This window comes from Copadichromis virginalis, linkage group LG17, assembly GCF_057382275.1.
Source record: "Copadichromis virginalis isolate Kocher_CV1m ecotype Utaka linkage group LG17, C_Virginalis_male_GT1.1, whole genome shotgun sequence".
Lineage (NCBI taxonomy): Eukaryota > Metazoa > Chordata > Actinopteri > Cichliformes > Cichlidae > Copadichromis > Copadichromis virginalis.
The window spans coordinates 34,401,142-34,630,981 of record NC_140634.1 but is presented as its reverse complement, the minus strand read 5'-3'; the positions used below and the strand labels follow the sequence as shown (position 1 = coordinate 34,630,981).

The following is a 229,840-nucleotide window of genomic DNA, read 5'->3' as shown; positions in this document are numbered from 1 at the left end:
CTGCAGGACAATCCCCTCACAGCCACACATCAATAATTCACAGGGGAAAGTGACAGGAGGTGAAATGACAAATGAAGATGCACACACGTGAAGTGATCTGCGACAGTGACATCACGGCTGACGGCAGACTGTGTGGCAGCTCAGCAAAGGGGATGCAGCAGTTATTTTTATAAGATGTAGGTGCTTCTAATACTTTGAGCCATTCAACCTCCACTTTAGTACACTGACATCGTTTTGGTTCCATGTGTCAGCTGATGCGACTCTATTTAACTCCGCCCTCTCGGTTCGAGCAGGGACAGCGAATCAAACATATCGGGAGGGGGGGGGGGGAGTCGCAACAGCAGCAGAAGGAGGAGGAGGAGATCCTCAACTTGGCTCTCCGGAGTCGGTCCCCCCCTCCTGACGCGGTGCAGTCTTGAGCTGTCCACCGGATCGGTATGCACTATCCGCGGAGGAGGAAGTGAGCCGAGCCGACCGTGAAAGATGCAGACGGAGGACATGGAGGTACCTATCATTAATAACCTTAACGATAACGGCGACAGACAGAGGCCGAAAGGGAAAGATGTGTTCAAGGATCAGCAGAAGGAGTCAGAGGTAAATTCAAGTACAGCACAGCGGGCTCCCACAGCTCCTGGTACAGGAGCGCACTGGACGGCTGTGTGTGCGTACGTGTGTGTATGTGTGTGTTGTTGCTGGGAAGCTTTCAGATCAGCTGAATGTCCTTTCCATGCAGCCAGTCGTCTTTGCTCCAGAGCATGCATGCGGGCAGACGGCGAGGTGTTATTTTGGCAGCGGCTCCTATAAATAACCCAGCGGTAATCCTACAGCGGTGCTCAGCGTGGGGGACTGCAGGTGGTGAAATGTGACTGCTGCTCCCAGGACCACCGAACGTAACTGCATATCATATTTATGTCCTCGTGGTGTCCTTATGGCATCTGGAGTGCATCCTCCATTTAATCAATCAGAGAATCGGATCGGTTTTTGGCAGTCCGCCTGCTCCTCAGATGAGCATTTATTGGTTTTATTTGGTATCTTTGTGAAAGGAGGGATTTGGTTTAGTACGCTTTCTTGGAAACTGAAATAAAAGTGGCTGCCAGACAATAAAACATGTGCAAATTTAAAATCTTTGAGGTTTGAACTACAGTATGAGTGATATACTGGTGGCACAATAATAAGCCGATGCTGGCCTGTTATAAATTTAGAATTGTTTGGGGCGCGTCAGAGACCTAATTTGGATGCTACAGTCCCACTAAATGTACAGTTGTTTCCAGTCCCATACATATCACCAGCAGGTGCCCTCCTCTGCCTTCTAGCTAGCTCTGGAGGCTGTTATCGTCTATTGTAAACTGATAAAAACAGAGAGGCACAAATGATGAAAATATGTAGTCAGCGTAAACGTTGTGAGTTAGAAAGTTTAAATTTGTAATGCGTTTTATATAAATGAGATTGTATTTTAACTCAAAGTGAATCAAGAAATTATCTCCCTACCGTAGACGCTTATGGGAGTCACCTTCTGTAATATGGACCTGTAAGCTGTAATCTCCTCCGCTATTTCTAAACTTGACTGGCGAGGCTTGTTGTTAAGGCTCCCTCAGTGCTCGGCAGCTATAATTCATCCTCCTCATGAAAAAATTACTAGATGATGGGCTTCATTGGTGGGGTTACTCGGTCCAGATACATAAGAGATGTTACTCAGAGTGCGTTGAAGCCGAAACCATTCAGAGTGCTTTGAAAGAGGACGCTGAATGTTTTTTGGGGGAACTAGAGCATATTCATCATACGGTCAATGGATAGGGGGTTGGGGGTGAATGAATGAGGTTCCCTGGCCTCTACAGTTGAACCAGGAATCTCAAACCTTACTCAGTCGTGTACGTGACTGTTTGTCTTTCTTGCTGGCTGGAGTGGTCATCGGTTGTCCATGTTGGCATATGTTGGTAGGAGAGGGGGCGTTCAGCCTTGACACTGCGCCCGGTGTTTGCACGCTGATGCGGTGTAGAGCGTGCAAACACAGGAGCCGTGCCAGTTCAGTTTGGAGCCGGGGCAATTTTGGTTATCAGCTGGTGGCAAAGAGAAGAGGAATGGTAAACGAGAGTGAATGGGGGAAAAATGAAGGAGTGGAAGAGAGAGACTGGGTAATTGTAAGGAGAAATGTAAGAGTAGCAGCAGACGAAGAAGAGAGAGGAGAGGCATGAGAATTAAAGAGAAACATAAAGAGACGTGTCATTTCAGTTTGGGCAGAGGAGTTAACTTCAGTTTCAGGGATGCCAATGGAGGACTGAGGGACTAAGAGACTCAGTAATATAATCTATTTAAGTAATTTATCAAGGCTAATTAAGCCTAAGTGAAAGTGTTAAAGGCCTTGAAAACAAGTCGCCTCAATCACTTTTACTTTCAGGAGTGGGCTCTTGCATGGTCACACAATTTTCAGTGTAAGCTAAACAGTTTGGGTTGTTCTTGAATTTTTGTATAGTCTTCTGCATAAAACTAATCGACTAAGAAAACTAGTAATCCTTGGAATTTTATGCATTGTTTAATTATTAATGATGAATAATGTTAATAAAGGATGGTTTTGTAATAGCTGTAATATTATAGTAGCTACTAATCAGATGAAGTTCACTTGATAAAAGTTGCCTGACAAAATTGTTTGTTCTGAAACATGTGTTTGTAATGCATGAAGTTAAAGAGAAGACCAAAAATAAGAACAAGTCCAAAGTAGGAATGTCACACTATCAGAAATGTTGTTATTGGTACTGGTACCAGCATTACTTACCTTAAAGCTATAAGTTAGATTTAGAGCCTAATAGACATGGGAGTTTTAAGACGAATACCATGCCGATAATTGACGAAAATTCGATATTTCGGCCAATGTTTTTTTTCTGCTTTCAGACACAAAAAACATAAACATACTTCTCTAATATTTGTTATGTGCATTTATTTATAAGTCTTTGGATTCTTTAATTATCTTGGACCTTAAAAAACAATGATTTCATTGTCAAAGATTACTCCTTTACCTTCCAAACATATGTTTGAAATAGGGAAGCTGCCCCCTGGTGGAAAAAATGTGCAACAGCAACACTCAAAACATGGTTTAAAGGCATTTCTCCCATCTATTCTTTACTTTTGGCCGAGCTCTAGTTAGGGTCTTGTGATGACACTAATTTCTGTCCTCTGCTCTCCTGGGCTTTCTGTTGTGTATGTTTTATCATGTGGGCTTGTCTGTGTGTAAAGCCCTTTCTCACATACACTAACCAGAGTGTGGTAATGTGAAGACATTAATACTCAAGGTGTAGATGACTCTGTAAATTACCGTGAGTGCCGTAATTCCTCCCCGGCAAGTGTTAATCCGTCTAAAATGACGATATGGCTCGTTTTCATAACTGTCCCTGGAAAATAAAACCCTTACCACTGTCACCAACATCCCCCTAGCTTTGGTTCACCCGCCCCCTTCAAAAACAGACAGCCAAGGATAAACACTGCAGAGCCTCCCTTCTGCTGCTTTAAGGGTCACGATAAGCATTTTCCTTCAATCATTCTGACTCCCAAGTGGTTTTCATTTCCTGGTTTACAAGTGCAGTAATGACATCAAATTGTGTTGCTCAGGCTCTCGGTCATAAACAAACTGCCATCTGATGTCCTGCATATTCTACTTCCTGCTGACTTGGTTGCAGCAGGTATTTATAGGAGACATGGCAGCACACAGTTATTTAACCAGGATGCCTGACTCAGAGAGCAGATCCTTATTTACAGTCCTGGACCGGTCCCCAGGGCGGTTTGCACAGGGTTAAACACGGCTCACACCCTTAGCCTGAAGCTAAGTGCTGCCAGGAGCGTTTCTTAATTCTCATTAGCATAACATGAATCTTTTATAATCCCTGTAGAGAAATTTCGCTTCACGTTATTATCAAGCACAACCCTTTCACCACTTTGTTCCTACCCTTACAAGGTTTTAAAAGCCTCTCTGTATGGCTGCATGCTACTTATTGTGCAGTGTGTCTTGGTGCAAGTTAGTAAGGTGTCATTATGTGTACTGTGCATCCTGTTTCCCTGCAAATGAATTTGTTTCAAAAGGACAGTGACTGCAGGCCTTTCTGCGAGCTTATCTGCCCATCTCCCTCTGTTGTGTGCGTGCGATTACATGCTTACCCTCCCAACTTTGGTTTTACTTGTTTAGATGTTGAGAAAGGCTTCATAAAATGCATTCATAATTTATTAGGTCATTAAGCTAGCTAGACAAAAGAGTCTGAGGCTGCTGGGAGTGTTGTTAGTTTGGCGAGATCTCGGACAAAGTTACATTTTTCAGTTGTCTTGCCCTAAGGTTACGCTCTAAATATGACTGTGTGTGTGCGCGGGTGCGTGGATGACATACTGTTCACACGCTCACAGATTCTGAGTGTTGCGATTGCGTGAAACATAGAAAATGTGTGCAGCCTGTCTCGTGGGTATTTGTAAATCACAGGGTGAGGCTAATGTCAGAGCTTAGAGAGACCTTTTCCTGGACACAGTGGATAATCTGCTTTGATATGGGGGTGGGGGCATGTTGACTCCTGTGCCTTCTCTTTCCTCTTGTTCTGGTGCTGGCTAGGGAAAGCCTTCTCTGACTGTTCAATTAGGCTGATTAAAGCAGTAGCTGTGTGCGTCCATAGAGAGCACCTGTAACCATGAGTGAGTGGCTCTGCGTAAGAGGATCTCAGAGGAAAGATGTAAATGACTAATCAGCACTGCCTGAAAAAACAGCCACCAGTAAAAAGCCATGGTGTGTGTGTGTGTGTGTGGGTGATGTGTGTATGGATGTGACTGCAAACCGAGTACATAGTAATTGTAGGTGTTGGGATATGTAAATATCCCACAGTATGTTTTTTGCATCTATTTCAATGTCTGTGGGCGTTTGGGGAAACTGTGATTAACTGAATTCAGCTACATTATGTGTGCTAATGTGTGTTTTGCTCTTGCAGAGCTCCATGGAGTCTCCAAACCTGGAGTTTGAGTACGGAGACACGGACACACTGACTGCAGAGCTCTCTGGTAAGACCACAGACCGTCATCCGTTGGCTTTGGACTTTGTATTCGAAGCCTCAGAATTACCATTTTGACCACCGCCGTATTTGAATGACAGGTGCGAAGTTTCACCCATCAAAAATGGAGCACAGCCATCTGGATGGTCAGTACCACACAGTGGGCCATATTACTCGTCAAACGATTCCAATAAAATTACTTTAACAGCCACCAAAAGCGAAAACACGATGCAGGTGCAGATCAGCGACTCGATTGACAATCTGTGTTGGGACACCTGTCAGTCGAAAAGCTGCCAGAGCAGACTTACAGTCATGTGAAAAAGGAACATTTTCACAGGGCTCGATGCAGTGCTGTGCATCTAGTCTGTGCATAATAAATATTCTCCATTGGGGAGGAATTTTGGCTCACTCTTCTTTACACCGTTGCTTCTGTTGATTAAGAGTCACTGACGTTCATTTATACAAAGCTCTCTTAGGGTCCCACTGCAGCATTTCAGTCGAATTGAGGTTTTGACTGGGCCACTGCAGTCATTCTTTGATTCTTTTCTTTTCTTTTTCAGCCTTTCCCTTTGTAGATTTGCTGGATTGTTTTGGAACATTATCCTGCTGTATCTCTCAGTTTTAGCCAAGCTTTAGCTGTCAGACAGATAGCCTCACATTTGACTCAGATATGGACTCAAATGTGAAGGCCATTTGAGTACAGTTATGTTTAGAATACAAGTTTGAGATGATCTGAGCTTTGTGACATGGCGCAGAACATCAGAACATGGCTAAACAATATTGGAGTAGGCTTTCACATTTAAAAGATACTTTGTCGGTACTAAGAGATCCAAGATATGCCAAGAAAATATCCCCCAATTTTTAAGCCCAAACCAACCTATACAGAGGACTTTGCGGTTGATCTGTCTGCAAGGTACCCAGGTCCTGTGGCTGCAAAACAAACCCAAATCATCACCCCTTCACCACCATGCTTTATAGTTGGTATCAGATGTTTACCCTAATATGCTGCGTGTGCTTTCCATCAAACATGGTGCTGTGTCTATTACAGTCAAATGTCACCTCAAACACTTTATGTTGTAAGGCAAACACCCTACAATGATACAGAGAAAACCCCAGCCGTGAGACAACCCCCTCTGAGTAAGTACTTTGGTGACAGTGGGAAGGTAAAACTCCTTTTTAACAGGAAGAAACTTACAGCAGAACCAGGATCAGGGAGGGGCAGCTGTCAGCTGTAACCGGTTTGTTCAGATGCAACTTTGCAAATCTAGTGTTGAATAGCAGGACCTGGCTGCTTCTTTTTCTCCTAATTCTTATGGAAGCAGTGAGTGTGGACTGTATAGACTGCTGTGAAAACTTTCTCATGACTGCAGATCAAAGATCTATGTCTGCTTGTTATGCATGACAGAGCTCTTCGCCCACAGAATTCCTACGGTGACACCCCTGTTTCTACTTAGCATAGGAACGAGAATGTGCCATTGATTTGAAAAATAAATCAAACATCCACATTCCTCAGGATCCTTTCAGCTGTTTTATGTTACACATGCAAACAAAGAGAGTCGGCGAGAACAGCGATGAAGGCGCAGAACAAAAATCTTTTGGTGCGTGCTGGTATTTTTTTTTTTTTTTTTTTTGCCACGCACAGAAAAAATGACTAACACTAATCATTAACACTGATTATTCATTCAGAACCGCAGCATCTGTGTAAGGTGGTAACAGCCTGTACTTGACTTGGAGCTTGGTTAATAATGTTCCTTTCAGGGCCGAGTACAAAAAGATTATTTAGAGAGCATATTATTTATTTTCTCCGATCCGGCTGGTGTGCTGAGAGAAACGTTGAATAAGTGTGTCGATTTGAAGTCAGAATGATGGTCCACCTGGTAGATGGCAAACGGCAGCTGATTTGCCAAAAAGGTTAGTCACACACAAACGGGCAAGACAGTCACCGCGGCTTTCTGCCGACAGCTCCTCGGGGTAAGGGAATGACGACTGCTCCGAGAACAGGAGGAGACGCGTGACTGTGTGACGGATCTTTAGACTGCGCATGAAACAAACCAAGGAGGACAGCTGCTCAAAGCATCAGAGCATATAATAAACATCATACGGTTACAATAATGTGAATGTGAAGGGGATGCATACATACAAACCTGAATTTTCATTATTATATTATAACTTATGGCAGAAAATAATTCATCTCCTTAATTATATGCAGCATTTACAGTTTGTCATGTGCATGTGTGCTTTTTGTGTTGTGCGTAGTGGGCTGCAAAGTCGTCCTATTTCATTCTCCTGCTGGTCTTGATGTAGGTGTCTTATTATAAGTGTCGCTATAATATTGAAAGGCCCTTAAGCTCTGTAAAAATCTGGGATTTCCGAGTTAAATTTGTTGTTTTTCGCTGTAGATGGAGGTCTATCTGTGTCTTGACCTCACCCGTCGAGCGTGGGCGGACGGATATTTTGCCAATTCATAATCTCTTTGGCTTTTAGTAGATTGCGGAATACGTTTTCTTTGCACTGCATTGTTATTTGGGTTATTTTAATCGGTGTTTGCACAGCACTGTTGTTGTGAGGCTTAGCTCTTGGTTTTGCAGGGCTTTGGAATGAAGGTTGTTTAGAGAGATAGATGCAGAGTGATTTTAAGAAAAAATCAGAATTTTTGCATGCTTGTTAGTGGATCTGCATTCTTATTTACATGCATACAGCTGTGGTTACAGAGTATGTGCTACTTTATTAGTTACACCTTGCCAGTACTGAGTTGGACCCCTTTTATCCTTCAGAATGGACTTAATTCTTAGTGGCATCAATTCAACAAGATGTTGCACTTTCACCACCACATCCTCACTGTGCTCTTTTCTATTGAGTGACATTTAAATGCCCACACCGCCATCACCACAAGCCTGAACCATTGACATAAGGCATGATGGATCCTATCAGATTGTTCATGACAAATTTTGACTCTACATCCAAATATCGTAGTAGAATTTGAGTGTTTTTTCAGTCTTCTGTTGTCCAATATTGTTGAGCCTATGGTAATTTTAGTGTCTTCTTAGATGAAAGGAGTGACACCTGGTATGGTCTCCTGCTGTAGCTCATCTGCTTCAAGGTTCCATGTGTTCAGAGATGCTCTTCTGCATACTTTGTATTGATTGATTATCTGAGTCACTGTTGCTTTCCTATCAGTTCAAAACAGTCTGACATTCCTCCTCTGACCTCTTGCATCAACAATGCATTTTCTTCCAGAGAACAGCCGCTCACTGGATATTTTCTCTTTTTCAAGCCAATCTCTGTAAACCCTAGAGATGGTTGTGTGTGAAAATCCCATTAGATCAGCAGTTTCTGAAATACTCAGACCAGCTCATCATCCACATTCAAAGTCACTTAAATCACCTTTCTTCCCCGTTCTGATGCTCAGATTGTACATCCACAGTCATCCAGGCTGTGTGTAATTCATTAAGTTGCTGCCCTGTGATTGACTGATGTTTGGTGTTTGGTGGTGGGTCTACCTTGGGACTAACAGATTCCTACCACGTAAAAGTGCAGTGTCTGTTGGACTCTCATTCAGATCCATCCCTAGCTCTTTACAAACCTGTCAGACGCACGTCTCTGGGTGTGACTGTACTGGTCTATAATGGAGGGACATCTTATCATCACGTTTATTTATATGTACATTATATGAAGCCGGAAATGAATTCAGACTTATGATAAACACGTCTTCAATTAATTCTTTGTCTCCAATGTTAACAGTAAATACATTTATTTCGTTAGAGCTTATACAAGTCTGCAGACTCAAAAAACTTCTGAAAATCAGTAAAATGTGAATTTCTTTTTTATCAAGGAAATCTAGGACTCTTGGGATACTACGGAATAATTCATCTGGACAACTGCTGACTGAAATACCACAGCATGGTTTGATTTATCCAAGCCTTTTGGAGCAGATGCTACAAAAACATCCCAATTGCATTACAATATTGAACAGCTTCAACACTGCACAATGCAGTTTGGGGAGTGCTGGATTTGAGCATTTCATTTTTAGCCCTTAACTTTAAAAGCCTGACGGGGTACTGTCGTCAGTTCACCGGGCCGGCAGCATGGACGCACCCAAGTTTGTGAATGTGATAACTTAAGAGCAAGTTGACGTAGGAGCTTCAAGTTGATACCATAGGTATATCTACTAAAGATCTCGGGCGAGTTTGAATCTCGGTGAGCTCAACCTTAAAGTCAAGGTCAGAGGTCAGGTTTTCTCAAAATCTTTTGATTCGAGAACAAGGCGCTGTAGGATTTCGAATTCTCTGCTAGGAGGCTCATCTTTCTTCTGATGTATTCTTTTCATTCTCTTACTCTTGGGGAATTATTAGCGGGTTTAAATTGCTTCTCAAGCTCTAGAATTAACTGGAAATTGGTTTTCCATTACTGAGTGGGTTATAGTATTTATTTCATCCCTGATTGTATCCTGTTGTGTCCACAGAGCTCTACAGTTACACAGAAGAGCCAGAGTTTGCCCTCAACAGAGACTACTTCGAGGAGGACTTCAGAAGCCATGGTAATGTGTGCGTGTGTGTGTGTGTGTGTGTGTGTGTGTGTGTGTCCCTTCAAGTTCCAGAATTACAAAATTGCACTTGCACACTAAAGGCTGTAAAAGCGACGTGTTCAATGAGCTGCTGTGGTTTACAACCTGACCGGTGAGGTGAGGCGAGGCGAGGGTGAGCAGACACATCAAAGCTCTGCTCTTTTAAGCTGTTCAAAGAATTGATATCCCTACAGATTGAAGGGGCCACCCTTAAAGCATGTGATTAACGTTTGGTTGTCGAGAACAAAGTGGCTTTTCCAGTCTGTACGTCGGCGTTATTATCAGCCTGACAGGATCGAGCTTTAATACGGTGTTGCTTTATCTGCTTTTGTGTGGAAAATTGCATTAAATTACGTTTTTCCTGTTGAGCAAGAAGAAAAACTTTCTTCTTGATTTATTTTATTGTGACAAAGTCGGGTTTTCTGTATTGAGGGAGGTATTATTTTTAGGTTTAGGGCGTTACATCAAGTCCTGCAGAGACGGTGTCGAGGCGCCCTTTGTAGACGGTTTGAATCAGAAGTGAGTGGTCCTCGCCGTCTGTCACTTTCCCTCCATGCTGTGTGATGATGAATAGCAGAATTAGATGAGAGCTTCACTGTTTTATGGAGGAACAGAGGACAGAGCTGCCTGTTTGCATCACTGTCTTTCCATTAGTGTTTATATGTGCGGTTTCCTGTTTGACTCGTCCTTTTTGTGGACGTGTTAGTGTAGCATGTGAGAGCTCATCAATGTTTTATGCTGCTACCCTCCCAGTCACTCTCATGAATTACAGTTATTATCAAGGCACGTCTAATTGATGGTCTTTGCTGTTTAAAAAAAACATTTTTTGTGATGTGTGCTGAAATTAGAACGTTTTTTGTGTGTTTTCCTTGCACAAGTGAGATGTGTTAAGTTGAAAGAGATCAGTGAGGATGCTTTACTCCTTAATGCTTATCACTGCCTGTCTAATCAACTGAAGAGTCTAAGAGTAGAAGATGGGAGGAAATAAATCCCATAGTCCTTGCTAGAGACTGAGACATTTCTGCAGTGCTGCTGTTTTTGTAGTTGTTTGAGGTGCACTCAGACTTAGTTTTTGCTAGTCTTAAAAATAGTGTTTTTTTAAAGCATACATCAGGTTTCTCCTCATTGCTTTCCGCTATCTCCAAAGCTAATGCAGTGAGCCACAACATACAAGTCTGCCAAAATATCTGAATATAATGGATTCCCAGATGGCAGAACTAACAGCTACTTTTGCAGTTAGCTTAATTAATTGCATGCACGGCACAGTGCAGTAAAATTAAAGCTGGAAATTTGCACTTTAATCACATCTTAATTGTTTGATATGTAATCCACTGTGATGAAGAAAACTCCTAACGAGAACAGGAAATGATAAGTACCTCGTTTGTGCAACAGCCAATGAGAATCCTGGGTTTACGACATCCATGTTACTATAGGAAACGGCTTTAGTGCAGCACGTAGCAACTGCATCATTCCTTGACCGTAGCAAACCAAGGTACGAGGACTGTGTCATTATTATAAAATTATTTATTCTTGTTATTTTGAAAAATTAACTTCCCTGTAGATTCAGATTGTTTTCAAGTTTCTTTTCCTCACTTTTTCCTCCACTTATTCCTCCACTCGCATTAAAAAATGCTGCAAAGTGCATCAAAACTTTGAAAAAGTCGACACAGATACACTCGGAGTTCTCTAAGGCACAGAAAAAAAATACAAATTAAATTTATCTGACTGCAACCTTGAACCTTTTGTTTCTGTGTCCTTTCTGCAGCTCGAGGCAGGCGGTGGATCGAGCTGACGGTGGAGGAGCAGAGGGCGTATGTAATGAGGCTGCTGGACGCGCTGGAGGTGACGGACAGGGACAAGAGGCTGAAGGTGGCCAGGGCCATCCTCTACCTGGCTCAGGGTGTGTGGGCTGCACAAAATACAAGCCTTTTTCACAGCAGACATTTAGGTTTTAGAGGAAACGCACATGTCTTGCTGTTAATATTAACCATGGCTAAGTCTTCAACAAGGTCGTGACAGTGAGCCAGAATGCACAGCACCTGAAATAGAATGATTTCATTATTTACACCGGTCACTGCTATTCTGCCATCATTTGCTTCGAATAGTCATCACTTCTCGCCTTGTTTCTCCAGGAGTGTTTGATGAGTGTGACACAGAGGTGGATGTCCTGCACTGGTCCAGGCACAACATTTTCCTGCTGTACGACATGGGCATCTTCACAGCACTGCTGGAGCTGCTTAGCATGGAGATAGAGTGAGTAAGACACCCTGGTTATAAATGTAACATTGTTCTTTATGCAGTGCTGCAGGGATGTTTCCAGGCTGGGGTGCGAAGCGCTCCTGGGGGAGTAGATGCTCCATCGCCCTCCTCGCCCTTCTTGTGGATCGCCTCAGCTGCAATGCCCGTTCGGGTCCCCTTCGCTGGGGCGCCCCCGGCGGGTTGACTTAGAATGAGTGCAGACTGTTTAATTAAAACAAAATTATCAAAAAGAATAGAACAATTATAGAAAACTGAGGTACAAACCTCTGTCCTATCGCAGATTTATTATAAGAAAAGTGGAGATTCAAACAAGCTTTTTATGGGCTGGCATAGAAGCATGCTGCTGCCATCCCATGTCCCCTTGTAGACATGCCCCTGCAGTGCAGTGAAAAAGTTTCTTTTTTGTTATATTTCTTACTCTTACATGTTTCAGATCATCAATTTTTAACATTAGACAAATATAAACTAGTAAATACAAAATGCAGTTTTGTAAATGATGATATCATTAATTGAGTGAAAATGCCAACCTCGTCTTGTGTGAAAAAGTAATTGCCTTGTAAACACAAATACAAGTTCACGTCTTAGTCTAACTCAGAATAAGTAAGGGAGAGAGGGGCTAGCATTCCCTGGGGATCAGAGAGAAAACAGAGAGAGAGAGAGAGAAGTGAGGAATATGCAGAGGCTGATGAAGATGGTCAGCCAGGCAGAGATGAAGCTGAAGCTGAACAGACAGATGGCTGTGATCTAATCATAAATCCAGTCCATCATTTGATGATGTGGTCAGTTAAAGATGACTAATGTATGCAAACTTGCCACTTTAGTTACATGGTCATATACAAATGTAATGATACTGGGAGCGCATTGTAACTGGATACATAGCACTACACCTCTGTTCTTCATTACTTCAGAGAGGCAGAGACACATAAAAGGCTGCTGAGGAGAGACTATAGGTAGCGCGCCGCCTGTGATCAACAGACCCCTTCACTGGGAACGTGGCGTGACAAAGGCTCCTTCAAGCCAGCTTTGTTGCTGCTGGTGTCAGCCTCAGTTGGGCTTCAGTGCTGCTTTGTTGTTACATAAGCTGCTGCGAGGCATCTTCAAGTTGCATAGAGCTGCAGAGCAGGGCGGTTTCAGCAAGACGAGCAGGAAAAACATGATGAAGTGTTAATCATACAGGTACAGGTAGTCTCACCTGCGATGTATTCAGAGACTGGCTTGCCACGTTCAGATAATCCACTAAAATCATGTAGCGTTTGTTCCCGCAGCAACAGCCAGGCGTGCAGCAGTGCGGTGAGGAAGCCTGCCATCTCTCTTGCAGACAGCACAGAGCTCAGGTAAGCAGCATAAAACCGATTCAACTTCCTGTCTGCTTCAGATCAGGAGGCCAATAAATACCGTTTAAAAATAACCAAAATGCTTAACTTGATGCCATCTGGCCTAATCTGCAAAATGTAATTGTATTCGCTGACTGTTGTCCTCACATTCATTTTCACTCTACTTCTGCCTAATGAAATTGATTTTTTTTAACACAACAGGCCTTACACACAAACACATGAAATCATACGATTCACACACATACAGTAGCGCCGTCTGTGCGTTCCCTAGATGAACACTTACAAATAATTACAAGCTAGACGAGTGGATTTGCCCTTAATTACTGCCGCAGAACCGAAAGCCATTATAGTCCTTTTGAACCGAGCGAGAAGCTTTGTTGAGCGAACAAAGCATTTAATGTGCAAAACACCACCTGTATTGCATCAGATAATTACGAGGGAATGGCTGCATTATCCAGCCAGAGCTCGGAGATTATTTTTTCCTAAATGCGCGAGCAATTTGCAAAACCAAGCGCTACTTGCTTATAATTTCCTCTGTTATATCAATGATTCTTGTACTTATAGGCCATTTAGGGCCATTGTATCTGGTCAGGGCAGCAGTTAAATGCATGCCACACACAGACAAATGCACACATAACCTCAATGTGTCCATGATGAGTTCTTTGGATGTTTCTTTTTCTCGCAGAGTCTTACTGAGCATCATGTACTTGATGGTGGAAACCATTAGAGTGCAAACAGAAGACGACCGACCTGAGTGGATAGCAGCCAGAGAGACCTTCAAGAATGAGCTCGGTGTGTGCGTGTGTGTTTATTCAGTATTTTGAAGTTGCATGAGTATATCTTTTCATTGGCTTTCATGCTGCATGTCATTTTATTCCATTTAAAAACATTGCCTTTGACCCCCCCTCCAGCTTCTCCTCTTTACAACGGAGAGCCCTTTGCTCTACTGCTTTTCACCATGGTGACCAAGTTCTGCAGCATGAACGCGCCACACTTCCCCATGAAGAAAGTACTACTGCTGCTGTGGAAAACAATACTGGTCAGTGTGTTACAGTCATGGTTGTTGCATGTAATGCAAATAAATCTATTTCTGTCCATGTCTGCATTTTTGTTTTGCTTTTTTTTTTTTTTTTTTTTTTTAATAAAACAAGTTTCACAAACACTCAGCGCCCACTTCATTATTTAGACCTTGCTGGTACCTGGTTGGGCCTTATTTTGCTTTCTTAGCTGTGTTAATAGTTGGTGGCATAGATTCAACAAGGTGCTGGAAATATTCCCCAGAGATTTTGGTCCATATTGACATGATGGCATCGCACAGTCGCTGTAAATTTGCTACTCTGTTGCATTGACATCTGGTTTTATGCTGCTGGAAGCAGCAGTCAGAGGATGGGTACACTGTGGCCATAAAGGCATGACAAGGTCAAAAACAGTACTGTCTTGTAGGCTGTGACGTTTAAATGATACAAAATTGCCACTGCGGGGCCCAAAGTGTGCCAAGAAAGTGTCCACAGTATTACACCAGCAGCAGCCAGAACGGTTGATACAAGGCAGGATGGATTCATGCTTTTATGTTGTTTACACCAGATTCTGACCCTGGCGTCATCAAGGCATTTTCTCCCAGAGAACTGCCAATCATTGGATAGTTTCCTTTTTTTTAATACCATTGTCAGATGGCTATGATGTGGAAAATCTGAAATATACACAGCCCATCTGACACTAACACCATGCCAGGTTGAGCCACTTGGATTGTCTTTCCTCACCATTCTGGTGCTCAGTTTGAACTCCAGCAGGTCGTGATGACCACGTCTACATGACTAAATACACTGAGTTGCTGCCATGTGATTGGTTGATTGGGGGGGAAGTCAAACAGGCTAATATTGCCCCATGATGGGAAGGTCGGGGGTTCGAATCCACTGAACGGCTACCCTGAGCAAGGTACCGTCCCTGCACACTGCTCCCTGGGCGCTGTACTGGTGGCTGCCCACTGGGTGAATGGGTTAAATGCAGAAGAGTTATTTCCCTATGGGGACTAACACATACACATTATTGTTTACAAAATTAATTCCGCTGTTAATAGACATTACTTAAACTTAGTTGCTAATGTTTTATAACAAATGAATCATTGTTTACCTGGGTCTTTTCTGTCTTTCAGTTTACTTTGGGAGGTTTTGAGGAGCTCCAGGAGATGAAGGTGCGACACCGGGAGCGTCTCAACCTGCCCCCACTGCCAGAGGACAGCATCAAGGTGGTCAGGGCCATGAGAGCGGCCTCGCCCCCGGCCTCCGCCATGGAGCTCATCGAACAGCAACAGCAGCAGAAGAGAGGCCGCCGCAGCCGCAGGGTACTAGCCCTCAAGCACACACGGATCTCACACTGAAGCTAAATCCATTTAGACAACGTTTAGGTGACAGTGTCACTTTAGTGTATATTGCTGGCATGCTGTTATTAATACAAACTAATGTAATGTTGATCAGTTTCATCTATCTACCCTAGTAGACTCTCACTCTCTAACTCTTTGCTGGGTCACCTTTTTCCAAAAGTTCCAACATCATCAGTTCCCTGCTGTAAGTCAGTGACCACAGATGATCTTGGTGCTCGGACAGCTTTGAGAATCCCAGCCTCTCTATTTTTTTTAATACTACAAAGTTTGACTGGACAGGCTTCCTCTTTAATTGCCCCTCTTCCTTCCTTGTGTCCCCACAGAGTGCCTTTGTTGATAGCTTGGAAGGAGACAGTCCTTTTCCCAAGAAGCAGGTCTTTACCCACAAGTTCCCTCTTATTCTCCTGCATTTTCTTTCTGCACTGAGCTAGACTTTTTGCACTCCTCTCCCACATCCCTGCAACCCGCCCCGTGCAAAATCTCCTCTCTCTGCCACTTTGGCTTCCTTTTTCTCCTTCTACCTGCGTTTACTTTTCTCCTCTACGTGTCCTAACTGTTGCCATTTAAAACTCATCCAGTCCCGACCGGATGCACTGCACTTGTCAGATAATTTACCTGATTTAAATTGGAGTTTGAAGTTATCCACTGGGCAAACTCTTTAGTGTTTGAATAGATAATGGATTGGCAAAATTCTGATGTTATAGATGGTTTTGGTGCAGCCTTACATTCTGCCTAATTTCTAATACTCCATTTAATTGTTTCCAGCTTCATGCACATGTGTGTATTTCTTTTGCTTTCCTTTAAGTCTCCTGTTATTTTAATCATTTTTGCATGCTTCTGTTTTAATCCTCCAAGTGTCCCTCATTCCCTTCCCCTGCTTTGCTTTTCCATTTTGTCTTCTCCCCTCTTTTATTTGTGCTCATATTCCACTATTTTCCCCTCTTTTCGTTACTCTTTCTTCCTCCTCTTCCTCCTGGGGCGGCAGGGTTTGAGGGACAGGGCTGACTTGCTGGCTGTAATCACTGACGCTGGAGCAGTCCCATAAAGAAAGCTCACTTCAGACATCAACAGTAGGAGCATCTCCCTTGTAGTTTTCATCACATTGCTACTGGGTTTGGTCTCAAAAATCACCTTGCACCGTAGAGTGTGGACTAGGGGTCAATGTCTTTAAAATGCATTCATTGAGGAGGTGAATTGAGATCACCGCTACTGTAGTTTTACTTCTGCAGGTGCTGTATTGTAGGTTTCAGTTGACCTCTCTCGTAAATGGATGGCATTAAAAGCAGTTGCCCCCTAACCCTGGTAGAAAAAACCACTAGCTTTACCTCCCACATAGCAGAGAATGGCTTTTCCATAGAGAATGGCTCACGACACAGTCTCACCTTCTCCTCTCCCTCTTCCCACTCCCTCGCTCCCACCATACACTCACTATTAGTGCTCACTTAGCATTAGCGCTACCACTGATACACCAATACTGTACATCAACTCCAGTAGCTCAACTAATGCCCCGAACGCTGACTCATGCCTGATGCTTGCACTCTTACCACAATCATTCATTGTAGAAGTAGAAAACAAAGATGCTTTGTGTGTGTGTGTGTGTGTGTGTGTGTGTGTGTGTGTGCGTGTGCGTGTGTGTGTGTGTGTGTGTGTGTGTTTGGCACTTAAGAGTTCAATATGAACACTGTCTTTTTGAGACTGCCGCTTGCGTTTTTACCCGTTTCTTCAGTGCAGATGTGTGGTGTGTGGTAAGTTTAATCAGACATGCTGCTTGTGGTGTTGTGGAAGTCTTTCTTCAATATATCACATTTGTTTCACAGGTTTTTGACAGGACACAGTAACCTAAGAGAGTTAAAAGAACATTTCAAGAAATCTGTTGCTTCAGTTTTTTATGCGGAATATCTGTTACCTTAGCATAAAGACTTAAAGCGTAATAAACATGTGTCTATGTAGGTTTCCAGCCATCCAGCTTATTTCAGTCTCACGCACTTGAGGTGAAGGCAACTGGACTTCATGTAGCAGGGGACTTTATCAAAGAGTGTTTGGTGGCTAAAATGGGACAAACTGCCTGTGCCTGACCGGCCTCAGTGAGGTTAAAGGAAAAATAGGATGCAGAAGTAAATAATAATGCAAAGGGCCGAATGCCTCCAGGTCTGGTGTAGCATGACGTGCAATTAAACAGCTAACCCAACTCTAAGCTAATGTTAAAAAACAAATAAATATCCTCCTATAAGGTTTTTTATAGACTTTTTATTATTATTAAACATACCTTAGCTCTAAACCTCAATAATTTGCTTTAGGGGTGCTGGTTGACAGCTTAAATATCAATGACCAAAAAGCCCAAAGAAACAGTTAGCTTAGCTTTGCGTATTAGTATAGTATCAGTATTTGATAGTATTTTGATAAAACAAACATAGTTCCCTCCAAACGTCAAAAAGACTGCTATTACTGCTTCTAATGTGTGTTAATTAGTGAGCTTTAAAGGTGTTTGCAGATGCTATAACACTACATTTAATATGGAATGATGTCAATTACTTTCGTTTAGCTTCAAGGGGAAGCTGCCTCTTTCTATTTAAAGGTTAAGAGGAAGGCTATCACTGCCTCAAAATAATGAAATTTGATATTAAGTGAGCAATAGAGGTGGAGATCCCTAAAGCTAGCCTCCTGTATACAGCTTCATATTTAAGTCACACACATACACATCCACCCACACAGGTGTATTCATTCCTGTGTAATTAGACCACTTCACAGGTCTGTGTGGGTGTGTGCAGATATATTGCGGTTTGTTTTGCTGTTAAGAAGCTGTGCACATTTGTCATTCTCATTATTGTAACTGTGACATGTAAATCTCAACATGTATTGACTTCAGCTTCACTTGGGTCGTAATTAGCCTCTGTGCTAAGGTGATATGATGCATAATAGTGGAGTCAATCTTCTCCTCTGCTATCCTTTAGCAGAGGAGAAGATGTATTTCCCATTGAGGTACACTTACACACTTTTTGAAGGCTGTGTGTTTTCAGTGTGACCAGTATGTGGTGCCTCACAAATACCTCCGTCAGCAGCTTTCTTTAATACTCCTCCTGCAGCAGGTTTGCTTCAGCTGTCCCTGAAGAGTCCTCACACTGAGACTGCATTGCTATAAATTATATACTATCGGTCCAACTACTAACCACATATGGAACGCTTGAGCTGAAAGTGTGTAGTTTTTAGTATGCGTGTGAATTTTTTGGCACTTTAAAACACATCGTCTTATGGAGTAAAAATGGTATCTGGTGCACTGCTTCCTGCAGTCTAGATAGAAGCACCTTAATTCCTTTTGCATGATTTTATATACATTTGCAGAGAAAAAGGTGCTTAAAGCTGATAAACTCACAGGTAAAGTTTATATGGTGGATTTTCAATCACTTCTTGGTTTTGCAGTGAAAACTGGAATTTATTATGTCTTAAAAATTTGGACGAGCTGCTAACTCCTTGGTTGCACAGTAGGTGCATATCTGACCTCCTTCCCCTCCTCTCCCCTCTGTCTCCCAGCCCCTGGTCAAGCAGGACAGCTTGGACACGTACAACGAGCGAGACCCCTTTAAGAACGACGACGCCCGGGACGAAGAGGAGGACCCTGAGGACACGGACAGTGGTATTGAGGGTGAGGTAGACCCTCTGGACCGCGACGTCATCATCCAACCGCCACCACCGCCACCTCCTCTAAGACCACCGACAGAGAGGGTCAACTTCCCCAAAGGTCTTCCTTGGGCCCCTAAAGTCAGGTTAATAAAAAAAATGTTGTTGCAATCTGTATTCCTAAAAGTCAGAAAGTTGTTCATGATATGACGTTTTATTCTACAAAGGTTCCAAAGGATTGGTTGGTTTGTTACCACGGTGACCACTGGGGTACAGGAAACTTCAGCTGGGACATGACGGGAAGGTGGTGTCTGTTTCCCACCCTGGTTTCGAGAAGTTAAAAGTAGATCTTAAACACAACCTCCTCCAGATTTCTCTCCTCGCCAACGTCCAACAATATGCTCTCCATCTGTGTATTTCAGACACAAGCCTGGGTGTCTCTGCAGGGGGCTGCTGTTGAATAATACATCTCAGAGAAGACAAACACGTTATAGCAGTGCATCAGTTAAAGCCTTTTCTTTAACTGAGCCGTGTCACTGGGCGCTCTCGTTACTGTGTGTTTTTTCTTTGGTCAGAGCGCTGCATCACACAATGGTGATTAGACTCTGATCAGTAGGAGGTTCTTAACCCTTCTCACAGAGAACAGCAGCAGCACACCGTGTGCCCAATGAGATTTGAGAAGGAGCTGATGCAGTACGCTGTGACCTTGTGTTGTGTGCGTTTATGTGGGTGTGTGCGCACATATTTGTGGCTTAAATCTCGCTTAAGTCTGCTCCTGTGTCTTCAGGGAGAAAGACATCGAGCACTTCCTCGAGACGAGTAGGAACAAGTTCATCGGTTTTACTCTGGGGAAGTAGGTGCTTCATCTAAGACTGTTAAATATCTGTATTCATTCAGTTTTTGCCGACTTCTTCATTCGAGTGCTGTTCGTTACTTTACAGTGACACAGAAACCCTGGTGGGCTTACCCAGACCCATCCATGAGAGTGTCAAGACTCTTAAACAGGTGAGTGTGGGAATTACTGTGGGATTATTTTCTATGTTTTTGACTTAGTAAGTCATTCTTACACAAATTCACATTTCTAGATGCCCTTATCCACTTCCTTGTGGATATAGTCTCCGTTAATCAATACTCCCACACTGTTGAATCCTCTTGAAATTGGCCTCCCACTGAAAAATCCATAACGTCTTCATAGAACAGACTGATATGCTTAATCACACAGCTCTGGGTGTCAGCCGACGATGCTAATTAACAATTATTCTCATATGTTTTTGTTTTTTTCTCCAGCATAAGTACATGTCCATTGCTGAAGTGCAGATCAAAAGGGAAGAGGAGCTGCAGCAGTGTCCACTGACTCTGGTCAGCAATCCTACCAGGCTTGTGTATAATATAGAGTGTATTACAGGGAGCAGGCACAACTGTAATGATTTCTCCAAGCACGCCTGATTTAAGACTTATTAGGCTTATGCACCAGACACAGTAACCTCACAAATACATTAAAAATGAAGAAAGTACCATTCCCATCAAGCCAAACTCTTTGCCAGCTATACATATTTAAGGTTTAGAACTGCATCTTGCACAGTTGGCATAAGCGGTCCTTCAGATCTCTGTCCACTGATCAGCTACAGCCGTAAACCACCTGCCTGATACCGTGCTGGTGCCACGGCAACATCTCTGCTCCAGTGTTGTTGGAGCCTCCGTGTATCCGACGTGTTCCAGTGACTGCCGCGGGCATTTACTTGACATATACAGTACATGAATCATAGGACCCCAGGCTTCCCAGCAGAAGGTTGCATCCTAAATGTCTGAGGTCCTCACCCAAACTCTGCGGGTGATAACAAACACCTGTGAATGTGATTCATGCTGCTAGTGTCCATGACCTTATCCCGTCAGTCACTACCCACAGCTTGTGACAGCAGGTGAACATAAATGAAAAATATATCTATATATACCGGAAATATATATATGCGTGATACTGCATAGATCTAATTCACATAACTGCAAAGTATTTAACCCCATGCTCAATGCTTATGTAGGTTATGTCGTGGTCTCTACAAAGATTCACTGCAGAAGTTTAAATCAGCCACAAGTCCACAGCATTGCAGTTTTTTGGAGCATCTCCAGGGCAGGTGAAGCCAGTAGGACCACACTGGCTGCAAGAAGGAATCATGTGATCCAGAGATCTGTTAATTCTTACCAATACAAAGACATTGTTTTGCCTTTGGACAGATGTTGTCAGCGCGGTAACATTAAAACTGTGTGAAATACAGTGGCTGATGTCAAACTTGAGCATGAACGTGAATATAGGTCTGGTTCAGCAACATTAACTCGATCGATTGGCTGTGATCACATCATGTGATTGGCTCTAATTTCCCCAATTCTGTCAGTGTTGAGCTTATATCTGCCTTTGTTCAGGTGTTTGAACTTAAATTTGGAAGAAAGATTCGAATGTTGCCCTATTGAGCACTCAGTGTTGACTTTCCACTGTATGCACGTGTTATCTCCCAGGGTGAAGAGGAAGTGGAGGACACAGCAGCAGAGATGCTGTACCTGGGAATGCTTCCCAACCTGTCACAGTATGTGGTGAGTGATTAATGATTAAATTCTCACCGGAGTTATTGACCTTTGTTTAATAAAACCAGCTCATTAAATCTTTAATAGTCTAACACAGAGTCTCAGTGGTTAGCAACTGTCTCTGTACTGGTTTCAATCATATTTCTGATAGCACTTCGTGCTTCTTTTTTTTAGCTAGCATTAAATTATTGCACATTATCTCATATGAAATGTGTTTTGTGGAGGACAAAAAAGCTTACAAGATTTTTAAGAGGGTACTGTAGAAACTTGAATGATTAGCCTGTTATTATTCCTCTATTTTTGTGTTCTTTTTTGCATCAGATTGCCCTCCTGAAGCTACTGCTCGCTGCAGCTCCGACCTCCAAAGCCAAAACGGACTCCATCAACATCCTGGCTGATGTGCTGCCTGAGGAGATGCCGTAAGTACTGCAGAAAGACTGCTGGGATCCTTGACTGTCTTTCTTTTCTTTCCCCTACCCGTGCTGCTGTTTTTTTTTTTCTTTATTTTGTCATGATGCTGTAAATATCTAGAGCCATATTTAGATGAGACAGTTTTGAAGAGTAAACACACTTTTGCTAATAATGCTCAGCGATAATTAAAAAAAGATGCAGTGTGGAATAAAAAGAAAGAAATTCTCTCGGGAGCATCTTTGCACTGCTGTTTATGTACGATTTATTTTTATTTTTGTCTAATTGCTTGGCAAGAAAAAAAACAGCCTGCTTTTCTTATGGATTTTCTTGGCTGTTAGCACTGGTGGAAATGCACTACTTGTGGGTTGTTCGTGGTCTGTAGGATGGCTCTGTTTTAGATTCGCTGACACGCCAATGAAAGGAGAGACAGTTTTCCTGATGCAAAAACACCCACTCAGAAAAAAGAAAGATGTCTGATATTTTCATGGCTGAAATCCATTTCTTTCTTTTTTTTTTTGTGAGCGTGTTTTGAAACTACGCACTCGCTCACCTGCCTGAGCTGGCAGCAGAACCATCAGAAGGCCATACAGGGTGCCTGGGTTCAAGTCTGCCCCAGTTTGTTTCCTGCGTGTCTTCCAGTTCTGTCCTGGCTAAAAAAAAAAAGTTTTTTAAAAAGCCCAAAATAAATCTTATTCGGTCTCCTTCTGTGCCTGTCACTTTGTCAGAGAAGTGATTATACTGTTAAAGACCCAAAGGCCTTACAGTCACAGCGTGTGTTTCTTTTAGTATCACCGTCCTGCAGAGCATGAAGCTGGGAATCGATGTTAACCGGCACAAGGAAATCATCGTCAAGGCCATCTCTGCTCTGCTGCTCCTGCTCCTCAAGCACTTCAAACTCAACCATATCTATCAGGTTACACACACACACACACCTTCACTGTGCCCTCCTACATACACCTTAACTTACTTTTCCTCCTCTTACATGTCACCTCTCTTCCCTGATAAAATCCATACACCTCCCCCACTGTAACCTCCCCAGTCCTGCGCCTGATTAATCAGTCAAGTGTGCCATCGCTTTCTCCATTTCATCCTCCTCCCCCCCTCACACGTTTGTAGCTTTATCTTCACTCACAACTCGCAAACCCCTGACTCAGCCACACAGACTCGTAATTGGAGTTCATCTCAGTGAGGACGTAAAACTCACTGAAAAATGATTCATCCTCATTTCTGGTGCTTAGTATCTCAGTTTTTTGTTGCTTCAGTGATTATGAATTTTTCTGATGCTAGTAAGGGATATCTACATAGTTGAAAAGCTGCTCTGTAAACTTAGAATGATAGCGCCCTCTGTTGCAACTAAAGGAGATTACATGCTGACACAATTTTGAAGGGGAAAGCGGCTCCAGTGGGAAGCCAAATCGGTTGCGGATTGTTTGAGACCCACACAAACTCGGCATTGAGATGAATACTGTAGCTTCAGCATGAGAAATGACCCCACTTGGCTCCTGATCTTTTCCACACTCAGCAGTAATATTGGGTTGTTTTTTCCCCACACCCCCCAATGAAAAGTCTGAAATGTGTTGCATTATTTTTACTATTATTGACTGATTGATTGGCTTTCCTTTCTTTCAATACATATCACTAAATGTAACCGTTGCATTTTCAGCCATGGCTCTTCTCCAGACTGTTCCTCACTGCCGCCTCCTCTTTTTTTCCCTGCAGTTTGAGATTGTCTCCCAGCACTTGGTGTTTGCCAACTGTATCCCACTCATCCTCAAGTTCTTTAACCAGAACATCATGTCTTACATCAGTGCCAAAAACAGGTAGGATCCTTTTCTCTCATCCTTTCGACTTACAGCGCCATTTACGTCACCATATTCAACCTCCGACGATCAGTCGCACAAGCATCTGTTTGTGTAATAACCTAAAAGAGGTTCATACAGATTCACATTAAGTTACAGGTGACAGGTTGATCTGCAGAGTTATCAGTTTTTGTCTCTCGTTGTTTGTTTCTGTGTTTTCACACTATAGTATATGTGTGCTGGACTTTCCCCATTGTGTGGTCCATGAGATGCCTGAGCTTACAGCTGAGAGCCTGGTGAGTCACACTGATTGAGCCTCAATGAGTAATAGTCAGCTAAGAACGTAGCGCTCGCTGTTTAATGATGATCTCGGTGTCTCCACGTGTGTTTTCAGGAAGCCGGAGACAGCAGTCAGTTCTGCTGGAGGAATCTGTTTTCCTGCATTAATCTGCTGAGAATCCTGAACAAGCTGACCAAGTGGAAACACTCGAGGACCATGGTGTGTAAATCTGCATTAGTCTGCGTCTCATAAGGAAGCCTTAGGTTGGAACACCCACCTGAATTCAATATCTTTATATTGAATGCAAAGTGATATTTGCCTCCTTACTAGTGTGCATCCTGTTAAAGGGACATTTAGTTTGTAAGATTCCTTCAATTTGCTTCATTATATTTAATCTTTCTTTCAGATGCTGGTTGTTTTCAAGTCTGCCCCCATCTTGAAGAGGGCTTTGAAGGTGAAGCAGGCCATGATGCAGCTCTATGTTCTCAAACTGCTCAAGATTCAGACCAAGTACCTGGGCCGCCAGTGGAGGAAGAGCAACATGAAGACCATGTCGGCTATCTACCAGAAGGTCCGGCACAGGCTCAATGATGACTGGGCCTATGGAAACGGTAAATAGCAGCTGGCAGAAGTAGTATGCTGGGATTTGTTGAAACAGGGATTTTCTGCTTACATTTTGAAAAATATCACGAAAACCCCCAAAAATCTGAAAATACTGGCCAATCAGAAGCTACAAATAACACTGTGCACGGAAGCTCCGTTTTCACTGACCTAAAACATTGTTTATGTGTGGACGAAAGGTCAAAAAACACGTCTCATGGGAAGAGAATATATCCTTGTGTACTGGGGAACAGCCATCTGTTTGCACAGTTCAGTTTGATTTACTAAAGACCAGTTTATGTTTTGTGACTCGTGTGTTCTCTGGGTTTTATTTCATTTTTACTCCTTTTAACACTTTGTCTAGGAATTTTTCTTTAGCCAATTTTTATCCAATTTGGAGCAACTGATATGTGATTTTGGGGACAGATACAAAAAAAATCCTTTAATAAATATAGCAACGCATATTCTTTATGTATAATACACATACAGTATATCTAAACCATAAAGTTACTGTAACTTAAGTGAAGAAGGCATTTGTTCTGCACCATTCAGCTTTGATGACTCTCTGCTACCTGTGCTGCAGTGCTGAACACATAGAGCAACCTCTGCTGGACAAACGCTGTTATAACAGCACTTCCAAATTCAGATTTTCTGCAGTGTGCTTTAAAAAAATGTCAGTATGCATTAATATGTCTATGATAAGCCAGTGTCTGACTCTTAGTTCACAGTGACAAAGTACATTAGCTAAAAGAAAAGATAATGTAGTAAAAATATAAATAATACAAATTAAAAATCCATCCATCCATTCGCTTCCGCTTATCCTTTTCAGGGTCGCGGGGGGCGCTGGAGCCTATCCCAGCTGTCATAGGGCGAGAGGCAGGCAAATTTAAAATCCGATTTAAAAATGCAAAATAGAATTTTCTAACAGCGTTTTAATGGGAACAGCTGTGACAGTTTTATTGTATGCTTTATGATGATGACACAGGGTACTTATTATGTTAGTCAAAAACTGTCGAGTGGAGCTTAGTAAATTGTAGTCTGATAGGCTGGAGTCACAGATTAAATTAGGAACATCCTGCAGCATTGCTCAGAATACATTCAGTTTAGCCTTTTAGATCTTCCTAAACGAAGCAGTCACAGAGCTAATTGGCCCCAGCAGTGCTCCTCACTCAGAGCTGATGAACAGAGAGGAGACTGCAGCATAATGAACATGTGTACCCGGGGCTGTGAAAACAGGAACGTTCAGGGTAGTTACTGCATGTATGTGGGTGTTTGTGCAGCTGGTTGCATGATTCCTATACTGTCATATATGTGTGTAGTACAGTTGTCCAGCAGCCAATGGCAAACTGTCTGGTTTGTGTTGCTATGGCAACACGGATGGGGGTGGCAGTGGGGTGGGGGGACTTTTCAGGGTCTCCATCCCTGCTGGGAGAGCAAGCAAGCTGTCACTGTGAGCGTGACAGAGAGAGCGGGAAAGAGTAGGAGATAGAAAGAAGAAGCAGGCACTTAAATTCAAATTGTGTAAAAATCGCAGATATCGACGCACGGCCGTGGGACTTCCAGGCAGAGGAGTGTGCCCTGCGGGAGAGCATCGAGAAGTTCAACAGCCGCCGCTACGAAAGGAACAGGAACGGAGATTTCGCGCCCGTGGACAACTGCCTGCAGAGCGTGCTGGGCCAGCGCGTAGAGCTGCCGGAGGACTTCCACTACAGCTACGAGATGTGGCTGGAGAGAGAGGTCTTCTCGCAGCCAATCCAGTGGGAGGGCCTACTACAGAATCCATAACGTACGGGGAGGGAGGGAAGAGAGGGAGCATGAGGGCGTGGGGTGGATGTAACTGTGCGAAGGTCACACATTGAGCCTCTTGGGAGTGGTTTAAGGAGGTCGTACCAAGCAGCGCCAGCGGGAAGAAGGAGCTGGCAGCTGCATGCAGCAATGGAAGAAACGACAAGAGGATCAAAGATGAGTTGTAAAATGGATCCAATTAAAGAGTGCCACACACTGACATGTGCCTATAACTACTATGAACACACATGACCGGCAAGAACAGAGGTAGCAGTTATAAGAAACACCTGGTATCGCTGTAGCAGGAAACTGTTTTTTTTTGGCCAGTTATACTGCCCCGCCCCCATGTTAGACAACAAAAACATCGATTTCTACACCATGTCCCTTTTTTTAACACGTCGGTGCTCTTCTGATTCCTCAGTGATGTTTTCCTCTTTATTTGTATCAACGTGTGTTCTAAACATTACGTGATAAATGATTGTTTGAAAGAACCTTTTTTTAAATTTAACACAGAGCCTACTGTAGGTATAGAGATTGTGGATTGTCGGTGATGGGTTTAAACATTTCTATTATATATTTTGTATAAAAGAGAAATGGAGCCACAGGGTTATGATAGTCCAAATGTAGAAATGGGAGCTCTTTGCTCCGAAGACACCAAAATAACTAAAGAGAAATATACCAGCGTATTAGTGTATGGGTTTGTTCTGTGGATGTGTAAAAGTCTTTGTGTGGAGAAGGAAATCTGAAAAAATGGGAGATGTGAGTTTAAAAAACAAAATGTTTTGTCCTAAAAAAATATATATCTGTATTTTTAAGTAGAAAATTAACCTTATATACAGAAATCCTGCTATTCCAAATATCTTAGCTTCATTTTTAGCAACGTCAAACCTATAATTACTGATGTCCTCCAGGGTTTGTTTCGATACATGTCGTGAGAGATGAAGAGGTCACAGAAGCTAATTGGATGTACTTTTTATCAAAACGCTTCAGTTTTTCATATCACTTTGAATGAAGCTGTAACGCTACAGTCACACTGGGGAAAACATTGGTTGGAGGTCGCAGTGTGACCACAATTATTGCAACCGTGTGCAATGAACTTGCTTTTGAAATGGTTCCTTCAAAAGGTGCAGACCAAGCCTGCAACCACTCACAGTCAGTCGCTGTCTTCAAAGCCACTGTGGTGTGCCAAGAACAAAGATATTGACGAACCAGCAACAAGATGGAGTCAGTCTTCTATCAGTCTGTCACTGAATATGGTCAAGTTGGAAATTAAATGCAATGCGTTTGTGATAATAAAGCAATCAGCTAAGATAAATCAGTGAAAACTGCAAATCTGTTGCTATCTACAGACACAGGACATCACTGCTTAGATTAAGAGTCCAGCCAGAACCTCAAAGATCTGAAATACAAATTCAGAAATGGTGACGTAATTGCTGCAGGACAGCAATTTTTACTGAAAATTACACAGGAATTTAACAAAATGCAGTCAATTGAAAGCCAGTTGTTTTGAGTTCTCTGTTGAAAACAAAACAAACTGGCTCAGATTGCAACATGTTGGTAATTTGTCTGCATTTCTAAACGGACAATAATTTGCAAACCTTTTTCTGTTTGTCTGGCAGTCAGTCTTGAATTGGACAACGACTGTTTAAAAACAGGTTTTCTCCCGGCAGGCGACCTCGGCAGTTACAATTGGGACTGGTTGCACAGACGTAGGGGCGTTGCACTCTCGATCTCCCCAGTGGGTCACCACAAATGCTTGCAATTGGTTGGCGAATGTGAAAAATTCAGTGCAGCTCCTGGGCAATTATTCATTTCTCCCAGTCACAATGAGGTTATAGTTGTAGTTTCACTCAAGTGTGACTGAGCCATAATATGACCTGTGTATCACTTGTTTGAATTTGTTATTGACTGTGGAATGGGGAAGGTTTTTTTTACCTATATGGAAGACCAAAACTGCCAAGATTAGAACTAAATTAAAAAAAATGAGTGACTCAGTTAATTAATATTCTTTAAAATATACCAAAAATATAGGCATAGCATTTATTTACTCGTGCATTTATTCTCATATTTGCCAATTTATCCATTTATTTCTTGTTGTTCATTTGTTTATTTATCCATTTATTATGTTTCAACTACAACCTTTTCATTTCTCAATAAATATCTTATTATGTTATGCAAATTGAGCAGCTGTAATTTCAAGTTCATCATAAGATCATCGTCGTGTCTTTTGGTTAGTTAATGCCAGGCTCAACTTGAACAGTCAGAAAGCTGCTTGAAATCGTAGACACTAAGGCGGAAATAACACTGAAATACATTCACGATTTAAAACAAATATTTTTAGTAAATTCCATCCATTCTCTTCTGCTTTTCCCTGTCAGGGTCACGGGGGGCTGGAGCCTGCTATTTTTAGTACATGTTTAACAAATTGATTAAGGATTTAAATTTAATTGGAAATAAATAAATATGTGCAGTATTTGAAAAACAAGTCCAAAATTGTCTTTAAAAAAAAAAATCTTTGTTTCCTAAATGTCAAAGCTTTGACGTTAAAGTCTATTTTTCTTTGTTTATTTTCTATGACTTTACAGCTTCGGGATGTCTTTGGATTATTGTGGTAACAATGCAAACAGAGAAATACTCAAACAAATATTAATACATAAACAAACACAAAATAGTTTCTCTCAATGCACCAGAAACCTATTCAATAAAAAACATTTTGAGACATAGTTCTGACAGATATTTGCAAACATTATTATTCAATATTATGGACATATTGGAAAGTCCACAAGTCTGTCTTGATCGTGTCTTTTCTTGGCTGTTGTGAATAGAGAAATTTACACACACAGAAGAAATTCAAATAAAATAATGTAATTGTCCCTTTTTATAACTAAGTTAAGGCAATTTAAAAGGTTTTTCATCTAAATAATGGAGCATTTTTTTTATTGATTGTTTAGTTTGGCACTCTTTGTCCTCCACAGACTTAAAGGTCGATAGTGTGTCTGTTTTGTCTTGGCACGCCACAAAGAAGCAAGACATTAAAAACCAAACAAAAAATGTTTTATGAAGTGTTTCCAAAAGTTGTAATTTGTTTATTTTAAAGCAAAAAGACCTCTAGAGTGAAAACGAATTTGTTGTCTTGGCTGGACTGTGTCTGCTTGCTTCCCTGAGCTTTTCTATCGAACCATCTGGAGTTATTCGAACCCATGATCGGAACAGTGGCCATTCCGTTAACTGACGCCCCACTTCCACTCAACAACAGCACAACATGTGAACCACACTGGTGGTGGCGGTTGTCACAATAATGGTGCAACTTCCTGTAGATGCGACTGCCTAAACGATGCTTCAGAGGTGAGCACCTTGATTCCTGGATATGTCTTTACTTAAGCACACAAACAAGCACAAAGGACAAAAAGCATGTACTTTTGTTTTTGTACAATTGTTGATTGTTTCAGATTGTTATCTACTTGCTTTGAGGGGTTACAAACTGTTACGTATTATCTCTGTATAGAAATAATTTTGATACTCAGTCTTGTTGAAATGTGCATGACCATGGTTCTGTTCTGTGTTCACGTGTTAATGTCTTTCCAGTCCAGTAAGAAAAGTTTTTTTTGTTTCTCGTACAGTCACTCGTACAGTGTTGTGCACCACACAGGATTCTGTTTTTGTTTTCTTCTTCAGGAAGGCGATATCTTTAACAATAATATTGTATACTTTATAGATTCTCAGGTTTATGGAGATGATATATATATATATATATGACAACAGTTTTAAAAGCTTCCTTGCCATTCTCTGGCTCACTACCTGTAAAGAGGAATATACATTCTGATACACCTGAACCTCTAAACATTTACTGCATAAGCTGTGCATCGTCACAAAAACACAGTAGCTCATTGTGAGTGTTGGTCGCACTTAAAGTTCAGATGTAATGTTTATTTCTTTTTGTATCTTGTGCCAAATTTGAGTGCCATTTCCTGTTTTTATTCTCTTGTTTCTGCTATCTGCATTCAAGTCCATACTGAAGACTTGGAATGCAAAAAAAAATGTTGTTTTTTTTCTACCTGAAAACTGTACAATCAGTGAAAATTGCCGTTTATTGTATCTAGGGTAATATTTCACCAGAAGTGTTTAGTATTGTATGGACGTTATTACCGTATATATGTGTTTTTTGTTACTCACACTTCCATATCTGCATATTCTAGATCCAGTAAATACTCGACACTGAAGATGTTCAGGGGTATGTGCAATTACACATCCATAGAGGCATTATACGATAGAGTGACAGATTACGATATCAGAGTTGCAGAGTTGCTTATTAAACAGTGTTGAACACTTGTGTTTGTTTGTCGACTCATTTTAATTTGTCGGAGGGGTTATGTGGGGCAGAAAGCCAGTTCACACACAAAGCTGTGTGTACACACACTGAAGGTCAAAATGACCACATACTCACTCTTCCCCAGGCCAGTGTTCCAGCAGTTTGGGTACAGCTGTTATGGATGGGGACATGAGCCCCTCTGGGATTGGATGGTGGTGCAGTGATAATAAAATTACCCTGCACTTGTCCTTCACTCTCACAAAGAGTCAAGACACAGTATTGTAGATACTTGACTCACTTATGCCAGCGACTGTCACCCACTAATATATGAAGTGAAAGAAAATGTGCACAAGATCTTGTATGAAAAACAAAATACAGAAGAAGTTTGTTGTCTGATGCAGTTACATTTTAATGTTATAGATATATGTGCCAAAGTGTGGTATTTGTTTTGCCTAAAGATTGTGTTCCAATTTGAGTCCAAGCGCTGCTTTGCCGTGGAACTCCCCCGTCCAGAACAGTCCCTGTGCGCTAATGAAGGCCCCATCTCCCTCCAACCTGGAACACACCAGTAAAAACAGCTAAAATCTTCAATTTCATCTGCTTGAACCAAACGAAACAACAACTACTGGGTTACACAATATTGTAGCTAAACGCGTACAATAAATAAAAATAAGGAAAGATAAATTTCAGTCTGGTCTGGATACAGTTCATCCAAACAGTTGTTGTTACCATATATTCTTTCAATTTATTATGTCGGGGTCCTGGGGTTTGACCTATGAAGGAAGTTTAACATAGCCAGGTTTCCTTTGTGTTAGCTGGCTTAATCAAACCTAAGAACTCCAGCTGGGAAAAAAACGGGTACTTTCTGCCTCATGCTTGACTATTCTTAAGACTAAAAAAGATTAATTGAGCAGAAACCACTCCAATCACAGAAATTGTCACATGAACAGAATATAAAGAATGTGGAAATATGCAAATAAAGATGTAACTAATCAATGTTCTACTCTGTGTTCAAGAAGCTGCAGCGTAAAATTGATTTAGAGCAGGTTGATTTATGCTTTTTTTTATATCACCAGCTGAGATCATTTAAATTCCTCTTTTGGTTCCTGCTTTGATTTTACTGTTATTCAAGTCTTCCTAGTGTTTCCCTGACTTCCCCACTGTTTTGTCTATGTAGTAGCACCTTCTACTTATTATCATGTTTTAGTGTTAAGTCTTATTATTTCAGTGTTTATAATTTGTCCTTTAGCTATTTCCTGCTTTACTTTGATAGTTGGTTTCCTAATATGTCAGGTTTCACTCTTTCATTCGCGCCTGCTTCTCTGGTTGTGGTTGTCTTTGCTTGATTACTTTCACCTGTGCTTGGTTCCCCACCTGTTTCTCATCCTCAGTCGATCACTTGTGCATATATACTGACCTGTTTTTCAACCTTGTCATTGTCATATCTTTGCGTTGGCTATATTTTGGTTCCCAGGTTGGACTGTATAATCATAAGATTAGAAGAATCCAGTTTGAATTTAGGATTTTTTGTTTGTTCCCACATCCTGCATTTGAATCGTCCCCATACTAAGCAATGTAACTTTAAATCTCATCTGATCGTCAGGTGCTTTAAGAACTGTACTAGGTTTGTCTGGGATTTCTTGTTTGGTCAATTGCATCTCCTGTGCAAACTCCCAAATGACATGTTTGTGTCTTTTAAAATAAAAACTCTCATATAATAGTTGTCTTTAATATTTATCTGATTTTTTTTCCAGAAAATATTTTTAAAAAGGCATTTTTTTTTACCTGTTATTATGAAAGTGACCTTTACACATAGAACCATCTGGGAAGGTGTATGTTCCTGTGCCGTTGTACATGTTGTCTTTGAATTCTCCTTCATATTGTGCTCCAGAGGGATACTGCATGGTCCCTCTACCATGCATCTGGGAGAGCGACAGAGAGGGAGATTATGTTTGTTTAACCACATGGTAAAAATAACTGATGTTTGAGGCAGTAATTGCATACTTTGTCCTCATGCCACTCTCCAGTGTATGTGATGCCACTTGCTGAGGTGTGTTTACCAGCACCGCTCCTCACCAGTGCTCCATATGCAGACCTGCTGCACTCTCCCTCTGTGGAGAACAGAGGTTCATACATAATTAGCATAGACTTAAATTTCATCTGAGCAGTCACATTGAGGCATTGTGTATTGCTTTAACCAAGAATTAGGTCTCTTCTTCCCAAGATTTTTACACGTGGAAATGTTTCACGTGTAAAGCTGGATCATCAGCCAGCTATAACTTACCATATCTGTCTCCGTTTGGAAAAATGTAGGAGACTTTTAGAGGTCCACCCCCTGTAAACAAATACACATTTATTCACGCTGTCACAAGAATGCGCAAACTGTGGCGCGAAGAGGATATTTACCATCAGTGTTCAAAGAATCGCTTCCTTTCTTATCTGAAAGTGAAAATCACACCGAATCAGAACAGGGTTTGTGTGTGTGTGTGTGAGTGTGCGCAGACTAGGTGTTAGAACTCATATCTTCACAATCACACTCTACCAGACATCCGTGACAGCTTCCCCCAGCTGGCAGATGGTTGTCAGAGCCGAGAGCAAATGCTGTGTTCTGGCCAACTTCTTCAATGTGAAAAGTCAGACAGCTGATTAGAAAGTTGTGACTATGACACAAGTTACAACCGCACTGTAACTGTTCACTTTTACTTGCCCTTAAATGGAGCTAATGCTGCCAGTAAGCCGGGGGTCCTGTGTTTTAAAGGCAGCTAGAGGCTAGCCCTTGTTACCATAGTTACGGAATTGGTGCAAAGTAATATCTTTAATGGCTTGTGCGACGCTCTAAATGCGTTTTATTAAACTACCGTTTTTAAATAACAAGAAGAAAGGCTTACCGCCGCTAAAACCTTCGACTTTAACCTTGTCGAGTGACCGAGAGATACTGTTTGCTAACTTTTTATTGTGTTTTTTTTTCTAAGCGCGAACGTAAACCGGAAAAGAAACGTTGAACTCAAGAGTTTGGGCCAATAGAAGAGATGCAGGCTACCGGTGGTCAGAGCAGCTGGTTCAGGTTTGTTCGCAATTGTTATTAAAGTTTCGTTTTTCAGTTTATTGCGCACTTTACCGATTATAACACGGCTCTATACTTTTTGACATTTTTAAAGCATTTAGATTCACTGACTTGCCTTGCCGGGAGGCTTTTTTCAGTTAGCTTACTGTTACATTAAAAGTGATGAGTGTGCTTGCTAGCTGTTAGCTCGTTAGCTAGCCGACTCCTTATACTTGAAGATGATTAACGTGCAGCACCTTACTTCCACATTATTCCTTATATGTTCTGGTCTTTTGTACTTTGCCTGTAGCCAGCCACCTAGCCGTGGGGTCATCGGTCGGTCATCGCCCTGACTGGGTTGTTAGTCTGCATGTTAAGTTTGATTGCATAATTGTAGCCACCAGCGCTGTGTGTCAGCCACCATCTCATTGCTCGCACTTGAATTGAAGTGCCAGCCAGCCCACAGCGATGTGTGACTGTGCTCTGCAGAGGGTGGACAGTAGTAGCTGCCTGCTCTTCCCGGGTCCGCAACCAGTAGCTCTCTCTCCCTCATCTAGGTTTTTTTTGGGGGGTATACTCCCAGGGTTGGAAAAATTTATTCAGACCATGCTTTTTAATGTCTCTTTTCGCAGATTGTTTTCTGCTATGATTGGACACTGATTGAACACTGATTGAGTGTAAGTATATTCTGACAGCAGTGATTTTTTTTTCTTTGTAATAGTCAATTTTGTATTTGTACTGGTGTTTATGTAATGAAACTGTTCGTGTGTCCTTTGGTAGAGAAATGAACGCAAGGAGAAGAGGTGGGAAGCCCAACAGAGGAGGTGGAAGATTTAATAAACAAAGAGGAGGAGGAGGAGGAGGAGGAAATCGGAAAGGAGGAACCAGGCTCTGGGATGACGGGGATGATTTCAACCTTGATTTTGGACCCTCTTATTTCAGCAGGTGTTAATTTATATTGAAGAAATATTTAGGTTTGTGTGCTCGGCTTCAGTTGATTTCCTATCATTTTGCCTCGTGTCTCATTCTGTCTGCAGATCAAATAAAGGACGAGGTGGTGGCGCCCATGCTGGTGGCGGGGATGGTGGTCGAGGAGGAAAGAAAGCTAGAGATCGAGACCGAAATGGGAAAAGTAGTAGCAAGGCTCTGCCAAGGTCCTTGACGAGTACCAGGATGCACTCAAAGGTCAGTGAATGCATCAGACCAGAGGTGAGCAGTATGCCGTTGCAGAAGATCTTCATGACTAATGCGAACCAGGAACAACTCAAGGAGTTGCTGAGGATTTTACAGACACAGGACTCTGATGAACTGTATGAGTAAGTACATACGCACTTGTTTGAAAAGAACAATTAGAAAGCTAGGAAATAAACTCATGCAACCCTCTGTTTGTTCCTTAGTGATTCTGGTTCAGATTATTCCGGGCTAGATGAGGAGGAAGAAGAGGAATTTGATGAATTGGATTACCGTGAGGAAGGCCAGTTTTGGGCCACAAATGATGAGCCTCTGCAGAAAGCAGAGAGCCCAACATTTGACCTAGAATATGAGGATGAACAGCCCAGCCCTGAACCTGTTATCTCCTTATTTGCCATAGGAAAGCTCTGCAGGTGATTTCAAATTTTGTTTTATTTCCAGAACCTTACCTATGAGCTAAATCAGATGTTCTGAATCGGTGCTTTTGTGTGTAAATATAATTAGCTTCTAACCCATTGCTTTCTCATAATTTCCTCTGTGTAGATATGGTTTTGACAGGGAGCGCAGCAAACAGGCGCTGGAAGCTGGTGGAGGAGAGTTTGGGGCAACTTTGGAACAGCTCCTCCAACAGATTTTCACTGAGCGCTATGGTCAGAAAGCAGTTTCCCCTGATGGACTTGATGAGGTGCCTTTGGATGAGTGTGTAAACCAAAAGCAGGAGGAGGCCTTGGCTCTAGCTGCTATTTATGGCGATCGCTTCAGTGAGCGCATTGCCAATGCTGTATGGACAGTAACCCTGGACCTGTCGTTCCTCTCACGATCTCCTGTTAAGAAAGGAGGAGTGGTAGGTGGAGGAGCTCCAAACATCGGTGACATCTGCAAATTCTACATGAAAGGTCAAGGCTGCCGCTATGGAAACAAATGTTGGTTCAAACATGAATTTCCCAAAAAAGACATGTCTGAGGCTGGTTCCTCGGACCTGAAAGGCCCAGGCCAGCCTGGTGTCAGCAGCTATTCTCCTCCTGAGTATGAGCTGGAAGTTCGTTTCCCCAAAGGGAACCGTTACCCTTTTCAAGCACCAATAGTTGCCTTCAGTACCAATGATGAGTCTCTCTGCGCTGCGGGGAGGCTCCATGTGACTGAGAGATTACTTGGAGAGGCATTGTCTGCAGCAGAAAGCAACCAGCCTGTTGTTTACACCCTGATAACCTTGTGTGAGGATGAAAATACCATGAAAGAACTATTGTCCATACGGCATCACAAATACAGCACCCCACCTCCTGTGATTGCTGTTCCTCCACCCTTTCTTGCCATAGCAAAGAGTAAAACTGTAAGGAGCAAAGCTTCTGAGGAGAGCATGAATGCCATCACCAGCAGTAGTAACCATGCAAACAGCGGGAGTGCTGCTGCATCTAGCAACCCAAGGACCACAGATAGTAAGTCGGATAGAAATGTACATTTTTGCTATATATTTTCTGTCGTTTCTTTATACAATAGAGAGCTGTATTTAATTCTGCTCACTTTTTAGTAAAACGGACAGTGGATGCAGAAGAGCTGGATGAGAAAGACGAGGATGAGAGGGACCACGCAGTTCCAGTTAAGAACGACAGTTACGTCAAGCTAAAGAGGAACATGGTGAAAAAGCACAATACGATGGGCAATCTGCTGCTAGAAAACAGCAAGCTGTGCAAAGAGTTCAGTAGGAAACAGGTGGGTCTTAGGAAAAAAATGTGTATATTTTTTTTGGTTTTTCTTCCTCCAAATCCTTCTCAGTATGATGCATCCTTTGTAATCTGTTTCCGATTTCCTTTGGTTCCTCTGTCAAACCAGTCCTCCAGACGCTACAGTTCTATGCTTGAACAGAGGAAGAATCTTCCAGCTTGGCAAGAGAAAGAGCACATCCTAGATGTACTGGACCAGTGTCAGGTGCTGGTGATCAGTGGCATGACTGGGTAGGTCCCAGAGTTTTACCGTGACTTATAAATTAAAGAAAAAATATATTTTAATGATACTGATCCACCCTTTCAGCCTTTTTTCCCCAACCAATAGCAAGTCAAATGTGATGTATGGATATATGAAGGGTTTTAGCTTGTATGGAATTAAAAACATTTACATCAGATATATTAAAATTGAAAGTTTATAAATGAGATCTACTATGGCTTTCCTTACTTTTTGTCATATCTGCTGTTATATTGTTATAATTATTTGAAGTTTTAAATAATGAGATCAGTGTATCGTCTCGAAAGATGTACCCTTAGGACAGAGAGGAACGCTGGTTTGAGCGCGGAGTCAAGGAGGCCATTTACGTGAAAAGGGAAAAACCATCTCTGAATCGAGGAGGGGACCTAAGGGTACATCTTTCGCCATCTTACAATGCTGTGATTGCAGCCATTCCCCAACTCTCTGTGAATGGTACTCATGGCCATTGATCAGTGGGTTTTGGTCAGTGGTTGTTGAGAATTTGGTCATGAGAAATGGTCATGAGAATTTGCATAATTATGATTAAGGAACTGACCTCCCAGCCCATTGTTCCTTCAATGGGCTGGTTTCAGTTATTATGCAAATTTACTGTTTATAAGATTTGGGAAAACCTGCAGTCAGCTGAGACTGAAGAAGTCACTTGGATGAGTGATGAAACGTTTCTCCCACAAAACGCTACGTCCAGATGAACAGAATCAACTTTTGGAGAGATCAGTGTATGTACATAGGTAATCTCAATGAACCAAAAGCTCAGGTTTCACATTGTTCTAAACTCTCATTCTTTTGTAGTCTGGGTTTTGTATGAAAATGGTTAAGGATAAATGGTTCAATTTGATCATCATATAATATAAAAATCATATATAAACTTAGACAGAAACCTGCTGTGGCTGAACAGATGGCCTATACCAAAGTCCAGTGTAAGCTTAATATAAAAGAGGACTCGAGTTTGAAAGAAGTATAAAAATTCACCTTCACAAAAAAGATGCTAAACATGCCTGTGATTATTGCCTGTTCCTAAACATGACTGTGTTTCATGTGTTTTTTTTTGTTTTGTTTTTTAATTAATGTGACTTTTCTGCAGGTGTGGTAAGACCACTCAGGTTCCTCAGTTCATTCTAGATGCCTCTTTGAGTGGCCCCGCGGAGCAGGTGGCCAACATCATCTGCACGCAGCCTCGCCGCATTTCTGCCATGTCAGTGGCTCAGAGAGTGGCACAGGAGCGCGCAGAGTGTCTGGGGAACTCTGTGGGCTACCAGATCCGCCTGGAGAGTGTCAGGGTACAGATACAGATATAAAAACATCTACAATACAGCATTCTGGTTGTCTGTTTTTTTTTTTTTATATTAATACTATATACTCTTCCAACACTGACTGCTCCTTTTATCAGACTTCAGTCACCAGGCTGCTATACTGCACCACAGGGGTGTTGCTGAGGAGACTGGAGGGTGAGGCAGACCTCAGAGGAGTCACGCATGTCATCGTGGATGAGGTGCACGAGCGAACAGAGGAGAGGTGAGACAGAAATACTTCAGCTTAATGGCACTTGTATTGTAACATGTGGAAAAATGAACCTGGAAAAAAAAATTTTAAGCTGCTTCTTTGTTTCTTGTCTCTTAATTTGTTATTTTCAGTGACTTTCTGCTTCTGGTGCTCAAAGACTTGATGGTGCAAAGGCCTGACTTGAAGATTATCCTCATGAGTGCCACTCTTAATGCAAACCTCTTTTCTGACTATTTCTATAACTGTCCTACTATCCACATACCAGGTAATCTATTAGCAGAACTGACTAATTCTATTCTTACACCTCATTCTATGCATTCCCCTCTTCATTCTAATAATGTGTGTTGCTCCAGGGCGCACCTTTCCTGTTGACCAGTTTTTTCTTGAAGATGCCATTGCTAATACTCGGTAAATACATTTTAAAACATTTAAGTAAACCGTAGACTGTCTTTACAATTTGCGTAGTAACACAACGGTTTGTGTATTGTGCTGTTTTTTTCCAGCTATGTCATTGAGGATGGTAGCCCTTACATGCGCTCAGGAAAACAGAATCAGTCAACCATGGGTGCCCGAAGCAGAGGGGACCTGAGTTGCGTGGTAGATGATTTGAGTGAAGATGTCTGGAACTTCATGTCTTTCTGTAATAAAGACTTTGTCAAAGACTCGGTCCCAGACCAACAGCTCAGCCTGCAGGATCTCACCATCAGATACAAAGGTGAAATGAAAATATATTTAGGTTTTAATCAGATAAGCTGCCAGTGCCAATCAGGGCATACATCTAAAATTTTGCGTTGCTGATGCAGATACTAAGAAGTCTGTGCTCAAAACCATCGCCACAATGGACCTGGACAAGATCAATATGGACCTGGTGGAAAGCCTGCTGGAGTGGATAGTAGAAGGAAAGCACAACTACCCACCTGGTAAGAAAACAACACTGACAGCAAAGCAATCTCAGGTGGTAGAGCAGGTCACATGCCAACTGGAAGGTTGGCGGTCCTGCTCCAGTCTGCATGCCGAATATCCTTGGGCAAGACTAACTCTATGTTGCTCTCCGATGAATGCATGTGTGAATGTTAGATATGCTTAGAAAAAGTACTTGTTTGAATGAACAAGTTGTGTAAAGCGCTTTGAGTGTTCATATAACGCTTTTCTGTTCTATCTAAGAGCCAGTCCAGTTAACATTGCCATATACAGGTGGCCAGTAAGTCTCTGATGTACTGATCTGGATTGGGGACAGCTGTGAAGCTGAACACTGGTTATGTTGCTTTGTGTCTGCAGGTGCAGTGCTGGTGTTTTTGCCAGGCCTCGCTGAGATCAAGATGCTCTATGAGCAGCTTCAGTCCAATAGAATGTTCAACAACAGGGGCGCGTCCAGGTCTGTGTGTGTTTTATGGCAACACTTGGTTTGCAATTGTATGTGTATAAAATGAAGCTAAAAGCTGAACCAGTTTTTTTTTGTTTGTTTGTGTGAAAACTTTTGACTGAAACACATTAACTGTAACTTTTGGTCATGCCCATCAGGTGCGTGGTGTACCCCCTTCACTCAACATTGTCCAATGAGGAGCAGCAAGCAGTTTTTAGCCGGCCTCCAGATGGTGTCACAAAGATCATCATCTCCACCAACATTGCTGAGACTTCAGTAACCATCGACGACGTGGTTTATGTCATCGACTCCGGAAAAATGAAGGAGAAAAGGTAACCTTCTATTATGCTAGCCCTAAATTCTCATTTTTGACAGTTTCGGGTTGTGAATTCAGTGTTGGGAAGGTTACTTTTAAAATGTATTCCACTACAGATTACAGAATACATGCCCCAAAATGTATTTTGTAACGTATTCTGTTATGTTACTCAATGAGAGTAACGTCTTCTGAATACTTTGGATTACTTAATATATTATTATGCTTTTTTACAACTACATGAATGTGATTTATTACTATTACTGAAGGTTACTCGCCATACCAATACCGACCAGATTTTTAAATCTTAATATAAAATGAGTAACAGTAGGGTGGACATTAGGTCAGGCTGCAGTTTTTGCAGCGATCTCGTATAGTAAACTATTCCGCGCGTATATAAAACAGGTCCGTGGCTCTGAACCGTAGTAAAGGGACCTCTGGCAAATACATCAGGTTCATGTCGGGCTCGTAGCCGAAAACCATCTTTACTTTGTTGTCTGGGTCAACTTTGCTAGCGAGAGACAGAGAGAGGCGTTGAAAGGCTGCTCCAAAGGAACTTATTGTTTCGGAGGAAAACAGAACAGTGTACAGTCGAGTCTTAATAGTTAACTTACAACTGGGCTCGTCAGGCACTCCTTTTGGCTGCAGTGGTTATTATTATATTTACATGCTTCCAGCTTTCGGCTCGGTGATAACTCGTACTTTTCCACTCTCCTTTTTCTCCATCCCTCTCGCTCACAGACACATAACGGGTATGGCAGTCCATTTTCCCTGCAGCACGGACTACACTGCCCATGATGCTACATTGTTTAGGGCTATGCCTGTAACACTCTGCCTATTGCATTCATGTTAGAGAATTTAAAAAAATATTTCTTCACGTCATCTTAATGCATGTTTTGTTTGCATTTCCACCGGTGTGGAATTACCAAAAATAGAGAGGGCATAGCCTAACATATGAAACAGGAAAAAACCACGGTGTAATCCATTTATTTCAACAAAGTAACTGTATTCTCAATACCACCTTTTTAAACGGTAACTGTAACGCAATACAGTTACTCATATTTTGTATTTTAAATACGTAACGGCGGTACATGTCTGTGACGGTTCTCAGTCATCCAGGTCATCGTAGTCTAAGGAGCTTGGAAAGAAAAGCTCATGTGATTAGGTAGAGGATCATCGGGGGTCCCTTGTCCCTCTTTGGGGGGAAACTCCCACTGGGTTTTAAATCTGGGACTCTCCACCCTTGACCCTTAGAACTGAAGAAGCTTCTCGGATGAGAGGTGAAACGTCTTCAAGCAACTCAAAGAAGTCCAGACGCTTTTCTTTCCAAGCTCCTTAGACAACGGCGGTACATGTATTCCGTTACTCCCAACACTGTGTGAATTATACTTCTTGTTTTTTTAAAAGGCCCATGCAATCATATTAAAATGGTTTTGTGATACATGAAGATGCACTGATATATGCTCAAATCCACAAATCTCTAAGTCTCCCTTGATATATATATATATATTTTTTTTCTTTCAGGTACGATTCATCTAAAAGCATGGAGAGCCTGGAGGACACGTGGATTTCTCAAGCTAACGCGCTGCAGAGAAGGGGTCGAGCAGGTCGTGTGGCCTCGGGGGTCTGCTTCCACCTCTTCACCAGCCACTGCTTTAAACACCAGCTGGCTGAGCAGCAGCTGCCTGAGATCCAGAGAGTGCCACTAGAGCAGCTCTGTCTCCGGTAGAGCCGTCTGTTTTTCCCACATAACTCTGACTATAAAATGCAAATGGCATTTGATTTGGAGAAATTCCAAAACGGTTGTTCACAACACTGACCTTTCTGTAACAGAATCAAGATCCTGGATGTGTTCGCGGAGCAGCCGCTGGAGTCAGTCTTCTCTCGGCTCATCGAGCCCCCGTCAGTGGGAAGCTTGGACGCTGCCAAGCAGCGCCTTCAGGACCTGGGAGCTCTGACCACAGATGAGAAGCTGACCCCGCTGGGCTACCACCTGGCCTGCCTGCCTGTCGACGTGCGCATCGGAAAGCTCATGCTGTTCGGCGCCATCTTCCGCTGCCTTGACCCAGCACTCACCATTGCTGCAAGTCTGGCCTTCAAATCCCCATTTGTAAGAAGGCGCTAGTTTCTGTTGAGAGACGCTATGTGCAGTTCATCTGCAGCATGCCCCTGATTTTAGGCTCATTAACAATTACAAGTATAGTACACAGCGCAGTAATGAGCTGCTTCATCTTTTCTGTTGGTTTTTAACAGATAGGAGGTTACATAATGACATTTATTTGTTTATTATGTATATTTGTAATGCAAGTGTCTAATTTTATGGAAATGAAAATCTGGTCTGCTTCCAGGTGTCTCCATGGGATAAGCGAGAGGAAGCAAATAAAAAGAAAGTGGAGTTTGCAGTGGCTAAAAGTGACCATCTAGCTTTGTTGCAGGCATACAAGGTCCCTACTGCGTTCGCTTATTGTGATAAGATAATTCAAAGATGTTGAAATACATACAGATAATATAAAAACTTTCTTTTTTTTTATGCAGGGATGGTGCTCCGCAGCAAGGAATGGCCACCGTGCCAGCTTCCTCTACTGCAGGGAGAACTTCCTGTCATGGCGGGGTTTACAGGTGAGGCAGTGGTGTCCAGAAGCACTTAATCACTTGTCCAGAATCAATAAACTCACTTGCTCTACAGTATAATTCTGATCTTCTCTGTTTGAATATAAATCTAAAGCAGTGCTAAAGCTTATGAAGTTCTTCCAATGTATTCAGATTTAATTTCAAATGGCCCGAGCAGTGTGTTTTATATGAATAATATTTGAAATGGTGAATTGTGACCTTTGGCAGGAGATCGCCAGTCTGAAGAGGCAGTTTGCTGAGCTGTTGTCTGACATTGGCTTCATCAAGGAGGGACTGAAGGCCAGGATTATTGAGCAAATGTCTTACAAGGGTACAGACGGGGTCATGGAAGCTACTGGCCCTGAGGTGACACATACAAATCACTGAATCAGTGATTCAAGGGTTCATCTTGGAGAAAATAATTCAAAAATTCTAATATTTTGCATCTCAGGCAAACCTAAATTCCAGTAACATCCGGCTGATGTCCGCCATGCTGTGTGCTGCCCTCTATCCTAACGTGGTCCAGGTGGGCATAGTCCCCCTCTTTGTCATACAAGTAAAGAACAGAAAGCCAAACAGAAGTATGAAACATTCACACTTGATGTCCTGCAGGTACGAGCTCCTCAAGGGACTTATAAGAAGACGGGCACGGGAGTGATGAAGATGCAACCCAAAGCCAACGAGCTCCGCTTTGTGACCAAGAACGACGGTTACGTCCACGTGCATCCATCATCCGTCAACTACACGGTGAGGTTAGGGGGGGAAAAAAAGATACGCTCCAAACTAAACAACTTGTAGGAGAAATAAGCCTCACCTTTCTGTTCTTTATGCACCAGGTTCGCCACTACGACAGCCCGTACCTGGTTTACCATGAGAAGGTGAAAACGAGTCGCGTTTTCATCAGGGACTGCAGCATGGTGTCTGTTTACCCGCTGGTGCTGTTTGGATGCGGACAGGTCAACGTGGAGCTGCACAGAAGGGAGTTTGTCATCTCCCTGGATGATGGGTGGATCCGATTTGCTGCTGCTTCACACGAGGTCAGAGAATCTGATTTTTTTTTTTTTTTTGATCACATGATCAAAGAGTTATAGCTGGCTCAGATCTTAGTATTGCAACGGGCGTACAAGCTGTGTAGAGTTTATATGCTTTAAAGGTTTAACAAGTTTTATGGAGAGTGCAAGCACGACAACTGAACAACTACAACATATAAGTTAACATATATGTTACTACATGTGCTTGTGTGACTATATCCAGGTGGCTGAGCTTTTGAAGGAGCTGCGCTGGGAGCTGGACCTGCTTCTGGAGGATAAAATCAAAAACCCGAGCATGGACCTGTGCAGCTGCCCCCGTGGCTCCAGCATCATACAAATGATCGTCCACCTCATCTCTACAGAGTAGCTCTGCTACTCAAAGCTTCCTTTATTATTTCTTTATTTAAAGGGCTCAGATGCATGGAGCCCCAGTGATAATGTTTTTGTGCTCCTGCATCACTCCCACAAAGTCTTTATTAAAAATTCTTTAAAAAGTCAATATTACTGCATTGATGGTGGATAGTCAGAGGAAGATTAGCTGGGCAAATATTTGACATGAGCTCAGTTTCAGTACACCAGTGTTGCTACCTTACACTTAAAAGTGTTGTTTTCCACTGAGTTGCTGTTGCACTCAAGGTTTTTAAAGCAAATTCTGCCTTTAAAGAAAAAAATGTCTCTATGCAGGTGATTATTAAGATTCCACTCTTATTCCTGCTGGACTAAAGCAGCTAATGCTTCGTTCAGTTTTTGATGTCATACTACCGCTGCATGGTATGTGCACATAAATTGGCACATGATTGGTTGTTAAGTGATGTCACAGAGTTTGTATACAGTGGTTTTTTATTTTGGGTTGTGTCTTGCTCACAACTGAGAAGTTTCTTGGGTCCATATTGGATTTTGTACTATGAGTTTATTTGTAATGCATGACTAAAAGATCCAAGAGCTTCTGCATGGTATACAGTTGGTGTACATTTACTGAATGTATTTAAATGTTAAAGTACAATTTCACAATGTGAATGCAAGGGCTTTTTACACCAGGATGATTTGGTGAGAGCTGCCAAAGAAACTGGAAAGCTACTGTCTTAACATGAATTCCACTGAACGCTGCACTACCATTAAATTATTGCGATGATAACCTGTTGTTCGCTGTTTTTCTTCCTTACTTAATGTAAGCGGTGTGTGCTGTTTGATGCCCAGCTGTGTCTCAGATACAGCAAAAGAATTTAAGCTCCGGTGGAAGGCCAACCCCCTTCATACATGAGCAAGTCCAGTCTGTTTCTACGACAACAGGATGTAAACAGATGGGGTATCACTGTCACCGCTGAAGCCATTCGAGTGCCACTTAAAGTGCCAAGGCGAGAGCTGGTATGAAATGATTGTATTTTATTATCATTTTAGGCACTTTGTCCTAAAAACTTTAAATCTTTTTTGGCAGAGAAAAACCTGATTTCTTGTTTTACAGATGAAAATCTGATCACTTACTGAAGCAAGATTGACATTCGCTATGGTAAAGTAAAAAAAAAAAAAAAACATATTTATAGATGAGTGATTAAACCACGTATTTTCTCCAAAGCCCACCAGGAAATCAAGATCCCACAGTTCCAAGTCAGCCAAGAAGACTATGAGCCCAAAGACTCCTAAAAAGAGGTCCTCATGTAGTGCCAAAGTCACCACAACTGAGGTGGACATCCTCAGCCCAGCAGCCATGGAGAATATCTACTACATTGCTCACAATGCAGCAGACTGCCTGGAGTTCAGAGGATTTGGGTGGCCAAATTCAAAGAAGAAAAAGAAGGGGACAAAACGAAAGAAAAACTGAATCATAAATTTTGCCAAAGAGAATTTTAACTGCCTTCCAATGGTGACACCTACTGGATGGATTTGAGATGACAGTTTGAGTGTTTGAGGCAGTAAATAATTAATTCTAGTAAAACTGCATGAGACTTCACTATATTCAACTTTATTGTGTGGTTCAGAATGATGTTTGTACAACAACAATAAAAACTTTGGCAGTTATTGTGAGGTGTGTGAAGGAAAATCTTTATTAACTTTAACTCTAAAATCTGTGGACATATTGAATAGCTTGAGTGCATAACAAAAATGGTCAACCAGCAGTACCATGAAACTGGAATTAAAATGATCCCATTAGTTTTTTTGTAATATTCTTTAAATCCAGTCTTTGCACTATTTACCTTAGAAAACAGTTTACAAAGAGTATGCTTCTAAAACTAAAGGAAGAAACAAACACTGTTCCAGGCATGGCTTATATTTTCATATACATGTAACATGGTCAACTCTTATCAAGTGTACAACCATGACATCAAAATAAGCCTTTAAAATAAATAGTTTCTCTGCAGAGGATGTCCATTCTTGCTTGCAACACGGTCCCACTTTGCTCACTCTGGGGGCTTCTTCTTGGCTTCCACATCTTTCTTAAAAGCTTCAATTTTCTTGGCTATGTTGGGCACCTAGAGGAGAAAGATACAAATTACAACTACCAGTAATAAAGTCTGAGAAATGTATAGGTTGTGGTTTGTTAGAGGCACCAAACTAAAACTAATGTAGTGTAAATTAACTGATCTAAAGTACATTTTTCATAAAAAAAAAAAAAAAAAAATACAACATTCAGATTTTTGCTGTAAGCTTCAAACTTAAATATCTATTGTAGCCATCTTACAAAAGTGGGAAATAATAGATACAGCCAGGACTGCAGAAAGTGGCACTGAACATGCAGTTGCAAGAAAATATTTGAACCCTTTGGAACAACAAAGATTACTCAGAAAATGTGTTACGATCATCTCAAGTCATAACTTTTACAGCACCTTGGTCATTTTGATCAATTGAGGTCGTTTAAAATGTACTATAGAAATTGAACTTGACAGATTGTAGATGTAAATAAAGACATTCAAAGTCTGGTTACAGACAATTAAATACGGACCATTTACAACAAGGAATGGTAATGATGGAAATCTTTGAAATATTGCACAACTTGCACTGCACACCAACACACTGAAGGGAACAACATGGTTTAAAGCTGCTTTTAGGGAACAATAAATTTAAAATTGTATCAAGAAAAAGAAAAAAAAAAAAAAAGTGTAGAGACAATAACCCAAATCCCACAAGTAAACCAACCAGAGTCCAGATCATAATCCAACTGAGATGTTCTGGTTGTTCAAAAAAGACATTCAAGAAACACAAAGAATGCAAAAACTTGAAATGTGCACATATACCATGTTTGTGTTTTAATAGCTCAGTCAGGATGCGTTTCTATACATAGATAAAGGCAACGACCTTACAAAACTGCAGTTTCACACATCAGTCACTGAAGGAATAAAAGGCTCCAGCCAGCATCTATTCACACCAGATACGTTTTGGTTTGGGGTTAGTGGAGCACATGGGTTAAAGTGACATTTTCACTAAATCATTGGGAAAAAAAAAAAAAAAAAAAAAAAAAAAAGGGTTTGCAAGTCACAAAACACTTACTTCATAGTTCTGAGCGAGATACATCCCCACAACATTTCCCAAGGTGAAGCCAGCCTGGAAGAAAAACAAAGTTCATTAAAACCCTTTAAACTAGTGTGAAAAAAACAACAATTTCACAGGATTCCACAACGTTCTGTGAAAAACTAAGCACACCCCATTCAATAGCCTTGTATTCTGTATTACTTTATCAGTCTGTCACATCGTTGTAGAGGAATTTTAGCCCACTCCTCGTCACAGCGTTGCTTCACTTTATTGAGGTTTGCTGACAATCGTTTGTTCACAGCTCTCTTAAGGTACCATCACCGCATTTTAATCAGGCTAGACTTTAACTGGGCCATTTCATCACACTGAGTAATTCTGTTGTAGATTCGCTACTGTAATCGGGATCATTGCCTTGTTAAATAACACAATTTTGGCCGAGGATGAGATGTCGGAACGATGGCCTCACCCTTCACTATAGACTACTTTAGAGAGGAGTTCACGTACTCAATGACTTCACGCTTCCAGGTACTGTGGCTGCAAAACAAGCCCAGATCATCAGCCCTCCCCTGAGTAATTCCAGTTTCTCTAAGCACTGCACGGTCTGACCTTGGGTGATTTTGCTGGATGATTGTGGCATTGTGAATGCTCTAGAGCAGAAATCTGGCAAACTTCAAAGTTTACACTTCTTGATGATAAATTAATAAAGTGGATTTGACTTGCACTGACAACTACCATGGGATGGATGGATAGATGGATAGATTCTTTGTGGTGGTTGACAGTGACATTTATTCCTAATCATGAAACTCAGTTTCAATTTCAATCCAAACTAGCAGCACTAGCTGCACGGTTAGCATAATGCTAACATTTTTAACTCGGCTAGCTTCGCAACAGACGTCAACTTTTAAGGAAAATAATACAAATATAAAACTTACCAGGAACTGCAGCATGATGAAATACTGAAGACACTAGAGGTAAGCAAACTAACTCAATGGTACAAAAGCATGCAGGCAGGTCAAAGTTAGGAGGGGGGAAGTAGCCGAGTTTCTTGGCGAATGAAGCTAGCTTTTTATCAACAAAACGTCTACGCATGCGCAAGACAACTAATTGTGGCGTCATTTTCAGCGTCTATATGATGTAGTCTTTTCCTTATCCTGAGCCATACGTTTTCGAACATTGGAGAACTACAACTCCCAGCACCCCACAAAATCTCTCAGCCGTCTGGTGGGTGTTGTTGCAATGGTGGTGTCGGAGGGACATTGAATGACTTTGGCTCCATCACGGAAGAAATACGGGTTTATTAGGTTAATTCAGCATTCACGAGCATGGAGGCTCTTATACCCGTCATAAACAAGCTCCAGGATGTGTTCAACACAGTAGGGGCGGATATTATCCAGCTGCCGCAGATTGCAGTAGTGGGGACTCAGGTAAAAGGCTGACTGGGTGCATTTTGCTCAGCAGGCTGTCATGCTAGCCAGATAACCTTGTTTTAATGATATACATGTATGTAGGAGGACTAAGAGAGTAGCATTTACTGCACCGTGATACCGATTCGCATATCAAAATGACGCAAAGGCCGTGTCTGGGAGTTCTGCTAAATTGTCACTTCTTCTTTTTGACAGCTAATAAACAGATACGCAGAGTCTGACCTAACGAGAGCAATTAAGTCTATTTTGATCACCATTAATTATCTCCACATCCTCATCTAGCTTCTGTAGACTAAAACTAGGACATAGCCCGAGGAAGAGGTAGAGGTAGTTTGCTAAAAAATATTTTAAACCCCTGGTTCCATATGTGTTTGAAATTCGTAAATCTTACCCATCACAAATAACTAAAAAAAGACACCTAAGCTATCAAAGAATGAACTAAAAGTAAACATTCTTACCGATTATAAGCTGCTACTACATACAAGCTTGTGCTAAAAGAGGAAGTTCCAAATAACAAGGTTGTATGTACAGGTAGACTGGATGAACCAAATTTCCTGGTTAAATGCTCCATTTCCTGCTGCCTCACTGACCTGATATTCAAATCTTTTGTTTGCAAGGTGCAGCCAGTCAGGAGATTGGCCTTAAAGAGAGGGGAGCTAAAACTGCTTGTTTCAGACAGTAGATGAACTGAAGAGCTACATTAAGGCCCTGTATAGGCTAAATAAGGATAAATTGTGAATGATATAAAGCTGTAAAGCTACCAAGAATTTAAAAATGGGGTTGGAAAAGGGCATAATAGGTCCCCTTTAAACAATAAAACTGAACTATAACAAGCCAACTCTCTGGTGCTTTAACTCATATCTTTTTTTTGATGCACTTCTGCCTGCAGAGTAGTGGAAAGAGCTCTGTGTTGGAGAGCCTGGTGGGCAGGGACTTGCTGCCCCGTGGGACTGGCATTGTAACCAGGAGACCTCTAATCCTCCAGCTAGTCCACGTGGATCCTGGAGACACAAGGAAACATGATGAAGGTGGTATGAACTGTAATAACCCTTTTTGGTCTTTAAACTTCTTTTCTTTTTTTTTAATACAACACACACACACACACACACACACACACACACACACAAGGGGGAACGCAAACACATCCTTGTAATCTTTAGTATCCTGTGTGAAAGATTCCCTGCCCCAGTTTTAAAATCCTGTCTCTATCACTGTCTTTCAAACAACTTGCAGATGTCATGGTGTGAAAAGCACTGTACTTCAAGGAGGTGCATTGTACAGGTGTCTTAATGTTTAGTAACCTACATCACCTTCTTAGCTCTACCCCCTCCTCCTCCTCAAAAGCACTACCTGTGATTCCAGCTGCTTTTATTCACCACACCAGTAAATGTCACCAGGCATCAGTCCTCGCATTAACCGCCATCACGCTCAGGCTCCCGCGCAGAGTAGCTTCTTTAATAGCCAGCACCTGTGTCGACCTGCTTTAAGAATGTTTTTATTCTGGTTCACAGGCAGAGACACTGAAGAGTGGGGCAAATTTCTACACACTAAAAATAAGGTATGTGTTATTGTGATACTAAAAAGAATTCAGTCTGCTGAGCCATACTTGTTGTGATATTGTTGTTGTGGTTTTTCTTTACAGATCTACACCGATTTTGATGAAATCAGGCAAGAAATTGAGAATGAAACCGAGCGAATATCTGGGAATAATAAGGTGAGATGAGGGTTGAACATTTTCTAAAGCCCGTGGGGTCATTGAGGATAAAATCATTATAGGATATTTCTTCCTTATTTTGCTTGTCAGAAACCCAACTTTAAACTGTGGGCCACCTACAGTCAAACTAGGAGTTAGAATAGAACAGAATAGAATAAACCTTTGTTATCCCACAGATGAGAAATTTGGGTGTTACACAGCTCTTATAGCAGCGGGAAATATAAAAGGAAGACACAAAGTGATCCTATATACATAAGCAACTGAAGTTTGTATATACAGGTAACAATGTATAGAAAAAAATTGTACGGAGATATGAATAAAATGTACTGTACAAGATAACCAAAAGGATGTTAAACTGTGTTATAGAGTCTGACAGCTGCTGGTAAGAATGACCTGCGGTAGCGCTCCTTCCTACACTGTGGGTGTAAAAAGTCTACTGTTGAACGAGCTGCTCAGTGCTCGTACGGTCTCATGCAGGGGGTGGGAGGTGTTGTCCATGATGGATTATAGCTTAGACAAGATCCTCTACTCCCCAACCTGCTCGATGGACTCCAGCGGACAGTCCAGGACAGAGCTGGCCCTCCTGATCAGTTTGTTGAGTTTCCCCCTGTCCCTCTCTGCCATTCCATCACTCCAGCAGACCACAGGATAAAAGATAGCAGACGCTACCACAGTGTCGTAAAACATCCTTAGGAGTGTCCTGTTCACCCGAAGGATCTCAGCCACCGTAGCAGGTGGAGACGACTTAGACCCTACAATAAGGGTCTAAGTCGTCATTTGTGTTCGTGGACCAGTCCAGTTTGTTATTGAGGTGAACTTCCAGGTATTTGTACTCCTCCACCGTTTCAATGTCCAAACCCTGGATGTTCACTGGTGGCTTCTTGCTGAAGTCAATCTCCAGCTCCTTTGTCTTGCTGGCGTTGATGCAAAGATAGTTAGCAGGCCGTACATACAGTAATAAAAACAGAGAATTAAAATAATCCAGCTGCAGCACAACTTTTAAACTAAATGCTTTGAAAACGGCAAGTGAAAGTGTAACTCTGGTTTAGGTCAGTGACTCTAGAGGGTCAGTGACCCCCCCAGTTCTAAGTTACTAAGCTATTAAATCCACTCTCCACTTTCCTCTTTTCTTGTCCCTCTGCAGGGAATCAGCGATGAACCCATTCATCTGAAGATTTTCTCTCCTCATGTCGTTAACCTCACACTGGTTGATCTGCCAGGAATCACTAAGGTAACATTTGCTCCAGCTCCCCAAGACAAGTCTTTGATCATCGTGCACCCCAAGGGAAATTAATTGTACAACACCTCCTTTCTTAAAAGTTTTATTCATTAAAGAGCACTAAAATGCCTTAAAAAAAGCTTTACCTTATAAGCCTGGTCAGCAATGTTCATTTCTCCATCTGGTCAATGCTTTTGTGTATTTCATATTTGTAGATGGCTGGGAATTAATGTTTTTCAACCGTGTGCTATGAAAGCCTCAGGGTATCCAGGCTTTGATTCTAGCCTCATTAGTTGGTCCCCTCTGGTTGGACGTGTTAATTTGACAAAGTTCCTACTTTGTTGTCTGACTCAAAACAACGGGTGCTGTGTCTTTGCTTGTAATTGGAATTGCTCCTTTCAGGTGCCTGTGGGTGATCAGCCTAAGGACATCGAGATTCAGATAAGAGATTTAATCCTGAAGCACATCTCTAACCCCAACTGCATTATCCTGGCTGTCACGGCGGCTAACACAGACATGGCTACCTCGGAGGCCCTCAAGGTGGCCCGGGAAGTCGACCCAGATGGTAAGAAAAACCAAATGGGAGCCATGTTCTAAAACTAGTAAAATAAGGAGTATTTTAAAGGTGTAATCTAGTGGCAGTGGGTTATGGTGCCCTTTGCGAATGACTGTAATTCATCAGGCAGGAGGACATTGGCTGTGGTGACCAAGCTGGACCTGATGGATGCTGGTACCGACGCTATGGATGTACTGCTGGGCAGAGTGATCCCTGTCAAACTCGGCATAATCGGAGTAGTCAACAGGTCTCACAAACATCACACAAACCGCTACTCATAATGAGTATGATTTCATATCAGAGATGAATAGCTCAGTGGAGATGTCGAGAGAGGAGTGCCACATCAATTTTTAATGCTCCTAGTAAAGGCTAATGTCAGGATCTATTGTTTGTTTTCCTTTATCACTGTCATGCCATCGAGGGGGAAGATTTAATAAAAACGTTTCAGTCTTTGTGCACATCAATCACCATTAGACTTCTGGGAAAAATACGAGAAAGTACCGTAAAACAGACCTTTTCTCGTAAATGTCTGTTTTGTTTTGTTTTTTCCTTTTTCTTTTTTTGGTACGTTTGAACTTTTAGGAGCCAGCTGGACATCAACAATAAAAAGTCTGTGGCTGATGCAATTCGTGATGAACACGCTTTCCTGCAGAAGAAATATCCATCACTTGCCAACAGAAATGGAACCAAGTACCTGGCCAGAACCCTAAACAGGTAAAAGTAACGGCACCCTGATGATTTAGACTTTAATGTCTAAATCACACTGAGACGATGATAGAAAGTTGCATTTTCTTTATCGAGCACCATTCAAAAGCTAGTTGGTGAAGTAGAGCCCAGATGATGTATCTGTTGGCTGATATTGGCCTATTGGAGATGATTCTGTTCTCGGGCCTGTGTTTATGCTGTCCTGTATGTGGCCATATGAAAATTAGTTCTAAAAATAAAAACAAGAAGTGTAAATGATGCTTGGGGTAATTTAAAAGTAGCTTTATTACATAGACTGACAGAAGCAGTGGGCTGCTTATATATTACACATGTTACTTCACATGAATGTAGAAAGAAGTAAAGACCAAATTACAAAAGGAAACACAGATTAAAATGCAAAGACAGTTAAAGTCATTGCAAATTAAAAATGTGTACCTCCAGCACAAAAGTTCCAGGGCTTCAGGTGATACTTAAAACACCCAGAAGACTCCCAGGCTCCAGGGGGAGAGTGTTCCACAGCGTCAGACCCAAAATGGCAAACACACAGTTCTTAGTGTTACATAAGATGCCTTGCAGACCTAAAATTAAACTACTAATATGCAGACAGAGCCTTGTCAGAATCATTTAGGTTATATTACTGGATAATAGTGATGTATTAATGTGTATATCACTTTAATATTGCAGATGGAGGTTGTTTTTATTTACCTGTGTATTGAAATGTGATTTTCAGATTTATAGAGGGTGAGAGCCTCCTCGTGTCTCTCCCTCTGAGTATGTCCCTGGATATGAGGCGGCATCTGTAGATTCACTACTGATGTACTCTGGAGTTAGACCATTGACTTGAATCCTCAATTAATGGCATCAGAACCAGGGTGATGTTTGGTCATAATGTGTAGAGACAAAAAAATGGTGGTTTGAAGGGCAGCGTTTAAGAGTATATAGTGTTGTTTACTTTGTGTTACTTAGGCTAGATGAGGCTTTTTGTTTGTTAACACCAGCGATTAGTTTGCATTTGTTTGCAGAATGTGATCATTGTCATATATACTAGAAAATGCCCAAGTAGTGCTTCCTCTGTGAAGATGCTGTCTGCATAGATATGGAGCAGCCCTGGCATTAATTACAGGCATCAGCGCATGTTGCTATTGTCCGTCCTAGAAAAGGTAATGCTCTGCCCTTTGCTGTTGTAATATCAGGCTACTGATGCATCACATTCGAGACTGTCTCCCTGAGCTGAAGACACGGATCAACGTCCTGGCAGCACAGTACCAGTCCCTGCTCAGCAGCTACGGGGAACCTGTGGAGGACCAAAGTGCCACCTTGCTCCAGCTCATCACCAAGTTTGCCACAGAGTACTGCAACACCATCGAGGGCACGGCCAAATACATCGAGACGGCAGAGCTGTGAGTAGTAGTCTCTGTGCCACTCCTCCGACCTGCCACATGGTGACGCTGTTGATCCGGTGCAGGGAGAAATGAGCAAAACAGCTGCATTGGTTTCATCATTTAATATGATCCAAATTGTAAGTTGAGGCACGCACAGCCTCTGCGAGGGAAGAGCTGACAGGAGCGGAGGCCATGGGGTTCACATCACAGCTAATATCCCCCCGCTGCTATTTTTCAGGTGCGGTGGAGCCAGAATTTGTTACATATTCCACGAGACCTTCGGTAGGACGCTGGAGTCTGTGGATCCTCTGGGGGGACTGAGCACCATAGATATCCTAACGGCCATAAGGAACGCCACAGTGAGTCGTCAGCTGTCGCATGATGTCATTAGCATCACTGCAGCTTGTCCTCTCACACCTGCGTTCAGTAGTCTGTTGTAAAACATGATGAAAAACACTTTATCTGTCATACAACTTATCTGTTCAGCACTTCCTCCCCTGCCTCCCCGCAATAGGGCCCTCGACCTTCCCTGTTCGTGCCAGAGGTTTCCTTCGAGCTGCTGGTAAAGAAGCAGGTGAAACGCCTGGAGGAACCCAGTCTGCGCTGCGTGGAGCTGGTCCACGAGGAGATGCAGAGGATCATCCAGCACTGCAGCAACTACAGCACACAGGTAGCTAACAGGCCCGGCGTGCACTCAGCTCGCCTTTGCTCGCGTGCAATCATTAACGTTCGTGCCGCTTCACCCCGCAGGAGCTGCAGAGATTCCCTAAGCTGCACGAGGCCATCGTAGAAGTGGTCACCTCCCTCCTGAGAAAGAGACTGCCCATCACCAACGAGATGGTACCGGCGCCTTCACTTCTCTTTGCACGTGTGCATTTATCTCCTGCGGCTGGGTTTTAGCGGCAAGTACAACCACTTTAAGCTGTTTTATTCTCGCCGCAGGTTCACAACTTGGTTGCAATCGAGCTGGCCTATATCAACACCAAACACCCGGACTTTGCAGACGCATGTGGGGTCATGAATAACAACATAGAGGTTCGTACTCACGTGGAAACAATAAACACATTAGATATAGAAAATAAAGTGCATGGAAGCAAAATGATGGAGGCAGTATTTGGAAATTAAGAAGCAACTGATTACACTGAACCCCTGTTGGTGATATTTAATTGCATTTTAGTTCAAGTGATATAGAGCAGGATCGGGTGATCCAGCTCTGTTCAAAACTCACTTATTACCCAAATAATTTCATGCACAGGGTTTTGAATACTGGTCACTTGTGTTTTCAATATGACTCTTTGTGAACTTTGGTAAATATGTTTTTCTAATTTAGTCATTTGAGTTTTTCCTTCATGTCTATTAAATTATTTATATTATAAACAGAATAACTAACAGTGCTACATGATGAAATGTGTTTGAAATGAGCAAAGTGGTTGGTTTCAGACCGAACCCCCTTTTTTTTTTTTTTCTCTCTAATCTTCTTGCCAGTAAATTATTTTCCATATTTTTTTTTTCTTTCTAAGAAGTGTCAAAAACCATCAACTGTTCAGACGTGTGTTTTTGTATGTTTCTAGGAGCAAAGGAGAAACAGGATGAGGGAGATGCCCGCTGCAGTTCCCAGGGATAAGGTAAAAGAGAGCGACTGTGTTGTCAAATATAACCGTAGCTCATGTGTTGTAACATTTGGTCGCAGGCTGCAGAGTCCCAGTATAAAGGAGACTTGTGTGGCGTTAATCACTCGGAGCACTGCTGAATGATGATCCGTGAAGCAAATGCTTCGGATAGTTTCCATCAAGGAATTTTATCCCACATCTCTTCTCTCCTCTTGCCTCAGCTTACGACAGCCAGCCTCCTTTTCTTCTGTCTTTCCACATTTCTTCTCAGTGCTTTCTTTTTCCTTCCTCTCCCCCATTCCTGCTCTCGTATTCATGCTAGTCTGTTGGCAAAGGCCCGGCCGGCCCAACTGCGGTGTCTGGCGAGCCCCCTGCGTCTGGAGCAGAGATGGACGGTGCCAAGGTGGGCACACATGCAGCCTGCTGGCTCTGTGCCTGGCTGGCTGCGGGGCTGCTGGTAGCGATGGATGGATGATGGGCATGGTCTGCTGGCATGCACTCTGATCTTTGTCTGCTAATGGCGTGCTCTTATTTTGCTTTCCCTCAGCCTGTGTGGACTTGCACTGACAACTATTGTGTTCCCTGAAGTCTGTTGAACCCAAAGTTTGTCTAACAGAAAAAAAAAAGATTTCTTTCTCTTTCCCTTTCTAACCTCTTAATACTGTATGTGCAGTCTTTTGTTTTTAGATTCCAGACATTTTGAGGTAGAGAATAATCCTACCTCTGCGTACCATCTAATTAATCCTCCTTTCTTTTCTTTTTCTTTTTCTGTAAGCTATGCTAACAGTTCATGTTCCTCAGGGAATAAAGCGTGCTGACTTTGGTGACCCCTTGACTTTTCCTCTTACTTAGTTTGTGACGTGGCTGGGTTCCCCCTTCATCTTAATTGTAGCAGTGTTGAAATTGCTTCACTTTTTCCAAGCATCCCCCTTAGGTGTGCTTTGTTTTTAATCTTAATAAGCATGCTAACCTGCTTTGATAGTGTTGCCATTGATGTCTGAAGTTAACATTTGGCATGGCTTTTGTCATGTTTTCTCTCTAACTTGTTCATTAACAGCACAAAGACATAAACTTTAATTTGATTAATCTGGTCTCTTTTTTTTTTAACATGCCTGTTTTGTGTTAGCAGTGCATATGAGTCCTACTTTAACCATCACTTTCTGCAAATGTCATACTGTAATGATATTAAGGGTTCTAGATAGTGGAAAAGCATTTTTATCATTCTTTTTTTTTTTTTTTTCCCAGGCCCCACCTGCAGGGATTCAGGGGGAGCAGGACGGCACAGGAAGCTGGAGGGGCATGCTGAAGAAAGGGGAGGAAGCCCCAGGCTCAGGACCCGGAAGCCCACTTAAAGGAGCGGTCAACCTACTAGATGTGGTAACTTAACACTGGCCTTCCAGCGTGGCTCGTATTAAACATGACAGTCTATTGAGGGATTAAAACACTAGCCTTCCCTTCTTTCTTCCCTTTTGCAGCCTGTGCCTGTTGCCAGGAAGCTGTCGTCACGCGAGCAGCGGGACTGTGAGGTCATCGAGCGCCTCATCAAGTCTTACTTCCTCATCGTCCGCAAGAACATCCAGGACAGGTAGGCCCTCCCACCTGCTCCTCTTTTGTTTATTGCCATCAAATCCTACATAAAGAGACCAAAAACCAACACTAAGATAGATCTGCTAACACAGTGTGTGCAGCTGAAGCCTCATTTCTAGTATTCCCCTTGTCTGCTCGAGCGCCATTGTTGTCCAGAAATCAGAATTTAAAATGCATCAGCGAGCCGCTTTGTTGGATCATTTTTATTAGCAACCAGAGGCACTGTACCTTATTTTCACTAAATCTCTCACATATAATATCTCTGCCTCTTTAAATGCTCAGTAGTGTGCCAAATGAGCAGTAATCTGTTTGTGAATAGTCCAGTAAATGGATTTAAAAAAAGTCTTGTCTGAGTAAAATTTATACATTCACTTCTAGAAAACTAATGAGCCTTTAAAAAAAAAAAAGAAATTATATACAGACATTGGTGATGGGAAATTGCGGTTCCCCCACTATACTGAGGTGATCCGGTGGTTCTGCTGATTTTGTGCATGCTTTGTCCCTAGGAGGGAAAGGTCGCTACAAATCAGTTGTTCTGAGTGATCACTGTCATCCTGTGATGAAACATTTCTAATCTCTGGGATCAGGCTGTAAACGCACCCCCGTCCACAGGGCACAAGGTGGGGGTCACTGAATGGTTTATGAGGATGAAAATGATGTAAATCATACGCCTTTGCACACACCAAACTTGAGCAGCTGTGAGAATTTTAAGAAAGAAGTGTTTTGCTGTGACGTTTTACGTGACGTCTGTATTGGCGGCCTGTTTCTACACATTAATTTCAGTAGACACAGTGGAAATTTGGAAAGCACAGCGACCGACACTACAGGACATGTAAACACCGTCCTTTAAAATGCCTCCCTTTCCTCTTGGGAGCAGAAAGTGCCCTTTAAAGCTCAGGAAGATTAAATCCATCATATTTAGCTCCTGCTTAAACAGCTCAGTCCTCGGACAGGCATGGCCACCTGGCGGTTCAAAGTCGAGCCACCTCCGTCTGGGGAAACGACGCCATCGCCGGGCCATCTTGCCGCCTTGTTCTCAACCATCTGTTCGGTCTGTTTCCTCTTTCTCTCTCTGCGGCAGCGTGCCAAAGGCAGTGATGCACTTCCTGGTCAACCATGTGAAGGACAGCCTCCAGAGCGAGCTCGTTGGCCAGCTGTATAAATCTGGCCTCCTCAACGACCTGCTGACCGAGTCTGAAGACATGGCCCAGCGGCGTAAGGAAGCCGCTGACATGCTACAGGTAACAGGTTCCTACGTTTGAGCAGTGCTCAAGTTTTCTCCAGTGTACAGTCGCTTCAATACTTGTTCACATTTGTCCACAGGCGTTGCAGAGGGCCAGTCAGGTGATAGCAGAGATCAGGGAAACACATCTGTGGTGAAGGAGAGGGGGGGGAAAAAAAAACGCATCCCAGGCTGTTACCTCCTCGTCACACCCAAAGGACCGATGCTCCACGCATTCATCATGTCTGAACTTGAAGTTTTAGATTTGCTACCATGAAAATATTCTGATCTCTGCTTCGGTGTACAGAGCTACTTGAAAGGAGCGAAACTCGTGTTGTTCACTAAAAAAGTGTAGTGTTGTCTGGAGCATGTGAAAATGCACTGCCTCTGTTTGCTAACGGTAAAATGTCGCCACCCACGACTCCAGGAGGAACTGAGAGTGCCGCTAAAGGCAGTGCACTTTTCGTTTTCGCCAAAGTGTGGTTAACCAGTATGGAGATGGACATTTGTGCGATGCTGAAATCAAAGTTTTTGAATCCATTTTTTGGCAACTCAGCAAAGCATTTAATATTTTGGTTCCAAGTTATAAACTCAAAAAAAGAAAAGTAATGTATTTAAAATATTCAGCTCCTAATTCGCAGCCTTTTCATTTAAGAGTAGCTGTCACATGTCCGAAACCATCAAACCTCCATCTTAATCTTTGCACTATTATAACTGCACTGTACTGTAAAGCAAGTCCATTAACCTGACACTGTATTGCCATCAGAGTCTTTATTTATTACTGTGTTATTTAAATGTGTGGATAATTTCCAGAGCACTGTAGCAGGACGTCATTTAATTAAGTTTACATATCGCTGCCTATGTGTAAAGAAAATTCATGGTGCACTGTGGTTCTGTGTGTGGTTCCCAAAAGAAAAAAAATAAATAAAAAGTGGTATTTTACTGCCAGTTAATTGGTTTGAATTCATATGTGCAAAGAGTGAGGATTAGTGAAAAGAAAAGAGTGCTTCATTTCTGAGATAATTTAACATGAAAACACACAAATGGGCATAAAAGCACAAGTCTGTTTATTGTTTGTAAAGGCTAAGGGCTAAAAGGCACAAAACTGAGATTACTGAAGTGCAGATTGAGAACAAATTCCAACACGGGCACTCGTGGTGAGATGGCTCCTCTGAGAATATATGTCGACGTTTCCATCTATCTCACTCTGCCCTTGGCCTTTCCTCTCCCTTTGGCGCTGTGAAGTCAGACAAAAATATTCAACTGTTCAGCATGTGTGCATAGATGAATATTTTTAAGTTAAACTGCATAGTTTACACCTATTTGAACCTCCGTACGGCATTTTTCCTGCTATGGAAAGCATTAAAATTAAAACAAATAAGCTACTGAAGTTGTAATCATGAATAAATATGAACCAATTTACTGATCTTAAATCAAAAAAATAAGCAGTATTTAATAGAGGTGTGAATAGACACTAGATTTAAAAAAAAAAAAAAAAGACTTGATAACGATAAGCCGGATTTGGAGAAAATAAACAATGTTTAACTATTTAATGCTTATCTTCCTTCACCTGCTTGCAGTTATGATTATTTCATAATGTCTTTTAATAGTACCCAGGGAGTAATTCTGTAGTTTGCTGGCATACATGGAAACATTATTTTCAAGAAGCAAAAAGCTAGCTAAAAAGCTAGCTAAAAAGATAGCTAATAGCTATTTTAACCTTTTAGCTAATGATGTAAAAAACACATTTAAAGTACATGTAGCAACATTAATGTATGGATAAAGTGGAATTGTTAGCTGACAATGCAAACTAGCTGGAAACATAGTCCAGTGAAAACGTTTTCAGAGCAGGGGCGGATCTAGAGAAATTTGGTTAGGGTGGCATGGAAATCAAACGGGGTGGCAAAATCAAAGCCATTTCTTTACACATTCAGGCGTTACATTCTGTAATATGTACTATATGTGGTTAAAACTGTGTTTTCCAACCTTTTGCAGCCATGTATTTCACATATTTTGCATCAGACAAATCACACAGCACACCACCGAACAAAAATGTCACAAAAAGCATATTGATAATTTTTCCCCGCGCACCAGGCATAGCGAAATTGGTTTGGTTTGTATACCTTTTTTGCTTTCTTCTGACCACTACTCATCCTAGGGCCTTTTTCTGGGTGGGAATTTTCTCCAGGACCCAGGCCAGATTGACTACTTTTTTCCTTTTCAAATATTTATCTATTGCTATTACGCGCTGCGTCGTCTCACAGCATGACTATTATGGATTTTCTTCTTTGTTTTCTTCTGTTTTACTGGCAGTTGGCAACTCATTTAATTACAGCAGGTAGTTGTACTGCCCTATAGCGAAGGAGAATGTAATTGTTCTGATCGCTACTCATGCTGGTTGCTTAGAGTATTTATCAGGTGGAACCAGATAATCTTCCACGGCACACCTATGTGCCGAGGCACAGTGGCTGGGAAACAAGGTTAAATTACATCAAATGCAACACATTTACATATGTTACACATTTCATATAAACATTGTAACTTTCTTATTATCTTTAGCCCAAAATATTTACATATTTCAGTAACATAAAGAAATTTTAATTTTAATTTTATGTAGTGTATAGCCTTTATAATAAATAACCATGTAGCCCAATTGTAAGTATAAAATCCAGAAAGCTACACAACAAGAGGTGGATCAGTTAGAAATACAAGTCTAACTTTTTATGTTTCACAATCTTTTTGCTATTTATTTTTTAGTGGGGTGGGCACCTTATGCACATGCCACCACAGTTAATCCGCCCCTGTTTCACAGGACTTTACGCCCTTACTACCTTTACTGTGTTTACAGTTTTTAGAAGGCAAGTAGCATGACTTATTTATTCATTATTCATAACCATTTATTACTTCAATACCATTTATTACTTGCACAGCTGCTCTTATTGTTCTATATTTCTTCATATATTCTTTATATATTTTCTATATTGTGTATTTTGTTACAGTTATTTTATTTTTAACTTTAATTTTTATATTTTATTTTATTCTTTCCTAGTTAAATTTGCCCTTTATTTTAATTTTCATATTTATTTCCTATCCATAGTCTTTTAGTTTAGGTCACGAGTAGTTGTCTAAGCATTTCACTGCATATCGTACTGTGTATGACTGTGTATGTGACAACTAACATTTGCATTTGAATTTAGACAGGTTTCCAGGAGAAAGCTGCTTCTCTTTAAAAAAGAGCATAACAGCACAGCTTAGATTTGCAAAGGTGCATCGGAACAAACCACAAAACCTGTGGAAAAATGTCCTTTGGACAAACAGTGAAGAGTTTTGCCCATAATGCACAGCACAGAAAACGAAAAAGCAGAAAAATAGCACAAACACCTCATACCAGCTGTCAGATGTGAGGCCATTGTGTGAGGCAAGCTAAAGTTTGGCCCAAACTGAGTAACAGAACAGGACAGTGATCCCAAACACAGCAGCAAATCTACCACAGAATGGCTGAAAAATAAAAGAATCATGTCGCAATAGCCCACACCAAGTCCAGACCTCAACCTGAGTGAAATGCTGTGGCAGGACCTTGAGAGAGCTATGCATAAATGAATGCCTGCAAACCTCCATGAACTGAAGCACACTGTGGGTGGGCAAAAGTTTCTCCAGAACGATGTGAGAGTCTGATAAAGCCAAACAGAAAAAGAAGGATTTCAAGTGGCTGCTACCAAAAGTGTTTCTACAAGCAAATGAATTATGGGATGTGCACAGTTTTTCACAGGACTGTAAAAGCTTTTTTCACATGATCGTACACAAGCATAAACATTAAAGTATAGAAACTTTCAAGTAGGGTTAAAATATTTGCCTTAAGGTATGACCACAACTTTGACAATTTGGATAAATAGTTGAAAATAAATATATGTCATATAAATTACAATATAATCAATATAATCAAAACAAGCTGCGGTTTCATTTTAACCAAATAAAAAGAGTGGAAATGACATTTAAAATATCTCGTGCCATGTTGGTACCTCAGTGTCTGGTACTTGAATGACAGTACATATCCTTGTCTGCATATAGATTGGTTTTGGGTTATGTTTCCTTAGTGTTTATACTAAGTGGGGCCCCATGTGCTATATGAAAATAAGAGGGACAGCAAGAAAGAGCTGTGATAGATGAAAGGAAAGGGCAAATGCCAAAGCATCATTCTATTAGACAGGGACAAAGGACACAATTTTATGCTGAACACAGCTGGCAAACGATGACTGTGTCCTCACCTTTGATGTGCAGCCGCTGTCTGTTTTGCACCCTTGCCCATAAGATCTGATACAGTCATAAAAATACAGGCTGCTTCGACACACAACTCACACTGTCTGTCCTAATTTTTGACATACTTAAAATCAAAAACTGAAAAATGTAAAAGATGAAAGGGAAAGATGAAAAAGTGTTGTAACAGCATTTAAGAGAATATAAACCAGAAAAGATGATAAAAATAAATAAAGGAAACTGCATACAAGCCTAAAAAAGGTTGCAATACACAAGAACTACAAGAATTTCTATTAATGAGGTGATCCTTTTCATGTCTGTTTCAAACAAAAAGAAGTTTGGCTACGTTTTCACGTGCCTGTGATAATTTGTAGCCCAGCTAAGACATCACGCTCCCAATTAATATTATACAGCATTATGTGAATTTTGGAGGCTTTGAGCGTAAGAGATAAGTAACATGCCCGAGAAAAAATGTATAAACGACCAAATTCTTTCTGAATAATAGAAATCCAATTTTCCCAGTGGGCCAAATGAGCAACTGAGTTGTGTTGTTGGCTTCACCAATAAACTGAACACAGATGTGCTCAGTGTTAATGTCATGTCTTTATTTAAAAAAAAAGAAAAAAAGGGAGAATTAAATCAATTACCCATCCCTGGATTAGATTTCTCCGGGAGTGTTTAATCGAAAGGAAAAGCAAAATCACCTTGATACACAACAACATTTTTAAAGAAATTCTAATGATGCCCTTAGTGCAAATATGAGCCACACCTGAAGGGTGGTTCATAGATGTTACTTACCTCTGGCTGTTCTGAACACGAACCTGGAGCAGAGTGATCTGTAGAGGAAGAAACATGGAGGACATGCTGAGTCCAGGAAAAACAACAGACGCCAGCTGAGCCAGAAAAAGAGGATCTTCTGGTCCTATGGAGTAACTAGCTAACAGCATATTCTCCTTCATAATTTTATGTCCGCATGGCAACCTGTTCTGTGAACAGTCTATATTTAAGACATATTTTAAACAGACTGAAAGCTAATATTCGGATTACTGCTCATGTGTAACTTGGTGAATGTGTAAATCAAATAGTGCTTCCAGACACACAAAAGTAAACAAAGATTTTAGAAAGACTTTATTGCACCACACTGAATATGAAGCTACTTGCCTCTCCCCTATGTAATAAAACCTCAAATACAGCATCAATGGCTGATACTCAGTTGACAGTTCCAAGTAAAAGATTTGGAAAAACCACAGTTGCCATCTGCTTTAAATACACAACATTGCTAAAAATGCTAATGAAAAAGTCCCAACATAATGCAAAAACAAATCTGACATTCACATTCTGTCTTACAAATTTAAAGTGAACCTACTATACCTTTGTTATTTTCTGTCAATTATATAATGTTAGCCATTCATTTCCAAAGTTTTAAATAATGAGGTCCATGTATGCACAAGTAAACCTTGTAAGGCTTCAAACTACTTTAAACGCTATATTTCAGACATTGTTTCCTAAACTTGGCTCTCTCTGATGTCACTGAAAGCGGATATGCCTAATACGTCCATCTCAGTCGCACAGCCTAGAGTATGAACACAGCAGCCCCACCCTCTTTTATTTGTGTGATTAGTTGACTCGATGTTTAAACCTTGCTGCCCTTGCTAATCAGCACCAGATTAGCTAGTACTAAACATATTCATGTACAAAGGCAGGTAAAGCCTCAGAGGTGTTACGTACAGTGGCACTGAGAGGCCAAACGGATTGCAACTTAAGAAAACACCAGCAATAAGAAAAACGCTGCAAAAGCACACAAAAACCAAAGGAAATAGGAAAAACGAAAACAGAAATAGGATAAACGAAAACAGAAACAGGAAAAAACAGATTTCCAAAAGCGCAAGGGAAGTGTTTCTGGGGAGACAATAACCCGACGGACCAGTTGCAGGAACCAAAATATGCTAAGAATTGCGCTGGGAGACACTTAAATGAAGTGGAGGATCTATCGGTTTTATGAGGAAAGAAAAAATGAGAGGTAAGTGTGTTAGCCTGCCATTAGCCTAAAAATCCATCATCAGTATTATATCAATCATGATAAAACACGCCTACCACGTTTTGGGTTCCTGCAACTGGTCCGTCGGGTTATTGTCTCCCCAGAAACACTTCCCTTGTGTTTTTTCCTATTTCTTTTTTCGTTTTTCTTGTTTCCGTTGTTGTTTTTCTTGTTTCTGTTTTGGTTTTTCCTATTTCCGTTGTGTTTTGTGCTTTTCTTATTGCTGGTGTTTTCTTAAGTTGCAGTCCGTTTGGCCTCTCAGGGCCACTGTAGAGTTAGGACACCACTGGCATCCCTGACAGCTAGCTTCACCTCCCTTTCTTACTGGACACTAGCATGAAAGTAACCAAGGCTACTGTTGCTAGCACTGCTAACATTAGCTCAGCTGTACAAACTAATCTGACACTGTGTGTATTTGCATCATCATACGTGGTGCGAAGTGCTATGCAATTTAGCAACATTTGAAACCCTATGTGCTGGGGTTTTCTTCCTGTTAAAACCGTGTTTTTCCTTCCCACAGTTACCAAGTTGTCTGACTGTTTGGGTTTTCTTTCTGATATTGTAAGGTTTTACCCTACAATGCAAAGCACCTTCAGGCAACTGCTGTTATGAATATAAATTAAATAGAATTAAACTGAATGAGATCAATAATGAGGCAATTAAGGGTTTCATGTAGCTCCTAAAATGTACACAAAATATTTGTTTGGCCAATTTTGATCTTTGTACATTTAATATGTGTGCTTTAAAATGTTTTCTTTAGATTTTCTGTCTTTTAGACTAGTTGACTAGCCTATTTTTTCCACCAGCAAATTAGTCAGAAGGCGGCCTTAAAGAAAGAGAGAACATAAAACAGCTTTTATTTGACAGTGAGTTAAATGTGATGGTGTGCAAAAAGACCCGGTATCATGTAAATAAGAATTATTTTGAATTGTAAATCATAAAAAGCCCACAAATAAAAACATGGAAATCGCCATATCAGGGAACCACGGACTCTTTTCCCCTTGGACGCCTACTACTGTCATAATTCAGGCCTCCTTCTGGAACCGAATGACTTTCTCCCTGTACAGCTTAGTAGGGCTATTATTGGAAAAACCCGGAACCTATTTTACTGATTGTCAAAGCACGTCTTTATAAATATATACTGAGTTGCCAAATCTTGCCATTAAGGATACAGGAGAGGTCATCAGATGTTGTTTTTTTAGGTTAAAGAGTTAATGTGAACCTTGTAATATTAGATTTTTGTTCTGCTAAGGGAATTAGAATCTTAGAAACAAAGGAAATAATTAAAAAAAAACCCTTTTTCCTTTGTCTTGTGTCTCTGCCTTCTTGTAAGTCAGACCTCAAGTACCGTCTCAACTCTGTACTGTCTCTTAAGGTCCAGGATTAAACGGCCACACGCTAGCTTCACCAGCACACACCACTGTTTTCACCTCCTGTTTATAACTTACTCACTCAGCGGTCAGTCAGCTCTGGTTCAGCCCTTTGAGACTCAGTTTTTGACCCTTTGACACACAGACCAAAAAACCAGAAGGCTCAGACTCGTCTTTAACAGTTACTCACAAATTCTGCTGCTCAGTGATGCAGATCTGGAGCCAGCTGATCATTTAAATAGAATGACTTTGCATTAAGTTTGATTACTGTTAGCTGATATTTTAACAGGTGCAAATAAAAGCTTGTAAAGCAAAAACCGGTGTTCACTATGTCATTGCACGGCACGTAATATCCCGAGGCGAAATACTTACATCATATTTCTGTCTCATCAGTGTCTTGGTGAAGTCAAACTTCTCAGCCTCCAGCATCCACAGCCACTGATAGAGCTCATTGGCCTTCTCCCTTTTAATCAAAACCAGGAGGAATATAAAAAGTGAAAACCTAAAGGCCAAAAGGCTCAAACTGTAATGGGAGGTAGATGAGAGTTTATGCACCGCCAAATCACCTGCAGCAGACTTGAAATGTGGATTTAGGTGTTTGAGCAGAACTGTGAACAGTAGTGTCCTTACTTCAGTTTGTCCTCGTTGAGACGCTCGACGTTGAGAGGTTTCTTCCTCTCCGCCAGGATCTTTCTTTTCTTCTCTCTCTCCGTCTGCTTCTTCGCTCCCCGCTTTCCGTCTTGCTGTATGTGAGATTTAATGAACGTGTAAAATAAGGAAGAGACCGCATTTACATAATAAACAGGCAAACTGTGAAGCTGATCATATTTCCTATTGCTTTGAATGCAAATGTGTGCGCGCGTGTGATCACTCACCCTCTGCTGGAAGCCAGAGTACTGCTGAGTCATGTTTGTGAGAGCCTTCTTCTTCTTGGCGTCCTCGTCCTGCTTCCTGCGGGCCTCTTCCTGTTCCTTCCTCTCCTTTTCTTCCTGTGACACGGATTAAAGAACAGAAAAGAGAAAATGAAACCATCTGTCCACTTGTCTTTCCAGCCACTAAAACAGGACTGAAGATAGCATCCTCCAAACGTTCTGACGTCCTCTGATGTCATAAAAAAGAATGTAGCGTCCATTGTCGTTCATTCTCAAAAAGTTCAGAATATTGTTTTTATGTGAGCAAGGCTATTCTATTGTGCAATCAAGGTTATTTTGCACATAAGATTAACGTCTATGTGCAAAATACATAAATAATATTTTTACTGCCACTTGGGGGCAGCAGAAACAAGCTGTGAATCCATCACTGACATACCGGTGGTCTCATGTTTTAAGATAAGTTAGAGCACTAAAATAAATTTTCCTACTTAAATTCCAAGCATTCACTTGGAGATGTGTTTGTGACCATAGCAAGTTTAACACTAGTCTAATACTTCTGTACAATTCTGGCTCCTCTTAAGAGAAATATTTGGCTCTACACTTGCTAACAACGCCTTTCTCCTGTGGCTGAAAATGAGGCTTTATAAAGAATCAGTGAGTCAAATATCATCATTTGACCCATTGTTATTATTAAAAATGTTGAGGGCAGGTTTAAAGTAAAAAAAGAAATTGTAAAATGGAAAGCAAATATCCGAGTGCAAAGACTTTGTGTTTATCCCAGTTTATGGAATCTGATTCAAACGTAAATTTTCACTAGCCATTAAAAAGCCAGTGCGTAACATTACATGAAAACAGAGGACAAACAGATCCAGGATGGTTCTTTTTTGTTGTTGTTAATTAGGCTTTTGCAGACTGTACTCTAATTCTGTTCAGGAACGTGAGTAAAACCACAGCGTGTCAGCTCCTGGAGGCAGGACACTCTTCGTTTATTGCAAACATTATCACATTCTGAAAAAAGGCAGAGGCAACTGCATCTAGAAACTCACAGCAAGCCGATTCTGCCTCTCCTTCTCATGCTCGGTTCTGATCCTCTGTTGCTCAGCTCTCTCAGCACGACGCTTCTCCTAATCATCCATGCCCACACGCAAACACAACCACACAACCACATAAACAGAGTGTAATTGTTTGCTGGGTGGTGCATCACTGTAGCGATCTGGCACGCTTTCCTGGAATACTTACAATCCTGTTAACGAGAGCGATGAGCTCCTCCTCGTCCTTCTTTCTCTGAATGAAGTGGGCCTCGATCAGAGATTGCAGCTCAGTCAGATCCTTCTCCTGACGCTTCCTGTGGATATCCTGCAGTCACGTATAGATGTTTTTAGTTCTCTACTGAGCACGACTCGTATGCATATCATCTCCAGTACTGGCTTCACGCTAAGATCTACATTTTGGCAAGGAAAACAGGCAGACACCCACTAGTACAGTCCTCAAACATGCAGCACACATGAAACTTGATGATTATATACACTAACTGATCCCTTTATTACTGCATGTTAATACAAATCTCTAATCACCCAATAACTTAGCACATGGCAGCAACTCAGTGGTTTCAGGCATATAGGCATGATCGAGAAGTTCAAAGTTAGTGTCAAGTAAGGTGTTTAAAGTGACTTTGGATGTGGCATGGTTGTTATAGTATTTTGGAAATCTGCTGAGATATTCCCACACAAACATCTCTAAGGTTTAGAGAAAATGCTCGGAAAATAGAAAACATCCAGTGAGCAGCGATTCTTTGGGTGAAAATGCCAGAGGTCAGAGGACAATGGACACGATCCTTCCTTCAGGAACTCAAATAATCCCTTGTTACAATAAAGGTATGCAAAAAAAGCATCTGTGAACACACAACAAATTTAACCTTGAAGGAAATGACAGCAATACAGCAGCAGAAGACCACACCTGGCGTCATTTAAGAACAGGAACCAGGCTATCATTCACAGAAGTTGAAGAATAGAAGATTGGAAAAAGGTTGCCTGGTCTGATGAGTCTTGATTTCTGCTGTGATGCTCAAATGGTCGAGTCTGAAATTGTTGCATAGGCAACATACCAATATGGATCCATTTTGTCTTGTTGTGCATCAGCGGTTCAGGCTCCCACAGTGTGGGGGCACACTTTAGGCATCTTAATAGCAACTGAGCATCATTTAAACACCACAGCCTACCTGAGTGTTGTTGCTGACTGTGTCCAACCCTCTATAACCACAGTGTACCCATCTTCTGATAACTGCACTATGTCACAAAGTTCATTTGCTAGTTTAGTCATCCTAAACTACTTTCCTGAACATGACAATGAGTTCACTGTATTCAAATAGTCTTCACAGTCACCAGATCTCAATCCATTAGAGCACCTCTGGGATGTGGCAGAACAGGAGATTGATATGATTGGCGAGTAGCCGAGAACTCTGCAGCATCTGTGTGATGCTGTCATGTCGATATGGACCAAAATCTCAGAGGAAGGATTCCAGCATCTTGTTGAATCTATGCCACCAAGATTAAAGGCAGTTTTGAAGGTAAAAGCGGGTCCAACATGGTACTAGTAAGGTCACCTAATAAAGTGGCTGCTGAGTGTATCTTTTTAACTGAAGAGAACCAGTACTTATAACCAAAGCTTTATCAAGAGCTGTGCTTCACACCCACTTGTAGATACATGCAAAAGTCAGATAAGCCTTTGATTATGTCTTTTTAAGTGTGAGTCCACCTACTCATTTTTTAATTAGAAATTAATAATTTTCTATGTTGCCAAAAAAAGAGATGTATTCTAAATTCATATTTAGAAATAGCGCTGCTCTCCCCATCTAACTCCAAGGCAAGCCATGTTGAAAAATGCCACACTGTTTCTTTAAATTGGCTTCAGTCACTCACATCAAAGTCGACTTTTTCTCCCTCAGGTATCTTTGGCACAGTCAGCGGTGGTGCAAACAGCCTGAAATATAACATCTCTGTGTTACAATGAGAGGAACTTTGAACAACCTTATTGCAAGTTGGATAAACTGATTAAAATTCAAATAAAAAAAAACCAAAACCCAGCCCTACTTTGGTTTAGGTTTGGATTCATCTGTCATATCTGCAACAGGGAAAATAATAATATATTATGGGTGTATATGTGTGTATCCAGTGTCCTAAAAATCTTTATTTTATTGGATTTTTCCATTATTTTAGCAGTGATGGAGAGCATCTGTGGATTTTTTATTTCCTTTTGTTTGGTTATCAAAGGCGGGTTGAAGACACCAGACATTTTTGGTAAACTAGAGCAGTGATCAAGCTATTTTCACAAGGCCTTATCAGCATGTAAAAGTACCTTCATCCACAGCTGGAGACTCGGCTGCAAAAGGACAAAGGAAAATGTTAGTGCATCAGCAGGTGGAATGCAAATGGATTTCCTTTTATTATTTCCAAACTCCATTTCACTCAGCTCTGATATTTACCCTGTGTCTATTGATATGAAAATCTTTCTTGCATGTCAGGGTCGGAAATGGAGTCTAAATTGTTTCTGTATAACGTGTCAAACTAGAGTTGCTCTAAGTACTCTCGGGGTTGCAAGCCATGAGCCTTAGTTTACCTTGAAACAGTGGAGGCATCTCTTTGATAAATGTGTATCAACCATAAGGGCCAAAATAAAATTGGACGATATTGAGATATTTACGCTGCAAATGAATGCCTCGGTACGGGAGAAAATCAAAACAATTGGATTTTATTACCTGACAAAGATGCGCACAAAAACAACTGATATAGTCTTGTATATGCACCCGTATACATTACCGTCTTCTGCAGGCTCTTGGCGAGGGCAAGGCGAGGAGACAGTAGATGAGGATTGCAGGAAATGGAAAACAACTTATCAGTTAAGACTGCTCGTAGATGGACAAGGCGCTGAACACATTTGTTATGTTTATTAAATAATAGAACGCTAAAGTTAAGGAAAATAACAAGAACAGTTGGTGATGAAACCCTCGCAAGAAGGCCGTAATTTCCTATAAAGCTAAAAGGGAAAAAGAGGTCATTACCTTCAGCTGTTGAAACCGGGGGTTCTGAGGGGTGAGAGTAATGAAAATATGATTAGATGCTGTCACTCTTTAATCGATGCAATGCATTTTCCTTCTTAAAACAATCAAGACATGTTTGCCGTGGGATAAACACGACTAAATGAATGTCAAACATGTGTGATCTGAAATGAAAATTGAATTTCAACACCCAGAGCTCTTCTTGCATTGCACGCAGTCGCTTTTGTCTGAGTAGGTGTCTCTATTTTTTTTTCTTTTTTCAAAGATCCTGGCAAATAAATCTGCCAAACTCAGCAGGCAACTCCTGGGGAGCCAAACATATAATTAGCGAGTACTGAACATAGGAACGTTTATAATGATTTAGTTAAGGAGGTAATGATGAAGTGAATGAAGTATCGTTTCAATTTGATGTGGAAACGGGAGAGACGATGTTAAAAATCATTTTTTTTTATATTTCAGTGATCTCATCTGATGTTTAGAATGGTGCAAGTTTATGAAATTAATCATAATTTTTCTCCATAAATATTGTTACAATCGAGGAAAAACATTTCTTCACAATGGAGGAGAAAAAAAATGTACAAAGAAGAATTACCTTCGACTTCAGGAACAGCTTCTTCTGCAAAGCAAGAACAGTGAAGTAAACTTATTGAAGTAAACTTCTGTTGCTCTTGGGTGAATACAACAACAACACACAAAAAAGGGCATGATACAACAGAAACAACCACAATAATATCCCACAAGTGTGTAAGTAAAGAAACATGCTTTGTTTACAGACAAAAAAAGTCATACAAACCTTTTTCTTTCAGCATCTCCATGACTGAGTGAACAAAATATGGATTAGTGGATCAATGAGACTCTTGCAGACAGCTTGCGGCTGGGTTTTGGTCACACTCTGAGCACTGTGATGTTGTCTCTTGGGGATGCACTGAGAAGCAGTGCTGGTGTTTGACATTCATTTTGAGCAAAGCCAAAAACTGAACCCGAGAGCGGTTTGCAACAGGCCAGATATCAAAGCAAAGCCTGAGCACATGTTTTATATATGACTGTTACCACACGCTTATCAGCGCTCCTCTCCTTTACAAAAGTAGCCTCTGAATGCTTCAGTGTAAAAGTTCTCCAAAATGAAAAGTTTGATAAGTAGGGTAGCAGCAATTTCTGTTGGGCATGTACTGTCACAGCTCAGGTACCTTTTGATAGAGCCAGGCTAGCTTTTCTGTTTCCTGTAATTGTGGTTAATGGGAGAAGTTTTGTTAGGGTAAAGAAACCAAGTTTACTTGGTTAAGTTTGAGAAAATATTGTGGTTTGGCTAGCCAGTCTGACATGTGCATATTTGTGCTAACCTGAGCTAGCAGATTCTCCCAAACTCATCAAGCTAGCCAATGCAACCAAATTGTAAACTGTACTATACTACACTCCACACTTTATTAGTTCCACTACTACTGGGTTGGACCTTTTTTGCTTTCCCAATTCTCTTAAGCCTCTGTGGCATAGATTCAGCAAGGTGATGGGGACTTTCCTCAGAATAAGGGTGGATTGTCATGTTATTATTGCCAAATTCCAACCCTATCTAATATCACAGCAGACACAGAGACTCATCAGAATAAGTTTTTACAGTCTTCTGTTTTCCAGTTTTGTAAACCCTTACGATTTATAGCCTGCTGCTGTGCAATTTAGAGATGCTCTTCTGCATACCTTGGTTGTAACGATGATTATTTGAGTTACTGTGATCTGACCATTCTCCTCTGACATCAGAAAGGGATTTTTCTCCCAGAGAACTGCTGCTCAATGGATATTTTCCCTTTTTGGGGCCATGGAGATAGCTTTGTGAGAAACTTTCAGCAGATCAGCAGTTTCTGAAATACTCAGAATCAACGACCATGCCATGTTTAAAGATTCTCAGTTTGAACTGCGTCAAACAGGTCATTTTGACCATCTCTGCATGCCGCAATAAGTTGCTGACACATGATTGGCTGCTTAGATATTTACATTAATGAGCAGATGAGTAGGTGTACCTCTTCAAATGACTGGTGAGTGCAGTTCTTAAAATGAGTCCTTTCCAAAAAAACAGATGTTATGCAACTCATAACTAAGACTAAAGGGGTCTGAAGAAGGGCATATCAAAGGTAGAGAGAAGTTTGCCTTTTTTTCTTCTTTTTAATTTTCTTTCACAGCTGAGCTGGGTTTAGGAGACAAAGTACTTGGTTATGTTTAGAAACAGACTGTGGTTTGGCATAAAACACACCCTTTCAATAACATAACCATGATTTAGAGAGGCTTACTGGAAGAAAACCTTCACTCACATTAACATTATTGCCTGGAAATATGTCACGTGACAAGAGACGCTTAAGCATGGACGTAGGGGTAAAATTACTGTACAAATACAATAAATATATGGGAATCCATCTTATCTGGAAAATAGCTGTTTTGGGGATAGGTGATTTAAAAATGCTGCTGCAGCCACTGAGAAATTAATATAATTAAATGTGAAGCTATTGCATAACATACCATCATTTAAAAAGAGTAAGCCTGGTGTATTTTAACAAAGGCCCATGTCGCTACAGGCACGGTGGAGTGAAAGTAGCATATTTAAGTAAACTTTTTCTCTAAAAGTCAAACTGATTAGAAAGAGTCAAATCGGCAACCTGGTTAGTAAACCTGTCAGAAGACTAAAACCCACAGTACACTGTATACATACTGAGATGAACTGTACAGTCCTGAAAATGTCACGGAGACATTTCCAATATAAACTGACGGCTAAACATGAGCTGACACATCGGTGTTGACAGAGAGGTTGTTAACATTCAAAAAGAAAACACACACAGCCAGCTTGCTATGGCTTTTTATCCCTGACAGCAGACACTGTAATGGCAACAGACACACCAGAAACAAGATGAAGCACACGCAAAGCCACTCAAGAAGCCTTTACCTTCCTCTTGCTGCGTCTCTGCCTCTGAGCAGACATAATCAGGTCAGCGTATAGAAGCGAGGAATGACATTTTGGTATATAAAGAGCAAATTCTCACAAAACCTTTACTTACCTTCCTCCCTGAAAATGCAGGAAGCAAAGACGTAAACTTTAAAATCAGCTGATTTTGTGTATTTATAGCTGTGTTTCGAGGGCGTAGTGAAGGTACTCACAGAATCTCCTCGATAACTTCTACTTCTAGCTCTTGATCACACATCTTGGATCACAGTTACCTGCATCGGAGAGCAAAACATCAAAAAGTCGCCACACAAATTTAATTTGATACATTTTTACATAAGAAAAGAAGCAGCTGTTGAGACAACACGAAATCATACCCACACGTATCCATCCGGGTCATTAGGGCGTTCACATTTATTTGTACATTTCACAAATTTTCGTGCTGTGATTGCTCTGATTGTTTTCTTGACATCTCATTGCCTGTAATGTTTTCGCAAGCCCTCGAGATTTTTTCCCCCTCGAACAGATGGATCAGATCTTTCTTCTTTTCTTCTCCTTTCGGTACTTTTATCATTTGTGCAAACAACTAAACCAAAAATCCACAAAAAAATATTTAAATTAAAAAAAACAACTTGGCTACATGCTGTGAGATTGGAGCAGATGTAGAATCCGAAACGATTCCACCATGGGCACTGCAGGCAGAGGCCCAGGGCTTTAAACAGCTCCAGGCCTAATCCTCAGCCATTTCCTTTTGGCGCTGATCAAGGCTGCAGTCAGCCGACTAGAGTCTGAAAAGCGCTGAAAATATCAGGCTTGCATGAGTTCTTCGGGGATGCACTGATGTATCTGCAGCCACACATATTGCATTGGCTTTGATACGTACACTCATAAACAGTTTCCCAGGTACTTAAAAGGCTTTGAAGTAGTGCAAGAAATCTCCATCATAACAGGTGCTATTTAGCGTGATGGCAATGCTTAACTTAATATATTTCTTTTAAAAGCAGTTGTATTTGATTTCAGTACAAGCTCGGTTTATTAAGCGGCCATTACCCTCTTTTTGTTTACTTAGAAATCAATTTTCTTGTCATGATCTGTACTACTCAGGCTGAGTGGCTGCTGTTCTGAATTTCGATTTCTAAAGTCTTAGAGGGCAACCTTGATACAGCCATGAGGATGTCATGAAGGTTAAGCTAGACTTGTAACAAAAAGATTGTGTTACAAAATTGTAGCGTGGGGTTTGAAAGAAGTGTGTGTTCACCTAACGCATGAGTGGACTACTGTTTTGAAGGCTGATGCTTGAGATTTCAGATGTAGCCATCTTGGCACATCTGTCATTCACTGTAATATTAAAAAAAATGTATTCAGAATAGAAACAAAAGCCAAAAGCTGGGCAAGGTAGAGGGGTGGATCTGATTCTAGTGATGAAGCCCATTAATTCACTAAGAAAACAGTGAATTAACTGACTTCTATTTGGAACCACAAAAGTTCCCCCTCAATGGCCATTAGAATAAATGCAAGTCTAAGGCACTTCTGCATTGTTTTTACATTTTATACCTGGAAATTATACATGGTTTAAAATCTAAATTCATATTTGAATTGTTTAAAAACTGATCATTAAATTGCCTCTTTTATTGTGTTACACCAAAGTTTTGAAGTATTTAATGTATTATGGCATTTTCATGGAAGCAGTAAGAATGAACATAATTTTTCACAGAACTGTATCCAGCCCCTGAAAACGTTCTTATTCACAACTTTATAGATAATCAGATCATAGGTCAAGACATCTCAAGCTCCTCTCTTTTAATTTTTCATCGTTTCTTTCACAGGAATAGGATATAGTTTTGTAAATACCTCCCTCTGTAAAAACACAACCTTTATTTTGAGAAAGAGCACAAACAAATGTATTTCTGATGTCTTTATCTGTTTCTCATGGAGGTCCTTCATGAAAGTAATCATTGGTGTATCCCTTTGAAATCAGAGAAAGCTACCTAACATTAAGAAAATGAAATCATACATAGAGTAAAATTCACATAGGAACACGGTCGATCCAGCTTCTGTAACAACACCATCAAAATGTCAGAGTCAAGGTCATGCTGCTCAGAGGAAGGGATTCAATAAGGTTCTTTATATGTAACAGTTACATGTCGGAAATATGGTTGCGCAGAGCACCTCCTGGGGCCGTGTTTTTTTTCCACATGCTTATAAATCACCGAACCGTAAACGCCAATGTCAGTGGGTCAGAATAGAAGGACCGAGGGCGAGGGTCTATTTATAAGAATAACAGAGCAAGCTTTTGAACAGGTGCTGAACAGCTCCTCCAGACAATGGGCTTGGCTCACCTCGCGCATACTCACAGTAAATCAATGAGCTGTGACTCAGGCTATTTTTGCCATTGCAGTTTGGTCAGCTGATTGTTTGGGGAAACATTTTCACAATACCTCTGGGTAGACTCTCTTGCTTTTTAAAGTCATATTTGGTAACAGATATTTGTTCTCATGCACACGTTGAATGGATGATGAAATAAAATTAGCTCCACATCCCCAGTTCCACCCTCGCTCCCACTGCCTGGATGCCGTCCTGACCAGCTGCACATTCAATCTCTGCACGCCATATTTACACCTTCTGTATATGGTTACTGCCCCAAATGTATGCTTCTGTTTAAATTCTGCTACATATGTGCTCAAATTCACACATCGCGGCGCCTGTGGAGGCCCCAGTGTGGTTACTTGTGGCACTAAACTCAGCAGCTGACGTCAAAGGGCCAATGCAAAGGAAGAAAAAGTGAGCGAGACCAAGAAAGGTAGAGAAAGCTGAAATGAAAGAAGGCCATCTGGTTGAAGAATAATACTAACTGGAAACCCAGAAAGAATTCACAATGTATGAGAGCTGTCATGGCCGGGTATTAAATGTGTATTTGCTTTAATGAATGCGGTCAGTCCCCGTCTGGCTGAAACTGTGGAACAACAGAGAGTCTGACAGCGGCAAGAATGTTGCGGGTGCTGGTTTCAGCATTAGGCAGCATTAAGTTAAAGCCAAAAGCATGCAACCAACTCCAAAGTCTCAGGAGCGAGCTTAGCACCTTCCACAGCGTGATATACACAGTTTGGATTAGAATACAGAAAAAAAAGAAGAAGTCATCATAAAAATGGCCAAGCCAGTTTGATCCATTACATCTCACTACGTATGAGTAACAGGTAATCGTTTGATCATGCTGATGGGTTTTACGTATCTAACTCAGGAGCGCTTTAATTGCAATTATTGGCCTTTTTGACATCATGCACCCTGAGATGATGGCCATGCTCAACTCTTACCTCCTATATATTCCTTGAAGAAAAAATGGGATTAGCCACAAGTACTGGTCTTATTCTTCAGCTGCCAGACAAAGACAAGTTCAATCATCTGCCTCCCAACCCACAGCGCACACTTAATACAGCCCTGTTTGTCATGTGACCACATATCTTTTCTATGACTGGTCAGGATGGTCAGTTCTATTGTTGGAGGCAGACAGATGAGTTATACCTGGACAGACATGCTGCCTTTGAGTGCTCACCGTAATCCGCTACACATGATGGGAGAAATTGGAAATACTTTTCACTTTAGAGTCATTTTAAAGAGGGCTGTCAGAACGTTATGGTTTTTGTTCCTTTAGAGAAATGACACCACAAAGCTGTGCTCTGCTGGAGTGGAAGTACAATTGCCTTCAAACTTGTACCTTCAATTACACCTCAGCCAAATAATTTCATACAGAAACATGTTTTTGCGATTTTGACCATCGTCAAACTCATTATATTCAACTTTTTCCAAGATTGCCTATTATATATAAATTTTAAGGACAGGATTTCTAGGCATAGCCAGGTGGAGGTGTGTTTCCACTTTGGTGGAGGCCTTATCCAGTGAGCGGCAGTTCTGCTGTAGAAAATGCCTTGAGCAGATACAGGAGATGAGAGGAGAATGACCAGACTTGGCATAAATTTGGCATAAATAACACAAATCCATGGACCTTTTATTAATACCCTTTCATTCTGAAAGCGAACAGGGTCCAACCTAGTACTAGCAAGGTACTAGATTAGGGGTGGGCAACTCCAGGCCTCGAGGGCCAGTGTCCTGCAGGTTTTAGATGTGTCCTTGATCCAACACAGCTGATTCAAATGGCTAAATTACCTCCTCAACATGTCTTGCAGTTCTCTAGAGACCTGGCAATGAACTAATCATCTGATTCAGGTGTATTGACCCAGGGTGATATCTAAAACCTGCAGGACACCGGCCCTCGAGGCCTGGAGTTGCCCACCCCTTTACCAGATCGATCCTTTTGTAGCGAGTACTAGCAAAGCATGGGTCCATCCAGTGGTGGTGGTGTCATGGTGTGAGGGTATTTTCTTGGGCTGTTTCATGCCAATTTAATTCAATTACATTTTATTTATGTAGTGCCAAATCACAACAGTTGAGGCTGTTTATATTGTAAAGACCCTAAAATAATAGAGATAAAAACCCCAACAATCAGATTACCTCCTGTGAGGAAGTACTTGGCAAGAGTGGGGAGGAAGAAATTATATTATATATGGTTATAACACCAGATATTGTTGCTGACCATATCTGTGCCTTTGTGACCAATTTAGTACCAATTCTCTGATGGCTGCTTCCAGCAGGACATTTCACCATGTCACAAAGCTCACATCATCTCAAACTGGTTTCTTGAACATAATAATGAGTTCACTGTACTCAAATGTCCTCCACTGTGTTCAGTTCTCAACCCAGTGGAGCACCTTTAGGATGTGGTGGAACAAGAGATTCAGAATACAAGAAACAAAGGCAGTTGTGAAGGCAAATGGCAGTCCAGCCTGGTACTACTATAGAGAAGCATCTGGTGAGTGTATTAAGTGAAGGTGTGAAAGGAAACTCAACAATGTGGAATACCTCAATGTATTTATTGCTGTTGTTGAGTCAAGGTTACAATGTTCAACACATTCCTCCGCTTGGAAACTGCCTGCTTGTATGACATTTGGAGAGAGACTACAGATAATGTATTCTGCATAGGCTTAGCGCTACACAAGGAACAAGTGTCTGGTTAAACATGGAAATTTAAAAAGTGGACACAAGGCTGTAGAAAACAAAACAAAACACAACATTATGAAACCATTACATTAAAAAAAATACAAAAACGTCACATTTTATCATGCTTAAAAATATTTTGGTCCAGCTCCCCTGCTCTTTTCAGGAGCCATGGAATGTGATTGTCAGATTGTTGAGCAGTAACACCGATCAATTTAATGCCCTGACAAACAGTTCATATTCTTATAAGCTTGTGCTGCGTGAAAACGTGAAAAATCACAAGTCAAAATCATGCTGAGCTGCTAGGAGGCTTTAAAGTACTGTACCTCGGCTGTCCTAAATGCTGTCATTGCAATCATAAGGCCAGAAGTTTTAGATAGTGGTAAATATCCTTGTTACTATGACCTTGCTATATGTTTAGGCACCCTGATTTTACTTTGTATGCCCTCAATATGAAAAGTATTGCTGAGCATAAGAGTGTGCATAGAGGCAAAAAAGAAGTTAAAGGCAGATTAAAAAAACATGTCCTACATCATAAAACTTTAAGGCAGCAAAGGCACCACGTGCAACTGCTTTTAAGAGGAATGTCTGAAGATGTTTTAAAGTGTTCGAAAGCTAGAAAGAACTCAACCCCCCCCCAAAAAACATTAAAACATAAATTAAAAAAAACAAATGACATGAAAGGACAATAAATGTCAAAGTGGCCTTCTGAATATCCAACACTCCTGTCACCTTCAAAATCAACTGCCTGTTGGTGAATGAATAAAAAAAGCAAAAAATACCTTTTGTTATAAGTATACAGATGTTATATATGATACAGTATGATAGGTCATAGTCAAAACATCACATGTGCTAGCATATATTACTCAGACCATTGCTGCACTATTGGTAAGACAATAAAAGTGAAATAAGCTAAACTCTAGAAGTGCTTATATTTCTATCCTGAACAGGTGAACGTTGAATAATATAGCATTGTGTGAAGCTTTTGCTTTAAATATAAATAAAAAAAGAGAGAGATGGAAAATATTCTGAGGGAGAGAAGTGATATCGCCCATCTCTTTGGAATGTGGAAACTTTTGAACTCATCCACTCAGCACGGAGTACGAGACATAAATCTTAATTCTATTAGTTTTATTGTCTTCCTGGCAGGATTTTATAAAGTAATTAGTGATTTTAAATGTCCAAATTTCACAGCATTTTGTTGTTATCATACTTTATTTTTTTTAATTTTTTAGAAAGCAGAAATTATTGTGCAAAGGCACTATACGTGGTAAGCCTATAACAATATGCTGATGCTGTTTCGGTACAGTGCTCGGACAGTGTCTGTCCTGTCCCTGCGTGCTCTTGGGGGTCCCTCCTGGGGGTGTGGCATTTGGTTCTTAAGGAAAAGTCAAAGAAGATTCTTGGATTGTCGTGGTCCCCAGCTTTAGTGGCTCCTTCAAGACATTAGTGTCCCATACCTATCGAAAGACACAAAAACGAGTACATCAGTGGCCTGACTCCAAGTCCATATTCCCACACAGGTCTGTGTTAAACCAAGCAGTGAGGTGTTTAAATTTGGCTCCACAGAAGTCTGAGTTTATTGGACTTGTTTCGACTTCAAAACAAGGAGTCAAAATAGTTTTGCTAATTTTCCATATGGTACTGTGGAAAAGTCTTGACTCACCACTCGTCTTTATATTTTGATTACAAGGAGCAAGACTTTGATGAAATATTGTTGGTTTTGAGCAAGAGTTCTTCAAGTTTCCCGAAGGTCTTTTATATTTTTTAAAAGACCACCCCTTGTAACAGAGAAATTAACTTTTTTGTTTGTTAAGCTACCTAACGCTGACCTATGAATCATTTAAGTTAAATGGAATAACAGACAGCTTAGCAAAGAACCAATTTTAAAGAGTAAGTCGTGCCCTTAAGAAACAGGAAACAATCCAAGCAAAGACCTAACGCAGGATCTGAAAGATGGCCTTTCTTTGAATCCATCTACTGATCACTAATATCAGAAATGCTCCCAGTGGAAAGAAGTCATGTCAAGTCATGACACAGAGGTACTTCAAATTACATGAGAACTGGTGTCAAAATCAGTGGCAAGTGAACCTATGGAGCGATGATTACAAATTATATTTTTGGTTCAAGTCGTCATCAAAATATATATGAACAGCAGTGAGTACACACACATCTGTAATGATTTGGGGAATGCATTTCAGCCAGTGGTGTTGGGGTCTTGTCAAAATTGAGGGAATTATGAATGCAGCAAAATACCTTCCATCATGCAACAGAACGAGGAAAGTGTCTGATTGGCAACAGCTTCTTTTTTCACTGTGACAATGATGCCAAACACACTCTCAGTCCACTACAAACATATCGGGATAGAAAAACACACACCAGAAAACTATCAGTCATGGATTGTCCTCCCCAGAGCCCAGATCTCAACATTACTGACACAATGTGGGATTGTCCTGACAGAAAACGATGCAAAAGGCAGTAAACATCCAGAGAAGAGCTTTGAATGTCCCCTCAACAAGCCTGGAGAATTACTCCTTAAGAGATGACAAAAACTAAGAGTACAGATTGTGTTGAAGAATAATGGTGACTTTCACACTCATGAGGATTGTACACAATCTGTTTTTGCCTTATATGCTGTACTTCAATGTTTCAATAAAACACTGCACCTATTTTCCATTTTTCTATCAAACTATAAAGAAATGAGGAGTGGCTTGAGATTTTTGCATAGTATTGTATTTCTAGGAACATGATTGTTATCGTACTAATTTTCAATTCAACTTTTCATTTAACACCATCATCAGGTCAAAACGTTCAGTTTCTCCAGTTAACCACCAAATTATTGCAGATGTTTTTTTCTCTCAGCCCAGCAATCATGCTAACAGGTTTACTGACACGACTGTTTGGCTCAAAGCATTGTTGTTTTTAAGCACTTAGTAAGTACTTATTTTTGTTCCCTGTTTCATAGTTCAATCCAACATCTAAAACAAGCCACATAATAATATTAACAGAGGTCCTAATGCCATTCAAGACCCTTGGTTACTTCTGATTTATTAAAAAAGTCGAATACAAGCAATTCTTTTGAATATTTCTGCATTGTTGAAGGACAGCAGATAAGTTGTGCACCCTGATTCATAAACTGCTACACTCAGTAAGCATTGAATTCTACCTATTTTCAAGTGTCTACATAATTTTGGAAACTCTCCAAGCATGTGGAGAGCGGGTGGGCTGTAAACTTCCACGCTGTCCACTCTGGTGTCAGATGTCTGTACGGTGTGACAGCCAACTCTTAGTAAGAAATAAAAAATAAATTAATTAATTAATTAAAAAAAAAGAAGAAACAAATCCTTTCTCATCCTCTGAGTCAGACTGCTATGGTGTGCTAATCTCGAACATACCAGTTATTAATGTGACAAACCGGCTTGGCAGGAATGCTGCTTGTAACGCTGCCCGGATCTAAGCAACAGACGTGGACGTGTGCAAGAGTGGAAAAGCTGAAAGGTCTGAGTGGTGTCAAGAAGGCTGTTGAGAGCATTCATAAAGGTGAAATTGGTTATGTGTGCGCGTGTGTGTGTGCTCTGAACAAACACCGCATTACGCTGACATGTGTGGAATCTCTCAAGGCCAAAAGCTCTCTTCTGCCTGAGGAGGAGGAGGCTGTGCTCGGATCTGATTTTAAAATAGCAAACAATGTATGGGTAAGTGGCATCCTAAAGCAGCAGCCAAACAAAAGGCCAAACCGCAAACCGAAATACTGCACGGCTGCCTGTGGGAGGACCAGTTATGCGCTTTGGAACACACGGTGTTGTGTAAGTCAAAGCGCAGGTGAGGTCATGCCTCTAATCCCGACAAAAATTAAAATGCTTAAGTGCTTAGACATGTGTCCAAACAAACACAAGTGGAAAAGTTTGCTGCTGGGGGAGTCAAGCGAACACGTGAATTTCTGTCGCTCCTCGCTTGTTACAAGAAGCTCCTGCCTGTACACAATGAGATAATCGATGTCCTTGTCCTTTAGTCGATTGTCTAACTTCATTTCCACATTTCCACCTCAACTAAAGGATTAAGTGTGTACCCCTGTGGATTGAGGAAATCCCCCAGTCTTTTCAATTACACAAATGAAGAAAGCAGACAAAGTGGCCCAGCTCAGAATGAGCCAGTGAAGTTGAACTCTTCAGAGCGGCCGCACGCATGCCTGTGCGTGGAAAAACTCACCATTAGCAACTGATTTGGTCTCCCCTCTGCCTGCCACCTGGAAAACACGAAGACAAGAAGTTAATGAGCCAGCGAAGATGCAGAAAGACTTCCACTTGCACCTCGCCCACGGATTCTTGCGCCTATCCCACCCGCTTCTGCTGTCTTCCCTGACGTCACAGCATAGCACACTACCTAATGAAAACTCTAACCACCACTTTTCCTGTACAGGGCCCTTTTTTTACATCAGCACAGACCACCGCCTGGTGTCCTCCAGCCCCACTACTCACTTGCAGACCACAGCCTCTGGCCTGCGCTGTAGCTACTGCGGCAACACAAGGCTGCCAGATAAGAAGGAAAAGAGAGTTTGTAGAAAAATGAGTGGTTATGGTGGATATCCAGCCTTTTTCCCCACTTCTGCTAAGCAGAGTTTAAATTTACACACAGACATTCGATAAAACAGATCATTCCCATCAGCTTTTAGTCAAACGTGTTTGAAAATCAGAGGCGATAACAGTGATTCACAGCGGTCGAGCTGCCGCTGCACACCCCAGTGAGGCATCTCTCCTGTAAAGAATGCTGTAAACAGTTCCTCCATTAGGGCAATAAAAAGTAAAGTGAAGCTGAGCTGGCTCGAGAGCGGTGATTTGTGGCCGTCAGAAGGAGCAGCAGTGATGTGATGCAGCCATTTGTGAAAAGTTTAAAGCCTGCAGTTGGACAACGGGCACACTCTTTGTTTTTTTTGTAAATTTACAATGTAAATTTGATGTAATCTTCTGGATTTTGTTGCGTCGGCTTTAATAACCTATGGATGTTAATGGAGGCAACAGTGTAACCTTTCTTTAAACTGACTAAGTCCACTTTGTGTGTGTTATTTTACAACAATTGAAAAGATTTCTATTTCTTTCTAGTTTTTTTCTTTTCTCTTTTTGCAGAAAGTGGCTCAAAGTGTACTGCTCGTCAAAATAAAAGCCTCTAAAAACACTGCGAGTCAAGGAGGCACAAAAAGTGACATACACGTTAGATCACAAATCTCTAACTTTGGACTGAAACTCAAAAATGTCCAACCACAGCCAAAAAAACAAAACAAAACACATACAAAAAAGTCAGTGCAAAGCAGTGTGGGCTCATTCAGTCATAAGCGCTTTGAAAAAAAAAAGACACAAAAAAGACATAGAATAGTTTCTCTTTTACCTCTCCAGGCTTATTCCAGATTTAACGGTGAGGTCAACTAGCTATCAGAGTTCTTTAAAAACAAAAAAAACACATAAACGTGATTGTTACTCTCAGTAATGCCACACAGGGTCGAAACATCATGAGATTAATCTAATATTTCTACTTCATCTCTTTAACAAAATGTTCTCTTTGATTGACAACGACAGGAAACTGGAGCAAAAAAATATATATGGAGAGCCATCCAAGACCGCAAACTGTTTTGGCAGAGTCAAAACTCCATTCTGGACTTCTTCCAGTACGTGGAGCACTAATCTGGATCTTTTCCTATACAAATCTCACTTCATGTTAAGCAAGTAAATGGGCTGATATTAATGACATCTACCTTGGCCGGAGAGGCGCCTTTGTTTTCCCATAGACTCCTCTTGTTGGTGACGTCAACAGGCTTCAGGTCCTGTCAGGGGGAGAGTCAGAAAGCAAGCGCATTATCAGTGCATGCTCTGCATTTGGAGCTCTGATTGAAAATGTTCATCGTGTGGCAGCAGTGGCGGTGTACCTGAGATGTAGGCAGGATGGAACGAGCGCAGAGAATGACCGATGCGATCAAGCGGAGAGGGGTTTGTGTGGAGGAAAAAGCGCTCACACGATAATCAATAGTCTGAGGCAATCCAAGTAAAACTCGAGAAAGACGTCTTAATGCTGTCACGTTGGACATAAAGTTATGTGCAGTGAAAGTTTCCCCTGCTCTGTTTTAACAATGTTAGCACACAGCATAATGCTCCAGCATGAATATTTGGATAAAGTCACAGCTTTAAATGTTTCTATACACTTGGGAAGGACAGGACAAAAAGCTCAATCATTGTCTGCAAGCAAACACTGCAACGGGTTTAGCATCAAATGCTTGAAAATGATGCCACGTCTACACTGTCCACACGCACTATAGCTGGAAATTACAGCTGCGAGAGCAGCAAGCTCACACACGTCATAATTCATTTTTATTTGAGGCCACCAGGTGGAGTCAGAGAGAGGATACAGCCTGCGTCCAACTGACCTGCTTCACTGCATCGTTTGAAAGTGATCATAAAACATGTCCTACACAGAACATAAGCAGCAGTAAATATGACACAGGCATAAAAAGACAGCGGGACTGGAGCAGGAGAGGGAATGCTGCACATTATTACTAGTCACTCTCACTGTTATGTGGAGGGTCCGCTACATTAAGAGCCGTTCCAAGCCAACTGGTCTAACGTGGGAGCAGCAGCGATGTCGGATAACTGCCCATACACCTGTTTTATTTCACAAGGATGGCCTCAGAGAACCTTCAACAGCACTTCACACTCCCAGCGAAATGGGAGGGTGTAGAGGCCACAGTGGGATTTGGCCTTGGTTGACAGTTAAAGAAAAACCCACCAGCTGTCATTGGATTCTGGGTCAACTTGTTAAATCGTGACTGGTGTACAATTCAGTTCAATTTGATTTATATAACGTGAAGTCATAATAACAGTCATCTCAAGAGTCTGCAATAACAGAGAGAAAACCTCAGCTATCAAAAGACCGCTTATGAGCAAGCACTTGGTGACAGTGGGAAGGAAAAACTCCTTTTTAACAGGATGAAAGCAGGCAGAACCAGGCTCATCGGGGGTGGGTCTCTGACAGAGGCCAGTGGCATCACTCTCTGCCAACCAAGCACCACCCACTTCAAAATAAGAGCCAAGAAAAACAAAATACAAAAGAGAAAAACAAAACAAACTTTGGCAGAAGAATGACTACTTGTGTTTTCCATGACAACTTTATGATATTTAAAAGATGACCCTAACCCTAATGCAGGCCACTACCTTCATGTGCTCTGGTTCTGGATTTTGCTCTGAGGTGAGTGCTAAGTGTACTGTGCTCATACAGCGTTGACCTACCGCTGGCCTTCCTCCTGGTGTCTTGCTGCTCTCTGGGGTTTTATTCAGCCAGTCGTTGATGCGGCCCGCTACGCCTGTCTTTATCACAGCTGCTTCCTGTTTGGACAATGTCAAAGGTCAGCCAAGCCTGGTCATCACTGGCAGCGGGGCAGAGCAGGAAGGACCAGTGAACTGGGCTCTTTCCTGTCTGTCCTTCTCTCGCTCATACACACAGAAAGTTTCAACAACTTTCTAACATCCTGCACCACCTTTACTTTTTTCTTTTTTTTTTACCTTGAATGTGCTCCCGCCGCTTCCAGGCGAGCTGAACACGTTGCCTTTCTCCCACATGCTCTTGATGTTTCGTATGCTGTCGGTGACCACGGGCAGATCCACGGCTCCGGAGCGAGGGGATCGAGACTCCTTGTTCTCTCTCTGAGGAGACAGAAATCTGGGTTTTAAGCTACGATAAAAGCTCAGGAAAAAAGCATAAATACTAACAACTCAATGCAACGTCTTTGTTATGTTTTGGCTAAGTTGGGGAGTCAAAGTAGAATGTTGTGCTCAGGAGTGGCACTTTTGGATTGATGATAATAATATTTCCAGAATGATAGCCAAAAATAGGCAGTGCAGGCACATTTTAGTCAAGCAAATTAAAACACTTACGGAATGAAATATTACTTTTTCTGCATAGTTGCTTTTTGACAAATATTGGATATTTGCACTAGAGATGCACAGATCAATCAGTGACTGGCATGTGCAATGTGGGTGGAGCTATGATGATGTTTTGATTGCTTCAACATATCTATTTATGTACAGATAAATTATTGAGCCATAGCACAAACCATTGCTGTGCAATGATGTGTTTTAACTTTGTGATGCTCAGGGTTTGTAAGATTTAGTCAAGTTAAAACTGAGGGTTATCTTCCAATTTACACACAATATAAAAACTTTGTGAGGGTTTGAGCTGTCACTTGAGAAAGCATCGTGCCAAAAACAAAAGAAATCTTGAGAAAAACAATTGCTGATGCTCACAAAGCAAATGCTGGATATAAAAAGTTATCATAGTGTTTCCAAGTGTTGAGGACTGGAGTGAGAAGTATCATCAAGAAATTCAAACAGAGCCACACAGAGCAAGGCTGGCAGAGGTAGGCAGTGAAAGATTTCAAAGACTCTGAAAAGAAAACTAGTGAGAAATGTGTCTAAAGACCCCAGGACAACTGCCAAGACACTAGAGACACAAGAGAATGACTTAACCAAGTTGGGAATTGTGATGTCAAAGAAGACAATCACTAGAACCTCGCGCAGGGAATGAACTGTGAGCCTGTAGACCTTCAAACCAGACTGAAGTATCCTAAGGAAAACCTCGAGAATGATTAGGTATACTAGAAGTCCGTCACCTGAGATGAAACTGGAGCTCTTTGGTTATAGAGATTCTGGTTATGTTTGGAGAAAGACGAGAGACGTGCACAACCCAAAGAACACGATCCCCACATTAAAAACACCATGGTGGTAGTATTATGCTTTGGGGATGCTTCAGTGTGTCTGGAACTGGGAATCTTATCAAGGTGGAAGGACTGAAGAAACAACAACACAAAACACACATCACTCCTCCAGAAGACTAAAGTGAACATTACTGACTGGGCAGCTTAAGGCCCGGACTTGAATCCCATTCAAAAAATCTGTGTCAGAAGACCATCAAATCTGGAGGAGCTTGAGAGATTCGCCAAAGAAGAATGGGCTGGGATTGCACAGGAGACGTACGTGAAACTTGTTGAAAATGACAAACAACTCCATCCATCATCCATCCATCCATCCATCCATCCATCCATCCATCCATCAGTGTTTTCAAAGCTGATGCAGAGCTAACCTGAGCAGCTGAGGTGTACTGCTCCAGCCTGTTGTCTATCTTGGACACCACAGGACAATGAGACGCCTTCATTGTGCTGCTGGGCAAAAGCAAGAAATTAACATACAGTGCATGAAAAATCTAAATGCCCTGAAAATGATATACACATTACATACAGTTTGGGCTTTACGTCCTACACTACAGACCCTCGGGTCTAGCTCTCGATTGTATTGTTCATATTCAGCAAAAACAGGATTGCTTAAAAAGCGTTGTTAGTAGAGGTCAACATGACTAAAAAAGATGACGCTTACCTTTTCTGTGCTGACTTGTTTAGAAACTCGGCTCTCTCCTCAATCTGTAAAGAAAGGTTAGAAATCTGTGAGTTATAAATATTGCATCAGAATTGCTCTGCTGCATGCAGTACATCTCTACCACACTTCAGATATTTATTACAGCATCCCTGCTGCTGATTCAAGTGCATCAATCCTTTTATTACCGTTAATATGAACTCATTTCTAACTTCAACATGTAGACACGCCTAGTTCTAAACAGTCACTAAGCTTTGATGATTAATAACATAAAGGGGATCTGTTAACCTGTGTGCAGCTTCAGATTTTGTTTTTCTTGACTCCACCAAAGACATAGTTCATAATAATCCTCATTTGTTTTAACCTGAGGCTTGCTGTGACACCTAAGGCCATCTCAGCTCGCTTTCCCTCCACTTCAAGCTGACTTCCCTTTGCCTTACCCGGCAAACAGATAATTTGAACAAAAGGTGGGTGGAGCTGCTATGCTTGCAGCCAGAGCTGTGTGCCTGAGACGATCATATTATAGATATCTGTTCTCATTGACAGCTTACAGATCCAAGAATAAAGCAGTGTGAGCCCTGAGCTTCTGCCATACAGGGGTTACTTCTGCTCAATATTTTAAACTTTGACCATGTTTATGAACATCCATCATCGTAAGAGTATATACCACAGACAAGAAATAGGTCCCCTTCATGCACTTAACTTTATTTCCCGCAATCTCTTTGCAGGGTGTGTTTTTAAATAGTAAATATCTCATTATTATTTTCCTTCATACGTAATATAATTTGGCTTCACTTGAGCAGCACCAAGATACTGTTCCCTCTATGTGCAAAATGCCCTGAAAGACATGCACACACAGTCAGAAACTGACCCCCACCCCACAGCAAACGCTTTGCTCTCTCTGCCTTTAGTCTGTGGGAATCTCTGAGGATTGTTTATGATCAACGGCACAAAAGGCTAAAAGAGAGGGCAGCACATGCGTTCCTTAGATGCACACATACACACACAAAACACAAAACCCTATAATAGGGACAAAAGAAGAAACAGCAGAAAAAAAGGCCCTCTTCCCCTCTCTTTATGAAGAAGGCCATTGCACTCGACTGCTACCGAATGTGGGAGTTCCCAAAAATACTCCCTGACAGGAAATTCCCCATTCTCAGACGCATTTTAAAGAGCCGTAGCCATCCGAATGCAGTTACAGTAATCCTGTTAACCCTAATCGCTTTCCTGCATATCCCTGCTGCCTGTCCTTCATCTCGTCCCTCTGTCCTTTTCTGCCACAGAACACTGAGCTTTATCTACAATACAGAGCGGGGTTATGGTGGTTTACTGCTGATAACATGAAGGCGAGCTCTCGGGACTGAGAGTTCCACTGGGAGCTGATTCCTGATAGTAAGACAGTCTTTTTTTTTAACGTTTTAGTGTAACAGGAGGCACCAAATGGCAGCTGTCAAACAAAAAGCACCTAATAGCAAAAAGAAATGAGGGGAGTAAAGTGTGTGTCTTCAATGGCATGCATGTCATTTTGATATAGGAAGTAGCCTTTGGACAGGTTCAACAAAAACCAAAGGGGCATGAAATTCACTCTGCACATAAATCAAGCAAGAATATGCTCCAATTCACGTGAGCCAATATAGAGAAAAACAGATCTGTTGTTGTCTGTTGTCTTTATGTAGCAAAAGGTATTTCAGCATGAAATAGATTAGAGTTGCTTTTCATGCTCTATCTTCTTCACAGTTATGGGATTATTACGCCCGTATTTTGTGCTCCTATAATAACAAAAGGTTCAAACTTAAATTTCTGTGGTTTTATGTTCCTTTATAGTCAGGGATAGTGGAGACAGTCCAGGGATTTAGTGCTTATATGGTATATACCCGACCTACTGGGCTTTTGGGTTGTCCATTTTCTTAAATTAACAATGAGTTACTTCGTTTTTTGTGAAATGCATCAGCTACCTCCCAAGCATATGAGCCTTCTGAGTTTAAATTTAGCCCCCATTTAAGTACCAAAAATCGCTGCTTGTTAAAATGACCCCTATATTATAACCTGCTTACAATCCAAAAACATTTTCACATTCATGACAGATCTGCTTGCTCTCAAACTCATCTTAATAAAAACTACACACAAACAAGCCATTTTCAGTTTTGAGCGACAGGTAGATGCCGTTTTGTCTTTATTGATATCCTTTTGTACTAACCGCATTAAGGAACTAGCTTTTCAGGTACTTACGAGACAGTGAGTACCTTTTGTTTTAAGCGTGTTTCCTGCTAGCAAAAATTAGCTAGCTAGTCAGTACTATTCAGATGCCTTGCAATAGCTGAATAACTGAACCGAAATTCATATCAGATATTACAATCACTAAACATCGAAATATGTGGCATTTAATAAATGCTAAAGACGCTATGTGTCTGCAAATGTTTGTTAAGGCAACATTCATATTAGCTATATGATTTTAATTTAATTTATGGAGTTTCCAGACCCCTCCTTTTTTGGATTATTTCATCTGTTGCGAAAACACACAAATTAACTCAAAGCAAAACACAGCACCATAACTGTTCATATGTTCCGTGTACGTGAAGAACACAACAGATAGATATGCACTCAAACAAACACAGTCACGAAGAAACACTTGTACGTACAGTGAACATGACGACAAAGTAAAGCTTTGTCTGTGAAGGGAGTGAAGGGGGCATGAGAATTACTGTTCACAAAGTGACCACAATTAAAAGAAGTGCCTGGGTCTAATACAATCAGAGGTCACACACCATTAGAGCCAAACCTCTAGTCTAGAGTCTCACTGGGATGGGCCAGATGGATATTACAGCTAACTGTCACTAATTAGATTTTCTCCACTGGCTAAAAAATCCCCCTAGATTTTGTGTGCGTGGGAGTTGGCTTTTGGCAAAACTGAAAACATTTATTCACATTTGAGTTGATTAAACGTTCCTTTGCAGTGACAAACATTTATCTTTAGATAAGGCGGTGGGGAGGGTTGGGGGGAAACTTTTCTTCGTGCATTTCTCGAGAAGGGTTTAGATTTAGACAGTTTTAAAAAAACAAGTTACAGTTTGATTATTGCATCTCTCTCTCTGGTTTTATGAAATCCACTCCTTTATCTCAGTTAGATAACACTTGTGCAGATGCCAGTCACCTGGCGGTTAATCTCTCCAAATATTTGAATGTTCAGAGTAGGCTTTGCTGCACTGAAGGATAGATGGTGTTTGCAGGTTTGCAGGAAAGCTTTTACAGAGTTCTGCTGACGACTGCAAAGGAACCAGTGCAAATGGAGTTTAGTACAGCACGCAAATGCTATAAAGTTGTTTTAAGCCTTAAACTTATTTAAGTGTTCACCCGCTGTTCACTACACTACATTGTCAAATAGCTTTGGATGCAAATGCTGGTTTGATTGTTAGCTTTGATGCCACTTGCAATGTAGTAAAATATCAGTGGTTGCCCAGTGAATTAATTTTTGACTCAATTCTGACTCAACCTGACTGCAATCACTTTAAGACAAAATGGTGAAGGTTTGCAAATAATTGCCATCTATTTTATAAATGGAGGCAGGCAGCCAGCATGTTGAAATAAATTTGAGCCAGTTTTTACTGATGAGCACAACTCGTCTGTGACATGTCTCTTAGCAATACTTTGCTCGACTGGTTGCTAACTGGTTGTCAATCACATGTAATTGGCAACTTAACCCCACTGAATAACAAACTAATAGCAGACTGATAGGAGCCTGACAATGTCTTATTGGCTTTTGATCAGTAAAGTTTCTTAGAAGACGACAGCTGACTGAGTGGTTGTTGACCTGGTCCCTGTCTCTAAAGCAGTCATTTTAAAGGCAGCAGGATCACAAGTTGATTTTTCATGGTCGCAACAATTTAGCCTGATAGTTTTAGATGAAGTGCGTGCTTTTACTCACTTGTCCAATTCAAAAACACAAGCACAAATATGTATTAATAGTTTGACTGTCTGCTTAACCAAAGCTACAAGTGTTAGCGTGGTCATTATAGTGTGTTCATACATAGTGTGGGGGCCTGTCAGGGATGTAAAGATTAGCTTAGCATTACAACACTTAATTTTCCAAACATTTTTGCACGTTTTATTTGAGTTAAGGATGAAAAATATGCAGTTTGAAACTAATTTACCTTGAATGATTAGAGTTTACATCATCATACTTCATCAAACTATTAAGAGCTTCACTGCATTTCAGCTTATCCTTACAGGTCAACAATAAATCATGTATTCAGCCATTAAGTGCAAATGTTTTAGTCCCATTTTAAGATGCTGATTTTAAAAACAGCTCAGATGGATTTAACCCATTTTTTTAAAAAAAAAACCCTGCAGTATCCAATAAGACGTAAGCATGACTACCGTGAGCAATACATTGCACAAAAATATCAGTTTTTGGAAAAATTACAGAAATTAAAACTCAATTGCAAATTTATGTTTTTTTTTTAAATTTGAAGGTTCAGTTAATAATCCAGCGAAAAAAAATCTGGCAAATATTTCATGGTTCAGGCTTTACTGGAATAAAAGTCAGTCAGGAACTGCATTTTCATACAACAAACAGAGTTCATCTCTGCCTAATCGGCTTGTTAGCCCCCGCTGAAAAAAATCTGCCAGTGACATATGCCTGTTCAGGCCGCCGAATGATCTTTGTATTTTGATTTCTATTGCTGCTTCTATTTCTATCCTAACCCATATGCGCAGTACCAGAATGGAAAACCTGAGGTGAGAAGTCAAAGATAGTTGGACTGACCTTCAGAGAGGATCCTCGTGGGCTGAGACACTTAAACGGTTTGCCCTCTCCATCCATAGTGTCATCCACCTTCTGTCTCTTCTCAGCCGCCTCTGCTCTCCTCCTTTCGATCTCCTCTTTCATCTTCCTCTTCTCCTCCTGAGAAAGAGATGGCAGGCATTTCTGAGTGTCTCTGACAGGGAACGCGTTGGTCAATTTAATTACAGCAGTCCTGCCAGGTAATGGTAGCTTGTGTCTGCTAGCTGCTTGTATCGACTCTAACTAAATGGAAACATACTTATGCTGCCACAGGCTATCACATGATAAAGAAAATGTCACTGGCAGTTGACAATCAAAAATGCAGCCGACCCAGACACTTTCTAACTGATTTACTTATTTTATCAAATGAAGCAGGTCAGTCTCGAATTCAATTACTCTGAGTAAATTCTTATTTACAGCCAATTGGCTGCCTCGGGAGAAAAAAGGCATTTTGAAAAGCCTGATACAGCAGACTATCAAGAGTTAAAAAAAAAGAAAGGAAAAAAAAGTATGAATCATTTGTACAGTATTCAGAAGAGGGCTGGTGCTTGGCAGTATATCAGCCCTCTCCGGCAGCCTTGTCTTGGTTAATTAGTCTCTCTGTATCTCTGGGCCATCTTTTAATTACAAACCAAAAGGCCTCATTAACATCACACAAGAGGAGAAGAACAGGGGCAGATAGCTAGAGATGGGCCGCCACGTTCGGAGCCAAGAGCAACAAAGAAAACCAGTCAGGGTAATAGCGAGAATGTAGGGGCCTCGGCGCAAGCTGACTGCGAGCGAAAATGAGCGACGCGTTTCGGTACAGCGGGGGAACACGAAGGAAAGCAGAGGTTATCGCGTCTGAGATACGCAAGGACGAGGATGTTGTAAGAAGAGGAGACAGAGGAATGACATATGTGAGTTACAAGCGGGGACCCAAATAGGTTGAGTCATGATAACGGAGACGTATGGCGAGATAACGTCACGCAAGTGTGAGAGAGAGTGATGCATGGGTTTCTGCTCATACAGGTGCAAAGGGATGAATCAACATGGTGCAGAGCATGAGAAAATGTAAAAGACTGCAGTGACGGTTGTTGACTTCATTCTCACTGATGTCTGCATTTGAAATTTGATTGTTGCAACAGCTGTGTGGGCAGGCAATAAAAACCATTCAAGTCCATTCTTCTTTCGATTGTTTTGGGGTTTTTTGGTTTCGATCTTTCGCTGTTGGCCCAGTCAGAGGTTTAAGCACACACGGTGTGTTATTGTTGCAGAATGACTCATTTGTAAGAGATGGGCCGTTCTCAAGACTTGCTATCCCCAACTACAGCCCCTCCTTTTTTTTATTATAACAATAATGGGAACAGACACAACACTGCGTGTGCAGGAGCTTACAAATATCTCAGCAGGTGTTTCATCTGGACTCAACAAGATCCAAATTAGAAAGCAAGCTTCTTTTCTTGGGCTACAAAACTGAATAACTGCAATTTTTCCTGTAACTACGTAAACATATAGTTCAGGGATGTGTAGCTTTTTCATGCTTTTTCAAGTTTAAAGGGACAGCTTCATGGATATATCGGAGACTCCGATAAGCCATTTGCATAGACATGTGGCTTAATCCAAAGATGAAAGGGCAAAAACAAACAAACAAAAGAACAATATTAAAAAAGGAAAAGATGACTGAAAACCAGAATTGTGTGATAATTCAGTCATAATAGAGAGAAAGAAGAATAGAGAGAAGCGTCTAAGAACAGTTGGTGGTAGCCCAGAGATTGATTTGAATTTTTTTACATTTATCACAGTTCCCAATTATCACAAGAAGAGACTCATAGCAACTTATTGCTCTTATTGATGTATCAAATTTGCTTTGAAGACAACAACTGACTGCAGGTGGTCAGAGAACTGGTCCCCATCTTTGAAACATCCACTTCGAAGGCAACCAGTTCAGAACTTCATTGCACATGCACAATAATTTTGCTGATTCCAGTCTCCCACCGATTGTAAGATGACACTCAGACTTGCGTCCATTGGCCACTTGCCTGAAACTCAGACTTTTATAACATCATGATTTTTTTTTAAACAAAACATTTACATAGAGATGGGATAAAACAGAGTAAAAACAGCTTAAAAGTTAAGTAAAACAAAACAAAACATCCACCTCCTCTTTGGCTTTCCTTTCTGCCTCTTCCTCCTTCCTCTGCCTCTCCTCCTCCTCCAGCACCTTTCTCCTCTCCTCCCTCTTCCTTTTCAGCTCCTCCAGCTCAGCTTCGGCGTCCTGCTGCTTCTGCCTCATCCTCTCAAACTCCCCGCTCTCCGCATCATCGCGACGACGCTTCAGCTCCTCCAGCTTGCGCTCCGCCTCCAGGCGGGCGTCCTCGTCCGGGTCATCACCCGCAGAAGGCTCAGGGGAGCGCACGCTGCCACGGCTGGGAAGGACACATAAAAACACAGGTCAGCACACGGGTCGGAGTGGAAAGCTGGTTGCCTTTTGATCCAGGTATTCAAATGCACACCAGAAGAAGATGTTGCCTTCATGGAATTCACACAACAAACAAATGCAATCACGTTTGCAAAGATAAAGTTACAGGCGGTATCAAGTTTCGTTCCAGTGTTTCAACCTGAGAACTCACTGCAGGTGACCTGTGACAGAAAAACACGGCCACTCTGCCAGCTGAACAAAAACAACGTGTTTTTCTTGAAAGTCTGAATGAGATTTGCTTTTCAATTATGTTTCAGAAGCCTCGGGCTACATGTTTATACTTTCACACCAGCCTGTGCAATAAATGATAAATGTCAGCCTCATACATAACTTCCTGTCTGATAAAACTAATTTCCTTTAAAATGCAGTACATAATGTTGTTTATCAACAGACTGTTGTCCTCTCCTCGCACTCGGTCACAATGAGCTTTGGTTATTTGTAGTTTGATCTTTTCAGCTGACCTTTGGGTCTGGTATATTAAGTTACTGCAGTACTTTTCCACAAGTGGACAAGAGTAGAGTCACTGATATATCAGCAAAGGTCTTGAGCTTCTTCATAAAAATCAAACTTGTGCAGAAATAAGTCCAGCAATTTGCTGAAATGTGCAAACACAAATGAAAATACAATATATAAGGCACAATCAGAGTTTGTGGAATTCTAATGAACTTGAAAATCAATATTCGGTATGACCACCTTAATTCTTTAACACAGCCTGAACTCTCTTCTCATTTCTTTAAGTAGTCTTCAGAAATAGTTCTCCAGCCTGTTTGAAGGACACCCAAAGCTCTTTTTTGGATGTTTACTGCCTTTTGTTCCATTTTCTGCTGATTTGATCCACACTGCTTCAGTAATGTTGTGGTCAAGGCTCTGGGGATGCCAATCCATGACTGATGGTGTTCCACTGTGTTTGTGTTTTACTACACTGACAATGTGTTTGCTGATTATTGTCACATTAAACACCGAAGCAGTTGCCAATCACATGTTTCCGGTTAGTATTCCATGCTGGATCTGATGTACTTTCTGAGTTTACAATTCCCTCTATTTTGAAAAGAACACACTTTACATTGAGCTATACCAAGTTTTTGAGACTTAAAATAGTCATTTAGATTAAAAAAGCTATTTCATGTCTGTTAGACTGTGTTCTTTGCTTTTTTTTTGCAGATTCAACTAAAGATCTGGGAACAAATGTTGCTTGTTAGCAATAAAGTACCTTAAGATAAATTTATTGGTTATGTGTAGACAGAACACTGACTCATCTCTGGAGTTAGGTGTCTTTTTTATGCTTGAATGAGTCACAGGTCAGCATTAAGTAGCATAACAAAAACATTTCTCTGAAAATGGTCGGGTGCAAGGACTGAAAAGTGTGAAAAACAGCCAATGTCCAAAGAAAAAGTCTGAAAGACCTTTATAAATGCCTGAAGAATTGCTGCTCAAATAATACAAGTAAATGAAGAAATGAGAAATGAGTGGCGGCTCAGGACTTATGCACAGCACTGTAGCTAAGTGGTTTTTTATATCTAGCCTTTTTTTGCAAGAAAGATTAGATAAGCGCAGCTGCTATTAGTCACATTCATTGAGTCTGTGTGTTTTATTCATGCATACAGGTTTCATTAACGAATTAGTCACCTGTTGCTTCAGAATAAAGGCATCATTATCTTTTTTAGTAGGACTTAAATAACCATTATCAGATAGGTGACAAAATATTGAACTGAAAATGAGAAAATATTAGCCTAATTTCTGTTTGTCTGCAGTAAAAAACAGAACATTTATCGAGTTAGATGACACAAACTACTGGCAATCTTCACATTTTTGCAACAGTGTAAATACAAATTGCATTCTGGTCTTTATGATTTTTCACAAATTAGAGAGCGTCAAACTGTCACACGAATCTGAGCGATACTGCTGACAGCTCAGGCGCTTGAATAATTCACAGGACTGAGCTATCCCCAGTTTGGCCTCAGGGTGACAATGAGACAGTGTGTGCTTTTGTTGCTGTTGTGTACCTGGTGGTCCTCTCAGGTTTCCTGTGCTGTTTGGGAGGCGCCTCCTCATGCAGCCCTCCGTTGTGCTTCCTCTGATCCTCCCTCTCCTCTCTGGGCTCATTCACCTAAAGCCACCCCCCCCCCACACACACAGAAAGCAAGATAGAGTGATACTGAACAACAAAGGTAGGCAGAAAGGTGCATAGAGTGAAGTGTGATTGGATTCAATCATGTGACATCACATGATATCCCATAAGAGAAAGAGAGCACGCCCAAATAAAATAACACAGAACATCACATCACACTACGTCCACTCCAGGATTACTGTTGACAAAGGATTATCTAACATGTGATCACACTGGGAGTGTCTCCAGCTGGGTATTTCCTACATCCATTTGCTGTCCATAATCAGAAACATAATTAAAGTCTTATATGTGATAATTACTATTTCTGTGAAGTACATATCCAGTCAAATTTTGAAGACCATGGGATATATTATGAATGTAATGCAAATTATGAATCTTTACCAAGAAAGCGCTATAAACTTTCTTATTCTTGCACTGACACCATTTCAATATAAAATGCTGACATCATCAGTTAAATATGCTTTTCCCTATTTTTGTCATAGCTATCTATCTGTCTATGTTGAAGTGGTGAATCCACATTAAAACACAGCCATATGTCCAGGTAACCCCTAATAGGCAAGTTCAAACCCTCTTTTTTCAACCAGAAAGAACTGGCCCCAGTTACACAGGCTGGTTGGCAACTGGTTGGCAACTGGTTGGCAACTGCCAGATACTAGGGAAAATGTACATTCGTCCACCAGTTAACGAGTGGTTATGGGAGGTTGCTTGCTGTCGCTTGATGAAAGTGGTTGTAAAGAACTATATGATGCAGCAGCAAAAACTGAAAGGCAACTGCAGTGGTCACCCGCAGTTTGCATGGAAGACACCAACTTGTTGCACACCCTCGCCAACTTTTGTACTGAAGCAGCGACAAGTGCAGCCTAAACCACAAACAGAAATAAATAAATACTAAACACTGTGCTTTTGAAATGTGTTTTTTTTTTCAGTGTCAAGGCATAATTTTTACTTTTAAGAAGGACAGTCGAACATTTGAATTTCAACTGCAAAAACTGGTGACGGTTTGCAGACAAGCTGGTGTCTTACACTAAAACTACTGGTGAGTGAAGCAATCTGCTGGTAGTGATGGAATACGGCCTAAAGGAGCTTGTTCCAGACATTGGATCAACTAAGGGACAACACTAGTGCCCTGTACAAAAGGGTTTATTGCAATCTTAAACTTTTGACAGATATCGAAAGATGACCTGATGCCTCACTGAGTTGCTGAAGTGGAGCCAGTGTAATGTGATGTGTTGTTGCACTCATGGCTGAGGTGGAAGACATGCAGAAAAAAAATGTGACCACTCTGTGGAGCATAGCATTAACCTTTTGAAAAGTCTGACCACACGGCTGTAAACCGCACCTCATCAAACACAGACCTGTCATTACCAGTTTGCAAATGTTGCAAACCATGCTAGACGGCACGAGGTGTCCGGATAATTTCAGTGTCATAAATCAACACGTCAACAAGATGTCTCATTGAGAGGTTTAACATGTAAACATTTCTGTCTAGTTAGACACTGAAGTTATCCAAAGAAATTTCACGTGCTGTGCATCACACCTCTACTGAAGTTCTTACCGCATGTATGATACCTCATTATCTTCTGATTCAGATACCTCAAAGTCCTCTTCACTGTCATTTCTTAGTAACATAGGCTTGTTCCCCTGTGAATTATCTACATTATCATCCTCTGGTACCTCTTCAGCTTCCCCTGATGCTACTGTATCCTCCCCAGCCTCTGAATTTGACGACTTGGTCTGATTTGAACTTTCACTGACTACCGAATGTCTGTCTTCTTCGGCGAAGTCCTATGAAAAAGGATTATAGCAGTTCTTTGAAAGTAAGCTCAGCGATCAAATCAAAGGTAACAAAAAAGACAACAAATCACTAACCATACCTTGTTTTGAATTTTAGGCTCTTCAGCTGAAGCCTATAGAAACAAGGATCAAATGTGCCAAGGCTGTCGGTTACACCAGCTTAACTTAATGTCTGACATGAAAGAAGAATGGTGACCTGATAACTGACCTGGTCTCTCAAGTAAGACCTTCTTGGTTTGTCCTCCACAACTGCAACTGGCTGCTCCTCCTCTTCATCTACCCCCTCCGCTTCTTCCTCTCCCCCTTCAGGGGCAGCCTGCTCTTCCTCCCTCGGCTCCTCTCGCTCCTTCTCCTCCTCTCTTCTCGAGCTATAGGTTTCCATCTTCTCAGCCTCGTCGTCATTGTCACGGTAACGTCCCCTACGCCAGGAGGAGGGCCTCTCCTCTTCTGCGCTGTTTTTCTCCGTGGCGGTGCTGTCGTTGCCCTCCGTCACAGTGGGGTCCAGCTGTTTCTGTCTCTCCAGCGCCTCCTTCATGCGCCTCTGCCGTCTCTCCTCACGTTTGGCCATGCGGTCCAGTAGGGCTTGGTCCTCGTCATCTCCACCGCCTCCATAAGAGCTGCTCACAGACACCGTCTCTGTGACACTACGAGGAGAGAGAGAGAAAGAGAGAGACGGCACAAATGTCACATTGTGTGTATTCGTGTCAAAGAGGAGGAAGGGGTGAGGTCACAGCAGACGTCAGCCGTTATAAAAATGTGGGCATGGAAAGATAATCCATGACATTATCTTCTGTTACCTCTGAGCTGCCCCTGGTGGAAGGCCGCAACCCCTGTGTAATCATAATTTCCAGAAAGAGGTTGCATTATTACTGACAGCTTTATAGCCAAGAACAGCAGAAAATGTAGACCCATGGCTTTACTGACTGGTCTTCACCACAGCTCTTCAAATAAACTCAGGTGAGGCCTTATAATGAATGGAAATTTTGATTTTAGGTGGGAACTTTTGTATGTGCTCAGATACAGCCATAGCCTACAGTTTACAGCCATGCTAACACCTGCTAAAACTTTGGACTGAATGCTAACTACGATAGCATGCTAACATGCTATCATAGTTAGCATGTTTTTGGATGCCGAGTCAATAGTTGCTGTGGCATAAAATTTAACCCACAATGTGTAACATTACCAAATACATGAGGATTAAGCGTTGCATCAGAGCACAAATGTGTAAAAAAATTTTGTTTAGTTTTGTCTGCGCTAAAGGACCTCCAAACAAACCAAGATAATCTTTTATAAAGCTTTGCTTCAGCGTGACTAAAATACACACTTACTGGCTACTTCATGTGGTACACCTGGTCACCTTCTCACTCGTGCAAATATCTAATCAGCCAATCACTGTGTCTCTGTGCTTTTAGGCATGTAGAGAGGATCAAGACCAGCTGCTGTTCAAACTGAGAATCAGAAGGGGGATTTGTCTTTGAACGTGGCATGATTGCTGGTGGCAGAGGGGCTTTTCTGAGTGTTTCAGAAACTGCTGATCTGCAGGGATTTTCCCACAGAGCCATCGCTCGAGTTTACTGAGAATGGTTCGAAGAAGAGAAAATATCCAGGAGGTAGAGCAGGGCGATATGACCAAAAATATTTATCACGATATACATTTGAAAATTTGCGATAACGATATAACTGATGATATAATTGACACTAGACAAAATACTTTACAACTCCACAACTTTATTAGTGCAAACCCCCCCCATCAATGTATTTTCTCTTAAACAAGCAGATGTTTTATGTGCATTAAAGTTATATAAAAATTTGGCAGTCCAGATACAAATTCCTTTCTGACAGTTTAACCAAAAGGCATTTCCAGTGGAAATTGGCCAACATATCCTCAGCATAACCATGTATAATATCTACAAAACTTTATAGGTTATGCACACACAATACGGTAATATTATGTTGACGCACAGTACGTATCACTCCGCGAGGCTCCTGCCTACGATAGCCGTAATGCTCCGACAATCCATCAAGCATATTCTATCGCGGTATTTCATTTTTCTATCGTTGCCCAACATTATACCGGTATGATATGACCCAGCCCTACCAGGAAGCCACAGTTTTCTGGGCGAAAACAACTTGTTCATGTCAGAAGAAATGGCCCGACTTCTTCGAGCTGATATGAAGGCAACGCTTTAAAACCAAGGGACACAGAAGAACAACTCTGAATGCCCAACATATCAAACCTCAAATCAAATCAAAAGCAGATGGCCTATAGCTGATGGACCACACCAGGTGTTACTCCTGTGAGGTGAGGGCAGGGAGCTGAGGCTACAATTCATATAGGCTCACCAAAATTGGAAGATCTGTTTTTTTCTGGAAAAATCTTTCCTGATCTGACGAGCCTTTATTTCTGCTGCAATACTCAGACGGGAGGTCAGAATTTGGCATAAACAACACGACAGCATGGAGCCATCCGGCCTTGAATCAACAGGTCAGGCTGATGGTGGTGGTGTAATGGTGTTGGGGATATTTTCCTGGCACACTTCCAGCCTACCCAAGTATTGTTGCTGACCATGTCCATCCCTTTAAGATCAGTGTACCCACATTCTGATTTCTACATGCAGCATGATAATGCACCATATAACACAGCACAAATCATCTCAAACTGACAATGAGGTTATTGTACTCAAATGGCCTCCAGAATCACCAGGCCTCAATCCACAGTCACCAGATCTCCTGTTAGAGATGTGGTAGAATGGGAGATAAGCAGCCAAGAAATCTGCAGTGGACCAAAATCTCTGAGGAATGTTTCCAGCAACTTGTTAAATCTCTGTTATGAGGAATTAATGCAGTTTTGAAGGCACAAGAGAGCCCAACCTGGTACTACCAAGATGTACCTAATAAAGTGTGGAGTAAGTGTATTTATATTTTCTAACTAAAATATTCAGTGACTATCCTTCCACCTTGAGGCATGACTACAGCATGACTCACAATACTGTGACCTAAAAGTCTGCCAAACATTATCCTTGCATCTGCACAATCAACAATGGCTAGCAAGAACTAGGTCCTATCTCAGCATCCTTCTGCACAATCCCCTTGTTGTTTGACCACCCCAGGATGTATCTAAGCGCTTACAGAGAGGAAACATTCATCACCACAAAGCAGTGTCTGTGTGACTAGATGTCAGAGCGACCCACCACTTCCACTGTAGCCAACACAATTTATCTCAAACCTGCACTTATAAATTATCCGCAGTCTTATTGTGTTTGGAGACTTTAGGTTTTAGAGAAGTGATTTTTTTACTCCTCATATACACTCTGGCACCTCTCCTTTTGGGAGTTTTCATGGGCTAGTTCACTTAAATTACTAAAGCTTTCTCAAAAACGTCTGGCGGTAGACTATTTAACCATGCAGCTCCACTCCGACACCCTAAACCCAGAAAATGACATTACGTTGAGAGTTTATTAGTTGGACTTTACTGGTGCTCTCTCGCTTTTGCAGCCGATCCAAAAAAAAAAAGAGGGAGCCAATCAGTCGTCTGCTGGACTACGTACGAGAGCTTGTTTTGCTATACCTGTGGCTGTTGGTCATAACCAGGCTGTCTGACTGGCTGCTGGGCTCCTCGCTCTCCTTGCTCTTCATCCTCTCCTGGCGTGCCCTGCGCCTCCTCTCACGGGCCGCCTCCTCTTCATCATCATCATTCTTTGCCATTCTGCGGGAAGACGAAAGAAGAAAGAGAGAGTGAGAAGACAAAGGCATGCATTATCTATTTTCAACTTTCAACCCCTCATCTCCTTTCTCCCTATCCTCAATTTAGCTTAGCAGTTAGAAACTTCAAAGTGAGCGGTTCTTTAAATTGGACTGTAATCTTCGCAGTGACCAAATCTGGTGGATTTACCCCAAGTCCCCCCCACCCACCCCTTCTCTTCTATCAAGTGGAGCTGTCAGCTGTGTAACCACCAATACTTCTTATCGTGGCTGCAGTTTTCACGAGCTGATAAAAACTCTGTCTGGAGACATGGCTTGGCTAAGGATAAGAGAGCAGTGAAACAGTGTTTCTGGCCAGCAGCTTGTACTAGTCCGGTCAGTGCAGGAACGGAGGAAGCAGGAGAGCTGTGTGTGTGTGTGTGTGTGTGTGTGTGTGTACACTGGCCAATAACCAGTGTAATCATTCATAATCATTCATAAGTTCATAATTCTTCCAAAGAATTTAATACAGCATTAAATTTAGCAATCGTATTTTTCCAGAGTTGAATAGAATAGAATAATCCTTTAATTGTCCCACAAGGGGAAATTTGGTTGTAACAGCAGCCAGAAAGACACATAGACAAACAAACAGTACACAGGACAGAAACATACACATTTTTCTTACATATTTACATATGGACAATGGTTACTATATACAGAGTACTGTACAGTTATTAAATTAAATAAAAATAACTACAGATAAGAAGGAAAACCAGGTTGTAGTGCGAATCAGTTGATATACTACAATAAAAACTTCTCTTAGCTGTATTTGGTGCGTGCATAGCTGAAGCACGCATCAATTAAATGATAGACAAGCTCAGCTTTTGCTGAAACGCCCGGGGCTAGATGACAACACTGATACTACTCTTACAGTTATATATATGCAACATATGACGCAATCAAATTAACTGGCCACTGTATATAGTATAAAAGACAAACACAGCTTACAACTAAAGACAAAACGCTACCTGCATTCTTCTTAATAGGCAGCAGGGGACGACTGATCTGCTCTCAAAAAGACTAATGATTTCATAGAAGTCTGGGCAAATGACCCTTGATTGCCTCGCTCTCTGACCTCGGTAAACACTCGTCTTATCATCATTCTAAGAGTCATAAAGGAGGATTAAACAAGATGTGCTCAATGGCTTGTAAAATACAGGATGCTAGCAGGTGATAAAGATGATGTAGCTATCGTGATGTCACTTGGTATGAACTAAATTTTCAAAATAGATTTCTCTTTCTTTAACATGACTCGAAATAATACACTCGACAGGAGTGTGTGTGTGGAGTGTGAAACAAAGCCGTTCTGCCATAGACTTCTATAGGCCTGGAAGTCCTTTTGCAACCAGAGCTATCACTACCTGTTGGCTTTCAGATAATTAAGTTTCAGTTAACTTTTACTTATATAGCACCAAATCACAACAACAGTCATTTCTAGTCACTTTATATTATAATATAAAGACCCTAAAATAATACAGAGAAAACCTCAACAATCAAACGACCCCTTATGAGCATCACTTTGGCGACAGTGGGAAGGAAATACTCTTTTTAAACAGAAGAAACCTCAGGCAGAACCAGGGTCAGGGAGGGGCAGCCATCTGCTGTGACCGGTTGGGGCGAGATCACAAATGAAGCTGCTGCATTGCAATTGGTTAATCTGTGCCATTGTTTTAACTGTGGAGAACTTTAGACAGCAGAATAAAAGTTTACTCCTCAAAAGCAAGCTCAAATATCTGTACAAATTATTTCTTGCATTAAATTCATTCAGCACTGCTACATGGGTCGTAACTCCTGCTGCACTTAAGCACACAGCAGATGATGCATGGTCATTGCAGGTCATGTCTAAAACATGGGCAAACATCTGTTTTTTGCATTATACCTCACACAATCATTCAGAGACATGCTGCGAGTTATAAAATTATTTATTTAACGCAAAGGTTTAAGTACAGGGTGCGGCTGCATGCTATCATAAACAAGACTCCACTGTCCAAAAATCTAACTGGCTTGCAAGCTACTGTATATTTATGTTCTTAAATTTGATTGAAAGCAACAAGTTCAGGCCTTTCTCTCGGGTCTGTCCAAAGTCAGTCTGGGGAATGCAGGAAACTCAAGTGAAGTACAATAGACAGTTTTAAGGAAAAGAGACTACACCCAAAAGTAAAATTATATATCATATATCAAACAATGCAATACTACCCAACACTGAAACTATTCCTTTTTTTTAAGGTATCAAATTGTGCAGTGCAGTGTTTCTGGCCACCTGACATCTATGAACTCAGCTCCATGCTTGATCTGTGTTGCCCTGACTGACCTTTACACTTCCACTGCTCACCACATGCCCAGCTACCTAACATCGCAGCGCAGCCTTTGAGGCCGGCCAGCGAAGCATGCCGTTGCATGTTAATTGCAACACGTGTGGTGAGGCGAGCTAAAGCCGCCAGGGTTTATGTGAGGTTTTACAGCTTGTGAACAACACCCCCCCCTCCCCCACCCACTATGCTGTTCCCCCAACCCCCTCTCCCTCTCATATGAGGCATGTTAGGGTTAGTCATAACAGAACAGATGAATCTGCTAACGCCCAAGTTAGACCTGTGGGACGGTGACATCAGTGACGTCAGGCAATGCTTTACACATGTGCATGTGTGTCTGCTTAGTTTAAACTATTCAGCATCTCCGAGTGTAGAAAATCAGCTTTATCCAGAGGAGGGTCTATCCTGAATTCCAGCCCTGCGGGCCAGTGATATACATTGTACACTGAGAGCGCTAGCACAATATTTACATTTTAGCAAACAAAAAAAATACAAGAAAGAGTTTTTTTTTCTTTTCCATTCATTATTAAGGTCAATTGAGCTCCACTGCAAAAAAAAGTACATTAACCCTTATTTAAAATATCAGAGCAGAGTGATGTTTTTGTGAGACCTAAAAAAAAAAGTAGTGAAACAACAACTGCTGTAATTCCTGAAGGACTGAACCGTCCCAGAAACAGCACCGAATGTCATGAGAAAACGAAAACAGCTAAAAATGGAACAAAGGAGTCCTTGGTGGCGGTGACGACGACAATCTCAGGGTTAAAGATTCCTCAGTAGGAAAAAAAAAGGAAGAAAGAAAGACAGAAAAAACTCCTGAAAGCTGAATTAGCATTCCTGTCAATCACAGCCTTGGCTGGAGACACATACACAACCAAAGCCCTGATTTAATATCCCTTTCCATAGCGAGGCCCCCAAAGTCTATCAGCATACTGACAGAAATACGGTGAGAGGTGGAATGGTGGATAATGGAAGAAAGAAAAAATAGGAGAAGAAGAGAACAGGCAAGTGAAATGGGATAGAGTGAGGATAAAGTGGAGAGGTGGGAAATGAAAAACGGGAAAGGAAGGGGTGTGCACAATAATGGAAAAAGGAGTAATCTGCAGATTTTATCATAGTCGACAACTTTTCCTGTACGAAATGATGTGAAGCCACAGCAATAAATTGCAGGTTACCAGGACACATAGGCGTCTCCACCAGACGCCTATTTCTTGAGTGGCCGAGTACAGCATGTAAATAAAGGAAACCTGCCCATTATTGGTGCTTTACTACGAATGCCGTGGACTTCACCGTGGCAGCTACAGTGAAGCATATGAATAACGTGTGTTTCACACCCTGAGTAGTGTGTTTTCGCTGATTTAAACCGCCTGCATGGAAAGCACACTAAACATCGCCATCAGTGAACCTATTAGGGAGAAGTATGTCCAAATATTTTCTTTACAGCAAAATATCTCAGAAATGTCAGTGAAAACAATTTGGGAAAAGCTCATGAGAAAAGACTTCTTCACCCCTCCTTGGCAAGAGGAGGGACAGAGGGAAGGAAGGGAGAAAAGTGAAGAGGAAGCTCGAAAACAGCGGAGGGAGGGAAAAAGGCTGCTGTGAGCAGATGGGGGAGAGGGGAGTTAAGGAAGGGATGGTTAGGGCGAGGGAGAGAGGGTGGGGGCTTGGCTTGAGCTGTCAGAAATGCTGACCCATTCCCACGCTGGTCTCTCTGGACTGTTTCCCTTCCTACTGCCGGCCCACAGAACCACAACATCCCCCGTCTGTCCCTCCCCCCACCCTGCGCTCTGCTGGGCCAGCTCCAAGAATTCATATTGCTAGCTGTGGTACAGTCCTTCTAGACTGCATTTATTCTTCTACTCGAAGATGAATGAGGTAATATGGCATGCATCTGAAAATAACTAAGAGAGGAAGGGTAGCCTTAACTCCCTTCAATGCTGATGTGGCAAAGCAGCTTAGAAGCTGGCAAAGATTTACGATGCAGGACCGGGTCACGTTGCGAATGGTCCGTTCAACCAGGGCGGGGGACCGTTTGGCATGGCTCATTCACGGAGGATGGGTGTTATTTCCTCAACCCTTCCTAGTCTCTGAGGCAGAGGGCCAGCGCAGATGTAAGAATGAGGAGGAAAGGGAGGACGGTGAAAAGACGTGAAAGAAGCGACGGAGAAACGGACCGTGAGCGAGCGAGAAGGAAGTGGAGAATGAGGGGTTGACAATTTAAGTGGAGGAGCGGGATCAAAAGGAAGAAGAAGCGGGGAGAAGATGAGAGGAAAGGCAGAGGTGACAGTTTAAGAGAGGAGGAGAGGGAAACAATCAGGAGAATAATCAGAAAATGAAAGTGGGTTTTTGGAGGGGTGGGAGAAGAAGAAAGACAGTGAGACCCAGAGGAGGAGGAGGGGGAGGAGGATGGGATGCATAAAGAATGAAGGGAGGAGACAGAGGAGGGTGATCGGGAGGTGGGGAATGGCAAAAATCAAAAATAAACACTTCCCAAAAAAGGAAATAAAAGAAGAAATGCTAAGTAAAGGCCTCAGAGAATAAACATTACCTCATAGTTTAAAATTGAAGGAATAGTGAGACTACCTTGCTCTCAGCACACAAGTCATAGTATTTCTTTGAAACAGTGATCACTCAGAGTAGCCTTCACACAGACAGTCACCTATGTTAGATTAAACTGCTGCGTATGATCAAATGCTTTCTAATAGCCAAATCCAGGAGGATTAACTGCTCAAGTACACGAGTTTCATTTGGGAAGGGAGTGGCAGCAACATTTCTGTAGGCTCCATGAGAAAAAAACATTTTTAACCAAGGCAGATACCCTCTGGTCAGTGAATTGACTGGGAAAATTCCACATCTATGTGCGTTCATTGGCTAAGAAGCGGGGGAAAAAAGGCAGAGACATTCCTTGTCTGATTGCTATAGCGCCGACGAACGGCGTGGATTGCAGGGAATTATAGAGCGCGAGAGAGTGTGAGAAACCTTTGAGCAGAAAAACGGGGTGTATGTGTGTGGCTTTGCTTAATAAAACTGAAATCAAAAGCACGATGTGAGCCACAGCGTCAATGACCCTTTTCTTAGAGCTATAACTGACGTTGATGCAAGGCAGAACAAGGGAAGGCTTGGCTGTCATCCCGACAAACACGCACACTTGTATACTTGGTTGTATTTTTAAAAAGTGAATGGAGCTTGTCAAGCCTTCATCGCCCGATGCTGATACGAAACACACCAACACTCGCTGCGTGGAAGCGTCCTAACATTCGTGCACATGCGCTCTCAAGTACAGTGACATGCACAGAGCTGGCGTGAGGAAGCCCACAATCGCAGCATCCCAGCATGTAGGAAACAGCTCATGGAGACCTGGCCAGTAAACACTTATAATAGCCAGGAATTTGGCATTGCTTCAGCCGTTATTATATTGCCCCAAAGTCTCCTTTTTCTCACAGCACACTCAATGATGGTTGAATGGAAGCAAGCCAACGAGACAACATGTGGTTTTGACTAGTCCGACCAAGAGGGGGCATGTAAATATTGATTGTTTCAATATATTGGCAGAAATGGAAACAATTTAGAGATGTAATCTTTTATCAATAACAGGAGCGGCGCGTCGCCTGCCAGCTGAAATTATTGCTGCTCGGGCCAAATAAACAGTCACGGAGAAACTCCCGCCGAGCTGAAAATGTAAATGTTGAGGGCGCTTACGACTCTGGCCCTTTTTCACTCTCGCTCCATTGCTCTTCCAGTCGGCCCACAACTCTTCTCGGTCGCCTTTTTTTTTTTTTAGTCTACACTTTCTGCCAAATTCCATCTTCTCCATGTAACATAAACATTCCAAAAATGCATAAATAATTCCAGCAGTGGGGGGTTTTAGGCTGTGAAAGCTAACAGAGGCATTGACCTTCACTCCAATCAGCTATTTAGGGTACAGCTGGGGAAATAAGGAATATACGTCTTAAAAGGCAAAAGATAAAGGTTTTAGCTTTCTGAGGCGTCTGATGATTCCTACTTCTTGCTACTAGGCAAGGCAAGGCAAGTTTATTTGTATAGCACAAATCAACAACAAGGTGATTCAAAGTGCTTTACAGAGACATTAGAAACAACAACTAGCATGAAAACATTCCAAAAACATGTTATAAAAATACAATGACATGCGTGACTACGTATAACATGATAGATACCACCATATTTATAAATTCTCTGGTTCAGAGCGTGTAGCATTTTGGCTAGCTTGTCTTATTTTATCTGTAAGTAAGCTGGTGTGTTCAGCAAAAGAGCTCACATAAACCTGTTGTACTAACCAAATGACAGACAGATAATGTTGTCGAAGGTTACAAATGCTATGTAGCTTTTAGCAGCTAAAAAAATATATGTTTCCTTAATGTCTAGCTAGAGATAAAAACACATTAATTTTAGCAGAATGCCAGAAAATCCTGCTAATGCTAATCCATTAAGCATTAGCAGGAGTCAGTTTCACAAAGTCAGTTGTCAACTGTTAGGCCATATCAGATAAACTAAAGTAAGAATACTGTATGCTAATGCGCACAGCTTGCTTTGCTGCCCCCAAGTGACAGAAAAACAATACAAAGCCATTTTTAATTTACAGGTAATTTATTTCTTTTTTTTAGCACCACAAGTAAATATTAAACATTCCTGTACTGCAGTTTGTTGCATCTATTCTCATACTTGCCAACATTTATGAAGCAGAAATGTAGTCAGGCTTTGTTCACCATCTTTCTTCGTTCTAAGCTTTCTATTCAGGTAGGTTTAGTTAAATGACTGAGCAAAAATAGTCCCGTAAGTTCTCATTCTGAAAATAACTTGGAAATACACTTAACGTATCCAGGCATGCATTTACTAGATGAATGACACACTTCCTAGAACTGGATGAATGACTTGACCCTGAATTTTTATTACCAAGTATACCCACTATCACGGACATTTTCCTTAAAACAAGAAAAGCTACTTTACCTTGAGCAAAGGGCCTTGTTCTTTACTACAGTTAATGCCCTTACACATTCTTTGTGTCATATAGATGACTTATCAGAGAGAACCATCTATGTATTCAGCAGTGGTCAGGACTATGTCAGCTTGTTTTCCATGAGTGATGGAGCAAGTAGCTGTAATAAAATGCTTCTAAGAGGCAAGTGACCTTGGCCAGTATCTGCATCCACATCGACCTCATCTCTAATTGCGAGGGCTGCAGCACAGATGAAGAGACTTTTGTGAAAATACCTCCTTGGCAGACTATGTATCAAATCCTCACAATAAAAACCCCTTTTTACTCTTTTTGATTACTGCACTTGGCCGGTTACCACTCAATCAATTTGCTGAAATGAACTTTAGTTTAATCCGTTTTTTTTTCCCAGTGAATCAAAGGCGGTTCAGAAGGCTGTGGTATCTGGGAGAGAAAATTGGAAAGAGAGAGGGAGGGCACGATTGAACATTAAAGGTCATCACGTCTCCTATCAGATTTCTTATCAGCTCTTTTTTTCTCCTTCCAGCCTGGTTTAAGGAAGTCGACATTTGCTGATTGATGTTTTGTAAAAGACCTAGCTCCTGAATCCTTGCTCTTTCTGCTTGGTGTGCGCATCAAAGTAAGTGCGTTGTGCACTGAAACTACCAGAGCCTTGAAATAGTAGAGGCTATTCAAACAATCTAAGCAGCTGGTCTGTATGTGTTCTTTAGGCCACTGCAGAGGATAGATTTCTTAAACACCTTTTGAGAAATCTGCAAACACCAACATGTCTCACCTCTCTGCCTCCAGGCGCATCTCTTCCCGCTTCTGTCTCCTCAACTCCCTGCGCCGCTCAAAGTCCATTTCCTCCATGGCTGTGCCCTACGCGGAGACATCATAAAAAATAGACATTAATTCACTCAGTCAGCAGCCAGAATTTTTTTTTTAAAGCTATAGTCAACCTCTATATGAATATTTTTACATACTCTAATTACGCCTGTAAATTTATTGTTATATTTGTCATATGTGTCATTCCCACCATGGAATTGATAGATAAGGCAATGCGTGTGACTCTGTGATTACTTCTAACTTTTGTTACTGCTGCTGTTACTATATCAGCCGCAGGTGGTGCCAAATCAACCAAGGCGAAAATTTATAAGAATTAGAACTTTAAACACAATCTCTTTCTGCAAGCAATGACAACAACAAGTGTGAGGCCTTGTCCTTCTGTTTAGTGACACAAATTTGATGGAATCAAAGTTAACAAACTGCAGAACCAGAGAGAAAATGATAGAGAAAGCTGTATAAAGGAGGAAAGGAGAAGCCAAGGCAGGATGTTAACTCCATCCCTTACGAGAAACCCTCACTAAAAATACTCTGGAAGGGTACGTGACAGGCTGTGCTTGTGAGGCCTGAGACCACCCAGGAGCTGCTGAGCTTCCCATCACACATCTCTGTACTAAATCAACAAAAACATCCACTATACACCGGGAGGCATAGCAAACAAATGCTAACCGAGCATTTGATTGAAAAAGGTGAGAATAAAGTGATATCTAAAGACCAAGAATGTGGGGAAAGAGACACCGCTTTAAAATGCTTTTGGAAAGCCAAAAAGAAAGAATCATGCATGTCATACCTTAGTTTAGACTTCAAACAATGTATTTTCCCTTCACACCATACCAGCTCCTCACGATGCCTTCTCCAAGCAAAGACACAGAGGCACAAACTTTCAGTGATAGTCTCCCACAGTCCGGCTTCAGCTGACAGAAAAGGCGAATGTTTCTTCTTCTTTCCCCTCCCTGCTAGTCGTCCCTCCCTCCATCCCTCAGTGACCCCCACCCCTTCCTGAGCCCTCTCTCTATCTCTCCCTATCTCTACAGCTAACTTTTCCTGTGTTGTTTACCGCCATGTCAGAGCTTGGCTGAACTGTTTTCGATTTCCTGTGCCTTCTGTCTGCTTTTTCTTCTGTCCCCACAGCTTACTGCACATCAGGTACACGCGCACACAAGCGTGATAACACTACAGCAACGAGCACATGCATGGGAAATGCACAGGAGCGACATTCTCAAAGAAACCACGAGGACAAGAGGTCCCGCTAATACTCAACCTCCCCACTGCATCTTCTCACCCAGTGTCCTCCCCCCTTTCTGAGCCCGTATAGTAAACACGGCCCTGCCTCTGCACTGTGAGAGCTTTTGCTTTTGTGACGAGAAGGAGATGTTCTAAACACCGCAAGAATTCACCGTCTATGTTTAGATGCACGCTTAGTGTCATTTGTGAAACCGTGGGGAGGCAAGCTGCATTTGGACGTGGGGCTATTCGTACAACTGTAATTAAGACGAAATGAGAGCAATAACTAAAAGCGACAAGGCCTCCAAACATCACCAGTGTAATCACATACTTCCTAGAAGTAGCGACGCCAAGGGAGACAAACTTATTAGTAACACAAGCACGGCTGCGAATGAATTTGGAGTTATAGATGCAAATAACAAATTACTTATTCATTCTTGGTGTTTGGATTAGACAAAAAAATGAGCTATGTATCCTTTTTAAAGACATGTTATTTACTCTTACGCAATGATCTGTAGGTAAATTAAAATTAAGACTTAGTTTTCCAAAAGATAAGCGGATTACGTACCCAAGATTTAATTGAATAACAAACTTGAGATAATAGTGTTTTAAACTGATTTATGATGTGCGGATGGGGCTGCTTTCTGAATGAAGCAGCAGCAACATGGGGGGCTGCGTTGTACACTGACAAAAAGGGCCCACAGCAAGACGTCAGAGAGTAACTGTTGTGTACTGAAAATCACTGAGAGGACCACCCACACTTTGCAAAAGCTAACAGAGGCAGAAGACAAAGACGGCATTCCATAAAATTGAGCAACCTGAAGTCACAAGTTTGCGACATTTTTAGACCTTTTGTATAAGTTCAGACGGCCTGAGCCGGTCCGCCGTAAGACGTCTTCAACCTTTGCTGCATCAGACCATTTATTCCATCGTTTATCTCCATCTTTCCACCTCCCTTCTGTTTGTCTTTTTCCTTCTCTCCTCCCCCTCTTTTTTCTTTCCCTGTCTGCCCCAACCTTCTACAATGGCTATAATGACACATTTACCAGTTAAATTACTACCTGTCGAGACTGCCAGACCCTGGCAGAGACCCAGTGTCTAAGTGCCAACCTCTTGAAAAACCTTGAAATCCAAGTTGATTTTATCCTGACAGCCACTAGTTTTACACCACGTTGTAATGCCTCTATCGACTCGTGGGGTCTCCAGGTAAAAGCCCCCAAACAATGGACTCCTATCGGCCAAATGAGGCAAAGAGTAGATCGAGCAAAAGTCTGGGAGCTGGCCTGAAGAATAACAGGCCAGCAGTGCAGCATCTATTTTTGGCTCTGCCAAAATGTTCCTAAGTCTGTTTTAGCATTCTGTGAGAAAAGAAGAGTGCAACCTTTTGGTCAGATTTGTAACTCTGATACTCGGAGCAACTGTCCCCTCATAACCTTTAGACAAGCACATTAATCTCCACATTATGGTTATGGAGCTATGTGAGGAATGCTCCGATTCAGCCTCTGATTTTAGCAGAGGGGACTTGAAAGAGTCTCTAAATTACTCATTCACATGGCAGTTATACTCAGCTCAGCTCCTAACCTTAACCCTATTTTGGTTGCTGAATAAGGGGAATTAATGTGAAGATAAACAAGTAAAAACCAGCTTTGCAAGAGTTATGTGCTTGCCAGCTTCAAGATTTGCAAATGAGGGAACAAAGGTAGCTTGCTATTCCCAAGATTGTTTTTTTTAAAAAGATCATTAGTTAAAAAAATTATGATGTAATCTGTTTTATACACAAATTAAACAGTAGCTATTTTATAATAAAGACAAAGCTAATTCTGTAATTAAGCAAAAATAACTCTCAGATGGTGTATTTCTGTACTTACACTTCCCATTCACAGTGCCTAAAAGAGTAAATTCACACTGTTAAGTATAGCTACATGCAGCTCCAACATATAACTTATAACAGTCAAGTGGACCTCTGTGGAATTCCTAGCCTAAATTTTTGTTAGAGTAAAGAAAGGAGATAATATAGCTATGTCATCCATGCTAATTGTGTCTGTGAAGGTTCTCAGTCATCCAGGTCACCGTAGTCAAAGGAGCTTGCAAAGAAAGCAACTTAAAGAAGTCCAGACGCTTTTCTTTGCAAGCTCCTTTCACCATGCTAATTGTGTTGCTACTGTTAGCTAGCTAACTAGCAATAGCAGAATCTGATCAGATTCTGATCTGATGTTTTGGTGACTTGGTACAAGTGTATTTAATTATCATTTGCACTAGAAGAATTTAGCTTCCTAACTTATAAAGTACACCACTTATAGTGTAAGTGGTGTACTACAAAAAAGTGTACTGATGATATATAGTGAGTTGTTAACATACGACCATGCTCGCTAATATACAAGTTTTGCACATGATCATTTTATTATAGCATACCTGTACAAGCAAATCCATAACTGATAAGCCAGACACACGACAGCAATGCAGTGCATTTAGGCACACACACATGGTCAAGATGACTTGCTGTAGTTCAAAGTGAGCATCAGAATGTAGAAGAAAAGTTATTTAAGTAACTTTGAACACAACATGGTTGCTAAAAAATGGGCTAGCCTGATTTTATGAGAAACTACTGAAAGCAGAAGAGCATCTCTGAACACAACACGTGGAAACTGATTTGCCACAGTTTGCTGTATCAGCACAGGAAAAAGGAAACTGAGGTTTACCAAAGTTAAACAATAGAAGATTGGAAAAACCTTTCCTGATTTGATGAGTCTTGACTTCTATGACATTCGAAGACAGGGTCAGCATTTCCATCAAACCATGGATCAGTTATGCCTTATATCAATGGTTCAGGTCGCTGGTGGTATAACAGTGTGGGGGATATTTTCTTGGTACACTTGGGGCCCCTTAGTAACAACTGAGTGATGCGCGGATCGATACAGAAATATCGATTCCTCCGATACCAGTCATTTATGTTCTAGAATCGATACTCATATCAAAATATCGATATTTTAGTAATTTAGTGTAAATTTGTAGGTTATCATTAACAGGAACAGAGTGGAAAGAAACTATATCATTTGGATTGTCTACATTGGAAGGAACTACTTAGTCTTCCGCCTGCCATAGTCATGTGCAAAGTACGTCTGTATAAATGTGTCCAGCCCCTTGGTGTGCACACTCACAACAATGGCTGAGCGTAAATGGAGTCATGTGCAGACGTATTTTACTTCCACAAACGGTTGAGACGTAGTTTGCAATACTTGTGGCAAGAAAGTGAGGTGTTGTGGCAACACTACTAACCTCATCAAGCACTTCAGAGTAAATCATATCACAGAATATGACGAGCTTATGTTGAGGCGAACTGAAGAGGAGGAGTGGACAGGGACAGGTGCTGCTAGGGCGAGACAGACGCCTCTCATAGAGTCCTTTAGTGCTGCAGGCAGGCAACATGTTCAAATAGCGCACAACTTCAGTTTTCTTATTTCTATATGTTAACTGTGCATTATTAAACGATAAGAACAAGTAATCCGATGTCCTGTAATCATTATGACGCTATAATTTGAGATACAGTAACTGAAATACGTTTTTGTACAAAGTATCGGATCAGTATCGTCGATACCACCCTGAATTTTACTTGGTATCGGATCGGAAAGGAAATCAGTGGTATCGCACATCACTAATTGCCACAGGCTACCAGAGTAGTATCGCTGACCATGTCCGCTCCTTTATGACCATCCTGTACCCTGAGTGTACCCATCCTCTGATGTTTGCTTTCAGCAGGGCATGTGACATGTCAGAAAGCTCAAATCATCTCAAACTGCTTTTTTGAACATGACGAGTTCACTGTTCTCAAATGGCATCTAGACCTCAATTCAATAAATCATCTGCAACAACTGCGTGATGCTATCATGTCAATAGGCATCTCTGAGGAATATTTCCACTTCCTTCGTAAATCTATGTCACAAAGAATTAAGGCAGTTCTGAAAGTCAAAGGGTGTCCAACCTGGCATTAGAAGTGAAAACTGCCACAAATGCTGTAGCTCTACAACACTGAAGAGGAGAGTTATGAGAAGAGTTACAACAGTCACAACTGTGCAGGTGTTCAGGTAAAGAGAAGTACTGCAGTAAACAGAAATGTAAAAGAAACACTGGCACAACCCCAAGGCTTTCTAGTCTCTGCGTCAGTGGAAGAAAATATTTTGTCCACCTGCCACAGTACTTGGTATGCAGCAGAGTTCATGAGCTACTTTCTTTCTTTCTTTTTAACCAGCCACATGATATTTGATCTTTCACAGAAGTTCTACTGTAGAAGGCCTGATGATACACAAGGTGCATTCAAATGTATACAATACAAAGTCATTTTCAAGTAGTTGACAAGATACTGTATATTACAAACGAAGGACTGTAGAAAGCATCACTTCCTAACTATGAGAAAAGTTTTATAAGAAGCAGGATTTCATGTATTTTGACATCAGCTGTCTCCCATCAATATTGACTTAGCTAGACTCAAATTTTAGGGCTTCTCAAGGATGTAAATACTTTGTCTCTATATTCTGACAAACCTTTATGACATCAGGAGCCTCTCTTATTAAATACTGTCATAGGTCTACCAGACTAGCTTGACGTATGTTATTCACCCCGCCTTTATAGTGGAAATAATTTCCCCCAGGGATCAATAAAGTATTCTGATTCTGATTCTGAAATGACTGAAAGAGTCTCTGCTAATAGTCACTTTAGCTTGATGGTAGACAGTGGATCTCTTTTGCAAAGCTCTATGGATTCAGATTTTTCTTTTCGTTTTTTACCAAAACGCATAACAGATACGTTAGACTTAAAGGCTTGAGAAAGTATGCCAAAGACAGCCTTAGCTGACTTTAAGAGATGAGTACAGAGGACAGACATTGAACTGGTATAAGTTCCAGACTAATCTGTCTGAAAGTATTGGTAACTGTCTCTATAAAAAGTGCTGCTCTTGGTATGTCGACAGTATTAATTCATTCTAACAGAGCTTGCTTTTTCATCAGAAAATTCTCAGGACATGATGGAAATCAGTCTGACAAGCAGGAAATGGACAGCTGGAGTGCCGAGGACACTGATTGACTGATTGGTGATACTAATGAGGGTGGGGCAGACAATTACAAAGGAGGGAAATCTAACAATAGGAGGAAGTAAAGCTGACAGGAATAGACAGGAACCAAAGACTATGACATAAAATCAGAAATAACTTGAAAAATAAACAACAAAAAGCACCAAACCATGACACAAAACTATTCTCAATTCCTATACGAAGGAAAAAAGAGACAGGTAAAAACATTATCATAGTCTTACTAATAACTTCAATAGGCAAGATTACAGTAGAGTCGAGTTAGTCAAGATACTGGATACTTTGTAATCAATAGCTAGCACAGCAACAGTTGCTTAGTGCTGCATATTCAGCCAAACACCAGTATTTTAGTGTCTGTAAGTATACACTGGTCCACTTGGGTTGGAATGATGCAAATTTAGTCATTAGAGTAAGTGGCCTTACCAGTACTACAATATAATGCACCAAGTATACAAACATCCATCAGAAGGACCTGTAGTGGACTTGAAAAACTCATAACAACTAGTTGTTTGTGGTTATATAACTGTGTTTTTGTATGCCTCTGCAAAGGGCTATCAACCCAAGTTTGAACTTGTGTTTGCGCTGTCCTGACAACCAGAACAAACAAATTTTGTTTTGCTCATGGTTCTTTGTGGTATTTTCAGCTATGGGAGGAGATTACCATAGCACTTATCGAATGCCCTCATACTTGCTTGGCAAGAAGTTGAGATTGAGTTGCTTGAGTTGAGCTGCTATTTTGTAGGACTACTTATTTAACTTCAAAATATAGAAAGAAAATAGCACCAGTAATTCTAAAAAGTATCTTTAATGTATCTGTAAAATCCTAACTCTTCCTGTTTTTCATGGGCTTTGAGTTTTCAGGTTACAGTCTTATTTATTTATTTATTTATTTATTTTTACAGTGAGCCAGTTGAGCATGTTAAAATGTAAATCTTCTGCTGGCTTATAGCTGGCAACATGGACAAATATGAAATATCAAAAAAATTAGTGCTGTTAGCGTTAATCTCGTTAATGCAGTTATGGCGTTAACGTCATTTTAACGAGATTAACGCTGACAGCACTAATAAAAATATTAATTGTCTTGCAAATAAGGAAATTTCTTCCTTTTTGGAACATAAATTGTCAAAACGGGAAATTTGTTATCAGTGTAGAAACATCAATTTTTTTCAATGCTATTTTTATTAGAAGGAGCAAGAAAGGTGCTAATGTAATTCGGCTGGACACGTGGCTCCCATTTCACACGATTCATATCTTTTTGCCACTAAAGACATTATATTGCACTACAATACATTATTAAAATCAACAATCCAAAAGATGCACTTTTCAAATACATGGAGGCGGTAACTGACACAGTGGGAATCTAACCATTACTCCACTTGAAACTGTAGGTCACGTGCTGTCCTTTGACGGTATAGGAGCAATAAAAGTTGGAGGAGGAAAAAGGGGTAGAGACAGTTCAATCTAAACTAAGATATGATGATAGTGTGTTTTACTGAAGTGGGAAAGATCATTTTATGGTTATTTTATCGCACAGATAAAGCTTCTTCAATAAAGCAAGAAGGAGGAGGGAAATAAAAAAGGAGAACGAGATACTGTTTTCCTGTAGGTAGTGCACACTAACAGCTGTTTTGGCTGAGGCTCTGGGGACAGTTTGAGTTGGGTAAACCTAACGTTTTCTGCAGGGGTAAGGAGTCTCCTGAGAGCAGTCTGACAAGGCTGTTAAAATATGCTCAGCCTGTGTGTAAGGGTGTGTGCATTATGATAAACAGTACTTAAAAAGTAAAATTTACATTTGTGAATGGGCTTGTGTGGGGGGAAATGTCTGCAGATGTGTACAGATGAGGCTTTCTTAGTGCTGACTTCAACTAAAAACTGAATAAACTGTTTAACACTGCAAACATGAGAAACCAAAGCAAGTGCAGTTTGTGTTTATGGTACAATAAATGTGTGTACATGTGCGATATCCATCAACACCTACAGCGCAGTTGTAGAGTTTGGAAAGCTGGCCCGGTGGTTGTGGGTTTCTGCACTATGTGGCTCCTCTCACACGTCCAGGCCAAAGCAACATTAACACGTACAGTCCCAGGATGCAGAGCTGCTGTGGCTGAGCATTCATAAATTCGTGGACGCGTTTTGTCACAACAAGGTCAAGAATTTTTCAATGCTTACATGTTCGTCTCAGTTTTGTCTATAATCTAGTGTATTTTACCAGTTATTTTTTTTAAAGCCTGTAGAGTTTCGTTATGACTAAACTGTTAAAAATTCAATCTAGCTGGAAATTTCTCCTATTGCCGCTTTTTGGGTTTTTGTTTTTTTTTGCTAATACCAAAAAGCAAAAACTAACAAGCCATAATGAAAACTCCTGAACAAAGATGGCCCAGAACAATCAGGAAATTAAGATAAGGAAACATTTTTGAGTCGGAACTATAGATAAAAAAAATTCTGGATATTAGTTAGGGCTGTGCGATATGACGAAAATCTCATATCCGATATATTATATATTACATTATATTATATTGGGGATATATATTGATATATATCCCCAAAATTTTACATTTTCTTTAAATTCTGTGAATCTCGGGCAACTCGACTTGCGTGAAGTGTTTCCAGCTGGGCGTCCTGTACCTGGAGTTGAGTGTTTTGACCGATGCATGAAACTATACATTTTTAGACATAAGTTGTAACGGCCGCCATTTTCTTTGTGAGTATTTATTACACGGCGTGCTGCAGGGAAAAGCCTGTTCTAACAGTTGAGTCTAATGTTTATTTTGAGCACCTGAGCTCTTTTTTGCTTCTTATCCGTAAACTCTCTCCATACTCTTTCACGTGACTCTTGCGTAGGTGGTAGAAGAGGTTTGTCGTGTTTGAGTCTGAGGCGGGGGCCGGTTTCCCGCATAATTTGCATAGTGCAGTTTTCTGATCCATGTCAGACTTTTAATATCCAAACCATGTACATGCTACGTTTCGAAATAAGGACCTCAATTTGTTTTGACTGGTCTTTCTGTTTTTCATTTCAGTTTATTTTGAAAGATCTCGAAAGGATCTTCAGCTTTATTGTGAAAGGTTTATGTGGAAAATAAACAAGCGAACAGCAGAGCCACACGCTGGGTTTACCATCATTGTTGCTAACGACAACATGTAAAAACAGTCGCTTGTCCATCCATAGTGTGGTTATTTTAAATGTAAGAGAAAGAGAGAACTTTAAGAATTTAATATAGCCACTACAGTGACCATCAAAACGATAAAAAAAATATTGCTGTAAACTGTTTAATTTGCGACACCACGAAAACAACAAACGATATAAATCATTATATCGAACAGCCCTAATAACTGCAATGTCATAGCTTGTTAGCTTTTGTTAGCAGCCAATAAAGTTAACATGCTAAGTTCACATTAGCTTATCAGTGAGGAAAGCAAGACACTGTTAAAGAATAAAATTCAATGTGTCTGTGAAGGTTCTCAGTCATCCAGGTCATCTTGCAAAGAAAAGCGTCTGGACTTCACGTTCACCTCTCATCCGAGAAGCTTCTTCAGTTCTAAGGTCAAATGGTGGGGAATCCCAGATTTAAACCTAGTGGGAGTATCCCCCCACAGAGGGACAAAAGGACCCCCTGATGATCCTCGAATCGCCTGAGCCAAGGTGTGAAACTGGGTGTGGGTCCCAATCAGCCAGGGTTTCGGGTGAGCTCATTGTGAAACCTGGCCTAAAATTCAATGACAAAGTTAAATGTCTGAATTCATTCAATTTAATTAAAACACCAGGGAATACTCCTATTCCCCTGCAACTGGTGGCTACCAGACAGTCCCAGAACAGTCACAGGGCCCAAGTGGGCCTTATTCAGTTGACCCTACAGCATAACAAGTTAATAGTTAATATCAAGTGGTTAGTAATCACATGACTGGAAACCTCCAATATAAAAGAAATGCCAAATATATGGCACTATTGGCTCCTTAACCAAAACCTTAATTTATCTCTGTAATGTAGTTTCCAGTTAAGCCTTTTAACTTATCACATATCTCTAAAATACTCACATCAAAAGCATCAATAATTCGTATATGTTTAAAATCTCAAATATTAAACAGCTAGTGTGTGTTGACTCCTGCTTGGAACACAATTCAACAGTGCAGCCAACAAGTGCAGACCGTGTTCAGCTATAATATAAAGAGACAGACGGCTGGTTGGTCGGCTATGAATTAAGTTGAGTACTTGGTTCAGAGTATTCAAGCGTGTCATGCAGCCAAGCTTTTTTTCCTTATTTGTCTGTGTGCGCATCGACATGCCACAGTGTGAATATCAACCACAATAGGCTCTGCTGTCAAAGCTGAGGCCGTCAGCCGCGACTATATATTCAAGGGAACATATTAAGCGGCCAACTGCATCAGAGTGCAGCTCAATCTCAATACCATCTGCTTTCCGCTCACACTCTATCTCCTCCAAAATACATTTTTGAAAGTTTAGCTTCGGTTCGACTGAGGAAAAATTTCACTAAGCGTGAGCCGACGATATTCTAAGGCGAAACTGAGTATCTAAAGCCAGCGCAAAGTGAAATGCAATGTGATAATGTGACGACGTTTTTGAAGATTAGGGTATGAAATAAGAACAGGACCACGAATGCTTTGGATATACCGTCACTGTTGACTTAAGATCTACTGATCAGACAAAATCCTCCCTCAAATCGTGCTACAATCTCCTCTGTGCTGACTTTGGCTGTCAGATGGAAGACAAACCAGCAAGGAAATATTTCGCATCAGCGTAAGGAAGAGACCTGAAGTTTAAAGATGTTAAGTTTCCACTTGGTGAAAAAAAGGAGACTCTTGCATTCCCAGACAATGGTTCACATTCCATAACACTTCTCTGTGCACTGTGAATCATACACACTGAGACAGACCAACTGAAGGTATGTGTTCACACACTTGAAGAAAAGCTCAATGGAATACCTTAAATGCATTATAGGGTTAGCAGGTTAAAGTAAGCATTTATGATGTTAAAACGATCACTGTGAGTCATGTACATGTTACATAAAGTGCGACTCTAATGAAAGAAAATTATTTTTCAATGATAGCTTGGGATCATTACAAATTAGATCTTATTTCTGCAGCATGAGCATTGCTGCCAGTCATAATGTTATTAATATTATTTGCCTTTGGTAGGGTCTTGGAAGTGTCACCCAATGCAATCTAGTTCAGGGTGAGGGACCAGTTTGCATTGGAAACATCAAGAGACTATGTTAGCTTGTCCAGTTCAAGGTTAGCAGGGCTCCACCCTAGAGTCAGCCCTGAATGAGCTGGCCCTTCTGTGGACCCACAAACCAGGAAGCACTCATAAAGGCCTGCGACATATAATGTCATCAGAATCACAAAAATAGATTATTTTTATTCCAAATCCCTTTAAATCTAAAAAAGTCTTAAATGTAACATTAGACCTTTGCCTCATTTAGTTTGTGCAGATCTATAAATGCAAATAAGCCTCCGTTTCCCACCACTCGCCTACAGCCTGCCCCCACTCTTCCTCTCTATCTGTGATCTCATTCACAAGTCCTCCTGCTACATCAAGGAAAGGATGGTTCTGGTTTACACTGCTGTAGTGTGTGTTTGGCTGAGTAAGAGGGGAAACCCCAGTGGTTAATTTGTAAATCACAACACAGAGAGTGTGCTGTTCTGTTATGTTAGGGGAAAGAAAAAGTAACAGAGCGCATCAATAAATTCAAAGCGCCTGAAGCACTTTAGACAAGTCCTAGCTTTCATAGCTAAAGAAAAATGTCTTTAAAAACAACACTTTTACATAGATTAACACGTGTTTGGAGGTGTTTTCTTTACCTACCATAGTCTTACAAATTGCTTTCACCACAGTTATCGTTATCCTCACTTCAAGCGTCTCTCCATTACTTTGCATGTCAGTTTTGGGAGGGGACACGATGATTATTTGACTGTCCAAACAGCTAATACTGTGCTGTTACTCTCAGGTAACCCTTGCTCCAGTCACCATCTACAAGGTTAGTCTGCAAGTTGATGAATTTGTGTTTGAGTGACTGTGATTTCCACAACAGCTCAGGTGGGAAAGCTTAGTGATTGCAAAGACTGTTTGTTTTACTCATGATATGCCTTTTAACTTAAAATATAATAAGATATTTGACCTTACTTTGAATCTTTTCACTTAAATACCCCCCAACCGGTTGCAGATGGCCGCCCCTCCCTGAGCCTGTTCTACCAGGTTTTTTCCTGTTAAAAGGGAGTTTTTCCTTCCCATTGTCAACAAGTATTTGCTTACAGTTGGTCATCTGATTATTTAAGTTTTCTCTGTGTTACTGTAGGGTCTTTACCCTAGGAATATATATTGTGATACAGTGCTATATAAATAAAAATGTAATTGTAATAAATAAACAGTAAACTGCACACAATATCAAAAACATATTTTTGTGTTTATAACTGATCAGGTCATTGTGTCCATGTCCCCACATAGCAACAAAAATAATGATCCAAACTACAAAAGGCAAGCCCCCCGCAGTCTCTAGTATTTATCAGCAAAAAATGTTGTGTAACTTCCACCTTACTTTCTCAAACCGCATGTGTTGTGATAAAGCAGAGATAATAAATAAAACAGTTTCAATTATCTCTCAAAATGACAAATCTTTTTTGGACAGGAAGCTGCAGCTTGATACTTTCTGCATTCTTGCGCTGCGTTTTTTTAAAAACAAATGATTCTCAATGCAGCATACTTCAGTCCCGTGTTTTATTTTCCACTGTCAGCGGCGATAACACAGCTGAATTCTGCAGGCTGTTATTGGTTATATATTTTGACTGTGACTCACTGTTCTTTTAATATTTTCTCCTCTTCCTCCAGAGCACATGCATGGGAGTTTTGTACTGTTCATCACACTTTAGGCTGCGCAAGATCCAAAGATATTTTGCCCTTGTTTTTTCTTTTTGCTGAGAGACAGCTTAAGACACCGACAAGCTTCACCGGCTAACATTCCCCTGCAGGCTGAGGGTGTGTTTACGTGTCCTTAAACACCATGCCTGAAGCTAAGTCACACTTAATTTGCAATAAAAATAACACCAGAACACGCCATCCATCATCTGAATCTAAGCTTTTTTGACTTTCAGGTTTGATTGCACAGATGTTCCACCTTAAACTGCAAACGGGTCTCTTTTATTCCCATTTATGAGGAGATCTAACTATATCCGGCCTCAAAATCTTACTTGAAGCTCTTAAAAGTTTACCACTGAAAAGAGATGATAAATTCTGATTTGTCAGCTGTTGATCCAATTTACCAAATGAAATCACTGCTCAAATGGAGTCGATGTAGCAGTTGGCTGAAAAAAGGAAAGGCTATAAAACACTGTCTTGCTTTTAAATGTTGGTTTTAAGGGGTACATTTGCATTAAGAGTTGGATTCTTTCTGCCCAAATCATAAATAATCCTGCAACGTCTCTGTGAAGCAGCAGCGGTCGAGAGCCAATATAATTCCGCTTCAGTCTTTGACTTTTTAAAGGCTGTGTCCCTTTTAAAAGTGCACTTTCAGATGCTACACCCACAATCATGCAGAACTGGGAGAAAAAGCATTCCAAAAAGTACAAATCCCACACAAAATAGGGATGTTTGGACGGCATCAAAAGGCTACTGCTCACTGGCAGTGCTCCATATGACCAAATATGGAAGGAAAAAATGCTGCCTTTTCCCGTAACCAAACTGGGAAAAGGGAAAAAAAGGGAAGGTTTTCTTGCATGCTGTGTGCACAGCGAGATAGAGCTCTTACACTCACTCCGCAGTGGCCACAGAGCTGGCTCCTTCCCAAAGCAGCATGACTGATGGTGATGTCGGACCTGCCGTGACATCTCAGCCAACACTGTCGGGCAAGCGCACACAAATACGCAAACACCTGCACGACTCAGGAGTCATGAAAGAAAGGCACACCAATCTTTTGGCTGCGGTGACGTTTCATTTTTAAACACACAAAAAGCTTTCTTCGCTCTCGCATATGAGCTCTATACCATTCTCAGCAATGCACTCTGAATCTGAGCCCCCTGGAAGGGAACATTCCTCTCTGTGAAAAATCCGCCATCTCCAACGCCACAGTTCTCTACTTCAGTTAGAAACAGTTTGTTTATCTGCCCCCAATATACAGAGTGGCTCTGACACTCTCCTGCCACTGCCTAAGAAATGCCTAATAAATCTCAATGCAGGTTTGTCATTTCACAAGAAACTTATCGAAAAATCTGAGATTTATTTTTTGTTTTCCTCCTCCTTCCATCAGGAGGGCGAAAACCCCCCTGAAAAGAACAATAAATAATGAGCTTGTGTTTTTCCAAAACTGCTTACTAAGTTACTCAACCTTTGTATCAAACCTGAAGTAACACTCTGACATCTGAAATAAGCTTAATGGCTTACCTTCTAAGGTGTATATGAGAACATGGATATCACTCTCATGATTGTGTGATAAATGACTGATTTAACATCTTTTACAGATTTTAAACAGGGATGCAGCTAGCTTGACTCAGTAGGTCTGCTAGGCCAAATGTAAAAAAATAGCAAAGGAAAGTATTTTTCACAATCTGAAAGGAGTTTCGAAGAGTTTGGAATTTGAGAAATACATTAATTTGGTTTCTGGCCTTATGTTAGATAAGAATATCTCATATCCCTTTGCTAAACATTCAACTAAACCCAGAATGTGACTGTAGGTTAGCCTAAAAATGCTACTATGGCTCTTTTAAAGTGATTAGAGTGATTAGAGATTAACATGAAACACTACATGTACTAAGGTTAATTTCCACCATGGAACCCTACGCTAAAAACTTGTCATCGGTTTAACAGTGTCTGTGAAGCTAGATTTAAGAAAACGGTTTATGGTTATAGTTTTTAGAGCATGTTAAGCATGTGTCATTACTTGGTTGGTCACTGCTAATAGCTTTACATTAGTTTATGTTAGCTAACTAACGACAGAACTACAACTGAGTGGAAAACAAGGACACTAAAACTAAAAAGCAGTAGGTCACTTTTGTGCTGCCCCTGGCTGCAAAAATGGGGTTATGTTAAAAAACCAAGGACATACTGTCCACTTTCACTCTCTGGCTGTTAAAGCAGTAAGTGTTTTTTCACTGTTGGCTAGCTTTGCTGAAACAGCCAACTGTTGGCCTTAATGTTAGCATTTGCAGAACATTTTAGAAATGACAACAGTGTGGAGGAAAACTTGTTTGAGCCAGTTGCAATGGTGGTTCACCAGACAGACATGCTGGAGTCAGACACTGTTTGATCTTTGCTCATCGGGTTGAGTGTACAAAGCGCCACAATTAGCTGGCATAGCAGATGTCCGCAAGATGAAGTCAGCAATATTTTATGCAATAAAGTAATCCTCCTTTTCCCAAGCACACCCAAATAGTTCTACATTGGCTAATTGTGCATCTTTAATAAGAAGAATGGCTGCATCCAGATATGTAAGGAGGGCATCCACGGAAAAACTGCTTGCTGTGCATCAGTTTGTTGCTCATGGTTGGTCACCAGTGGATATTTCAGGCTCTAGGTGACTAGGATGCCAACATAATCTTTTTCCCACACTGGTGGTCGCTTCAGTTGCTCAACTTGAGAAATTGAGAAATTTTTAGCACTGGACCTACCTACATCTTGTCAGCAGCTCTACAGCGGACATTCCAGGCTCCAGATACCTGATAACACTCCAACAGATTCCCTATTCTGTCATGGTTGTTGCTTCATGGTTGTTGCTTCAGTAGCTTGCCTCAAACTTAAAAGTAGTTTAGCTTGTTGCCTGCCCACTTGACATCACAAATGCCGCAGTCACACTAAATGGGACGGCAACCTCCTTGTGACCAGCAAAAATTGGTGATTGCCCGGTAATCGCATTGATTTGTTTCCCTTTTGGTGACCAACTGCAAGTAGTTGCAACACCTGTAGCCTCTGACCATGCAAGCTGCAGTCCAGACTTGAACGGACTAAAATCTCTGTCAAGCACATTGGAAAAAGTTTGCAAAGAATCTAATTTCTAAATGCAGACAGATTGCTAACACTTTGCAATCAAGGTGAGCCATTCTGTGCTAAGTGTAACTTGTCTGAGATATGTCTGTTTGCAATAGGGGACTCAACTCAACTGGTTGCCAACTGGTTGCATTCTGGTTATCTTCCTATTTAAAAGTAAGGTTTCTGAGCGCCTACTACAGAGCCTTTTGTGCAGCTACTTAAGTTGCAATGAGTGACACCTGGGTAGACCTGGCGGGTTATGGTAATCCTAGCATATTTAATTTGAGGTTCCTCCTCTATAAACCCAATCAGTCTTAAGATGGGAATTTTGACAACTCAAAAAACCCAAATGTAAAAGAATTTGGAAAATACACTTTTATGCGGGTTAGGTCACATGAAATTAAATGTTTTATTACCATGATACTTTTGACAATGAATGTTCTTTGCTTTGCTGCCAAGCAATGAAGAGGGGAGTGAAAGGCGATAAATAAGCCAATCTGGCACTTTCCTCCTCTGTTTGCTCAAGATCCAGGCAGCCTTGGTTTTCAGCGCAGCACCCCTCTTATGTAAGCGTCTCCTTGGAAAAAAAAATATACATCAGATATTCTGGTGCAAATATCCAGAATGTCAAATAATCTCAATAAATATGCACCCCTGCACTTGACATGCAACATTAACAGTCTGTTGTGGAATTCCACAAGGACATTATAGTCAAGCCCTCATCTTTTTGTCATTCAGAATCAACTGCAATGTCACAACAAACATGTTGTGAAGAGGCAATACAGTATTAAAAAAAAGACTGTAATAGCATCAGAAAAGACAGGAATAAAATGAATATATATATGTAATTTCTCCACATCGTTTTCCTGTCAAAACAAAGCAGAGCTCTGAGGAATATAGAAGGACGTCATCATCGAATCATCCAGTACCTCAGGGTGCACTCTGACAATTTCAAGTGTATTAAATGGGAGGTTAAATAAATAATGACAGACAGATGCTCAGTGAAGTCAAATACAAAGAAGAGGAGCTCAATACAATAAAAAAACAAACCACACAGACAAATAAGATTCCCGGGTACCTATAATAGCCTGACATATTCATTATCATCCCAACATTAGCTATGTGTCAAATGGTATCAGCATTTATAATGGCCAATGAATGAAAATAAAATGTAAATTTAAAAATGTAAGGAGAGATGGGAGAAACACCCTTTAGTCATGTCATGAGTGTTGACGTTGCATAGTTCCTCCACCAGAGGGCACTCTGGAACTCACATGTTTGGAATACTGCCACAAACACAACAGCCAGTTTATCTGATCACACAGTAGGTAAACGAGTAAATAAATAGCTAGAAATGCTAGAAAAATCTGTTTATGTTTTTTGTATCTGAAAGAAAAACAATATTGGGCGATATCAGGTAAAGCCTGCCAATAAATAAGGCTCTTAAAAGAATGTGAAGAAACAAATGGTGTAACCTAATGCCCAAACAATCTATGTATTGTGTTGAAGAAATTTCAACTTAAGTTGAACTATGGCTTGGCTATACTTTTATCTAATTCTATTTTTGTACCACAAGAAGGTGTAGCTAGATATAACTTTTTTTAGAAGCATTTTATGGGGATAGCATTTAAAAAAGCAGTTAAACATCACGCTAAAATAATGCCCCTGGTGGCCAAAGTTTTTGTTAAATACAAATGGTAATTCTAAAAAAAAAAGTGTCTTTAAGGTTCGAGGATACCTCTAGCAGCAATGGAGGAGTTTTTCTTTCACACATGAACATGAGACCTGTCACGAATCCCTTCCTCGCCCTTCTCTCATGTCCATTTGCAGCCTGCTCTCGTTCCTTCAGGACAGCCTGTCTTGACACCTGCCTTCTGTCAGAGTAAATGAGGCCCGGGCAGGAGTCTGTGTCTCCTCAACAGGACATTAATCTGCTACTAGTGAGCTGACCGGGGAGACTTGTGGAACCAGAGTGCTGATGTATTGTGAGTCTAAGCACTGCTACTGCTGACACCACAGCTAGAGAACGGAAGAGAGAATATAAAAGCAGGATAGAATTAAACTGAAAAGATCTCAAGTAAGGATAAATTGGTTTAGTTCCTTTTTCTACAGTAAGCAGCTAAAAGATCACAGTTCCAGTTAACAAAAAAAATTAAGCCTGGCTTAAAGGCCTTTGAGCAGGATACTGAACTTTAATAAGAGTAAAGTCATCCTATATACACACCAAAGCTCAGTGACTGAAAAAGTATAGGTGATTAGCAAGAGCCACAGCACCCCACTGCCTCTGGTACACAGGCAATAACATGACATGTTGGAAGCATTAAGGGAAGCATAAAAATGTATTTCTCGTTAAATTTGAGAGGTTCCTGATGCGTTTCTCTAAGGCAAAAACTGGAAATAAAATGGATCTGCTAACATTTGTGACATGCTTCTGGCGCGTTGGATGTGTGGCTCTCTCCGTGGCCAGGGAGAAATTACACTTCGGTGAGAGAAGGGGAGAAAATTGGAAAGATGACCAACCCCCCCCCCCCCCCCCCCCCCCCCCCCAAAAAAAAGAATAAAAAAGAAGGCTGAGTGATTTATGTGGCTGACTCAAACTGTGCCACGAGAGAATGTCTTCCCATCATGCCTTACATGGAAACATGCATGAGGGGAGAGTGCGGCTGAAAGGCATGATGCAATGCCCCTGCACACTGAGAGCCTGTTGAAAACATGACAGCTAAGTGAAAATCCTGCCACGAGTTTGGGCCGTTTTATTTGTTCGAGCAGGCATCACAGCCCTATCAGGAAAACAAAAGGGAAAATGGCTTTAACAGAGGACATATTTATTTAAATCACTCCTAAATATCATAAATCTTTATCTTTCCTGCCTTGTTTTTGCATACAAGTCAGTAAATCATGCGGTGTGATGCCAATTTTTTTGAAGAGTGCTGCAAGGCTTTTCAAGGGTATTGCATGACAAGGTATTTTTCAAAATAAGGGGCTGCATTCCTGGAGAGAGATAGGAGGAGATTAAGGAGTGAGTGGGTGGGTGGGGTGGTGGGAGAGCAAGATGACCTGACTGAGTAGGCCTATTACTCACACTGGATGTGGAGTGATCCCCTGACGCTGCTTTCAGTTCAGCCTTTGTTGGAAGAAAAAAAGAAAAATCTGAAGGCTTCTTTGGGGAAGGTGCATCTACACAAGTCAGTAAAGAAGGTATGATAATAGAGAGTCTCTCAGCAGAGATCGAGGAGGATGTTTTGCTTTAATTCTTTGACTCTGTCTCTGGGTATCCATGCAGACGTGCTCTCAGTGAATTGATGCAGGACCAAACTGCTTAATGGTGGATGCGCTGGGACTCCTCTTCCAGGTGTGGAGATGAGAATATGCCTTTAAGTGGAATACTCAGCAGACGTTTGATAAATGGGCTTCAGTGGCCATGACAATGACAGAGACAGCATTCAGCAGGTTTAAGTTACTCTCCATACAAGTCTGCTGAGTATGCTTGCACCACTAATGTTTTTGGCCACTTGAGAGGAAACTGTAAAAACAACACGTGACTTTTAAGCTACTAAATGCCGCACTGTGAAAGACTTGTATTAATATTTGTCAGTGTGCCTCCGTTTTGGGACCCCCCTAGCCTTCAGTGCACATGCATAGAAGTCTTTTAAGGCAGGGAAAGCAGCAACAAGACCCACAGCACAGAACAGAGCAGGTATCAGTGACAGGTTGCAATCACACAGGCCTAGAAACTATTATACAACCATCTGGTAACCACTGTTTTGCACATGTCTCACTCTGTATATTTTATTTTATTTATTTTATATATTTTATTTATTGTTTACTCTATTTAATTTGTAAAATATGTGTACACACACACACACACACACACACACACACACACACACACACACACACACGTAGAAAAATATTTAGTATACACATCCAGAAATGCATATACTATTATATATTGTACATATATTTATTAGTTTCAGATGTAGCCATTCTTGTATTTTGCTTGTTTACATTATTGTATTTTGCACAACTCTGTTGCTTGTGAAGCTCGCACACAAGAATTTCACTCACATGTGCTGTACCAATGTACCTGCACATGTGATGTGACAATAAAAGTGATTTGATTTGATTTGATTTGATTTGAAGGCTGTGCTACTGTCTGTAAACAACTGTCCAAGTTGTAGTGAAACTTGAAAAAGTGCAACACAAATTAAAGTAAAAAGCTGTGGTAAAGGTGGGTTGCAAAGCAGCTTGGAGCAGCTTGCTCTAGTAACTGTAGGCATGCTAAAGATACTTAAAATTGCACGAGATTTGCAGAATAGTATCAGCTAAGCCATCTAATCACATGAGCATAAAATCAGCTGTTATATGCTGATGTATTATGATTGTGGGCTTGGTTTGGCTTCATAGTCAGAGTGTGAATTTTGTGTATTTTAATGTATCTGCCATCCTAGTCAGCGGGAATTTGTAAATTGTATATCATTTTACAGTAATACTTCTATCAAATGCAAGCGTCACAAACTGAACATTTAAAGAGTACACTGAGGAAAAAGTTAGAATAAGAAGGACTTTGATGAAAAGGCCAAATCATAGCTCTTGACAAAGGGCTGCAGAGGTCAGCACAAAACTCAGCCAAATACACCAATCCTAATCCCAGTCCACCTCCACCAACTGTCGCATGTTATGAAGGGAGCTACAAATACAGACCAGTAAATACAGTAATCCTGTAAAGCACATGTGTTTCAGTGGGTTTGCAGTAACATTTTTCAAGATATCAGAGCACTGTTTTTGAAACAGCAGAAGCACATTCTCTAAGTGAGGGAGCTCACCTCGCCATCCAAAAGATACATTCCAGCCTTTTCGTACCTCAAATCCTTTCAGGGCTCTGCAGGGCTGAGGTTCACTAGCTTTACCCGATCTCACTTTCGTGCATGGCTGTGCTGAATGTTGCCTTATTAGTGTGGCAGCCAGCCAGCTAGGATGGGTATGTCTTTGGCTCCTCTAAATCCCCGTCAAGGTTAAAGGCCCAAACGAGGGTCTTAAGGACTAAAACATGATCCATGTAAGTTTGCAAACGCAGACACGTCGAGCTATGCGAGACTAAGACACATCGTCACACAATTCTTAACACAGCTCAAGCATAAGATGAAGTCTGAGCGATGAAGCCGAGGTGACTATAGCATGAAACCGCAGGAGATCTCTGCACGTACTTGAATACTTCCTTCATGAGCGCTTCAAAGGAAACAGCCTCCCTGAGGACAGAGACTCATCTTTGTGAATGTTAAAGATATTAATTTTCTCCTTTTGGACCAGACATTGGCATTTCACATACTTTCATTAAAAATGATCCATAATCTGTATAAAGCATGACTGTTTAGATTCCAAAGTGAGCCCTAGCTCTAATACCCAGAGTACATAACAACAGAGCAGCTTTCTTTAGACTTGAACTCTGCTGTTCAGGAGAGCTACCCCACGTCTGTCTTCTCTCTTTCTGTGGTTATGTGACTTTGGGATCCACTGCCAGAAATTCCAGGAAACTCTAGAGCTTCACGAGACATAACAAAGCTCTCTCTCTTCCTCAGTATTTGTCTCATTACACTATGTTCCTCTGTCTGCCCCAGCAGGCCTGGAAGCTCTGCAGCTCAATCTCCCTGGGACGAAAAGTAATTTAATTCAGTGACTGATTGACTCATATCATACCGCTATAAATGCTGGCTTTCCTTACTATTAATGCCTATGCTAATTCTACACCAAAGACTCTTTGGACCATGGAAGGCAAAATCCTTGTTGAACGCCATTAGCATGATGTGGCATTTACCACTAAATGAAGGATAAAATTCAGCTTCAGAGGTTAATATATGTGCAGTATTTAAGCTTCTTAATTCCTAAATTTATTGGAGTAACACATATCTAAGACAGGCATGAAATTGTAAATAATTGAGCAGTGCTTTTAGGAGGCTTCTCTTGTTGCTCCGTTGAGATTGCTGCAAGCTTTTTGTAGCTCATGGCAAAACTGGAAATGAGATTTGGTTCACAAAGCAGCAGCGCTTGATGGGAATAAATCCAAAACCACATCCAACAACCCCACCACCACCACCATTACCACTAATCTGTCCAAAGGGGTTCACCCATGTCCTCCAGTTGGAAATTTGTGCTATGCATCTGGGTCAACTCTTTTTTTCAAATGGATAGATGCCAGCCTGCCTGAATCCCCTCATACACATGCACCTACAGAAATACCTATGCACTCACCACCCACCTTGTGTTTATGTTCAGAGCTTGAGTGACTGGTATTTCATTTCGGCCTGCCCCGAGCCCTTTTGCACAGTTTGGCTTGGCCGGTGTACCATTACTGGTCATTAAGTCTAACCTGAACTAATAGGGGCCTATTTTCCAAGGTGGTCTCCCAGGTGGCTGTTACAGGAGTGAATGGCACCGCGCAGCTCAAGGCTCAACTTAGGAATCCAGAATCTTGTGAAAAAGCCGTCGTTGGGATGCAAGCCAGACACCGTCATATATGCGATGCAGTCTCTTTGATAACAAGCACCCATTGTTCTGGGGGTGGGGGTGGGGGGGGGGGGGTCATCTGGGTGTTTTGTTTCTCATTAAGGCACGTTTAATGAGGCCAGTCATAATAGGAACCCTACCCCATCCTTAACATGCACTATATTACATTTGAACCTTTCTCAACATCTGAACAAATGAACCGTCCATTATCCTTCTGGAACCCTGAACAAAATGGAATCAAACCAATAAAAACAACAAGTCAATGATATCTAGCAGAGCTAAATCTATAGAAAACACCTTACTACTCTGTTTGCAGATATCTTATTTTAACATTAACATTTTCATGTTTTAACCGTGCTCAGCTCCAATGTGACATGTGTCATCATTAATCAGAAGAGAAGGAGACATTAGTCTAGAAGCGGGGGTAATTAATCCGCGCTCACACTCCATTAGATGTCATGCTCAATTTGTGCTGGAGAGCTGTGTACTGTGTAAACAAGCAGAGGCGATGGGACCCACAGCTATTACTCCTGAATAGCATGGCACCTCAGGACATGTCCTAGTGCTGTACCCCCAAGAAAGCTAAACTTACTTGCTGCATAGTTCAAGTGGATAATACAGCTCAAATTGTAAGTAAAATGAAATGAATCCTTGCCCGTATTAGATAAATGCGATCATGTGGTGCTTTTATAGGAAATTTGTGAACTCTGATGTCTGATCAGAGGCTAATCGTATGCATATGTATTTAGTCATAAAAAAAGTGACTGGACTTTAGCACTGTAGCCAAACTATAAGCCTCCAACAAGGTTAAGCTGCAGTAGGGCATATAGTATGAATCAGCCCTTACTTTAATAAGTACCATTTGGCTGTCACCTCGGCGGCTGTAGAGCTGCTCTTTTACAGTAAAGCCCCTCCAGTACAGAGCTGGGGTTATTCAATAAAAACCTGACTGAGTGTTTCTCCCAATCACCACTGGCAGAGCTCTGATGAGGTAAAAAGCTCTTCTATGCCAGCCTATGTCCCTGCGGAGCAGTGTCTGATTAAAATGGTTTTCTGAGGCCATATTTTTGTTCTCCTTGTCCCCTTGCCAGACCCGAGTTTGAGTACAGAGAGAAAAACTGACAAATTACCTAATGCTCACTGAAACGAATCCACAAAAACAGATCTAATCTATTTAAAGGCCTCCGATAGGTGGACAGATGGGAGCAATGTTTTTTTGGGGGGGTGAAATTGGTGGTATCCATATCTCAAAGTCACTGGAAAAGAGAATGTTGAGTGTATGCCTGAACATACTGTACATTTGTTACTGGTAGTGATGGAGGAAAGACTTTGCATCAGCCATTCTGTGATTTGATCTTCACCCTTAATCACTTTCACACCCCTCCCCTCCCCACACTTATCTTTTCGACCCCTCTCCACCGAACTCCTCAGCCGAACAGGGCAGTGACATGTGAAGTGGAAAGAAGTGGTAACAGCGGAGTGGCCTACTAGCTTTTGTACTCACCCGTCCTCTCGCCTTGCTTGTAATACATTCCTGAGCAATCCTCGGAGGCCCATATGTAAACGCCTGAGTATGCTTCTGATTAGGAGGCACAAAGAGTACACTCTATAAATGCACTCTTAAACAATTACCACTGCTCCCAACTGCAGCTCCGACACAGGCCTCAGACTGTGCTGCAGCCTATTCAGGTGATAAAGTTGGATGTGGACCATTTACAACAATGTGCCTTGTCTTACTTTGAAAATCAGATTGAAAAAGGTTTGACAAGTATTATGAATGCAAATGCTCAACAAATGCTCAACTATACTTTCAATTATTAAGGACTGGTTTAAAGTTCTGTCACAGAATTTAATGCATAGCCGTTATCCTACAGAAAATTATAATCCTTCAACTTGCTTGCACTTTTTTGATTCACTCTCTGAGCTTCCACCACTGAATGGCCTATAATAAACACAGTGCATACTACCTATCCAGAACCAAGGAGCCCATTTGGTTCTGGATAGGTACAACCAAACCTGAGAGCCAAAGCAGACCACTATCTAATAAACAGATTCGATCTTTCACCACCTTAGCATTTTTATGTGGATACTGGTACGGTAATTTTAAAATCAGATATTATTATAATATTATATTCTTTCAGACATATGAAGCATACATAGATTTCTCTAACATTTGTTGTTATGTATTTACTTGTGACTACTCAGAGCAGCTGGTTGTAGTTCCAACTGCATTGCTAACACTAATGTTGCAGAGTGCCCTCTGGTGGCCAAACTATGTAACGTCACCACTTACCATATTGTTGAAGGGTGTTTCTCCCATCTTTTCATTCCTTTTCAAATATTTATTTATCAGGCATCATAAATGCTGATACGACAGATCGGCAAATAGCTGATAGCAATCGGCTAATAAATTAGTCGGGCTCTAGAAAAGACATTAAGTTAGGTTTTCAGAAATGAAATGTTAAATTAATGATGATGCTGTCGAAGTTGTATATTTGTAACTTTTGGCAACACATACAATAATTAACTAAAGTTTTGTTTCCAATACATCTACTAAGAACTTTTGAAGGGATGGGTGAAATTCCAGAGAAATTCATTTATCCTTCAAGTCCTTAGGGGGTAGCACTTTCTGAAAGTTCAGGAAGTTTAAGGGTGGGGCTTGCAGTACAGTCAGTCTCTGCATTAGCCACTAACTTTAAGTTGAGAGAGATCCCAAAGATCCCATTATGAATGAAGTTATTTCACAAAACTATATGTAAGGACAGTATTTGCTTTTTAATATCTCAGTGGGCTTGCTTAATTTTATTCTGTCTTTTGGCTACGCTGAACATGTAGCATAAATCACCCTTCCACTATAATGAATGAAACTAGCTTAATCGAGCGTAAGAGCATTTTTGCCACAGAGATCTGCTCTGCCCAATTTAAAATACACAGCCTTTTGCCATGTTTAGCCAAAGCACAAGAAAAGATAAATTCCACTTTGCAAACAGTGCTTTAAACTGCAATCTAAACACAGACAACCAATGTTCTTTAGGGACCTTTTAGTTCTGTGGAAAAATTACATGGGACTAAATGTCTGGATATTTTGGCTGAAAATGGTTTTGTAGTGTTGCCTTTGAGGCTTGTTTTCACTGAGTCAGAGTAGTCAAAAGAAAGCAAAAGTTAGAACTGGAACTTTTACAGGCATTTTAAATATGATAACTTCCTCTATTTGTCTGTTATTTGGCTTACTCCATAAACTGATTTATCTCGACTCTAGGAGGAATCAAGAGTTTAATCAAGCAAATGACTGGCAGATTTCTTGTTAAAAATAATAGTTGGGTTGCGGTCACGTGGTTCTGATGACGTGCGGAGGCAGCGCGATTTTTGAGTGGAGGGCGGAAGTAAACATGGAGGACACTGTGGAGAGTCAGGAGAGCAGCTATTGTGCAACTTTAGACCCCGTTTCTCGGGAGAGATATAAACAGATAGTTAAAAAAATATATCGGACGTGATCCGTATTCTTTGAAAATGTCCGAATACACCACAGAAGTAAAGGATTTGCCTACTATCGAGGCTGTGGATATCACCAACTACTTGGTCCTCCAGACTTCTTACTACACTAGGCAGCAAATGAAAGCTTTCAAGAGTCTGGAGGCGTACAATTTTTTTGTCAGCGGGTGGGTCCACAACCTTGGAACAAAACGTCTCCGTGATGGATACAGTTTGGTGTTTGCAAGGGTGAGTGTTTGTTCTTATATTGCTTTATCTTAAACACGCTAACAGTTAGCGGTAGCGGCTTTAACGTCAACAAACATGCCACATCCTTAGGACTTCGTTAGAGTGACAGTTGTTTGTTTCAAGGTAAACCATTCTCAGAGGTCTAACGAGACACCTCTGAAGACTTGGGTAATTGCAAAGGAGGATGGAGAAGTGATTGCAGCTCATTGCAATTGTATGGCAGGGTTAGTAGCCTGTTCTCCACTGTCACTAGGCTCAAATCCGGGCTCTCAGCCGTCTGTTGCATATCCAAAATCGCCTCTGCACATCGATGCTGTTCTGCCTTAAGCTTCATTCTTTTCTCTCGTTTGAGAACTGATTCCGATCTGGGTTTTCGTTCGTAGCCGAGATTGACCGTCGGAGCCCAGTCCTCCGACTCTTCGTCATCCAAAGCACTTGGGCAGCCTATAGTCCCAATCAAGTCAATATTAGACTACTAACTTAAAAGCACTAAGTAAACGAGAATTTAACGACTACCTAATGCTAATAAGTTCGTTTGCAAACATAACATTACCTCTGACGAAGTGGTCGCTGCAGACACGGGCATTGGCAGACTCTGCTCCTCCCGACTGTAAACGTAAATTTAAAATCCATTTTTTCCTACGTTTTTCGGTTAGAATTTTCCATTTTTCTCCTCTTCGTTGGGCTATTTTTGGTACCCTAAAATACCGTTTATCAGTTTCTCTGGTCGACCTACTGGAGCATCCGTAAACACAACAGGACATAGGCATTTTGCGTACTGTCTGTCTGTGATTTTGCGCTTATCTTTTTCACTTCCGACCGCCAGTCAAATTTCGCGCTTTACGTCGACGTCACGTCTACGTCAAATGAAACCTAGCTATTGCTGGTTGCATCCCTAAATACCTCAGCAAGTGTGAGACCCTCTCCTGAGATTTTACATCAATGAATTTTTAAACGCTTAGAACTTGGTTGGAAAAATAACACAACTATGAAGCTCATCCAAAAGCTGAAACTGAATTACAGTAGAAGTCTGACTCATGTGAATATCCATGTAAGGACACAGTGATTGTTTTATATGTATGAGCTAACTCCTCTACCATCATTACAACATGCAAGCTTGATCTCGCTCTTGCCAGTTCTCACTCCCAGGATGGCAGACGTCCAGCACGGCCTCTCCAAGCTGTCCTTTAAATTCGCCTTTCGGCACGTTTAGCGTTTCTACAGCCACAAGCATAAATCCAGCAGGCCTATAACTGACCTGCACAATGCTCTGTCTGTCTGTCTGTCCCACCCCCCCGTGTACAATTCATAGGCCGGTTAACCTTGCTAACCGTGTAAATATATGACCTCATTAGTCATATGTTCACACTGAATGGTATTTTTCACACACTCCTCTGGGATTTACATCACCTTATTACCTCCACGTTCCCTTAATTCCACATTAACAAAAAATATGGGACTTTTAAAGTGCGATTTAACAGGCTCTTGATTAGCCCTGTTTGTTTAGTTTTGTGGACTCTTTCGGGAGGAAGACGAAAAGCTGAGAGGAGCAGGGAGGAGGAGGGGAGGTGAAGAGAGGACATAGGAATGGAAAGTTGGCAAAGAGATGAAGCTGGGTAAATGAAAGTTTTATCAATCATTTATTCTTGAGATAAATTTAAAGAAAAATAAAAGCTTAGGAAGGATATATTGGTGCTGAAGGAAAAGTAACGTAACTGCTATGAGAGAGGGGCACACAAGGTGGCTTCTCTGCCACAGGGACACACTGTGCATCTCTGGAGTCCCAGCGGGAGGACGGTGAAGGAAAACACAAGGCCAATCAGCTAACAAGCTAACATAGACATTTCCTGTGCTTGTTTTATCAGAGGAGAAGAAGCCCAAAGGCTAAATGTCCCCTCTCAACAAGGTTGTACACTTCTCAGAATAACCTGCTTTGGGAAACCAAGAGGAGAACATGCAACTTTTTAGCATGACATCAGAAATGCTGCTTAGGATTGCTGACCTCACTCTCACACTATCAATCATCGACAAAAAAAAACAATGAAATGCAGACCACGTGGGGAAAAGAGAAGATTTTTTACCTTTTAAGATATAAAGCAAGGCTGCCTCATGAATTTAATCATCTCCCACTCAAAAATCTAAAGATTTAGTAAGAGCTAAAGGATCATAATATTCCTTTTTTGTGTTTTTTTCTATAGCTATGAAACTTCTGGCAGAGCTTGCCATCTGGCAACTAGCAGATGGTGAACCAATATGCCAATTACCAACACTGACATGCCGTGCTGCCTATTATTCAATCTGGCCTTGAGTGATCACACTTTCAAGTCAGAAAACGATACGAGTGAGAGGTTGATCTAACAAACCCTCTCCATCCGAGTGTGACTAAAGCTCAGAGGAATTCAAACGCAGGTCTTTTGTGCCCACATGACTGCTTCAGACGGGGCGACTGAAAGTTAGTTGAGAGTGAGTCTGAAAAGGAAAGGAAGCAAAAGACAGCTCGATCCTAAAGTGTGTTAAAGAACTGCAGCTTGGAAATAGCTATGAAATTGTGGTTTGGTTAAATAGGACTGAATATAGTGGCAAATCTCTTATAGGCCAAGGAAAAAAGAAGAGGAGCAGAAGAAATCTCCATCACCCAAGAGACAACCAGAGCCTAATTGTAGAGTGAACAAATGCCAGAACATCCAAGAACACTTTGCTCCCACTGCACAACTGTTCCATGTCAGTTTGGCTGCAAAGCGAAGAACAACAAACAGCATATGAGCCTAAATTACACACGGAAATGTGTCATGGCATAAGAGATTTTCCTCCTAACATGGAAAATAACAGGAATTTATATATCGCAAACATCTTCCAAGCTCTTAAAGCATAAATAAACATCTTCTAAGGTTTCCTTCACAAGCAGTTAACCATCCCTACCAGTTTTTACCTACCACTTGCTGACCGCCATTACCCAGTGAAATAGTTAAGAATTCTTCCCCAACCCGACATCTGTCTGTCCAAGCTCACCAATATTATACAACTTAGTATGCGGTTCTGGATGCAGCACATCTAAATTACATGCTATCAAATTCAAAAGGCAAAAGGAGGGGGGGGGGGGGGGGGGGAACAGCACAGAGTACACTGTAGGGCTCGAGTCCAGGACCAAGAGTCCCCTGAGTGTTAGCTACACGTCAATCACAATCACTTCAAAATGAGGTGAACCCCATCCTACTCCTGCTGTTGTCCAGAAGACAAACTTAAAACCTTCACTGACGTTTTTTCCCCCAAAGCAAGTGGTGCTCACACTAATGACAAGGACAACACTGATAAAACAGGAAGTGCTCATTTCGCTTGCGGTTCCCCAGCATACTCATGCCATATTCTTACAACAAACAAATCTGCATGAAATTAAGCCAGCGGGCAAAAACATTCGAGCACAGGAAACATGCTTGACATAGTTTCACTGGTCCGTTATGAGAAGAAACCAGAAAATAGCTCTGGCACCTGCTGTGCAGAAACAATGTATGTTTGGACTGATGTGTCTTCATGTTTGGAAAGTGTACCACATGGGGAGTTTGGGTAAAAATAAAAGAAAAAGAGAAAAGAATCGTCTGATCATTTGTGTTTGAAATTTGCCTCTGTCAGTTTTCCACTCTATTCAAATTTCAGTTGAGACACTTGGTTGAATGCCTTGGCTCAGCAGTGCTAAGAAACTACTGCCTTGCAAGGGAAACTCTGGATTCTTGCTTTGGAATATGATGCTGTGGTGGATTATGAGTATCTAGCATTAGACTTCAACAAAGCAGCCACATATATTACATTCATGTAAACAAATAATTAGCATTTCTTGATTTTAGTGAGAATAAGGCACAATAATCAGCAAACGTCTTGAGTTAAATCAGCAAGAAAAGAAAAATGGGATGAAAAATGAGATGGAGAGAGTGAGCGGGAGCCAGGATACAGTAACTAGAAGCCTTTCACCGCACTGTGCAGCTCAGAGCCAGACTCCGGAAATGCATGGCAGTGTTCCCTACATCCTGCCTGCCCAGCCCTAACCCTGGCCCTCGCCCACACTGCCAAACCCATGTTATCACTCTGTGCAATTACCTCCACATTCTTCTGCACCCATATCATATCGTTCCAATTATAAATCCATACAGAGCACCACATTTCCAGTGTATGGCTTGCAGTCTGATGTGTGCTCTGTTTAAATATGTGTGTGACAGTGTGAACATGCATGCAAAAACCTTACTTTGGCAGTTGTCAGGAAGCACTTTAAAAACAAAGTGGCTCAACTAATCAAACAAAAAATTTTAAAAGCATGATTCGGCGACACGTATATAAACAGAGACGCATAGAGACAAACAAAAAAAACCCTAAACATTTGATCTTAACAGTGAGGAGTTGAGGGCTGTATGTTATGATGTGTTGGAAATAGTATGATGTGGGCTGTGTGGGCTCATTGCAAATTAACACATCTGAGTGGTTTGAGTGATCATCTTCATCCAGTAATTAAACCTTTCTAACTTGATAAGAATACTCTCTACTGTGATGACAACAAGCCAATCACAAGGCACAAAGGAGCTTTATTAAAAACAACACAAGCTTTGTTTAATGAGTATAAAAATGGCCTTCAAAGCCAGCGGAGGTATCACAATCTTAAACCTATGTCAGAGATTGTAAGGCTGTAAGTAATTTATGCATAATAAAAAAAGACAGTAGATGTAATTATGTAAACATTTAAATAGATACACATTGTTCGATCAGATCGATAGTTTAACAAGCTTTTTAGCAAGCTAGAAATTGCGGATAAATATTTACATAGTAGGATAAAAGCAAAGGCAGCATAAAACATGGACATAGCCTCAAGGTCAGAAAAATTACGCTGATATGGAAGTGCCTTAAAACGGCATTTTATCTCCAGGTCACCAGATGGCGATATCTGTGGTTGCAAAAAACCCTCTGGTCCTATAAAAGTCTAACCAAATAAAATATCTGTCTTAATCTCTGTAAACAGTTTTCTGTTGAGTTCTATGAGCTGAGTCTCTCATTTTGAATCATACTGAATAAAAAAAAGATCGGCTTCTTCCTGTTAAAAGGAAGTTTTTTCTTTCCACTGTTGCCAAGTGCTTGCTCATAGGGCATTGTCAGGGTTTTTTCTGTATTAATGTAGGGTTTTTACCTTAAGTATAAAATGCCTAGAGATGTCTGTTTCTGTGATTTAGTGCTATACAAAGTGAATTAAATTAAATTAAACTGAATTGAAGTAACAGGCAAATAATGATACAACTGACTATATAAGTAAATAGTTGCACAGTTTGTCAGGGTCTGTTCTGTATGTCTGCTTCTTGGGTCCAACACACCAGTAATCATGACACAACAAAAAGTAACAGATAAATAGTACAAATATATAACTAAAAGTAATAGACACAGGTTGAACAGTTACCAAAAAGGAAAGGATGAATTGTTAAATGGTTAGCTAAAAGAAATATATAGTTACATAGTTTCTAAGAAGTAGTATTTGAAATAAATAAATAGCTATAAGGAATGGATAAGTAATGGATAAATAGAGATACAGTTACCTAAAAGAAATTGTTAATTACAAAAGTAATGGCTAGACTGTGGTATGGTGATCAAAGGTGTTAACTGTATTCCACAGATGAAAAATTTAAATGGACACAAAGGGAACATTAAATGAATGGCTGCTACAGATACCATGAGATGGCTGTGGGGTGCATAAGGTTGGAACTACTGTATTAGAAGTGTGTTATTCATTGCATTCCTGAGGCTATTCCAGTCATCTGTCATCAGGTTGCTCCTGCACCTTATAAGGAGCAGGAGGGCATTCTCCACTTGTTTTCCAAACACTGCGCAACTTATCGGATACAGTTTCATGGACAATTACTGTGCTGTCTGTTTCCTGAAAGTATTTAAAATGGAAAAAAACCCCAAAACCTTACAGATCAACCTTTTGCAGTTCCCTCCACCCTCTTACACTTACCATGCTTCTATTTCACAGATACTACTATGTAATAAAGCTGAGATCAAAAGACTTTATGCCCAAACTGAAGTACAATGAGAGCCGAAGAGAGTTTTTTTTTTGCCTCCGGCGTGGTAGGATTGCAGAGAATGTCATACCTTGAGAAGAGAATTCATTTTTGAGTAAGAAGGCCTGCCCTCTGAAAGACTGCCCTGTGGCTTTGTCTGCAGGAGATGCTGGACGTCTTTAGGACTCAAGCATTAATTTAAAAAAAAGAAATTTAAAATCTTATGTTCAGATTTGATCTTTTGAAGGGCATTTGTTGAGCTGGCATCTATACAAAGTTAGGATAACTGCCCTTATCCTAGCTCTGCACACTTTACGAATGCCTTTCTAAACTAAGGGTGAAAACCACAACCTTCCTTTAGTGTCTGGAGGATGCTGTTGACAGAGAGTCAACATCAACAGGCCAAAAAGTAGAGCAACTTTTTCTTCAAACCAAAAAAAAAAAAAAAAACTTCCACCAGGCTGCACTGAGTGGCTACTTTGGCGATGAGAAACTTGCCCACCCCTCTTTCTTCCTACTGCCCCTTCATACTTTGTTCGCTAAAGAATCAGAAGGCGTGAGCGCGCATTGCAAGAGCGTGCATACGGTATGCTTTTCTTTATGCATCCCCACAATAAAAACACATTTTTAAAAAAGCTCTCTGGGCCTGCAGCTGGGAATCATGACGTCACCATGCCTTTAGTGAACCAGCAGCGTGAAACGCGCACAAAAGAGGGAGCGGCTCCCGGCCAAGAAATTCCGAAAAGTAAAATCAGCAGCCCATGCGCACAACAGACATCCAAGTATGATAATCTGCCATCGTAACGCGGCCTATTGCATCATTGTTTTTGTTTGTTTTTTACGTCATCTTTAACTTTCCACCCACGAAAGGTCTGATATCGTCTGTAAAAGTTCAAAGTTGTTGTCTTTTTGCGCTTACCTGTGGATCACGACGGGACAAAGTAGAGCTCTAGAGTCGAGTGAGAGGAGTGGAGAGGAGAGGAGGGAGCCTAGTCTGCAGTCTGGTCCTCCACTACACTCAATGATAAAACCAAACTCAAAGCCCGCTCAAGCCCCTCCCACATTTTTAAGACATACAGTACACATCTACCCTTGGCTGCATTGTACGCTTCGGTCTGTTCTTGTAACGCCGAGTCCAAAGTGAAAAACTCAGCTCTCCTAAGAGCTCGTGCAAAACTCCCAACATCTAGAGTGACTCTGGGCAGAAAATGCACACTTTTGGGGGGAGAAAGCCTTCTGGGATAAATAAAGTGTCAACAGAGATCGCATGAGATGTTTATCTTGGACAAAAAAAGGGGCTCACGGTGCAGACCAGCAGGCCCCAAAGACTGCATAATGTGTTGGCAACTGAGTTACAGAGTTCCTTTAACTGCTCACCATTATGTGAGCCATCATAACATGACAAATAACCACAGTTATCAAATTATATAACTGCTCAAGACATTCATTTATGCAGTGACTCTGAAAAGGCATGTGTGCTAAGTAAAATGAATATCTCATTAGCTAATGTTGCCAAGCTATTGACATGCATATGAGTCTTAGTGGGAATCCAATTTTCCTTTGATACTTACTCACTCTAGCAAGAATTATTTTTTTTACAGATATAAAAATGTCCCTGTCCATTAGAATGAAGTTTTTTCCTACCAGTTTAAGCAAACTCTTGGCTATAATTTAGCAAGATTTTGTCATTTGCACTGATAATGAGTTCTCTATACTGTCTATATGTATATACACTCATCAGACAGTTTATTAGGTACACTTTAATAGTAACAGGTTGGACCTCTTTTGCCTTCAGTTTCAGAAAGATGCTAGAAATATTCCTCACATATTTTGGTCCATATTGACGCAACAGTTTTACACAGTTCCTGCAGATTTCTCATTCTAAGACATCCCAAAGGTACTCTAACAAGCTGAGAACTGGTGACTTTGGAGGCCATTTCAATATAGTGAATTCATTGTCATGTTCAAGAAACCACTTTAGCATGATTTGATCTTAGTGAAACGGTACGCTATCCTGCTGGAAGCAGCCATCAGAAAGTGTGTGCACTGTGGTCATAAAGAGACATGGTCAGCAACAATATTCAGATGCGCTGCTATGTTGGTACTAAGGGGCCAAGAAAATATCCCCCACATCATTCAACCCCAACTAACCTGAACTGTTGATACAAGGCAGGGTGGAGCCCTGCTTTCTTGTTCTTTATGGTGAACTAGTGGCACCTGATGTGGTCCTCTGTCTCTGAAGCCCATTGTTTTTAGTGCATGATGCTCTTCTGCAAACCTTCACTGTAATGAGTGGTTATTTGACTTCTCTGGCATTTCCACCCAGAGAACTGCACCTCACTGGATATTTTATCTTTTTGGAACCAATCCCAGTGGAAGAACAGTTTCTGAAACACTCAGACCTCTGGCACTAACAACAACTTAAATCACCTTTCTTCCCAATTCTGATACTCACTTTGAATCTCAGCTGCTTGAGATGGTCTTGGCCATGTTTACATACCTAAATGACCTAAGCTACTGTATTATATAATGAGCAGATGTATAGGTGTACCTAATAAAGTGAAAGCTAAATGTGTATATTCAGCAGGGTGTGTTCAAATGATGGAGGATATATGATCAGGTCTCTTCTGTGAAATGCTCAGACAGAAAAATACAGAAACAGATTCACAAGTAGGCTACGTTCAGTATGTCAGCATCTCTTAGATTGCAAGCATGCTAATTCTTGGGTAAAATCTACAGTACACAGAGGTCAATTGAACAGAATCAACTTTTTGGGATCACCGTGGAAGAGGTTTTTATAACATAATCTCTTAATTTTGTGTGGAAACCACAAAATTCCCAGAAAGAGAACAACAAAAAACAAACAAACCCCAAAACACTTGACCTTTATCTTCAATAGAAACTACAGCTCTTACATTACTCTCTGTGTCAGCCCTTACACGAGATGATTAACGGATCAAGAGAATTGCAGAAGTGAAGTTTCTCGTTTGATTCCCTCCACCAAAAGCACCACAGCTATTTCTGACCACGTGTCTGTCAGCAATTTCAGGATACAGAGAGTTAGGAGATGACAAACACAATAGCAGCAGTGTTCTACTTTCTACTGTGAAACAGCAGCACGCAGACACTGCTCGGCTTTGTCCCCCCCCCTCCCTTAAAACAATGATGCTCAGAACAAAGAGTGAACTTAAGAGCATTAGGCAACTGGTGCAGAAATGAGCACCATATGCGCCGGTGCTCTTTTGCATGTGCTCTTTAAAGATAAAGTGAAATAAATACGCTCTGCTGATTGTGTACACGTGCAAACGCAGTTGTGAGTAAGTGTGCGTGTGTGCTGACATAACGAGGAGAGAGAGGAGGGTTAGAAGGCCATTCCGCTCAACAAATCTGAAAATGTGTTTATGTTAATTTCTTTGAAAAATGATGTATTTAAAGATAAACCTGTCATTCTTCATCTTGCGTGTTTCTTTTTTCGACTTTTATTCCTCATCCAGTTTGCAAACAACAGCTGCCTCAGAAACCTCCACTACCCTGAGTCACGGCATAATTTGATTGCCAAAAATGATGCTGTGGTTTGGGCACGTTTATAGTTAGCGCAATGCCCACATACTCAGGGCCTGTGATGCCTTTGCTATATTTACATTATGAGCTCACCTGTTTACCTCAGCCACACACTTTAGTTTGAGCTGTGCCTCCTCAGTGGAGGTAGACAGAATGATCTTTAGTATTGATACCAACGCTGGTACTGGTATCAGACTGAAAGCAGCGCGATAAGATTCAGACTTTGTTTCTATACTCTAAGTTTAGTATGTAGCCCAATGATTTGTGTTGAATGAATAACTTCTTGGAAATGAAAAAAAATATACCTCACACACTTTGAAAAAACGTTTTTGTGTTGACTGTCACGTCTTTTTGATTTGTAGCCTGTAGCACATTTAAACAACAGAAGCGCTTTAGAGACAGGCACAGCTCTTCAAAAAAAACCAAGTTATATAAAAAGCTGAAATGTGTATTTTACTGTGTTAGTGCTCATCAATGTGTTCAGAATTTGCAAATTGATGACAATTCATTTCATAAGTCATGACACACAAATCTCTGCTCGATATGCTGCCTTTATAGGTTAAAAGTATCGGTATTGCAATACTGTCCCTGTATTCACTTGTATCAGATCAAACCCAAAATTTGCAGTAATACCTGTGCACTATTCCTCAGGACCTTTTGGCTTTGTGCGTCCTAACTGAGTTTCCCTACTACGACCTAATGAAATCATCGCTCAATAAGTCTTGTGTATGCCAGAAGAGGCAGCACTGAGCATGTAGAGACAAACCTGGGAAGAAAACATTGCGACTCTAGGCTGTTTTGCTTTCTGCAAGCCGTTTGCAGCTGCTGTCAAGGATTCATAGATCTTTGGCGCCTCAGGCCAGAGAGGTTCACGTTGCCAAAAATCTGACATGTATACCTTCAAAATGTTACATCAGCTAAAACACCTCAGAAGCAATTATAAAGGTTCTAACACTGCATTGCTTTCAACAAACCCCTGACATTTCCCCCATTTCATCATATTGTTTTAAATTAGATGAAAGAGTGCGTTGCCATCTTGTGTGAAACTGACGTTCCAGAGGTGAAGGTAGAAGTCGTGGAAAAGCGCAATTGTTAATGATGTCATCACACTGTTTGAGAAGAAAGTAATACCATTAGTGTCAGACATCAACTTCATATGGATTAATTCATACAGCAGCCCTTGCTCCGACTATGTATGTATGATGGATGATTGGTATCTGAGATGTCTTGGAGGCTCAGCTGGTCGATGTGCATATCAAATACCTGCAGTATCTTGAGTAAAACCCAGCACTTTTATCAATCCAATCATTTTCCTGTTCCTTCTTGTGTCTCTGCTGTGTAATATCAAAGACAAAAATACCATCAAAAGACGGACCCCTGCAGAAGCAAACAGCTGGATTATTTCCCTTGTGCGTGGCTCTTATTTGCATTAATACTACCTTTGGACTGCAATATTCTGAGGATAAACAGAAAGGTTTTCATAAGATTGAAATAAGGTACTTATCTATTGGGACATTTTTCTCCAATAGATTCTTATTTTAAGAAGGTACAGAAAGTCAAATATTTCGACACACCTTGTAGTATACTGCAATATACATACATACATACATACATAAATACATACATACATACATGTTATCTGATATCTTGATTTCTAAGAGTAAATTCATAAACCAGTTGATCCGATATATTATTAATGTGCCATTTGGCATAAAATCTAAAGTACACCAAATATCACTACTACATAATTGTCAGATAATATTCATATATGTCACAATCCTTCATCAAGAACAAAAAATATCTAATGCGTGTCAAAGAGAAACCAGATTTCACAATGAGCCATAAAAGTTTTTGAGATATTTCATTTTTTTTTCATTTTTATTTCAGAATGGCTTTGCTTAACTAATAATGTGCGAAACATTAGACTGCAGTGGAGTATATATATGGATCCCTGCTCGGTCAGGTCTACGGGTGTAACCACTTGACCACACACCACTACCACAAGCCTTGCCCTGACCCGACTGTTCTAACAAAAGTCTAACAAAAGCAAAGACAGAAATCCAGTGTGTCTCTTCTTTGCAAAATGTTGTCTCTTATCAAAAGTCTGACTCAGTGCATTTATGTGAAGCTTAAGTAGTTACATGTAATAATTTGTTCTTGTTGATTTTGTAACAGTAAAGTAGCCCTCAGCCAGTATATTTGAAACATAAGGATCCACACATTATAGAGCGATATATGTGCATTGTGAAAATATATAAAATAAAATGTGCAAAAAGATATCAACCCACTGTGGAAGAGCTTTTTCAAACACTCCAGGTGCCAAGAAATCAAATCTTTAAATAACAATAAAAGGAACCCTGTCTGTACATATGCATATTTAGATTGCCAAAATACATTCACAAATGTATCATAATGTCACAAATATTTGTCCGTTATTTGAAAGATTGAACTGTTAAATTCAAATGTAATGCTATGGAAAAATATATAAAATGATTCTTATGAACTTTTTTTTTACATCAAATAATAATAATTATTATTGTTATTTAGGGCGATCTTGGCTCAAGAGTTAGCAGTTCGCCTTATAATCAGAAGGTTGCCAGTTCGAGCCCCGGCTCGGACACTTGTTGTGTCCTTGGGCAAGACACTTCACCTACCTTACCACCTACTGGTGATGGCCACAGGGGAATTATAAAGTGGAATTGTAAAGCACTTTGAGGGTCTCAAAAAGTGCTATATGAATGCAATCCATTATTATTTAAGTTAACTGTATATTTCTGTACATTTAAGTATTATTATTCATATTGCAGCATTCATTGACCTTGTTTATAGGTAATTTCATTGTTTAATCACATTAAAATGTTCCTAATTTAATGTTTAAAAGCACTTGAAAAAGGCAAAATCCCATGTAAAATTAGGGCAACAAACTGTATTGTCATTACTGAAAATAACCGTATTTTCATGAGAAAGTTATTTTCTGTCATTTTCTGGTATTATTTTGGTGCCCCAGCTGCCGGAATATTACTGTTTTTTTAGGATTTTTTTTTTACGGTGTAGATCATTTACACTTATTGCGCTAGAGGTGTTTTATTCAACTCCATTTCATAGTAACGACACTGATGGCTACTGATCTTCCACTGGAATTGTTTATTTTTACATAGGATGCCATAAATCTACACTGTGTGAAAAAAGCAAAAAAAGAGAACTTTAGAAACCCAGCATTGGCAAACAGTAGAGAGAGATGGGTGAGTAAGGAAGAGGATGTGACCAGTTATTAAGTGGGCACCTCCCATCGCAGATGTTTAACTAAATCACTCCCATGACACCTCAGTGAGGCTCCTCTGATTCCCATCAACAAATATAAAGCTACATGCAGCTATATCTGGATGGATCCAAGCAATCTCTGGACGTTCCTATGTCTTATTTCTAGCTTGTTCCAGTGTAAGCAGCACGGACACACATAAGACAGCAGCAGACAGTAAAGCCTTGATATAATTTCGACTTGAGAGTCAAAGCTAGGGCAAATATAACATTGTGTGGGATGTTTGATATTACTACAGAAACCCATCTGAGGTCAATAATAACAAGACCATCTGTTCAAAATAGAAGAAAAACACAAAATGACATGGAGCATTGAAGGTAAGGAAACAGTATTTTTAATGCATTGTTTTATAGATACTGTGTATGTAGTTTGGCCACCTACAATCATGACCTATTATTCAACAATCTACCACTCAAACTGTACTTTCACAATCATCATAAGCTGCAACAGTAAAGATATTCATGACCATACTAACTTATATTACAGAATCAAACCATGTAGGACCAGGTTTACTCAAGTTGTGGGTTAAAATTTAATGTGCCATCAGTCCTTCATCCTTCAACCTTCTGCAGCCCTCTTTCAAGCATCAGTAAAAATAAATAAATAAAAATGAATGGATGAGTGGAGGGTGATGCTTGGACAGCCCCTGGTGGAGATTATGATAAAGTGAACACTGGAAGTATGAGTCAGATCCCTTATTGGTCATGGTGTCAGCATCCTGACCTATGCTGCCACCAACAGTTCAGAATGCAAAGTAGAGCCAAAGAAATGCAAAATGCACTTGCGTTTGGTAACAAGCTTGTATTTGAAATACTGTTGTGTCTTGGTGGGGTTGAGGTTGGACATTTGGGGGGTGGGCTGGGGTAATCTGTGACCTGCAAAACTCTATTACAAAATATCAAGTCGAAAGAAAATCCTGAGGTATTTCCACACTTCAGTTTGCGTCTAACTAAAAGTTAGAGTAAATTTAGCCAAATAAAAGCAGAAATACAAGAGCACTTGAGTATTATTTAAATTATGACTTTAAGATATTGCAGATATTGGTAATGTCAAACAAGAAGCCTTGCAGTAAAAAATAAAAAAGTGTGTGGCTGTGTGTGTGTGTGTGTGTGTGTGTGTGTGTGTGTGTACACACAATAGCTTCTATGGGAAAAAAATCTGTGTAAGCTGCTGCCTGCAGCCTGACTTTCACTTTCTTCTTCTTCATGCTGTTTTTTCAGTTTGGTTTCCAGGCCTCTTTTGGTGCATCAGGTTTGGCCTCTTATGAACTTTCTTTTCCAGCATCTTCTAAAATCACGAGCTGGGACTCTGGGTCAGTAAAAGAGAGCGGGCGAAGCATTTCTCCATTTCTCCTATATTCGCTCTGCAATCTTAGATATGCACTAACACAGAACATCTTTCTTCTGCATCCTTTGTGGATTAGAGCAGATCACAAAGCCTGCAGAATACAATTTGACATTCAACTATGCATGGTTTTTCATACCAATCTCTGCAATGCCCCATGAGGCAGTGCATGCAATATCATAATTTCACTTTGGTGTGGCTAGAGATGTAAATAGATATAATCTTGGAAGGAGGATTAAGATGAGAGTGTAGCATTTGATCTTCAAAGAGCTGGAGGTTACCCAGGGTAAAATACAGGTGTGGTTAGCAACTATAAAAAATTCTGACACAGAGTTAAACTTCTGTTCATTTCCATTACAAAGACAAGCAGCTCTTTCTCATTCTTGGCCACCTTCACCTCGATATCGTAGCGCTCATCATCCACTGTGTCAATCTTTCAGTGTAAATCCTTACAGAGCTCTTGTGAAGACTTGGGCTTCTTTAAAGCACTATGGGAGGGTGGAAAAAAGGAAATAAAAAGAAAGAAAGGAATGATTCATCATCAAACGGCATGTAAAAGCCACGGCTTTTAAATTTCACTCAGCTGTCAACTAGACAGGTGGCAGGTTTTTTTAAAAAGTCCTTTTATAGAAAGTAAAGTATACACAGTGAAAGATGCTGTTTGTCGGAGAAACACATGGGAGCAGCTGCAGTTTAAAAAAAAAAGCAAAGTTTATCCACACATAGATAAGCCTATCCAGAATGTAAACCATTCTGGACATAAAGACATGAGGGCTGGGGAATACAACAGAGCCAGGGACCATTTGCAGAGGAGTAAACTGTTTGGCTATTCAGACTGTGGCAATGGCTGTTGGTATTGTGAAATTACAGTTGAGTGACAGCGATGGCAAAGACACAAGATGGACGAGTTCTATTTCTAAGACTATGATCCAAACCTACTATGCAAGTCTACATTTGACAAAGAAGTTGTGCATTTGCAGTGAATGAAGAGCATTTCTGGCTTTCACCAACTTCTGACCAAATACACAATATGTACAAAAGCACTGGACCAGCAACAGAAGCTGTTTGACAATGGAAGCCTGGTGTATCTGATATCTCTGTGTCGGTGCTGTTCAATGATTACCATAAAAATGTTGGTCCAGGATCAAAACTGCGTTGTGCAGTCACAGCATTGCAATTTAGGGGAAATAAAAGTCTCTTCTGGAAGCATTTTAATCATTTGTTATGAATCTATATCATTTAATAAATATATTATCAAGTTAGTTTTACTAGCCAAATTTTGCTTACTCATGCTGGTTTGCTATGACAGTCTTTGAAAGCATTAGCTAAATTCTTGGCTAATGCTAACTGAGTGCTGTTCAGTTGCAATGTTTATCCTTGGCCAACATTGTTATGATGATGTAGGAACAATGCCAAGATAAAAGTATCAGATCATGTATGGAAGCCATGAAGCTCTTACTTCCTGTGATAATGTTAATGGAAAAGGAGACAAGAGTCAACGAGTCAGTCCATTTAGACATGTAGACACAGGCAAAATGACCTGCTGAAGTTCAAACTAGGAATCAGGATGTGGAAGAAAGGTAATTTTGAATGCGGGATGGTGCCAGAAGGGCTGATCTAAGTATTTCAGCAGGTGCTAATCTGCTGGGATCCTCCCATGCAACCATCTCTAGGGTTTACAGAGAAAAGAGAACAATATCTAAAACAGCCACTTATTACACCCAAGGAATGCAGAAGATCAGCTCCGAACATACAACATGTCAAACCTTGAGGGCAGATGAATTAACGCAGAAGACCTCACTGTGTGCCACGCCTGTCCTCAAAGAACAGGAAATTTAGGCTATAATTCATACAATTTCACCAAAACTGGAAAAATGTCAAAATATTGCCTGGTCTGTTGACTTTTAATTTCTGCTGCAGCATTTGGATGGTAGGGTAGGAATCTCTATAAAGTATGGATCCATCCTACCTTGTGTAATAGGTTCAGGCTGCTGCTGGTGGTGTAATTGTATGGGAGCTATAGTAACAAGTGAGCGCCATTTAAACAGCGCAGCCTACCCAACTATGCTCTGGACTATGTCCATCCCTTTATGACCAAAGTTCATTCTGTTGGCTGTTTTAAGTAAGATAACTTGTCACAAAGCTCATCTCACACAGGCTTCTTGAACATGACAATGACTTCACTGTATTCAAAATCACCACACCTCAGTCCAATAGAGCACCTTTGGGATATGGTGGAATGGGAGATTCACGTTGTGGACGTGAGTTCGACAAAGCTGTAGCAACTGTTGATGCTGTCATGACAACATAGTCCAAAATCTCTGAGGATTGTTTCCAGCATCTTTTTGAATATATAGCATGTAGAAAAGAAACAGTTCTGAAGGCAGTACTAGCAAGATGTAGCCAATAAAGTGTCCATTGAGTGTATGTAATACACTAGTATTGGTTGAATGAAAGGGCAATGTTGTTATAATCCATCATGTAAAGTCTTTGTTTTCTTTTCAATAATCAGATTTCTACTAGTCTACCTTGCTTTATCCAGTTGGCTTTTTCAGCTATTGTGTCTTTATCAGAATGTCTTGATGCATTCTCAATCATCCAGCAAAGTAAATCTCCAAAAGTTGATTCTGTTCATCTGGACGTAGCATTTTGTGGGAGAAACGTTTCGTCACTCATCCAAGTGACTTCTTGAAGAAGTCACTTGGATGAGTGACGAAACGTTTCTCCCACAAAACCGTACATCCAGATGAACAGAATCAACTTTTGGAGACTTTATCACAGTGTTTCACCTTGCCAAACAGCTGTATTATTTATCTTATGTATTTTTGATGGACTTCCACTGAACCTCACGCTGGTCTGCACCTTTCTTTCTATGAGTTCTCGAAGTTTGAAATTGTCAATTGTGAAGACAATAATCTTTTCCTTATACCCACACTGCAGCTGTTCTCTAGCTGCACTCTCTTTGACTTTGGAAGCTTTTACACTCCCCTGTGCTACCATCTCTGCAGTCTAGGCAACCAGGGAAGCCTCGGTCCCTCTTAACAGCTTGTCATGACGATTAACCAGGTATTTACTTTACAGTGCATAGTGGAGACAGTGAACACTATTCATTCAGCACACAAGCCTTGGCACCTTGATCCCATTGCACAAACAGCCATTAGACTCATGTTACCAGAGGCTGCAGAGTGGATTACCCTTGAGTGAACCCAGCACAGGTTATTTGGATGTAAAAAGATAATGCATTTGAAGAGGCATCTTAAATGTAGTAGTAATAAATTTTTCATTTTTTCACAGTGCAGACCTGCCACACCATTGCTGTAAGCCAGATTCCTCCCAAACTAAAGCTGCTGTGAGAACACTTTGAAAAAATCCACAAACCTCTAAAATAGTAAGCAGTGTGATGTGTACACAGGTAAACAAACACAGACAGGAAGAAGACCCCAAAAACCTTTCCAGTAAAATAAAGACACCAAACAGTTCTTAAAGCGAAAGTAGAAAAAGCTGCATTTCCTGTGAAAATGCAGTGTGAATGCCGTGTAGTGGAATCTGAAAAAAGCAGAAGAAGGAGAACTATCTGTTGAAAACACTGTGTAGAAGCTGAACTCTTTGCTGAAAACTGCTTCATGTGAAAGATTACATGAGAGGTCCATTTCTCATCATTGCAAAGAAGCATTTCAATAAATATAACTGGATAACAGAATTTTTGAATGGGTTGTCAATAATATTTACCACAGATTTGTCTGCAATAAAAGTACTTCAAGAAACACCACAAGCAGGATTAAGGAGTCAATTCAGAATATCAGATGGCCATGCCATTAATAATACAACTTGATAAAAATTAAATGGCAAAGTTATGTAAAATAGGGTGAAAAAGTCTTAAGCCATTCCTCATTTCTTTTTTAGGTTGATTCCAAAAACTCTTTCTTGTAAGTCTTAATTGGTCTTGAAAAATGTGCAAGATAACACAGTTTGCCAGGCATTAAATTGTGTTTCTACTTACACAAAGTGATTCCCACAGATAGATTAGCTGACAACTTTGTATATCTCAACATGATGTGCAGTGTTTCTTTAAAGAATTTGAGGAAACTAGACAAGTATAGGGCACAAGAAGGCCTGAAAACTCTTAAGAAACAGACCCCAAGAGATGATTTGGGCCTTGAATTGATCCATCTTTTGTTTGCTGAACCCTCATGAGAAATGATCTCAGCAGAAGCATGACTTCTTCTCAGCAGAAGAAGATACTGTCAAGCAGTGTTGGTCAAGTTACTTGAAAAAAGTAATCAGTAACTAATTACTGATTACTTCCCCCAAAAAGTAATCCCGTTACTTTACTGGTTACTTATTTTCAAAAGTAATTACCGTTTTTGCAATAGTAATCCCTTACTTTACTCGTTACTTGAAAAAAGTAATCGGATTACAGTAACGCGTTACCATCTCTGCTGTCAAGGAAGGGAAATGGGGAGAAAAGCAAATTGCAAGAGAACTGGCCTAAAAATCAATGTCAACAGGTCTTATTGAGTGATAACTCCTAATGTGAAATTTTAATTCACATTGTCTTCAACAGGTACATAGGACTGGTGGAGGCTCTATTATGGTTTGGGGTGGATCTTGCCATAATTTAGAAACACAGAAATATATATTCATATAGATTCACTATGCATCAATTTAATATTCTGTTGTTGAGTTTAAAACAAATACCAAGTTTTTGTCATCTAACAATACAGTTGTGTAACAAAGATATTCAGGATAAGATAAATTAACCACACACGTCGATGTGATACATGAGTGAAGCGAAAAAGCACCTCAGGCCTGGAAAAACTGCCCGTAGGGTGGATTTTTGCTAGTTGTTTTAGAGAAGGTATATATCAGATTATTACAAGCAATGGATTTTAAATAAGAGCAGAAGGAAGTGGTTTGGGATTTAATGGCCCAGACAAGACGTTTGGCCAAAGAAGCACTACCGGGGGCAAAAATAACAAATCAAGACTTAACAACTGTTCTTACATTCATGGCGTCAAGGCAGAGGAAAGCAAACAATAACATCAGGAGCAAGCGAATCATTTCCCAACTACGATCAATAACAAGGACATTACTAAGGAGATCACTGATTGAAATGCAAGACAGTGTGACAGGCAGACAACCACCCCTTGTGGTTGTCCTCGCTTAGATTTCCAACGTGGTGCAATAAGCAATTGACTGGCCTACATTCACAGCTGTGGCATGTCAAGCCGGCACCATATGGCATGCATTACAAGAACATGAGATTTGATCATGTGTTATTAGATTGCATTTTACTTAAATTGTGACAAATGATCAAACTTGTGTGACATAATTTATGCAAAAGGGTGTATTAGACCGAATATTAGTGTTATTATAATATAATGTGAAATAAACCTGATAGGAGTGTGTAACATAATTTTCTTTTCATTACCACCTCGAGCGCTGGTCTTAACACATGCACAGTCAATACCATTACATATTCTACTCATAAATGGCTATGAGCAGTTCTAATTTAACATTTATCTCACTGTTTAGCGGCACTGACGTTCAGGGAAAAATGGTACTAGCTTCCCATAGCCATAGAGATATCCTCTCATACCTGCTGATCCCAGCTCGGGCTGTGTCTTGTCCTATGATTTCTACAGAAAAATGCTATTAGAGCCATCTCTCTGGGGACCAGATCGACAAGGTCTTTGCGGTCTCAGCTTGGGATAAAAACAGCTGACCCCATCTCCCTCATCACACGCAGAGATGAGGGTACCTGAGCAGGGGACAAAAGTTCATCCTGTGGGTTAATAGGGTCCTTGGATGAAATTGTGTGTATGATACAAAAAAAAAGAAAAAAAAGGTAAAGGTGAAAAGAATTAAAAAAAAACAAACAACAACCTTTGATTTCCAACACTCTTTGATTTTCTCTCCATCCCTCCTACTTCTGTGGCCGATTGCCCTTCAGTTGTTTTGAAGGAGAATGTTAACTTGTAGGAGATAAGATTTCATGCTGCAATTGAGGCTTAGGAAGGGTAATTGTGTTTCGGCCATGGTGTCTGCTGTACCAAAGACTGGCACAAGGCAGCTGAGTTAAGAGGCCATCTGCTTTAATGTCACCAGTGTGACATTACACACAGGGACTGAACTAGTGACCTTCGTTGTGACACATCATTCTGCTGGTTCTAGTGACCTTATTAGCTCACCTGAGCAAGAACACACACTACACAAAGCACACGCTGCCTGGATACTTTGTATCACAATGTCACCAACCAGGACATGGTCAACCTTTGTATGAAGGTTTCAATACATTACATGGAGACTCATGACTTGAGCTCATTTTTCTCACACAGAACACATGAAACACTCAGAGGCATCTCTGCTCGCACACGAATAACAATCAGAAGAAGGGGAGGGGGATGAAGTCAATACACCATTTTACAGGCAAGTGATCTGACACCAATAAAATACAGCTTTATGAGGAGAATTACACGCTTAAAATATAAAGGAGGATATGAGCTGTGACCTCCAGAAAGATCGAGAGAGGTGCTGCACCAGCAATGTGCAACTGGCACTCAGACAAACACCCACACATACAAAAGCAATCTGGCAAGTACAAAAAAAAAAAAGATGAAAAAAAGACTTGACCTATTTGTATTCATCATCACTCATCTCGTTGGGAGAGATACCCACCCGACAATTAACTCTGAACAATATCAACCAAACTGTATTCTGCTTTGATTAATACAAAACCAACCGACACAAAACCAAGTTTCAGCAACTGTTTCCACTTTAATAAGTCTTTATCATGGAACAGGTGTTTAACAATACAACAGAATGCTAATATATATATATATATATATATATATATATATCTAAACTAGGGGTGCAACGATATTCGTATCGATATTGAACCGTTCGATACAGTGCTTTCAGTTCGGTACGCATATGTATCGAACAATACAACATTTGTAATTTATTTTATCAACTTTCCTTCTGACGATGCTGTCTGTGTTGAGCGCTCAGTGAATCTGCGTTCGACTACTCCGCCTAGGCTGCACTGTCGAGCGCAGATCCACTGAGCGCTCGACACAGACAGCATAGTCAGAAGGAAGAGCGCAGGGCAAGTTAGCAAGACAGAAGTTAAGCTCTCCAGATCTGGCGTTTGGAATTATTTTGGTTTTCATGTGACGTATGACCCTGAAGGTAAGCGAGTCATGGACTAAAGTAAAACAGTATGTTGGATGTGCTGTGCAATGCTCAATTACATGGGTGGGAGCTAGTGTGTTAGCGCAGTTAGCTCGTTAACGTGTTGGCCGTCTAGCCCCATGCACGGAGCGATCAGCGGTAGCTCGTTAACAGAGATTTGCCGTGTTGTGGCGTTAAGGTCATTTCAACGAGATTAACCTGAAAGCACTAGTGGGAACACAACGAATATGACTGCACATTTACGCCGACATCATCCTAGTGCAAAGATAAGTGGAAGCAGACAAAAAAAAGCAAGCATGCTACTAACTTTAGCCGAGTCATTTAGACAGCTGTTAGCACATGATTCTCCTTATGCTGCTGAGAATATAGCCCAGAAGAAGCGGATAGTATAGCTTTTATTTTGGAAAGAGACATTTCTCTGTAATAAACTCTCTTTTCCAAAGATGAGTGATTCCTCAATCAGATACAGGGCTTGCAATATCGCCAGCCCGACGTCCTGGGGTTAGCGATTTTTTTCAGTCGGGCTACCAAAATCTATCTCTTCCCTGCCCGTCGGGCTATTGTAGGAAGGAAAAATATATGTCAATGCTTTTGCATTCTTTCAGAAATGTAGCTGGGTAATTATGTCATTGGCATCGGTGAGCCACTGTCAATATGTGACATATTGAAATCGCGTTTGAATTTGCGCTTGTTTTTTTGCTTTCACTTTGCAATCGCGCGAACTGTGTATAGAGAGCGACAGCACTGATCTGTGAGTGATGAAAATTTGTGCACCAATTCCTCTGACATCGTCTTATTAATCGTTAGCTCACTATGCAAACATGACAAGTGAAATCTCCCGCAGCAAGCTTAAACATGTGAGAGGTTGATCGCGCAGAAAATCACTGAGCTTATGTGAGTGTGTAAAAGCAGGAGGATATATATTTCATTTCTTCTGAGCCAAATAAGACAGGTCAGGGTGAAGAAGTGACAGCCAAAGAAAAGCTTACCACAAAACGGAGAAGTTATGACAAATCAGACTATAAGGCAAAAAGAAAGTGCAGCTTCATGGTTTCATGGACAAAAGAATTTCTGTGGCTGCAATATGACGAGCTAAATAACCAGGGCTGCACATAAGTGGTCCGCAGGTGCGCATTCGCTGTCAAAATAAAAAACACGCACAAGGGTTAGGGTTAAATTTAAAAACTGTACTTTTGAGTTAAAATATATATTTATAATTTTAATAAATGACAAATTAAAAAGGCATGAACATTTATTTTGTATCGAAAAAATATCGAACCGTGACACCAAAGTATCGAACCGAACCGAACCGTGAATTTTGTGTATCGTTGCACCCCTAATATAAACCCAGCACGCCCCTGCGGGCGGTTTATCCTTCAAGCTCGGGTCCTCTACCAGAGGCCTGGGAGCTTGAGGGTCCTGCGCAGTATCTTAGCTGTTCCCAGGACTGCGCTCTTCTGGACAGAGATCTCCGATGTTATTCCCGGGATCTGCTGGAGCCACTCGCCTAGCTTGGGAGTCACCGCACCTAGTGCTCCGATTACCACGGGGACCACCGTTACCTTCACCCTCCACATCCTCTCGAGCTCTTCTCTGAGCCCTTGGTATTTCTCCAGCTTCTCGTGTTCCTTCTTCCTGATATTGCTGTCATTCGGAACCGCTACATCGATCACTACGGCCGTCTTCTTCTGTTTGTCTACCACCACTATGTCCGGTTGGTTAGCCACCACCATTTTGTCCGTCTGTATCTGGAAGTCCCACAGGATGTGGATGAAACTCAAAAGTGTTTTAAACCTGAATTATTTTAATTATTTTATTGGCCCACACGCCTGTAAAGACAGCCGTCTCATGACACTTTGTGATATATTCTATTCAAATGTACACTTTTATATATCTAGCGCCAATAACAACAGTCGCCTCAAGGCACTACATATGGTAATGTATTACAAAGAAACCACAATGATCTCAAATCCCCTATGAACATGCACTTGGTGACAGTGGGAAAGAAAAACTCAATTTTAACAGGAAGAAACTGCCAGCTAAATCAGGCTCATGGAGGGGCAGCCACCCACCACACCTGCTTGGGAGTGAATGGGAAATAATCACCAGTCCACACGTACTTTGGTATTTGTAGGAGTTTTAGAAAACAGGGAATCTTTGACTTCTTTTTTGATGTCAGACTGTGTGCCTTGTTATTGTTGAATGTCTATTAATTGGCCGACATTTCTTTATGGTTAGGGTTATAACGCCACATGTTGCTTTACCATGCTCTCTCCAAACCCCCAGTAGCACATACCCCTAGCTGTTGCTTCTCATTTTTGTGTTCCTTGGCTCAATATTACAACTTTTTATTCCAACTTTTCATCAGTCTGCTCTCATATTTACTGATTAAAAGACAAAAAACGTCTGCATTTGGAGGTCAGAAGTGTAACGGAGGCATAAGTAGTGTTCCTATCAGGGACCCATGTCATAGACACCAGTTTTTCACACATCAGATAAAGTGCAAATATTCCAAATTTATAAATTTGTGCTCAGTGACACAAAATAACATTACAATTTGTGTTTATAAACACAAAAATAATCGATTCAGTTCTCATAGCTTTTTCACAGACCTCTGAAAGGCTGAGCTGATATAGAGGAAAAATGACCCTCAGGCTCTCTTGGTCTGTGACCTGAGTAAAAACTTTCTTGTCGACTTTCTGGGCTCAAGCATTTGTTTCAGGCCATGCTGAATAAAACATGAACATTTTGTAAATTTAATTCATACACTAACTGTGATTTCACTATTCGCTGTATATCATCTAATTAAAAACACATAAAAGTTGAACGAACTTGCCAGAAATTAGGGCTTAAAAATCTTTTTTTCATAACCGGCAGGTTATACTATACTTTGCATGCGAAAGGATTAATCACATTACAGTTCAATAATGGCCCAGTCAAGAGTTCTGACACAATCAACATCATCTTTCACCTCAACAGAAGCCCTAAGTAATTCTCTAAAAGGTCGATGCAACAGGGCCAGAGCTCCAAACATTTGAACTTTCTCTGTTTGTCTGTGGGGGGCAAACTCTTGCAGCATGTGAAAAACTACTTCATTCACAATAGGAGAGGAGGCTAAAAATGTTTTTGTACAACATTGTTGGCACTCCTGTTTTATGGTATGTCTTATATCTATCACCTGTAATGTTTATTGCAACCACTGCTCACCTCTTAATGCAACTTAAAGTGATATAGTGCTATTTTTTTTTTGTATAAAAATGGCTTCCAGTCCTGCAGAGAACTCAATAAAAAGGATGAATTAATTGGAACATGTTCCATGTCTCATAACTCTGCAAGCTCCTCTTATTTGGATAATATCCAGCACCTTCAGTGTCTTGCCGTTACTGCATAAAAAAAAGCCAGAGAACCAGGGAGATTAAAAGTCAATAATTTTGGGCGTAATCAGCCAATGCCACAACCCCAATCCAAAACGTACCCCCTTTATACCTACCGCCAAAGACAAACACTCACTGTCAAAGTGCTTACAGTCAGGTGGTTCAGTCGTAAAGTCTCATAATTGTTTAATGGTGCGTTTTATGAGGCCACACTGTGAGTCAGTGCAGCCTGAGGGCCCCGAATTCCAGATGATAACACGTTGGGTTAGGTAATGCAGGGTTAATCACAGGTGGATATTAGTTCACTGTGGGCTTTGCACAGCTGCTCAAAGTGTGTGCAGCCTTGGGGGAAGAGGTGCATCTAAAGCTTTCTGCCTGTCTGTCTAAGCCAGGCCGACCTTGCCGTCTGAGCACAAACAGACATCAGAGAAGATGGGGACACGCTGTTCCCCTGCAAATACAGCACACAGCGGCTCACGAGCGCCTGAAAACCCACACCTTTTTGTGCGTGCACACCGAGACACTGAAATGTAACGTGCAAACACACACACACAAAAGATTTGCTGAGGTAGGAATCCACAAGCTTTGTTCCGTGATCAAAAATAACTGTTCCACAGCTGTCTGAGTGCAGTGATGCAGGGTAACCTGATACTGTCCCACAGTGCTGTTCCGCACGAGCTGAACAGGCCCCTGTAGACTGTCCCCATAACGCATGCCAAGTAACACATACACAGACACATCACTACATAAAATGAAGGACTGCATACACACTTGTGTACACACCCACACACACCCACACCCACACAAACCCATAAGCAGTGAAAAAAGTAATACATTTCCACACCAATATGCATACAAAGGTGTTTTCGGAGAGGAAAGTTCTCATAACTTTTGAAAGAAGTACCCCCGTTTTTTGCATGTTCACCCTACTGGAAATAGGAAGTTTCTTCAAAAGTTCAAAGTTCTTTGAATCCTTTTTTCAGAGGTCGTTTTTAACCCCTACCTCAGGTTAGGCACTCTCACAGACTGTATAACAAATGGTGGCAGCCACCTGGAAGTCAAGCCTAGACGTAAGCAGCAGCATATTAGAGAAAACGAGTGAAACGTGAGCAGAGACATTACAGCAGGTCTTTAACACTAGTAGCAAATTTTGACACGTCACAGTTAGGTGTGTGAAGAATTTCTGCTCATTTTGCTTCCAGCATCCACACAATGGGAAGCACTGCAGAGAGAGAAAATGATGACGATGAAATTGTATTAAAAGAAAATAAAAGGCCACAAAAACCTTAGTACAGACCTGCAATTGGTGGTTGTGTGGGTACAAAGGATTCCTTAGAGCCTCTCTCTAAGGTTTGTGGCTCCTTGTATTCTAAAGTACATTAAAGAAAAGGATCACTTATAGTTTTACGTAATATGACTTTAAAGAGTAAAATATGGGTGCTTCTAACACTACATCTTTTTTCTGATCCTAGCATCCTCCAGCTTAGTGTGCTGGTTGTAGCCTACTTGCTGATATGCTACTTTCAGTTCAATTCAATTTTATTTATATAGCGCCAAATCACAACAAAAGTCACCTCAAGGCGCTTCATAGGTACAGATAAAAACCCAACAATCATATGACCCCCTATGAGCAAGCACTTTGGCGACAGTGGGAAGGAAAAACTCCCTTTTAACAGGAAGAAACCTCCAGCAGAACCAGGCTCAGGGAGGGGCGGCCATCTGCTGCGACCAGTTGGGGTGAGAGAAGGAAAACAGGATGAAAGACATGCTGTGGAAGAGAGACAGAGATTAATAACAGATATGATTCAATGCAGAGAGGTCTATTAACACATATTGAGTGAGAAAGGTGACTGGAAAGGAAAAACTCAATGCATCATGGGAATCCCCGGCAGCCTACGTCTATTGCAGCATAACTAAGGGAGGTTTCAGGGTCACCTGGTTCAGCCCTAACTGTATGCTTTAGCAAAAAGGAAAGTTTTAAGCCTAATCTTGAAGGTAGAGATAGTGTCTGTCTCCCGAATCCAAACTGGAAGCTGGTTCCACAGAAGAGGGGCCTGATAACTGAAGGCTCTGCCTCCCATTCTACTTTTAAATACTCTAGGAACAACAAGTAGGCCTGCAGTGCGAGAGCGAAGTGCTCTAATAGGGTGATATGGTACTACAAGGTCATTAAGATAAGATGGGGCCTGATTATTTAAGACCTTGTATGTGAGGAGCAGGATTTTGAATTCTGGATTTAACAGGAAGCCAATGAAGGGAAGCCAAAACAGGAGAAATATGCTCTCTCTTTCTAGTCCCTGTCAGGACTCTTGCTGTAGCATTTTGGATTAGCTGAAGGCTTTTCAGGGAGTTTTTGGGACTTCCTGATAATAATGAATTACAGTCGTCCAGCCTGGAAGTAATAAATGCATGAACTAGTTTTTCAGCGTCACTCTGAGGATATTTCTAATTTTAGAGATGTTGCGCAAATGGAAGAACGCAGTCTTACATATTTGTTTAATATGTGTGTTGAAGGACATGTCCTGGTGAAAAATGACTCCAAGGTTCCTCACAGTGTTACTGGAGGCCAAGGTAATGCCATCCAGAGTAAGAATCTGGTTAGACACCATATTTCTAAGATTTTCAGGGCCGAGTACAATAACCTCAGTTTGATCTGAATTAAGAAGCAGAAAGTTAGCAGCCATCCAGGTCTTTATGTCTTTAAGACATTCCTGCAGTTTAACTCATTGGTGTGTGTTATCTGGCTTCATGGACAGATAGAGCTGGGTGTCATCTGCATAGCAGTGTAAATGTATGCTATGTCTTCTAATGATGCTGCCTAAGGGAAGCATGTATAATGTAAACAGAATTGGTCCTAGCACTGAACCCTGTGGAACTCCATAATTAACCTTAGTGTGTGAAGGCGATGCAGCACAGTACCTGTAATACCTACAGCATCTTCTAGTCGCTCTAATAGGATATTATGGTCGACAGTATCGAACGCTGCACTGAGGTCTAGCAGGACAAGCACAGAGATGAGTCCACTGTCAGAGGCCATAAGAAGATTGATTGATTGGTAATTTATTTCAACATGTGAACAATATACAAGTACATTTAGAAAAGAAATAAGAGAGAAAAAAAATACTATACAAATTACATATCAAGATCACTTATAACCTTCACTAAAGCTGTTTCTGTGCTGTGATGAGCTCTGAAACCTGACTGAAACTCTTCCAATAAGCCATTCCTCTGCAGATGATTTGTTAGCTGTTTGACAACTACTCATTCAAGGATTTTTGATATGAAATGAAGGTTGGAGATTGGCCTGTAATTAGCTAAGACTGCTGGGTCTAGAGATGGCTTTTTGAGTAAAGGTTTAACTACAGCCAGCTTGAAGGCCTGTGGTACATAGCCGATTATTAGAGATAGGTTGATCATATTTAAGATCGAAGAATTAATTAATGGCAGGACTTCTTTGAGCAGTTTTGTAGGAATGGGGTCTAAAAGACACGTTGATGGTTTGGAGGGAGTAATTATTAAAGTTAACTCTTTTAGCATTCTCCTGTTGGTGGAATGCTAAAAGAAGGGCCTTTAAAGGTGTGCGGTTTTCAGGTGATCACCCTAAATACTGCACCAGACTGCTTTCTTTACATTTTTTACACTATCAAAAGCGAGCATTCAGTCTCTTCCACATCCACTCTGAACATGCTGATTAAATGTTCAATCAAAGTGGAAGCCTGTATGATGTATGTAACCACACACGTATTTTCGAGCACTACAAATAGCCTTTAACCATCACTTCAGATTATGCTGCAGGTGTTCGGGAGTTCAAAGGAAAATGAAATGGTAACACTCCTCAGAAGGCTCTTACACCACTTTAAAGATTTAGATGTACTGACATCAATCAGTTTCCCAACATCACTTTCTTTATTTACTAGATGAGAAATCTAAATATGCACTGAAGCACACATTTAAATATGCATCAAAGAGTCACTCATCAGAGTATTCTTTTGTGAAACCTCTAATAAATATTCATAAATTCTGTTTCTTTTGCTTAATATCCTCAATGACCTCTTTAGAATGAATTCACTAATCTACAGACTGTGACTGTACTGAGTACTTCGCAAACTTTTCTATCATTTCAGATGCTAAAACTCTACCCAATGCGTGTACTGATTGAGCCACTTAGTGAAATTGTCAAAGGTGTGCTTTTTATGTTGGTTTCTGCTTAACTGCCTTTTACAGAAAAGAAAAGAAAAACAATCTTTGAGTGACACAGCACAAGATAAGCTTCCTTATATTCCAATATTTTGCTAATTTAGGGCTCAGTCACACAAGCCTGGAGTCTGGTTGGAGAACGCCAGTTCTTAGGGAAAGGGTGTATTCTCGGCCTGGTTAGCGTGCAGTTGGCTTTTGCCGGGTGAAATAGGATGCGAAGCTCCCTGCCGGTAACTGATGCCCTCAGGGGTCAGTGCATTGGTTGTTCTTGGTGTCTGGGGCTGGGCGCTCAGGTATGTACCAGCTCACTCCCGGTGACTACTTGGTGGGGCCTGGTGCCTGTTGCTCGGTCAAGCCTCTTCCGAGGCAAAGGGGGCCCTCGGGCTGCATAGCTGAAGAGCCAGCTGTGCTGCCAGCGTGCCCGCTGGTCCAGAGCCGGCGGGCATGCCACTGCAGCCCCCTCTGGCTTCTGCTCCGTGGCTACTGGGTGACCCCTCATCTGGGGCTCTCCTCAGCTCTTCCCAGAAGGGTGGCACGGATGCCCCTCCGGTGGTCCTCCTTGGGCTCTCGCACTCTTGGGCCTCTTGATGTCCGGGGCCTGGATCTCCTCCATGCCTGCTTCATGCCCTGGGGGACAGGGCTATGGCTCTCTACATCCTCTAGCAGACCATTACATGGGGAAACCTTTTGAATACAAGCGCGTTGATCCACACAGGTGTTCACTGTTCATAGACATAAACTACACCTTTATTGGCTGCTATTTCCAAGCACATTGTGCGCTGTCGGTCCTGCTTGCTACACAACAACATTCAATATTTAGTATTTACTGCTGTCTACACTTAGCTAGATTAACGTGATGGTGTTGTGTTTAGTATGTTGCTCTGTTTTTTTTTGCTTGTTTTCTCTTCTTTTTCTCTCAACAGGAGCATCCAGGAGATTTGTTTCTTTTTAAGTGCTCTTTCTCACTGTCCCTCTGCCCTTCTGTTTTTCTTTTCCTTCATCTTTCTTTCTCCCTTTCCTATCCCTCAGTCATGTCTGTCCCGTCTGTAACAACTGAAAATAAAATAAAATAAAGTAAAATAAAATAAAATAAAATAAAGAGTTGTAATATTTTCATATTCCAGGTATTCCTCATAAAACATGTTTGTGACATGAGGCCACAAAAGAAGAAGAAGAAAAGAAAAAAGAAATAGGATGCGAAGACAGTGCTGTGCTAGAAGAATACCGTGGTCGCGATAGCTTGTGTAGAAGACACTGACTTGTCTGCAAACATTCTCTAACCAACAACAGAGGAGCAGCTATGTTTAAAAAAGATGAGTGATCCCAGTTTCTAGCTTGCATTGCATTCTTTATGATCTCACTGCTGCCTAGCATTTGGTGTTTGCATATTTTCTTTGTGACTAGTTTTACCTAGAGACAGAAAACAACCTCCAGTAACCACTTGCCAACCACTTGAGGAATACTAATTTTTCCTAACGACTGGTTGGTTATCAGAGGGGTCACTAAGCAGTCTCTAAGTGTATGTGACTGAGGCTTTAGCGAACACTTTCACAATGAGTGCTAGTAACCCTCTAGCAACTCAGCTGCTTGGTGGAATACGTATTTTTCCTTAGCAACCGGCCAGGTGGTTGCCAGCTGGTCTCTGTGCTTGAGTGCTAGTCAGTGCTCTGGCTTTAAATGTGGTAGCTAAATAAAACAAAAAACTGCTAGGAAGTACATACCAAAGTAAAGTGAAGTAAAGGTTTAACAGTGACATAATCTGTAAACGTGTTTTATTTCAATAGCTCTATATAAGCATGTTATTAATTTTTTTTTAATCACAGTGTAACACAAATTGTTATGTTTTTTTTTTTTTACCACCACAACACTCTTATTGCATTTATCACCAAATGAATCAGATGTTTTTAGCTCCATATGTTTGTTCTCCCTGTATTTTCTAGCACATCAGTTAGTTTGTGGGAGTCCATGTTTCCTTTCCAAGAAACATGAAAATGTTTAATTACAAATGAAAAGAAAAAACACAAAAGTAATTTCATGGTTCCAGAGCAAACTGCAGGATTATATGTGCATACATTAAGTGGGCTGCCGATGCATGAATACATGACAGGTTAAATTAAAAGCCTGCTTCAAGTCTCCACACATATACTGACTGTATATACCGTACCTTCCACCTACACAGGCTTGCTGTCCATGTATCCGAGGGAAGGTGTTAAGCCTCCTAATCAGATGACAGAGTCGCTGCAATCTCTGTGGTAAACCTTGAGGCCTGCATCTTTGATCCCGTACATACGTGCTATTAAACAAATCCTGACTATGTGGTGCGTTTGATGGGAAGTCTGACGTGTCCTTAGGTGTGATGGCACTTTAAGGCCTCCCAGCTTGCCTCTGCAATGATTTTTTAGTAGAGTGAAAGAGCATCAATGATCTCCCCATGGCTTCAGTCAATGTGTGTGTTGCCGCACATCATCAGTGAATGCTCACGGATGAAGCAGCGGAGAGGCAAGAAGTGTGAGTTTATTTTAGAAACTCTAAATTTGAGTTGGGGGCACATGTAACTGAGCAGAGTAACACAGCTCGGTTATTTGTTTGGACTTACTCGGAGAAGAAAACGTGGCATGAATTAGGTTATGGAAATGAGGCACAGTAATAATATTATTTAACACCCCTTCTCCCCATCCATACCTTAATTTTAATTTGATTGGATTTACATAACGATTTCCCATTAACCGGCTCCCCGGTGACCTCTCACTGATGGCGCCAACTGGTTACCCTACCTCCACGAAAACACGCTCACACACACACACACATACACACACACACTTTCATCTTTCACGCCATTACTTAAAAGTCTGTGGGTGGTGCGACTACTTAGCGATGCCATGACCGTGCCATTTACATGCAGAACAAGTCTGATAATATCTCTGTGTACAAAAACGAAGAAGAAGAAAAAACAAAACACCTTGTCAGGAAGTGTTAAGTCATCAAGTGGAGATGACTGTTCAGAGCAAAAGCTGCATGTATAAATTTTAATGCCCATGTTATAAGTTTTTTTGTTGTTGCTTTTTTTTTTTCTTTGAAGATTTCGTTCTGTGTGGTGGCTCCTTCAAAATAAAGCTGTGTTTTAAAGGTGCAGTCAGTGGCTACATTTGCATATTTTCCTGGAAAATTATTACCTCCGGCAAGGAGGTTTAGTGATTACTTCAGTTTTCAGAAAGTTCAAGTGGATTTGCATAAACATTTTACCAGTTGGGGCTTGGCCTAACTTCGAAGTGACTGACTTCTGTTAGTTAAGTTAATCTGGGTCTGGATGCAGAAATATTTTTAAAGGATTCTTTACAGGGTTTCAGGATCTTTGGTCAGTGTTTTCATTTGTTTTCTCTTAAATCCAAATCACAAACTTGAGTCATCTCAGGGTTATCTCCACTCTCCTGCTCTATCTCAGAAGGTGGCTCATTGTTTAACACGGATGAAAGCCCTGAATCGGTTGTGTACCCTGCGGGAGGAAAGCGAGAGGCAGGGGGCCTCCTCCGCTATCTTTTGACACACAGACACACAGACACACACACAAAACACAGATGCCTTTTTCTCTGAACTGGGGCAAATTTCAAACAAATCTCCTCCGCCTATCACATCCTGTCCTTTGCAGCGTTCACCACGATTGAACAAGGAGGGAGAAGAAGAAGACGAAGAAGAAGAGGAGCAGTCCTGGAGATGACCTAAAAAAACAACTCCTTACGGATGTTCTCCATGTCTCAAAGACACACGGCCAGACTATCAAATATTTACCAAAAAGCTGTACCCGATCACTGTGGAGAGGGGGTGTGTTTGGTAAGAAAAGGTCTTTGAAAAAGACTCAAAAGCATCTGCGCTGCAGTACATCGGAGATCTTTCTCTCCTCTCTGGTCTCCGAATGATGATAGGAAGAGCAGGAAAAACGCTTCCTTTCTTTCCCACTTGCCCTCAATTCAGCTGAGTGATTATATGGGCCAGTATGGAGTCTTTCAGCGTGATGGATGCTCATCGCAATTCTTTCAATGCTCTGGGATCATGAAGGAGAATTTGCATATGTATGATCGAGCTGCACAATAAGTAATCTTACCGACACACGCCTGGATTCACTACACACCAGTGACTTAAACCCTCAAACCCAATTTCGCTATGCTTTGCAATTAAGGTGCCTTTTCGGATGTTTTGATATTTTCGGATTGCCGTTGCTCAGCGTGTGCTCAACAAAGTTGAGAAATAGGGAACTCCAAAGCCATGTCATTCATATAAATAGGATTCAAAGCACTCAGTGGTGCACAACCAAGTTTTTTTTCCAGTTACAGTAATCTCTCAGCTGCATTGCTCTTCCTAGCCACTAGGGGGTAGAGGTCCTCTGTTATGAGGGGCTCCGCAGGCACTGCAGGGAGAAGAGGAAAACCGATGCCATGATTTCAAATGAGCGGCCTTGTAAACATGCCACAGACAGTTGTTAAGATTATAATGAAAATGGAGGAGGGGTGCCACAGTGCACCCTACAGTGTATCCATTGTCCAATATGCAAAGGAAGCAGAAGGAGTTCTTTTAACTATAGGAGAGGTGAAAATTTTGATTTTTACATCGTCACCTGGGAGCATTTACAATGCCGCTGTCTTAAATCCTTCAACCACCCTGACAACATAATAGCCTCATTCTCTCCATGCAGGCAATTATTCTAGCTTTTAATTGCGTTGTTGTGGAAAGTGACATCACTGTACGAACAGCCGTGTTCGTACAGTGTATGCTGTACAGTGTATGCTGCTGTCGCTCAGACCTGCCAGGTGTTCGTTTTGGGACAGTGTGTGTTTGTGTGTGCATGCTTTGTAAGCCTGTGTGTGCCAATGTGAGCCAGAGTGGCAGCGACACATCTGATCAACTTGAGCGCGTGGGTGACGGTGTCTGGGAGGTGACAAGGGCTTGGCGATGGAGGTGGATTTGCCTTTCTTCAGGTGACAGAGTGTTGGCATCCACACCGTCTGCGTTACCTGCAGAGGGACAGTTCAGAAGTGAGTCTTCTCTTCTTTTTTCCTCTTTTCTTCTCTTGTTCTCTGTTCTGATAAGATCGTGTGTATACTGTCAAAGGCATTGAAGGGAGGCGATCTCGGGTAGAGGTCGCTGATGGCTGCCTCGAAGCACCGAGGGAGGTCACTCTCAGTGTCAGCCAGGATAGCCATCAAGGGTCTTCTGACCTGTGGAGAACCCCCGTCTCTCTGTTGTGGCTCCTTTTTGCAGGGAACCTACACAAAGATATATAAAGCATGCATACAGACTGCCTCGAGGCAAGAGATGAGGAGATAGTGGATGGAAAAGCACGTGGATGGCTGGAGGAAAAAGCAAGGAAGGATGAGTTGAGGACAATGAGAAAGAGAGAGGGATCTGAGAGGGTCTAGGGAACCTGCATGAAGAAATAGTGAAAGTAGGTGAAAAGAGATGGAGCTAAGATGGGCAGCGAGGGAAAAGGATGTATTGGATCAAAGAAGATAATTCTATATGGCATCATAAGGAGGAGAAAGGTCTTATGGACCCTGGATGATGGAGTGGAGGCAGGAGGGCACAGAGGAATGAGTGTATATATGAAATATTGAGACAGAAAGCTTCAGAGTCATGCCCATTGTGGAAGATGGAGCATACTGACAAACAGTAAGTATGAAAGGGGCTCATTAGAAGTTACAAAGGTTTTCTCAAAGGATCTTTCTGAATGCTTAAATTCCAACAAAAACAGCATACTGAGAGTTTTTTAAAGGTTGGGTGTCTGAAAAAGATGTATACACTTTAAAGGAAGAACTAACTGTCTGTGGTGTATATTAGAAATCCATAAATCACAAACCGGAGGTGTTGCAAGCAACGCAGATGAATGATTTTATGCTTTTTATACTCTAAAACGACACCCTAATATTTTTAGAAGTCTACATCTACCAGCTCGCTCTTAATGATTAATGCTGCTGAGTGGAAGCCAGCTAAAGAAAGTGAACTTTGTTCGAGATGCTACGCTGATAAGCGCTGTCCCCTGCTGTTTCTGGTGTACAAAGCTGAAAGTCATTAAAATCAAGCATGAAATTGACTTTTTGAAAAGGATTGGTGCTTTCAAACAAATGACCTGTGTTCTATGGTTCCCAAGATCTGTGTTCATGAAGGTACAGTCCTTATAATGTATAGATGATGACAACGTGAATTAAAAGCGGTCGGTCATCTTATAATGCTCTCTGCAGCCTAGGAGGGGGTCATCTTAAGCTACGACCATTTTGAAGAGCTTCTTCATATGATACTTTGACCAAGTACTTGGGAACAGTGGGAAGGAAAAACTCTCTTTTAACAGAAAGAAACCTTCGGCAGAAATAGGCTCAGTGAGCGGTAGTCATCTACCGTGACTGGTTGAGGGTGATGGGATGATGACGGGACAAATGACACACTGTGTAATAGAGCTCAAGACGCTTTAAGAAAATGTGGTCCTGATAAACAAGAACATTTTGTTAAATACTTCAAACACTACATGAATATTCCTATTCTTGCTAAGAGTTAGGAGTGTTGACTGACCTTGCTGTGATTTGTTTGTAGGTGGAACTAGAAGCTGGTTAGCTCAGTGCAGCTTAGCTCAAGGCAAAAACTGAAACCTTTGTAAATTAGAACTAGTTCAACAAAGGTCACAACACTTCTTTATAGAGCAATTAGTCAGGTTTGCTGCATTATCACGCCTATATTTTGTTTACTCTGGTCTAATAGTAAATGGACTGGTTCTTGTATAGAGATTTTCTACTCTGTCTGAACACACATAAGTTTCTATGCAGAAGGGCTTTCAGTCTACCACTCAGACAGTGATAGACTGAACAACAGGGGGTTGGACATTTGGAACATTTTCATCTTTGGAATTTTCATCTGGAACATCCCCTCAACTTCTGAATTTCCAACTCGGAAAGTCACAGCAGCCTCACCAACTCTGAGTTAACAATCCAGGATGGCAGGAGTGAATGTAAAATTGAAAGCTTTTATCTGCACTGCCACTGCTGCATATTTATGACTTGCTTAATAAGCCACACACAGACCACTGACCAGGCTCTAGCCATGAATGTGCTGCAGCAATATTTTTAAGTGCAAGAAAACAAGTGTTTCTATGTTGCTACTGATGCACAAAGTGCTCTATCTTGCTAAGAAGCAAAATAAATTCTGTTTTTTCCTTCCTTTTCTGACTTTACTGTGTTTTACTTGCATCTATTTGAAAGAGCGAAACACAAAACATTTTATTTTATATGCTGGAATATGCAGAAAATAGGTTTAAATGTTAAAGAATTTCTTCAAGTCAAAGACATTTGTATTCATTTAATTTTTGCTTAATGCAATGTGCATAAAATTAAAAGATTAAAAGTCCTAAAACAATTTTTAAAAAAAGGCTTTGATTCAATTTTATATGATGGATTATGCATAAAAAATAGAATTGGGCTGAAAGGTCTATTGCTTTATTATTCAGGTTGTGTATCGTGTATCTAAAAAGTAACTAAGTAAATAATTACTTTTGAAAATAAGTAACCAGTAAAGTAATGGCATTACTTTTTTGGAGAAGTAATCAGTAATTAGTTAGTAATTACTGCTCATAACCAGAAGCGAGCGATAAAATGAATTTTTTCTCTTATTAGAGTACATTTATGATTTAGTCACTACGCTCCAAAACCAGAAATCATTAAAACTGTAAAGAACTTTTAAGAATAGCACAAGGGAAAAAGAGCCAACCAGCGGTTTGGGGGTTTGTGAGTCAGCCTGAAACCCCCAAACAACCTGTAACTTCTAAAAATTCCTGCAGACTTTTCTGCAGAGTCACATTGATTCACAATAATAGTGAGTTGTTTTGGGAATTTTTTTTTTTTTTTACCACACTCTGAACCTCAGTGACCTCACTAACTGGTTATGGTTTTCGACTAAGCTAAGCTAGTTTGCGATCTGCAGCATGGGACAAGACCACAAGAAAAAAAAGCAGCAAAATACTATTTTTACACAGTACACATCATACAAGATATTCATTCATTAAATTTATCAAACCTTATTACTGGCTAAATTAGCTATTAAATATCTTTTATAGAACTTACTTTAAGCTAACTCAAACTGCTTACTGTTCAGGTGTAAGAGCTCTTTCAATCTCTTCTTCTATTGTCAGTGGCATTAAATGAAATAAGCAGTATTCCTTTAAGCATACGTCTGTTTGGAAACTGTGCCGATGCAAAATACATATTTGAAAATGTCATTGGGGAACAAGGCACGAGGTGTGAGCTAATTAGCTTATAACCCTGAATAAATTGCTTTCTGTCTGCTCCAGATCCACCAGATTAAAAAGCAGTTTTGTTGAAACCCCCCCCCCCCCCCAAAAAAACAACAACAACTCCATAATGGTGTTATTGGTATAAGAGCATCGATACTAACGATGAGCCTTATCAATCCAAGCACCCATAGTCCATTAGCAGGCGCAAAGACTTTGAGCTGATTAATTGATTTTTAATTTGCTGAGGTGATGTGGCCGCCACAGGCACAGCATGATGGCTTTATGGGGGGAAAATCAGTTTGACAACCCTTAGCCATTGTTATCCCCTTCATACACACACACGTGCACACACACACATTAGTGGTGTGCACTTGCAAAGCCCCTGAGTGTGGTTGTGATGATATTAATTGAGAGGTAGCAGCTCTACGCTACTCATGCCATGTGGCTTGCCTGGAACAGGCTAATCATCGTCACTATGCGCAGACTTTTGCTCCCTGGCCCACAATCCTTTGCTGCCGGGAGTTCTCAGGGGCTTAGCTGGTGTCAGGAACCCTTTTCATCCCTCAGCTCTGCTTTGACAGAAGAGCCTATTAAACGTGCCTTTATTATACAGGGTCTCAATACACTCTTAAATAAAGTACAAGAAGACCATCACAGGCGCTGTCAGTTTTATTTCCACATTTATTCTCTGCAGCCTGCATATAAGAGTTATTTAGACTACATTTTTTTTGTTGCCATTTTAATGTTGCATACATTCAAAAACACACATGCAAATGCAAAAGCAATATGGGTTTCCACAATATTTTCCTTGCACTTTATATTCTGAGTCCACAAGTGAGATTTGGATACATAAAACCTTGCCCCAAATATAAGGTAAGGCGTGTTTGAATGAGGCGCAAAATGAAACACGATTACAGAATTATGGTACAGCTCGCGATTTAATACCCCCAAAGCCTCTTCACGTATCAGAGAGAACGCTTGAGGAGGGGCTCGCGACTGTTTTGATGCAATCTCCGAGGTAAACGCGACTCCAAGACATGTCGGTAAAAAGGGATGATTCACCATCAGCGTGGGACATACTGTAAAGGCAATTATCAGCATATAAAGCAGACACAGTTGATACATGAGGTGCACGGGGATTGCTTACAAGCATTAGTCAGTGCACCAAAAGCAAATGGGCTCATATACCGGAAATTGGATGGTAACGAAGAAAAAATAAACTTGTTTTGTTCAGGAATCTATTCTAATAGTAGTTTCATTACTGCAAGGACATCATGCTGCAGAATATTGCAGTACTTTGTTCAGTGGTAGTTTGTGTGTTTTGGTATACTGGGCCTTATTTATACTGTACATGCCATTTAACAGGGCGAACAGTATCATATTATTCATGGCCAGTCTTATCTGTTTGGGTATTTTTCTGAGATTGGGAATACTGCCTGAACAGTAATTACACTTCCACTCAGCTGCTTAGCTGAATGGTCGCTACGAAGGAGCAGCAGCAGCAGAGAAAAAGAGAGAGCGAGGGGCCGGATGCCTCTCAGCATTAACTATCTCTCTGTGAAATTGTGCAAATGAAGAGGATTTCAGCCTTGCCAGAAACTAAACGGGTTGAAGTAAATCACCGTGGTCAATAATCCTGACCTAATGCAGTGACTACTGTATCTTCCACTGACGTACCTGTTTCCACCACATGCTGGTTTTCCTCTGATTTAGGCTCTTGCAGATTTGGTATTAGATCCTGTTACAGTTTTTCTCTGTAGGTTTTTCTCCCGACTCCACTGGGAGCCTTTTCTCCCTCCTCCTCCAGATCGTAGCAGAACCAGCTTTCTAATCCCTAAGGAAGGATGAATTTAGGACACATTCTCATTCGCTGGATTTCTTATCACCCCAGTTGGAACTTAATGCGAAAGTTACATTGAAGCATAACACTGTGCTGATCAGGAATACCAATAAAGTGTTATCTCATACTCGTGTTTCTTTGTCCATGTAATTGTTGCCAGCATCTAACTCCAAACAGAGCTGAGGGATCACAGCACTCAAAAGGGCTTTGAAAAGCTTCAGTTTCAACCTTTTCTCTCCCTCCATTGGTAAACGGCCTGTATTTGTATAGCGCTTTTCTCCATTGCAATCAGTATCTTTAGAGCTGCCCTGATTTCCATCTTTTCTCCCTGAGTGGGTTCAACATTTTTTTTTTTTTTGTAGTGAATACGTATCGGCATTAATCACAGATGATAGAAATTTGCAAGTTTAATTCTGTCCTCTGAAATCTCAGCTGCACACTGGCTGCTTATGAATAGTATTTTTTTCCCTCCCCACAAACATTTGCAATAAAAAAATAATTACAGCTGGATAAAAAGCCTTGATGATAACTCAGTGATTTTGAGTGCACTTAATGGTCTATTGTCTAAATTTGTCAAGCTCTGAGAGTTGTTTTGTTGTCTCTCAGAACAGTAATTAGCCAAGTGCAGTCTGCCCTCAAACACCATATCTATATGACTCAGCTATTTCAGCCACTTTATCTTCAGATTGTCACAACAAATCCAAGCTAATGACAAAAACGGGCATCTCAAACATCCCTTTTAAAACCCCACAATGCTTCTAACCCTTTGATACAGCTGTGCAAACTGTACTTTATGACAGCTTTCTTTAGCTTCACTGTAACTCTTTTGACTATCTTTCATGTATTGTCTGAGATACCACAAGCCCCCTATATCCTTTTGTAGGCAGCATTTTACATTTGTAGCTGTTTCTTAAATGTTTTCATTTTAACAAACGTGTATAAAACATTGATGTAGGTTACGGTTCTAAAAAGAATAGTCAATGCAGAAGTGCTTTAAATTTGGATTATGTTTGATAGCAAAGTGTGGGGCAGTGATTCTGGTTGAAAAGAAAAAGGCTTTTGCATTAAAGTCTATGGGAAGATGACTCTTTGCTCAGTTGCTCTGTGACCTTAGTGACCCTACGCAAGGCTTAACATTATCAGTGCTGTCATTCCTGCTGCACAGAACAAAAATTGTTGTGCTTCCCCAGTGACAAACCTGACAAAGGGATCCCTTCCTGTTTAAATGTAGCAACTCAAGATGTAGCTATCCTTTGCTGCACAAAATGGAAAATGCAAAATGGGAGTGTGCAAGTCATCCATTGTTACCATGGGATGGCTGATCTTACTTTGATGTATTAGTAAAAAAACCAAAGAGCCAATACAGGGTTTTAATGATCAATTGATAGCAACGTCTGAGTTTAATATTATCCACATTTTTGATAATCTGTTCAGGGGTGCTGACTCCTCAACATCACAGACAGACACTGTCATTTCTTTGCTGAGCATCTGAATTTTAATTATTTGAATTTTTTCCCCTTCATTATACAATATTCAATGAAAACTGTGGGCCTGCATCAAAAGGAACAGGTTTTACAACTGAATAGCGCTACACCAAGAAAATGCACATGCTTGTTTCCTTTAATAGCTGCAGTAGCATCCTGTAGTTTTTCCGCTAAAATTCAAAAGCTATGTCAGGTTGAATAGCTGGACAATTTGGTCAGGATTTATAAAGGCAGTTGTTAACCTCAGCATGAACACAACAGTTAACAAGAGCAGCACTACTGAGGTATGGTTTCATATCGACAGACTCAAAACAGCTGCTTGTTGCATTGTTCGCTGCTGCTGCTGTCATAATTAACTTAAGCTGATCCACTGCTTTTATATATTTTGTGGCTGTGAGGGTAGCTCACTCAGTGCTGTGTAGACAGCTGTAATGGAGTACAGCAGGATGCTTTTTACAGCTGCCATTCACTGCGCATATGGATTTACGGCAGATACCCATTAATCAAAATGCCTGGATTTGGCATGGCTTGAAACAGTAATTACTCCCCCCCCCATGGTGCGTCATAGATAATTATTTGTCATTATGGAATTTTGTTTGTTAACAGCTACATAGCTGGAGTTGAGCATGTACCTGCACACATATAATTTGGATCCTGGTTAGTGTAATCCCACATGCATACATGAAAAATAAGTAGCCCGGTTAATACAGAGGCTTACTCAGCAGTGTGGGCAAATTAACAGCGGGGTTGCATAATAATCAGCAGCCAGCAAATTAATGATATTACAGTGAGTGCATGCTTTTATTGCATAGAGCACATGTAAATCTATGTTGCTTCCACAGCATCGTTTGCTTGACACAAGCAAAAAAACAAAAAACAAAACCCCGAATTGATAAGAATTTACTGTAGTGATTCCAAATCCATCACAGATTCCTTATTGATTCTTTTATCTTATCTCACTGGCACTGCTGTGAGAGTCACCATAATTTTAAAGACATATGTACAAACTGACAGCATGCTATATGGTCAAATATGTGTGCATATTGAAGATATTTCTCCTCTTTGATGTAGCCAGTGTTAGGGTTGTTACTCAAAAAAGGCTCTGGATGTTGTGGGGCTGTCCTAGTTTACACTTGTTGGTAAAACTGTGTGGCACACGATCTGTGGTTGTGCCTCTGGATTGGCAGACTGCTCTGGTGGTTCCCCTGTTCATAACAAGAGTCTTTGTCCAGGATCAACATTGCAACTGACCAGTTGTGGAACATTGGACCTCCTCTCGAAGATATTTGAAGGTGTGTATTTTGTGGACTGGGAGAAGTCATTTGAGTGCATCCCTTGGGGTATCCTGCAGGGGTGTCTGGCACATTGTTATGGACCACTCAGCAGGGATGTGTACCGGTATCCGATGCCATGATGGCACCGGTTCTGACACGGTGGGCGACCGTGGCTCAGGGGGTTGGGAAGCGCATCTGTAACCGGAAGGTCGCCGGTTTGATCCCCGGCCTCTCTGTCCTGGTCGTTGTGTCCTTGGGCAAGACACTTTACCCTACCGCCTACTGGTGTTGGCCAGAGGGGCCAATAGCACGATATGGCAGCCTCGCTTCTGTCAGTCTGCCCCAGGGCAGCTGTGGCTACAACTGTAGCTTGCCTCCACCAGTGTGTGAATGTGAGAGTATATGGATAGTGGCATTGTAAAGCGCTTTGGGTGCCTTGAAAAGCACTATATAAATCCAATCCATTATTATAAATGGTAGTAACCAGACCTAAAAACAGTGCACATTTATTTCGGTGCTTTTTTAAATTTTACGTTTCCGAGGATAGTAGGCGGGCCCAGGTACGTATGTTCTTTTAGTGCAGAGTTACAGATTAAAAATGCCCAAGGCGAAGCGGTCAAAAGTCTGGCTGTACTTCATAGCAAAATATACAAACTCAGCAGCCTGCAACAAGTGCTTTAAGGTGATACTGTGCAAAGGAAGTAACACCTCGAATCTGATGAAACACCTGGCGACGCATAGCATTTTGTTAAAAGCCGAGAAATGCACCGTATTTGATAGCTTGCTGCGAGACCTCACACCGTACACATCTACTGCGACACCCGCAGTAGATGTGCACGATAACGTGTTAGATAACAGGCACCAGCACCACACCGGTGCCTGTTATCGGACCTGGAGTTAGCAACATCCCCCAAAAACCCGAAGAGGAGCGTCCTGGCCCCTAGCCCTGCCAGTGTAGCAGAAATGATGACGGATGATGATGGCAGCAGCAGCCGTTTGTGTGTAATTTACGTTGAGTACGTTAACCACGTTATTAAATTAATGCACATAAGGTGAACTAGCAAACACCGTTGTAGTTACATGCGGCTGTCTTGTTGTTTGATGGCAGATACTCCCTTCACCCTGGCCAAAAAGGCTAAAATGACCAAAGAAAAAGTGGAAAATAGTTAAATGTGAGAGGTTTTTGGACAAAGTTTGTGTTTTTCCCATTGTTTAAGCACTGCTTCCAGCCAAGAGTGATACCATATATGCCCTATAGCTGCAGAAAAGGCTAACATTGTTATCTTTTTACAAAAAACAGCTGAACATGAGAGGTTTTTGGACCAACTTTGTGTTCTCCATTCTTTAAGCACCAGTTTGAGCACCAGTTTGAGCACCGTTTAAGCACCGACACCGTTTCAAAAGTACCGGTTTGGTACTGGTATCGGATAAAACCTGAACGATACCCATCCCTACCACTCAGTCTTTGTGCAACCACGCTGCGGACTTGGTCTGAATTGCTGGCAGTAAGTCAGACTCATTTCAGGTGAGTGTTGGACCATGCCTTTTGTCACTAATGAATGGATGCAAATAAATTTTCATTATACAAAGTGCAATCACATTGCCCTAACCCATTTACCTCATCTGAATTTGGTCAACGTGTTATTCTTAAAGTCATCTTCTTGGGCATCTCTGCACCAAGAAAGCAAGAGAGTAGCAGGAGTGGTAGAAGTGGTGCAGAAATAAAGAAAAAGAGAAAAACAAGCAGCAGGGGTGATTAGGTAAATCTCTTCCTTTTTATGCATGGAGTTATGGAACTTACTCATCACACCTCACTTTATGTGAAAAAAAACAACAATGTTAATTGGTTATTTCCACCTATTGGTGTCTTTGAGATCTGTTAGATGATGTGGGACAAGCGCTAAAACTGAGATATTTATTGTTTTCTCATTTTGAAAGCTCTGTAACATCCCATCTCGGTGAAACGCTACAAAAAGTGAGCATTACAGTAGGTTCGTCATCTCTCCTGCTGTCTTCATTCTTCTTGTTAGATGTCTTTGCTCTTGTTCGCTGGTGTATGCGCCACAGAATGATAATAGAGTGCCATCATTGTAAGGAGATTGTGTCCTGAAATGGGAAGCAGCGGCAGCTGAGTCTTTTGGATCATCTCGCCGCAGATTAAAAGCTTATTCAAATTATATTTCTCCCTCTCTTATAAACAAGGCAAGCTTTGCATTCCCTGCAGAGAAGTGCTGGTAAGTAGCTTTGCAAACATTTGGGTCTAGAAGCGCACAAATTAAAGCTTGAATGAGCTACTTCTTGTTTGTGAAATGAATACCCAAAGGTAAATGGATATTAAGTCGTTTAACAATATTGTGGAAAACAAATGTGGTAATTGTTTTTGTAATCTGAAATTAACTCGAGTAAACTGCTTCGTTATTGTTAGAGAAAGGGAAAGAAATTCCTCCTGAATCTGTGATCGACCATAAAATTTATTCTGTCAAATCTGCTTTGATCATTTCTAAACATGGTTTAAAAAAAAAATGTTAACGTGTTAAACCATTTTTGCTAAAAAACAAACAAACAAAAAACAAACAAACAGAATATGGTCCTCGTTAGCAAATGGGTTGTCAAAGTTGAAGACAGATGAAAATCACAGCAGTGTAGGAGCAGTAAATAGAAGACTTTCTTTGATTGCTCCATTTGTAGGCTGCTGAGCACTCGCCTCTCTATAAAAAATAAATCACGTGTACTTTGCCTGAAAGAAGCTTAGATCTCCACAATAGCAAAGGGCTGCGCTGTACCAATTCTCCTCCTCTCCAGCTTTTTTTTTTTTTTGGCAGCTTGGCAGTCCCGACGCTTTGCATATTCATGCAAAACTACACCTGATGATGAAGCTACAAAGCCCTGACACCTCGCTGCAAACACAGTCCATAGTAGTAAGATGCTGGCCCACAATATGGGGCTGCAAAACATTCTCACTGTCAGCCACGTATCTGTCTCACTTCCTCAGGTCAAAAGATATTATTTCCAGGCATTTCATTTTCATGCTGGCTGGTGATGAAAATGAAATGCCACATCACCTCAGCACACCTGAGAGACAGGAATTGCTTTAATGAGGTGGAGTTCCCCCTCCCTGTTTTAAAGACAAAAACAAACCCATTGAATATTAATGGTGCCGAGAAATCACAGGAGTCTTTTGAGGATTTTCACCTGTTTTTGCAACCAAAGTAAAGATAAAGTTTTATGCATGATTCATTGTGGGGTTTTTTTTTTTCCACAGATGCTAACTTTAGCTGAACCCCCAATGTTTCATATCCTCATACAATAAATCCATTCACCCAGATAATGGCTCACTCAGGCCCAAAGTACACAACTGTCGTGCTCTGGCCTAAAAAACAAAAACAAAAACAACAACCCCCCCCACAAATATCTAAGCACGTTTACCCTGATAATATGGGGGTAACTTTTCAGTAAGCGCTCACATTACAGTCATGTCGCATTCTGATCTGTCCACATGAACGATGTGCAATTACTGGGCCTGGCCCCGTAACCCCGTGCTATGTGCGTGCACGGGCTCTGCGACAGCACACTGCCTCGGCGACTCGGGCTGCAATGTCATATCACATTATGAAGAATGACCTTTGTCATTGCTGCTTCACAAGCCTGAAGTCTTTACTTAATTAAAGATGATTAGTTCAATTTTCTAAGTCTGCTTGGTAATGGCTGCACAGAGGACCGGTGGCACTGCAGAGAGGTCAGACTGTGTGGAATTTTCCCCCTCTGTCATTAGAATGGCATCTGTGTGTAAACATTGATGGTGGCTCTGCACATTTTTATTTTTTACTTTATGCTGATAATAAGCATGGGTAAGTCTTCTAGAAAGTCTGTTCGGCACTTTGAGATGATGTTAGTAAAGATGAGAGCTGAAACAGCCCACTCCCTTATCACACTTAGGTCTCTGTGTGATATGTGACTGCATGCAGATAAACTGAGCTGTGTGTCAGATGTGACCGCTCCTGATAAAAATGCTCACAAATGACTTGTCTCCATGAAACTGTCAACAATGAAAATGTACGTTTTACCCACCCTCAGCACATCTCCTTTCACCACCGGGTGCCGGTTTTGCTCAGCTTCTGGTGTGCAGACTGTTACATGGCCTTCATCAGAGCTATGCCTCAGTCTAATTTGTTAATTGATAGAAAGTTGTTCAACTCTGGGATGAAAGAGCCTTGCCCAAGGCTCCAGCTTCCACTGCCAATTAAATGAAAGCCAATTAAAGCCATTTAGGTGAAATGAAACAATTCAACAAAGGTTGCTTGCCACAGGTTATAAAAGTCAGTGCTAAGATATACATATCCAGTGGGGAGAGTGCTCAGGGGACAGCAAACAAATAAATCCACCCAGTGACACATGGACCTTCACTTTACATGATAATATACTGTTATGATTATTGCATAAAACTCAAATAAACAAAAACTATGTGGCATACTAAAGCCACAATAAAGGTTTTATTAGACCCAAACAGACTAACCGTAATGAAATCTATCAAACATTTTAATATCACCTGTACAGCATCCAGAACAGTGTTGTTATGAATACGTACAATGCAGCCAACATCTTTTAGCTCAAAAGCTAGCACTGGCCAAAAAGTTAATGAGATTGTCATGCACTGTTATATTGCAATATTGTTGCATTTCTCACCAGCCTTTTTATACGGAATAGCTTAATATTACCAGGGTGGACACTCCTTTGCCTTCACAACTGCCTTGATTCTTAATGGCACAGATTCAGCAAGGTCATGGAAACCATGGGAGATTTTGGTCCATATTAACATGATAGTTTCATGTAGTTGGACATCCATGATGTGAATCTCCCGTTTCACCTTATTCCAAAGGTACCCTGTTGGATTGAGATCTGGTGAGTGTTGAGGCCATTTGAGCACAGCTGTATTGAAAAAAACAAAACAAAAACAGTTCCAGCATAATATTGCTGGAAGCAGCAGTCAGAGGGTGGCTACTCCATGGTCATAAAGGAAGGGACATGGCCATTCTCTTCTGACCTCTGCCATCAAAAAGGCATTTTCACCGCTCACTGGACATTTTCTCTTTTTTTTTGGACCATGCTCTGTAAACCCTAGAGGTGGTTCTGTGGAAAACCTCAGCCGATCAGCAGTTTATGAGATACTCAGACCACTTAGTCTGGTACCAACAATGATGCAATGCTTAAAGTCACTTATATCACCTTTCTTCCCCATTCTAATACATGCCTAAATGTACTGAGTTGCTGCCATGTGATTGGCTGAGTTGAACAGGTGCACCTAATAAAGTGGATGGTGAGTGTGCATGCTGTTAGAGAAAGCCAAAAGAACCAGTGAAGGGTTACTTTATGTATGTTCACACAAAACAAAACAAATAAACATGAAAAAGCTAGAAACAGAACATTTATCTCATGTAGTAATTACTATTAGACAATGATCAGTTACTAAATTACTACAAGTTTAAAGATTTTAGTGACTTTGGTGCTGGTGGTGAAAAATACCTCATGCTAGACCCTGCGGGTATGTGAAGGAATTGTTCACTTGGAATGGGACCAGGACCAACACTTTCAGGCATTTCACTGAAGCTATTTGTTGCCACTGTGGTTTGAATGGCATTATATATCCCTGCCAAAACAAATCAACCCGAGGTAAGTAAAATGTGCCAGTGTGTTTGAAATGAACTGCTCTAAAAACCCCAAACAGCCCAAAGACAGAGTCTGCAAAGTTTTATTTGTTTGCTTAAGCACCCCATATCAGTAGCTGTAGGGTATGTTGTAATGCTCACACAGGAAACAGCATTGGCAATTCGATTCCCTATAGAAGCCACCTGGACTCAGACTCAGACTTTGCACTCCTAAACACTCAGTACAATCCAAAGGTCAAGAGTGACGCGGCCTCCTTAAAACCAGAAAACCCCATGGGGTCTACCCAATCTTAAATCTTCACTCTAATCAAAAACAAAAGAAAGTGATGTATTTCCTTCAAAACCTATAGTTTAAAAACCCATAAGCCTCACAGACTGTTGGCTGTAAATTCCTAATGTTACCCAGTCATATGCAAAGTCTTGAAGCCAATATGTGACCCACCTGCCACTGGGACACAAACTTCAATAAGATAGCAGTAGATTTACATCAGAGTAATGAGTATTATTAAAAAACTAACCATCTGCCATAAACTGAAATCACAGTTTCAGTTTACTTTTTCTATAAATATATTTGAACAAATATGTAACTGTAGATACTTGAGTGAGTAATTTCAAACTGAATTTCTGTTATTACTGCGGCCCACCTGCAGTACCTTCACTTTCACCAGTGGGCCCTGATCCATATTTTGGGAATCACTATTGTAAGGTAAAGACCCTACAATAATAGAAAGAAAAACAGTCACTTTGGCGACAGTGAGAAGGAAAAGCTCCCTCTTAACAGAAAGAAACCACCAACAGAACCAGGGGGTTCAGGGAGGGCCAGCATGTTGGGGGTAAGGGGAAGGAGATTGGACAAGAGCGTGGAGCATAACTAAGGCAGGGTCACATGATCCAGCCCTAACCATAGCCTTCCAAAAGGAAAGTGTTAAGCCTAAAAAAAAAGTAGAGAGTCTCTCAAATCCAGACTGGAAAGCTGAAGGCTTGGCCTCCCATTCTACTTTTCAGATACCACAAGTAAGCAGTCTGGGCAAAGTGCTCCATTTGGATGATGACTTTGTATGTGAGGAGAAACATTTTAAATTTGATTCTGACTTTAACAGGGAGCCAATGAGGAGAAGGTAATGTGGGAGAAATACTGTATGCTCTCTTTCGAGTCCCCATCAGTACTCTGGCTGCAATGTTCTGGATCAACCGTTGGATTTTCAGGGAGCTTGTAGATCATAAAAGCTAATATGATAATAATGAATTACAACAGTCCAGCTTAGAAGTAATAAAAGCATGAACTAGTTTCTCAGCATCACACTGACTGCTGTATATCTAGATAAATTAAACAACTTGCTACTGAACGACCATCAAATGAGAGGCATTAGACTTGAAAATCTGCGTCTGTGTCTGCTTTAGCATTCACGATGTTGTGGTGTTTGGTATAAATGATAATGTATCACAAAGCAAACAGTTTCCACACTTTGAAAGAAGCTCTAGGTGATGGGAATTGTAATATTTCTTTTATATGTGACAATAAAGGACTTGTATGCACTGAAAGCTCCTGTTTAAGAACCTAATTTCTGATGGTCCGGGATTAGTATGCGGACAAAGAGCAAAGCTTTTCTTTTTTTAATGGGGGAAGGCAAATGACAGATGTCAAAAGTAGAAGAAAGGAGCAAGATAGAGGAAGAGACAGCCTACTAGTTCCAGCACAGCATATTTGCCTGCCTGCTATCAAATCTGTGCAGTGAGAGACTGCAAAACGCATTAATGCCTATTGAAAATATCTGTGCTGCAGGATGAAATCCCATCGGAGATATGAACAGTCTTAGCTCAATATCAGCTTCTGATCTAATTTGACAAATGGATACCTATTATACAATTTCCTATGATAGGTGTGCCAGGCAGTGGAGTGCGGGTGCTGCCACTTTGAATTTGGAAATAAAACATCCACCTCTAAATTCCTCCTCTCCTGTACTTGAGCCTCTAGATCTGCCTGGATTTGTGCGTTATCTATTCTGATTGAATTCAAAGGACTGGCGGCTATGCTAAAAACAAATTAACCACATCTCCAATATATCTTCATCAAGCTGTGCAGCAGAGGTAAAATGAGAGTTGGTGTTTGACGTGTGGTTCACTTTCGCCTTTGAACATGGTGTTTGACCTTTCTCTGAACTAAGAGTGATTAGCACTATGCAAACACATAACTCATACAGTGTGGACAGACATGACTCACATTAATCATTTGCACTGCAGCTACCAACGACAAAGCACACAGTCCCCCTGAATATCTTCACATTTTTCTCTTCAAAATGTAATTATTAATTCCGAGTCCACAGCAGTGTTATGCATGTGTGACTTATAGAGAGAGTATTTCCTTTTCATCACATGTAAATTTACCTGAAGGTAATGAGTCTTCTGCTTTCCAGTATGTAATTGGCCTTCCCCTCTCAGTGACATCACTAAAGCACTTGCTGTGACACTTGAGGAGTCGACAGTGGTTTGAGTTTCAGGTCACGCTAACGACCTTTCTCTGCAAAACCAGTAAAAACAGAAGCTCAGGTAAAACAATTAGCACACTCAGATTTGGTCTACTTCATTTTGTGTTAAGAAGCTAAATTAATTTTTAGCATCATGCGTATGTGGCTTTCTGAAAACATAATGAACAGCAGCCACTGTTGTCACCAATAGGAATCAGAAGATACCGTTTTTTTCAGATTCTGCTGTTACTGCAGGGATATGCTCAAGGTGACATGATAAAGTGACTCGGGCAATATTAGCAGAGTCTTAGACACCCAGAGCTGCGTTGCTGTACATTTTACTCACTTCGCTTTAATTTTTAGGCTGCTGAGAAAAGATTATGGTCTAGATAAAAATTAGTTTGACCCTGCATGCTGACAAATGATATTCACTGCATGTAAATGTGGTGCCAAGGAGATGTTTTAAGTATCTGAAGGCCCCTATTGTCATAAACCTGCCACCAGATGGATAATTTAAAAAAGACAAAAACCTTTTTGTACCAGGCTGTGCATGGGCTTTTTATTGCTGTAAAGTTGGGGGCATTTTAATATGGGTGTCTGTGGGGACTGACTCACTTCTGCAGGCCACTTAAGGCTGAGGACTTCAGCATTGGCTTGAATTTTTAGCTCTGACTGTTTCCACTGAATTACAGTGAGCCAACCTATAAAATGCAGGTTATAATTTCTTACAAAGTCATGACACAATGTAACAAGTCTTGAATGTTTTTTGGTTACAAATATTTCCTCAGAATGTTGCAAAGAAACACAAATACATCATTGGCAGCTCTTTGATGTGATGAGGAGGAACAGTTTGAATGTGAAAAGATTTGACATTTTGAGGTTTGTGCTTTATCACAAAGTAAAACTCAGACTTCACTCGTCTCTCCAAATGAACTGCTGATTACATGCAGACATTTTTGGTTCTGGTGGAACATCTTGCTTAGTTATTATAGTTTTCTGTGTAATTTCCGGCAGTAAGTCTAGTTTGCTGGGTTTCATTATAAATAAAGTCTCATGATGAACGGATCGGCAAATCTCTTTAAAACAAGTTTCTTGTCATAATGAGCGCAGATTCTTGTTTAACAATGCCGGTCCTTCTGTTCTGACACAGAAAGCGCCATAACAAGATCCTGTGTGAATTATTGTGAAAAATGTACGTTTTCATACATAAAAAGGGGTTCTCTTGATGCATTGTTAGCAATCTCAAGAAAGCACATTCCAAAAATAGGCAGTGTAAATGTTACATAAACCAAATATTGAAGCTTGTACGTAAATTGCTGTAAAGAAGCATCAATATATTGGTGGCCTGGGCTCTTGTAGTTGCAAACCCGGATTTTAAAGAAACCTTATGAGTCCCGGCAGTGGATCTGTGGTCGGCACCAGCTCACAGGAGGTAAAAGAGTGTGTAGCTCAGTAAAAGAGTGTACACTCGGTACATTTACATTAAGCAGAAAAGATGTGTATTTGAAATATTTTTCTGTCTACTTGAAATTATAGCTGCTGCATAATATGAAATACTGTGCGGTAGTTTAAACACCGAAGGACATGAGTTTGACTGACTTCCTCCAGATTACTAAACGGTAAAGTGGCCATACCGCTCTCTGATAAAGTCAAATTCTGCTTCTTTCCGAGAAACTAATCAGAATCATCCGCACTTAAACTGATAAATGTCTTGCGTATTCCCAAACTGATACGTTTCTCATTTTTCAGCATGATAAGGGATTAGATGAGAGAATGGCATGGGTCTGGTTGATGGATTTACACCTTTCAAAGCCATTCTGAAGATAGCTTTTCTCTCACAGCAACCACTTCATTTTGCAGAGTGTTTCCTTGCCAGAAGCTCTGACTAATGCCGGAGTTGTCAGAAAGATTATCATTGCCTTAATGTAAGGAAGTGAACCAACACTAAATCTTGATAACAGTGGCAAGCAAAAAATAAAACTTCAGCTTCTGCCCTCCCCTGCTGTTGTGATGTTTCACATTGTGCAGCGGAGAGAGGCGATTGTTTTTCCCTTCTCATCCCCACCCCCCCCCTCCCCCCCCCCCCCAATTCACAAACGCCTCCTCCCTTTCGTTATTCATAACTTCACACCTTATCAGAGGAGGCAAAAGTGACTGTTTATTTCCTTAACACTTATGGTCTTTTAATTTTTAATTTAGATTTCAATCAGCTTGCTTTACTCATCTGTACAGAGGAAATTGCCAATGCTAATGAGCAGCACAGGACAAATATTCTGTTCGAGTCTAAGCCAGAATAAATAGCGTTTAATTTCTCGGATAAATTAAGAGCCTGTATCTGCTGCTTCATCTCCTCTGTGACCCGTAGAAGGTGAGTAACTGTGACTAAAGAACTGAGTCAAGTGAACATAGATAGCTGGTTAATGTTAGTGTCCCACTCATGGTGTACACACTTGTTTAAAGCAACAAGACAAGAAGATTAAAAAAAACCCATATCTTTTGTTTTTAAAACAATATATGTTTAATTGAGCAATTGTACTATGTTCCATTTCAGACCATTAAATTATAATAAACCGACTCATATAAAACCAGCTTTTATCACTGAACAACATTTTCTGTAATGTCTAAAGTTTAATTTGGCACACCAATCAGCCACAACATTAAAATCTCCCTGCCAGCAAAATGGTTCTAAACCAACTGGACATGGTGCCTCTGGGGGTGCCTTGTGGTATTGGGAGACTGGCAAGGGGATGCTTTGGATGCGGGATAGGGCCTCTGTGGCTCACATGGATGCGTGCTCAGATTGGCAATTTAGGGAATTTGGAGGTCCAGTTAAGGTCTCTGTCTCCTTATCTTGTTTCTGAGCCATTTTTGTGGTAGAGAACATTATGGCCTCTGCTATTAGGGAGTGTAATTGGTCTGCAGGAATGGTTAGTCGAGTGGTGCATTTCACAGCAACCTCCACGCGCAAGTAGGGAACCAAGATTTCCCGGAATATTGCATTGTAATGAGATGATCAATATTATTCACCTCACATGTGAGTGGTCATATGTTGTGGCAGACTGTTGTATATGCTTTCTCCCTTTATTTCATATTTATTTTTTTCCAGATAACTAAACTTGTTCTCACTTGAGGCTGCAATAATTGATGTTTTGCTATTAACAGAGGCTTAGATGCCTGTTCAATTTGAAAGGTTACACACTTAGAAACAAACCCACAGACAGTTCTTGCTTAATGTGGACGTTTTCTAGTTTTTTTGTGTCCTTAAGCTCATTGTTTTGGTTTATGGTCCACATATTCAACCTCAACACCCCATAAATCTTGTCTTTGCCCTTAGCAGGAAGCTCATTGAAAAACTGAAAAACAATTGAAACTAGTATCAGCAGTACCTGGTACACTTGTACACTTGAAAATATCTTGAATTAATGAACTTGAATGAACTCTGAGCTTGTATCAAGAAAGCCTGGAACAAAACACCTCAAAGGAGCGCAGATAATCAGCTCCATCATTTAAACCTTCACTGACTTTAAGCAGTTGCCTGAACCAAAGTCACTCTAGGGAAAACAGTGGTTGGAGACTACAGGACGACCACTGCAATCTTGTGCAACCTCTTGGCCTTTGGTTACTTCGATGACAGGGACCATCCTGCAACCATTTACAGTCAGTTCCCGTGTTCAGAACAGCTTTGGTGGATCAAGATGGTGATAAAATGATAATGAGTCTATTGGTTTGCGATTGAGGTAAAGTTGTCAATGTGATAATTCAGCAATCCACTGAGATGAATTGGTGAAAATTACAAACCTGTTGCCGTCTACATCCATACAAATTCACAATAACTGCTTACATTCAGTCCATGCAGACTGTTGCATTGTAAAGACTGTTGTTGCTGACTGGCTCTATGTAAATAAAACTGAACTGAAATGAAATTTAGAAATTTGTCTACAAATACTGATTTAGTTGCTGATTGTAATGCAAAATGATGAAGCTTCTCAGTAACCTTGATTTCATATATGAATATTATAAGAATACACACAGCTGGCAAACAGGTGAGTTGCATCCCCTAATCCCCAAAGAGAGACGTTGTCGTTGGATTGCAATCACTGGTGCAGACTAACTCAGACTGCACCTAGTTGGCAATCAGTCTATTTACATTTATAAAATAGATTTCGATAGCACTTATTGGTAAGCGCAGTTTGTGTTGGGTCACGTCTGTTTGGAGAAAGGTTGCCTCCCACCAGGCAACCTTGTGATCAAAGTGGTTGCCAAGCAGTTGAGGTTGTTGCATGGTCAAAAAAAAGTTGCCTCTTTACTTTTATTCTAGTGTGACTAAGTCATTAAAAATCAGTTGGCTTTGTAGAATTTTATAATAATATCCAACATTATCTGCTTTAAATTGTGTTTATGTTTTTAAGCTTAACCCCAAACCAAAAGCTTCACTGCTGTCCATTTCAGCTACTGTATATATTAGAAGCTTCTGGGCTGTGCAGTTATTTTCCTGGGTGATTTTGCACCTAGTGCCCGACAGCAATACATAGTGAAAACAAGACTTATAAGCAACAAAAATTATGGGTGTCATTATCATGTAAGGACTATGCTGTGCCATCAGTATTTACATCTATATTATTAATTGAAACCAAAAACATATTGTGTTGTTATACACAGCCAAACGCTGCTAGTAGAAGTAACAAGTCAGAAACGTCTGTGACCGTAGCACATTTCAAATTCAAATTCAAATGTTATTTGTCACATACACAGTCAGACACAGTACGATATGCAGTGAAATGCTTACACAACTGCTCGCGACCTAAAGAAAAAAAGAAAAGGCTATGAATAAGATAGGAAATAAATATGAAAATTAAAAAGGGTAAAATTAACTAGGAAGGAATAAAATAAAATAAAATATAAAAATTAAAATTAAAAATGAAATAACTGTACAACACAAATTAGAATGAAGGGTAAATTTAACTGGGAAAGAATAAGATAAAATATATAAATTAAAGTTGAAAATAAAATAACTGTACAACAAAATACACAATACACAGTATAGAAATATATAAGAATGTATGAAGAAATATATATATATATATATATATATATATATATATATATATATATATATATATATATATATATATATATATATAACACCCAGCACGCCCCTGCGGGCGGTTTATCCTTCAAGCTCGGGTCCTCTACCAGAGGCCTGGGAGCTTGAGGGTCCTGCGCAGTATCTTAGCTGTTCCCAGGACTGCGCTCTTCTGGACAGAGATCTCCGATGTTATTCCCGGGATCTGCTGGAGCCACTCGCCTAGCTTGGGAGTCACCGCACCTAGTGCTCCGATTACCACGGGGACCACCGTTACCTTCACCCTCCACATCCTCTCGAGCTCTTCTCTGAGCCCTTGGTATTTCTCCAGCTTCTCGTGTTCCTTCTTCCTGATATTGCTGTCATTCGGAACCGCTACATCGATCACTACGGCCGTCTTCTTCTGTTTGTCTACCACCACTATGTCCGGTTGGTTAGCCACCACCATTTTGTCCGTCTGTATCTGGAAGTCCCACAGGATCTTAGCTCGGTCATTCTCCACCACCCTTGGGGCATCTCCCATTTTGACCTCGGGACTTCCAGGTTATACTCGGCACAGATGTTCGATGTATGCCTTGCCTGCTAGCATCTTACACCCTGCTGTTATGTGCTGGATTGTCTCTGGGGCATCTTTACACAGCCTGCACCTGGGGTCTTGCCTGGTGTGATAGACCCCAGCCTCTATGGATCTTGTACTCAGAGCTTGTTCTTGTGCTGCCATGATTAGTGCCTCTGTGCTGTCTTTCAGTCCAGCTTTGTCCAGCCACTGGTAGGATTTCTGGATATCAGCCACCTCCTCTATCTGCCGGTGGTACATACCGTGCAGGGGCCTGTCCTTCCATGATGGTTCCTCGTCTCCCTCCTCTTTCTTGGGTTTCTGCTGCCTGAGGTATTCACTGAGCACTCGGTCAGTTGGGGCCATCTTCCCAATGTATTCTTGGATGTTCGTTGTCTCATCCTGGACTGTGGTGCTGACACTCACCAGTCCCCGGCCCCCTTCCTTCCGCTTAGCGTACAGCCTCAGGGTGCTGGACTTGGGGTGAAACCCTCCATGCATGGTAAGGAGCTTTCTTGTCTTTATGTCAGTGGCTTCTATCTCCTCCTTTGGCCAGCCTATTACCCCAGCAGGGTACCTGATCACGGGCAGGGCGTACGTGTTGATGGCCCGGATCTTGTTCTTACCATTCAGCTGACTCCTCAGGACTTGCCTGACCCTCTGCAGGTACTTGGTGGTTGCAGCCTTTCTAACTGTCCTCTATGTCTGCAATGTTGCCTTCTGGTAGTTCAATCCCCTCAGTTCTGACTACCTTCCCTCTCTTTGTTACCATCCGACTACACTTCTCCAGTCCGAACGTCATTGCTGTATAGCCTGGTAGTGTGGATCAGTGAATCGATGTCTCGTTCACTCTTGGCATACAGCTTGATGTCATCCATGTACAGGAGGTGGCTGACAACTGCTCCGTTCTGTAGTCGGTATCTGTAGCCAGTCTTGTTAATGATCTCACTGAGGGGGTTCAGGCCTATGCAGAACAGCAGTGGGGACAGAGCATCTCCTTGGTAGATCCCGCACTTGATGGTGACTTGTGCTATGGGCTTGGAGTTGGCCTCTAGTGTTGTACACCACATCCCCATTGAGTTCCTGATGAAGGCTCTTAGGGTCCCATTGATCTTGTACAATTCTAGGCATTCCAGTATCCAGCTGTGGGGCATTGAGTCATAGGCCTTCTTGTAATCAATCCAGGCAGTGCACAGGTTGGTCAGCCTGGTCTGCAGTCTCGGCTGACTGTTCTGTCTACCAGTAGCTGGTGTTTTGCGCCTCTGGTATTTTTGCCAATTCCTTTCTGTGTCCCGCTCATGTATTGACCCATGTGCCTGTTCATCTTAGCCGATATGATGCCTGACAGGAGCTTCGGTTAGCCATTCTGGGTGTCTCTCGTTAACTAGCAGCTGGTTCATTTGTGCTGCCAGACGCTCGTGGAGTGCAGTCAGCGTCTTTAGCCAGTAGGCGTGAACCATGTCGGGCCCTGGTGCTGTCCAACTCTTCATACTGGAGACCCTTTCTTGGATATCTGCCACTGTGATGGTTATTGGACCCTGTTCAGGGAGGTCGCTGTGGTCTGCCCTCAGATCCACTAGCCACTGAGCATTGCCGTTATGGGTTGCGTCCTTCTCCCATATGCTCTTCCAGTATTGCTCCGTCTCCAGCCTTGGTGGTGCTGTTTTCTCCAGCCTTGGTGGTGCTGTTTTCTGAGAGATGAAAACAGGGCGTTGTTGGAATGCTACTACGCAAGTAACCCCGGCGGAAGGGGCTACATGAATAGGATGACGGACCTATGGATTCTTCGATACCCAACATCCACAATGACGGCGAAACAACTAGTAGCTCAGTGTTCCAACATTCGAAAGAAGGGACTGCTCTCACAGCTAGAGATTGACGAGGTACAACACAAATGCTACGGCAAGGAGGAGTCAGGAGGCCAGGTCAGGGGGGAGATATCATCACCCCCACCCGAGATTGGGTACATAGCCCCAAGTGCGATAGGAGAAGGATCGTTGAGTGCGAGAGGAACTGACCTGAAAAATAGGATCATGGCCAAGCTTGAAACCTGGATCCCCCGTAGCCGGTTACCAAGATTACGTGAAGTACCCTCAGAAGGTCTGCTAGATGATGTTAATGCAGCATTACGGACAATACCTACAACCACGATTACCGACACTAACAATCTGATCTACAATACGGCAGCAGTGATCAGTGAGATGCTTGGCTACAAGTTGAACAGCCACAAGGGGCAGTACCCTCCATGGAGAAGGAGGCTAGAGGGCAAGATCAAAGTAGCACGGAGGGAGGTTAGCCAACTAACGGAGTTGCAGAAAGGTGTGACAAAGAAGGTGCATAAGAAATACAGCAAGCTGTCCATACCTGAGGCCTTGGAAACTGCCAAGCAAAGACTCACAGCCTTGGCCAGCCGCTTGAGGAGGTACACCAGAGAGATAGAAGGCAGGAGAATAAACCAGCTGTTCTCCACAGAACCAGCGAAGGTATACTCTCAGTGGCAAGGGAACAATATATATATATATACACACACACAATAACAGCAGCTGTACAAGTATTAAATGGAAATGAAGAAATATAATGTCCAGTGTTGTGCAATCCACGTTTGTAAGTGACTTGTGCAGTGCAAATATGCTTAAAGTGATATAAGTGATGAAGTGAAAACAATGTCCAGAATGTTCAGTGTGTGTGTAAGAACCATATGTGTGGGTCAGTACTATGCGGTGGTGTGATTGAGAGACCGTATCGCCTGCGGGAAGAAGCTCCTCCTCAGTCTCTCTGTGTTGGTCTTCAGGGAGCGGAATCGCTTTCCTGACCTCAACAGAGAGAACAGTCTGTTGTTGGGATGGCTGAGGTCCTTCACGATTTAATTGTTTGAAGGATACCTTTTAATCCTGCTCGTTGATAAAGTTAAAGATTTATTAGTATCGACGCCACATAGAATAATTGGACTGTTAGCTGGTATCAAAGCCTACTGGGGAAGAAAGTGATTATTCACCCTCCATACTGTTAAATAATCTAAATGAAATGTATCATCCCTGTTTCCCTTCATTGCTTGCACAGTGAAGAGATGACAGTTGGCAGCCAGGCAAGCGTGACACGACAAGACTCATTTCTCACTTCAAACTGGGCTAATCAGTAAATTAGCTTTCAAACGAGACATTAGCAGATCCACAGGATGCTACCATCATTGGCTATATGGCATTTTAAACAACTTTAAACAAAGTCTGCCTGATACACACTGATATTAAGCACTATTTTCAGCCAGTGTATTATAGTGGACACTAGCTGCACTTATTGGGATATGTTGTGTATTCCAAATTTTCATCTATCGCTACACTCTGTAGTCACATTGTATTGTGATCATCACTCCAAACTCATTCTCACACTCAAGTTCAAGTAAGTTTTATGCACATAAGCCCAAAGTCTCACACTCTGATCCAGTGTTTTGCCGAGCCATTGAGTAGTCAAAAAGTACAACCCCCTGAATACTCAGCTTAATCTACCCTGGGGTGCCTCCTTCTGTGGCAATGTCATTGCCAAGGTTTTAAATATTTATCAGAGGTATTGGTTAATTAAAACAGAGAGGGGCTTGAGATATCCTGCATTCTAATCAATTTTAACGAACATCTGCCAGCATTGCATATGAGAACATGTCATTAAATTCACCAGTAAAACTATGCTTGCCTACTTTATAATCTCCTCCCAACCGAAACAGTGAAGCTTTCTAAATGATTGAATTCATTATTTTAAACATGCTTCGGCTCTAAAAAGTAAATCTAGTGAATAATTGTTGCCCAGGGTGCCGAATCATTTTGTACTAATCAGTCAACCAAGTGTTACTTTTAATGCCAAGTGTTTTTCATTAAACACATCATGGCACAAAATGTTGTTTTGAAAAAGTTATGTTCTGAAAGTGCAATCACTTTCTGAATGAAAGCAGCAGAACACCAGACGAGCAGAGAACGCTTCAACAAATTTGTTCAAACGTCCACTATCAATCTAATGCCTTCTTCTCGGTTTAGCTGATAATTTAGCACAGAGTGAAGCAACTGCAAGATTTAGCAAGCTAACCTTTCGCTACAAAATTCATGAAAAGAAGCAATTATAGTTTGGAACAATACATGAATGAGGGCCATTGCCACATTGCGAGACTCGCTTCTTTCTCAATAATGGAGGCGATAATCCTATCAAAAGTGAAACGCTCTAACATTTCTGAGGTCATGCCCTCAAACTGGCAACAAGCAAACTGCCTTTTCTCTGCTGCATTCACGGCAGACAGAAGACATGTTAAGTCAAGTACCAGCCATGCATTTTTATTATCTCTAAATGAATTTGCAGTTGTTAAATCAATGCAGTTGCTTTAGCCAGAGATGTTTAGTTTGAAGCTCTTGATATCTTCTGTTGACATTTCTTTGACAACCTCATCTCAGCCACAGACTATATACAAAGCGTAGCCACTATCTAATGAGGCCACCAATTGATTTGTAAAGTTCTGTTTTAAAGCTGACAATTGAAATCCTTTAAATGAGAATGAATGGAGGTTTAGGGTATAAACAGTCTGTGCATAAATATGCAGAATCTGTGGGCATGGGACAAGATTTGTGGTACTAGAAGCTTTCAGGTTTCCATCTGTAGTTCACCTTTAATATGAATGCTGTTGACTAATGTTTGAGGTCCGTCTTATAACCATTGGTTATTGTTTTTATGACAATTAAGATAAAGATAAGATGTATTATAGTTAAACCCAATCGATTGAAAAACATGAAAAACAACAGAGTTCAAAAAATTAAGTAAATATCACTGAACAAAATAGCTCACAAAGGCATAAAACACATTAAAGAAGATCCTCGATTAATTCATTTCTAATAAATGCATACATTTATTGTGGTATAAGGCAGGAAAGATTTCTGCGGAAGTGAAGCTGAAACAAATTTTAGAGAAACTTTCTCTGGTACCTGTTCATTAGGTAGTGCGGAGGTGGTCCAGAGCAATTTACTATTCCTAGCCATTCCCCATATACACAGCCGTTTGGTCATCTGATGGATTAGAGTCTGGAGTCCTTCATCAGCTGACGCAGAGATCATCCAAATTATTGCGTGTCAGCTGATGGAGGAATCTAAACTGAGGTTTTCTCAAGCAACAGAAATGACGGATGAGAATTTGCTCGGATGCATTGTTAAGCTAGCAATTCAATATCTGGGCCACAGATATGTTCCATTACAGTATTGTTTTATTTTATAATGAATGCAATCCCTCCTCATTTTCACTTATTGCTCAGATTAATAGCCATCTGCCCAAAAAGTCAGGTACAATCACCATGTTTTCTGGTTGGAAGTGGCAAAGTCTCCAAGAAACACATCCAACACAACTCACAGTATTCCCTCTGGGTCATAATTAACACTCCAGGCTCACTCGTCTTATTGTCCAAGAATTTTACATTCCACACGATGATAGATGGAACAGAAGATTTATATTGGCTCCCCTTAGCTTTCCTCTTAGCTTCAGCACTAAAACTTTGTCCTCTTCTCCCTACCTCATCTAAAATTACAGGTTTCACTGCAGAAAAAAAATATAGTTATTGACGTTATTGAGCTGATGTAACTAGCTTCTACTCAGCCTGGCACCAAGGAAGAGAAAATACCATTTTACTAATTTCTAAAAAATAATGATCTGCCTTTCTAAACAGTGACTGCTGGACAGAACAGGACATTTCCTCCAGTATCTGCTACCTTCAAAAAAAAAAAACTTTTCAAGTTTTCAGTGTAGGTAGCAGATATCCATTCAAGTTGTAAGAGCAAGCAATAGTGAATAGACTAGATTGTTTTCTGCACGGGCTTCACTTTTCAGATCTGAGGCTACATTCATCTTTTACATACAGTCTATTGTCTCAGCGCAGTGCTCAGGCCAAACTCACTCACAATCCATTTTCAGTTTTCTATCAACACTGTGTAATGCGAAGACAATAAAATATCAACTAAGCGTGCAGTATGGGATTGCATTGTGTTTTTCACGTAATTTATGAAGCTGCTGATTGTGCAGCGCCAACTAACGATAAAAGAAGCAAGGTTTAACAAACGAGTTGTAGAGAAAAAGATAGGAAGACAAAAAATTTTTTTAACTTTGATTTACAACTGGAATGGAGAGCAAAATGAATGTGAGGCTGTGAAGCTGAGACCTCCCATCTGCTGTGCTGTAGGACAGAGGCACAGCAGCCATCTGTGCTGAAATCTGTTTTAAAATTTACATTTAGTGGGGAAAAATAGACAATCTAGATAACAAGCCGAAGATTATACAATCTGCTATCACAGGCATACTATAACTTAATACACAACTTACAGTACCTACTCTAGGCATGGGAAAACCTGTCAGAGGGAAGAAGTAATTTCATTTTTCATTCTCAGTGCTCAACTTACTCTCTATGTGACATTATTTCACAATAAATGTAGTGCAGGCTATTTCACCATGATGACCATGTTCACAATACCAGCCCATTTATTTCAAATATTAACATTATTAGCCTTTTTTATTTGCAAAAGTCAGTGCCATTTCAGATTTGAAATCATTTCCTGAGAATCAAATGTCAGGATGCTGCTTAAAAAAAAGAAAATCTAATCACGTCTTTTCAGTCTCCTCCACTGGACCTTGGCTCTATGACAAAGGTCTCATATTTGAACACCTGCCAGACATCACTCTTAGATTCTGTCTTGAATTTCATAAGGACAAAGAAGCACTGAGGCAGATGGATAAGACAGATAGAAAAGTTTAACAGAAAAGTTCTATTTTGGTTTTTCTTTGATCCCTTATAAGCGTACTGAGTAAATATTTAATAAAGGGAATCTAACCTTTCGTGTAAAGTGTGAGAAAATGCACAAATATTGCAGAATAGGCAGATGGTAAAAGAGATACACTAGATGTTTTTTGGTTGTGTGTGTGGAATATTATTTTGTGTGGCACAACACAGAAGAGCTACCTGGTCAGGCCAGGACTTTGCAGTCTATTTACACCTACAGGCCAGTGGAGACTCGCATTCCTCGCTGCACTAAACACAAACTTAACAATGTGGTGTATGCTGTACAGTGCAGCGAGGAATGCTCAGACCTCTACATTGGAGAGACCAAACAGCCACTTCACAAGCGCATGGCACAACACAGAAGAGCCACCTCCACAGGACAAGACTCAGCAGTCCATCTGCATCTTAAGGATAAAGGACACTCTTTCGAGGATGCCAATGTTCACATTTTGGACAGAGAGGACAGATGGTTTGAAAGAGGAGTGAAAGAAGCCATCTATGTCCACTGTGAGCGACCATCTTTGAACAGAGGCGGTGGTTTACGACACCAACTCTCTGCCATCTATAATCCAGTTTTGAGATCCCTTCCCAGACGCCTTAACGCCCACTCACATCCTGGGCCATCTGACCTCAGGAATTCGCATGATAAGGTGGGGCCAGGTTTCACAATGAACACACCCGAAACTCTGGCTGATTGAGACCCACGCCCAGTTTCACACCTTGGCTCAGGCGATTAGAGGATCATCAGGGGGTCCTTTTGTCCCTCTGTGGGGGGAAACTCCCACTAGGTTTATATCTGGAACTCTCCACCATTTGACTTTAGAACTGAAGAAGCTTCTCGGATGAGAGGTGAAACGTCTTCAAGCAACTTAAAGAAGACAGACGCTTTTCTTTGCAAGCTCCTTTGACTACGATGACCTGGATGACTGAGAACCTTCACAGACATAAAATTCCACACAGTTAGCCTATGGCAAGCTCATCCCTGGCTCTGGTACAACAATACACGTTTGATGTAGATGTCAAGATACTGGAGATTTATCATAGTTCATTTTTTTAATATTGTAAACAGATTGTACATATATGCTGACTTCAACAAGACCAACTGTTTTTCCCTATTTTTATCATTGTCTTTATGTACCAAAATCGCTATGAAGACAACAACTGACTGTGAGTTGTCTCAGACGTGGTCCCCATCTTTGAAGCAAACATTTCAAAAGGTATGGAGATAGTTTTTGCAGATGGGTGTAAAAGAAATGTAAAAGAAATGTAAAAGAAAGATTCCTCGCTACGATGTTAAACAACCAATAACTTCAAATAGGATGGGAAAAAAATAGAAATGCGTAGATCAAAAGAGTGCGTGAGAAGGAGGACATGAAAGGACAGAGACTTCAATGCCACATGCTGTATCACCCCGTCATTGGATTCAGTGCAATGCACCATGTGTGGATGATTCACATTGTAGGATGCAATTACCAGCATGACATTTCCTTTTAATTGGTTTACCAATGACTCCTTTCTGAGGCGAAGGTCATTTTCTGGTTCAAGGCAACTTCAACCACCTGATGGATGCTGAGATTAGAGAATACACTAGTTAGATAACTCTACATTAGTGCACTTCCTTTTCTATTTGTAATATATGTTATCAAATCTAAACTTTGGTGTCTGATCAAAGTGACACTATCCTGTCCCATTTAGATCAGGTATTTAGAGCAGGTATATTACGAGAACTTTTCCATTTTATCTTGACTGCTGTCAGCTTGGTACGTTGAAGGTACTGTGCAACGGCAGACAATTTATTTACCTGTCTTAATGGGTTAAAACATGCAAACAAAGCAGGTGATTTTATAGGGCAATCTCCTACTAAACACTGGAGAGCTACAGCCTGAGTGAGTCAATGACAGTCGGAGCAATTTTGCAACTTGCTCACTTTTTGCAATTAACTAATCAGGTCAGATACTAAGGGAGCTGGCCCCAAGGTGTTTCCTAGCAACCATGCCGCTGCGATCGGTCCGCAGTGTTAGTGTGTGTGTTTTCCGTGGAGAAGGAGAGTTACTGCCGCAGTAAAACTGTCTCTCGGCCACAAGTGATTTGTGACTTCCCTCTCTTTTGCTATGTCGACGTAGAGGAAAGGCACGCGCCGTCTTTTGTTTGAGCAAACACACTTTTATTACCGAGAAGAGATTGGCAGGTGGTGCAGGATCTAACTTACAGTATAACCGTGCTTATCCAAAGGACAGTGCAGTTCTCACTCACTCTGAAAAAAACTTGTTTAATGCATTCCAAGAAACTCTGTATTTTCTGTATGTATATATTTTTTCTTTTTCCAGAATGAATGTAAGTTGAGCAGTTTACAGGGGTGTTATATCACCACAAAATCCCCCCCGAGCTGTGCATATTTACATTCACATCCTGTTATGTTGTTGTCTAATATCCACATTTTCCTCTCATCAGTTTGCATGAGTAAGTTGTAAGTTACAAACCAGAAATATTATTTGGAGTCATTTGCAGCTGTCCTTTGGTCGGCCTGAACTATCTCAACTTTGAAGCTGATGGCAGTTAAATATCACATAAGCAGACAAGATAATAATCAGTTTGATAAAATTAAAGCAAATTAATGAAAAGTATCTCAGTAAAGTAATAAAACCCACAAGAAAGCTCAGCATATATGAAAGAAAATAAGCACAACAAGGATCTGCATTACATTAATTACATTGTAGCCCTCTTTTTCCTCTGAGCAGTGCCATGTCCAAACTGGTGGCCCTGCAATATAATACTATATTATGATGAATCCCCAATATTTTTTCCTGCCCATATTACAGTATATATATTACAGTAATACACATTGTGAAGAAATTCTCATCACCCCAACATTCTTATGGTACAATCACACTAGAAAGACTAGAAAAACTGTGGTTGGAGACGACAGCATGATCAAAAAACCGACCTTTGTGTACTTTTTGCCTTTGGAATATTTGTATTTTTTATTTTATTTTTTTACCAGGTCCTCCACATCGTTGCTTCTCCCATGTTACTCAAGCTCCACCCAAGCCTCCATCTTTATCTTCACTACCAGCATCTAGACTCTGCGAGGTGCTACCATAATTTCTATCACTGCTGGGGTTGGGTTTTGCTCTGATGGGCTATGAGAGTCTCCAGACTCGCCAGATAACTTAACTGTATTCTGTCTATCAATAAATCATGTTCAGTTCCTTCTAATGATCTCTGCTTATTGAAACAGTGACATACGTAGTTATTGTAGGACTACGATCAAACCACAAAATGACACAGGCTCTCAGCAACCTTGCTTTTATCTGGGAATATGATCAGTATACAACCAGTTGGCAAACTGGCTCAGATTGATTGCCAACATGTTGGCAATCTGTCTGCATTTATAAATTAGATGACAATTATTTGCGAAGCTTTGCCAACCTGCCTGAGAATGATTGTCGTCAGAGTCGGACCATGATTTTTTGACAAAGTAAAAGTATGCTACACTGAGACCTTACTGAAAAAAGCTTGCAAGCTCACAGATGCAGTGAAAGTGTGCCAGTGTATTTGTTTTTCCTTGTGCAAGCGGTGAGTGTTGCTTCCTACATTTACTGAGAACTTAAATTGAAATGTAAAAGAACATAGTCTGATCATGTGACCTAAACACTGAAAGGCAACCTTAATTTAGACTTTCTTGATAGGCATCCTAACACATATTGTAGACCCTGAAAATGAACAGAGTCCACTGAATGAAAGCCACAAAATGCACTTCTAATATTTAAATAGATTTCTGATTTTATTCATGTGCAGCATATAACAGCTTTCTCATACGTACCATATTTTCTTAGTCTTGAAGCTAATTTTCAAACAGACTGGAAAATTATTCACTCTCCCTGAACAAGAATTACACCAACATTATAGATGCAGGATTCTTATAAACCAAGCAATCAAGCTTCTGTGTAAAATGATGTAATATAATGCATGCAGTGATTCAATGGCCCCTCTTACATGCACTGTAATGAATGCTGATCAATGTTAGATTAATGGACAATTACAGTTGTATTTTTATAGCACATCAACAATATGGCCAAGTGGACTGCTGGGGGTGGTAGGTTGGCAGTTTCGATGCTCAGCCGCAGCATGTGGGCGACAGATTTTCTGTACAGTTCTACAGCTGACGTATCTCACAACTAATAGGCATATGGGAGAAATAAAATGATCCAAAAATATGCGAGCATTGATTATCCTCGACATGCTTGTTCTTGTAGTGGGATGGGAAATAGACTGTAAAATCATCTTCCTGTTTTTTTTTTTTTTTTTACTTCTTGCTGCTTCAGGTTTGTACAGCAGCGCTTTAACAATGTTATTCTTAGAATGTGCTGTGAACAACACAAAAACACTGTCGTCCTTATTAGCCACTGATGGCTTCATTAGCCAGTATAAACTGTTCATTAGCTTAAGAAGTTGAAAAGTGATCCAGACTTGGAACAAAGCTTTGCTTTGATCAAATTCAGTCTTCCTGGTGGGAGCTGGCTCTTTGTCTTTATGATATTTTGACAACAAACCCCACTGGTCTGTACTCTGTAGTTTGCCTGCGTATATGTGAAGGCACACATTTGTGCCTGAAAAGTGATGTCTTTGTGTGTGTGTGTGTGTGTGTGTGTGAGCGCCTCACTGTTTGTGAAAATGTTTCTTAGGAGGATTGGGAGAGTAGGAGTGAGTGCCTATTTGTGTGTGAACCGACAATCTGAAGTTGCCTTGGATCTCCCCTTGGCACTGGCTCCCGCTAGCAACTCTCTGTCTCTGTTGTGTTTGTAGATTACAGGGGCTGTTGATTTTCGGATGTTTCTTTTCCAACTTCAAAGTTTGACTGATCTTGCTTGCAGTAAGGGACTGAGCCACTTAAAACTTTTATTATTACTTTCTTTCCCCCCTCCCCCATCTTCCCTTTACCTCTGTCCACACATGCGCAGTACATATGGCAGCTTCCAGTATACTGGGGTTTTAACATATGACTGCATGAAAAATCACGAGCTGTGCTCATCTGAATATCCCTTGCCGGCATGAACTAAGCCTGGAATATGCTGAAGAAGTTGTAACAAGATGGACTGCTCAATCACATCAGCTTTAGAGCGAACGTTAATGCGAGGCAGCGGGGGCTAAAGGCATTTGCGAGTTGCCACTGGAAAGAAGACACATTAAAAGTTCTGTTGAAATCAAATACAGCAACTTGAAAGCCTTTTAAAGCCCAAGAGAGATGAGCGTTAGAGTGCATTACAGTGCGTACATTAGTAAGTAAGGGTGGTTAGCAGTAAATGACATTAATCATGCACCCACTCAGTGTGTTGTGGAAGCTTTGAAGTGTTGCTGAATAAATGCTTAGGAGATCTGGAAAGGGCATGAATACCACCTCATGTCAATCATAGGCTAAATCCATACTTATAGATAGTTTTACTTTGTATTAAAGGGGATTTCGCCCCAAAATCATCCTTGTGAGTGGATGTAAACATTAATGGCATCCTACCTGGGTTAGCGGTAATGTGAGCTAACCTGCTATACAGTGCAGCTTAGTGGAAAGAACATACTTCCTATATGAAACTGCTGACAAACAGGTTTACGGATTTCATTTTTTTGTTTGTTTGGAGTAACTGGGCCATGATTTACAGAACAAGACATTACTGAGTTTCTCTAATGTGCCGTTGCACATTAGAGAAACTCACTATATTCTATAGAAAGTCACTATATTCTTCATTTCCGGTTAATACTTGTACAGCTGCTGTTATTGTGTATATATTTATTTATATTTAGATTTCTTCATACATTCTTATATAGTTCTATATTGTGTATTTTGTTGTACAGTTATTTTATTTTCAACTTTAATTTATATATTTTATCTTATTCTTCCCAGTTAAATTTACCCTTCATTCTAATTTGTGTTGTACAGTTATTTCATTTTTAACCTTAATTTATATTTTATTCCTTCCTAGTTAAATTTACCCTTTTTAATTTTTCATATTTATTTCCTATCTTATTCATAGCCTTTTCCTTTTTTGTTTTCTTTAGGTCACGAGCAGTTGTCCAAGCATTTCACTACATTTCGTACTGTGTATGACTGTGTACGTGACAAATAAAAATTTGAATTTGAATTTGCATTCAAGAGAAGCAAACATCTACAGCCAGAAGTTTAGAGACTGAGGAGCTCACTAGAATAACAGCATCACAGGCCAGATAAAAAGATAAATTTGACTTTAAATTGAACTGATCTTTGAAATATTTTGTACTCTTTTACAAATACAAAAGTTCCAAGTCATCACTCATTTCTTTAAATTTTGCCTCAAAAATCAGAAATAGGTGCAGCGATTTACTGAAGTTCATATGTACTATGACTAAAATACAGTATATAAAATGAGAATAGAGGTTCTACAACTCTAACAAGCTTGCAAGTAAATATTTGCTATGACCTCCTTTATTCTTCAACACAGCCTGAACTCTCATAAGCAACCTTTCTTGTAATTTCTTTAATGGTAGCCGTAGTAGTAGTAGTAGTAGTAGTAGTAAATTCAAATTTCAAATTCAAATTCAAATTCAAATTTTATTTGTCACACACACACAACCATACACAGTATGACATGGGGGTGAAATGCTTGTAGCTGTAGTAGTAGTAACAGTAGTAGCAGGATTGGCTCAGCAAGATTTCTCCTTTAGTTAACTAAAACTAAACAATGATTTTGAAATACAAAATAAAGAGGAGTTATCCCTAGTTTTAGTGTTTGTTAATTTTAATTTTTTTTATGAAAACGTGACTTATGAGGCTTTTGATATATAAATGGTAAATGGACTGATTCTTATATAGTGCTTTTCTACTCTCCTGGAGTACTCAAAGTGCTGTATACAACATGCCACATTCACCATTCTCACAAGCACTTTCTCTATATGTAGTGCTTTCTAACTACATTCACACATATTCATACTCTTATGAATGCATCAGAGAGAGCAACTTGGGGTTAGTATCATCTCCAACCGGGGTTCACAGTGACTGTTTTGTTTTCTGTCAAGACAATCCCAAAATAGTTCAGTAATGTTGAGATCTGTGCTTCGGGGAGACCAATCCATGACTGACAGTGTTTCACTGTGTGTTTCTCTGTCCTCTCTTCTGACCTCCTCTATATGTATTCATGGCAATTAAACAAAGGATTCAATTTTAGATTCATCATGATAAAGCAGCCACTGTCAAACAAAAAAATTTGAAAGAGCTTCTGAGAGCCTGGAGAACTATTGCTCAAGACCACTTTAAAAACAGCGAGAAAGTCTGGCTCCTTGGAAGCAAATGTGAAGAAACAAGGGGTGGCTCAAGACTTTTGCCCAGCTTTATATGATGTCTTTTGCAAATCTTTTTTTAAATGTGCAGTTTCAAATTCAAATTCAAATTCAAATTCAAATTTTATTTGTCACGTACACAGTCATACACAGTACGATATGTAGTGAAATGCTTGGACAACTGCTCGTGACCTAAAGAAAACAAAAAAGGAAAAGGCTATGAATAAGATAGGAAATAAATATGAAAAATTAAAAAGGGTAAATTTAACTAGGAAGGAATAAAATATAAATTAAGGTTAAAAATGAAATAACTGTACAACACAAATTAGAATGAAGGGTAAATTTAACTGGGAAGAATAAGATAAAATATATAAATTAAAGTTGAAAATAAAATAACTGTACAACAAAATACACCATACACAATATAGAACTATATAAGAATGTATGAAGAAATCTAAATATAAATAAATATATACACAATAACAGCAGCTGTACAAGTATTAACCGGAAATGAAGAATATAGTGACCAGTGTTGTGCAAAAACAATGTCCAGAATGTCCAGTGTGTGTGTAAGAACTATATGTGTGGGTCAGTACTGTGTGGTGGTGTGATTGAGAGACCGTATCGCCTGCGGGAAGAAGCTCCTCCTCAGTCTCTCTGTGTTGGTCTTCAGGGAGCGGAATCGCTTTCCTGACCTCAGCAGAGAGAACAGTCTGTTGTTGGGATGGCTGAGGTCCTTCACGATCTTCCTGGCCTTGGTCCAGCACCGCCTGCTGTAGATTGAGTGCAGGTCAGGGAGCTCGGAGCGGATGGTGCGCTCAGCTGACCGCACAACCCTCTGTAGAGCTCGTCTGTCCTGCATGGTGCTGTTCCCGAACCAGGTTAAGATGTTTCCCGCCAGGATGCTCTCTATGGTGCACGAGTAAAAGTTCCTGAGCATTCTTCATTCATAGTGGGAACTCTGCAAGAGCTTGGTAATATTACAGACAAATTATGTCATCAGTACAACATGAGTGCCGTTATCTGGCTCTGTGGTTTAATTACGTAGCCTGAAACAATAAAAGCATCACAATTTTAGGCATAGTAGTATCATTTTATGCAAAACTCTTCACAATGTTGAATTAAAATCTTTACTGAGGGCAAATATGTCAGGTTTTACATGTAATGATTCAATTAAGTAACAGTAAGAGTTTAGTGTTGATGTGTAATCATGCTCATTATTTAAGTAATCCTATTGGACCACAAGATTAGAATCATGTTCCTCTGATCAGTCAAAAAATCAAAGTGGGATTCCTTTAGCCGTATCATGGATTTCTAAGAAGATTAGGGGCTGAAACAGTCATTCTAATCTAAGAATAATTCATTTCCTGATTGATTTTTGATAAAAATGTACTTTGCTGGGTGAAAAATGTCTCGGAGTCAAGAGTCAGAGCAGTTATCTGAAATCAAGCCGTAGGCCTGTGTCAGGATTTATGACACCAGTGCTCTTTATAGAAGCTGTGTCCATAGCAACAAAACCGTACATGTGATATACTTGAACTCTGACAGCTGATTGGTGTGAACATTTTGATTTCACAGTCTGAGAATGTCTGTCTATTATGCATCTCTGGAGAACAATCAGCTTAGAGATGATCAGATTTAGAGCCATCATGTCGATTTGTCAAGACGGAGGTCGGAAAGGGAGAAATGAAACAGCCACGCCGCATTATGTGAACAAGGCATCTGTGTTCGCATTTATCTTGTGTAACACATGGACGTCTCATTACGTTTATTATTTAAACCAGTTCCCCTGTGTTATTTCATCAAATTAGCTCAAGGAATAAACGTAGAACATCTGAAATGACTTGTAAAACACGTTGCACAAAAATAACTCAGGGTGTGTAATTAATCATGTGGAAATTAAAGTAAAAGGAGAGGGTTCGACCTTGTCCTGTGAGAGTTAACCCATGTCCGCAGCACAGGACTATTTTTACATTATTTTCAATTATCATCTGAAATGGACAGGGACCCTTGAGGAAGGTAGCCTCATTTTTGCCAAGTCGCTGTCATTGAGTCACATTACCACATTCTTTATATAGCTGAGCTGTGGAAACACGGTCAGCTGGCTCACAATGTCCCTCAATTCCATCTCCCTAAAGATTAAAGACTTGGTTTGATAAAAATGTTGAATACTAATTGTTCCCTACAAACTCTTTGACAAAGTAAAAAAGTATGCTACACAACGACAAATTTATATAAAAGAAAATGATTTTACTACAGCCTTGTACATATACAACAGCACACAGACTAGTGTTGACAGGTACACTTGCAGTGCATCATTTCTTAAAACTATCCTGCATATAAATGTCACCGAAGAATTATGCGAAAAAAATGTCACTTGAATAATGTCATGAAAGCAGTCAGCTGTGCACATAGTGCCTGGATAATGACTTTAGAGATACTGTCTTGTTGTGCACGAAATACTTCTTCGTTTAGTGTGACAGCATCTTAATTAATACACACTCTGGGGGTGTTGGACTGGACTGGGTGCCTGTGGTGATTGGCAGATAGATTAATACTGTCAGACCCTGGAGATACATGTCACATCCCACTTGAAGCCATTGTTTCTTGTTTCAAGGACAGTTCACCCACCCCCATCGATGCCACCCCTCCTTCACTCTTCTGCTGTTCCTGTGGTGGTGGTGGTGGTGGTGGTGGGGGGGGGGGGGGTCACTATCATTTAAACAGAAGTCTCAGAACACAAACGCTAGAGTGGATCCCATAGGAGAAGGAGCAGTAAACACTGTGACACCGTTCTGTCACTACGCCTTCTCTAATTGTATAAAATGCAGTTAAGACCTTTACCAGATGTTCTGCTAACTACTCTTATATTCTTTATTATTAAATGACACATTACTAAACACCTTCTCGTAATGCTGGTTGCCCATTCATAGCTGAGTTATTGTGACAAGGTGCTGCAGAACTACACATCCCAAAGAGGGCCGCGTAGGATATAATGCTCTCTATACTAAAAAAACCCGGGAGGTTTGTGTCCTGCTTTCTTAGCTTTCCAAAGTAAGGAAAAAAACTGGATTAAATGATCCAGTCGTGTGAAGAAAAAAAAAGTTTTCACACGACTCTATTCAGTCCTGTGGAAAACTACGTACACCTTTACTGCTTCCACAGGAATTAAGAGGCTAAGTAGCAGCCAGCTGCTGCTAATAAAATGCATTTGATTAAATGATCATCAGCAAATGTAAGCACCTCTATAAATGCTGAAGCTTTGGCAGTTTGCTGTTCTGGAGCATTTATGTCAAGGAGGAAAGACATTAGCAGTTATCTTAGAGATGCAATAGTTGCTGTTCATCTGAGGGTTATAAGGATATTTCCAAATAATATGAAGTCCATCATTTTTCACGAGTGAGAAACATTCAACAAAGCAGATTCAATTTTCCTCATATTGAAACTTTAAAATGGGACTTCAAAAACCCCCCACAAAACAATGGGTGACATCATGGTAGCTCCACCGTCTGTTTTTAAACCAGAGATATTGGTTAAGCCTAAGAGGATGGATGGATGGATGGATAGGCAGATGAGGTAGAAAGAATGCAGGTTTAAGTTGCTTTCGCACTTCCTTTATCTTTTTATATTGTCTGTAGCTGTAGACCAAAGGCATGATTACCTTCTCTGCCACATGATATGAATGTGGCATAAGCCAATTTCTTTTCAAGTGTTTCAAGTGTCAGTGCCAATGCCAAAGCATTTGTGTAGTTTTTCAAATGCAGTGCTAACAGAGTGTGTGTGTGTGTGCGTAAATTTGATTCTACTTGAAAGATTTTAACTCGATTAATTCCTTTTTATTGTGCTGAACCTTGTAAGAAAAAAATGGTGATTTCACACGTGCCTTGACATTCTTGGAGCATCCTTCATGTACTCATTTGTTCCTACTATGTTTTTAAGGTCAACAAATAAATCAAAGACGGTGAAAGCCAGAGGTATTTTACACACAGCTTTAACTTCATCAGGGGCTGTATTTCATTTCCCGGAATCAACATTTTATTTCTCTGTTTTTATGCCCTTCGTTTCTTTCCCATATGGGTTCCTGTTTGTACTCTGCTTCAACCCCGCCTTGGGCTCAACTTTGGAATGAGTCTGTCTCTGCGAGATGATTGGCGGTTGGGCTCCAGCCAGGGACAGCTGGTCTCTAAGAAACTGTCTTGGTGTTTGGAATACATTAACGGCCACCACACTCAAGGTACCTCGATGTAGTTGAACGAGTCAGGCTGCTTTTGACACCCCATCTTCTTTCAATATCATGTTTGACATTTGCGATGTAGATATTTTTCTTTTAGCATTCCCTGAAATGAATTCATTCCATCTAGTTATTTTTTCTTTGTCTCTGCAGTGCATTAGAATCACATTAACACATGGCTCTGTCAGTCACAGGCAGTGGCATTTTTCTTGTCGAAATTGCCTGTTTATGCTTTTGTTGAAAACACAGTCACTAAGCATCCCCTTCAGTCAATCTAAATATATTATTTATCAGGGACTGACAGAATATGCCCCAGAGTTTTAATGCCGCATTTGTTATCATCGCTTAATTGCAAACTACATGTTTAACACTCCACTGGGCCATGGATGATTCAGAATTGCTCAATTTAAAATGACTGCAGTGCCAGTCAATGAGGGAAGGCAGATTCTCTTCCAAGGCTGCCGTAACAATTCAAAATGACAAAAGAGTGAAGTGTGAGAATATTTTAGCTAACTTTACATTGTTCCTTATATCATGCTATAGTCACTTAACATGTATTATTTTGCATAATGAAAATTCTTTTAAATGTTTTTTTTTTATATTTAAAGTCGCTGTGATATCCTCTTTAAATACAAAACACAGTGAATACTGTGTTGGAGCAGTTTCAGCAACGCGTTGTTCCTTAATATTCAGTGATGGCCTGTAGACTAGAGACTGGTTGGCCAACCCTGGCAACCTCAGGTCATTAGTAAAAAAATATGTACTCAAAACCTGTTGGTGAGTGGTTTCTGGAAGTTGCTGGCCATCAACAGGTAAAACTGATGAAAAAGAAGATGCTGCACTGAAAACCTCCTTCTGATTGCTATGGTCACAAACAGACTAACTTAATGTTTGCATGATCTACTCTGTGGCTTCCCTCCAGTAGCACACCTTATCCAGGAGGCACCCAAGAGTCCTTCTTGCATGACTTAAGCTACCCTCTGGAGAAACCTCGTTGCTTGTGTCTAATTTTCTGGGTCACTACTCAGAGCTCGTGACCATAGGTGAGGATATGGATGTAGATCAGCTGTTAAATAAACAGCTTTACTTTTACAATCAGCCCTCTCTTAACCACAACAAGAGAGATGGAGGTTATCACCTGATGAAGCCAACAGAACTACATCATCTCCAAAAAAAAAGAAAAAAGAAAAAAAAAAGAGATGAATAGAATCAGTGACACAGGGCACCCCTGGCAGAGTCCAACATGCACTGGGAACATGTCTAATTGCTGGGAATACTGATCAACCTCTCGCTGTGGTTGGACAGGAAACCCTATAGTTGAAGATGGGAACCACAATCCCAGACTGCCAATCCAGAAGCACAGTCCAGTCCCTGATATTCATGCAGTGTTGGTGGGTCAACCAAGACAACCTCATAACATCAAGAGCCTTAAGGAACTCAGGATGAATCTTAGCCACTCCAGGGGTCTTGCCACTTATTTAAGTGATTTTGCAGTAAGTTATTTACCCCAGTGAACAATACTCCAGCATTTCTCTCCTAGTGATTGGCGAGTTGTCTACCTCATCTGCTTGTGGCATGTTGACATGGCAGTGGAATTGAGGAGATCCTCAGTGACCTGAACCCACCACCACCCCTGGTCTATATCATCATTGAAATCAGCATCACTATATAACCTGTGAGTAGAGCACTGCTTTCCCCTCCTGAGTCATCTTTGCCAGAGTCGCTTTGTGGCTGACCAAACGTCTTGTTTTGTTAATGACTTCACTAAACTCCCCCAATCCCAACATTTTGCTTCAGCTACAGTAAGAGCTACATTCCAGTTGGCCACCTGGTACTCGTGAGCTGCCAGTCTTATGGGCAACCAAGTCCGTGGGACTCCAGCTTGATGATCCCCTTCACCGCAGGTGTCTACCATCTGGTTTGGAGATTACTATAATGACACATACCAACCACCTTGCAACCAAAGCTCTGGACAGCTTTACAATGACTAAGTCTTGTGTATGATAAAGCAATGATATGGTGATTAACTGTGATAAATCTGCAAAAATCGCAAATTTGCTACTGTCTGCAGCAGATGTTACTATACAGGAAAATAACCAGAATACAATCAGTTTATACCCAATTCAGTTCATTAAAATTCAGTTTTATTTATACAGAAGCACATGACAGTATTCACCTCAAAGTGCTTAGTGGTCTCTATGCAATTGAAAGGCTTTGCAGCAACTACTTGCAATCAGGAAAAAAAAATCTGGGCAAGCAACCATTTCCCCCCCTTTTTTGTAGCCACAGGAAGGTTGACATTCAACTTTTACTCTAGTGTGATTGAACTATTAAGCAGTCTAACAAAGGATTTGTTAGACTGATTGTGACCCAGAAGACTAGCACATGCTGGCAATGAGTCTTACAATAAATAAAAAATTTATTTTTTTATTTATTTAAGGATGATAACAAAGCAGAAACAAAATGGCAATAAAAATGAGAAAGACCAGGACACAGGACAACAATTGTCCCAGCTGGCAAGTTACTAAGAATTTTGAACCTTTTCTGCTAGCATGCAAACCTTCATAACAGGTAGCTTACCTTTCAAAAAACAAACAAACAAAAAACTTCAAAGCACACGTGTTTTTACTTCAAGAGCAATTTCTATCATTAAAAAGATAGAAATGGTCGAAGGCTCTTCATACTTTCTGCAAGCTCCAAGCATTTAATACTCAGACAGCACAGAGAAGCAATTTGAAAGCATGGGCTAAAACCATACATAGCTCATCAATGGTGCTTCAGTTATGAGTAGAATAGTGAGACACTTGTAAACCTTTGCACACTTCGCATATGTGCTATATAGCCATCACTATGGCCACAAATGTATCATTTTCTCCACTTCAGTAGTCACCGCAGAAGCACTTCTGGAGTTCCTCCACTATTTCTTTTCCAAATCTCATGCCCACCATCATAAATAAGAAGAGCTCAAGAAGTAGGGAACTTGAAAAGCTGTTCAAGGTGGAAAGGTATGCTGGCATCTTACAGTCTATGAATGCCACTCCACAAGACTTTTGATCTAGACCTTAGCTAGAGATGCCAAATGCTCCCTCAGGGAATGGGAATGAAAATTCAGTACCATCTACATGCCCATCATGTTTCAGATGTTGCTCTCAGGATCTGTAAAAACGCTTCAGGAAAAGAACAATTGATTTTTTGCAGAAAACAGCAGTTGAGAGTACATCCCAAAGTTACTCACCCTTTAGATATAAGATATACTGGATCCATAATTTTATGCTTACAAGGCATACAAGAGTTTGTTTGTTTTTTTGAGGAGAATATGGTTCTTGTTGCTAATGGTTAACAGTGTACCCCTGTCCTTATCTGTCACAGAAGGTTGCCTTTTTATAGTGTGGGCCTCTTTTCTAATTTCACACATTTTCCGAATATGTTGGGCTCAGCCTTTACCAGAGGAGAAATCAGAGCACAGCATTTAAAATGGCACACAATCGTCACACAAGAATAAAAACAGAACAGCAACCTTCTTGCAACTAGAAAAAATCTGCAGTTGCCAGATTTGTTCTTCCACTGTTGGAAAAAAAGTAATTGTTGCGTTGTGTAGCAATTGCAGCCACCACTTACTATCTGCACTGGTTGCTTTGTGGGAAGCAGCCTATCACCAAACAACAATGGTCCCACTCAGACTGCCTGCCAGTCAGATAACTGAAGGTTTGAAAATAATTGCAGTCTACTTTTTTAAGTATTTTGCATTGAAATCATTGTCTTAGTTTCTAAATTTCTGTTTAAAATCTCTAAGGTTCTGGCTGTTCTGGATGAAAGTATGAAAGTAGTTCATATGCATTTCTCTGTATGTAGACGGTAACAGATTTGCATCATGATAACAGATTTGCAACATACGACAACAGATTTGTGTCTTCAGAGCAACCAACTCAAAAGTAACAAAATCATAAGTCTGTTGAACACAGCCACAATAATATCGTTCATGCCATGGATTCAAATCCCTTTTTTCCCTAGTGTGGCTGAAGTATTAGGTAGTGAGTGATGGCAGTGGCTGCCAACAGAAGCTCCAGCAGAGACATGATTATACGTTTTTGCAACAGATTACTAACATGGTCAACATTTTTAACTTACTTCAAATCATCTTAATGGCATTTCCCTTTTTGGATGTTATTGGTTATCATACTGTAAATAGATATTTTTAGTTATAAAAATGTTAAGTACACCAATATTAGCAACCTTGTTAGGCATACACATTTGTGTTTCTGTGTGGCTGATGGCTGGTCACCTGAATGTGCTGCACCTCACACAATGAAATACCAGCGATTCTGTCCAAAGAAAAGAGGTTAAAATCTTCCCAGTGATTATAATGAGGTGTGTTTAATCTAACCTACTACTTTCACTGCTGAGTGTTTAATAAATGGGAACTAAATAATTGCCACTGGTCCACCATCAAGAAGAGCTAGTTAAATATGGCAGACTGGAGGTCGGCTGGCAGAATTTAGAATAACGCCCATGTTAGCAGGACTTCATAACTGCAGTCAGCATTGTTTGTATCTCTCTGTTGTGCAGATGACATTGCTGAATGCACCACAGCCAAGGACAGCCCTCCTCTTGCCTTTTGTAGCCGTGTTTCGCCCGCCTATTGAAGTTGCCTTTGCCTCTTGGCAGGTGAGAGTGTGTGTGTGTGTGGCCAAGTCCCACTGTGAATGACCTCCATGTCCTCAACCTGGCCAAAGCTGCCACCGCTATAATGGCCATCGTATCTCAGCCCCACTGTGCCTGCTCTCCAATTGTGCCTTACAATTTCCCTGTGCCCCTCTCTCTTTTTTCATTCCCTCCTCCTGAAATTACTGTATAATTAGTGACATTAAATGTCGGCCTGTTGAAGAAGGCGTATGATTTAACAGGTATTTTCCCCCCACCTCGGTAAACCATGTTCCAATTTACACAGCAATCCCAGTGAAATATATCTGCACTAAGAAGTGGACTCACTTAAAGAAACTTGATGGTATAAGCAATATTACTGTTGATCTTTTTATCTCTGTAAAATAACCACTTACTTTTTGCTGAAATTACTGTTGTGATAATGGAGTTAGTGTGCTGACAGATAGCCGCAGCTTCGCCAAACAGTGGAAGTACACAACTACCCGAGGCAGTCTCATCAAGTCAAATAATACATTTACAAAACAGTTTGTTCTCTACAGTACATTAGGCAATTCAGTTTTCCTACCCGCTATGTGAATATCCTAAAACAATATCAGTCACTGCAACCAACAGAAGCAAGAGCAAAAGAACGCTTTTGTAAAGTAAATAAGTGACATTAATGCAAATCGAATTACGTGACCACTGTGTTTAGGAAATAATCTGAGCTGAAACAGCAGGCTGTGGTCTACTATTTTTACTACAGTTCCTATTCCCTCCAGGAAATTAAAGTTCACTTCACATCCAGCATGATTTCGTCAATGATCTTGCCTTGCAGTGAGCTAAAAGTCTACAATGTGGGCTAACATTTAAGATTTTGTGCCTCTCGGTCGGCAACTGTGATACTGATCAGTTCTCATATCATGCAAACACTCTGTCCCTTTTCTTAGTTTAGACTTGTGTGAATGTAAAGCATAAAAAAACCCTATGATTTTTGTGTGTGCATGTGTGCGTTAATAGTAAGTGTCCCTGAATGTCCCGCAGGGGCCACATTTCATTTTAAAAAGACACACTGTTGAACTGACTGCACATAAAAAAGGCCAAAAGTCTGTTGATAAATTTCCAGGAACAGATGTTTGCAGCAGCCCTCCCTTGATTTCTTAACACTCAAGAGAATGTGAATGCAAACGCTGGATTGGGCTCCATTCCCAGACCAAAAAACCAAAACAACAACAAAAAAACAAAACAGAGGTGCTGGAGAACAGAACGCGGCTGACCTCATGAAACACAAACAGTGAATTGAACATGTTGTCTGTTTTTTGAGTGATTCAACTACACTCGAGTTGACGCGGACAGATGGTATTATTAGTTCACTGGCTCCGAGCATTACAGAAACAGCTCCTGCATTGCAAGAAGCTCAGTGAATTTTGCTGGAGTTTGCTGTAGAGGAGGTCAGGAGTAATGCTCAGACTGGAGATGGGTGTTGCTTTCAGTTACAAATTATCTGGAGTGAAATGTAATTTCACGTAGCGATTTTACCTGTTATTAAGATCTAGATGTAATCCAAATATCTAAATGCTTGTATTGAATATATCAGTAGGATGTGGGAAGAAGTAATGCCAACTATCACCGGCAAACAACTGTGACTTGGGTCATCATTGACAATACAGCATTAAGATAATGATGCGACTAGATTTGGTGGTGGCTGATATAAAGATATTACAGAACATATAGAGTGGAATATAACAACCATGGCATAAACAGAGTGACAAATCAGTGGTGTTTTAGGCTGGCAGGCCATTTTAGGTTGTCAATATAGTGTGGAATCTAGAGGTGAGATTTATATAGTTATTTATAGACCTGAGAATGCTGCCAAGTGCTTTTCACAGCAGTGTAACTACAGTTCTGTGCTGTAACATGATATTCATTACAGTACATTTAAAGATCATGTTGCGCTTGTTTACCTGCAGTTAATACATTGTTTTTCGACCATTTTTGTTTACCTCTGAAATCAAGGACTCGCTTTTAAAAATAAACTAGAATTGTGTAACAGTGTGAACTACATATGAAAAGGAAAACTTAAAAAGGTTTAAGCCCTGAATGTGGATAACATCACATTAGGTTAGCTATTGTCACAACTGAAACGTCTGCATGATTTGGGTACACTACAATGCTCACCTATACTATACAGTCAAAGCGTTTTTATAAACAGAAAGCTTGAGGTCTGGAATACCCCTGAAAAACCAACGTCACACTGTCTATTCAGTATCTGCAACGTCTTAACAGTGACAGCAGGATCCAACACACTTCAAAATGTACAAATTACTGCCCCTGATATGCTTTTAAGAATAATTATTCTCAAAAATACGCAGGCAGAGTAAAAAAAAATAGAAAAAAGTGAGAGAGTGTCTGTGTGTCTCCGACCTCAGTCGTCAGTGGCATAATTGAATTTCAAACGATCAGGAGAGTATTGAGAAAAGAGAAGCCACTGAAAATGTGTAAATGGAGGCTGATGGACCTTCTAAATAAAGTATGTGAAAGACAGGCAAGAAGGAGGGTCAAAGGTTCATGTTGGTATTCTCCCTATATAAATCAGTTTGTAATGCAAGATCTGTAGCAATGTGAAAAAGTACGTTTTCACAGAACTCTACACAGTCCGGTGAAAAATACTTTGTAATTCTGTAACCTGTAGAACTGCAATAACTTCAGGTAATTGTTTTCTGAGTGACTTTATCATTATTCACATATTGATGAGGATTTTGGTCTACTCTTCTTTATAGAAGAGGTTTGTAGCCATTTATTTTTGAACAGTTCTTTCAAGGTCCCACCACAGCTTTTCAATCAAGTTGATTTTGTCTGGACCATTGCAACATCTCCAATCTCCTCTTTTTTAGCCAGTCTGTTGTAGATTGGCTGCTTGGCTTGTGCATTGTCCTGTTGCATGACTCAGCTTGAGCCAAGCTTTAACTGTTAGGCAGATGGTCTCATATTTGACTCTAGACTACTTTGGCATATAGAGGAGTTCATGGACCCAGGTTGGCTGGAAAACGAGCCCAAAACATCAACTCTCCATTATCGTGCTTTATAGTTGGTTTGAGGTTTTTGTGCTGATATGCTGTCGTTGGCTTTCACCAAACTTTGCATTATTGCCTAACATCTCCACTTTGGTCTCAACTGTCCAAAGGACATTGTACCAGAAGTTTTGTGGTTTGTTCTGATACAACTTTGCAAACCTAAGCTGTGCTGCCATGTTCTTTTACGAGGGAAGAGACTGAATACTCTTCCATAAAAACCATATTTATTCAGTCTTATCTAATTGCCCCATGAAGACCATTTTTCATGCTAATTGAGGCCTGTAGAGTCTGATCTGAGACGTGTCTGTAGGATTTTTTGCAGTTTCCCCTGAACATTGCACGGTCTGGGCCTTGGGGAGAATTTCCTGCTAAGTCCACTCCTGGGAAAATTGTGGCATAAGTTTTTTTTTTTTTTTTATTGTCACCGAAATGCTTCAATTTCATATTAAGTCAGGCCTTTCAACAAGTGCTCCAAAACAACATATGCTGGAGTTCCAGTGACAAAGCCCTTCAGCTGCTGTAGTAATTATGAGGAACGGAGGAAAGAAGGTGACATAATATGGAGCAAATTTTTGTGAGCAAGGCAATTGTGCCAAACAGAATGCCAAACTTTGACCCACTTTCTGGTCAAATAATATTAGTGCTTAAACCTAACTGAGCCTCATCCACATTTGTCAGATCATAAAATAGAATATTTGACATTGATTTGTTACATTTTGCAACAATAAAAGAGTTTAGCTTGCTGATTGGGATTTTCTGTGTCACTTTAAAGGGAATTACAAGTGATTTGTTCTCTTTTTAAATAAGATGACATGCTGGGTATTCTGTTTGTACTTTGAAAGTAATTTTGTAATTTCGCTTTTACTTGCTTATCTTTCCTGCAGCTATCTTTAATTCTTGCAACCTGCCAGTTTGTGTCTGTCGACATGACATCTCCTTTATGTCCATGTCTCCAGGATGTGAGGACGTGGAGATATTCTTCCCTCTCGGTGTCATTATGATGAATGAGCATTGAGGTGTGGCAGTGGGTAGGGCAGGTTTCTCCTTGCGGAGCAGTGAGCTATCGCTCAAGTGGCGTCTCTGGAGTGGAGTTGTTCATAAACATGCAGATAAAATCAGATCCTTCAGCAGGTGGTACCCTGTCCTTGGCAGAGGAACCAAAAGTCAAATTGGCATACATTAGAATGATAGTAGCCATCCCCGAGGACAGACTGTTTATAGTTGTCTCACTAGTTGGAAGTCAAAGGCGGCCCAGGAGCTGTCTGATAGGATTTGATTTCTGCCTCTGACCGAATATAATCCTGGTACTCAAAACACCTGCTGCCCACCTCATAATATGAGGCAAACAAATCACATGTCATCCATTAAGGAATGAAAAATCAAAAAACAAAACAAACCACCTGAAAGACAGCTGAAATTTCTCCAAAAGTGTTCAGTTCAACTAAATTTTCTATGGTCCAGCAACATGCCTCATACATACAAATAAGCAACTTGTCTTACTGATTAACCATTTCCTAACTGTGAATCCAAGACAATCCAGAAGTAGCTGTTCTTCTTTTAAAAAGCTCCAGAATAGCTCATAAACAACATATGTTCAAAACAATTATGTTTACCCTAGGGGGAAATGTAACCTTGAGTCTTCATAGCAGATGTTGGCAAAAAATAACAGATTATAACAGCTTTGAAATCATGATTCATTGGCACCGATGAGCGCTTGTGCTGGTCACCAGTGTTTGCTGCAATGCAACTTAAAAAAAAAAAAAAAAGGATTAAAAGAAAAAGGAGAAAATGACAGCACCACATAAAAGAACATAACACATTTGCTTTTGCTTTTGTCCACCCACACTTTAAATTTGAAAAATGCAAATGGTCAGGTTTTGCAGTGTTTGTAGCTGCTCCAGGCATACTGGCGGAAGCTGAAACAGAGGTGGCAATGCATCAAGTTATGGCATGAGACTTTCAGGAAAGTCAGACACTTGATCCTTGACTGTCTCGCGGTGGGGTATGAATATTAATAGGAAGTATTAAAACATCGTAGCGTAGGCCCAACTTAGAATGCATTTCACCGTAGCTTTGTGCGTTTGTTTGGAATTTGCATATATCATTACAACAAATGGCATGAACTGGATGATGAAGGTTACTGAAGTCAGGTAGAGGAATCTACATTTTTTACATCAAGAGACCCCCTGCATTATTTTTTAAAATCTGGCTCACTCTAGCATATTAATTTTAAATGGGACTTGCGTTGCTCTGTGCCAGCCTTGGCTTTACTAAACTCTCTTGAGACTTAGTGTTATCTTTCAATACTTTTTTCCATTTGTTACAAAAGGTCTTGCGTCATGCAAACAAAAAATTCATACAAAATAGTGAGGCAATAAAGAATTGTTCCTTCATTAGTTTATGCACATTAAGATGGCAGAAAAATATAACGTGAAACAGTATGCCTATTTCTAATAACCTTTGAAATGAACACTGGCATATGGGCAGTTCACTAAAGTGTTTAGTGAGCATAATCCTTCATTGTTCCAATAGTCACATCAGAACACCTCATTATAAATGCATGTGAGCTTTCCTTGTCCTCTACAGTGAAAGATCAATGCCAAAAGAGGTTATAAAATGGTAATCACATCTCATTCTATTTTTATGAGCAAGTTAATTTAAGAACCTCTGGTGCATCAGGTATCATGAATATTGGATCAAGGGATAAGTGACTCAATATTGGTGTAACTTGGTCTGAACAGGTTGGACGTACAGTATTGTCACGGGGTGGAAATGGACAAGTTAACTAGTTTTTTGTTTTGTTTTTTATCTCGCATGAGATGCTGTGTTTTATTATTGTTAATATTTTTTATATTGTATAGTGTTTTATTTTTGTTTTATTGCGTGCTTTTATTGTATTTATTGTTGACTTGTCCTGGAGAGACTCCGCCCCTCCCTGATTACTAACTTGGCACACCTGGGAGGTCACAGAGGCCCAATAAGAGGGCCTTACTGTGTTCTGAGAAACCATCCTACTCTGACAAAACGTCCTACCCGTATTATAATTTGACGGTGAATTGCGACTAAACCTAACCATAACCTTAAGAAGTATTCCGGATGGGTGAGAGAAAAGGAAGTTAATATGGCGTTGTGCTCACCGCACACAGTTGCAGTAAGGCTGGTTGTGCTGCAGTCGCTAACTACAGTTTTCCCTAGCATGACTGTAGTATTTAGGGCTGGGTATCGTCACTGATTTCTACAATCTATTTGATTCCGATTCACAAGCTCCTGATTCAATTCATCATTGAATTCAAATTTGACTCAATTCAGAAATATTATAATTCTGATCATTTAGTTACTTATGAGACTTTGTCACAAAGGCATCTGCTGTGGTGCTTACACCTCTGATAAAGTAACTGAGGATAAAACACAGAAAAACATGAAGGAGATTTTCCTGGCCTGGCTTATTATAACAGATAACCTTAATAATATTCTACAGTAGATCAAAAATTTAAGAAAACCATGAATCAACATATGGACATTACCTGATTGTTCTGAAGTGAAGCAGAGCAAAGTTAGCTGTGTCTCTAATAAAACCTCTAAGCGTTTTGCAATTTGGCATCATTTTAAAAAGTTTAAATTTCTTCGGACTTGAACAGCAGAAACAGGCTTTCTTGTTGGAAGTCATTTAAAAAAAACCAACCAACAAAAAAAAAAAAAAAAAAAAAAGTGGCCGACAGCACTGTACACAGTGGTATACTGGTGCATAATAACCAAGAAAATAATGCAGAAAACAGATTTGAGACGGGGAAACTGTTCTTGAAGTACACTGAAACAGAGAGAGCTGTGCAGGGTGTGTTTTTTTTTTTTTTTTTTTTTTTAATTGTGGTGGAAGCAAAACAGCCAAAGTAAGCGCGAATTAATGAGGATGTTTATCAAAAGAGAAGCAAAGTTTTGTCCGGCGAGTGACAGAACCTGCAGCATCAGAATCTTTGAGCTGATGTCTGTGTACATGCCATCAGGTGAGAAGCTGACATCTCACTGATTCTGAAGTGTCGGGTCTGCGCTTTGTTTACATTTTTGTGTGGAATCATTTACCTGCTCTCATTTACGGTTTTAGCTGTTTGGTGGCTGTAGAAATAGTTTTGTGAAGTTTAACTTGAGATTCTGGTGTTTCTGGCAAAATACATTCAAACTGAGAAATCGATTCAGGATTCGAAATGAACCCCTAGTAGTATTATAGCGGCACCAGTGAGTCAAAGTTCTTACTCTTTGAACAGTTGGTAGAACTATCAGGTATTTGCATTTACACCTGTTGAGTACATGGCAGAAAATCGTGTCCACTCTGGCCATAAACAGCTACCAGACAATGACGATTCGCTCACTTTTTACTGTAGCATAAGGAACAATTTGATCACTTTTTTGTAAAATAAATGTGAAAAGGTAAAACTCTCATCATGAATTCAAATAACTTTTGTGATCCCTCAGGTTTTTATCTAGTATCATTACGAGATCAGAACTCTTCATTCACAATCAGCATGTAGCTCAAATGACAGTCTTTTAGAAAACCTATGACTCCCAGGTTTTAAATTAAACAGGTGTTGACTGTGCACCCTCGGTAAACAACTAAATTCAACAAGCCAAATTCAGAATTCTCAGTGAAACATGTATTTTGAATGCCATCTGTGCCAAATGGTAAAGGCTTAAGACTCCAAGCAAGAAACCAAAAATAGAATGAAGTGACAGCCCAAACCAACATACACACATGAAAAAGTATCCGCACACGCCACCGTAACTGGCAGCTGACAGACAGGTACAGACAAACAAATATGGGCACCTGTCCATCTGTCTGTCAACACGTACACAATCTCAGACAAGTGCACAGAAACTTCTCCTTTGGTAAAGCCTTCTTACAGAGGCCCAGAGAATTTCTTAGCATCTTATCCTTCCAGTGTACCTACAGCTAATGAAGGTGCTATACGTGAAGAACTTTCAGAGTTCTCCTGATACAGCATTCCCAACACTGAGCCTCCACTTCTTTGCACACATATTTCACAAAATGGCATATTTTAGCCTCAGGAATTATACATTATTGATAGTAACTACTTTATGCTTCACTTGTCACCATTCCTGCTCTACAGCTGCTAACAGACTGTACAACATGCTAGGTGAACGTTGTTATACAACTTAAATTGTTCAGATATGACATACTTATGGACTACACTTACATCTGCTGCTTTGCTGCACAGAATTGTGGTATTTTGTCACCATGTAACTGGCAATAAAAGACATTTTTACTATAACATTTACTTATTTCTGTAAGCAAAAGAGGCAGACAGGGCCAATAAAGAGACACAGGCAGGGAGATGTCAGCAGAACACATCATTCATTTGTGCTGCTCCCATGTTTTGGTCTACATTTAAAATAGTTGGTCTATGGATGAAGTACAAAAATGCTTGATATGTTTATACTGTCAACATGCTAATGATTAGCATATAATGTTTACCAGGGTTTCCTTCTCAGTTTTGTGTTGCAGCTTGGAACATTTACACTCCCAGGTAGAGCAGGGCGATATGGCCAAAAATATTTATCACGATATATATTTGAAAATTTGCAATAACGATATAACCGACGATATAATTGATGCGAGACAAAATACAACTCCACAACATTACTAGTGCAAAAAGACAACCTTCCATTTATTTTCACATAAACAAGAAGCTGGTTTTTATGTACATTAAAGCTTTATAAAAATTTAACAGTGCAAATGCAAATTCCTTGCTGAAAGTTTAACCAAAAGGCATTTCCAGTAGAAATGGGCTGACATATCCTGAGCATAACCATGTATAATATCCACTGAAGTTAAAAAGAGGTGCTTTGCAACATTAAACTGCAGTGTGCAGTATGCATTTTTCGGACCATAAGGTGCACGGGATTATAAGGCACATTAAGCGAAACAAAGCAGTCAGATAAATCAAACTTTATTAAACTCATTCTTCTTGCTTCCTCCACTTCTGTACCATTGATTCATTAATGTTGAATTCTCTGGCAGCTGCTCTATTCCCATGTTGTTGCAGTATATTAATGACTAACCTCGCATTGTGGATGGATTATCTCAGTTGTTCTCCTGACTGAAGTTTGGTCCGTTTACAGCATCCTGCCATGCGATTGCATTTGTCTCTAACCATGAAGAACCTTCACGTTAACTTTTATAAGTGGAAAAGTGTTAGTGTTCGTCCTCCAGCTTCACTGTTTATGTTATGCTAACATAGCTGTGTCGCTAGCGATCACGTAGCACATCATTATATACCAGCTAGCCCAACTTCAGTAACCCTACAAACATCACTGCTGTTTAGTTTCCTGTCTTCATTTATGTTGGAAGTGATAGCAGAGCTGTACGTTTGATTTTTTTCAGAAATCTCTCAGTCAGAACATGCAATATCATGCTTAGGTAACTAGCGAAACTAGCGAGCTAACTTCCGCTAGCTTCCTGCTAACTTCTAACTCCGTTAAATGTAATAACTTTTGTTTTCATGGATGCCTGGAAGTTAAACTTTATAGTTACACCTGGTAAAGCAGCAATGCTGATCGTTTTATTAAAGATGAAAGAATTTAGACAGTTTTTAACTCTAAGTGATGCTGCAGTGTTGTTTGACCTGAAGTATACGGAGTTTAGGACCCAGATTACTCCCAGATTTAAGAGCATCTTAGTCCGACAAATATGACAATAACAACGGCCGCTTGCATGTTCTGCAAAAAAATGTGCTTTGTTGTGTATCTGACGGACAAACACCAAACCAGTTCCACATCACGGAAGTTGCACTATTTTTACAAACCAATTCTGGTTCATCTGTTTCACTCAACAATCGGCCATGTGCGTATGAAAACAAAGGCACCGCGCATGCGCGTTTTACTCCCATTCTATCGCGATATTTCATTTTCCTATCGTTGCCTAACATTATACCGGTATTACCATGAACGGTATAATATGGCCCAGCCCTACTCCCAGGCTACTTGAGGACAAAAATTCCCTCCATCCCATGCATCAACTGACTTCCTGCATCTGCATTAGTTCGAGATAGATCCTTCAGAACATCAAGACAATGTCTCATATTTGTCTAATTTACGGTCCCATGGCTCAGTTACACTGAGTAAAAATAAGAGCGCAGCCCCCTAAGAAAAAATAAAGTAAAATTAGCAGTTGCTCGGTGATTGCACTGAATCTTATCACATTCGATGACCAATTGCAAGCAGATGCAGTGACCAACTGGTTGCCCAGAGATTGTAGGCATTGCACACTCAATCTCTGGGTGGCAACTTTTTAATCACAAGGCAATTGCATTAGTGTCTTGGTGGGAGACGACTAGTCTCCAAATAACAGCAACCCAAACTGGACTGACTACAATCACTCTGACATTGGCGAAGGTTTGCAAATAATTATGGGTAATTTACAAATGCAAGGAAATTTCTAGGATATTGCAATCAATCTGATTCACTTTACACCGATAAGCACAATTCATCTGTGGCACACCTCTTTGCATGAGAGGACTTGACTCAGCTGATTGCCAAATTGTTCTGGTTATATTCCTGTACAAAAATGAGGCTGCTGAGCACCTATATCAGTTTGCATTTAAATCGCTGTCTTGCAACAACCAAGTCTCTATTTGTGGCGGACTGAAGGAATAAAAAAATTACTGTGCAGTCCCACATAAAATGGGACACATGGTCACCCTAGAGGGAGGTAGTAAACACAAAGCACAACCTAAACTGCTGGTCATTACCTTTAAGGCATCTGGCTATAAAGCAAAGTCCAAATTAGAGTGATGCAGAAAAAAATCCTTACATTTATGCTATATGAAGGATTTAGTCAGAGGGGATTATTTCAATACCAAATTTAACAGAAAACTGTCCAAGAGAACAGGATCAGCGTAAAAACCCAGAGTTGCACAAACGTAATTAGAAGTCATATAAGAAGCACTACTATCTGAATGACAGTGGAAATACTGGGAATTCAATTGCAAGGCATTCAACTGTTGAGATATTTCAATTAAAAAGAAAAACTGTCAACCTCATAACAGTGCTTGAGAAACAGTCAAAATAGAGCTACTTTAGTACTTTAAATCCATCTGTTAGGCCTAAATAATGGATTTCTAAACACAAAGTTGGTAGTTCAAACCCAGGCCCTGCCATTAATCAGACCTGTGGCAAAAATAAGTTACAAAAAGGCAAGTTGCTCTAAATGGTACAGGAAAGACCAACTGAAAGAAAAAGCTTACTTTTGCAATGATGGCCTAATTATGACACATATACAAAAATTAAGAATACATGTCAAATATTTAACACATTTAAAGTAATTATACAAATGCCATGTCACAGAATGTTGTTACTTTAATATGAAGCTGGCAGTAATATATAGCTCATGTTTGAAAAGGGTATAAATATGGATTTGTGTTTCTTGTTTTCTCAAAATGTAAAGCAGGAACAATCACATTAGCACACTGATGGTCACATCCCCTCATGGGAATCAAAGTCTTTCATACAGCGGCTGACAAATCTACAGTAGTATTTCAAATCTCCTGATCCCAAAAATTAAACTCAGCTCTCAGATGGGTGCTTTTCTCTTTTAATCACTTTGTCTATGCCTAAAACGTTTGCCCACGCAGAAGTAAAGGTTTTCCGCTTCTGCGTGTTCCAAGTACAGTTTGATGGATGGAAGCTGATTTGATCCCTGCTGCACCACAACGCCAAATTGCAGCTATCTGCTGATGTGTTTGAGAAATAACATTCTCCATCTCGCGCTGTCGAGTTGCCAGGCTGTTTGGCCTGGCGGCGATGTATTAAATGGTATATTGATAATTGAAATCTTTGCAGCCCTTGCGTTGCCTTTCTGCTGACTGTGATCTTTTAGGCAGATGGTCTCTATTACTCATGTGCAACTGGAGAGCGGAGAGGAAGTGGAGGGGAGTCTTATGCAAAAATTTGATTTTATTATGCAGCCATATGTGCCGAGATCCTATGAGACCTACAGAACTTGGCTAATTGTGAAAAACATAGGAGCAAATTTGACTTAGCATTATCTGTATGACTGCTATGTGTCATTTCCCTTTCTTTCAAACATACTTAACAACTGATAAATGGGACACTCGCAGGTTTCCTCTATGTGCATCAGAGCCATAACCAGATCACTACAGCACAAATGAGAGACCTCTTTTCATTTCCATCGCCTCAGAAATATCATATCGAAGGGTAATAGCCCATTTTGTTTCGATTCCAGTGGACCTCGTGAGTGCATTTTCACCCATGGCGTTCAGCTAAAATAGAAATAGAACAGACTGTTGACAGTAACCAATGTCACATAATCTCCCCCTGAAGGACAAGCATCCAAGATCAATCTATTTTCCTAAATGCTATTCATATATCCATCTCTGCTGAGCGCCCAGGGATGTTGCATATCAGAGTTTAAATCTAATGTTGCATGAATGAATTCTACAGAGGGGCAAAAGACAATACACTGACACAGAAAATGGACGTGACAGAGAGAGAGAGGTGGCGAAATTCACCCAATGAAAACTGTCAAACCAAAAAGAATGAACTGTCAAAAAGAAATGTTTGTTATTTGCTGTTCATCCAAGATGGCGCCGCGGATGGCAGCCTCGGTACTGCGCTCTCTCGCACTTTTCTTGTTTCTGTTTATTTTCTGCGCTTTTGAATAGAATAGAATAGAATAGAATTCAACTTTATTGTCATTGCACATGCACAGGTACAGGGCAACGAAATGCAGTTTGCATCCATCCAGAAGTGCTTTAGTGATATAGATATATTACAATATATATTAGCAATAGTATAGATATGTAAGTATATTACA

At 40.8% G+C, this 229,840-nt stretch overlaps 8 protein-coding genes and 1 long non-coding RNA gene across 18 annotated transcripts; 4 read left to right on the top strand and 5 right to left on the bottom strand.

The window, feature by feature from the left end:
* The first annotated feature begins 324 nt into the window (after positions 1-324).
* strip2 (striatin interacting protein 2) lies at positions 325-30,941 on the top strand. 3 transcript variants are annotated; one of them, XM_085435831.1, is made up of 22 exons: positions 325-504; positions 4,953-5,022; positions 9,475-9,549; positions 11,342-11,476; positions 11,709-11,829; positions 13,101-13,169; positions 13,855-13,961; positions 14,081-14,208; positions 15,322-15,510; positions 15,873-15,923; positions 19,078-19,310; positions 19,952-20,017; positions 20,106-20,169; positions 20,452-20,523; positions 21,673-21,747; positions 22,060-22,157; positions 22,936-23,062; positions 23,869-23,969; positions 24,178-24,244; positions 24,343-24,447; positions 24,635-24,839; positions 26,363-30,941. In XM_085435831.1, exons 1-22 carry the CDS (start codon positions 484-486, stop codon positions 26,611-26,613), a joined length of 2,430 nt encoding a protein of 809 aa, XP_085291957.1. In that variant the 5' UTR covers positions 325-483; the 3' UTR covers positions 26,614-30,941. The 3 variants fall into 3 exon arrangements, with proteins under 3 accessions (XP_085291957.1, XP_085291955.1, XP_085291956.1); XM_085435829.1 differs by having other exon boundaries at positions 325-594; XM_085435830.1 differs by lacking the exon at positions 15,873-15,923 and having other exon boundaries at positions 325-594.
* A 311-nt stretch (positions 30,942-31,252) lies between these two features.
* Positions 31,253-33,529, bottom strand: morn2 (MORN repeat containing 2). The gene is made up of 6 exons (XM_085435835.1): positions 33,465-33,529; positions 33,329-33,361; positions 33,207-33,257; positions 32,927-33,033; positions 32,708-32,844; positions 31,253-31,477 (listed from the first exon to the last, which is right to left on the bottom strand). The coding sequence occupies exons 1-6, from the start codon at positions 33,469-33,471 to the stop codon at positions 31,375-31,377; spliced, it is 438 nt and encodes a 145-aa protein (XP_085291961.1). The 5' UTR covers positions 33,472-33,529; the 3' UTR covers positions 31,253-31,374.
* Positions 33,530-33,927: 398 nt separating this feature from the next.
* Positions 33,928-45,088, top strand: dhx57 (DEAH (Asp-Glu-Ala-Asp/His) box polypeptide 57). Its single transcript, XM_085435828.1, has 24 exons — positions 33,928-33,986; positions 34,746-34,910; positions 35,003-35,281; positions 35,363-35,569; positions 35,700-36,592; positions 36,685-36,866; positions 36,987-37,108; positions 38,218-38,413; positions 38,524-38,648; positions 38,768-38,901; positions 38,990-39,044; positions 39,140-39,351; positions 39,440-39,556; positions 39,915-40,011; positions 40,158-40,331; positions 41,837-42,037; positions 42,146-42,422; positions 42,661-42,756; positions 42,848-42,931; positions 43,151-43,288; positions 43,374-43,448; positions 43,535-43,669; positions 43,759-43,959; positions 44,177-45,088. Exons 1-24 carry the CDS (start codon positions 33,952-33,954, stop codon positions 44,318-44,320), a joined length of 4,344 nt encoding a protein of 1,447 aa, XP_085291954.1. The 5' UTR covers positions 33,928-33,951; the 3' UTR covers positions 44,321-45,088.
* A 67-nt stretch (positions 45,089-45,155) lies between these two features.
* Positions 45,156-46,265, top strand: smkr1 (small lysine rich protein 1). The gene is made up of 2 exons (XM_085435838.1): positions 45,156-45,318; positions 45,527-46,265. The coding sequence occupies exons 1-2, from the start codon at positions 45,211-45,213 to the stop codon at positions 45,770-45,772; spliced, it is 354 nt and encodes a 117-aa protein (XP_085291964.1). The 5' UTR covers positions 45,156-45,210; the 3' UTR covers positions 45,773-46,265.
* On the bottom strand, positions 45,892-48,493 carry stmp1 (short transmembrane mitochondrial protein 1). The gene is made up of 3 exons (XM_085435837.1): positions 48,351-48,493; positions 47,437-47,490; positions 45,892-46,421 (listed from the first exon to the last, which is right to left on the bottom strand). The coding sequence occupies exons 1-3, from the start codon at positions 48,363-48,365 to the stop codon at positions 46,350-46,352; spliced, it is 141 nt and encodes a 46-aa protein (XP_085291963.1). The 5' UTR covers positions 48,366-48,493; the 3' UTR covers positions 45,892-46,349.
* A 74-nt stretch (positions 48,494-48,567) lies between these two features.
* LOC146689790 (dynamin-1-like protein) lies at positions 48,568-59,785 on the top strand. Of its 3 annotated transcripts, none has more exons than XM_085435833.1 (19): positions 48,568-48,842; positions 49,732-49,870; positions 50,354-50,400; positions 50,485-50,556; positions 51,701-51,787; positions 52,178-52,340; positions 52,458-52,578; positions 52,914-53,045; positions 54,230-54,436; positions 54,657-54,777; positions 54,933-55,088; positions 55,169-55,258; positions 55,361-55,453; positions 55,990-56,043; positions 56,351-56,431; positions 57,274-57,405; positions 57,504-57,613; positions 58,697-58,856; positions 58,939-59,785. In XM_085435833.1, exons 1-19 carry the CDS (start codon positions 48,741-48,743, stop codon positions 58,993-58,995), a joined length of 2,124 nt encoding a protein of 707 aa, XP_085291959.1. In that variant the 5' UTR covers positions 48,568-48,740; the 3' UTR covers positions 58,996-59,785. The 3 variants fall into 3 exon arrangements, with proteins under 3 accessions (XP_085291959.1, XP_085291958.1, XP_085291960.1); XM_085435832.1 differs by having other exon boundaries at positions 49,732-49,873; XM_085435834.1 differs by lacking the exon at positions 56,351-56,431 and having other exon boundaries at positions 49,732-49,873.
* Positions 59,786-59,887: 102 nt separating this feature from the next.
* On the bottom strand, positions 59,888-74,372 carry LOC146689789 (troponin T, cardiac muscle-like). The gene is made up of 14 exons (XM_085435836.1): positions 74,352-74,372; positions 72,018-72,041; positions 71,429-71,452; positions 71,187-71,201; positions 70,726-70,749; positions 70,461-70,491; positions 70,290-70,350; positions 68,611-68,727; positions 68,418-68,495; positions 67,375-67,488; positions 67,130-67,242; positions 66,872-66,962; positions 63,890-63,927; positions 59,888-60,074 (listed from the first exon to the last, which is right to left on the bottom strand). Exons 6-14 carry the CDS (start codon positions 70,487-70,489, stop codon positions 60,035-60,037), a joined length of 681 nt encoding a protein of 226 aa, XP_085291962.1. The 5' UTR covers positions 70,490-70,491; positions 70,726-70,749; positions 71,187-71,201; positions 71,429-71,452; positions 72,018-72,041; positions 74,352-74,372; the 3' UTR covers positions 59,888-60,034.
* A 4,882-nt stretch (positions 74,373-79,254) lies between these two features.
* Positions 79,255-145,369, bottom strand: cald1a (caldesmon 1a). Of its 6 annotated transcripts, none has more exons than XM_085436195.1 (16): positions 112,602-112,742; positions 111,762-111,847; positions 103,536-103,673; positions 100,176-100,611; positions 100,048-100,080; positions 99,848-99,958; positions 98,049-98,152; positions 95,725-95,992; positions 93,567-93,704; positions 88,808-88,851; positions 88,518-88,593; positions 86,942-87,082; positions 86,669-86,764; positions 85,138-85,212; positions 83,607-83,636; positions 79,255-80,857 (listed from the first exon to the last, which is right to left on the bottom strand). In XM_085436195.1, the coding sequence occupies exons 2-16, from the start codon at positions 111,836-111,838 to the stop codon at positions 80,777-80,779; spliced, it is 1,848 nt and encodes a 615-aa protein (XP_085292321.1). In that variant the 5' UTR covers positions 111,839-111,847; positions 112,602-112,742; the 3' UTR covers positions 79,255-80,776. The 6 variants fall into 6 exon arrangements, with proteins under 6 accessions (XP_085292321.1, XP_085292317.1, XP_085292316.1 ...); XM_085436191.1 differs by lacking the exon at positions 112,602-112,742 and adding an exon at positions 145,258-145,369 and having other exon boundaries at positions 80,770-80,857; positions 83,607-83,643; positions 85,144-85,212; XM_085436190.1 differs by having other exon boundaries at positions 80,770-80,857; positions 83,607-83,643; positions 85,144-85,212.
* Positions 137,970-139,186, bottom strand: LOC146689788 (uncharacterized). The gene is made up of 2 exons (XR_014916002.1): positions 138,863-139,186; positions 137,970-138,753 (listed from the first exon to the last, which is right to left on the bottom strand). It is a non-coding gene; the product is annotated as an uncharacterized LOC146689788 (long non-coding RNA).
* Positions 145,370-229,840: the final 84,471 nt, after the last annotated feature.

Excerpts from the sequence above, each read along its gene's own strand:
- strip2 (XM_085435829.1), top strand. The coding sequence starts at position 484 with ATGCAGACGGAGGACATGGAGGTACCTATCATTAATAACCTTAACGAT. Across the intron at positions 9,550-11,341 it reads GGAGGACTTCAGAAGCCATG|CTCGAGGCAGGCGGTGGATC; the intron begins GTAATGTGTGCG and ends TCCTTTCTGCAG. Across the intron at positions 13,962-14,080 it reads GACCTTCAAGAATGAGCTCG|CTTCTCCTCTTTACAACGGA; the intron begins GTGTGTGCGTGT and ends CCCCCCCTCCAG.
- morn2 (XM_085435835.1), bottom strand. Across the intron at positions 32,845-32,926 it reads GAGAGTGGCATGAGGACAAA|ATGCATGGTAGAGGGACCAT; the intron begins GTATGCAATTAC and ends TCGCTCTCCCAG. Across the intron at positions 31,478-32,707 it reads GGTCACTTTCATAATAACAG|GTTGGAGGGAGATGGGGCCT; the intron begins GTAAAAAAAAAT and ends GGTGTGTTCCAG.
- dhx57 (XM_085435828.1), top strand. The coding sequence starts at position 33,952 with ATGCAGGCTACCGGTGGTCAGAGCAGCTGGTTCAG. Across the intron at positions 34,911-35,002 it reads GGACCCTCTTATTTCAGCAG|ATCAAATAAAGGACGAGGTG; the intron begins GTGTTAATTTAT and ends TTCTGTCTGCAG. Across the intron at positions 38,902-38,989 it reads TCCTACTATCCACATACCAG|GGCGCACCTTTCCTGTTGAC; the intron begins GTAATCTATTAG and ends GTGTTGCTCCAG.
- smkr1 (XM_085435838.1), top strand. The coding sequence starts at position 45,211 with ATGAGCAAGTCCAGTCTGTTTCTACGACAACAGGATGTAAACAGATGG. Across the intron at positions 45,319-45,526 it reads AAGTGCCAAGGCGAGAGCTG|CCCACCAGGAAATCAAGATC; the intron begins GTATGAAATGAT and ends TTTTCTCCAAAG.
- stmp1 (XM_085435837.1), bottom strand. Across the intron at positions 46,422-47,436 it reads ATCTCGCTCAGAACTATGAA|GTGCCCAACATAGCCAAGAA; the intron begins GTAAGTGTTTTG and ends TTTCTCCTCTAG.
- LOC146689790 (XM_085435832.1), top strand. The coding sequence starts at position 48,741 with ATGGAGGCTCTTATACCCGTCATAAACAAGCTCCAGGATGTGTTCAAC. Across the intron at positions 52,579-52,913 it reads ATAATCGGAGTAGTCAACAG|GAGCCAGCTGGACATCAACA; the intron begins GTCTCACAAACA and ends TTGAACTTTTAG. Across the intron at positions 57,406-57,503 it reads CGGTCAACCTACTAGATGTG|CCTGTGCCTGTTGCCAGGAA; the intron begins GTAACTTAACAC and ends TCCCTTTTGCAG.
- LOC146689789 (XM_085435836.1), bottom strand. The coding sequence starts at position 70,489 with ATGACAGATGAATCCAAACCTAAACCAAA. Across the intron at positions 70,351-70,460 it reads GAATCCAAACCTAAACCAAA|GCTGTTTGCACCACCGCTGA; the intron begins GTAGGGCTGGGT and ends GTTATATTTCAG. Across the intron at positions 67,489-68,417 it reads AGAGGCAGAATCGGCTTGCT|GAAGAAAAGGAGAGGAAGGA; the intron begins GTGAGTTTCTAG and ends TCCGTGTCACAG.
- cald1a (XM_085436195.1), bottom strand. The coding sequence starts at position 111,838 with ATGGAGGAAATGGACTTTGAGCGGCGCAGGGAGTTGAGGAGACAGAAG. Across the intron at positions 99,959-100,047 it reads AGCCTAAAATTCAAAACAAG|GACTTCGCCGAAGAAGACAG; the intron begins GTATGGTTAGTG and ends CCTTTTTCATAG. Across the intron at positions 88,852-93,566 it reads CACGAGGATCCTCTCTGAAG|ATTGAGGAGAGAGCCGAGTT; the intron begins GTCAGTCCAACT and ends CTTTCTTTACAG.